We start from the raw sequence: 278,665 nt of genomic DNA on the forward strand, positions 1-278,665 counted from the left end.
ACCTGAGGAAGTCCCTTGCTGCCCCCCCCCCATCTTGGCCTGAAGCAAGGAGGCAGCCCTGACTCCCTTTTGGCTGCTGTTGCCGAACGCCATCATTTCTCCATGCTCTGGGCTCTATTGACACAACTCCCACCTGAGCATCAGGGAGAGTTAAGACTAGTCGAGTGTCCCCTTGGAGGGCACCATTGCTGACATGCCCGGTTCTCCGTTGCCAGATAGACTGCTCCTGGTCCAAAGCTCTTGTACAAGGAAACCTGCCTGCTGTCACCTTTTTGATTTTCTGCCCCCGGCCCATCCGCAAGTGCACCTTGCTGTGTTAGGCAGTAGAAACCGGGCTGAGGAGTCACAGCTCCTTTGATCCACATGGGAATATGGAAGCCACAACTCGTTTTGGAGTGTTTTCGTAGTGACACATGATGCCCTATGGGTTGGATCCTGGGATCTGTTCCGATCACGGTGGTGCTTGGTCCCAGGCAAGGAGCTCCCCCTGCGCAAGACGCAGTCCGTTGCCCCGGAGAAGGGGCCACCCACGGTGGAATGGCTCTGCAGGGCCCAGCCCCGCTGCCTGCCCTGATGGAGATGCTCCTGCCTGGTCTGACTCACGTTGGTGAGAAAAGCCGGCCAGCAAGAGAGCCCTTGGGGGGGGGGGCCTTCCCAGGGCCTGCTCACCCAAAGCAGAACTGTGTGATGGCCTGGCTGCCACAGAGTGCCAGTCCAGGATGCCCGCAGGGCTTGGGCATGGAATTAGAGTGGAAAAGAGAGGCTGGGTGGGAGGGGCAAAGCAGCCCTTGCCCCTAAAGGCTTTTTCCATCCGCTGCATCCTGTAAGCTTCTAAACACCCGAAGGCAGAGAAGGTGGGAGTCTCTGACTTCAGGCGCTCAGTGCAAGACCCCCCCCCCCAACTGCTTTGTAGTGACTGTATTTTTAAAAAATGAAACAAACCAAGCAAAACTCTATAACTTCTTGCTGGAAGTCAAAACTGAGCAAGGCACTTTGCTATTGCTGGGACCAGAAGCCAAAAATCTGGTCTGTTCTCTGGAATCCAAACGTTACAAATTCAGCCAACCTTTTGGCTCTCTGGGGAGGCTGACCTGCCCCCCCCCAAGGCCCCAAATCAGCTCCCCTCTGAGATACGACCCACCCTCTCCCTCCTGCCTCTCAACACACCTCCAGCGTGCAGCCCTTCCTTCCTGTCCCCCCCCCCGCCCCCCCATCCCCAGGGTGTGAGGGTTCCCCCAGCAACATCCCAGCAGGTAGCACACGCTCCTGCGCTTTCTTGAGTATCACAGTAGCTCACTGGGTGGTGAGGAGGTGGCGCCTCCTGGTGGCTGCCAGTTTGAGCCCTACACAGTCATTAGATCAACTTCTCTAGATGTAGAGAAAGCAAACTTATAGGTCTCACAAAAGTCTTCTTCACACAGGCAGCTGCACTTTAGAATATATACAAGCAGAGCAAGGCTGGTTACAAACACAAGGGGGGGGGGAGAGCATGTGTGCCTGTTCCAGACCCCTCTCCTGGGCTCCCACAGAGTTCTGGCTCCATCCAAGACCTCTGACACCTTCGCCACACTGAAGGTGACCACTTGCCTCCAGCCACGAAGCCCAACTTGGGATTCATCCAGGATTGCTCTCTTGCCTAATCAGATCTACGGGAAGCTGGCAGACAAAATTGCAAATCCAGACAGGCTGAATCACATCTAATGGGATGAGATAAGCTTCTTAACCAAGAGACCTCGTCTTTAAAAGTACAAGGGAACCCTCCAGGCCAAAAGGGACAAGCAGCCAGGCTCAGGGGAGCTGCTGTGCTCTGCCTCCCTCCCAGGAGAGACGGTGGGTGCTTAAGACCTCCTATGCCACCCTCAGAGTCTCCTTTTCAAAGATCTTGTGTGGCAGGGTGTATGTGTGTGTGTGGGGGGGCACGGGGCCTTGCCAGCTTTATTGAGCTGATGGAGCAACGGCCTGGCTGCTATTTTTGGCCTCCTCTTCGGTTCTAGGCACCAAGTGTTGCTTCGGGGGGGCAGGGGGCAGGGGGGCTCTGTTCTAGAAGGTGATGCAGGCCAAAGACGAAGGGGGGCTGCTGGGGTGACTGTCATGGATGGATACAATGGTGGTGGGTATAAAAGAAACCATAAGAAAGACTCTTGACATTCTTGAGGGGGGTGGCTGCAATTTAAACCAATGTGGTTTAGTGGTTAGAGTGTCAGACTAGTACCTGGGAGACTCAAGTTCAAATCCTCACTTTGCCATGGAAACTTACCTGGAGACCTGACTCTTTCTCTCAGTCTCTGTCTCTCTCAGCCTAACCCACCTCACAGGGTTGTTGTATAGATATAATGGCAGTGGGAGAATGATGTACCTTGCTTTAAGCTCGCAGGAGGAAAGGTGGGATAAAAAGGTACTAGATAAACAACTCTTTATCTGCAAGGCTCATGAAAGAACCTCACCCTCTGCTACAGAAATCTGCCGCTCCTCTTTTTCTGCCGCAACGTGATGTGAGGGCAGCCTTTAGTGGTACATCCACCTTCCTGGGGAGATCAGGCCCTTTGTTCCAGGTTGCGTACCCCTCCCCCAGTTATGCCTGCAGTTGTCCCCCACCCACTTGCCAGATGCTGCCAGACTGCATCCATCCATTTTTCCAGTCTCGCCACCTTCCCTTTCAGGTGTCTCTGGAAATAGCAAAGGCAAGCGAAAATCCCAAGCCAAACTGAAGATATTTCGCTAACTGCCATTTACAGCAGCCCAGCACTGTAGAAAGCAAATAACTTTGCTTTTCAGGAGATCTGGGCAAATTCCAATACAGAATGACATGGAATTCAGATTTAACATTTCTCTGGAGAAGAAAGACACAAAGACCTACATGTAGGCAACTCTGCCAAATGCAGGCACACGTCTGATTTGTGGTCAGCAGGTGATGCCCGGCTTCAAATGCCATTATAGCTGCCCCTCCCCCCACATTTGCACACAATCCTGCTTAATAGGCTATTGGGATCTCCTGGAGTTCATTCATGGAAGGAGGTCAGCCCAAGCAGCCAAACCAGAGGCCCCGAGAGAGTCTGCAGCGATAGAATATTGTTTTTCGGAGAGTTACTGGCTCACAGATTGGCTCCTTTCCCCAGAGGCGACCCCTCCCCTTTGTTTCAGGTATTTCCAGGCTTTTTACAACTGCTGAAGTCACAATAACCACTTCCCATCTCTTTGATCAGGGCTGCCAAGGTGCAAAAAAAAATTATGGAGCTGTAAATTAGCCACCTTCTTCTTGGTCTCAGATGGGCAGCCCTGTTGGTCTGCAGTTGAAGAGCAAGATCCCGGTCCAGTAGCACCTTACAGACCATCGGACCCGGACTTTGCTCTTTTTCCTGGTCTGTGTCTGTGGTGGGAACTTGACCTCCCCCCCCTCCAAATTTGTCACATGCTGGAGTGGGGCAGGTTTTCTGAGGGGGCTTCCCTGTGCAGCTTTGATGGAGGGGCGGTACAGGATAGACCTGCATTTGAACCTCCCCCCCCGCCCCCCAGGGAAACACTCCCCCATCTCTCTTCTCTGGGGGGGCGTCACGGGGGGAAGCTCCTTCTGCCCGAGGAAAGCAACACTCTTCATGGGAATCCAGTTCTTTGCAAATGAAACTAGAACAAAGTGACAAAAAAGGACCCAGAGAGGTAAAGAGGTGCAGTTAAGAAGCTGTGTTTAATGTGTTTATTTATTTACTTTCTTTATACCCTGCCTTTCGACCCAGTGGGGACCCAAAGTGGCTTAAATCATTTGCCGCTCCTTCATTCTGGCCTCCCAACAACCTTGTGAGGTGGGTGAGGCTGAGACTATGTGATTGGCCCAAGGCCACTCAATGAGCTCCCAGGGCAGAGCAGGGAATCAAACTCAGGTCACCCAGACCCTAGTCCAAGGATCTAGCCACTGCACCGCCACTAACCCTCACAACAGGTCAAAAACGGGCGTTCGCTTGGCCATCTCCTCAAGTGAGACAATCCCACTGTTGCCTTCTATTGCAAAATATCTCCAAGCATTCTCCTTTAACACCCAGCACCTGGGCGTGGCCCTGCCGTAGAAAAGTTTTCAATTGCTGCCCATGGGCGTGGCTCCCCCTTTCTTTCTGGCCTCTCCAGCTGCTTCCTATACCGCCCCTCCCCCTCCAGCCAGGGCTCAGCTGCTGGGGTGAAACAGAACCAGAGAATGCTAGAGCTGGGAAGGTCCTTAAAGACCATCTAGTCCAACCCCCTGCCCAATGCAGGGACGGCCTCAAGCATCCCTGACAAGGATTCCTCCAGCCGCTCCTTGAATGTAGCCAATGAGGGGGAACCCACCACACCCCCGGGCAGCCGATTCCACTGCTGAACTACTTTTAAATTATATGGAGTGCTTGCACCAAAATCCTGGCTCGGTCCTGCCTTGCTTTTTGGCTATGGAGAGGGTGGGGGGGGGAAACAGCATTCCAGGAAACCAGCTAGGACGGGAGTGTTCATCTGCAAGAACAGCCCTGCTTCTGAAAACCAGCCACAGCGAAAAGATGCCACGGTTTCACACAATGCCACTGTATGCAAGCCGGTGGCTTTCTCGGGGGAATGAATGGCGATGAGACAGTTCACACAACGGCATGCAAGGCAGAAGGGGCAGCTCTAGGAGGGCTGTTCCCAGATGGCTTCCCTGCACCCGCAAGGTCGCGCCACGTTGAGGAAGCACTTCCTCCTGGTGTGCTGGGCTCAGCACTAGAACAGTCTCCCTCCTGAGGAGGCGGATTCTTCATCTTTGGAGGTTTTAAAGTGATGACTGCGTACCTGTGTGTCAGAGATGTTACAGTTGCAGTGTCCGTCGGCAGGGGTTTGGACTGGATGACCTGCGCGGTCCCTTTGAACCCTGACGTTAAATACATTGATTGGGTTATTTCCCCTACAAGGACAGGCTTGTGTGGTTTTCTCTGTTGCTGCCAGCACACAGCAAAGGGGCTCCCGCATGGCTGGTTTCCCCACAGTTTCCCCGCCCCGGCCCCCCAGCACCAGCCACCCCCAGCCTCCCCCAGGACACAGGCGCTTTTTCATTTTTTTAAAAAAAAACAGCAGTTGAATATTATTATCGTGGTATAATGTTATAACAATATGTTTATCAAGTTCTCTGAATGCCCAGCTTTTATTTTAAAAAGAGTACGTCTGTAGCCCCTTTTGTTGTGGACAGATGCCTTTCTCCTTATATCTCCACAAAGGAAGAGGCTAGAGACTTGCAGCTGCTTGTTGGGGAAGCTCCATGCACTCCACTTGGTCTGCAGGGGTGCAGTGTGTGTGGGGGGCCCTGCACTGGGCAAGGAACAGCGTCATTCCTGAAACGACGCGGAAGTCACGGGCTGTGCAGGGGCCAATTCAGTGAAAATGGGCCCCAAAAATTAAACTGAGGGCCAATTTTTGTTTAATTGGCCCCAGCGCAACCTGTTACTTCCATATCGATGTCATTCCTGGACTGATGTGGATGCGTGAGGGGCGCTACAGAGCACGTGGGAGAGTGCTTTGCCCCTGCCACCACATCCCCCCACATTTCTCTCTCCCCCCCTCCAGCCAGGGGGACTGGCTAGCCTAAGGTGGGGGCACCTAGCATTGCCAGGCCCCCTGGAGCCCAACCTGGGGGGCGGAGAGGAGGTTGTGGGGTGTACGGGGGATGCACAGGGGGGACTTGCATGCGTGCGATGGGTGCACGTGCTCCAGAGTGCTTCCTTTTCATGCTGACAATGATGTCATTCCTGGCACAACAAGGCAGACCTGCGGAGTGCGCTTCTGGGCCCCTTCCCCTTGCTTCCTCCCCTGCTGGCCAGGTGAGGACTGGTAACCCTAGAGATACCTGAAGCGGGGCCTCCAAAGATGGCTGGGGTGGTCAGGTGTGTTCATAAAGGAGCAGACGGCCCTAAGAACTCTTGGACCTGGAGACACCAATTGGTTTTTGATTTCCTCAATAGGTTTAGAACTTCTTCTCTCATCACCTCAATTTGACTCAGTTCTTCAGACTCCCTTCACGGCTGTGGCTTGGGTACGTGCCCCGTGCTTTCCACAGTGAACGTAGACGCCGCGTCCCCCGTCTTCATTTAGCAACCCTCTTATTCCTTAGTCGCTCTAAGGCCCAACCGCTTTCTGGCTGGTTTCCTGCTCTGGATATATTTAAAGACACATTTCTTGTTTGCCTTGATGCTGTTAGCAACCCACTCTTCAAATTCCCTTTTTGCATGCCTAGTGGTTAACTTACCTGTGGTCCCTTCTGTTCACTTCATTGGGAAGAACTTACGCTTTTAAAAAGAAGTGTTAATTAATTGCTTTTATGGCTTCTTTGACTTGGGTCATTAACCATTGGAACTTGGCACCACCTTTCCAAACCTGGGAATGCTTTCTATTTGCGCTTCTATTTGTGTGGTTTTAAATAGCTTCCCAGTCTCCTCTAGGGAAGTCTCTGTCTTGTATCTGAAGAAGTGAGCTGTGGCTCATGAAAGCTCCTGCCCTGCCACAAACGTCAAATGTGACTGTTTTGGACTTTGGGGGTAACTTTCCGTGGACGTGACTGCTGAGTTTAAGGGCGTTGTGTTCACTGCTCCCAGTTGCTGCCACAACATCCGCATCTCATGCCAGAGCCCCAGGCAGAACCAAGTCCAAGGTCACTGCCCCTCTAGTGGGCCCTGCTGTGACCCTCCGTTCTAGTGCACAATCATTTAGGGGGTCTAGGAATCTCATTCCTGCAGCGTGACTCGGGCACATGCTTACCCAGTCGATGTGCAAGTAGTTGAAATCTCCCAGTATCACGACACTATCTGCTGTAGTCCCCTCCCTTCTCCATCTTGCGATCAGCCTCAAGCGTTTGATCAGGTAGAGGACAGCACACGCCCACGTGACCCGCAGGGCCCAGCATTCCCACCCGTATCACTTCTGTTTGCTCGCCTCAGGTTTATAATGTATTCGACTCCGTCCTCTTCGATTTATAATACACCCCCCCTGTCCAGCACATCCCTCCCTGTCCTGCTCGCAGGGCACATTCCCAGGGGTGACCACGTCCCCTTGTTTTGCCCCCATTCCGCTGTGCTTCTGGGACACCTGCTAGGCCTGAATGGTCACTTAGCCCCAAACGCTCCAGCTCCCTCGTCTTGGCTTGGAGACTTCGAGCGTTGGCACGCAGACCTCCGCGGTGCGTTTTCTTCTCCTACAACCCTTGGCTTCCTTGGCCTCCACACTGGGCTCTCCTTTGCCAGCCTGCTCTCGCTCCCAAGCTCTATGGTGCTCCTACCAAGGCCACCCTGAGTGTTTACACCATTGTCCCTTGGGACTGCGTGTCCCGAAGCGGAGGCTGCCCAGCGCCTGTCAGCTTTCCCCCCAGGATTACTTTAAAAGCTTCTCTGCCCCCTTTGTGGTGCCACGTGCTAGCAGCCTGCTTCCCTTTTGGTTCAAGTGAATCAAAAAGCCTTTCCAGGTAGAACAACTCAGCAGGATCTAAGCCTGAGCAGGAAATCTGGGGCTATAAACCTCCTACGTTTGCATCCAAAGCAGCTGCCCCCGATCTGTGCCTAGGAACTGGTCATTGTTCAGCACGGGCACCGAGTGCCTCTGCTTGGGCGTCTCGTTGATTCAGCTTCTCCTCTGAGATTTATCTTGGCAAATAGCAGAGAAGACGTGGCATTTGTCATGTGGGAGCCTCAGTACACTGCATGTCCCACCCCCGCCCCTCCTGGAGAGAGAGATAGGGCCTCGTGGGGGCTTCTGGCTCTGATCCCACCAGGTATCATTTGCAATAAGACAGGCAAAGATCCGCAGGGCCTTCTGGGCTAGGAAGAGGCACAGGCACGGCCTCTAACAGCTCTACGAAGGCAGCCTTGCATACAACATCTCTCTTGCCGACGGAGAGAGGAGGAACACGCTGATTAATAGACACAATGAACCAGGAGTCCTACGGCACCTTAAGGGCTAAGGAAATTTAGCCTGGCAAAAGTATTTGTGAGTTGTGACTTACAAAAACTTCTGCAGAAACAAACTAGGTCCGTCTTTTAGGTGCCGTTGGACCCCTATTTTATTATGCTGCTATGGAATAACATGGCTACCCATTTGAAATCAGTTCTACAGGAATCTCTTCATTTGGGCACAGTGGTTCACTTTAGCTATGATGAGCAAGATTCAGGTCCAGTAGCACCTTAGAGACCAACTAGATTTCCAGAGTATGGGAGCTTTGCCTCTTGACCGCTCCTGTAGAACAGAGGTCAAGTGGTCGGGCTGCAAAATGGCACTCTGCTGGTTTGACTCCCATGACTGCCATGAGCTTAGCAGGTGGCCTTGGGTCAGCCCCTCCTCTCAGCCCAACTCCCCAACTGTATTATGGGGATAATAACGACATTGCCTTTGCTCACCACTCTGAGCGGGACCCTGATGTGTCTAGAAAAGCGGTATATAAGCACACTGTCTTTGTTGCTGTTGTTGTTGTTATACCCTGGAAATCTAGTTGGTCTCTTAAGGTGCTACTGGAACTGAATCTTGCTCTTCTACTAAAGACCATCACAGCTACACATCTGAAACTACTTAGCAATGATAGTGGTCACTGACACAACTACCTGCCATGAATTTGGCTAATTGTGTTTAGAAGGCTTTGGCCTTCCCCATCTCCTGTGGCCATGAGTTCCACAAGCTCATTTCTATGTTGTGTAATGCATTAGTTAATCAACTGCTAATGAGTTCCGTTGGGCGACAGCCGCCCCCAAGGTCTTTTATTGTGAGAGAAGAGCAAAACCTTAGCTTTATCCTGATTATAATAACCTTACATTTAATTAAAATGGATTTAAAAGAATAGCTATAGAGAGGGATGAATACTTGCACAGAAACCAGCTGAAAAGTTACCCACTGTAACAGTAATGAAAAAATAGCAGGGGGGGATGCTGCTGCAGAAAATACACATAGAGTGGTGTACCCCATGGGGGGCAAACAATATTAACTGTGGAGGGGCAGCGTGTGTGTAGAGAACGGAGGAGGGACCAGCGGGACTCCCCACCAGTTGTTCTAATTCACCGGCTCATTGCCTGCTGGGAAGCCGGGAGTTGGGCGCTTTTCCTTTCAGGTTTCTCAGCCAGTGGGCGCTGCTGGAGATGATTTCGTGGCTGGAAAACGTGGACCAGCTCTTAGAGCACAACAGGAAAGTGAAGCATGGGAAGAGAAACAGTGCCTTGCTCTGATCCATAGATACACAGATAGATCAGGTTGCTTAGCCCCATTTCTTCTGAAACTCCTCTGGGATGATGGTTGATAAAAATAAAATGAAAACTGGTCCTTCACCTCAGCAGCCCCTTGTGATTTACAATGCAGTTGAAGAGGGGAAAGCGATAAACTGATTTCAGCTTCATTCATTTGTACAGTTAGATCCCAAGGAGGCTAAAATGTATTTGCCCAACTAAAGTCACAGTTTTTTATGCAATGGGACGTTCTCATCATGATGAAATTAAAGGCCCATTGCACCCCTTCGCTTTTGCAGTCATTAAATGACACACAAAGTGGGTTCGAAAGGCCCCCCTTTTACAGATGTGAAACTGAGGCTTAGACACTGGACAACATGCAGGCAGAGCTGGGATTTGAAGTCAGGCCCAAATATAGTTTCCAATTCAGATTTCAAATAAAGCGGAGGGATCATAGGAAACAACATAAAAGCGCTGCAGTTGTTTAAAATGTGTGCAGAAGAAGATAAAAGCAGAACAGCACTAGACGGGCCTAGAATTGTATGCCAGCACTCGGCCCCTGTTATTAAAGGACCTCTGATGTTGTGTCGGTGGTGCCTGGCAAGGCCTCCCGCTGAAAGATACACACGTTTGTGTCACTTTGGCCCAGTCTAATGTGCTATGAAGGGTGGGTAAGGGGTTCCTTGCTAAGGTCTTTACATAAAGGATATGCCGCCAAGCGAGGAGAGGTCTTCCCTTAGTCAGGCTGCTATGGAAATCCATCCGAGGTGAGTTTGGAGCAGGGGGGCCCAGGTCTGATGGGGGGTTCCCAGGGCCGCTTAGAAGCTGAAAACTGAGTTGGTGCTGCATGCGTCAGCCCGCCAAGAGAAAGCCTGAAGCAGGATGTTGGGTTGCTGATTTCTGGGCTACACAGATTACAGGACTGCCAAGAAATAGCTCAGAGAGATGCCTCAGTAGGAACAGGAACTAAACGCTATACTACTGAGTACTGTCTGCTGAGGTAGATATGCACCTACTAGCGAGTTGCCATGCTGCTAAACATGCCATGGAATTTAGTTATGCTTTGTTTCAGATAGATTTCATCGCTGCTCAGCTTTATGCTGTTTCAAATTTTTCTGCTACTGCTCCCTATTGTATCTGCTTCTCCTGTTGTGCATTATTGCCCTTGGCTCAGTGAATGTCCTCGCTGTCGATTATATTGTATTTTCACTCGCACTGCTGTAATCCTCCTTGGATCTCAGTGAGAAAGGCAGACTATAAATAAATAAGCAAGTAAATAAATAAATAAGAATATTAAGTGTGATGGATCAGTGATCCGATCACCATGGCTCTGATAATGACACCCTTGAATGAGGCACCTCCGGAGAGGGAAGCGCACCCAGGGCGAGCCCCCTTTCCGCAGGGGAGCAGCAGAGTCAAAGTCCAACCAGGTGGGGTGTTGCAAGAGCCAAGTAGCAGCTCCCGGGGGGGGGGGGGCTGTCACACATAGGCTAGCCACGTGTGTGAGTATGTGTATCGATGAGGGGGGGGCATTATCTTTTCCTGAATGCCACTGTCGTTATTTATTTATTTTGAATATTTATATACCACTTTTCACACAAAGAGCCTCTTTATACAAGACCTCTTACACAGGACGCTCAAGTGAAAGATCTTGCGCTTGTTCTCCCATTGTGGATAAACATGCGCCACTCCGGAGACAGAGTACGTTTGAATATAAGCCCCCACAGAAAGTAAGTCACTTGAGCATCCCCCCACCCCACCCCCCGTGTAAGATGTGTTGTGCAGAGAGACTCACAGAATGATCTTGTCTTGACAAAATTCCACACTCACCCCAAACACACACCAAGTGCTCTGCTGGGGAAACAGACAGGGGCAGGGAAAGAGCTCTCAGCAGGGTAAGCAGCAGCTTGGCTGGCATTTGCCGTTGGAAGGACGCCCCCACGGGCAAACCCCTTCTATGTTCCTGTTGGTTGCCACCCGGTCGCCCAGTGGCAGCTCCTTTTCGTTGGGCAGTCAGCCAAGGTCTGCTCCTGAGGAAGGCTCCGGCAAGGGCGCTGTCGGGGGGGGGGGTGCTCGCAATCACCTGTCTCGCTCCTACTCAGCGCTGCCGGGGGGGGGTGGGGGGGGTCTGATACTTCTTATGCTTGATGTTTAGGGTTAAATGCTGAAGGTGCCGCTGGCCTTGTTTCTTGGGCCCGCGATGGGAGACTGTGCAGGGGGAGTGTTTGTTCTTGCTGCTACCTGTACACTCTTTTGAACTACCCCAGAAACTGTTCTCCTTCGTCTGGGAAGAGACGGGGGCACGACCTTGAGCACCCCCATCTCTGCTGCCCTGCTGTTGTCCCGCTGTGCTGCTTTCTCACTGATGCTTGATGACGTTAGACTTGGGGGAGGGGGGGAGCTGAGACGTCGCCTCTGCGCCTTTGGAATCTATCTCTGCTCCGTGTTTACGTGTAACCCTTATTCCTGGCAAAGATGGAGTAAGATTGCGATCCTAGCGGCTTATCAATAAGGCCCTATTGAGAGTTACTTGGTGGATCCGTACAGGTGCCTGGCAGAGGTGTTGTGTGCTGCAGTTAAAATAAAACAGCTTTATACCCTTGACCTGCTCGGGTGGACTCCAAACATCACACTTTCCTCTGGCTTGACCCTGAAATGCAAACACAAAGGGAAAAAATGAGGTGTGTGTCACCTGTTTGACAGAGAGGAGATGGAAGAAACTGTTGGCCTGTTGGACTCAGGACCTTCCCAGCAGGCCTTCGAACTGCTCTTTAACCAGGGCTTCAGCCAGGAGATAGCCAGGGCAGAGAACAAACAGATCAAAGTGATGCACACCAGTGAATGTGTGAAAGTGAACTGATAGGTGGGGGAGATGCAAGAGGGAGATGACAGGTCTCTCTGTGATCTCTGATCTGCAATTATTCATTCATACATGTGAGCCGACACCTGATGTTGCAGCTAAGGCACCAGCCATGCCTGCCCACCCACCTGAGTGGCAGCTGTCCTGGCAGCAGCATCTCTGTGCCAGAGAAAGGGGGAGGAACCGTCCAAGGCTGCTCCACAAGGAGAGGGCTAGGGCTCTCTGCGGCCAGATAAGCACAACTCTTTTGCAACCTGTGCAGTGTGGTGTGTGGGCACCAGTTCTCAGCCAGCGCGTGGGCTGGGCTGGAGTAGGTCCACAGACTGCACACCCACCGCCGCTGCCGGGACCCCCAGCCCCTTTGGGAAGTCTGAACACAGCCTGTCCTTCATTTCCATTCTGAACGAATCACTCCCCCTATAAAGCCAGCTTGTTATCCTTTCTAATATAATTAAGACCAGCTCAACAGAATCAGAAAGCAGAGGGGCAGGGAAGGGTCAAGACGCCAGGAGTGGGGGGGGGGATGCCAGCATTCATCAAAAGGAATAACAAGATACAGTCTTAATTGTTCTGACTGGCAGAATTTACTTGGCACGCCTCTTCATTTTATCTGATTGGAAGTCCTAATGAGAGGCTGGAAGGGAGAAATCTTTGTTCTGTCCAAGCATCTTGCTTGGGAAACCATCCAAGGCCTTTTGCCTCTGGGGCTTATGCCCGAGGAAGGGCCAAGAAAGTCAAGAGGATCAAGCCTGGATATCCTTCCAAATGTATTTATTCATTCCCTTCTTTCTTTCTCTCTTTCTTTTCTCCTTCCTTCCTTTTCATTTTTACTTCATTTCTACCCCACCTTTCTCCTCTTTGAGGATGCAAAGCAGCTTCCATTGTTCTCCTCTCCTCTATTTTATCCTCACAACAACCCTGTGGAGTAGGTTATGTAGTGTGGAGTAGGTTATGTAGTGGGTGCGTGGCTGAGCTGGGATTCGAACCCGGGTCTCCCAGATCCTAGTCCAACACGCTAACCACTACACCACACTGGCTCTCATTTCTTTAGAAAATCTCCTTGATGAAATTTGATTCTGGCTATTCAACAGATACTGAATATCTAAATGGAGGACTCTTCGGGAGCTCGTCCTCCTGAACTACAGCTGTCTGGGAATGCAACCTGGAATGGGGCAGAGGATGTCTCTCTCTGCCCACCAGAGAAAGCCCGTTTCTGAGAGGCACAGATTCTGTTATCAGACCTGCTGACTGCCTCGGGGGGGGGGGTTTAAAGGATCACATGTGTGGTTGTTCACTTAGATATTCACACATTGGCCTATTTTGTTTTTAAGAAGTGCAGTTTAAAAGGTGTTGCAAAACTACGTCAGGGTCAGGGGGATGTGGAACTGCGACCACACAGAGTTTGGCCAACCCGTGCTGTGCGCAGCTGCGCCTCTTGTTGCAAGCGGGCTGCAGGGGATCTCTCCGGGTCTCGGTCCCAGAGAGGGGGGATTGTTCATTGGAACACAGCGGGGTGAGTGCGGGATCCAGAGCTGCTTTCCCTCCTAAATAATGGCCTGCCTGCCTGGCTTCTTAAAAACTCTAGCAATGGGAAGGCCAAGGTGGGAAGGCAGCATGTGGGCTACGGCCCCCGCTTGTCAGGTTTCGGAAGCTGGGTCAGGACCTGGAGAGGCGGCTTCCAAGGCAGGCAGTGGCAAGCCCCCTCTGCCCCCCTCTTGCCTGGGGCTGCCAGGACTGGGTTGCGACTGGACGGCACACGCAAACATCACGGATCGGCCATATCGGCATCCGTGACCCAATTGTAGCCCCTTCCCTAAAGGAGGCTTTTGAAAGGCCGCTGGATGGAAGGGCCCGTTTGTTTCTCTTCAGAGCATGACAGGGAAAGTGCTGCTGCCCTGCAGTGCAGAAAGACCGTCTGGGGGTGCCATGCGGCAAAGGCCAGGGCAAAGGCCAGGGCAAAGGAAGAGGTCCTGTGGGATTTGGGAAAGGGGGGCCCGTTTGGGCAAGGAGCTGGGGGGGCATCATTTGAGCTGAGCTCTGAAGAGATGAACAGCCCTAGCGCTTCTGCTACCATTCACCCATTGCTTTTTAAGGTGCCACAACAAGGCACCTGCCTGACTGCCTTCTTGAACCGGCCACCAAATTCTGGCTAGGAGAGGGAGGGGGCCAGACGGACAAGCTCAGGCCAAACAAGAGGGGAGCGCCAGGTCTGGTAGGAGATGAGCCAGAAATGCTGCCAGGAGGTCAGTTTCTGCTTTCCGTGCCAGCAAGGCACACACCAGCGGTTCAGCGGAGGCTAGTCCAGAGGCACAGGGCGTGGGGCATCCATCCATGCATTTCCTGGCAACCAGGAAGAGGGGGACCCACCACTTCAGTTGGACATCACGACTTTAAGCAGTGGTGGCAGAGACCGGTTGCTTTAGTCTTGGGGTGGTATTTTATTACAAATGGATCTACAGTTAAATATACTCCTGGAAGCCATCGCTTCTGGGCTGATATTCTGGCTGACCTGGGTGGTTCTTTGCGCAGTGAGGGACTCCGGTGGGCCCAAAGGCTGAAAGGAGCAAGCCAGAAGCCCAAAGGGAGAGGTCCCTGGCTGAGCCCCAGCTCAGGATCCTGCCAGAATGAGTGGCTCCCAGGGGCCCTTCCGCTGAGGACAACCTCTGTGCTCCCCAGGCTGCACCTCCGCTCCCCTCCCTCCGCTGGTCTTGCCCTGCCTGCCCAGTGCTGGAAGGCACTGTGGGCTGATGTGGCTGGGCGGGGGCTGGGTTTAGTTCGGAAGCTCACTGGGTGATTGGGCCCATCGTTCTCTCTCCCCCCCACCGAGCTTTAAATCTTTCAGTAAAAGATTGATTTAAAACAGGAAAGCAAATGAGGTAATTTACTGGGAAGGGAACGGCGCAAAGTGATCTGAAGTTGCATAAAAACTGGGCAAAAGTAGCTGGAAGTTTGCCTGAAATTTGGTGCAAAAGAAGAGATGGGAATCTCTGCACAGACGCAGAACAGCTGTTTGGCTTGTGCAGGTGGAGACGGAGCACCGTGGCTGCTCTGGTGGAATTTCCACGGGGAAAGTGCTCTGCAAAAGGAAAAACAATGGGCTTGGTATAGACAAAACAGGTAAAAGATCTAGCCAGGTGGAGAAGACAGAACTTGCCACTGCTGCACTTAAGTAAACATTTTGCCAGCATGAGCTGTCTGGAAGCAGCCCCGAGTGCCTTGGTTGGGAGCTTTATGGACTTTGGCCAGAGTCCACCCCCTTGCCAGAGACTGGGGTGCCCTTACCTGCTGGTGTTGGCACGGGTCCCCATCCCTGGGCCGGGATTCTACCCTGGATGGTGAAAACAGGCAGAGAGAAAGGAATTAACACTCCTCCTCTCAAGAGAGAGGGATATCTCCATTCGCCAGCTGGCAAGGAGCTCAGAGTCAGCCAAGCCAGGCAGGTTGCCCTCAGGGCCTTGGGGAGCTTGCTCAGTGGACGGAAAGGCCTTGAAAATGGGGGGGGGGATTCCGTCAATATATAGGAAAAACCATAATGAATCTGTGGGAACAACAAGATTCATTACGAGCAGAGATGCAATGAATTTTGCATCAGGCGTGTTCGACAGGGCCTGAAGCATCCCGCAGGTCTGTGTGGTTTGGCACTGGAGCACTCAGAAGCCACGCAGCGGACTGGCTGTCAGGTTCTGGCAGGTAGATTCCCATAGTACTCCACACACTCCAGTGTATGAGTTAAAGTTACTTTATTGGAGATCCATCAGTATCAGCATACACAGACAAGGGTATTGGCAGAAGTGACGTGTAAAGGTTTGGAGAGGTTAGTTATAGGGCATGATCCTGCCTGTAGGATATGGACGGTTAGGATTCTGGCGCAAAAGAGCCAGGAAGGGGGGGGGAGGGGGTTTGAGATAGGAGCAAAGAAGAACTGGAGGAGAGATGAAGTCATTTTCAGTTCCCAGGCTCAAGCCGGTGCTCAAGGACACATTCTCGAGCGGCTGCGAAAACAGAAGTAGACACCACAGTAGGCACCTGCCAGATAAGCAACTCCCAGCCAAATAGGCCACCGATCTGCAACTTCACATGTTCTCAGAGGATCAGTACAGAATACAGAACACAGAAAATACTCATGGCAGATATGTAGACAGACATATAAGACACTGGCAGTCATCAATGCTGCAAGTTGAACACTGGACAGTAGAAAATTTTTAAAAACTGCATTTATTTAGGAATAATTCATATGATTTGTAGCTGATTTAACTCTCTGTATATACAGTTGCCTGCTAAGCAGAGCTTTGGCACAGCAAGGTTGAGGGCAGGTGCGGGGGATTCAATGGGCTGGCATGAGAATGTGCGTCTTGGGTTGTTTTGTACTGCTGCCGACTCTAAAGGGTTGGTGGACACAGGAACTGTCCGTTGAAAAGTTGGCTCCCTGCTCAAGACTGGAGGATAGGATGTGAGCCAGACATCTGTAATGACCAGTGGCTTCAGTGCTGGACCAGGAGTGGGGAGATGCTGGCCCACTCCCCCGTTCAGCCGCAGAGCTCACTGGTTCTCCTTGTACCAGTCACCTCCTGTCTCTGCCTATTGAGAGGACAAACTGGGAAAGGGATATGCCATTCCGAAGGAAGGGCAGGTTAGAAACGCAACTGGATTGTGTTATTGATATAATGTTCTGTCACATTGCTAAACCTCTCCTGGGCCAGTTTCATCAGCCTCTTTCTTGGAAGATAGTAAAAGAGTCCAGTAGCACCTTTAAGACTAACTAGTGTAGCATAAGCTTTCGAGAACCACAGCTCTTTGTCAGAGATGCATCTGACAAAGAGAGCTGTGGTTCTCGAAAGCTTGTGCTACAATAACATTTGTTAGTCTTAAAGATGCTACTGACTCTTTTACTATTTTGCAACTACAGACTAACACGGCTAACTCCTCTGGATTTCTTGGAAGACAGACCTTTCCGCAGCTGTTGTGCACGGTGGCTGCATGGACCCTCCGTGTCCAGAGGCAGTGTTCTGCTGAGCACTAGAAGCTGGGGGCAAACAGCAGGAGGGAGTCGTCGCTGGATGAGTTCCTAGAGGCATGAGGTTGGCCGTTGGCTGGCAGCGGTGCCACCCTGCAGATGCCATTCTAAGCCGTCTCCCTCCACCCCGGAATGAACCGACGAGGAGAGGATGGGCTGAGCGTGTCGCCCAGAAGACCCTTTCCAGCGGTGCGAGGCTGAGATACAAATTAAATTAAACATGATCAGGGCATTAAATTAAAAATGATCAAGGCAAGTCCCCGTGTATCTTGACTCTTGCTGTGGCGGGGGGCGGGGGTGGATTTCTTTCTACCCACTGAACAAAAGACTTAAATGGGAAGATGAACAGTGCCTCGGTTTGACAAGCAGCGCATTGCCCGCGGGCACGGGGATCTGGGCCAGCTCTTTGCAAGCTTTTTTTACAAGCTTATCAAAATAATTAATCTGGCCAAATCTATGGGGGAAGGGGGCGGGGTGCTGCCTGCCACACAGGGCGGCCAGTGTGGACTGACTGAGAGACATCCCGTGCGAGGGTCTCGAAAGCCCTCTCAATTAAACCGCCCCCTCTGTGGTCGCATGCAATGAGTCTCTCCGGGCGGGTTCTTCGTACTTCGAAATTCTCCTTTGCTTTCCCCAAGCGAGGGGGCGAGGCAGCGCAGGCCCGCGTGACTGCAGCACCGCTTCTGCCCGCGCCTTTCGCAGGGAAGCGCCGGGCCCTGCGGGGAATGCAAAGCGCGCAGAGCCTGTCGCCCAGCATCAGCAACCGAGGCACAACGTTCAAGTGGAGAGGGGGTGGGGTGGGGGGTTCGCGCCAGTCTAAAAGCCTCCCGATGGATTAGGAGCCCCACCCCAATCTCTGATGTACAGAGACTGGTTTCCTTGTCCTCTGGTGAGGGGAAAGCTCTCTGTGCATGCTCAGGTGCTGCTGCAGCAAGGGGACAAGGAATCCGTTCCGTTCCCTCCTTGATGCCTCTTTCATAGGCTGCAGGAGTGAGAGAGAGAGAGAGAGAGAGAGAGAGAGAGAGAGAGAGAGAGCGCCACCCTAGGACTGGCAATGGCACCCGCTCCCACATCATGACGACAGTCACAGAGGTACTGCCAACAATAGGAGAGCAAAAAGCTGCCGAAATGCAAAGCCAGAAAAGGGTTGTTGGTGTCCGTCTGACGCGCCGAAGAGCAAATGTGGGCAGGGAGGGGGTGTTTCCCCCACCTCTGCAGGACCAGCTGCCCTGCTAGACCGCCTCCTCCTCCTGCGCCGCCCTCTAGGCACTGAAGCCTTTGCTAAGTTGCTTCATACTGGCCCGCCTCGCTGCCCCCCCCCCCGTCTTCATTGCCACTCTCTCCCCACACTGTGTGCTGCTGGCATTCCTTGTTTCTGGTGAAGGCTGCACAGAGCAGGTGTGGATTTTCTTATTGCCTGAATAGTCCAGAACAAAGGCAGTGGGGCTGCTCTGAGCCGGAGGGCACCAAAGGTTTCCTACTGAATTCTCTTCTCGAGGCCAAGACGTGGGCAGAAATTGCGCCTGGGTTGTGCGGCGCACACAAGTCGGAATGAGGCTGCAAGGAAGCCCTCCTCCTTGGCTGTCAGTTGAGCCAACCTGCTGTCCAAGTGCATTTAAAACGGTCTGTTTCCCCCTTTAAGTGCTTTAAAGTGGACCAAGGGGATTTGAGCCATGAGATGCCTTTTTTAAAAAGGTAAAGGTCCCCTGTGCAAGCACTGAGTCATTATTGACCCATGGGGGCATGTCGCACCACAACGTTTTCTTTGCAGGGTTTTAGTTACGGGGTGGTTTAAGGAGGGAAGGCTGAATCAACCTTGAGCCGGCTACCTGAACCTGGCTTCCGCCAGGATCAAACTCAGCTTGTGAGCAGAGCTTGGGCTGCAGTACTGCAGCTTACCACTCTGCGCCACAGGGCCTTAAGTGGCCCTAAAGGAGAGCAGTCATTTGGCGCATGTGCAGAGGGCCTTTCCCCTCCCCTCTGCTCAGCACTGTCCCTTGCTGCGCTCATGAACAGGTCTTTTTCTTCCCAGTTGTCCCTCCTTTTGATCTCAGAGGTTCTGAGCTGTGTCTGAAGCTTCTCTGGTTGCTGAGGTTTTAGTATGAACTATTTATACACTTCCAAACTTTTCTACACTGTTATGAAGTCTTGATATTTAGAATGGGAACCAAGCTTCTTAGCAAACTGAATTCTACTCCAGGTATCTAATTGTGCCCATGTGCAGAAATCCTGTAGCACAAGCGAAGCCTTTCTTTACCACTGAATGCCAGTCCCATGTTTGCATTCCCTTCACGCTGGTAGTCCTTTGGAAAACATGCCTAGCTGGTCTCTGGATCCAGCCCTACTGGAAAGGGGTGCTTCAGACTGAATGCAGTAGTGGAAGATCGACAGTTTTAGGGGCTCAGAAATCTTGGTCTCGCCAACAGCCTCATTTATATGCAAGGAGGTGTATTTTGACAAAGCTCCAAAGATACTAGAGACATCCTGGATTGTTTGCAAGAGATAAGAGGAAACAGAAGATCCATTCTTGGCTAAAGTCAAAGCCGAGATTAGACATCACTCTGGTGGACGGGGCCAGCATAACCGTCCTGGTGCGTGATGAATGTGCGGCATTTTATCAGCAGAGAGCAGAAGAAAACCCATCCAAGGGTGGAGAAGGGGCTGGGCTCATCCACTGTCTCTATTCCCTTGGCGAGGAGGAAGGGCCAGGCCAAAGGACTCCTTCCTCTCTGACCCACAACATGGTCTGGTCATCACTTCCTTCGGAGGAGCCGGAGCGGCATTTTCCGCCTCGGGGCAGGTGGGTCTCAGATACCTATATATGCTGAGCCAGAGAGAGTGCCGGTGGCCATCTTTCCAGGCTGTGAACAAGACAAAGTTAGTCCCAGTGTCTGTGCCATGTCCACTTGAAGCTCTTTACATTGGCCACCCATTGCCAGGGACTGAACTGGGGGCCTTTCCATGCAATACATCCAAGCTATGGCCACTTCCGCCTCTGCAGCAAGGAACTGTTGCTCCCCCAAACACCTATCCCACCATTGCCAGAGCACTTCCGCCAGATTGCCAGAGAGGCAGGCGACGGACCCAGTGGCGCAGGCTCCAGAGGGATCACCCCTATGGGGGAAATCTCAAGCAAAGGAAATGGATTTGCATCCACAACAGAGGCAGCACGTTAGAACTTCTAATGGATGGAAAAGAGGGGCTCTTTGGGGAATGACCGGGCTCTTCCCAATCGCGCTGTGCAGCTGCTGGGAAAAGAGGGGGAGGGCTCTCATCAACGGACGCCCTTGAGGTGTGCGGCAGCGGCGGGGGGGGGGGGGAGATTGCTGGGATAAGAGTGCCACTATCCAAACTCTCCAAGAAGAAACTGGGCAGCCTCCTGGATTCCCAGCTATGGGTGAATGTGTCGAGGAGCCTGCAGGAGCAGCGGCTACAAAAATCAAAGCCCCACCCCACCCCACCCAGCCCTCTTGATCTGCCCCCTGGGCTTCCGACAGGCCCATTAGCCCATTGGGCCTGCCTAGCGACTGTTGCAAAGACTCAGCTGCCCTTGAGGAGCGCCTCCTCCCCTGCCCCCCCCCCGGTCCTTTCGGTGCCTGCAGCAGGATGCGAAGTGCCGCCCTCACCTGGCTGTGGCCATGGCACACAAAACGCCCCTCCTTGCCGGCTGTGGGGTCTCTGTACAGAACTGCGCTGACAGCTGCTGTCCCTCACCTGGCCTCCCGTGGTCCACAGGCAAGGCAAGGTGGGCAACCACCTGGTGCTGCCTTCGGCAGGATGATATTTTCCAGCCCCTGCCCTCACACCGGATCTTTCCCCCTTCTCCTCATAGCTCACCTCTGCCCTCTACGACCCATGCAAGTTTGTCCCAAGAGAAGATTTTACAGGGCAGATGGGCTTCCCGAAAGCTTCAAAACGCAACCTAAAAGCCGGCCTTTCCCTGTGGCTCCAGCTGACAGTTGCAACAAGAAGGCATCCCTGCTCCCAGGGTCTAGCCCTTTTGGCCCAGGAGAATTTGCAGAATAATTCCTCCTGCAGTGGCATTGCCCCCCCCCCCCGCCCCGCAGCCTCTTGAAGGAAGACCTTGAGCAGCTCTCCTCTCAGGAAACTTGATTCGGTGAGAATGGTTGATGCAGAATTGGCCAGCATTTCCCCAGCAGCGAGCCGGCACTCCCTTTCCCCATGACAGGGTGTGAGACACCGTCAGATCTCATGTGCCCTTTGCTCCCGTGGGTGCAGGAGGATGCAAAGAGAAGTGCCCTGGATCCCTGGAGGAAGAAACTGGCCTTCCCGGAGGAAGGGGAAGAAGAGCCAGAACAAAGCCTCCAGGCAGCTCCCACCTCCTCCTACCCCATTGCTGGTGTTTCTAATTTAAGCGCAGGCATGCGAGACCATAGACCATCCATCAGCCACGTGCCTCGACTCTGCTATTACAATTCCAGGTGTGTGGCAGGAAGCTGCCAGCCCTCCTTGTATTGGATACAAGACAGGACATTCATTTCCTTCCTTCCTCATTTTAACACAGTGCAAAGTCATCTAGCCAAACAAGGGTTGCCTGCCAGGATCGCAGGCTCCAGGCTCAGCAGAGAGAACATGCCGGGATTGTTCCCTGTTGGCCTTGAGCAAAACACTGGAGCGTTCCTTCCCGCTACCTTCCCGGGCCACTTCCATGGGGAGGGGGCCTGGGGCAACTGGGGGCTGCGGGGATGCGCCGCTCTTGCACATGTGCAGTCGGAGGCGTTTGTCCTCCACCATGATCAGAACTTACTAGATGGTTGCAACTTGATGGCACTTTATTAGTAGTAGTATTGGTATTGCAGCGTTATTAGAGGGAGTAGTGAGTAAGGAAATCCAAGTCTCTGTTTAAGCCAGGGTGATATTTCGTGTTTAATTTTTTAATGAGTTCTAAATGAGCACTTCCATTTTGTATATTCTCTTTGAGGTTAAATTTCACGTCAGTAATGATATGTCCAGGGATATTAAAATGTTCTCTGGTTGGTTTCTGGATGTTGTGCTTTCTTAGGTCCAATTTGTGTTCATTGATTTTTCTCATGCAGAGGCAGACAGGTTTGTCCAGTGTAGACAGTAGAAGTCCTATTGGTGACACATGATGGAATATATTAAGCTGCAGGATTCGAGTCCTGGGGCACCTTAGAGACCCGCCAGACTTGCAGGGTGTCAGCTTTCGAGAGTCAGAGCTCCCTTCTGCAGACTCCTGGTCTCAAAAGTGCCAGAGTGGACTTCAGTCCGGCTGTTCCACTGACGACCAGCACAGCCACCCACCTTAAACTATGTTAAACCGGATGATGTACAAGTGGGTGAGCCCAGGATGGTGTAGCGAATGTTATTGAGTCCATTGCCTGAGCATATGTGGGCACAAAGCTGGCATCTGGGTCTGTAGCAGCCTTGATTGTCTTGTGCTGTGTGATCAATTGTTGTAGGTGACAAGCTGTTTTAAGTTGGGGGTGCAGCCTGTAAGCAAGACAAGGCCCGCCCCCAGGCCTGTGGAAGAGAAATATCCTTATCCGGGAAGGCTGCAGAGTACTGGCGATGCGTTGAAGTGGTTTAAGCGACAAGCCATGGGGTTCTGCTGTTGCCCCCTTTGGGTCTGGAGACCAGCCTGGCTCTAATGTTCTGCTCCTTTACCTCGCTGGGTGGGTGGGGAGGTCATTGTGATTGAAAAACACGCCACCTTTGTCTTCTTGTGCTGCCCCCCAAGCCCGTTCCGCCCTGCATTTACTGACTTCCGCCACCTCCTTTGCAGCTGAGTGTCCCGGCTCCCAAGCGGTGCCCAGGCCGGCCCCTTGCAGGGATGCCTCGGCTGCAGAGAATTCTTTCCCGCTCAGCCTTTGGCTTAATCCCTAGTCCTCCCCCCACCTCCAGTACCCACAATTTCACGTGCTCCTGTCTGCCCCCACGCCAGCTTCGCCCCCCACTTTCTCTGGAGAGGCCTCCATTACAAGTGCCCCAGGGTCTGTCGCTGGCCTTGCACATTGTAGGCGCCACAGACTAACAACAGCACAACTCTCAGGTCCCATAAAGTAGCATCCAAGGCAGCCACTGGACCTACTACAAGCGGTTGTTGGGACACACCCCTTGGGCCCGGCGGTGCAGTTTCTGGAGCTGCTGCGAAGTGTTGTCAGCCCAACCGAGAGACAGGCAGTGGCCCGGGAAGGTGTTCCTTTGGCATCATGTCCCCCCCACCCCCTCCCGCTTTAAGCCTGGGCATCTCAGAGCTGGAGAAGCGTGGGAAGCCCCCTGGCCTTGTAGGGTAGGCTAACCCCATGACGGCCGCCAGTTCTAATGGCATCACCCAGTGAAACGAAGCAGAACTCCGTGGCCCCTTCAAAGCTAGCCACGTTCATTTCAGCAGACTCTTATTTCAGCTCGTGTATCTGCTTTGACTGTGCGCTTCATCCATCTGATGAAGTGGCCTCTTCATCAGAAATACATCAGTTTGCTAGTCTTCGAGGGGCTCCTGGACTTCAGCTTGGTTTCCTGAAAGGGTAACGTACATAAGAGGAACGTCCATTTTATCTTCACAACTACACAGCATGGTATGGCACACTGAAGGATTGTGACTGGCTAAAGGGAGATTTGTGGCTGAGACAGGATTTGAACTCAGGGCTCCTGATTCTTCAACATCTCTTCTCCACCACAGAGGCCTTTCCAAAAGGCTATCTGAGCAGGGGCGACAGAGCAGGAGGCAAAGGGACGAGAGCTTCCTTGGGTCCTTCCCACACAGGGAGGGGCTTGTGCAGTTTCCTTGCTGCACTAAAGCTGCTGATACAACGGGGCAGCAGCAATGGGGCACCCCCTAGTTCCCAGGGCGCAGGCCCCCACATTACCCGGGCCTTTGCCGTTTTTTTAACAATCAGTAATTGAATATTATGATGTCGATGGAATATTACAACCATCTGTGTATCATCATCTGTGAATTTCCCAATTTCATTTTTGAAAAAGTAAGTTTCTAGCTCAGAGCAGACTGGACATTAAGGGCACCAAAAAAAGTCCTGGGGGGCTGATGGCCTTGAAGGCCCCCTCAGCCCCATGTGAGGCAGATATAAGCCTTCTTTTCACCCTTCTCTCATCTGTCAGGGCTTTTTCCAAGGCTATTTTTACCTCTCGGTCCATACTGGCTCTAGCTCCTTTTGTTGTGGAGATATAAGGGAAAAGGTACATATCCACAAATGGTTATTTATACTGGGTTCGTTTCTGTTGGGAAGCAGGGGTTTTGGCAGGGGGAGGAAATGGCTGCTGTGGGGACAGTCAGGAGAAATAGCTGCCATGTATGTGTGTGGAAGTCTGAACTTTCTTACGTAGCGACCATGCAGGCTTTACTGTGATTTCCCCCAAAACTTTGCAGCAAAGCAGGTTTGCAAAAGATCAGAGAAGGGACAGGAAAACCCACGTAGGTGCCCAGTGCCCCGTGATGCTATGGGGAGGGGCACAGCTGTTTCCCAAGAGCATTCAGCCCGGGACAAATCACCCTTGTGGAAAAGGCCCTCCTCGCTCGCTGGGCTCTTTAAACCTGCCTTCTGTCTCCCATCCCTGCTCACATGATAAATGCCATTAGCACAGGGCTACAGCAGGCCCTGTGCTTAAACGTTGGTGGGTTTCTAAAGGAAAAAAGCACGTTGTGAGTTTCAAGGCTTCCCGCCTCCAGTGCCTCCTCCGTTCCCAGCCATGTCTCCACCTTTCAGCCTGGGAGCCTCTGGCATCCCTCCCACCCGTGGCTGAAGGATGACGGCTCCTTTCCTTTTAAGGGGGTGGGGGGAGAAATATAAATCATGTTTTCTTTCAGCCTTTTATTTTGACATCCATTTTCAAATCTACTGAGCCCTTTGAGTAAATTGAAAAAGCTGCATGTTTGGTTCAGCCCACTTGCTATGTATTTTAAATGTCCTCAGCCACGGTGTGAGGATCAGATCAACTCATCCGAAACAGCTTGGATGAGTCATCTGTAGAAGGCGAGGACGCAGGCCCAGGGAGAGCCGGCAAAGGACTCCTCCCGGTTGCTGCACAAAAAGGCCAGGCAGCAGCCGCTCTGGTCTTTGCTGGGGTTCGCTCCTGCTGGCCCCTTCTTGCCTCCAGCCTTCTTCCCCTCCTTCCTCTGTGCATCTCCACGGGGCTTTTGCCCCATCACCTCCAACACAAGAATCGCCTGGCTGGATCAGGACTGCACCAAGCACCATCCAGTCTGCCATCCAGACGCCTCTGGGCCCTGACAAACGGACCAGGAAGGGAGGGTCACACCCTCTGCCCAGCTGGTCCTGAGCTAGACTGCCTCTGTGCATGGAGGCTTCCGCTGCAGGGCCAGAATTCTGCCCAACTAGGCTTCCTTGCCAGCTGCCCTTCCCTTTTCTAGGCCTGGATTCCTAGCAATAACAATGGGAGAATCCCTGTAAGGCCCTCCTTCTGTCCCAGCTGCTGCAGAAGCCCCCACCCTAGTTGGTGCGCCGGCCTCCCAAGTCCTTGCTCGGGTTCCTGGTGGAGCCCCTTCCTGTCCTGCCTGCTTGAAGATCTCATTCCAGGCAGAGGACAGGCAGCCAGGAACTCAAGACGTTTCAGCAGAGCTCCGTATGCTTGCTCAACAAGGACTCGTTTCAGCGCATAGGAGACTCCAGGACCTTGTGAGGAATTAGTCAACTGCCTAGAAGCAAGGCTTACTATTTTAAACAGCAACATCTGCTTTAAGATTGCACACGACAGTTCAAGCAACCCTAATAGGCATTTCCGCCTCTGTTCCAGAAATAATGGACTCCCCTTCTGATGAAAGGGTTCCCCCCCCCCAAAAGTCCCTGATCCATTTCCTGACAAAATAAACAAATGCCGCCTCCTCCTGGCCGAGGGAGGAATGTGCTAAAGGCCTGCCTGTCAGACTCCACACTCATAAATTCTGCGTGAAGGAAGAACCGTCTAGGTCTTGTCAGAGTGTTTGGTCCAACACAGTCAGTGCGCTAATATTGCTCCGGCACAGCCATTTTCTGAAAGAAAGGCCCCGTGATGGAATTCCTTTATTTCTCTTGACTGCTTCTTGCATTTGTAACAAATGGTCTGATTTCAGAGAACCAACCTTGGCCTTTTGAGCTGGTGCTTGTGGCCCTGCCGAAGTCCCCTCTGAAACAAGAGAGAGCCCCAAAGCATCCCAATTATTGTAACGTGCTTCTTGCTCCGTTGCGCAGCACCGGCCCTTTCCCATCTGTGTGTGGAGGGCGTGGGGCCTTCTTCTGCTACGATGTTTCGGTCTTGGATTGGCCTCTCGTAATGCTGGGACTCTCTCTCATATCAAAAGACGAGATCAAGAGACAAGCAAATGTGACAGAAGACAAAGGGAGAGAGGGAGGAAGAAGCAGCAGTCCTGGGGTCATGCTGTCCAGAAGACGGGCCTGGGTGGGGTTGCCTCAAAATCCTGGAGCTTTGGGAAGTTCAGGGAGCTCAGCAGGAATGTAATTCCATAGATTCTGCCCGTTGGAGCTGCCATTTCCTCCAGCTGTAATTCTGGGAGAACGCCAGGCCCTGCCTGGAAGTTGGCAACCCTAGGCCCAGGCGCCACACAGCTGTTGTAGCCAAGTCTGAAGAGGAGCCTCTTGCTCCATTTGAAGAAATTCAGAGCTGACGGTTGCAAGAAAAGGAATGATGCCATTCGTGGGTCTTCCCTGGAAGCAAAAGAAATGGGCGGTTCCACATGTCAAGAGGGTCACCTGCTCTGACCGGAGACCAGGCCTAGCAACAGCTGAATGCCTCCCACAGCGATTCACCTGCCCCCAAGCTTGTTGAGCATTAGGTGCAAAGAAAAACATCTCTCCCTAGCCTCGGGCTGAGTTGGTTCCTTTCTCCCGACACACCTGGTCACTGACTGGTACCTGTGCTTGTGCTATGCCCCACCCCCGGAGATTTTGCGGAGGCCCTCTGCTATTTTAGAGACATTTAATTGCAGTCTTTTATGCTATACTTGCATTTTATCGTACGGCATTTATCTCTTGCATTTTTAACTGTTTTGATATTTTGATTGCCTGAAAGCTGCTTTGGGAATAAAGCCGAGAGCGCAGGACACTGCTTTCAATTGTCAAAGACCAGAACTGGGCACAGGCACGTGAATGAAATGTGGAGAATAGTCTAAGCCCCCTGAAGCCCCCCTCAGCTATCAATGCTTTGAACTACCCCCACCCCACTTTCCTGTCTCTGTGAAGCTCAGTGAAAGGTTTCCCCATGGCCCACACACAGCTACCCAAGAAGCCCATTAGAAACCAGCCACAAAGCTCCCCCAAGGAGGGCCTCATTCTGCCAAGACTCATGGCATCAACCCGTGAAGCGGCCTCCTGCTGAACCCAGTCCTTGGTCCATCAAGGTCAGTGTGGCCCACTCAGACTGGCAGCCCCTCTCCAGGGTCTCAGGTGGAGGTTTTTCACCCCAGTCCTCAACTGGAGATGTGGGGGGCTGAACCTGAGACCTTCTTCAAGCCAAGCAGATGCTCTGCCACTGAGCCACAGCATTACTGGATGCAGAGCAGGGATCAGAGAAGGAGCAACGTTTCCAAGGTCAATGCCTTTTGCTGCAGCCGTTCCTGACCACGAATATTTATCTCCCGCCTTAAAAAGTGGGAGCCACATTTTTTTTGGTTTTAAAAAAAGAGTAAATGAGAGAAGTTTGTTGTCTTTCTTTTATGGACTCTCTGCCTATTGCTTAATGCACCTCAAATCCTCTGGATTGTGGCCTCGTAGGGAATCTGCCAATTTCGTCAACATTTGCCGCTTTCTGATTATCACTCCCATTCTTGCCTGGTGTTTATACAATTAATTGCAACAAGATTATGATTTCGTTCTGAAGAGTAATGAGATAAAGCAGCTTTTCCCAAGGAAATAGCAAGTCTCCCTTCTGCTTCCAGTGGGGGGGACTCAAACACCTGCAGCTTTGGAGAGCATCCAAGACATGCAGGCAACATCGGGGAAGAGTCGGCCCTTGCTCCGCGCCGGGATCTGCGGCTGGAGAGCTGTGCAGCCTGCGGGCTTGTGGGTGGTCCTGGCTCCTACATTAGGGTGACGCCAGAGGACGCCTGGAGCTGGCCTGGAAGTTCAGATTTCAAGCAACGTATGAAATATCGATCGAGGGTGTGAAGCCGTCCAGTGCCCCTGCCTAAGCACTCCAGCGCCCCTTGCGCACACACCAAGAAAAGGAAACGTTGCTTAAGTCTTGGGGGAGCAGGTGGCCCGAGCTTCTTTGCTGCTCTTGGGGCCAACCCCAGACTCATCCCTTCCTCACAGGGGAGCGGAACTTGCAGACCAATGACTTTCAAAGCTGTTCCCTTCCAGGAGCTGTTTCTACATGGACTTTTGCCTGCCGATTCCAGACCCTTTATCTGTCGCACTTGCTGAGCCACAGATTTGTGGTGGTAGAAGCTTCATCAGAGCTTTCCTAAACAAACGAAGGGCCACCAGTCCTAATACCAGATCCTTGTGGGGCCCACAGCACACCGCAAGAATGGGCCTTTCTCTCCTGCTCTTTGCTTTCTGTTGTTTTAACGAGTGTCCAATCCGCGTAAGAAATTGTCCTCGATCCCTGACTGCTAAGTTTCTTCAGGAGCCTTTAGGGGTGGACTTTGTCCAACACAGTGCCTAATGAATGTGCGGAGAGGGAGCAGCCGTGCCCCTGAGGCACCCACTAGCCCCAGCCAACTCCACACGTCCCTCCCAGCCTCCCGATCTGAGTTGGTTCCCCCCCCCCATGCAAACTATAACCAGAGACAGCGCACAGGCCACATTAACATGTGCTTCCGTACGTGTCAGCTCTGTGTAAAAGCTTGAGGCCGTCCCCACTCTCACATGATTTATTACTCATGAGTAGGCATGTTTTGCGAAGAAGTCAAAGAGAGTCAGGTGGCTCGGGCTGGGCCAAACACATTTACACGCATCATTTCACCCATTGTAACCAGCTCCAATTATTCAATTGTCGGAAGAGGAGGATTCAGTCCTGCCCCTTTCCTCAGGTTTCAGAGGGGGAAAAACCTAAGAGTTAGAAAGATAGAGAGGTCAGGGGGGGCACTCTGTTTACTGCTCTGACTGTCCTTTAATATGCAGATTGTGACTCTCAGGATTTCCTCCTCATGACTTCCTCCCTCTCCCTCTCCTCTTCCTGGCTTTGTTCCAGGCAACTCCTCTCTCCTTCTTCTCCCTCCATCTTGGCAGCATGGATGCAGGCCTTGCCCTGCCACCCATGCCCATCCTTAGACTAGCTAGGTAGTTAGGATCTCTCTCTCTTCTTTTCCTATCAGAGTATGGAGTTCCTACAATAAAGAACTCTTATTTCCGTTCTTAGTATAAGCAAGTGTATGCTTTGTTATTTTTCATTCCAGCACACACACCAGCCAGCAGAACCAGCTCATAACTACCAACAATCATGCTTCCTCTGCTAAATGATAGACTTTGCTAACGGCCCAAACATGGAATCCTTTAATTAGGTTTCTGGAGCCAGCGCACGATTTATTTATCAGAACTTCCTTTCTCTCTGCCCCTTCCACTTGAGGAGCACTCTGCGGGATTCTGCATAAGACCCACTCAGCTACATCTGAATGGCACCGTCCTGACTAAATGAACTTGCCAAGCTGCGTAGGCTGGCGCATGGACTCGGCATGCCAATGACGACTCTGGAATCTGGAATGAAAGCCACTGCGTTGGTTGGTGGACAGCCCACTGAAGCCCCATTAGCCTCCCAGGGCTTTCTTCACACTGAAAGAAAAGTGTGGAGGAAGGCGACCGCCGCAGGCCCTTCCCTGATTGCTCTGCCATTCTCCCTGCTTCCCACAAACTGCAGAGTTCTTTCTTGGCTGCATTTCCACAGGAGGAGGGGGCAGCTGACAGGGTCGACTCCCCCCAGCCCCTGCCCTGTTGTGTCCCATGGAGGTGACTTCTAAAGCTTCCTTCATCCAAAGGCTTTGCTATTGTGCCAGCAAATGTTCCAGGCTTCAGAAAGGGCGAGCTGAAAGGCATTCTCCGCTAAAGAATAATGTAAACAAACTTCAGTCCAGTAGGGTTGTCAGCTCCAGGCTGGAAAATTCCTGGAGATTTGGGGGTGGTGCCTGGGGAGGGCATGGTTTGGGGATGATGCCACAGAGCGTGGGCATGATGCCACAGAGCCCACCCTCCAAAGCCACCATTTCCCCCAGGTGAACTCATCTCTGTCGTCTGGAGAGTAGTTGTAATTCTGGGAGAGCTCCAGGCTCCCCCTGGAGGTTGGTAACCGTATCTCTTTTTCATTTTGGCCTCTGAAAGAAGAGAAGTCAAGAACTGAAAGCAAAACTCAGACCCAGGCGGGTCTTTTGGTAAAACACCTTTATGGCTCAGCAATTACCATTTACAATCTGGTGAAGATGGGGAGCGGAGTGCCTGCCTTTTATTGCGCTGGTTTTCTGCACTGGACCCCCCCTGCCCCCTCCATTTGCTCTTCTTGTTTCGCCACCTTTTAAAGCCATCTGTGCTCTTAGCTCTCAGCACCTCCACCACAATTTAATTACTTGTTCAGCAAAGAAGTGCTTCCTTTTGTCTGTCCTGAATCTGTTGCCTACCATCTCCACTGTGTGCCCCCAAATTGAAGTATTATGGGACAGGAAGCAAAAGTCCTTTCTATCTACCCTCATTTTATATCCCTCTATCATGTCCTCCCGGTCATCTTTTTTCTTGCCTGAAAGTCTCAGACTCCTAGGAAAGGCACTCCAACCCCTTAATCATCTTCCTTGCCCCGTTCCGTGTTTTTTCCAGCTCTGCGATTGCCCTTTTTGAGACACGGCAACCAGAACAGCATGCAGGATTTCAGATGAGGCGCGCCACAGAGCTCTACAAGGGCATTATGATACTGGCTGTTTTTATTTTCTGTCCCCTTCCTAACAATTTTTAGCATGGAGGTTGGGGTTTTCACTGGTGCTGCACACTGGGTCAATGCTTTCATAGAGCTCCCCACGAGGGTTGCCAAGTCCAGGTTGGGAAAATCCTGGAGATTTGGGGGGTGGAGCCTGGAAAGAGTGGAGTTTGGGGAGGGGAGGGGCCTCAATGGGGTATAATGCCCTAGAGTCCACTCTCCAAAGCAGCCGGGGGAACTGATCTCTGTGGCCTGGAGATCAGTCGTGATTCTGGGAGATCTCCAGCCACCACCTGGAGGCTGGCAACCCAACTCACAGCCCTAAGTCTCCTTCTCCCTCAGCCTCAGCCATTTCCCCATCAGCAAATGTTTCATGTTAAGATTTCTTGCTCCACTTTATGCTTACTGATGCTGGATGCTATTTGGGAGGGGCTGCAGCTCAGGAGTTGAGCATCTGCTTTGCAATGTCGCAGACCCTGGTCTGGAACACAGACGGGCTGCACAAAAGGGAAGCCGGCCCGACAGTTGCTTCCTTGTCATGTTTGCAAGGGGAGTTGCCGGATCAGCTACGTTCTTGCTGTGCCTCCTGGATAAATAACAACAACAACAACATTCAGTTTATATACCACTCTTCAGGACAATTTAATGCCCACTCAGAGCCGTTTACAAAGCATGTTATTATTGGTGGTTGGTTGTTGTGGATATGTTATTATTATCCCCACAATAATAATCACCCTGTGAGGTGGGTGGGGCAGAGAGAGCTCTGAGAGAGCTGTGACTGACCCAAAGTCACCCAGCTGGCTTCAAGCGGAGGAGTGGAGAATCAAACCGGCTCTCCAGATTAGAGTCCTGCCGCTCTTAACCATTACACCAAACTGAAGGTAAGACATAATGGTTGGATGGATGTCCAGCTCAACAGTATGTTACCTTTAGGGCATGCTGCAGCTCAGAGAGGAACTCATGCCGTGCCTTTGGAGGTGACAAATTGGCATATTTGGTATGGCCAAATACTAGGTAGCCACACCCAGAAGACCCCTGAACCCCTCCGACTTGGGTTGCGTGAAATATCTAATCTTTCAGAAAGTGCTTTGGTGAGATTCTTAAAACTGCGTTTTATCTTTTAGATCTAAGACACGGGTAAAGGGATCGTGACATTTATGCTTCTCTGCTTCTTGTATCTTTTACTCTTTAGGGTACTGTGCTTTGTATCTTTGGACTCCCTGCCTATTTAACCATTTCACTGATTTTAAATAAAAGTCTTAAAAGACAAACATGAGTGATTTTTGGCTGGAAAACGTGATTTTCCTCCTAGAATAAATTTTTAGGATTTTTACTCCTAGAATAAATAAACTTCTGGTTCCTCTTCAGTCAGATGGCTGTAAAAAGATGAGGAGGAAAGTAACAGCCTTTTTATTACAGGTCTGTGATTTAGCAGTTAAAGTATTGCTTTAAAGCAAAGAGACTCTCTTGTCTCAGTGTGTGTGTTTTAAAAGGAATGCTCCCCCCACAGGAGAGATAATGCTGTTCAACAGGTAAAAGGATCCGGCAGTAAGTGACGCGAAAGACTTCTGCCTTGGAGAGCCCTGACAGTCTGAATAGACGATACTGGCTTTGATGGACAAATGGTCTGATTCGGTATAAAGCGGCTTCACATATCCCTTTACCACATTGTTGCCCACTCATCCAATTTAGATAGACCTTCTTGAAGTTCTTCCCAATCCACTTTGGGTTCCTGAATAATTTGGTATCATCTGCAAACTTGGCCGTAGCATTTGTCACTCTCAATTTCAAATCACGTATGAGTAATTTAAATAGCACTGGTCCCAGCACCGATCCTTGTGGGACCCCGCTGCTCACTTCCTTCCACTGCGAGAACTGCGTTTATTCCTACTCTCTGCTTCATGTTGCATACTCTGAAGTCTTACTCAGAAGCTGTTTGGAAGTCATAATATATAATGTCTGCTGGGTCACTGTTATCTGGATGCTTGTTCACTTTCTCAAAGAACTCCAAAAGGTTGGCAAGGCAGGACTTCCCTTAGCAGAGGCCATGCTGAGTCTCCCTCCGCAGGCCTTGCTCTTCACCGTGCTTAATAATTCTCTTTTTAATATCAGTTTCTACTAATTTATTTGGCCAGTAATTTTCCAGACCCTCTCTAGACCTCTCTTTAAAAACCAATGTAACAATATCAGGACAGAGGCTGGTTTTAGCAGCAAGTTACATATCCTGGTTTCCTCTTGAAAAAAAGATCAAAAAGACCCAAATCAAAGCCATCCTGCTAGGAAAGATTCTGGGCAATTTTGGACTCAAATATCTCAACATCCACAGACTCAAAAATAGTGTTTGAAACATTTTTCCCTTCTCCTTTTTCTTTTTTACAGACACAAACTCTGGGGAAAGGACCAACCCTTTGAAAGCACACCCACTCCATTCTGATGAACTCATAAACCACACACTTCTCCGAGAGAACGTGGAGTCAAGATTCAGCACTGCAGAAATTCTCATACAGTCAAGAGGGGACGTGTTTGGCTATCTGACCGAGAAAGCAACCTCGACTCGGAGGGAAGCTGCCCCAGAGATGACGACTTCCTCATACTTCCCTTCCAACACAAGACAAATGCCAACTTCTAAGAAGAAGCCACCTTCCTCAAAGCAAGAAAACACAGCCAGGAAGCACCAGAGGCTCCGCGCAACGACAGCAAGGGCCCCCAAAGTGGCTGCCCATCCCAGTTTGCCAAATTCAAGGTCCTTCATCTCTGTGGAGAATTTGTTCACCGAAGAGGACATCGTTGTTGCAGCTCAGGAAGAAAAACCCACAGCACCTGAGCTGACATTGTGGGGCCACAAGAAAGGTGGCCACGGGGTAACCAGCCACTCCCCACTCCAGATTTCCCCTTTCACAATAAGCCCTGTGACCCCCCAGACTCTGTCACACAGCCCAGAAGCTACCGAGGCAGTCACGGCAGACTCCAAGGCCCATCTTCAGGAGGAGGAAGGCAGCAGTCTGGTGAACCTCAAGGCAAAGAACACCAAGGAGGAGGAGGAGGAGGAGGAAGAGGAGGAGGCAGAGCCAGCCAAGGGAGTGTTCTTTGAGGACAGCCAAGAAACCACCACTTCCACCATTGTAACAACCACTGTGATTACCACGGAGCAAACACCAAGTAAGGGATTTCTGACCGGGCTTCTTGTAACTGTTTCGTTGCACACCAGAGGCAAGAAGTCCAAGAGGGGCTGGGAAGGGGCACACAAGGGCCGTACGAGCCCCCCCAGGTAGTCACTTCCCCCCCCCCGCCAAACCCTTGTGCCTTCCGTTGCTTCCAGATTTAGGGTGGGTATCAGCAACCCCTTTTCCTGCACATCTGCACCTGGTGCCTAAGAGGGCCGGGAGTCTGCCCTCACTCTAGGCTGGACTCTCCTGGCCTAGTCTGGGTCCCTGTGCACAGTGGGAGAGGGAGTGCCCTGGGCCTCTGGCCGCACAGCTCAGCCTGGGTCTGATGGCACGTTCCCTGTCCCGCCACGTCTTGCATGGGCTGCTTTTCCGCCATTGGGGGCTGGAGGTCAGTACTGGTATTTCTAATGCCGGTTTTACTGTTTCAAGGTGATCACACTTCCTTATTTTTGAATGTTGCTTTATACAGTTTCAGAAGTAGGGAATAAATGTTTGGCTCAACAAATAGCAGAGCATTGACGAATAACAGACCAGACAGGGGAATGAAGATGCTGCTGCACCTGGGGAGGGGCCCCGGAGCACCCTGCACAGCATGACTCTCCGGCCAGCCCAACCAGCCAGTTTTCAGCCCATCAAGGCTAATGCTGACCTGTTCTTTGATAAGTCTGAGGCTTTAGTCATTGGCTGAGCTGCTGTGATGTCATGGAATGTTCATAAACATCCCAAAGCAGGCCTGGCCAGGAGGTCTTGTCCTCTGTGCAGAATGGCCTTACAATGGAAAAGGTCCACCTGGAGCCCGCAGCCCCCAAGAAAGAGCTTCACAGGAAAGGGCTCCTTGTAAAGACACTGCCCCCAGCCTCAATAAATGCTCTTTCTCTCATCCCTCTAGCCCTAAAGACCACCCCATGCTTACTATTTATTAGGAAACTGATGTGCTGCCTCTCCAGAGACTGCTCAAGGCAGTTAGTTATTAACCGCATCTGTATACAAAGCAAAATTAGTACAGTTTTGAATGCAATGATAGCTAAGGAAGTTCAAGAAAGATTCTCCATAATGTACATATTACGCGAAAGATCCGGTCTTTATGGAGGTCTGCACTAAAGGCATTGAAACAATGAGGACAAAGAAGGAGATTCCCTTTCCCAAGCGCCCCTCCCTGGAGGTCCCGCACTCTCCAGGTTTCACAGGGAGATCAGTGGAGAGAATCTCAGGAGGGTCTGAGGACGGAGCCCGGTTTGTTAACAAAGCGTTTCCCTCCAGCTCTCTGTGGCATGAACTTCTACGAGCCAGAGGGATACATCGACTCAACAGATTACCCTCCGCTGCCTCAAAACAACTTCCTGGAGTGCACTTACAACGTGACCGTCTACATGGGATACGGGGTGGAGCTGCAGGTAGGAAGGGTCTCCGGGGCTGCTGCCAAACAGCCTGGGCCAGGCTGGGCAGACTCTTCTCACAGGCCCCGTGCGGGGCTCCGTGTCATTCCCCCCCTTCCCCCCTCCAGCCCTCCCAGCAGGACCTTCCAAGGCAGCCAGGCAAGCTCTTCCGGGAGCACCTGCGGAGGCTGCCGTCTCTCTTCTTGGACACTGAGCAGTGGGGCTATGCACAGGAACCCCCAGCCCAGCCACCCCCCTCGGATGTTTTGCGGGAGGGTCGGCCCCAGCCACCCCCTTCCCTGGCCCAGCTCAAGGCAGGCTGAGCTTTGAATGGAGCAGAAAATGCAGGCCTTTTCCCAGAGCCCCCTTGGCTCAATTTGCTGAAGCTTCTGCAGACAACTGGAGCATCCTTGAGGCTGACCTGGGTTTGGCAACCACCCCTTTCTAGCATGCCACGGGCGGGCACTGTCCACGCCTGTGCACTGTTGCTCAGAGGAGCCTGCTGCCCCTTAGTGTGGGGGGGGGGGCTGTGCAGGATGCAGAGTTGATGCTGCTTCATGGGCTGGATCGGAGGGGGAGAATGGGAGTCCCCCACAGAAGCAGCACAGACATACGCATTTTGGACTTCAGCATTCCTATCGCAGTTCACCCCGTAAGGAGCAAGGCTGCTGTGATCCACCCTGGACAGGCGTTCCCTGCAGTGGGGGCGGGAACATCTGCAGTAGGGCCTTGGGGGCAGCGCCCTGCTCAGACTTGTTAGCCATGTTAGTCTGTAGTAGCAAAATCAAAAAGAGTCTAGTAGCACCTTTAAGACTAACCAACTTTACTGTAGCATAAGCTTTTAAGAATCACAGTTCTCTTCATCAGACACGTTAGATCCCTCGCACCTGACGAAGAGAACTGTGAGTCTCGAAAGCTTGCGCTACAGTAAAGTTGGTTAGTCTTAAAGGTGCTACTGGACTCTTTTCGATTTTGCTCAGACTGGCCCCCAGGTAGGGCTGCCAGGTCTAGGTAGGGAAATTCCTGGAGATTGGGGTGGGATGGAGCCTGGGGGGGGCAGGAGATGGGGGGACCTCAGCTGGGTATGATGCTGCAGAGTTCCACCTTCTCCAGGGGGACTGATCTCTGTCACCTGGAGGTCAGTTGTAATTCCAGGAGATCTCCAGCTGCTGCCTGGAGGTTGGCAACCCTACTCTCAGGCTGCCGGGATGTACAAGGAGCCCCTCAGCCACTGTCCTTGGACCCCTCCCAAGGTGGGCGTGGGGAGTCCTGGCAAGCAAGTCAGCCAGGGAGAGGCTCCCGGCAGAGGGCAGCTGGGGCAGGGGGCTTTCGCGCGATTACAGGGGTCACCCTTGCCAGATCACTCCTACTTAAAGGATTAAAAACGAAAGAGAAACTGTTAAGCTGATCCCAGCAAAGGCTGGCAAAATGGATTTCCATTTTGCAGCACCCTGAGAGTCTGAATCTCCCCCCTGCTCTGGTAGGGGCCGACGGTCAAAGCAAGAGCACGTTCACAAGACAGAAATGCTGGCTGGATCTTCTTGGCTGGCCGCTCTGAAGTTGCCAGCAGCCCCACTGGGTCAGACTTGATGGGGGCGTCCCTGCCCCAGTTTCTAGCAGCCCCAGAGAGGCCTCTCCTTTGTCCATTTGCCAAACCTTTTCTTCAGGACATCTATGCCAAAGATCATCACAGTATCCTGTGGCAATGAGTTCCACAGTCAACTCTTCTCTTGTCATCAACGTGTCTTGGAAACAGTCATTCACCTCTTTGCTTGCCTTGAGTAAAAGTCCTCCAGGGGACCAGAGAGGAAAATGTGATGGATAGTCCTTTCTTCCCTTCTTTTTCAAAGCCAGTTTGGTGTAGTGGTTAAGAGCGCAGGACTCTAATCTGGAGAGCCGGGTTTGATTCCCCACTCCTCCACTTGAAGCCAGCTGGGTGACCTTGAGTCAGTCACAGCTCTGTCAGAGCTCTCTCAGCCTCACCTACCTCACAGGGTGTTTTATTGTGGGGATAATAGTAACATACTTTGTAAACGGCTCTGAGTGGGCGTTAAGTTGTCCTGAAGGGCGGTATATAAATCGAATGTTGTTGTCGTTATTATAAAAGAAATCACAAACACAAATATGTGTGCAGGGGGGAGGGCAGACACCGAAAAATGGATGGACTGTTAACTCTTCTCAACTTGTTTGCAAGGCCGTTCAGGTTCATTCTCAAGCACGGGGTTCCTGGAACTGGAGGCGCACCAGTTTGCACAGGACTTCCCAGTGACCCATACTTTTAAAAGCTCCAAAAACGTAGCCCTGCCTTTGAAAGCCATTGTGGCCAGGCTTAACTTGGCTTGTCAAACACTTCGCATGGGATTGTTGAAATCCATCCCTGCAAACCTTCAGAACAAGGAGGATATCAATTCAGTTCAAAACCAGGAGACTCTGCCCTCTGATTTGTCCAAATTTATGTTGCCTCCCGTGTGAAGCCGCTGTTATTCCTAAGCAAGGGGCTGGAAGCAAGCTGGGCCATGCCGCGGGACTCCTCTTCTGCATCAGGCAACATGCCGCCTGCATGCCGCCTGCTCAGACTCACCCGGCAGAGAGCTTTCTTTAAATGCCCAACGCGACAAAGAAAGGCTTCAGGGTGGTCAAAGGCTCACCTTTGTGGGTGGCTGGAGAGAAGATTCAGGCGTGCGTGGCAGGTGCTTCTGCAAGACTCGTGTGTCTCCTCCTGTGCCTCAGGCGCACTCATGGGACTCTGCCTCTAGAGGCCCAATGGCTCCGTTCCTCTGGCCAACCAAAGAGTTGGCAGATGCTCCCTGGCATAGGGCTGTCAAAATAACAACAACAACAACACTGTGCTCACATACCACTTGGAGCAGTGAACAAAGTCAGTGTTCTTATTCCCCCCCCCCAATACAGCCGGGGAGTCGGGCTGATAGCAATGGCCAATCCAAGGCCACTTGCCAAGCTCATGGCAGGAGTGGGATTCGAACTAGCAGAGTGTTGATTTGCAGCCCAGCTACTTAACCACTATGCCACAGCAGCTCTCAAAAGCCACTGTTTGCCCCTAGACAGACAAACGGCGGCTCTGGCCCCTTCATATGCAGTGGGACACAGACAGGATGCTTGGCCAGAATGGGCACCAAGCTCCTATCCCTCCACAGCACCTTGTCTGGCTGCCTGGGGCCCCCAGAGCCAACACAGCCGCTGGGATTTCATACTCTGCTGCGCCTCTTCCTTTGGCAGCCCTGCCCTGGTGCAGGAATTGCTAGCAATTTTGGAACTCTGTCTTTAGAGAGAAGTCCTGGGACTTCTAATTTGGGCATCTCAGATGAGATTATGCATTATTTTAATTTCAGGTGGGTTGGTCTGCAGCAGAAGAGCAAGATTTGGGTCCAGTAGCGCCTGAAAGACCAACTAGATTTCCAGGGTATGAGCTTTTGAGCAGCTGAAGAAGGGAGCTCTGACTCTCAAGAACTCATACCCTGGAAATCTAGTTGGTCTTTCAGGCGCTACTGGCCCCAATCTTGCATTATGCTATTTCCCCCCTGGGTGCAAACCCCCACTTATCATGGACCTGGGACTGCATGATAAAAAAGTACTAAATAGCCAAGAGGGTGTGCCCCAATGGCTGGTGCCCTTGTGCGAATACCATCACTGGCAGCGAAGGGCACGCCTTGCTCGAGACCTTCCAGGGCAGCCTCAGCCTCATGGGTTTTCTCACCCCTGCCTTAATAAAGGTGAAAAGTGTCAACCTGTCCGAGGGAGAAGTGCTCTCCATCCGCGGAGTGGACAATGACAACTTTGTGGTCTTAGCCAATCAGACGCTCTTGGTGGAAGGGCAGGTGATCCGGAGTCCAACCAACACAATCTCGGTTTACTTCCGAACTTTCCCAGAGGACGTGATTGGGATTTTCCAGCTACATTACCAAGGTACATGTGCTTTTCCGCTGTCGAGATAGGCCCCCTCGTTCCGGAGCAGTGGAGGGTCCTGCTGAAGGACAGTGGGAGACTCAGTCGTGGGGGGGGGGGCAGGAGCACCTGTGGCTCAGGCAGCTCTCCCTTCCCCCACTCTGCTTGGCAGTCCAAAACCTCTCCAATCACGGGGGGAGGCAGATGTGGTTCAGATCTTTGCCCATCTGGATCCCTGTTGGAAGGTCACGATCTTGTAGCTTAACTGATTTCACGGAGCGGTTGTGAGGACAAAATGAGGGCAGAATAACTCTGAGGACTTTCTCAATATACTAGAAAGGCAATCAGAACGTTTTCAGCCCACAATAATTGAATCCAATAAACAGCTTTCGGCTGTCTAAGAGCCACCCGGAATATGCCCAGCTCAAGAAGCCCCTTTGCAGAACAGCCAACAGCTTCCTCAGTTAGAAGCCAGCCTGATGCGCTCCTGGTGGGAGTGAGGCCCATGACAAGAGAGCAGCCCCCAAGCCCGCCCCACTTCCAGCAGGTGCTCCAAGCACAGCTTCCCACCCTCCCTCCCACCCCCGCTATGGAGCCCCAGGAGGGGCTGCGCTCAGAGCCAGGGGATCCACCAGCTGCTGCCCCTGGAGCAGGAAGACAGAGCTGGGCTCCAGGTGGCTCCACACTGGTGGCAGCCTTGGTGAAGTCCCAGCTTTGGGTTGGCAAATTCCTGGAGATTTGGGACTAAAGCCTGGGGAACGACAACTGAGCTCCAGATGGCAGAGGCCAGTTCCCCTGGAGGAAATGGCAGTGTTAGAAGGTGGGCTCTATGGCACCCCGTCCCCGCTGAACTCCCTGTCCTTCCAAACTCTGACTCCAAATCTCCAGGCATTTCCCAACCCGGAGTTGGCAGCCATGCCCAGAGTCCAGTGTGGCGCCTTCCCAGGGCCTTTGTGGGCCCCAGGCGTTGGGGAAGCCCCTCCTCATTTTTTTAAAATTCCATTCTTCTCTCTCAGTATTTATGCTGAGCTGCAGCTTCCCACGGAGACCAGACTCTGGGGAGGTGACTGTCCTGGGCCTGCATCCGGGGGGCACAGCCCACTTCCACTGCCACCTGGGTTACGAACTGGAGGGCCCTGCCGTCCTGACCTGCCTCAATGCCTCCAAGCCCCACTGGAGTGCCCCTGAGTCGGTCTGCTCAGGTAGGCACAGCGGGGGATCGGGGACGGGGCTCCTGACGCGGGCAGGCCATTCTCTGACCACCCTCCCTTCCCGGTCTTGTTTTGCAGCGCCCTGCGGAGGAGTGGTGCGGAATGCCACCCTGGGCCGCATCTTGGCTCCGACCCGCCTGCAGAATCACACCAGCCGCATGCTGTGTGCGTGGGCCCTCCATGCCCCCCAAGACCAAAAGCTGCACCTGCACTTCGAGAGGCTTTTGCTGGGAGACGAGCAGAGGTGGGGAAGCTGCTTGTGGCTTGCACGGGGGGGGGGGAGCCCTGGGGCGCTGGGGCCCAAAGAAGGAGTGTGGCCTACAGCAGCAATCCGCTCAGGCCAAGGCCCCACTGGCATACGCTGGGAGAGAGACCACAGACCCCTGCCTCGTGTCTCCGTGGGGTCAGCAGCACCCACCGGGCCCCGTCCAGATTTTGTGTGACTTTCTGCCCAAAAATTCTGGTGGATAGGTTATCCTTATTGCTTCTGCAAATGCTTAAGAAGACCATAAACTATGACGTACGAGGAAATGTGGATGGCTTGGCAAAGGGTCCCGTGAGCAGAGAGTTGACTGTAATTGCCAAAGGGGGAAATGGCTCCCTTACGGAACTGCAGATGATGGGCTCTGGGCTAGATGCTAGGAAGCGCCAACTGAAAGGATGAAGCCCCCCCCCCCAGACAGGTTGCCTAGTGATGGGATTGACTCCCCATTGCTGGAGGGGCTGAAGAGCGGAGGAGCTGGACCAGCAGAGCGGTGTTCAGAGACGGTGCCGTGTAGTGGTTAGAGTGTCCGAGTGGGGCCTGGGACCACTAGGTTAAAATCCCGGCTCCGCCACAGAAGTTTGCCATGCCAGGTGACCTTGGGCCTGTCACAATCTGCTAGCCTAACCTGCCACAGAAGGTTGTTGTTGTGAGGATAAAGTGGAAGAGGGGAGAAGGATATGGCAAGCCACAGCTGCAGGCCGTTCCTTTGACCAGGACTTCCAGTAGTTTTCAACAAGATCTTAAAATGCGCAGTACAGTGGTTAGAGGATCAGACTACAATCTGGGAGGCACCACTCTGAACCCCCATTCTGCCATGGAAGCTCGCTGGGTGAACTCTGAAGAGAATACCGTAAGCCACGTTGGGTCCCCATTAGAGAGGAAGGTGGGGTATAAATGAAGTGAGTAAATAAGTAAGATTTTGTCACTCCGCATTTGGCCTGAACTGTAAGCCGTGTGTTCAAGCTCCCCCCCGCATAAGCCCAGAACACCCAAGGCGCTCTCATCCACAAACGGCAACTCAACAAGCATCCCACACAAGGCAAGGCACACATGTGTGGGAGGCTGATGCTTGTGTTTAAGGAGCCTTCAAAACCCAGCCGGGAAACAGACAATAAACCAGCTTTATGAGGTGTGGTAAAATCCAAGAGTAAAACACCTGTTTATGGCTACAGGAAATGCAGCAGAGCTGGTTGAAGAGTCTCTTCTTGTCTAATTCCTCCAAAATAATGTCTTCATACAAGGAGCAGAGAACAGAAGCTGCCAAGAAGAAGGGGGCATAGCCGTGGGAGGAAACACAGACACGCTCAGGAAGCGGGCTAATGTTAATCCCTCATTCTCCGAAGGATTAGTATTTATGGGAAGAGGGAGGCAGTTTGGCTTGGGGAAGGATCTCGATGAATGAGGAGAAGGGACTCCCTGAGCAGGGATTACTTGGCACAAATCAACTGACTTTCCAAACTTCTGTGGTATGACGGCATTTTGCCTGCCTTTCAATAGAGCCTCTGCCCCACACAGGGATCGAAGGTCTGGAGTATCATCACCCAGTATCACCCCCAGAGGGGTTTATCGGGGACAGTTCACATGAAACAAGGAGAGCGGAGGGGAGGGGATAAGTGTGGGTGCTCTGGGAGCATGTTGAGGAGGGGGGAGAGGGGTCTCTGGCCCCTTCCCGTGCAAGGAGCAACCCCACATGCCCTCGGCAGGCCGGCAGGCCTCCCTTCTGAGTAGCTTGCCTGCCATTGTCTGTCCTCTCACCAGGGGATTCTGGTGTCCTGGGCACAGAGTTTGAAACCCAGTGGCTGAGAGAGTTTCTCCTCCGGTCCCTTCCCCACAGAATGATCGTCTACAATGGGGAGACGAACCAGTCTCTGGTTCTCTTCGACTCCCAACAGAGTAGCAGCCTGCCCTTTGAAGGGGTGATCAGCGAAGGCCCATCTTTGCGGGTGGACTTCATGTCGGACGACCCCAACACAGACCCCGTGTTCAACATCCGATTTGAAGGTACCTCTCCCCCTCCCTCCCTGCTTGCAGTGTCTGGGGAGGGGGGATTGCAGGGGGGAGCATTTTCCATCTGCTGCTGAGCTCAGCAGATTAAGGCACTTAATCCAGGCGTTGATTGCAATGCCCCTGGCAGGAGTCCTGCTCTCCCGGCTGCCCCTTCGGGCACTCACCATCTTGATTCTGGCCCTTGCTGGCCAAGGACTCTGGAGAGGACAGTCAGCCGCTCCCACTCCGATGGCCAGGAAGTGGAGGGGGGAGGCTGGGGCTACTAGGAGCTGCAAGGGGGACCCTGGCAGGCCTCATTCCCCCGCCGCCAATAAAGGCACATGCTGGTGCATTTCCCCGTTTGAAAATGGTTCTCTGAGCATACCAAGCATCTCCTATGTTCTCCGTCCCTAAACGGACTGGATCTGGAGGTGTCTTTTTTTTAAGTAAAGGTTTTATTTAAAAAGAAAAGATATGAATGACAATAGAAAGTGCATAGAAACTTATACAAAGCACTGCATTTGAATTAGATTTAAACTACAACAAAAATATATTCCAAGTATATAGCAGCACAACTAGATTATATAACAGCTCTCTTCCCCTCTCCTTAGTTGCTTATATCCAGACTTGAATATCAATTATTCTTAATCAGCCATCTCTTCTATATTTTATCTCTATAACACATTTACCTTATTTTATCTTAGTTTTAACCTAAACAGTCGAAGAAATCTTTCCATTTCCCAGAATTCCAATACTGGTCTATTGTGCGCACAGGAAGTTAATTTAGCCATTGACAGAGGTGTCGTTCCCATTCTTGCTTTATTGCCAAAGAAATCCACAGAGTTGTGGGGGGAGAGGGAAGTGGCACCAAAAGACACAGCACAAAGCTGCCTGGAGTCCAGCAGTCTCCGCTCCTCACAGAAGGGTCAGCCTGGAGACCCCTCCCAAGGAGCGCCCACTTCTTCCTGCTCACTGCAGAACTGCTTCCCTCCTGTTGGTCCCTCCTTCCTCAGGATTTCCTCACCAGCAGTTCTCAGATTTCATTTTGGAAACACGTCATCACCATGAACATGGGTGCAGGCACCACCTGGGGATGTTGGGGGCAAGACCTGACCGGGGTGATCAGGATTCCCTGCAAAAAAGCCGCTTCAATTGCCTGGAATCTCTTCCTTGCCATCACAGGATACCTATGATCCTAAAGCCCTCAATCGCATCCCCCAAACACACCATCTGAACAGAGCAGGCATAGTTGGGGGCACCTGCCAAGGAGGTGCAAACAGCAGGCGGACTCCTATGGGGAGCACCCCTGGGCCTGCAGGCTGCCTCGGGGAGTCAAAGCAGCCCCTGTCTTGTGGGGGCCTTTCAACCCCTAACCCTCCTCAGCCAGCGAGTGAGAAACAGCCTCCCTCCTTGGCTTATTACAGCTCCAAGCCTGCCCTTCTATTTTTGACGTTCTCGTCACCTAGCCCCAGTCTCATCCAGGTGACAGGGAGGCCGTCGTGCTGCGTGACGTTCCCTGGGATGAGAGCTCTTTCAGCAGTGCAGCCTCTCCCTGAGTGGCCCGGCTCCTGCTTTTACTTAGAATGGAGCAGGCTGGGAGGCCCAGTTCCCAACTAAGTAAGAGACCATGGTTTTTTGGGGGTGTGTGTGTGGGGGGGAGGCTTACAGTGGCAGCTTTCTTCCCATTGCCATCTTCACAAATGCAAGGGTTGCCACCTTTGCAGCTGGCGTGTCCAGGGAGCTCCAGCTGTTCCCATCCTCTCCAGAGAGGTGAGGGTTGTGCTTCAAAGGTGCTGGGAGCAGAGAGGAGGACAAAATGGGAGCCAAAAGCAAAACAGGGTCTGAAGTGAGACGAAATCCTGCCCCTCGTCAGTTCAGTTAGGGCCTCTCTTGCCAGCTCCCCCACCTCGAGGCCTCAGTGTCGCACCATTTCCCCTCTTGGCTTCAAGCTTCTCGTCCTCATACACAGGAACTGGGCAGAGTTTTCCCTGGCTATAGAGCCCCCCCCTTGCCCATTCTCTGCTACTGCCCCCCCTCTTTTTCTCCTTGATCTCTCGGTTCCTGCCCCCTTCATTCTGCTCTCCTCCTTCGGGAACAGCCCCCCTCCAGCCCCCATGTTCTCTTTCAAGTCTCTTTCAAGAAGGGTCTGGATGAGCTCCACTGAGGCAGGACTCCTTCAGCACTGGGCGGCAGGTATCAGGCAACCGGAAGCTGCTCCCAGGGAGCCAGAGGCCTAGGGGTGGGGGAAAGCAGGGCCCTGCAGGACCTCGGAGAGCTCCCCGCCTCCCTCCTGCCCCCACAGCAGGAATGCGGGAGCTCCAGGCCAGCAGGCCGCCTGGCAGGCCGTGGAGACTGGGCTGCCTCCAGGCACAAAAGCCCCATTCTGTGCCTGGAGGAAAAGGAGGATGACGGGCAAGGCAGTGGGACGAGGAGGCTGCTCTCCCCCTGGACGAGTCTGGAAATTCCACCCCCCCCCCCGCCAATCCTCAGAGCGGACTGCTGGGTGTCCCCTTGCAAAGGGGGCCTTGAGCCCTTGTGGTTGCCTTCGCCTCAGAATCGCTCCCCAGAGTGCCTGGGGACTGGGCCAGGACTTCACACTCGAAGCTTCGTAGCGTTGTTGTGAAAAGCAGTGACAGATAAGCATTGATTGCACATACTCCTAAATCGATGGACTAATTACTAAATTATGGGTTGTGCAGCACAGAAGATTTGTTTAGGGAAAAAACCCTCCTCCAGTTTATATCCAGTTTATATATATATATATATATATATATAGGTAAATCAAAAAGAGTCCAGTAGCACCTTTAAGACTAACCAATTTTATTGTAGCATAAGCTTTCGAGAATCAAGTTCTCTTCGTCAGATGCCTGATACAGATACTGTATCTGTATCAGGCATCTGACGAAGAGAACTTGATTCTCGAAAGCTTATGCTACAATAAAATTGGTTAGTCTTAAAGGTGCTACTGGACTCTTTTTGATTTTGCTACTACAGACTAACACGGCTAACTCCTCTGCATATATATAGGTATGAGCTGCTGTCGATTTGAAGGGATGAAAGGGGGGAGACTCTCTTTTCCTCCTCCGTTCATCCCAATTTTTGTCTGCTTTTTCCTTTAAGCTTTTGAGAAGGGCCACTGCTATGAGCCATATATTCAGAATGGAAACTTCACCACTTCAGACACCACCTACAATCTGGGGACTGTTGTGGAGTTTACCTGTGACCCGGGGCATTCCCTGGAGCAGGGGCCAGCCATCATCGAATGCATCAACATCCGGGACCCCTACTGGAATGACACAGAGCCCCTGTGCAGAGGTGAGGGAGGGGAGGGACTCCCCATCGCCAGGCCTTGAATCCCAGAGGGATGCTGTTGCGAGCTGTTAGTGCTCGGGTGATTTAGGTGGCCACAGATAGGACATGTGCACAGGGAGTGGTCTTGGACTTGCTCTGCACATACACATGCATGCTTGCACACACATCAGAAAGTCAATTGCTATATTCAGGCACACTATTTGCCATTTAAATATATGCACATACATTTCTGAAGTGATGCTTCTGTGTTCATCAGTCTCCTTATCCAAAACAACTTGCAAAATAGTTGCAAAAAAAATGCACAGACCCCTGGGATTGGGGTCTGTGCATGTGTTGGTGATGCTGCAGACAAGAGCCAATCAGTGCTCTTCAGAGCCAGCATTTCCGAACCATGCGTGTTTTTCAGCCTTTGCCCCAGGACACGAAGAGAGAGGTTTGCACTGACAGCGGTGAGAGTGCTTGCAAACCGGAGTTATGTTTGTCTTCACCCTTCGGTGCTCTCTCAGAGAAAGGAAGAATAATAAACGTGCCTTCCTTGTGGCTCTTGCCTTTTGGCTCAGTTCTGGCCCCGGGAGAAGGGAGTCCTGAGGCCATCAATGTAACTGGTGGGCACCATGTGAAGGATGAGGGTGAAAAGCAACCCCCTAGAAAACTCCAGTTGACCCCCTGGAAAATGTGACGCTCTCTTGATGTTGCAGCCATGTGTGGGGGACAGCTCTCCACGGCAGCTGGAGTGATCCTCTCCCCCAACTGGCCAGGGCCCTATGCAGAGGGCGAAGATTGCGTGTGGAGGGTTCACGTCGGAGAGGAGAAGCGCATTTTCCTGGACATCCAGCTGTGAGTATTGGCCTGCCGGCTGGGCTGGGCAGGGCTGGGCTGGGCTGGGCAGGGCTGGGCAGGGCTGGGCAGGGCTGGGCTGGGCAGGGCTGGGCTGGGCTGGGCTGGGCTGGGCTGGGCTGGGCAGGGCTGGGCTGGGCTGGGCTGGGCTGGGCAGGGCTGGGCAGGGCTGGGCTGGGCTGGGCTGGGCTGGGCTGGGCTGGGCTGGGCAGGGCTGGGCTGGGCTGGGCAGGGCTGGGCTGGGCTGGGCTGGGCTGGGCTGGGCTGGGCTGGGCAGGGCTGGGCAGGGCTGGGCAGGGCTGGGCTGGGCTGGGCTGGGCAGGGCAGGGCTGGGCAGGGCTGGGCAGGGCTGGGCTGGGCTGGGCTGGGCTGGGCTGGGCTGGGCTGGGCTGGGCTGGGCAGGGCTGGGCAGGGCTGGGCTGGGCTGGGCTGGGCTGGGCTGGGCTGGGCTGGGCTGGGCTGGGCTGGGCTGGGCTGGGCTGGGCTGGGCTGGGCTGGGCTGGGCCTTCAAACTCACGTGCTGGATGGGGGGGGGCTCCACCTCCCCTGCCCTCCCCCGCAAGTGCTCTCTTTTTTAAGAATTACCGCCCACTTCTTCAAAGCATGAAGTCCAACAGAAAATGTCCAGAGCCACACATCTTGGGGGTAAACAGCTCACCAGGCAGGGGGCTGCCTCCCCAAGGCTGCTTGGGGCCGAGTGGCCTCACTTCTTTGCCTGAACCTTGCCAGAGAAGGCAGCCTGCGCACCGCCTCTGGCAAACTGTTCAGAGGATCAGGGCCACCACAGAGAAGGCCACGGATCACAAGGAGGCCAACTGTGCCTCCCAAAAGAAGGGAACTCCGGAAGATAATGCTGCGCTGACCTAAGCTTGCAAATGGAAATGGCAGTTCCGCAGAAATGTGGGTTGTGAAGGGCTTTAGAGATTAAAACTTCCACCATGTGCTGCACCCAAAAACGAACAGGTAGTCAACACAGTAGTTACAGAAATGGTGCAGCCCCAGCAGAGAGGCGTGCAGCTGCATTTTGAGTAAGCTAGCATTTCTGAGATACCTTCGAGGGCAGCCCCACACCTGGTTCCTCAGGGAGGAAAACAGAGCTCAGAAGCCCCTCCAGACTCACCGCCTTTGAATGCAAGTGAAACAGAGGTCTCGTTTTTCTTGGCATTCCTTTTACCTGGTGTGTGTTTGTGTGTGTGTGGGAGGATGGTTGAAAGCCCCCTCCTCTGGATTTCCCAGCACTGACCCTGGCCCACATGCATTGCAACCCCCCCCCCCTCCCAGCAGCGGTATGAAACAGAGCAGAGACCAGTGGCTCAGCAGCACGAGGGGAGGGGTGCTGGCTGGGGGCGGGCTTTAGACCTCACCTCTCTTATCTCATAGTACTCAGAGTGGTGGGGAGTCCCTCAGACACCTCCCATCCAGGCACAGACTAGGCCCAAGCCTGCTGAGCTTCCATGACGGGGCTGCCTCGGGTGGTGCCCACTCATGCCCTGTTCGAAGGATGCCAGTGAAGGGGTGCGCACCCACATCCTCAGAGACATTGCAGACAACCTGGGTCACAGCAGTCAGATCCTGCCTTCACCTGGGGGACTGCACAAAGTCTTTCAAAAGGCTGCAAATGCTGTTGTAGGAAGTGAGGAGTGTGGGGTGACAAATGCCCCATTTGCTCGCTGCATGATACCTCAGCCAAAGAGTACACAAAGCCAGGGCGTCTGGTTTTCATGCCCCAGCAGTTCATGGCCCGAAATCCAGTTCAGCATACAAACAAGCCTGCAGGCTAAGAAATAAAATCAATTTACAGGCAGGAGATGGAGCACTGGCTGGCTGAAGCTGTGGCACAGAGAGCACAAGCATTTAATCTCCGGGCTGGCCCTTCTTGGCCCCTGGAGACCCTGGATTCTTGACCTCTGTGCATGTCAGCTTGTGCATGTGTTTGTGTGAGCAATCTGATTTGATGGACACACACACACTAGTCGGTACACTGATTGTTCCTCCGACGGCACTGGCTGTTTGAAAAAGGCTTCCTGCGTCGGATCTTGGTCTCCAGCCTGTTGGTTTGCTTGCTTTGACTGCTGCGTGCACATTCCTTTCCGGCAAACTGCTGCCATTCAGAACAAGGGAGGGGGCTGTTTGTTTTAGGTCACACACATTTTCCGGACTGATTCTGCTCTGGTGTGCAGCCACAGAGCTAAAGGAGGCCCTACCAAACCTGCTGTGATGTTCTGAAGGATGTAACAACCTGTGCTGCACACCTGCCCTCCCACACCCTCTTTCTCCCCTGCTCACGTGAAAGGCTGCCACCAGCAGTTTTTCTGGCAAAAGGTGCTTTGGTGTTCAGGCAGAAAGGGGAGGAGGCAACGTTTCCAAGCACCAGAGGGCTTGGGGGAAAGGAGCTGTCCGTTTATTCCGGCGAGTTGGGTCTTTGCCTTGCCCCTCCCCTCCACTGGGTAGAACCCAGCTCTGGATCCCGCAGGCAGCGCAGAAAGGACAGGGGCGGTGCCCTGGAGCACCTGGCCATTCTGCCTGCCCGCAGGACGTTGCAGATGGCCGGTCTTCACTGCAAACCCTCCCTTGGTTCGGTGGAAATGCCTGGGCAGGCGTTGGGGGCTTCTCACACTCCAGTATCACACAGATCCACCCCACCCACCTCTTCCTTCCAGCTACAGGGGGTAACCGTCACCCCTGCCCTCCTGGAGGGACGTCAACAGGACTGGCTCAATGGAGCATGGGCAGGGCCAGCCCTTCAAGAGCAGGTGTTATGCACGCAGCCACACATGCGCTGCTGCTAGGAGAATCCGAGCGCACAAGGGACACCTGTGTGTGCTGTCCTCAAGAATAAACGTGAGGATAAAAGGCAACTGAGGAAGCATTTAGAGCTCGGGGGGGGGGTCTGAGTTGCCTCAGCCCCTGAGACACGGACATCGGGGTGGGGGGTCTTCACACTCACACGCCACTGGCCAGTTCCATCCACATCTGCCTCCTAACAGCAGGCAAAGGGCCATAGTCATGGAGGAACCGGGACAATCTCTTCCCAGGTGGCCGATACTCTCTTGCCTCGGGTGGTGGCATGCCACATGGTTGCTGCTGTGTGAGTGACCAGGGATCTTGGGGGGCCTCGGCTTGCTCTCTGTTTCCTGTGAGCGTCCCGGAATGTCGAGGGCTGCCAGGGTGCCCTGGAAGCGACTAAATTGAGGGATTCACGGCCAGAGGACGCTGTGAGGGCCGCAGGCGCAGGTGGCTTTGAAGGGGGATCAGGCAGACCCCCGGAGGACCCGGGTCCCTCAGTGGCCACTAGCCCTGGGGAGTGAAGGCAGCCTCCACACCCAGAGGCAAGACCAGGGCCAGGGGGCGACTCCGGGGGAAGGCCTTGGCCTCTGTGCCCGGCCGTTGGCTCTGCAGAACGAGGGGTTGGCCACTGGGGGGGGGGGGGTGCTGGAGTGGGTGGCCCCCACTCTTCAGAGGCTCCTATGAGCTCAGCATTCCTCCCAGCCCCTTGCCAAAGGCAGGCTGGCCACCCACAGACTGACTGTCCTGGGGAACCACCACCTCCTCCCTCTCCAGTGGCCCAGTCAAGCTCCTTCCCACCAGCCTTGCTCTCCCTCCCAGGGGTGGGGGGGTGGGGGTGGGGGTGGCCAGAGACAGGGCTTTTTTTCGGGGGGGGGGGTGCTTATCTGGCCTTCGGCGCGCCCTCCCCCTTGGAAGTTTGCCTCGCTCTCTTTGAGGCACCAGGCGGGGGCGTTGCTTTTCCTGCGGGACGAGGAGGGGGGCGGATCTTTCCACAGTTGTTTTCACAGCCGCGTCTAGCCTGGGGACTCTTTTACAAGGATCGTTTTAGCTGCTTTATGTTCTAAGCTGTTTGATGCTCTGGCTGGGTTTTTTAATAGTTGGTTAATTTTACTGATTTTATCCTGTCGTGAGCTGCGCTGAGCACGTCTCTGGAGAGGCCGCAGAGCCATTTTCGAAATCAATTAGATAAGCGAGGGAGGGCAGCGGCTTCGGGGCGCGGGAGGGGGAGGGCCCGGCGACTAGACAGGAGTGGGCTTCGGGGGGGGGGGCGAGACCCCGCTCGCGTTTCGCGCCCAGCCTGCGCCCGGGGGGTGCCTGGGCAGCTTTCCTCCCACTGCCCCGCCTCCGCATGCGCCCAGGCTCCCCCTCGGGGCACCAGCGCCGCCTCCAGACGGCCGGGCAGGCCAGCCCCCCCTCACCCCCCCCCCGCTCGGCCAGGAGAGACGGGGCATCGGCTGGCACGACGCCCACCAGGGGCCTCCCAGGCCGCCTTTTAGTCGACGGCTGACAGCGCTTCTCTCTTGCCAGGCTTTTGACAATGGAGGGGGGCGGGGGGGGGGTTTCCCTTGACTGCATAAAGCAGCGGGGGGGGGCTGGCCTTCGAGGGGCCCTGAAGGGGCTTTTGCAGCCCCCGCCCCCGCCCCCCCGCCCGGGCAGCGGCAGTGCCCTGCTGGCTGCTGCTCTCCGCCCGGGGCAGCCGCGCCTGCTGGAGGGCTCGAGGGCCGGCCGGCCGCCGCCTGCCTCCGGGCTGGGGAGCGGCGCCCTCTGGGGGCCGGCAGGAGCTCCGCGGGAGGCTCGGGCTGGGCTGGGCTGGGCCGGGCCGGGCCGGGCCGGCGCTTCCCGCGGCTGGGCCTGGCGCTGAGTCGGTGTCGCCCGCCTTGTGCCCCGGCAGGCTGAACCTGAGCAAGAGCGACATCCTCACGGTGTACGACGGCGACGAGCTGGGCAGCCACGTCCTGGGCCAGTTCCTGGGCAGCCGCGGCCCGCAAAAGCTCTACTCCTCCTCGCCAGACCTGACGGTCCAGTTCCACTCCGACCCGGCGGGGCTCGTGTTCGGGAAGGGCCAGGGCTTCATCATGAACTACATCGGTGGGTGAGCCTGCTGCCGCGGGGGCCCCGGGGCGCGGGACGCCGGGCGGGGCGGGGCGGCGGCCCTGAGAGCAGGCCGGGTGCCAGGGGCCCCCGCCCTGCAGCCTGTGCCCGGCAAGAAAGAGGCGGCGGCGTGCGTTTCTTCTTTGCCAAGCCGACTCCACCGGCAGGCTGTGCATTGCTTTGGCAACTCCCCGGCGGGGGGGGGGGCTGCCCTCATGGGACCCCAAGTCTCAGGCTCCTTCCTGGCTGAATATTTCACTCGGGAGCTGCTACCCACGCTTTGGCTGGTTGCTTTCAATTTCTGTGTGAAAATGGACCCTCAGCACCTAGGGTGGGTAGCCTGCTTCCAGTCCGGGCCTGGCGTTCTCCCAGAATTACAACTGATCTCCAGTCTCCTGGAGAAAATGGCAGCTTAAAGGGCAAAATCCTTGATCACCCCTAGATTCTAGATAAAATACCTCCCGAGGTTCCCTCCCTCCACAGGCACTGCCCCCAAATCTCCAGGAATTTCCAAGGATGCAGCCCTGTTTGTACCGCTTACCCCTGCATAGCACACCATCTCCAATGCCCCTAAGCCTGTGTGAGCTTTCCCCAGGCCCATGTCTTTCCTGCACCCCCCCCGAGTTCTCCCAGCTCCCCTGGTATCTCCTGGTCCCCTCCAGCACAGAGTTCCTTCTGTCCCTGAGCCCTGCTAAATCAACTTTCCATTTCCCTCCCATCAGCTGTGCTGATCATAGCATTTTGCAGCTTAGAATATTATGCACTTCCTGTGACATCAGAGCAGTGCAGCCAATAACTTTACAGATAGTTTATCCCGAGGTGGCTGTGGGCAGAAGCACATTAAAGCGAGTAAAACATTACCAGTCACTGGAGCAGGAAGATTGGGGCATGAGAGCTTCCAAATGCCACGGGACCGAACCTTGCGTCTTACATAGCAGCTGCTGCCCACTAAAGCAGCCGTTTACTGCCTCTCGTGAACAGCACAGAACTCTGTTCAGAGCTCGGCGGTCCTAATGGAAGTTCTCTTTCTGGCTGCAGAAGTGTCACGGAACGACTCGTGTTCAGACCTGCCGGAAATTCAGAATGGCTGGAAAACCACATCCCATACAGAACTCGTCAGAGGGGCCAAAATAACCTACCAGTGTGATCCGGGCTATGACATCGTGGGGAGCGACACCCTCACCTGCCAGTGGGACCTCAGCTGGAGCAGTGACCCCCCCTTCTGTGAGAAAAGTACGGGCTTTGCAGTTCAAGGGCTTAAACTCTTGCGGGAGCCTGGTTCAGTTGCTCCTGAATCATCGGACACAAGTGTTTGTCTTCTCCCATCGCCGGAGTTCATGAGGCCGCCGCCCGCTGAGCCCTGGATCTCTGGAGGCAGCTGCCTGCCTGCCTGCCAGCCACTCTCCAGAGCCTCAGGGAGAGAAGGGCCTTTCCTGTCCTCTACAGCCTGGTCCTGTTTTTACCTGGAGAAGCTGCTGAGGATTGGGACCTTCTGCGTGCAGAGCAGCGGCTCCTCCCACAGAGCCACGTGGGCCGCCACCTGTTCCTACATTCTGGGCAGGAGCCAAGGAAGCAGTCCCGTTTCCTGGTCTCCAGGCCAAGTAAAGCCCCAGCTCCTTAAGCGTTGTGCTTTATTGAGCCCCGGGAGTGTGGGAGGGGCTGTGGCTCCGTGGCGGAGCCTCTGGCTTGGCCTGCAGAAGGCCCCAAGTTCAATCTCCACCATTTCTAGTTAAAGGAATCAGGAAGCAGGTGATGTGAAATGGGGAGCCACTGCTGGTCTGAGGAGACAAGAGTGACCTTGATGGAGCAAAGGTCGGATTCAGCATTCATGTGCGCTCATGGCTAGGAAGGCACTGAAGCCTTGGCAGCTCCACAGTCACCACAGGGCTCAGTGTGGGGTTGGGTCAGCGGGCTGCTCTTTCTGTGTTTCCCTCGTTGCAGGCTGGGCAGTCCAAACCAAAGTGGCTTTTTGAGGGTGTGTGGGAGCAGCGGCAGTGAGGCCAGAAAGCTGTGGCCGGGGCCTTCTGTGACTTGGCCCCAAGAAAAAATTCTCCCAAGGAAAGGAGTGTTTGGAGGCCTCTTTTCAATCTCCTGCTGAATTTGGCCTTGGCTGTGCCTTTCGGGTCTTGCTGCCATGGCCCCACGGTGCTTAGACTCCAGGCCTGGGGGTGGGGTGGGTGGGTGGGATGCCTGCTAAACTTCCAAGAAAGCCCCGTTTGAAAAACGCTGGTGGAGTGTTGACGAAGGAGGGGCTGAGCTGAACAAAGAGACTTCACAGGCGGGCAGCTCTGGACGCCTCAGCCTGCTTTGCTTTGAGTTCCACTCCGAACTCCGGGAACCTTTTCATGGCAGAGACCTCATCTGTTTAAGTATTTACTTCATTTATGCTCCCCGGCAGGGACTCAGAGCGGCTCGCATCATTCTTCTCCGTTTTATCTCAGAACCACCCCCTGAGATAGGCTGGCCTGAAGAAAATGCACGTGCCGTGCCCTGTTTTTAGAAACTCTGTTTAAGAAGTACATCTTATCCAATCAAGCTGCTGATTTATGTGAAACAAAATCCACAAAACTGGATTTTACTGAACACAATTGAACATGAAGTATAAAAGCCAAGTGTATTTATAGTCACACAGTTGTGCTGCTGCTGGATATGCAGCGATTGTTGGACAGTTTGTATATAGCTTGGTATTAAATTAGAGCTGGAAGAGGCAGCTGTGGTCACTTCCTCGGGAATGCTAAAAGGAAGGCGGTCTTCAGAGCGCAGCCTGTTTATTCAGTTCTCCCCTCCTGAGCAGACTGAACCTTCCGAAAACACCCCCCCCCCGCTATTCCTTTACTCCAAAAGGAAGGGGGCTGTTCTCACCCCCAAGGACACAGCAGAGGAGCAGCCCCTTGGACCTCACGGACTTTCCGGAGGGTGTCACACTCAGCCGCCTGCTTCCCAGCCTTCGCTTTCACTCCAGACTGATGTGGCGCGTCCCTCTCCTCCTTTTTTTTGCCTCAGTCATGTACTGCACAGACCCTGGGGAAGTGGAGCATTCGACCCGCTTGATTTCAGACCTGGTGCTGTTAGTTGGGACCACCATTCAGTACACCTGCAATCCGGGCTTCGTGCTGGAAGGAAGCTCTCTCCTGACCTGCTACAGCCGAGAAACAGGAACGCCCATCTGGACCTCAAAGCTCCCGCGCTGCGTGTGTACGTCGCCCTCCTTAGGCTCATAGGGCTGGAAGGTACCCCTGGGGTCATCTAGTCCAGCCCTCTGCACAATGCAGGAAATGCACAACTACCTCCCCTCCCGCACACACACTCAGTGACCCCTGCTCTGTGCCCAGGAGATGGCAAAGCGCCTTGCCCTGTTGCTGGCTGTTCGTTTGCCCTCTTCTGCCTCCCCAGCTCCATTTGGCAGCCCCCCCCCCAGCCAGGAGAAGCCCTTCTGGAGAGGGGGAGCCATTCCTGTCAAAGAGGTTGGCTGAGGAGGGCGTCTGCGTAGGGAAGGACGGCTGCTGGGGATTCCCACGTGTGTGTGTGTGTGCAAAGCCGAATCATCTTTTTCCGGGGTGTGTAATTTCATACACCTCTCCCCTATTTTGCCCTGACCTAGATAGCCCAGGGCTGCCTGATCTCATCAGATCTCAGACGCTAAGCAGGGTTGGCCTTGGTTAGTAATTGGATGGGAGACCTCCAGCGAAGACCAGGGTTGCAGAGGCAGGTACTGGCAAACCACCTCTGTTAGCCGCTTGCCATGAAAACCCCAGCAGGGGTCACCATAAGCCAGCTATTACTCGAGGGCACTCTCCACCTCCGCTCCCCTCTCCTGCCCCTCAGAAAAGGCCCCTGGATCTTCGCCTTTCCTTGGCTCCAAGCCCTTGTCATTTTTCTTTTCCAGCTTTGCTACCTGCCCCCCTCCCTGTCCCTCCAGAGCAAGGATTTCTGTCTCTGCCACACCAATAGGTCAATTGTTGGCCTGTGCTTCCAGGAAGCCCCCATTTGCACTGGGAAGGCGAGGGACCTCTGCTTGGGGTCTTCTCTGGCACCCGCCTGTGGAGCACTGGGGCAGGTGAACTGGAGTCAGCCCCTCCGATCTAAGCCGAGGGACCTGGAGGGAGCTGCCTCACCACGGGACGGGGGCTGATGGGGTGTGTTTCTTTCTAGCTGAGGAGTCCTTGGCCTGCGACAACCCAGGCTTGCCAGAGAACGGCTACCAAATCCTCTACAAGCGCCTCTACCTGCCGGGCGAATCACTGACTTTCATGTGCTACGAAGGCTTTGAGCTCCTCGGCGAGATCACCATCAAATGCATTTTGGGGCAGCCCTCCCGCTGGAGCGGCCCCCTCCCTGTCTGCCGAGGTCTGTCTGCTTTGGAGGAGGGGAGAGGGCACGGGGGGCTGGGGGTCTGCCCCACACTGACTTGCCTGCCCTTCTCTTTCAGTGAATCAAGACAGCTTTGAACATGCTTTAGAAGGTGAGCAAATGCTGCCAAGAGGAGACCGGTCCTTGGCGGCACTGTTCGCTCTCACTGTGTGCACAGCGGAAGGGGGAGGGGGTGCTGGCGGTGGCGTGTGTGTGGTCAGCGTAGCAACAAGCTTCCTTCTGTGTGCGTTGCGGTGCCTGGATGCCCCCCTCCGTCCCATGCCAGTGTCCTGTTTCTTCATGCCACTAGCCCCTCCCCATAGCTGCAGGGTGTCGCCTTCCTTGACAAAAGACCCCTTCTTAAACCAGAGCTTCCACTAAGGAAACACAGGGAGGAGCTTGCCCATCTGCTGGTCACAACCTCGGCTCCCGTCAGGGGCTGCGCCAGGGCCAGCAAAGCCGCTGTCAGGCCTGGTTAGGGGATTCTCTCAGACTCTCCACTTCATCAAACCCAGTTGTACGAGTTAAAGGTCTTTATTAGAGATTGCTCCCTACAAGTACAGAGTAATTGCCTGGAACGCCAAAGCCAAGTCTTCCCCAAGAGGTCGTACCTCCAGTCCCCTCCCCCCAGTCCCCTCCCCCCAGTTCAAACAAGAGTCACTTGAAGTTGGCACGGAGCTGCAAAGTGCGAAAGTCCTGAAAGAGATGCAGAGCGGAGTTTCCCAAGGTCGGTTCCCAGACGCTCAGTCCCAGCTGTACTGATAACACCACTCAGCCCAAGCAAAGCGTAGCCAAGATACAGGGAAGGAAGGAAGCAAGTACACTACTACCCATCCCCCCCCAGTAGATATACACTCACAGGTATGGCAGGCGGGCCGGCTGCCGCAGGAGATCTGTGAGGGAGGGTCCTTGCTCTGGAGTCTCCTGTGGCCTGCAGGGCCCGCTCTTTCCCAAGGCACCCAACTGGGGGCCTCTCAGAGCGGAAGGTGCTGGGGCAGTGCAGGGGCTTGGCTGGCTCCCAGTGGTCAAGGATTTGGGGTGCCCTTTGCTGCCCTCTGCACTGCCCCCACTCACACTGCTCCTCTCAATGGGGCAGAGTGGGAGAGAAAAGCTCCCTGGAAAATGGCCCTGCCCCCTGGGCCACTCAAGCTCCTCCTCCTCCCCAAGAGGAAAGAGGGAAGGAGAAAAAGGGTCAGCCCTGCCCCGGGAGGAGGGCAAGGACCAGGCCCGCAGCAGGCCACTCACTGACGCCAGGGGTGCTGCCCAGGGTTACTGCTTGCCACAGCAGATGCTGACCTGGCGCAGGCAGGCGAAGGCCGGTTTGGGCACTCCTCCACCTCAGGCGTCCTGGGCCCTGGCCAAAGGGCATGCTGTAGGCCCTGGCCGTCAGTGGCACAGATGGGGACTGGCATTGCCTTCTGGTTCTGCCCCGCCTCTGAGCTTGGGCCCAGCTGGAGGCAACCAACCCTGGCCCTGGCCACCTCACCTGGCCTTGTGCTGTTGCAGGTGATGATGTGCTAGCCAGAAAGCCGTCTTGGGGCCATTGGCCACCAAGAGAAGAGTCGGGGCAGGGGCTGGTCGGTCCAAGAAGCATCAGCGAAGGCTTTGGGGCTGATCCAAAAAGTCAGTTTAAGTCTCAGTGGAAACTTGGAGATTCTTTAACACCCAAGGAAGAGACACCCAAGGAGCCACTCTTTCACACCCAAGGAAGCTAGCTGTGTGTGCGTGTGCGTGTGTGTGTCTGTGTCTGTGTGTGTGTCTGTGTGTGTGTCTGTGTGTGTGTCTGTGTGTGTGTCTGTGTGTTTTCTTCCAGCATCTGCTGTTATCGGGACTGGACGTTGGAAGCTCTGGTCTCATCTTCCCTGGAGTGCAACAGGAAATGCCCAGGGGCAGTTTGGAAGGAGGAGAAGGGACACCTCATCACCTTATGTTACCTGCAGGAGAGGGAGCCTTGCGGGGGGGGGGAGGAATGAACTGTGCAGCTGACCGAGACCTCAGCCGCCTCCTCTCTTTAGTAGCAGAAGCTGCTGCCCAGACGTCGCTGGAGGGAGGGAACATGGCGCTGGCAATTTTCATCCCAGTCCTCCTGGTCTCCTTGCTGCTGGGAGGGGCTTATGTCTACATCACCAGGTGGGTGAGAAGGAAAACTGCAGCGTCCCCTGGTCCAAACATGGTCTCCGCCCAAGCTGCCTAGAGTTGCAGGAGGGCCGCTGTAAGGGAAGGTGCCGTGGCTGTGATGCGAGCCTTTGGAGGGCTCTGCCTGGATGCTGACCTGGCTTTCCCGGGGTGCCTCTGCCCCCACGGCACTGCCTGCCTTTCCTCTGGGTCTGTGGCTTCTGTGCCAGCTTGCTGGCTTGCCCCACCTGGAAGAACCTGCTCCGGGGAAGTCCTCTTGCAATGCACCCGGCACGTTCTGTGGTCGGGGGGTGTGTGTGTGTGTGAGTTGGTATCTGGGGGGCAGGGCTGGCTTTTCCTTGGCCTCTGCTTTGGTGTCAGCAGAATTCTTCCCCAGCTGGGAGCTCATGGCTGCTGTGTCCCTGCAGGGCTCCTCCTGCTACAGCCTTGGCTTCCAGGGGGCTTCTTGGAGACCACCTGACTTCCATCTCCTCTCCCCCCCCCCACAGGTGTCGTTATTCATCCAGCCTGCGCCTGCCCCTCATGTACGCTCATCCATACAGCCAGATCACAGTGGAGACGGAATTTGACAACCCCATTTACGAGACAGGGGTGAGTCGCTTCTTTGTTTGCAGGCCCAGAAGGGGCCCAGATTGTCAGGCCTGGCTTGGGCCCCGTCCCCTCCCAACACAGCTACTGCCACAGACTCCCCGGCCGACGCAAAGGCCCTCCACGGCTGCCCACGGGGTTCTAATATTTCTGTGCTGCCTGCTGGCCCATGTGTTGCCTGGGCAGTTTCTGGGGCACTTCATGCCACCTGCCCAAGAGGCAGATGGGCAAAAGGAAGAGGGTGGTCCCAGGCTCAGCCACAGATTCCCTTCCACTGGAGACACTCAGAAAAGGGCTGGGCCAGTTCTTCCCGTACACTATTTGCAAGTTATTTGCACTATTTGCAGAGTTGCCCTGGCCCTTTGCTCCCCGCCCAGTCACTGTGGGTCTGGAGCCTCAGCGGCCTTGTCCCTGCCCCACACGACAGCCGTCCCTGCCTCTGGCTCTCTCCCCATGAGAGTTTCCGCCTCTGGCCGATCTGGACCGCCGCGTCCTTGCAGCAACGGCCCTCTTCCCAGCATTCTGTAACAGACACTTTTCTTGCAGCCGTCACAATATTTAGGAACACAACATGACATCATAGACATTTAATCTATCAGTGGCCATGGGGACTTGAAAGAAAGCAGAGGGCAGTTTTTGTAACCTATCACAAACAGAAGACTTGCAACTTTTTAATGTTAAAATTACTCTGAATTTCCTGCTTTCGTTTTTTTAAAAAAATTCTCTAGCCAGTTTGGTTGTGGAACTGTAAGGCGAAAGGCATATGTTATCTGCAATTAAAGGTGCTAGGAAAGCTGGGGATTTAGTGAACTAAATACACAGTTTGTCAGAACATTAAAATTACATTCAGTTACCAGTTCTTTAAAAAAAAAAAAGGAAATGGCCCGATGGCCTGGGCAAGGGGGCGGGGAGGCACCCACCTGGGAACTGGAGAGGGAAGCTGCAGGAAAACTTGCCGTGCGGAAGCCCCCTTGCCCCTGGCAGCCACAGCAGCAGCGGGGGGATCCCTGCAAGCTGGTGCTCGTGGGGAAAACCAATGTGGCAGAATCACCTCTGGGCAGGGCTTTTTTTCTGGGAAAAGAGGTGGTGGAACTCAGGACCGCACAATGATGTCATTTTGGGTCAGCTGGAACAAGGGGGGAGTTTTTTAAAGTTTAAATTGCGCTTGGTGAAAATGGTCACATGGCTGGTAGCCCCGCCCCCTGATCTCCAGACTGGGGGGGTTTAGATTGTCCCCCTCCCATGCAGCGGCGCGGAGGGCAATCTAAACTCCCCTCTGTCAGGAGATCAGGGGGCGGGGCCACCAGCCATGTGACCATTTTCAAGAGGTGCCGGAACTCCATTCCACTGCGTTCCAGCTGAAAAAAAGCCCTGCCTCTGGGTGTCTTTCCCATATTAAAACAAACTCGTGTGTGAACTGGATCTCAATAAACCTCTCGCAAACTGCCAAGACGCTGCTCCTAAGAGTCTACTGAGGTTTCGGTTCAGCAGGCTTCTCTCTACACCAGGCTCAGCAGGGGCTGCGGGTCATGCTTTCCTTTCTTCCCAGGAAACACGGGAATACGAAGTGTCCATCTAGAGCTGGCCACCTGGGACTCTGCAGGCACAGTTGCGATTTCCTCTCCCAGGACTGCAGCGCTGCTTCGCCGACAACCTGGACAGCTGGCCCTTTTCCTTCCCCCTCTGATCCATCTTCTCCCTTGAGAACGTGACTCCAGCTGCATCCCGAGCGTCACCTGTGGGCAGCAGCAGCTCCGTCTCTCCACCACGGCTCTGCTGCCCCTCGCTGAAGAGGGAGCTGAGCTCTGCCCAGCAGCGCCACTCCAGAACAGCGCATGAAAGGGAATGCCCCCCCGTGGCTGGTTTGGTTCTTCCTTTCGGAGTTTTTGAGAAAGAAAGGTGGCTCCAGAAGCCACGCCCGACTCGCCCAAAGGCCCCTTGCTCTGCACCTGCTTGCGGCTGACGGGCTTCTGCTGGCCAGCACCTGCCCCCCCCGGTCAAGATCTCCTGCTGGTCAAGAGTCCGTGGCGTTCTTGGTGTCACATTTGCCTCTCTTTGAACTTGACAGGGGTGCCAAATTCCAAGCCTCTCTGGGGCAGAGGAGAGAAGCAGCGATCAAGCCAAGAAAGCGGCTGGAACTTCTCTCTTCTATCGCTTGGGATTTGTCGATGCCAAGCGGAACAATCTGCTTTCTGACTTAGGCAGTGAGTAAGGAAGTGCAGAGAAGAGCGCTTGTGTTGTTGCCCCCTCCCCCAGTGACTCCACTCGGTTTTACTCCCAGCTGGTCGTCTTCATTTCTGCCCCCCCCCCTCCACAGCCACTGCTGGACATGGGCTCCTCTCCATTTACGGATGAGGACCAAAATGGCAGACACAGACTGATGCTCAGGGGAGCCTGAAGCATGGGAGATGATGGGGAGGGAGGGTAGCGGCTCTTGGGCACCAGAAAAGGTACGCGAGGCATGTGAGTGCGAGTTAGTAGCTTCTCGCATGGAAGAGGACGCGCATTGCACTCTTCCTTGTAGTCACCCAGGAAACAAAAGGGATCACAACCGAAAGTGGGCAAGGGATCCTCTCAGCAACCTGAACTCCCAAGTGTCTGCAGCTCTCAAATCACATCCACGCCGACCTCATGCACAACTTACACTCAGTGCAGGGGGCTTGTGCAGGAGAACTTCACGCTGGATCTAGCCCCACATTGCACTTGTCAATCAAGATTTCCACAGCTGAACTGGAATGACGACAAGGAAAGCCATCGTTCAGGCAAGCCAGATGCCGTAAAACGACGATGCCTCCCACCCCATCTACCCTGGACTGGTGCACAGGCAAGACGCATCCCTGTCCCCGTGTCCTCTCTATGCCGTTTGGACCATCTCCTTTTATTGACCATAGTGCATTTTTTAAAAAAAGCAAGAGGGAACCCAAATGGACTGGCTTTCCACAAAAACACCACAACGTCAAAAGTCTATTGGGTTGAATCCAAACTAAATTTTCCATCAGCAGAGCAGAGCTTCTGCAAGATCTCCCTCCTGCTGCAGACCCCTGGGCTCCTTGCAATGCGACTCCCAGAGGGAAGAGGACTCTAAGGGGGCAGTGTGAGGTGGGTCTGCAGGGGGAAAGGGGAAATGGCTGGTCCGGCCTGGAGTCCCCCGCCCCCGTCTGCTGCATTGAGACGGCCCTCCGTTCCTCACCCAGCCTGCGTCCTGATCAGACGGTTCCTGTTAACAGACAAATGGCCAAACTGGAGGGGGCGTCTGAACCGCCGATGTCCCCATCAGCAGCTATTCCAGTCTTTGTAAAATGGTGAAATTGTAACCATGACAATGTTTTTTAATGTCTGTTTTAGTTTAGAAACAGGTTAGTGCATTTTTGCGATTGTAAAAGTTAGGCATTTGGATTTATTTATTTTTTCTTTTTAAAAATACTAAAAGAAATTGAATGTGTATTTGTAATTTGTAATGGTACAAAGAAGAAAAGAGAGAAGAGGAAGGTAAAACCCACAAGAAGTGCCAAAAATGTACCCGGCATTCTCTTTCCATTCGTATAAGTCTCTTTTTATAACGTTGATGGGATTAAATATTTTTGAACATGATACACCAAATTTGTGAGGGATGTGCCAGAATTTAGTGTAAGTGATCTTATTCTAAATGATGTCCAGTTTCTAAATGGCGGTTAACAAATTTATTTATTTATTTATTTATTCAATTTATATACCGCCCATCCCCAGGGGCTCTGGGCGGTGAACAGTTAAAATTGATAAAAACAAAAACTAAAATCAATATACAATTTACAGACATTTGGGCTGCAGAAAACATCTGTGGTTTGGCCAGATGGTGCCAGCAGGTCTTAACATCCGATGGACGATGCCCCCACCCCGCATGTGTCACTTAATTGACCTGGGCCCAATTAATGCACCCTCCTGGCCAGAGGCTTGGTTGTGATCAATGACCCACAATTCCTCTCTCTGCATCTCTCAGGGCAGTGAGCCCCCAGTGCCAGAACTGACGGCTGTAGCGTATCCCAACTCGAACCACTCCATTTAAAAAAGCCACTCCACTTCCTGTACTCACAGGCAGTTGGTCTAAATGCCTACAAGGCTATGAAAGACCAGAAAGCTGTCGTTTACTTAACCCAGCAGGCTTCTCCTGCAGGTCTCCTCGTCATTTGCTTCCATGTTAGAGTTCTTTTATGCAATTAGCTGCAATTCATAGGGTTGGCAGCCTCCAGTTGGGGTCTGGAGTTCTTCCAAAAATTACCACTGACCTCCAGGCTACAGGGATCAGTTTCCCAGGAGAAAACGGCAGCTCTGGAGGGCGGACTCCCTGGCATCACCCCCCCCCTCAGCTCCCTTCTCTCCTCGGGATCTGCTCTCAAATCTCCAGGAATTTCCCCACCCACAGTTGGCAACCCCAGGTTCCGCCTGGCCCCAGGTATCGCTTCCCCCCGCCCAGCCCAGCACTGCCCTTCCCCACTGGCAGGATCCTACTGTGTGTTTACATAGCACAAGTCCTGTTTGCCAAAGGCTCGTCTTCCCCCTTCTGTTTTCCTTCACTTGTTCTCCAGGCGAAGGCCTTTAGGTTCTTGTTGCAGCCGGCCACGGTATTCATTCACCTCTTCTTGATAATCAATTCTTGTTGAGGGCAGGGAAATTAAATACTGCTTTTCACTTTGCAAGCAAAGCCAGCACTCAATCGTTTCACTTTTTATTCTTACAATTTTGCAATATGGCGGCTATAACAATCATGAAGCATTTTGCTTGGCAATGGCTTTGCCTCAGAAGTGAAAAGAAGTGCTCAGTTCCTCCCACCACCACCAACTGAAGGTTGTTTTCTGAAGATCATGGCCAGCAGCAGAAACAGCAGCTCTTAATGTAGCTTAAAGCCAAAGGAGTGGCGGAAAATTTAAAGGAAAACTATTAAGAACCTTCAATAGTAATTTGCCCACATGAGGCAGCCTGGTGGTGCAGTTGCATTTTATGTTATTAAAACAATCACCATCAATCAGGTCTGAGAAAAGACGGGACTACAACAGAAAAACACTGGAACACAACAGGACGGCAGGGACATCGTCTGGATTCTCCATTAAAACAAATCACAGCAATCCCAGACAAAATGACTAGTGTGGCAGCTGCCATGGCCAGGCATTTTTCCATAAACAGCTCTGCTGGTTCAGAGAAGGGCAAAGGAGATCACCATCCCCTCGTTAGCCACGGGCAGCCAGGTGTCTCCAGCACTCCGGGGGGGGGGGGCAGGTAGCCAACCTCCCGGTGTCCTGAGCCCAGTCTCTGGTAGCCAGCAATTTCCTGCCTCTGAAAGAGGTTTCCCTTGAGTCAGTGAATTTGGGGGCAGAGTGATTTGGGTTCTCTCTGGCCACTGGACGTTGAGGTCTTCTGCTCCACTCCACAGAAGCTGCCCTGCTTAACACCAGCCGTGTCCTCACAAGCAGTGAGCCAACCTGCTGGGTGGCCCTTCCCCCGCTTCCTCCTCCTCCTCCTCCTCCTCTTGCTGCTGCTGCAGAAGAAGGCTGAGACTCGCCTTCCCAGCAGGGGCACCAGAGAGAGGGCCAGATCTCACTGAGGGCCAGGCATGTTCTGGGGCGGGGGGGGGGGCACTGATGCTTGCTGGCCTCCAGATACAGCATAGAGGAGCACAAAGAGCGAGGCTGGCAGAGGGGCCCTGGTTTGGTGTCTGCAGTCACCCAGCAGGGCTGCCAGCTTTTCAAGCGTCTCCTGTGGTGCTAGAAACACGCAGATGAGCCGGTGATCATTCTTCTCTCCAAGCTGCGCCTCTTCACCTCCCTGCCTTTCAGTCCCCTGTGCAGGACCCAAGAGCAAGGCAGGCTGGTTTCTCGTGGTCAGTTGGACACCCGGTCTCAAGCATTCATGCCTCTCCTGTCTGCCCCTTCTCACACTTGGTCTGGCAGCAAACGGGGGCTTGTGCATGTCCTTCCAAAGGGCACAGAAAGCACGCCAGTGTAGTCTTTGCAAGGCGTTTGGGACCAGCTGCTGGGCAAGAGGCTCTCTCCTTCCCCAGATCCAAAATACCCTGCAGAAGACACGTCTGAGCAATGCCAGCGGAAGATCCCTTTCAGGATCTGCCTTTTCTCTCCAGGCTCTGGCATTTTCGCCCACCCTGCTGCTGTCAAAGGCGCTAGCAGGTTGCTTTGGCTGCCTTCTTTTGTGTGGAAAGCAAGACGGAAACAGCAAAAACGTCTGTCATGGGGGCTGCCCGCTTGCTGGCACCGATAGGAACAGGCCTTCGAAGGCAACGGGACTTGTGCCATAGGCCAGGTATGGGTGTGCCCGCAGGGGCATGAGTCCATCCTGATTCACGCGTTGGCTCCTAACTGCCATGTAGAGTCTGGGAGAAGTGCTGAAGAACAGCAGAGAAGGGGGAATTATGCTAAGCCCCGTTTCTTCCATCATGGCAGTGCTATTATGAGAAAGAAAGAGTGCAGCGCAACTCTGCCCCCCTCCTGTGAATTTTAAAACCTACTAAAGCCATTTTGGTCCATGTTTGCTTGGCCCTTGAAAAGGAAAAGCAGAGGTGGCGGGGTGGGGTGGGGGTGGGGTCATGCTGCTAAATCCTTCAGGCCGCGAATGGCCTGAGAGTAGAACTGCCAACCGGCCTGGAGAAAATGTCCTATTTGTTTAATAGAATCTTAATGTGTGCAGACAGGAGCACATAAAACTTTTCTTGTAACGAAAATTGCATCCTGTCAAGCCTTTATTAAAAGGGCAAAAAAAAAAATAAATCTCCAGGCAACCCTACTCAAGAGAAGTAGAGCATTTCAGTGTTTCATTCTTTGTGAATTGAGGGGGAAGGTTGTATCATTCATTGATACAACAAGGCAGTTTATAATTTCAATCAAGTTTTCATCTAAACATTAGGAAGAACTTCCTGACAGAGCAGTCCCTCAGTGGCTTCCTCAAGAGGTGGTGGGCTCTCCTTCTTTGGAGGTTTTTAAGCAATAGGCTAGATGGCTACCTGACAGCAATGCTGATTCTGTGAACCTGGGCAGATCGTGAGGGGGAGGGCAGAAGGGGTTGCATCAGGGCTTAGTTCTCGTGGCCCTTCTTACATGCCCGGGGGTTATGCCGATCACCACCTTGGGGTCAGATAGCGATTTCCCCCAGGCCAGTCTGGCCAGGGATCCTGGAGCTGTTTTGCCATCTCCTGGGCATGGAGCAGGGGTCACTGGGGCAGTCGGGGGTGGTGGTGGTAGTTGTGAATTTCCTGCATTGTGCAGGGGGTTGGAGTAGATGACTCTGGAGATCCCTTCCAACCCCATGATTCTGAGTCTAAGGGACCTCACCGAAGGCAGTCCTGAGTAAGTGTAGCAGACCCAGAGTAAGAGGGCAGGCCCTCTTGTGGATTAAAAAGTAGTTAAAGGGCAGGAAGCAAAGAGCAAGACGAAGGGGGCAGTTCTCGGGATGGAGGGAAGTGAGCCGTGGAGGCCAAAAGGGTTAGTACTGGGGCCAGAGCTATTTAATTTGTTCTTCAACTGGGGGTGAGTGGTGTGGTGGCCAGCTTTGCAGACAAAACCAAATTATTCAGACCAGTGAAAACCAAGGCCAACCGTGAAGAGCTCCAGGAGGGACTCTGCACATTGGGTGAGTGGGCATCGAAGAGGCAAGTGGAAGGCGGTGCATACTGGAACCCAAAATGCCGGACTTTAAATATACACTGATGAAGTCTGAAATGACTGAGACCACGATTCAAGGAGATCTACAGAGGTATCGTGGTAAGCTTGATGAAAATGCCTGCTCCATGAGCAGCAGCACTTAAAAAGCCAAACGCCATGCAGAGGATTATTAGGAAAGGGTTGAAAATAAAATGACCCCTACTGTGCTATCCCTGTGTGGAGAATCAGCCCCTGCCAGAGCACAAGTGTCTATCAAACCCCACAGCCTCTTGCCATGAACTCTCTCCGTATATACCCTGGATAACAGAAGCCTCGAACAGAGGTTGCGGGCATCTGCACCTCCCGCCTACGGGTGGGCATGCTGCAAAGGCATCCCACTCACCCCCCCGCCGGCTGGTTTGAACCCTCCCGGCCTCTGCTGCTCCCTGGGGCTTGCCTCTCTCGAGCCACCGAAGCGCCCACCGCGCCCGACCCCCGCGAGTCCCAGGCCAGCGAGCTTTACTCTCCCAACCCGAGGGGCTGGCCCCCGGCCCCCGGCCCCCGTCGCAGCCCCGACCTTCCAGCCGGCCCTTCCTGGGGGCCCCTCCGGCTTGGCTTGTGGCCAGAGGCTGCAGGGCAGGGCCGTGTTAAGAGGGGGGGGGGGGGCTGGGTCTCCGGTTCTCCTCGGCAACCAAGGCAGGCGGTTTATTCTTGGCGGGCAGGGGCGAGCCCTTCGCCCGAGCGCCCCGGGGTGGGGCCTTCCCCGCCGCACCATCAGGGGCTCGGGAGGACTGAGGCAGAATGGCCCGGGGCAACGGCGCGGCTCTTCCTCGGGCTCAAGGCAAGCGATCCCCCCCCCGCCGCCTCTTTCGGGCCACTCGAGCGGGGGGGGGGCGAGCCGGGACCGGCCGGAGCGGGAGGCCGCTTCGCAACAGGGCAGCTGGGCGGCTCGAGGGTCAGCCCCTTCCCGCTGCCCGGGGGCCCCCTCGTCCTTCCCAGGCCTTCTGCGCAGGAAGCGGCCGGGAGGGCGAAGGGCGGGCAGGGCGGGGCGAGGCGGGGCTGCCCGACCCCACCCTCCCCTCCCGCGGGGAGACGAGCCCCCCTTCGCGGCTCTCGCAGCCCGAAGGGCCGCGGCGCCCTCCTGCGCGATGGGCCGGACGAGCAGCGGGGCCGGGCCCGGCGGGGGGGCGGCGAGTCGCCGGGCTGAGCCGGCGCAGCTGCCCGGGAGAGGCGCCCCGCGGCCCGCCCTCGCCCTCGCCCGGCGGCGGCCTGCGCTGCTGGAGCCGAGCGCGGCGCAGTTCCCTCCGGGGCGGGCCGCCGCCTCTCCTCCCGCCGCCCCTCCCGCGCCACGCCGCGCCTCGCCTGGGCCGGGCTGGCTGCTGGGAGTTGTGGTCCGCGCGGGAGAGCCGGAGCCGCCGCCGCCGCCGAAGAGCCACGCCGGCAGCGCCCTGAGCTCGGCAGCCGGGACGCCTCCGCTCCGCACCGCACCGCGCAGCAGGTTGGAGCGCGCAGCAGGGCGCGCCGGGGGGCTCGGGCGGGCGCTCGGCACGTGTTTGGCGGCGCTGGGCCCGGCCGCGGCCCTCTGCACATGGCTCGGGGCGCGCACGCCGGGCCGGGCCGGGCCGGGCCGGGCCGTCCCTCCTGGCCTGGGGCTCCGCCGCGGGCTGGGGCCGGGACGCGCGGGGAGGTGCCCGGAGCCCGCCTGGCGCCCCCGGGGGCTGCCGCGCCTGCATTGCATAACCTCCGCGGCGGCCGGGAGCCCCTGCGCTGCTGCGCGGACCGAGCCGGCGCCGAAGCCGCGACGGGAGCCCATGGCGGCGCCGGGAGACGGCGGCTGCCTCGCTCCCCTTTGCGGCACTTGCGCGCCGGCCTCGGTCCCGGCCCCGGCCCCCTCCTGGCCGAGACCTCGCCCGGGGGGGCGGGGGGGGCTGGGCGGCCGTGCCCAAGAGGGGCCTGATCCAGCGGCCCCGGCCGAGCTGGGCCCGCCTCGGGCTGCGGGGCTGCTGCAGCTCCGTTTGGGGCGGGTGGCGGCGCACCCAGCGACGGACGCCCCTGGGCCTGCGTAGCGGCGGCGTGGCGCAGGGGCCCTGCTGGCGGGTCAGGCTAGATGGCTTCTGGGTCCCCCCCCGGGCCCCCGAGCTCTCTCCATTGCGTGTGTGCGGCACGACCCTCCCCCGCCCTGCTTTCGGGGCTGCAGCTCTGCAGTTCAGCTGCCCCAGGGGCTCCCTGCTCTTTCAGGGGTGCCCGCTGCTGCCGCTGCCCTCTCCCGAAGGCAGGGTGCTGGGTGGAGCCGAGCGCTGGCCTGTGCCGCCTGCCCGGAGTGGAGGTCTCCTCCTCGGCGCAGGGCGCATCCCCCGGCCTCCAGGGAGTCCTGGTGGAGCTGGGATGGCCCAGGGCCCCTGGCAGCTGCAGAGGGGATGTGATGCAACCCACTCGGGTGCAGAGGTGATGGGGGCACAAAGGGGCGCCGAGCCTCACCAGCCCATTTTCCTGCCATGAACAGACATGAGGGGGTGCGAGAACGGGGGTCCCTTCCTACCAGACCCTCGGGTGGAGGATTGCTTTGCTGTGACCCAGTGCGGCAGCCTGCGTGGTTATGAGGGAGATGAAGCCTCTGGGCATCCTGCTGTGGGCATCCTTGTTGCCCGTGGATGCCACATGCTGCTGGCACTCTCTCCAGAAGGGGCACTGACTGCCTTCTGGTTGGCAGCGCTGGCAACTTGGTGTCTTTCCAAAGCCTGAGCAAGTGGCCCTGTTAGCAAGGAGTGGGTGAGGCAGACTGTGGCTGGGCGATGGATGCGTGAGCTGCCAGGTGAGCTCTGCCAATCCTCGGGGAGGCTCTAACCCCACTGCTGCTTCCTCCGCAGGCCGAAGACATGGAGCTCAGTGCAGGCAGGGAGGTAGGCAGGTGGCTTCCTGCACTGAGAGCAGGGTTCCGGATGAGGCCTCCACCCATGCACATCCCTTGGAAAAGCCCCTGGAGGGCCTGTGCCCTGCTGGGCTGCTCAGCCAGAGGCCCTGAAGTGCAGAGGCAGGAAGTGGCATCCTTTGGGGTGCCACTAAAGGCAGCAGAGAGAGAGAGGAGCTTTTTTGGCCTGGGGGTGTGTGTGGGGGGGGGGAGGGGGGTGGCAATGCCCCACGTACAGGTCCTGCCCGGTCTGAAAAAACCTGTGTGGCCAGAAGCTGATGGTGTGCACGCGTGCACATCGTGTGCGCACCACAGGAGCCGGGGCCTGTCTCAACTCTTGAGAATTCATAGTCTCCCGCCAGAATGAAGGGGGCACAGACAGACCTGACCACGGGCCATGATCCGTGAGGGGGTTTTCTGGCCTGCAGTGGATGCAAGGGTTTGGCGGGCGGAGGATGGCAGAGGAAGGAGGGTGTTCCAGTGCCCCGTTCCAATTCTTTCACTTCCGTTTCAGGGCCATTGATAGGAGGAGCTCCGGCGCTTGGCTTGGCTGCAACGGTTGCTCCATGATTCAGCCTGAGGATCTGGCGTGGGAGGAGGATGCAGTTCTGGGGGCAAGGAGGAGCCCTCGGGCACGACGCTCCTGCCGGGCTAACGGTGGTGCCACAACAGTGAATCTGCAGGGCATGGCACACGACTGGCGTGAATGCCCCGTGGGCATGTGATCACAAGACGGGTACTTTGCCTCTCCAGAATGAGTCCCCCTGAACCCTTGCCAGGAATGCCTCTGAGGTCAGCCACCACAGATGCCCACTAAACACAGAGCCTCCCGGCCCATGTCTCGCTGGGAAGACTGCCGCCAGTGCCCACATGCCTGCCATTCTCTCTCACCTGTGCTGAGCTGCATGCTGTGAGAGCCTGCGGGCAAATCGAGGACTGACTGACTGCCTCTTCCCCAGGAGCCGCTGCTTTTCTTCCCCAAGATGTCTCTGGAATGGCTGATCTGCTGGAGTGGGTCACTTGACAGGCTGAGAGACTTCATTGGCACAGGGATCCAGTCTGTCCGGGACTGCAACACGGCTGCGCTCGGCACTGTAGCCTTTCTCCTCGCCATGTTTGTGTGGTATTGCTACCACATTGGGCGAGAGCAGCCCCGCGCGTACGTCTCAGTGAACTCTCTCATGCAGGGTGGCGACCTCAACAGCCTGCAGAACGGCTATGCTCACTGCCATTCGCCAGAGTGCATGCGCTGCGCCCACAACGATGGCCTGAACCAGAAACTGTACCACAATCTGCAGGAGTACGCCAAGCGCTACTCCTGGTCGGGCATGGGCCGCATCCACAAGGGCATCCGAGAACAAGGCCGCTACCTTTCCAGCCGCCCCTCCATCCAGAAACCGGAAGTCTTCTTCTTGCCAGACCTGCCCACCACCCCGTACTTTTCTCGGGAGGCTCAGAAGCACGACGTGGAGCTCCTGGAGAGGAATTTCCCAACCATCCTGTGCGAGTTCGAAGCCCTGTACAAAGCCTTCTCCAACTGCAGCTTGCCCCAGGGCTGGAAGGTGAACAGCTCGCCCAGCGGGGAGTGGCTGACTTTCTTCCTGGTCAACCAGGGCATGTGCGTGCCCCGGAACTGCCGGAAGTGCCCCCGGACGTACCGCTTGCTGGGCAGCCTCCGCACCTGTGTGGGCAACAACGTCTTTGGGAACGCCTGCATCTCTGTGCTGACCCCCGGCACGGTCATCGCCGAGCACTACGGCCCGACCAACATCCGCATCCGCTGCCACTTGGGTACGTGTGGGGCTGGCCGCCCTCCTCTGAAATCTGACGGCAACCTTTCCCCCATCCATGTCGTTCTGCTTGTCATTTCCTAAACAAGGCTGCCCGGAAACTACAAGGGAGGCGGAAAGGCTTTTAGGGGAGGCTTTTCTTGGGGGAGGGGGACAGCAGGTGGGAGAAAGCCCGGATCTTCCCTGCGGCGTGTGTCTTGCGGGGGGGGGGGCCAGTCGACTGGAGCAGTGCTCCCTTCCCGCCCCCGCCCCCGCCCCCCCCCCCCACTGCATTCCACTCGCCAGCCAACCACTTGGCCCGTGGTTTGAAAAGGCAGCGTTGCTGCTTTTCTCCTCTGGTGCAGCTCCTGAGGGCTGTGAATGCTGCCCCTCAAAGGCAGTTGAGGCCTTTCTGCCGCAGCCGTGTCTGTCCTCCGCTTTTGACATCCTCTCGTCTGTCTCTGTTCCGCCGCACATGTTCAGCATCACAGAAGAGTGTTTGTGAGTCCGGCCGCCCAGGCTGTGCTGCCGGCCTTGCCTGGGAAGCACGTTGACAAGGTCCATTCTGGGCTGCTGCCATGGCAACCAGAGAGGAGGCCTGGCTGGTGCAGCTGCCTGCGAGGGAGGCCTGGCTTCCCGCAGGTCTCCCTTTCTTCAGGGCCGGCTGGGCTGTGTCTGACGCCCCCCAGCAGAGTTGGTTGATGGAAAGGGGCAGGCAGATTCCAGGAGGGTGTTGGGGGCTGCAGGGCCCTGCTGGTTCCAGCTTCTCCCTGCTGGAAATGCCACACGTGCCCAGCCAAAGAGGCACCACCCTGGGAGAAACCAAAGAGCTGAGCTAGCGGGGCCCTTGGTCAGATCCTGCAAGGTGACTCCTTGGTAGCGAGCAGGTGGAATTGCAGCCCCATCCAGCAGGCTGGAACAAGCAGGCGGCAGAAGGGGAACAGGGAGGTTTGCCTGCCTGCTTAAAGCCCTATCCTGTTCTTCCTCTTCCCCCTCAGGTCTGAAGACACCCAGCAACTGCGAACTGGTGGTGGGAGGGGAGCCGCAGTGCTGGGCTGAAGGGCGGTGCCTGCTCTTCGATGACTCCTTCCTGCACACGGCGTTTCACGGAGGCAAGTCCCTATCCCATCCCTCCTGCATGCCCCCCCCCCCCCCCCGGCCACTGGTCAGAACACACATATTTTCCACCGGGGTGCAACTGAAAACGGCCAGTTCTGCCCCCTCCCAACCCTCCCCCAGCTGGCGAGTAGCATGCATGCCTCGTGAAGCTCCCTCAGAACCTAGACCATGGACTGAGACTTGGGCAAGGCCACACCCAGCACTTGTTAGGGGTCTCTTTGTGGCTGGCAAACATTGTCATGTGCAATGCAGAGGTAGCGCCTGGAGCCAAGAGGCTGGCAGGACCCCCAGGCGGCATGGTAAAGAAGACTGAACAGTGGAGCCAGTTTCAGGTGGAGCAGGGCATGGTGTCTCTTACAGGAGGACTCCAGGCAGGGGCTGCATGGCTGTCTGTTGGGGAAGCTCCAGCTTTGAACATGTCAAGCGGCCTTCTCCGAACCAGGTCCCTTTGGTTGGTCAGTGCTGGTCTTGTCGGCTAAGTCTGCCTACAGCTCTCCAGCCAGGAGGACTTTCCCCGGCACCTACTGCCTGACCCATTCAAATGCAGCTTGAAGCCAGCCGGGTGACCTTGGGAGATTGTTGTGGAGATAACAACATACTTTGTAAGCCACTCTAAGTGGGTGTTGTCCTAAAGGGCAGGATATAAATCAAATGTTTTACAAAATGTTAAACTGGGAACCTGCTGCATGTTGAGCAGAGAGATGCCCGCCACCGAACCTCCTCCTCTTCCTAGTTCCAGAGGGAGGAATTCAGTTCTGTCACAAATTATGCAAATACATAGGAAAGTCATAGATCAGCAATGAGAGTCGTTCCTGGGCATGTTTAGGGCCCCTGCTTCAGGCCTGGGCGGCATCTCCAGTGTAAAGGTCGCAGGCCTTGGAGAGCAGCTGCAAACCAGAGGAAAGACTCGGGAGCAAGATGGGCCAAGGGCTGGACCAGGCAGAGGGCAGCGTCACACGGCCCTGCTTGCATCCCGCTGCTCTGCGTTAGCCAACATATCCGGAACAACTCCCTGGCAGATTTTTTGCAAGATTTTAGCCAAGGGTTGCGTGCGCAAGATGAGAAACTGAGGGGCCTGGAAAGAATGCTGCTTTCCCTTACCTTCTGGACTGCAAATGAACGTGAATGTTTAGGAGGGAGAGTCCCAGGCCAAATGACGACTCTGGGCAGACCCACGAAACCGCTGCAGGCCCCCCTAGCGCGGTTCCTGCAGTTTGCTTGCCGGGAACTCAGGGCTGCTTCTCCTGGCTTCCTGTTGGCTGGAGTGGGGTTTGCTCCGTTGTTCTAGCTGGGCCCCCTTTTTCCGTGGCAGCTGCGCAGAAGCCTGGGGGGCTGGAGTGGTCTTGGGCTGAGGGCTTGTTGAATGTGCTTGCAGGACAGAGGAAGACTCACCTTGTTGCTCCTTTGGTCCGCAGGTCCCCCCGACGAAGGTCCGCGCGTCATCTTCATGGTGGACCTCTGGCACCCCAACGTTGCCGCAGCCGAGCGCCAGGCCCTCGATTTTATTTTTGCTCCCGGACGATGATGCAATTGCCCCGGCAGAGCAGGCGGAGGGGAGGCCCCTGAGGGGGATGTCCACTTGCTACAGCCTCTCTGCGCAAAGCTTGCCCATCCTGGTGCGTGTGTGCACGCGCACACACGCAGGGTGGGGTTTGCTCCTTGCACCCGTTTTTGAACATGGGACTTTCCACCTTTGGTCAACCTGCCTTTCTGCCCATCCTTTACTCGGGAGGGCGGGCGGCGGGCAGCCTTTCCCCACCCCCTTGACTCTGGGGTTAGACACAGTGCCACTGTTGTGTGTTATGTTGCTAGCTGTGTTTTGCGGTGTCCAGAGCTTAGCCTCTCCCCCAGGTATTGTTGAATGTTGCTGTGTGAACTTTCCTTTGTGGTCCTCTTCATAGACAAAGCAACGCCTCGGCCTGTGCAAAGGGAGCTCCGCCCCTTCACTCGAGGGGAAGAGGGGGCTGCAGTTGCAGGGGGCTCCCCCAGCTAGGGAGGGCAGTGGCACAGAGGGGGCACTTGGAGCCCCGGCTGCCTCATTCTTCCATCCGCTTCCACACACTTGGGGTGCAGGGCAAGGAGGGGGAGGGGCTGCACCAACACCTTTTCTCAAGCTTTGCATCAGCCGCTTGCACCTTCTTTGAACCCGTTTCCTGCTCTTGTGTGTGTGTGTGGGGGGGGGGAAGCCAGCCTCTCCCCACTTGGCTGAGATCAGGAGCAGAATCCCCCCCCCCCGGGTCTGCCCTCTGGGCGATGAGCAGCAGGGGAGGCGAATGAGCTGGGCTGCAGGAAGCCACCAGGCCAAATGCCTCCCAGCCTGGAAGTGTTTGCCGCCAGGAGGGTGGGCAGGTCAAGCATCACCACCAGACCCACTTTCCACATCATGGTTTTGTGGCGGGAGAGAGACAAGGAAGCCACGCATGCTTTGTTGCACCTCCAGCTGACCCGACAGCCAGAGGGAGTTTTTCAGGGAGGCAACATGGCTTGGTAAAGCGTGTTATGGCTTGGGGTCATTTTTGTGCCAGTAAGAACCAAGGCAAGCAAATAAACAATTGTGCTGAAAAATGCAGCTGGCTGTGAGTTATTGGGGGGGAGGAGGGGCAAAGTCATGCTAAGGTGAGGGATGACTGGGCCCAATTTTGATACCTTCTCTGCAAGAAGTGGCTCCCTGCTTGAAGTGGCTCTTTCAGCAGCTGTAGGAGCCTCTGCTGGAAGAACGCCAGGAAGCACATGGCGCAAGTGCTCACCTGTGAAAGGGGCATCTTCTGGGCCAGGTGATGGAGCACCAGCAGCCCCTGGCTCAGACCTGCTCTGTGCCTCCCTCTCCCTGTGTAGCCTCAGACAGGCACAGGCCGCTCTGCAACTGGAGGAGGCTGACAGCGGTACTGCGTGAGAAACACTCTGGCCATAAAGGGGAGAGCGCACTCACGCAGGCAGAAGCCCTGCCCCAGCACCCAGGGAGCCAGCAGGGATTGTTCTCCCCCCGCCCCCGCTTATCCTTGTAGGCTTTTGCAACTCGAATGCTGATGGACAATTGCAATGTCAGAGCTGAGATCTAGCAGTTCAGGGGGGCTTCTACTCTAGCCAGGCCTCTGGCAGAAGGTCCGTGTTGAGGTTCGCCCACCCTCTGCCTCGGAGGCTGGTGCTGACAGATGGCACAGAGGCTGCAGTCTTTGCTTGCTGGGCAGCAGCTGCAGGCACAGCGGGTGTTTGAGCTCCCTGCTTTTGTTGCTACGCAAACAGGCCTGCATGGTTGGAAACGGAGCCTCCCACACCCCTGCTGCTGCTGCCGCCGCCACCACCTTCTGGGTCCTTCAGCTCTAACTCCTCCATGGTGTGTATGTGGGGGGGGGGGGTGGGGCACTACAGGTGGACACTCTGCTCCCACCCCCTCTGCGTTCAAGCCAGCCCAGTCTACGGGAGGGCAAGAGGGGGGGCCCTGCAGAAGCAGGAGGCGGCCTCCAGCTCACTCATTTGTGCAAAGAAGAGCACACCGGGGCAGCCCCAGGAGGGGCCTCTCAGCCAGAGCTGGAAACTTTATTAGTGCTGCCTCCACATGGGTACAAGAAGTCTGCCCTCTGTGAAGCTCTTCCTTCCCCGCCCCATTCTGTTCTCTCCCATCAGGAGAGGTGGGGTGAGTGCGCGCCTTCCATTTCGAACATTTGTATCGGTGGAGGGGAGGGATAAACTATCTGCCACCACCTCCCAACAGAAATGCCTGCAGGAGAGGCTAAAGCTTGAGAATGATGAGTGTAGGGTCTCACCTGATTAAAAAAAAGAGTAGAAAGGGTACAATCTTGCATGGTGTACATCTACATGCAGTAGGAAGTGGCGCATGTCTGAAAGCTTTATGCTCCCCCCCCCCCCGCCAGTATCTGGCAAAGGATGGCCGCCGCCCCCCTCCAGGAAACCTGGACTTTCTTTGCCAAAAGTGCAAACGACGAGAGGCATGGTTGGAAGTGGCTGTCCCCACGCTGTGGTGTATCCTCCCACACCCACCCACATTATTTTTAAAAAACACAAAGGCATTTCCATAGTGCTCAAAGGTCCCAGATGGCTGCTACACGCCGCAAGGCTGCCTGGCTCAGAGCAAGTTCACGCCGTGCTTCAGTAGCTTCTGCTTGGCCTTGGAGGGCAAGGCGAAGGCGCTGTCTTGAGGATTAGGTGCCCCCGAATTGCGGAGTGGGGAGCCCACCTGGAAGAAGTACGTTTCTTGGATAGCGTTCCGGCAGGCGTACACGGCTGTGGAAGCGTTCCTGAAAGGCCAGCACAGGAGGCAGGCCGGGAAGAAAGAGAATGGCCGTGGGCAAGTTTGGTCAGTAAGCTGAAGACATCCAGCTGCAGGCACAAGGTGTTTCCACTCTGCCCCCCCCCGCCCCCCCGGTGTGTTGCTGTGAAGATGCCCCCCATCACAAGGAAGACGTGTGTGCCCGCAAGCCCCTTCCTAGTGTGCTTGTGTAAACAGCCAGCCAGCAGCCACTCTGCCCTCTCCAAACCCCCTTGCTGGAGCTGGGGAGGGAGAACCGTTCTACTAGAGGCCTCCAAGTTACAGCACTTGAGCTTTTTCAGGCACGCAAGACACACATCATTAGGCACACAACAGAATGCATTCGGATAGAATTTGCATTTGTGTCCCCATTAAAGAACTCTCCGCCAACTTGGTGCGTGGCACAAACAAAGTCCACCACCTTCAGGATCCTCCTAAAAGCACCTTTACAGAATGCTGCAGGGGCGCGTGAAGGCCCTGTGCACAACGTATCAATCTACAGATATTCTCGAGTAAAGGTTGTGTTTAGGAGGAGCTTCCATGAAAGCAACAAACGCTGTTCAGGGGACTGGAAGCGCTGCAAGCCTTTCACCACCTCCATTCCATTGATGCCTACTGCATGCTAAAGTCAACTAGGGCCAGGTTGTTGGGTTTTTTAATTCCACCAGAGACAGGGAGAAGGAAATTATTTGGCCCCCTGCCCAAGCCACTCCTGTCTGATCTCCTTACCGGACGGTTATTTCCGACACCATTGGCAGCTGGTTTAAGTCAGCATGGATCAAGCTCGCCGCTCTCTGGAAGTGCTGGTCCTGGGGGTTGCCGGCTGGTGAAAAGTTAGCTAAAGAGGGAGAGGATTGTGGCCGGTGAGCAACGCGAGGCCGCCCACCAGCAAAAGCAGGGCCCAGGCAGGAAGGCAGCCGGGGGGGGGGGGGGCACTGGCAGCTCCTTTGCACCACTGCTCTGGGGGGGGGGTGAGGGGCAGGGAGGCTGCCTGGGGGCCCTGCCCCCTTCCTGAGAGGAGCGTGGGGCTGGGTTCACCCCACCACTGCACAGGTCCTCGTTGCCTTTGGCCTGGTTGCCAACAGGGCGATTGGACTCATTTCCCCACTCCATGCCTGGCCACCACAAGGTCTCACGACGCAAAACTCAGCCACCTCCGATTCCTGTGGAGACCTGAGGCTGCCTTAGGCGGCATCAAACCTGCAGTCCATCACGGTTGGTATTCTCTGAGACCGGCAGCAGCTCTGCAGGGTCTCGGGCAGCCTGGCCATGAACCTGGGAATGGACCCTGGACCTTCTGGACGCAAAGCAGAGGCTCTTCCCGTTTGGTGCAGTGGTCAAGAGCAGCAGGACTCTAATCTGGAGAGCCGGGTTTGATTCCCCACTCCTCCACTTGAGGGCAGCTGGGTGACCTTGAGTCAGTCACAGCTCTCTCAGAGCTCTCTCAGCCCCACCCACCTCACAGGGTGTTTGTTGTTGTGGGGAGAATAATAACACACTTTGTAAACCGCTCTGAGTGGGCGTTAAGTCGTCCTGAAGGGCGGTATATAAATCGAACGTTACTATTATTATTCCACTGAGCCAAAAATAAAGCTGAGCTTTTACACTGCACTTCCTGTAGGTTCTCTTACTGTAGTCCTTACACTATCCCTGCAAGGCAGGCCAGTTTTTTCACTCTACTAGAGCGAAAAATGGCTGTCTGACCCAAGCAGCAGAGACAGCAACTGAACCAGGGGCTGCATGACCCCAACCTCAACCCCAGCTTCCTTGGCTGCATGGCTCATGCCGTTCCCTGTGCCCCCAAGGCCTGTTACAGGGGAGCTGCTGCTACAGGTTCTCTCCATCTGACCACCTCTCCCCTCACTGGGCCTGAAACTGCATCAGCTCCTGAACCATCCAGACCCCCGACCCCTCAACCTTTCAGCCCACAACTGCCCTCCAACCACTGTCCCCTGAGAGCAGCAAATTGCCTTTGCACGGCTACGGACGCCCCGACCAGGAGAGCCCAGGGGAGCCTGATCTGGTCAGCTCTCAGAAGCAAAGCAGGGTCGGCCTTGGTTAGTACTTGGATGGGAGACCTCCAGCGAAGACCAGGGCTGCAGAGGCAGGCGACGGCACACCACCTCTGTTAGTCTCTGGCCATGAGAACCCCGCCAGGGGTCGCCATAAGCCAACTCTGACTTGAGGGCACGCCCCACCACCACCAGGAGCCAGGAAAGAGCCCACCCCCATGGCGCATGACGGCCAGAGCCCCTCCAGACCCACAAGTCTCGCGTGGGCCAGCACTCACTGGTAAGAACGTTCTGGATCAAGTCATAATGCGCAAAGCCGTAGGAGCTCTTGGCCGAGCCGAGGCCACCCTTTGGCAGGGTCTCCTGTAGGTGGACCTCCAACCCGTTCAGAGAGGCCAGACTGCTGTGATACTGAGAGAGAAAGATGCCCCTGTCAGATCCTGTCCGGGTCAATCCACCTGCACAGTACAGATGCGGCTCTGGGGGTCTGGATGAAGCCCAAGGGTGCCTCTCCACCCCACAAGGCCCAGCTACAGGCCGCATGGAACCATTCCTGAGAAGGCACGCGTGGAACGAGTCAGGTTTGCCCTCCCCCACTCTGCCTGCCCACCGCAGGCAGCTCAGGTGCAACCACCGTCTTCGAGGCAAACATTTCGTGCCCTTCCCTGCTGGAATTATCTCAGGAGTTCCCTTGTGTTGCCTTGGGAAGAAGGCAAGAGGTCTTGGCCGGCATCACAGGCAGTTCTGTAGGCCAAAAGCCTTTCGGGCATTGCACTCTAATGCGGGGGGAGGCGTCAAGCAAAAAGTGTCTCTTACCACATCCTTGATGGAGCCCTCACTCTCAACAAATTGCTCTTCAGCCAGGAGGACGAGCACCAAACCTCGGACGCGGTGGACGTACAAGGCCATCCTCACCAAAGCTGCTCCACCGGGCCCATTGGTGATGGCTGCCGAGGCTGCTCCATCATCAGCACTGCTCGCTTGGCCCCCCTGAGACCTGTCACAAGAATTGGCCCTGGATGGATGCCTGCAAGCCACTGAAAGCTGCTCTAGCTGAAGCCCAGGAAGGATGTGTTGCCCTAGTTAGAAAATGCACAGCCAAGCACAAAAGAACGCCTGCAGAGCTGGCACAGCTCAAGCCAAGAAGCCCGAAAAAGCAACAAGCCTTCTTCTAAGAAGTGGGAGGTCTGCACCGAGGAAGTGAACAGGAGGGACCAAAAGAAGCGCAAGTGAACGAGGCGTGCAAAAAAGGTAATTTCAGGAGCATTAAGACAAACAATCAACATTTCTTTAAATACACCGAGCAAAGAACAAGCCAGCTTTCTCTCCTGTGCTAAGTAAAACCACAACAGCAGCGCGGCGAGCAGAATCCTGGCTACGAAGGGTGGCCCAGTGCACACACGGCACGCCTGGAGGGAGTAACAGACCCCATCCCCACCTCACCTGACCATCCACTCCACAGGAAAGCCTCGCAACGTGGCTGCTTCACTTTCTAAGAGATAAACGGGGGTGATCTGGACCCCTTGAGGTAAACGGGGAGCTTCCGGGGGCAGCAAAAGGTTTTCTAGGGAATGGAAGAAAAGGTTTTTTGCCCGATGCTAGAAAACAGCAGCGTAACACATCCAGGAGGCCATAGCGTTACGCAGCGCCTTCCTTCCTTCCCCCTCGCGGATCCTCGCGTCTTCAGACAGGGGAATCGCAGGCTGGAGTGAGCAGCGGCCTTGCAGCCCTCCCCCCGCTCTGCATCCCTCTCTCATATCCCAGGGAGAGCTGCTCTGCAAGGGCCTCCTGCTTGCCTGGGGCTGCTCCGTTGGGCGACCAGTCAGCATGAGGGGCAGGGAATTTGGAAACGACAGAAAAACCCTTTTCTGGGTCAATGCCAGTACTCACTACCAGTAATACCAGAGGAATCACAGAGTAACCAGCAATGTAACAAAAAGGACCACTATGAAAAACAGCGCTTCACGAGTGAACGCAAAATGAGAATGCTATTGTATACAAAATATCATTTATTTATTTATGTCATTTATAGTCCACCTTTAGGGATCCAATACAACACCTAGTGGCGAGGTCTACGGTTCCTAACTCATTAGCAGATCATCGGAGATCTTTTATCAGCACAAAAATGTAACAATTTCAATCCAGTATCCAGAAATAATTAAGAATTATCAGTTGACTGATAAAAACTTCTGAGCTGAATTAATCACGGTCTGCAGAGTATTGCAAGCAAGTGGAGGGACGGGGCTTCCGGATGACTCCCAGATTTCGGCAATTCAGTCCCTTCCCCAGTAAAGGAAACTGGCCGAGCATCAGACATGCAAACAGAGTCAAATATTCTCTCCAAACCAAACAATGAAGTTTACTATGTCAACAGGCACTATTAATAATATTTTGTAAACAATACCATTCTCATCTTGTGTTCCTCCGTGAAGAGCTGTATTTCACAGTGGTTCTTCTTTAGTTCCCACCACCAAGCAGAATTCTCTGCATTAAAAACCCACGAATCCAGTCTATGCCAGCAAGTCCTGTGGAGCCACCGAGGGAACACACAGGCTGCACAGCACACGAGGAAACCCTTGGACCCTCGTGCTGCTGGCTGTCAAGCAAAGGGCCCAGGACGGGACCACAAAAGGAGAGAGGTTACGGGGGTACCGCTCAAGCCTCCTCCAGGCTCCGCACAGCCCTGAATCTCTCTGACCCAAGACAGTAAACACCCAACGGTCATCAGCTGGCGGTGCCAGACCCCCAGTGCTAAAAGCCTGTCACCTCTCCTTCACCACTACGTGGGCAGGAAGGCAAACTGTCCTTTGCCTCTGAAACGGGGGGGGGGGGGGGGGAGGTGCCGAGGGCTGCAGGCCAGACTTCCCGCAGGAGATGCTGCTGTTTGCACCTGATGAGGAGATGCCCCCCCCCCACTTGCCAATGCAAAGCCCCTCCTCCACTCACCCTGATCCTGCAGCGAGCCTCCATCTGTGGGCAGGCCCTGGAACAGAAAGGAGCCCCCGGTTAGCCCCGCAACCGCGACAGAGGCAAGACCCACGATGAGGCCAAGCGCCCGATCTGTTGGGCGCTCAGCAGCCAAACCATATCATGTGCTTTCAAAGACGCCGCTCCACTCTGCCTTGCTGTCTCTCCTCATCTGTTTGGTCTAACCTGAGCCAAAAAGAGGCTCCCACGGGAAAAATGCCAAACACCTGGGTGTCACCCTCCCAGGGAAGAGACTTCAACGGACACAGCCGATAAATATACATCAGACGTCTATTCAAATCAGTGTATGGGAAAGAGCAACAGTGCAGAACGGGCGACCGTGATCATTAATGGCCCAACAGATGCTCCAATAAACAGCAGTCGATAAATATTCTCCCATGAAGAAGACACGAACAAGCAGCGTGCAGGACCTGGCGCCTTTTCGGGCGGGACCGTCTAAGGATTTAGCAAGTTACGGCGGTGTTTGTGATTTAGGTAGGCTGTATTTATTGATACTGATAGATATTTGATGTTTGGTCTAACACCTTTTACTTCCCTGTCCCTTAAAAAAAATTTTATGAACCTGTTATGACTGCAGTTCTTTTAAGTTTGGGGCTGCCTTTTTGTAACGGATACTGATGGCAAGAGCCGCCCCAAGAGATCTGGGCTGGGGGGGCGGGCAGAATGGAACAGGGCATTTTCTAAACAAATGCAGTACCCAATTTACGCCAATCATAGATTCACACAGTCTGAAAGGAAAAAATAATGGAAGAGGAGGAGGAGGAGGAGGAGTAGAAACACACAGAGGCTTTAGCAGGCCAAAGCCATGGAAACCAGCAGCTACATGGGAAGCCATAGCTGCCCTCTAGTTCCTAAGCCACCTGCTCTTTCTGGGTCAACGACAAGAACCGGAGCCCTAGCCGGCACGCTCCCGGATTCTGCAGGGGACACTAAGGGCCACGGCTCCTAAGCCTGCCCCCCCCCCCCCCGGCGAGCTGAAACCTACCTTGGGGTCTCTCTCTGCCTCTTGCAGCAGAACCCGGGCAGTGAGGTCGGGTGGCAACTGGGTGCTGACGACCCTGGGAAGAGAGGACTGCTGAGCGGACAAGCGTGCTTGTGACTCCCTCAGGGGGATGCATTCCTTGTTCCTCCATCATGGAACAAGACCCCGCCCCTCTTGGGAGTGGCCAATGCGGTTCAGAAACACCCAGGGTCCGGATGGCCGGCTTACATCACGGAGGAGTGGTCCGCATCAAAGGGTGCCTGCTGAAGATCCCTCCAGGCCCAAGGATTGCCCCTCAGCCCTTTCTGCTGGCCAAAGAGCCCCACTGCAGGGCATATGCCTGACCAAAACTTGCAATTCTGCTGATGTGCAAACCCAGCACAGAGAGGGTAATAGGACCTCACAGCAATTACGCCAAAATGTAACGCCCAGGAGAAGAAAGAGGGGGGGGGGAGGTCCCTTCATTCAGATTCCCTCTTCCCCCACCATTGCCCTCCAAAATGTGGCCAGCATAGCAAGCCCAGATTTGCCAGTCACAAAGGAAGCAAAGGCAGCTGTCGGCGAACCAAGACTGCATAACTGGGATTTGTAACATGCCAACTTCACCATTAGATTCCTTGCTGAAAGCCAGAGAACACCTGGGGCAGGCAGAAGGACCCACATTCAACCCCTGGAGCTTCTGTTTTCCAAAATGATTTTTGGACGGGAGGGCTGCCAGTCAGTGAGGACAAGGCTTGGTTGCCTGGGCCAGCGCCTGACTCCAAAGAAGGCAGCGACCCAAGCCCTGGTGAGAGGAGGGGCGTGAGAACTGCACAGCAAAGTATCCCTTTCTAGGGCCCTGCAGTGCCAGTACTCACAAGCCCTTGTAGACAATGCATCCAGCCAACACGTGAAGAGTGCGCTGGCATGTCTGGAGGATCAGGGCCGCTTTCAGCAGCAGCAGTGGATCCACCTGGACAGGAGAACAGGGAGAGTCAAGACTTCAACAGCCCCGGAACAGAGAAGAGCCAGGGGAAGGGAGCCACGCCTGCCAAGCATTACTTTGGTTTTGTCCACGGCCCAAAGGGAGCTGAAGATCCGGTGCAGGTCGCTGGTGTTGCACTGCAAATGCCTCACATACCGCTCCCATTCCTGGTCCAGCTCTTCCCGTGGGCGCTCCTGAGAAGAACACGGAGACCCCGTCAGCCTCTCGGAAGAGCCCCAAGAAGAGGAAATGATAGAGAGCACTGCGTATCTGCATTCTCTCTGAAGAGCACTCTTTCCATGAACCGTATTTTATACACATGTTGGATTTCTGGTATCAGCAACTTGCTACCCTGAACCACCTTTTATGTAAAAAGAAACCAGGAAGGGTGGAGGTTCTGGGCAAGAGCGTTGTCCTAGCTGTGGAAATCACAGCCTGTTTTGCTGACTTTCCTTTGGTTGCAGGCCCCGTCCCACAAGTGAGGACACTCACTAGGAGTTCAGCAGGATTCCAGCCTCAGAAACCAGAACAGCCAGGCTGTGGATGCCAGAAATTCATCAGGGAGGCATAAGCAAGCCTACACAGAGCAAGTGATTCGCCAACAGGTTTCAGGACTTGTAAGGAGCAGCTTCCCGGTGAGAGGAGTGACCCTGCCGGAGGCAAGTGCAGGAAGCCCCAAGTGGCCAGTCAGGATACGGCCTGGATCAGGGCCGTGCGGAAGTGAAACGGAGGCTCCGGGTGCAGGATGTGAAGAGGGCAGTCGAGGCCAGCCCAGGGGCAGGAGTTCTGCCCCCACACGGAACCGCCACTCACCTCGTAGGCTTGAGGAAGGGGTCCATTGTGAAAGCAGAAGAGTCCAGTCAGGTGGTCCAGGAAGTGCTGGCAGCTGGTATCAGGCAGGTCAGCAGTGCAGCCCAGCACCTGTGAGCATGCAAGTGCATGAGACCAACATTCTGACCAGGGGCTGATCTCCATAGCTCCTGCAGCTGCACTAGGCATGGCATATTCCTTGCAGTAGCGTTTACTTATTTATTTAATGTCATTTATAGTCCTCCTTTCTCACTGAGACTCAAGGCAGATTACATAATGTGAAATTAGTACAGTCAGTATCAAGGACATTTCAATAAACAATGCCTTAGGATGAATAAATGCAAGTTTATAAAGATGTAACATTAGCAAAAATCCAATATACAGTGGAAGAAATCCTGAAACAGAGCATAAGCAATTCTAGGACTGACATTAGACAACACAGAGCTACCCAGTAGGATCATACTTGAAGCACAGGCAGCACTCAATGACAGGAGCACATACTTAAAGCCACCAACAGGACATGAAACAACACAGTGGTGAAGTCTATGATTCCTAACTCATTTGTGAAGCATCTGAGACCCCCTCCCTACAATACAGCCCTCCTCAGTAGTCCTACTGAAAAAATCAGTTTTGTATTGTTTGCAGAAAGCCAGGAGAGTCGGGGTTCTCTTGATCTCCTCAGGCAGGCTGTTCCACAGGGTAGGGGCCACCACAGAGAATGCACATGTGTGGGCAGCTGTTGATTTCACCCATGTGCAGGGTGGCACTTGCAGGAAACCCTGTTCAGATGAGCGAAGCTTCTGTGGAGAAACACGGGGGGAGAGGTGGTCCCATAGGTAAGCTGGACCAAGGCCGAGAAGAGCCTTGCATGTGATAGCTTATACCTTGAACTGAGCACGGAAACTGATAGCATAGTGGTTGGGTTGCAAATCAGCACTCTGCTGGTTCAAATCCCACTAGTGCCATGAGCTCAGCAGGTGGCCGTGGGGAAGCAGCTCCTCCCAATCCCAGCAGCTCCCCAGCTGTATTGTAGGGATAATAGCAACCCTCACTTTGTTCACCACTTTGTATAAAGTACTAACCTGTCTAGAACAGGGGTATATAAGCACAGTTACTGTAAGTGCCTCAGCAAGAAACCTGCACCCTGCAAAGACTCACCCAAAGGTAGCTGCCATCCACTTTCACGGAAAACTTGAGCTTCCTCAGGCGAATGAGCTGGGGTGGTGAACCAGAGATCTCTGCCATCCAACGGACCACACCTGCCACCTGGCTGCATATCAGCTCCTGCTGGTCCAGAGGGGTCTGCCAGGGAAGGAGGGAAGAGCCACTGCACGGAGCACACGGCAGAGGGAAGCTGCTGGGACGTGAGACGCAGCAAGCAAAATCCAAGCTTGAGGGACCATCAGCCAGGGAGCCGCTCCTCCCCCATCTCGGCAAACTATGCAACTTCCAAAATCACAGAAGAGATGTGTGTGCAGAAAAGAAATCTCTACAGTTGAGGCACCCGAATAAGAATAGCAGGATGGCTTCAGGAAAGAGTACAGCGAGAAATATCTCTATGCTCGCTGCCCTGCCCGGAGCCAGCCAAGAAACCGCAGAGAGTTGAAGCATTCCTTCCGCCCTTAGGGAACCCCCTGCCCCAAATAACCCCCAGTCGAAGAGGCAGGGGGCAAGTCACATACTTAAGGGATTCGAGGCAAGGTACCTGGGGCTCTAGCCTGTCTCACCCTCAGCAAATTTCCTCACTGTCTTAACAACACGAAGGATCCTACGTGCCTCTCTAACCCCCTCCCCCCCAACAATGGCTGCTCCTGGGTCCAAGTGAGATGAGCTTACCTGAGAGGGGCTGAAATAGCAGATACCAGCTTGCGTGGGGTCCCCTTCTTCCTTCACCTTAGAACCATCGTAAAGGAAAAAGCAGTTCCACCTGCAAGGCAGCAGCACCAAGGAAGGATTATTCCCCTGGCCCCTATGGTCAGATGCCACAGAGGGAGGAGGGCACAGCCTTTCAGAGCTCTGCTCTGGGTTTGGGATGAAAAGAGCTTCCAAAAGCAATTTGCTTATGGGAGAAACCAGCTGCATGCCGAGTTATGATTCTGACAGCTGCAAAAACTGTTCTGCACTGCAGGGCAATTGTGTGGGCTAGACCTTTGGGCTGGTTGCGCTGCTAAGGGAGAGATGCTGATGCTTCTCAGCAGAAGGGCTCCACGGGTGACAGGACACCCCCATCCCGCTTCAGAGCAGAGGAGACAAGCCCATGCGAAAGATGCCAGGCTAATTGTGATTCAGAAAAAGTCGTCAGCATTTTGGCATTCGGCTGGTTTTCAAATGAGCAGTGGCTGTGCCCTGTTGTACTTGCTTGCATTGAATGTCCTGACGGCTGATCACGTGGTACTTGGCAGGGCATGTGCCGCTTAGCGATCGTGCGGGACTACAGATGCTCATTTCTGCTCTAATGAAGCCCCACTGTACCTAAAGAAGCTTCAAGGGCAGAGCCAGTTTGGGGTTGTGGGTAAGAGTGCGAGACTCTAATCTGGAGAACCAGGTTTGATTCCCCACTCCTCCCCTCGAAGCAAGCTGGGGGACCTGGAGTCGGTCACAGCTCTCTCAGCCCCACCCACCTCACAGGGGGATTGTTGTTGTGGGGATAATAATGGCATACTTTGTAAACCGCTCTGAGTGGGCGTTAAGTCGTCCTGAAGGGCGGGATGTAAATCGAATGTTATTATTTTATTATTATTACAATTGCCACGCGAGACCGCGGCGCTCGAGTCCATTCACAAGGTCGGAACAATGTTCCCCTCGCCCACCCCCGCCCAGCTGACAGGCCCTCGGAGCCCCCAGAGCAGACGCGGGGCCCTCCCCGGCCGCCTCTCTCGGGGCTCTCGGCTGCTCTCTGCATCGGAGGCAGGCAGGGACCGAGGGCAGGACTCACCAGGCGGGCTCCGGCGGGCCGGGGCCGGGGCCGGGGTCGGGGTCGGCCATGGGCCCGGCCGCTTCAGGCCGCGCCTCCCCGCGCCGCTCGGGGCTGCCCTCCCTTCCCCGGAGACGCGGCGGCGGGAGAGCGGCGGCCGAGCGCTCTGCCCATGCTCAGAGGCGGCGGCGCCAGCAACACGCGCTTCCGGGTTCCAGCGGCCACGTGACCCTGCCTGCCAAAGAGCGGCGAGCGGCCAGAGCGTCCTGCCACGGCTTCCGGCGGCCGGGCGAGCGAGGCCTCTGGAGGACGAGGGGCGGAGCGGCCCCTCTCGGCCCGGCCCAGGCCCTCGGCGGCGCTGCGGTCGGGGGCGGCGCCTCGCAGGAGCTTCTTGGCCGCGCGGGGCCCTCGGCCCGCTGAGGAGGGTCGAGCGAGCCGGAAGTGACCTGTCTGGCCCGGGAGAGGCGGGCCTGCCGTACGGGTGCCGCGGAGGGCCAATTGCGGCCGCCTCCCGTTCCCCGGCATGGAGCCCGGTGCTGGCGGCGGCGGCGGCTGGAGCGGCCCTCGGGGGAGGCGGCGGCGGCGGCGACGGCAGCGGGGCCCGGCCGGGGTCCCCGCCGAGCGGGAGGAGGAGCGGCAGCGGCGGCGCCTGCGGGAGGCGCGGTGAGGGCCCGGCGGAGCTCCCTTGGCCAGGCGCAGTCCACCCGCGGGGCGGGGGCGGGGGCGGGGGGCGCGCGGCAGGCTTGCCTCCGAGCATGGAGGCTCTGCCCGGGCGTCCAAGGCGAGCCCTGCTGGCCCCCGAGGCCGCCCTCCACCGGCCCCTGGAGCGCACCGGGAGACTCGCCCTGCCGGGCTGGGAAGGGGTAGCCGGCATCCCGCCCCGGGCGGCCCGAATCCCCGGACTCAGCAGCCTCTCCCGTCCAAAGCGGGATCCGGCGCGGGGAGGTGGCGTGACGGCCCTTTCTTTCCCCGGGACCCGGAGAAGCTGCCGGAGGAGGCGAAGCTGAGCCGGGGGCGGGGGGGGGGGCTCGGCAGAAGGCTGCTGCAGGAGCTCGTGGGAACCGGCCTGGGTGGTGCAGCGTCGGCCTGGCACGCAGAAGGCCAATCCCCGGCCTGTCCCCTCTCAGCCGAACCCTGCCTCGCAGGGCTGTTGTGAAAATCAAAGGGAGGCGAGGAGGACAATGTCAGCTGCGTTGTGTCCCCGCTGGGGAGAAAGGCAGAGTAGAAATGAAGCAAGTCCCACAAAACTCGTCCTCGTTAAACGGAACTGGTGGAAGGAGCCCTGGGAGAGGGGCTGCTGGTCAGAGGGCAGGCGGCTGTCCAGGCTGGGGCAAGGGCCTGACTCGGCACAGGCAGCTCCGTTTAGGGAGCAGTTACGCTGCAGCCTGGGCTTTGCCTGCAGAGGGCCCCGGTCTGATCCCTTCACCGCCAAGTGGCTTTCTAAAGAAACGTCCATGGTGGGTCAGCAGGTGTTATCCAGGCCAGTTAAGAAGAGACCCTCCATTCACAGAGAGTCTTCCTCGGAATTCTTGCCTGTTTGGGGGCTTTCCTTTAGGCATTTGGCTGCCCAGTGTGGTAAAAACAATGCAGGTTGCAAATGTCCCTGAGACCCCTGCAGCAGACTCTTCCTTGCTCTTACTCTTACTCCCAAGTGTGCACTACGCAGTTGCTGTAGCCTCCTAAGAATGGTGAGGCTGTTGAATGTTTCAGTGCTTCTTCGTGTTATCTGCAATCCATACAGCAACTCTGCAAAGTAGAACAGGAATATTAACGTGATATTGCAAAATGGAAATGGAGAAAAATGAGCTTGGCTCCGTGCTACTTCAGGAGTTCGAGGCAAAGGCAGTGTGGGAACAAGGGGCTTTCTGAACCCCAACTCCATTCCTTGGCTGTTGGGCCGTGCTGGCTCTTGTCTCCTCTGCACAGAATTCTGCAGGCACTCGGAGACCTGGTTGTTAGGAGGCGCTTATGTCTAGAACAAGAGATGCCGGGGCACAGGCCTGCTTGGAAGTGGGCCAGTAGTGGTTACCTCCTGGTACAGGAAGGGAGCTTAGGGTGCTGTTCTTTGACGACTTCACAGGCATTTGAGGAATGGAGCCCTGCAGAGGCCTGGCTCCTGTCCCCCAGGCATCAAAGGAAGTACCCACATTTGCTTTTTCTATTCTCTCTCTCCTCCTTACAGGGAAGAATTGCTCAGCTCTGAGTTCTGGAATCCTAGTCTGAGTAAGTCCTGGCTTTCATGTCTGCTCTCACCTTTTAAAGAAACTCTGAGATCCCTGCGTGGCAGGAGGGACGGGGGCTCAGCTGCTGAGCGTGCTTTCAGCCCCCTTTCTTTTCCCCTAAGAAAATGCCTAGATAGGCAGCTCCCAAAGAAATTAGAAACACTGCTTGACAAATGCAGCCCAGGGGAGAGGCTATGCTGTACCCCTGCCCTCTCCCGGGGAGGCCAGGGGAAGGCTCAAGGCCGTAGCAGTCTCCAGGGCTGGACAGAGCCACAGGACTCCTGCACTTCTTGTTCACTTGCTCCAGGAATCCTCTTGCGATCCCAGAAAGAACTCCTGGCATGCAGGAAAGAGACGCCCTTACCCATCATGGAAGATGCTCTCTTGGCCTTGGAGCACCTGCAGCTCTACCCGCCATGCTTGCAGTGTGTTTGTTATGGCTTGGGGAACTTCTCTTCTTGCTTCAAGGCCCGCTTCCAACTGGCCTTCTTGTTGCTGCTGTTGGAGGAGCTCCAAGTAAGTGTCTCTGCACCCCCAACCTACTTAGCTTGGCTCACTGGCTGGCCAGGAGCCCATACAGCAGTCTCTCTCCCTCCCTCGCAGATTCCCAAAGAGCTGTGTTGCATCTTTGATCCTGTTTTCTCCCCGTTGGAAAAGGAAGTTCTCAGCTGCCTCGGCCTCTCTGTTCTCTCGCAGAACGAGGTGGGTGCATCTCTGCCCAAGAAAGGCACCCAGAGCTCTAAAAGCCTGCAGAAGGGAAGTGCTAGGTGCAAGGAAGCTGCCTGTCCCCGTTTCGGGGGGGGGGGGCGGGGAGAGGAGGGCTGGTTGCAGCTCCCGGAGTGGGAATCAAGTCATGTTGCTTGCAGGAGGGGAAACGGCCCATCGCGGAGCCCACTGTCTTCTACATGGTCCACTGTGGCAAAGCGCTCTACAACAACCTGCTGTGGAGCAACTGGTCAGCGGAGGCCTTGTCCAAAATGATCATCATAGGGAACAGTTTCAAGGGGATTGAAGAAAGGTACTGCCTGGCTGTGGCATTTCAGGCCTTGGCTCTCTTCCACGTGTCCAAAGAATCTCGTTTGTGGTTTTCCCACGGCCTTTTAAAAAATTCTCCTCAGGCTTTGAAAATGCAACAACTTTCAGTTTCCTGTATTGCTGGAGGGGCCGGGGGGGGTGCTGATTTGACGGGATAGGAGGAGCTTCATTGACCTGCCCCCCAGCCTGGTTCTAATGCCGGCATCTCCCCTTTTGCTTCTAGGATCCCAACCAGGATATTCCAAACGGATTATGCTTACATCGCAAAGGTAGGGGGGCTGCTCTTCAGCGGGAGCCTCAGTCTCCAACTGGCAGTTTAGACTAGCCCCCCCCCCCCCCGTCCCGCCTTCTTTCTGCTGCTGGGCTTAGCAGATGCAGGCCAGGCATTTGGCAAAAGAGCTGCTCAGTTTCTCTTCCTTCCTAATTTGCTTTCTGAGCCTACTGTGCATATGGGGGGGGGGGAGGGTTTTTAAAAAAAAAATCTGCTTCGGGGCTTCCAAAAGTTGACCAGCACATCAACGGGCCAGTTGCTGGTCCTCTCCCCCTTCCCTGCAACCCCCCCCCCCCCCCATGACCAAGTGGGACTCTCTCATTGACTCTCTGTCTCTCCCCCTGTGCCGTGGCTAGATTTTAATAGCCGCTGAGGAAGAAGCCCTCCCACCTCATACCCAGTTTCTGGATGTGTTCAACGATACCGCCGTCCACCGCTTTCCGTGGCAAAAACTGAGGGAGGTGCCCCAGGAGACTTGGAACTTCCAGGAGGAGCCAGTTTACCAAACCGAGGATCAATTAGAGATAATCAGAAACGACGACGACACGTGACGAACTCCGGAGAAGTGGGCCAGGAGGCGGAATGAGCTGTTTACTTCTGGCTTTGCACTGAACTGAGGTGGAGTGTGTTGTCTGTCAGCTTCCGAAGCAGAGCGCTAACCCCGCACGCCGCCTGTCCCTTGCGAGAGCTCAGGGCACCACAAAGGCTAAAGATTTACCACGGGCATCAGGAGGGAGCTCTGCCAAGGTTTCCACTCAGGTCTTCAGCCATCAGTAAGCAGCAGAGCAAAACTTCTCTGGGATTTTTTGGGGTGTGTAAACGAGGGAGGGGTCTGATAGTGCAAGGATCCAGCACAAGACATATCTCCTTTCCTCACTTGGGCTCGTGTGTTCTAGAGGCTGTTGCGTCAGAGGAAGATGCAGCTGTTCTGTGATACCAAACCAGAGGGCATGAATCCTGTTCTGTTTATTTTAAAAACAGATTTCAACGATGACCTCTTGTCGTTTTATTCTTTCCATAATGGGAACCAGGTTTTGTGTTCTTGCTGATCTAGGCGAGGCCCTGCTGTTACAAGGGCAAGGAACAGAGGAGTAACTGACTGATATGACCTCTGGCAGATTAGAAACAGTATAATGAGTAGTAATAGATGCGTCTGGACGCAGGTGCGAATAGCAGCTGAGAATGGCAAGAATGGCCAAGGAGGGGCTGAACTGGCTTATTTATTAAAATATTTATATCCAGACTTGTGTAAATTGGCCGGAGTCCAACAGTTTCACATATGAGAAAATTGCAGTCACTCATTTTGATATTCTCGGTTATGACTCATAGTAATAAACACGAGTCCAGTAGCACCTTTAAGACTAACCAATTTTATTGTAGCGTAAGCTTTCGAGAATCACGTTCTCTTCGTCAGATGCATGGAGGGCAGAAGGAAACTGGTTAAATATAGAGGGGAGGAGGAGAGGGGGGATGTAAACAACTCCTTTGATATGGAGATGCAGACAGCTCCTTTTGGTGTGGGGATCAGTTTGTTTGTGTAAAGGTTCAAAGGAGTTTGCCCTGTTAGTCTGTAGTAGCAAAATCAAAAAGAGTTCAGCAGCACCACCAAGACCAACCAATTCCACTGCAGCACAAGCCCTCGATAACCACAGTCCTCCCCGCCAGAAGCATCTGACAAAGCAAAGGTGGGGGAAGCAAAACCCTTCAATTTTTCATTCTGGCCTATAAATGAGCAGACTGGACACCTGCTAATACAAAACAAACACATTTTATTTGCCCAACTAAACGTCTGGAGGAGTGCGAGGGCTGGCTGTGCTCAATCTTAGTGCCTACCATTCCCTACGGACCAGGCATGGCAGCGCAGCCTCCTGGTGGAGTCCTGACCCAAGCTCCCCCACCTGCAGTGCGGGCCCGGCCCTCGCGCTCACTTTGCCATGTCGATGAGGCTCTGAAGGGAGGTGGGGACCCAGGTCTTCTCCCCCTGCACAAAGACCACCCCCCGGTCGATGTAAATGACGATGCGCCCAAAGGTATAGAGCTGCTTCCCTTCGTGCCGCTTCCCGATGACCGGCATGAAGACGATGTTGTGCTCCTCGGCCTTCGTCTGGATCAGGTCCTTGAAGTTCATGGGCACGGAGCCTGCGGCCATGCCGATTCCCCGCTGGGCCATGTTCTCGGCTTCCCGACGCTCCTGCATGGCCTCGTACTGGAAGTCCTTCCGGCGCTCCGTGTGCGTTAAGTAAGCGATGTTTTCCCGTGCACCAGGCTGCATGTAGACGCCTAAGGCCAGGAAAGAGAGAGAACAGTGAAGGGGCAACGGTGCCAACGCAGGGGAAACTGCCTGGCAGGGACCAGCCTGCCTCTGCTGCGTGGATGGAAGGAGACAGGAAGCAGCACCTGAAGCTCAGGGGGACAAACCAGCAGCTGCAGCTGCAGCGAGCTTCATGGAGGGCTCGTGAGGAGCTGGTTAGGGCAAGAACTTCATGCAGGGAGTGAGAGACGACTAGGCGCTGGGCACCGCAGCCACCAACACAGAACAAGCAGCTGCTTCTGGCACCTCGGCTACTGGCTGGCCCTCAATTTGGCCAAGTCCAAACAGACAAGAGACACGTTTTGTTAGCAAGGAACACCACAAAAATTCACAGCTGGGGGCCAGGCTGAGGTGTTATCAAGGCAAGAACCACTCCGGACTCGGCGGACGCAACTGGGGTGGCAAAGAAAGCTGCCTTTACCACATTCACACCCATTTGCACAAGACTTCACAAACAAATCACGCACCAACGCTGGAGGAGACAGCTCTGTTCATGACATCCAGGGCCTCGTTGAACTTCTCCTTGATGGAGGGGTGGGCCAGCACCTGGTCTGAAAACATCGACTTCCAGCCCAGGTACCATTTGGTGATCTCTTCATAATTAGGGTTGTTACTGAGCCAGGAGCACAGCACCTGGGGGAAGAGGAGGAGAAGGAAGAAAGGAGGAGTGCATGCGGGCCAGGGCTGAAGCGCTGCAGAGAGGCATGTCGGCACTTCAGGAGAGCCTGACGCAGCGCTCGGGAACTGACATGCCCCCCCCCCTGCTGAGGTCAGTCAGATCAAGGAGTGCCAGAGAACGGGCAAGGAAGGGGGCAACTAGAAAAGCAGGAAGGAGAGTCCTGCAGCCAGGCTCCCTTCACATCCACCTCTGCAAGGAGAGGGAAGATGCGACTCGGCAGGAGGAGGAGCAAGCCAGACCCAGAGGACTGGTGTGAGCCAAGCCAGCCAATCTCATGGGGGTGGGCGGACTGCAAGGCAACATCCGCTGAGACACACGCCCCTGCCCCCGCCAATGGGACTGGTGGCAGCTCCACAAAACCAGCCCAGCCCCGTCTCTCCTTCAAGCAGCCCCAGAGACACTACAAGGCAGGCGAGGGCAGCCCACCAAATCACACACCTGCAGCCACTTGGGAAAGAAGTGCTTCTCCAGAAGGCCCACCAGGCTGGAGCTGGAGACCATGCCTTCCCAGTCCATCACCCAGAAAAAGGCATCCATGTGCTGCTGGTGAGGGTTGATCAGCAGTTCGTTCAGGCACAGACCTGTGGAGCAAAGCCACGGCGGGGACACCTGAAGCTGCCTCTGCCCTCCTTGGCAGCCAGACCAACTTCGAGATCTGCTTTGCGCACAGAAGTCCCCGCCAGCAGGTGCAGAAGAGAAAGCATGCTGCTGGGCACCATGGAAAAGCTCTTCGCTCTCTGCCAGGGACTCTGAAACACAGCGCAGCCGGGCAGATCTCCCCAGTGCAGGCAATCAGCTCTTTACTCCTCCACTTCCTCCTCATACAAGCCCCCCCCCACCCCTTTCTAACACCCAGTGCTCAGTCACCAGATTCCTTCTGAGGAAGGAAGCCAGCCCGGATCTTGAGGTGGCAACCCAAGACTTCGTGTGCTACCTTCAATCTGCCCCCAGCCCCCAGCAGCAACTGAAATGGAAAGGAAGGTCCGACCAATCCCAGGCGCTGGGTTGGCCGTCGAGCAGTCGCTGCCCCGAACAGGCCCCCGGGCTGCCAGACGCTGGCCCCTCCGTTTGCTTCAGCTCCAGGGCCCTCCCAGTCCCTGTTAATGCAAATGGGGTGTACCCCATTTCCTGCCAGCCCCAAACCGGGCTCTGTGGTGGGGAGCAGAAGGTGATGCTGAGACCTCTTCTGCCTGCCAGGCCAGGCCAGGCCTCCTTACCTAGCTTTGGCACAATGTTCTTGACCATGAACGCCTCCCACGATCCGGGAGTGAAGACCTCTTTCCAGGGCTGCAGGATCAGCTTGGCAGAGGAGTCACTGGGGTGCCACTTCTGCAAGGCACTGGCCAGCTTGCTGCGGATGGGTGAGTAGAGAGGCTCGAGGCGGGCTTGCATCAGGGGGAGCCAGGGGTGGAGCCAGGAGTGGATGGGAACGGTGTCCGTCAGGGGGTTCCAGTGTTCCACCTGCGAGCAACAGCACAAGCCAGTCCTGAGGCTCAAGAGGCTCGGCGACAAGCCGAGCAGCAGGCCAGGCAGAGGAAAGGCTGAAGCCCCCCCCACCCGTTTCTCCCCCCCGCCCAGCACCTCTCTCAGCCAGTTAGCCTTCCTCAGCAGACAGGGACCTGCCACAGCCAGGAGGGGGCCCCTTCCTTCCTTCCTTCCTACCTCCTTCTGCAACTTGGGAAAAATCAGCTGATCCAGAATGTTATCCAGGATCCAGACTGGAATGATGGGCTCCCAGCTGTCCAGAAAGTCCACCATCGGAATGCAGTTCCGAGGCTGCCACTGCCCGATGACGTTCCGCACGTGCGGCATCCACGCCTCCCACATCAGCCTGAGCAAAAGGTGGCCTCGCAGTGAGTGGTGCAGCCCAGGGCCACAGTCTTCTTGCCAAGGTAAACGTCAACGGCTCTTCATCAAGACCCTCTTCCCCATCCCAAGGCGGGCATATTGGCCAGCTTTTGACCCTCTCAGGCAGGGAAGGTGGCGATGTGTCCTGCCCAAGCTCACAAGGGTCCCAGTAGAAAACGTTCAGGGCAGTTACAGTATGGCCAGCTAAAGAAAGGGCACGCAGCTTGAGGACAGGAACAGAACAAGTACAGGCAGCCCATTTACCGGTGAAAAGCATCCGTGGAGAGGTCCTGCCCGCCATGCGACAGCAACTGGTCATTTTCCAGCAAGGATTTCCACTGGCTTAGGATTTCTGTGCCGTATGTGCAGTCCTGGAGAGGAAAGAGGCTGGACATGGTACAAGGAATAAGGAAGAAAGAGCAGGGGTTGCAAGGTTTGCTCCTTACACTGGGACAGACATTGGGACTTTCCACATGGGAACGGTGGCTTGGGTGCCTCTCAGAAAGAGACACACTGAACAAGTTTCCTACATCCACTAGTCATGTCTGGAGTTGAGAGACAAAGTTTTCTGCCCGCATCAGCCAGGTGAGACTGTGGGCCACTCCTCGCCCTGCCAGCCTCTTTTCAGCTCAGCCCAGCCCAGCCCGACCCCCCCCCCAACGTTTCCCTGGGAGGTCAAGCCAGCCACCTACCTTCAGTGGGTCCCAGTTCCTGAAGTAGTCTTTCACAAGAGGAAAGACAATTGCTGCGGCAAGATCCACTCGATCCGACATCCTGTACTCCTCGTAGTACTTGTCCTGGAGAGTCTCAAAGATTTTGGCGCACTCGGTGAGGGTCAGGGGGTTTTCACAGCTGGGCTGCATCCGCCTCTCGCACTCCTCCACCATCTCCAGGACCTTGCTGAGGTTACAGATGTCCACTTCCTGGTGTGAGAGGACATCTTCCATCTTCTCAATCTCGTGAGACAGGTTGACCACTGTGTCCCGCTCATACTGCAGCTGCCGGTCATTCTGGATAATCTCCTGCTCCGTGAGGTCGATGAGGAGCTGCAGGTTGTGCTCCAGTTCGGGCAAGGCGAAGGCTTGTGGCTTGGCATCCTTGCCCAGGGGCAGCTGCTGGGGGCTGTCATCGGGGATGTTGTGCTTCTGGCTGATCTGGCTGTAGCTGTAATAGACCTTCTGCTCCCGGCCTGTCATGTCTATCACCTTGCAAACAACACAGCACAAACCAAACTCAGCAGACAGGCATGCAAATCCGAGGGGGGAAAGCAGACCCGGAGGCGGCCAGTGGGCCAGTGGGGGCTGCTGCAGGAGGTGGCAGCCAGAGTTCATCAGCAGTCAGGGCAGTAAGTGACAGGCACTGGGAGCACGCAACCAGGGAGTTTTGCCTGGAACTGGAGCAAGAAGCAAAGGGGGGGGGGGGGTTAAGCGGTATTCCTGGAGCTTCTTTCCAGCTCTTCCGGTGTTGATCCTGGTAGCAGGGGCAAGTCACCTGCTAGAGGCTGTTTTGTGTGTGTGTCTTGGGAGAGGAGTCGGCAGTCATGGTGCACACTGCCACCAGAGACGTTGGGAAGTACAGCTGTGGGGCCCTCTCCACATTCTCAAAATTGTTACCTGTTTCTCATGCAGGGCCAGCTACACAGGCAAAAATTAGGGGCTCAATGAGTGGGTGAGGAAGTGGTGCCAGAAGGAAGGTTTAAGATTTGGTAGGCACTGGGGGACTCTGAGGCAAGCCACACCTGCACAAAAGAGGCAGGTTTCACTCAGACCAAAGCAGCTCTTAAACCACCTCCTGGGAGAAAGCTGACAGCAGCCGCAGAGCCTCCCACCCGCGATGCCCCTCCCAAGGCACGAGATGGTGAAATCCTGGCAAAATATTGGTGGACGTGGGCTATACCCTGAGAATGAGAACAGGACAGTGAAGAAGGGCCGATGGAGGTGGACAGGGGATGCTTGGAGGGAGAAAAGACCTACAGCTGCCCGTATGTCAATGCTAGAAGCCTCTGAACCAGGATGGGGGGCTGGAGTGCTTGGTGCTAAACGGCAACTTAGATGGAGGGGGCATTTCAGAAACCCGGTGTGATGAGGAAAACCAGTGGGACGCCATGTTATCCCTGGGAATAAACTCTATAGCCAGAAGAGGCAGGGAAGTGCCGGGGATGGCAGCACTCTGCATATCAAAGAGGGAGTCGGGTGCAATAAACTAGAGAACATCAGAGGAAGGAACTCCCCCACGGAATCACTACAGGTGTGGTTACCGGGCCCCCAACACTTCATAAAGGAGGCAGTATGCGATCATGCTCCCCCACCAGATCAAAACCACAAGGCCTGCCGCCTCTTTGCCAGGGCTTCTGAGGGCATTTGAATGACAGGTATCTTTTAAAGGGAGGAGGGAAGAATTTGAGGGTTATTATTTTATTTTGATTTTAATCTCTTATTGTAAGCTACCGTAAAGAATACCGTAAATAAAGCATTAAAATTAGATTTATTTTTGTTGTTACCCTCTCTCTAGAAAGTGCTTTGTGCTGGTGGTTTCCAGTCAAATGAAACCTGACACTGGGCGTCTTGTGTGCCAGGCTTCCCATTTTACCCAGCATTCAGCTGAGAACCTGATTTGCTTTAATCTTACAGAACTGTAATCATTATGTATTCAGTTCAAGTTTAAGAAACGTTAAGGAGTTCTGAACTTTATTTAGCTCTTGCCTAATAAAAAGTTCTGTTTTCCTGGCAAAAGATCTGAAATTGGACCATTATTTGGGCTGCAAGAGGTCTCTCAGACAGTGTGTCAACTCTCCAAGAACTGAATTCAGTGCAGATGTCTACTAGACTGGGTATGAATAATTTGTCAAACTTTTGCCACCAAGTAATCATAGCGACCTGCAGACCTTTGCCACCTTCAAAGATCAGCGTTTTCAGGCCAGAGGAAATGACTTTGAGAAAGAGCTTAAGCTCCTCTAAATCAAGGTTAATTCTCCCTTTTTGGGGGGGGTTTTGCTATCAACGGAAATCTCTTTGCCTGCCAGTCATCATTTTCCACGAGGCATGCATTTCCTGCCTAAAAGGGATCTCTTACAGCAGTAGCCATGAGCACTAAGAATCTGGAAGCTAGCCAACAAAAGAAGACCAACTTGCTCTCTCCCAGGATACAGACGCTTCCCGACTGGGTTGCCTGGGCGCCCCTCTTCCTTGCTCACAGTACAGGAACGAGTACTGGCCAGCCTGTGCTAGCCTAGATCTGCCTAAGTCCAGGAGGGAGGCCAGGATCCTCCTGAAAGATCCACACGCGTCTTGCCTTATGTCTCGGGCTCACCTTGACCTGTGCCAGCTCCTTCTGAGGAGCCGAGAGCTGCTTCCCTGCCCTGCCTTTGGCCTTCAGTTCTTCCACAGTCTTGTAGGCATATTTAGGTTTTTTCTTGCCCCCACTTGGGTCCTTTCGCCACTGGCTGAGGTCCTTCTGGAACTCCTAGAAGGGAAGCAAAGCCCAAGATGGAGACACTTTTTCCACAGACAGGCCACCACTGTGCAGAACTGGCGTTTCCATTCTACAGGGTTCAACACTGATTGTATCCAGGGGTGCAGTCCTCCAAAGCAGCGGGTGCCAGGGGAAACTGACCCCAACAGTCTTGCCTTTGAGCCACCTTCTGTACATGTGATAGGAGCATCTATTTAGGTCAAGTTTTTGGAAAACCTTTTTTTGTCACATCCAGTTAATAGCTAATCAGTCTTGGGTACAATCCCGTCATCTCAATGGTCCAGGAGCCTCTAATTCACAAAGAACTCCTCTTATAAACCTTTGTGCAAGGGCCAGGCCCAGCAGCAGCACCCCACTGGCAATCTGCAGCACCAGTTCCAGCAACGCCCACATGGCATAGATGGGGGTCAGGGCCCAGGTTCTCTCAGGTGCACTAGATAGGTTCTGCAAGGCCGGTTCTCTCTCTGATGTTTAGCTTGGATAGATATTCTCAGTCTCTTCTCAAATTAGCTCCCACTGCTCCACTGAAGAGATGCAAAGACATGACGGCAATGAATTATAACCTCACTGCCACTTTCCACAACTCACCAGGACATCTCTTAATTTCCTGTTATTATAGACTGCATTGAACACACACACACACACACACAAATAAAAGGCAAAAACAAACTCTCCGAGGCATGGTATCTAAGCGCAAGAGGCAAGAATCTGAACTCCTGCTGGACTCCAACCACAACTGGGTGAGTGTCCCAGTCTGGTACCTGGGTTCAGATTCCAGGAATTCCTCTGAACACCTTTGCAAAGCCTCACTCCTTACATGAGGGCCAAACATACGAGCTCCTCTGATACACAGCCTGAGGCAGTAGCTACTGAACGCCAGAAAAGGCCCCGACATGATGATACAGGAGGAAGCACTGGGGGCGGGGTGGGGTGGGGGCTGTCCTACCTCTTCAGCTTCGTCCTCCGAGTCAGCCACAGGGAAGTCCTGCAAGGACTGGGACGTCCGCTCTGAGCCATAGGCTCCCACGGCCCCTTTCCCTTTCCTCTGCTTGGCCTCAATAGGGTTGATGATTCCTGAGAAAGTTCATAGCAGTCAATCCATGAATGTTCTATGCAAACACTGGAATGATCTGAGCTGCCTGGAGAGGAAAGAGAACCCCACAGCAGCTCCCCTCTTCCTTGACCCAGAACAAGCGTTGATCGAGTATTCCAAGAGCCTCTCCAAAAGCTCCCACCCAAACGAGCCGTTCTCTCCCAGAGAAGGCCGCACAGCTAAGCCCAGGCCTGTCAGATGCTGGAGCTCAGGCTTCTTGTCTGCTTGCCAACAGAAAAAATACTGTTCGTCCCGAGTGAACAACTCTTTCTCAGGACAAATCCAGTCTCTCCCCAAGCTAACCAGAGCCTTGGCAATTGCCTGCTGTGTGACACTGTGCATATCTGAGAGGCAGTGTTGATGCTGCCTGAAGGTCGAGGTCGACTGCTCCGTCAACCATCTCCCAGATGCCCATACAGACAGGAAGGAAGGATTATACTGTACCTTGGGCATTCTTGCCCAGACCTCTGCCAGGCACGTAGCCCATTTTCTGAAGAAGCTTCTGCCCGATCCCTTTGGTGTGCCTCTCCCAGCTACCAAAATCCATGAAGGACTTTGTTCCTCCTGCAAAACTTTTCTGACTGGGTTTGAAATTGCCACCCTGTTAAAATTAAAAATAGCAAATGAGATTTAGTGTAAGTAAGGTTAAAGTGATACGTAGTGGAACAACTCACCTGTGCTCCCTTTCTTCACTGATGAACCTAAACCAACAGACGGACCAAGAGATCCTGGGGTTGTGATTGTACTAACTCACATGGTGTAATCCGCCTTGAGCCTCACTGAGAAAGGGTGACTATAAAAATGTAAATACCTACCTAAATAAATAAGAAAATGCCGACTCTGTGTGTGGCAGCAGTGAAAGTTGAGGGAGGTTTACAGGACTGAAATAAAAGGGCCTTTGTATAGATGAATGATGCGGCAGCATCTGAAATACTGTGCATAATTCGTTCATGCCAAGCCTTCCTGAGTAAGCTTAGCAGTCATGGGTAAGAGGAAATGTCCTAGTGGGTTTAGAAACGGGTTGAACCACTAGAAGCAGAGAGTAGGCATCAAAGGGCAGTTCTTGCAATGGAGGGAGTGAGCAATGGGGTCTCACACGGATCAGCATTGGAACCAGTGCTGTTTGATCTATTCATAAATGATCTGGAATTTGGGGTGAGCAAAACAGTGTACAGATTTGTAAATTATACCAAATTATTTTGGAAGATGAAAACCAAGGCAGACTGTGAGGAGCTCTATCCTGGGTGAGCGGACCTGCCACATGGCAAGTAAAGTTCAGTATAGGTAAGTGGAAGGTGGTACACAATGGAGCAAAAAAACCCAACTTGATGTATGGGAAAGGGGGGTCACAGTGGATAGCTCGATAAAAATGTCAACTCAGTGTGCCACAGCAGTGAAGAAGGCAAACTCTTTGCTGGGGGCTATTAGGAAAGGAACTGAAACTAAAGCAGCCAATATTATAATGCCCCTGTATAGATCTATTGTGCAGCCTTCTTTGGAATGCTGTGTGCAGTTCTGGTCACCGTATCTCAAAAAGGACAATATGGAGCTCGACAAAATATAGAAGATGGCAACCAAGATGATTATTGGGTTAGAGTACCATTCCTATGTGCTAAGGCTGAAGAGTCTGGGACTTTTCAGTTTAGAAAAGAGACAACTACGGGGCCTTATAAAAATAGTCACAGGGTAGAGAGAGTAAACAGAGAACTTTTTCTTCCTGTCTCAAAATACTAGGTAATTAGTAAATTTCGGATGTGTGTGTGCGCCCTCCAGTCATAGCTGACTTATGGCAACCCCTGGCGGGCTTTCATGGCAAGAGACTATCAGAGGTGTTTGCAATTGCCTGGCTTGGCAACCCCAGTCTTCGTTGGAGGCCTCCCATCCCATTACCAAACAAGGCCGACCCCGCTCAGCTTCTGAAATCTGACAAGATCAGGCTCACCTGGACTATCCAGGTCAGGGCAGATTTAGGATAGACAAAAAGAAATACAACATTCACACAATATAATCCATCCATTGAACAATGCCCTGGCCTCTATGTGAAACAGTCTACTGGACTAAATGAACCACTTATGTTCTTCATCTATATGATTAACAACACAAAGTTGAATGCCTTCCAGCCTCCCTTCTGGCCTCTCCAGGGGCATCTAGCAGTGTACTGGGGATGAGGGAGGCAGCATGCTGGATCAGCTATTATTTGTGTTCCACTAATTTCAGAGCCACCAGAAAGTAACAAACAGATGGCTAAAAGGACCCTAGAAGGCTCTAATCCTGATAGCCCAGGTTAGCCAGATATCGCCAGGTCTTGAAATCTAAGCAGGGTCAGTATTTGGACAGAGGACCACCAAAGGGGGTCTCTTGCCCTGAAAAGCCCACACAGGACCGACCGCCAGGAGTTGGCTGTGACCTGACAGCACACAAAGAGAGATTAACAAGTGTGGGAGGCGGGGACTTCACCGTTTTTAACTTCTTGGGCACAAACTCTTTCGGGGCTTCCTCTTGCGGCTTCGCGGGCTTTTCATCCTCATCCGAATCATCCTCTTCCAGTTCATCCGGCGCTGTTTTCTTCAGCCCAGCGCTGATGAAGTTGACGGGGGCAGAGTAATCTTTGGACCTGAAAAAAGAGGCGTCCCTGGGGGTGATTTCAGGTGGGGGGCCCTGGCGGTCTGCCGTGGCCCCAGGGAGACCAGCGAGGCCCCCCTGCGCTGAGCCCGGGGAGAGTCAGAGCTCCCTTCTCCGGACGGGCAGGGGGGCCTCCCTGAGCCTCGTCCGTCTCCAGCCTGGGGCCTCCCCTCCGCCCTGTGTCCGCAGACGGGGGCTCCGACTCGGCACGGCTCAGGCCGGGGGCCCTCCAGGCGCCGCCGGGCTCCAGGCCGCTGCCCTGCTGCCTCCTTCGCCGGCCGGTGCCAGAGCCAGAGCCAGAGCCAGAGCCAGAGCCCGCCCCGCCCGCCCCCCGTGGCGGGGCGTTCCGGGGGCGCCGCCCGCAGGGTACCGCTTGCCGCCGAAGCTGGGCCGCTCGTCGTCGGAGTCGCGCTCGGCCCAGACGCCGTAGGTGGCCTCCTCCTTGGTCTGCCAGTGGCGCTGCCGGTGGGGGTTGAACTCGTTCTGCAGGTCCCAGTCGGTGATCTCGAAGCGCTCCAGCTCCACCTCCTCCTCGCCCGCCGCCTCGGCGCCGCCGTACAGGTGCGAGAGCGACATGGCCCCGTCGCCCCGGCAACCCACCGGCCGGGAAGGGAGCGAGCCGAGCGGAGCGAGCGCACTTCCCCGCCGCTGCGCCTGCGCCGAAAGCAGCTTCCGGAGCGCCCCGGAAGGAAGCGTCCGCGGCGCCGCTCTTCCCCTTCCTCTCGCTGGTCCCGAGCGGAGGAGGAGCCGCAAGGCGCGCGAGCCCCGAGGGCATGCGCGGTGCCCCCGCCCCGCTCTCCCGCGGCGCCTCGGCGGGGCCCGGCGGCCCCTTCCTCGCGTGGGTCTCGGGCTCCCCCCGCCCCACTGGAGCTGGAAGGAAACCTGGGGCGGCCGTGCCCACCTCACGGGGTTGTTGGGAGGATAAATGGAGGCGGGGAGAATGACGTGGGCCGGCTTGGGTCCCCGTTGTGGAGGATGGCGGGCTGTAAATGACGTCAGGGGGCCATTCTGCATTCCCTTGCAGTGGTCTGGGTTGCCAGCTCCAGGCCGAAAAGCTCCCGGAGATTTGGGGGGGGGGGGAGAGCCTGGAGAGGGCGGGCTTTGGGAAGGGGCTTCAGCAAGGTACAGTGCCATGCAGCCCGCCTTCCAAGGCAGCCATTTTCTCTTTGTGGCCTAGACGGAGATCAGTTGTAATGCTGGGAGATCTCCAGCCACCACCTGGTGGAGCTGGCAGCCTTAACAGAGAAAGGCAGACTATAAAGGAATGTATTATTATTCATCAACAGGAGGGGGCGCCTGGGTGCCCTCCACGGGTGCAGCCCTTTTCACAGCAAGGGCATTTCCCCCCACCCTTGTGCAGACACAACCACTGTTACAATTCCCAAGGGGGGATAGATAAAAAAAATTCTGTAACACTTATACCAAATAAATCCAGGCAAGGCATGAAGGGAGAGAACTTCATATATTAATTCTTAAATAACTTTTTGTAAATTACAAATAAAAGTGATGGGAGGCAAGTTTCAGATTGTCACCTGTGAGACAAAAGCACTCGAACAGGGTTAGATTAACAGAGCTATTTGAGGTCCGCAACTCAGTGAACAGAAGTTACAAGACACTTTAGACAGAGCCTTTAAAAAAGGTCTCCAGTCCACAAGTATAAAATGTTCTCCGGTAGACCTCACAATCTCGTTTCCACAGATTTCGCCTTTAACCACAGAGCATCCGAACAAAGTAGGCAGACTCGGGAGTCCAAAATGTCCAAAGTTTGCAAATAAATGCAAAAATGCCTGACGGAAAACACTTGATTTGGCAATGTCAGTAGCAAGCAATATGCTTGGATAACAGATTTCCACGTTTGCTATTTGCAAATTTTCTTATCTTCAGCACAACCAGAAGCAACCTGTGCCTGCAGGGGGAGGGAAGAAAGCCAAAGTTACTTCTGAAATGAATATATCATTTAAGCATATAATGAATAGTGCTCCCCCCCACCCCCGTTCTCTGTTACCGGACAGGCTTTCAGATGTAAAAATAGCAGGGGGGGGGAAGCATAAGTAAAATCAGCAGCTGAGGATCGTGGGGAAGCCCGCTGCCCTTCCAGGGGAAAAAAAACCCCGAGTCAGCTGTCTTGCCATGAGGCGGTGTCATAAGCACAGAGCTTCACAACTAGTCATGAGTCCAGAGGCTACAGTTCTGTTGCTATGTTATCAGGACCTTCAGAGGCAGCCACCGTCGTGCCAGGCTGTCTTTACATGCGGGAGGCGATCTGGCTTATCAACCACATGCAGGCATCTCATGGCTGCTGCAGCATCTGGAACATGTGGCCCAAGTTGCTAGTGAGCTTAAACACGTACCTGGAAATCCCTAGCTTCATCAATGAAAAGCAGTCGTATTTTGAGTCCCCTGGAAGAGCCAAAATAAAAAAGAGAAAAGAAAGATATTGGCATTCTTAGATCTGGCATGCTGGCCCTTCAGACTGGACCGAGAGAGACAAACCATTGAAGCTTCTTGTACCAAGCCATCCTGCTGGCTCCTCTAACTCAGTACTGTCCCCTCTGGCTGGTCAAGGGCATTAGGCCCAGGGCAGGTCATCCCCACACCAGTGCCTGAGAGCCTTCAGCTGGAGCTCCCACCCACTCAGCTGCTGCTCCCCTTCTCCTCTTGCAACATGCTTTACAAACCCTGCTGGGATCCGCCCCCCCCCCCTTTGTAAAGCAACAAAGGCTGCTGGGCGGAGTCAGGTGACATGCCACTGGTGAGAGGGCACCCACCGGTGCTCATTCTGCAGCACAAGTGCAGCTCCAAGGTTAGAGGCCAAGGCCCAACATCCCAAGCCACTCATCTTGTCAGGCCCAGCTGCGGTTCCCAGGAGATGGCACAGGCTCGTGGCAATGCTATTTAGGCTTGTGGTAACTGCAAAACACCGACCTCACATGCAATTATGGGGCACTGGTTGGTCAGTGACATCTCCCCAGGTTGCTAGGCAATTGAGGATTAATTGGAGAAGTCCATCTGCTTGCCTGCTCTCTTTTTGGGGTCTCTTTGAGGCTCTTACGGCTTGCCTCAGTTATGGGCGCTGTCTCACCCTTGGATGACATCTTGACTTAAAATGTTGATGCTGACCAAGAATGCTTTTAAGTTACCACCATGCCTAAGAATAGCAAGAGACTCTTCCTGGTATGTATAGTGTTAGGTTTTAATTGTTTCTACTGTTTGATCTATCCTTGTCCAAAATATAATCTTTTTACGCAGATTAATACTAAAAATATTATTTATGAGATGTGGTGGTGGTCCTTTGATCCTTTGCTTCAATCAAATCCACTGCCCAGGGCTGCTTTGGTCCAGCTACCTTTGTAACTTTCAGGGAGGCTCAGCAGAGGCGGCACTCTGGTAACGTCCGATAAGGCAGAGGCCTATTTTCCCTGGTCTGTGAACTAGAGATTGTTTGGGGGAAATGGTGGCACTGCTTCCAAAGCTGTGTGTTCTTTTAGGATTGGGAATTTAACCCCCAATTCTACTGGCTCCCCCCTGGACAAGTGAGATTTGTTTTCTTACACCCTTAATTATCTTTGGCCTCACAAACGCTTTCCTAAAAGTCCAAGATGCAGAGGAGTTAGCCGTGTTAGTCTGTAGTAGCAAAATCAAAAATAGTCCAGTAGCACCTTCAAGACTAACCAACTTTACTGTAGCATAAGCTTTCGAGAATCACAGTTCTCTTTGTCAGATGAGACGAAGAGAACTGTGATTCTTGAAAGCTTATGCTACAATACAGTTGGTTAGCCTTAAAGGTGCTACTAAAAGTCCAAGCATCTTCAAAAAGTTCTTGGGGGGGGAGGGGTGGTGGTGATTAAACATAAACCACTGGGACACATCTTTACCAGAAAGCTTGCCACAAAGCAATGGAAGTGAAATTCACTATATGAAGTATCCTCCTCCCGGGCCGGGGGGGGGGGGGGCGGGGAGAGAAGAAAATGCTCAAAGAAACAGTCAGCAAACAGGGGAAAGAAACTTCACCTGAAAGTGTCCTTTCAGATTGGCAGGTGTTTTAAAATCCCCCTTTAGAACCTGCGTAAGGAAAAACACAAGGTCAGGAAGCGCACGGGGCCACTCCCTCGGCTCACCCGCCTCCCTCCATGGTCTGTTGCCGGGACGCTGCAGGAAAAGGTTCCTTCTTTCAGATCCGCAAGATTCAAGTCCACTGACACCTTTTCAGGGAATAAGATTCTGAGAGTCGAAGCTCCTTTCTTCAAAAAAATTCACAGCAATTTGAAAGCTTGCTATCCTGATTTCCTGATAAATGGATCTTCTCAAAAAGGTGGGCTCCTAACCAATCCTGCATACAATTAAGTAGTGCGACTGACTGATCAGAGTCTGATCACAAATTAAAAACAAATTACACAGGTTGAATTGGGAGCAATCAGAGCTGCCTCCTGCTCCAGAGCCGCCTCACTAGCGCCGCAGAGGGCAGCAGCCGAGAGGGGGAGGGGGAGGGGGAGGGGGAGGGGGAGAGGGAGGGAAGGAGGGAGGGAGAGAGGGAGGGAGAGAGGCCTGCTTGCCCACCCGCCCGCCCACCTGGGCTTTGCTCCAGCATGGTCAGAACACACTCACTACAAACCCCCCTCTCAGCGAACCAGTCAGCAAGTTTCAACGCCTGGCTGAACCCTTCGTGTTGCTGGTTTCACTTCCATCAGATATTGCCACTTAGAAGGTACACATCGTTGAGAACTTTTCCTGCTTTCTAAAGCCGATCAAGATTATTTCAGTAAGTGCTATTTTCTGTAGCTCAACATTAATAAAGAGATGCCTTCAGGGATGCACCAGACCGTGGCAAGAAATGCCACCCGTTCCAGCCAGAGAGTCCTGTGTCAGAGCTGGCAACGGCTGCAGCACTCACCCTGTGGGTGTTGTTGATCACCAAGGGGTCTGGGTGCCCATAGCTGGGGGGGTTTGCATAGGGGTCGTAGCCCAACCTGGCCAGCATCGGAGCAATGTGGGCCATGTCCTGAAGCACGTCCCCTGGAATGTGCCCCAACCACTTAGACAAGGCCTCTGTGTTCACAGGCTTGATCACTTGGTCTGTGGATCGCTCGATCCTGCGCAGGGATTTAAAAAAAAACAGTCAGGTACAGAAAAGTCCTCTCCCACACTTCCTTGAAGGGCAGGCTCACAAGCCACAACTGCATCCCTGCAGCTACAGCTGGTGGCCCTATTTCCACTGAAGCCTGCGTCAAAGCATGCCTAGGGAGGACCTCCAACTCAAGGTCCCGACCAAACAGGAAAAACAAATTACAAACAGGCTCAGTGCTAGCTGATGGGAAATGTCTTACATGAAGGAGGGGGAGGTAACAGGGAGTTATTCTTCAAGACAAAGAGCTTTTTAAAAAATGGGTCCCAGTCCCGAAAGGGGGAGTGTCACAGCCAGGGTTTTTTTTTCCTGAGAAAAGAGGTGGCGGAACTCTCAAGAGGGAAATGAGGAAGAAACACACGGGATTCTTTGAAATCATATTATTTTCAAGCACTATTGCCGAGTATTTTCAAGAGGTGCCAGAACTCTGTTCCCCTGCGTTCCCCTTGGGAAAAAAGCCCTGGTCACAGCACTGTACCCATGTGACAAAATGGAAAAACCCAGTCCCTGGTTTCCAAGAGTGGCCACCCAGGAACCTCCAAGCGGGGTGTGCCGGTCATGGCCTCTTCCTGTTGCTGCCTCCAGCACCTTCAGAGGGCCACTGCCACTGAACATGGAGGCTCCACTGAATGATCAAGGCTAAGGGCACCAACAGGCCTCTCTGCCCCATGTCTGAAGCCTTTTTTTAAAAAAAACCCATCTGAGTCTCGGGACAGAGAACAGTTTATACCGGAAGCAGCGACAGGCGCACAGTTGTGCCTTGGGCCCCACCGTGACCTCTGTTCCAACTGGTTGCAGCACATTTCTGAACCTCTCCTACAAAACCTGCTTGCCAGAGACGACAGCACACGACCCTCAGATTCAAAGGTTAGGAGGCCCTGCTATGGTTCCTAGTAGCCTACACCGCTCTGCTTCCTCCCTCCCTCTAGGAACTGCTGCCCAGCAAGGGAACGTCTACCAAGTGCACGTGACGTGCGGCACCTCCTCTGCTCCAGCCTGTGATGCGACCCGGTTCCACCCAGAGAGGCAGAGGCCTCTAATCTGGAGAGCCGGGTTTGATTCCCCACTCCTCCTCCGCTTGAAGCCAGCTGGGTGACTTTGGGTCAGCCACAGCTCTCTCAGAGCTCTCTCAGCCCCACCCACCTCACAGGGGGATTGTTGTTGTGGGGATAACAACAACACACTTTACAGACCGCTCTGAGTGGGCATTAAGTTGTCCTGAAGGATGGTATATAAATTGGATGTTATTATTATGCTATTATCAAGAAGTTGTTTATCATATACCTACTTTCCTTGTGGACTGCCAACACTAAAGGGGTGGCCACCCAGCAGCCCTGCTTGCAGCTCCCCTCCACTGCCTCTGCTTCCACCCACCTGAGCTCATTCCTACCCCAACGCTCGTCTCAGCGGACAGAGGGGCTGGGAGTGCACATGGGCGCACGCACGCATGCAGGCGCACTACACTCACTTGGAAAGTGAGACCCCTCCAGGCTTCCCGATCAGCTCCTCGTGGTGCAGGACAGCATCGCTCCAGGCGATGTCCAGGAACTCCATGATGCCCCGCATCGATTTCTGGGGGTGCAGGACCAGCTGTTCGTAGTAGACGGGGAGGCAGCGTGCCCTGCCGATCTCCAAGCACTGGGAGTACATCACCTCGATGGCTTTGTTCCACTTTGTCAAGCAGTCCCGGTAGCTGCTGAGGTCAAAGCCTGCGATGGTGACCTTCCTGGTGATCATGGAATGGACCGACGCCCGACCGTCACGGACCATCAGGAGGAACTTGGAGTTGGGAAACAGGCGAGACAAGTAGACAGAGGACTTCAGCGTGAAGGGATCCTTGTTGCAGAGGTACCTGGCTGGCTCCCCGTGCTTAGCGATCACCTCCAGAATAAAAGCCTGCATGGCAGCATCTAAGACCTGGTCCGTCACCCCCGCTTCATCCAAGCGCATTTTCTCCCGCCCGGATTTGGACCAGGCCTGGCGCATGGCCAGCACACGCGGGATGATGCGGGTCTCCTCCCCACAGCGCACCTCTGGGTGTGCATCCAGCATGGCCCGCATCAGTGTGGTGCCGCTCCGGGGAACGCCGCCAATGAAGATCAGGGGCATCTCTTTGCTGTACCGGTACTCGACCCGGTTGGAGTCCAGCATCACCAGCTCCTCGTTCTCTGGCCGCATCAGGCCCCGCTGGCTGGAGCCGTGGCCCAGGATCTGCTGGCACTGCAACATTTGCTGGCCCAAGTGTGCAGACACCATCAGGGCAATGGCAAAGCCCACCCCCAGCAGCACCCGCTTCATGGTCACCCGCATCCTCTCCCCATCCACATGGGCCCCGAAATGTGTGGTGTTTGCTCTGCCTTCAGCTTCCAGATAAGAACAGGACAAGCCAAAGAGGATCTGCCAAGACAAAGCAAGGCAGGGTCAGAAAGTATGCAGCCTATAGAAGTTACATGCCCCTTTTCTTAATTTGCACATCTTATGACCTTGCAAGAAGATAACAACAACAACAACAACATTCGATTTATATACCGCCCTTCAGGACAACTTAATGCCCACTCAGAGCGGTTTACAAAGTATGCCATTATTATCCCCACAACAAAACACCCGATGAAGTGGATGGGGCTGAGAGAGCTCTGAGAGAGCTGTGACTGAGCCAAGGTCACCCAGCTGGCTTCTAGTGGAGGAGTGGGGAATCAAACTCAGCTCTCCAGATTAGAGTCCCGCGCTCTTAACCACTACACCAAACTGGCTCTCTTTCTGCTATCATTAGACATGGTGATGTGTGACCAGAGGACGAAGCGCAAGGAGCTGATCCTAAGCAGCATTATGCCCTTCCAAATCCATTGAAGTCAAAGGAGACAGACGGAAGGATGCAGCTCTAGGATTGCACACTGAAGCTCAGGTCCTTGGAAGTCCTACTAATTACCCCTCCCCCATCTTCAACAGTGTTCTCAAACCTTACGGCTGCAAAGATGGACTTGAATGGCCACGCACAATGTCTGGTTAATATTTCGAGCATAAAGCTGATTTTTATGCCACATGCACAATTGTGCATTTTCCTGTGCATGTGCAAATCAGAACCCTGGAACATACACAGCCACGTGTTGTTTGCATCCAGTCCACAATCTCCCAGCTAAAAAACCCAGGATTTTCAATTTTACTTGATTTTTTTTAAAAAATGGTTCTCTGGGAACTCTGTTTCACTTCACAGGATGTTCTCAGCTTTTTTTTTTTAAATGTTTTCTTCACACCCGAAAGTAGTTTGCTGATCTGAGCACAGCAAGTTGCAAGTGGAAGGTTAAATAGGCCTCCACAACGACAACTCCCAAACAGGCCATGAAAGCCGTAGGGGAGAGCGGAATGCTTTGTCGCTCACAGGGATGGTGCACCACCCTCAGAAGGCGGCGGCCTCTGGCAAGGGGATTGGCAGCAGCCCAAAAACTGTCCAGAGAACCACAACCTCCCTCAGACTGGCACGGATTCAAACTGCGAGGGGGGTCGGGAGTTGCAACTTTAATGTGAGACTGGGGTACGACGACATGGATCACTTCAGCTGCGGGAAGAAGGCCCAAGGCCCACGTGAAAAGGATTTCAGAGCGTGAGGGGGAAGAGAGCATGACGCCATCATCAAGGGCAAGGACAGCACACAGCACATGCACAATACCACAGGTGGGAATTTGCACCAACTCAAGCCAGTGCACACCCCACCCTCTGGGTCAAGGACAAACACTTGCAAGCCCAACAGCCCCCTCCGCGGTTCTCCCTGGGCTTTTATGCCAACAACCAGCCACTCTTTAATGGTGTCTTGTGGCTATGAACGTGCTCAAATATTAATGGCACACAAGGCGGGGCGGGGGAGCGAGAATGCAAAGGCATCAAATATTCATGAGCCCACAGCCGATGTGTGTCAGAAAAGCCCATCACGGGGACGCTCACCTTGCCCTGGGAAGTTCATTTTGCTGCTCACCACTCGCTTAGCTCAGACACCGAGAAGGGAGAGGAATCCTGGGGAGGGGACAGAAAGGGAAAACCACAGCATCAGTTGCTTGCTCAGCAGGCCGGCTGACCTCCCTCTCAGTCTCCAGGTCACTGCCTTCCCTCCCTAATAATGTTTCTCTGGGCAGACCTTTAACCACGGCTTACAGTCTCCTGAGCAAGTGAACCGAGGCACAACATGGCACTGAATTGGCCAGGAAGTCAGACCTGGGTGTGCCCCAGCTCCAGCAACGGTTCAAGCGAGCGCAGCGCCATTGCAAGAGGAGGAACAGGCGTGCAACTGACTTTCGGATGCCCAAGCTGCTCAGGAAAACAGCTGCGCAGATGCCCGTAGACACCGCCAAGCCCTCAGACCCGGTGGCAGCAGCTCCATCAGCAGTCCTTTGCTGACGGCGCCTCCATCAGCAGCTCCACAGGAGACAGGGAGCCTTAGTTGCCCCCCTGCCATATGCATCAAGCCTTAGCCGAAAGAGAAAGCCGAGCAAGGCAGGAGCTCCCAGACTCACCAGAGACAGCCACATTACGCCCAGGTGAGCTCTCCCGCCCCAGGGCCGCTTGGCCACCAACCAATGGTAAGGGGGATTTGACCACATATTTGGCGCAAGTGGAAGAGCAGCACCAGCCTGGGCCCACATTGGGCTCTTGTTCAACGTCCACATTCACTCCTGCCAGAGGTATACATGCCAGAGACTGACGGCTGGTACACAGAGTGGGAGCCCTGAAAAGGAAACCTGAGCCATGCGGGAGCCACTTCGCTGTGTTGAAGTCCAGCACAGCTGGCTGGCGTCATTGTGAATTGGTCCAGCTATGCGCGCAGGGATCTCTCATGTGGGCCTTGTCCAGGACACCGGCCCGCCGCCACCATTCTTGGTGGGATGCGGTTCTGTGAGCAGCACTCTCACAAGCATCGGCAGTTCTCACCAGTAGAGACAGATGAAGGGGGAACGGCGTGGGAGGGAAGGGAAGACCAGGAGGCCCAGCGGCTGCTTCTGAGAAGCCTCTCTCTCTCTCTCTCCCACTCTCTGGGCTTTCCTGCATTGCCACTTATTTCAGCAGCTAAACAAGCCAGGGGCAAGTTCTAGGCACAGAACAGGCCTCACTTGAAACACGTTGCCATGACAACAGATGGGCGGCCATGTTGTGCAAAGCCAAGAAGTGCAGGCGGGAGGCCTGCCAGAAGCAGGGAACCACTCCACCCCTCGGGCAAGGGAGAGAGCATCAAAGGCGCTGCAGAACTCCCTCGTGTGCGGGCTGCAAAAAGGGGAACTTCCCATACAGCAAGGCGTGATGCAACTTCCTCTCTCCCGCCTTCCATAAATACAAAATGAAGCTGCACAGCACGCACCTGTTTTGCATTTAATAGCAGCAGCCGGATGAGTTCTGGCTAAACGTGAAAAAAGACACGCAAGTTATCAAAATCAAGAATCGATAATGATGGTATAGAACCAGTGTCGATTTAACCATGTTCCCAATGAAAAAAATCACCTTTCAGTTTTAATTACATGACTATAGTTACGTTGTCCAACTTTTAAAAACTCCAACCAACTTCCTTTCTCACCTGCCCATGACAGCAGGGATGGACGGGGTGCAATCCACTGTAGTGGATCAATCCAAAAAGGATTCCCTGTGGCAATCAACTGAGCAATGTCTCTGAGAATCCCACGAAGTGCGGCAGATCAGCCCAGAGCTGGGTTTCCCCGAGCAGCTTCTCAAGAGGAGTAAAATGCAGAAAGCCTGCGCCCACCAAGGGACGCTGAGGCCAGCATCCCTGGAAGGCCCGGAAGGGCCCTGCCCTTCCTCCGCTGCCTAGAATGTGGCCGGCATCCCCAGCATGAGGATGGGGCTCTCAAGAAGACCCCAGCACGCCCCTCCCTGGCCACTGCGGCGCCTGACCCTGTTGCGTGGGGAGTCTAGCTCTGGGCTCTTTCCACACAGGACATTTGTAAGTATGCTCCTGGGGAGGCAGCAAGAAGGCCCAGAGAGAGAGCAAGAGATGAAAAGCCACTCTGGAGAGGGGGGCCCTCTGGACTGAAAGCTGCCTCTTGGCTGGGAAGGAAAGGGGATGCTTTGCATGGGGGGCGGGGGCGGGGGAGAGGATCCCACGCCCTTCTCTCCCACCTACCCATTCCTCCTCCCCACTCCATGCCTTAGGCGTTCCTAATCCCAAGGAGGTGGATTTCCAGTCTCAGGGGAAGGAGGAAAAGGAGCCAGTAGGAGGCAGGCAGCTGAGGCAGGCAGCGGGGGGGGGGGGGGGGGCGGGAACGGCCCCTTCGCGTTCATTCTGCCCAGCCTTCCAGACGGCCTGCAGGAGAACAGCACATCCTCCTCGCCCGGGACAGCCAGAGAGGCCCCGCTGGCTGCGGTTCAAAGCTCCCCCGTTAAGCACAGCGCCGAACTCACAGTCAGAGCAGCCAGAGGCTAGGAGTGCTCCTTGAGCAGGCTTAAGCCAACGCAGCCCTTTGCAAAACATGCTGCTTAATGGTGCAAAGTGTCAGAATTCCAGAAGAGTCGGTTGAGCTGGTTGCTAAGGAGTCCCGAGAGGAGCCTGGCCAAGCATAGCCAGGAGGCAGGGAACCTCCAAACACGCCCCCCCCCCCGCCGCTGGGCCACGCCTGGCTGGCCACGCCTGAGCAGAAACGGGCTTCTTCAGCAAGGCCCCCCCAGGCGCTGCAGAGAGCGCAGCACACCTTGGGGCAGCTGCCTGGGGGCCCGGAGGGGTGCAGCTGGTGTGATCAGAAATGCCTTTCATTATCCTGCTAAAACTCCCAAGATGTTTTGGAAATCATGAACTCAAGCAGCATGGCCTGAATGGAAAAAAAGAGTCTCGCCCGTTCTGGAAGCAAGCGGAGAAAAAGAGGCAGACACCACAGGTGCCTGTTGCAGGCATTCAGCGCAGGGCTGACCAGCCCTAGGAAGGGCCTCTACCATTATCCTGAGCAGGAGGAAGAAGACTTTATGCCTGCCACAGGAAGGCAAGGGATCAGCAGGCAGAAAGGGACCCTAGGCCACCCCGCAGCTTTCTGCTGGGAGGCAGGACCCCTAGCCATAGCAGTAGCACCCCCATTCCATCAACCTCCACAAATCAGATAGCCAAGGCCAGACCCCAATTTTCCGAACCAACAGCACCCAAGCTACCAGCGAATAAGGAACTGCCAGCCACTTGCTACACCAGTATTTCAGGAAACATTTGGAGATGCAGCAAGTGCTGCCCCCGCCCCCGCCCTCACCCCCACATACGCAACACCAGTCTCCAGGCCTCTTTGCTGAGCAAACAGCTCATGGCTTCGGTTCAAGGCCCCTCAAGGGCTCTTCCTTCCGTTGCTCCACGTGGCCTGCTTCACAGAGCAGACCCCCCCCCATGGCTCCAGGAGTCCCCTCCCATTCGCAGAAGGGGGGGCAGCACAGGAGCTAGTTAAGGCATGAAGAGCTGCCCTCCCAAGCTGCTTCGCCTGCCTGGACAGCCTCTTATGCGCCTGGCCCTTCCCAAGGCCATTCCAGACTGCGCTCCCATCTCTGCCTGTCCACATTGAGAGGGCAAGGAAATGCTCCTTGTTGGCTGGACGGTGACACTGCGGGGGGCAAAGTTTTGGGGCTGTGCACAGTTCTTCCTGGGGCGCATGACTCAAAGGCAGCTACTCAAATATATGACAGCCTTGCATGTTCAAGGAAGGGAACAGAAAAGAGCTATGCTTAAAACACACCTGCTCGCTACGAAACACAAAACAGACACCCAGGGGTTTAACAGGAACACCAATTATGACACTCCAAGTTTTCACTTCTGCAGTCCCATCTGGAGACGTCTCGGAGTCTAAACCTGAATGACAATCAACTTCCATTTTGTCTGGCCAAAGGGAAACCAATATTCTGGCTTGCCGGGGGGGGGGGGGCACCTGCAAAATTCAACCACACCAATCTTGAGGAATAATGTGAAAAAATGTATCTTTCTTTCTTTCATTCTTCCTGTTTTTAGACCAAGGTTTTGAACAATAAAACTTAAATAGAGCCCATACCTGAAAACCCCTCCCTTCAGCACTTCTCTGCAGCCTCTAGAAATTGAGCAACAAAATAGCTGTAGGATCAGAACCCTCTGAAAGGAATGGAACCTTTTGCATCAGAACAAAATGAATCAGAACATACATTTGAATGTTTTCGGAATCAAATCTAAGCGGAGTTTTCTTGAACCTCCCTTTTCAATTGAAGCATGTTTTCTTAAAAACTCAACCATGGAAGTTTCACATTTTAATGATAGTTTTACTGCAAGAACAGGGCAAAAAGACGCCTGCAGGCTTCCGGTCTCTGTATCTCTCTGACTGCAACAGGAAAGGGGGGGGGGGGGGTTAGAAACGGCATTTTAGATCTCAGTTCTCACCCTGCTTCCTGTGACTCAAAGAAGCCTGTTTTGGTCTCTGCACTCCTGCAAAGACGATCTGCACCCCTTTGCAGTAATGCTCAAAAGCACCCAGCGCATCTCTCTTGTGGTGCCTCAACCCAACAGGCCTGACATTCCCTCCCAGTAGCAGCAGCGATGAGAACAGGTGGCTATAAAGGGGTGAGGCAGGGTCAACGAGGAGAGGTCCAGGAAGGGCTCGTAGCCACGATGAGTAAAGGCAACCTCCAGGCACAGGGGTGGCAAACATCCAGAGCAGAGACACAGCAGCAGAGGAAGGCCTTGGCAACTGTGCCCTTGGGTGGCCCTCCAGGGCAGCTGGCTAGCGTGAAACAGCATGCTGGACCAGTGGCCGCATCCAGCAGAGCAACAGGTGTTTCCCTGGCCTTAAGCTGGCCCTCAGGGCCGGCCTAGAAGAGAACTCTGCCAGACCCAATGAGGCCGCAGCATCAGCCACAGGAGTTGCTGGGGGTCCAATCCTACTGCAGTGCAGAGTGGCTGTGGCCAAGCCTCTTCCCCCTGCCTCGGTTCCCCAGGTGGGCAGCTGAGCCCACCTGGTTTCTGGCATCTGAGGGCCCTCAAGCAAGTGGCCATTCTTTCCGCCTGAGCCTACATGTGTTTCCTTGAAAACACGCAACTGGGTCGCCCATGTCAAGCGGCACAGGACTGCAGGCCCCACAACACGCCGCAGCAGAGCAGCTGCTACAGAGCAGAGCACCAAAACCCCTTCTCTGCTCAGGAGGGTCCACTTCGAATCCTGACACCTCCGCACAAGACTCGAGTTTCTATCTTTGCAGCCCCCTCCGCACCTCGGGGCAGGCTGGACTGAGACGGGGACCCCCCCCCCCGGGAGCTTCATGGCTGCACCCAAAAGCACCGTCCGGGCACCCCCTTAGGCAGGGGCCCAGAGCTTGCCAAAGTGGGGGGTCAAGCCGGACGCCCCCTCACCCCCCCCCCCGCAGGGCTGCCTCCCCTCAGCCGAGGGCCAGAGAGGAGCCTCCCCCCCCACCCCCGACCACCACCCCGGAGGCAGCAGAGCCCGCGCCAGCTCCCAAGGGCGCCTTCTGCGCCCCTCGCCCCAACTCCCTCGGAAACCTGCGCGGCGACCCCCCCCCCCCCCGTTCGCTCCGTTCCGCGGGATGAGAAAGGGGCTCTCTCGGCCTCGTCCGCCCCGCGGCCGCTTTTCTTCAGCCGGGCAGGACCCCGCCACGCCTCCGAGGCCAACCGGAGCGGCTGCCAGAAGCGGCGCGCGAGAGGAGTCGGGCCCCCCGCGGGCCAAACGCCGCCGCCGCCCCGGGCCCCTCCTGGCGGCAGCGCAACAGGCTGCGCGTCCCCGCCGGCCCCCGGCCAGGCAGGCGCCCGCGGCCGCCAGCCCAAGACCCAGCAGCGCCCGGCCCGGCCCGGCCGGGCTGCAGGCAGGCCCGCCAGCGCGGAGGCTCCCCGAGGCTCCCCCAACGCCGCCGGGGAAGAGCCCAGGCCCGCCCGGCCGGCGCAGCTGCACTCACCGCCTGCCTCGCGGCTCGACGGCGCCGGCGCTCCCTGGGCCAGGCGCGGGCAGGGACTCCGGCCGGGGGCGGCGCCGTCCTCCTCCCGCTCCTCCTGGCGGCGCCACCACGTCACGCGCGTGGGAGGCGCAGGGCGACGAGACCGGCCGGCCGGCCAGCCAGGCAGGGGGACCGCCCGCCCGCCCGCAGTCCCCGCAGCCGCCTGGCCCCGGCCCCGGCCCCGAGCGCAGCGCCTGTGCGCGGCTGGCGGGGAGGCGCGGCCGGTTCCGCCCCGAGTGGGCGGCCGCTTCCCGGGTCTCCGGGGAAGGGGCGGCTGGAAGCGCGGCCTGCCTTGCCGGGGTCGGGAGCGCCCTCGGGCCCGGGCGCGTCTCCTCTCGGCTCCGCCCGAGCGCTTCTTGAGCCTGCGGCCGAGCCCCGCCGCGCTCCAGCGGGCGCCAGGAAAGCGCCAGGAGGGCCTCGCGGGGAGAGCGCAGCCCCGAGCCTCTGCGCCGGGAAGCGGGGCTGCCCCTCTCGGCCTTCTCCGCCCGGTGGCCCCCGTGGCCAGCCCGGGCGCTCGCGAAGGGCCTGGGCGCGGCGCGGCCGGCTCGCCAGAAGCCCCGCAGGCTGCCTTGGGCGGGGGGGCGGGGCGGGGGTTGCTCTGCTCTGCTCCGAAGCCGCTGCCTTTTTTCCCTCTAAGAAGCGCCGAGCTTTTGTTTTTGCTTCCAGGTGAAAGGCGAACAGAGTGTGCCGAGATTCACTGGGGAGGGAGAGGCACTCTGTACATGTTCAGAGGCACCCATGCTGGCTCAGCCAAAAATCAAGGGGTTTTTGAGGGCAGGCTGTGCTCATAGTGTCCAAAGCGTAGTAAAGCCCCCCCCCCCAAACCAGGAAAGTGAAAAGCTGTTGACCTCAGAGGCTGTTGATCTGATTCGTAGGACTGCCCTCCCCTATCCAGAGTTTCAGGATGCCCAATTGGAAGAGGTTTAAACAGACATGCGAAGGAGCAGGGACTTTTCCAGGGGTGGCCCGGAGGTTTCAGGAAGGCCTCCCAGACAAGGTCCACCAGTGCTTCTCCTATTGGCTTGCTGGGTCTGACTAGTACACCATCTAATCCAGCATCCTGTCTGACACAGTAGCCAACCGGTTACCCTGGAGGGCCCACAACAGGGCACAGAGGCTGGGGCCTCCCCCAGTGTTGCTTACTGGCCCTGGGATTTGGAGGCTGACTGTCTCTGCATGGAGAGGTCCCCGGGCTTTTTTTCAGCGGGAACATGGTGGAACGGAGTTCCAGCACCTCTTGAAAATGGTCACACGGCCGGTGGCCCCGCCCCCTGACCTCCAGACAGAGGGGAGTTGAGATTGCCCTCCAAGCCGTCCTCCCCTCTGTCTGGAGACCAGGGGGCGGGGCCACCGGCCGTGTGACCATTTTCGCCACCAGTGATTTAAACTTTAAAGAACTCCTCCCAGCTGACCCAAAGTGACATCGTTGTGCGGTCCTGAGTTCCACCACTTCTTTTCCCAGAAAAAAAGCCCCGGGAGGTTCCCTTTAGTCATCATGGCTACGAGGCACACAAGATCTTTCCCTGCACCCATTTGTTACCTTAGTGTATACATGTATTTCCCCAGGCCAGTTTGGCTAGGGATCCTGACGGTGTTTTGCCATCTTCTGGGCATGGAGCAGGGGTCACTGGGGCTGTAGGAGGGGGAGGTAGTTGTGAATTGGAAGCATTGTGAAGGGGGTTGGACTAGATGACCCTGGAGGTCCCTTCCAACTCTATGGTTCTATGTAATCAAGAAGTTGGGAGAAGAATACTGATTTGTGCATTTTGTGGGTGATTTCCCTATCCAAGAATCAGCTGCCACCCCAAAGCACCCCTCATCTAGCCTTTCAATAATAATAACATCAGAATTAAATCCCACGGGGGAAAAACAGAAGCAGTAGATCTCTTGCATAGCTTTAGTTTGCAGTGCTACAGGAAGTCCAGATGCCGAGGATCATGGTGGGGGTGCCACGGGGCCGTTATGCTGGTCTTGTGAGCAGTGGGTCCGTTGGAGTGCGCGGTTCGCTGCAGCAGGAACGTGCTCAGCTGAGGGGGCTCTCAGGAGGGAGGAAGCAGCCTTTAGCTCCCCAGCGCATGTCCCGGACGCGTCGGATGGCCTGCATCTGGGGCTGGAAGGCCCGCCACTTGTTCCAGTGCTCAAAGTCTCCGGGCTCAAAGAGATACTGGTAGCCCCGGTAGCCAGGGTACTGGTAGCCCACCCAGCTGTTGGGAAGAAAGAACACATGCACATGAGACAGGCAAAGCTCGGCTGGAGAATCTGCCTGAACCCACAGTGCCAGACTGCTGTGCGTCTTGGATGGGTGGAGCTCTCGGAGCACGGGAGCGGCCCTGTGGGCAGGGAGGGGAGAGCAGGCGCTCTTCAGCCTGGCTGTTAATACTGACAGCAGCCACTTACAAAAATCCCCCCAGGGTCCTGTTTCCATTGGGCCCCCAAACACTGGCCCCCAGAATCTGTCTTGAAGGTCAACGGAACACAGGAACCCAAAAACCCCCAGTCATCTCCAAGCAGGTGCAGAGCGCCCTTCCTGCAGAATGAGCCCCAGGGATGATTAAGGACGGGCTGTGACATCCAGGCAGCCTTGACCCACTTGGGTTTGCGCCACTGCCTTTCCCACCCAGCTCTCTGGGTCAAGAAGAGAGGCACCAGTTGTGTCACGCCATGGAAAGTGGCTGGACTCACGACACATGCTTACGTTCCACTGGGCACCTTCACACTCCCCACGTGGCCGCAGAAGCCCTGCACCCAAAGACTCGGCACGTCGCTGTCCTGGATTTCCATTTTGTTGCCCTTGAAATTGGCCTTCTCGAAGAGGAGAATGTTCTGTCCCTGGGACTCCTGCTGGAGGGACAGATGGTGGCGTGCAAAAGATCTCATTTCTTGCACACACAGTGGCGGGGGGGGAGGGGCAGTTCTCTGCAAGGCGTCTCAAGGAATGCCCACCTGGCATCGTAACAGATGCCACACTCCAAAAGGGCCTTCTGGGATCTTGTGCCAAGCCAGAGTGCCGGGCTCTCTACCTGGTCTTGTTTGCTGCAAAAAGTATCAGTTCTGCTGGGTCTGAGATCCTTCAGTGCGGGAGGGAGACCCTTCGCTGGGCATTGTAGCAAAGCAAGAGACCCCAGCACTGAACTGTGACCCCTGGGGAGGGAAGGAAGCTTACTGGCACGACTCAGCGCCACAAACCGCAGTCTCCGGAATGGTTTGGGGGAAAGCCATAACCACCGCAAAGTTCTGGAAACCTCAAGGCCGAGAAGAAAGAGAATGCCACAACTGCAGACTTACCATTTTCACAGGCCGCATGGAGCGCACATAGTTACTGTGGCAGCTGCTGGACCACGTGTCCCAGCGTGGAAACTCGCCCTTCTCCAAGACAAACATCTCACCACGCAGGTTGGACTGTTCAAAGGCCACCCAGCTGAAGACAGGCAGAACGCCCAAGGAGGGTCCGAGGGACAAGTGCAAAGAGAAAGATGGAGGGTGAGCGCGAGCGTGAGACAAAGACGCACGGAGGCTCAGGGCTCGTGTCTGCTTACAGGGGAACAGGCCAAGATACAGAATTTGTTTCCGGTAGGAAGCTGAGTGGCCTGAGCTAGATAGCCCAAGCAAGCCTGATACCGTTCGCTCTTGGAAGCTAAGCTGGGTCAGCCTTGGTTAGTAATTGGATGGGAGACCTCCAGCGAAGACCAGGGCTGCAGAGGCAGGCAATGGCAAACCACCTCTCTTGGTCTCTGGCCATGAGAACCCCACCAGGGGTCAGCATAAGTCAGCTATGACTTGAGGGCGTTCTCCACCACCAGAAAGTTGGGTCGGGTTTTGTTGGATAGAGAGTCTGGGCGTGGCACGTGGCCCCCTGACAGCATGCCTCTGGGTGCTCCAAGAGATCAAAAAATGACCACTTCTGCCAGCAACTATAGTAGTTCCAGAGAACTTGTCTCCAGCACTAGAATGCTAAACCTTGGGAGATGAGAGGGGTGCCTCTGAACACGTGCAGTGTGCATTTTCTCAAGTAACTGGGGCTGCTTCCCACACTCCCTGAGATTAAAAGAGAAAGCCACCGCAGAGAGTGGTGTGGCTCAGCTCTCCACCTCCTTTGGTCCCCGGCTGGTCCTGGACAGGTTTCCGTTTCTCCTCCTCTTCTCCCCTTCCTTCCTGCAGAGCTGAGCTGCCTGTGCTGCTCGGCTGCTCCCACATCTACCCCCTCTGGCTAGTCGGGAGCCGGGAGGCAGCCCTGCCAGTGCACTGGCCTGGGCCTGCTGAGCCAAGGGACCTCCCCTGCTGAGGGGAAGCAGCCTGCATTTGCAGCTGGCTGCTGCTCAACTGGCTAGCGTGGCTGCAGCAGAGGCTGGCAAGAACTGCCTGCGTGCACCCACCGCGGCTGCCTGGAATTCCTCCATCTGGCTTTGCAGGTAGCAGACCGGCTTTCAGGAGACCGCTGGTATTTGGGCTCATCATCTCCCCCCCCCCCTGCGCCACTTTTCCTGATGGTGCTGAATGGGTTCTGGCTGGCTTCATGTTCCCTGGGTATACTTAAATATTAGAGCCAGTGTAGTGCAGTGGTTAGAGTGTCAGACTAGGATCTGGGAGACCCAGGTTGGAATCTCCGGTGCCATGGAAGCTGGATGGGTGACCGTGGGCCAATCACTCTTCTCAGCCTGTCCAACCTCACAGGATTGTTGTAGGGATAAGGTGGAGGAGAGGCAAACGGCGCAAGCTATCATGGGCCCCACTGGGCTGAAATGTGTCATGTAACCGAGGCAAACAAACAAACTGCCCCTGGAACAATGCTTCTTAGTAGCGCCAAGCTTATTCCTTCAAAGCAAACTATTTTTGCAAATAGACTCAGTTTCTCTGCAAACCAACTCAGATAAGGCTTGCAGACCGTGTTTTAGAGGGTCAAAATAAAGTTCCTTGAAAGATTTTGGCTTCTTTGCAAGTTTGCTCGTCCTGAGGACCCAGATGGCTCACAGCTCTCAGAGACAACAGATCTTGCATCCAGAAAGTGCTTGACTCAATAAGCTTGGTTGAATCTGAGGTGCTAAGCTAGTGGAAAAGGTCTAGGTTAGACTGAACAAAAGAACAAACCTCTGCTGTTCGGGCATGACGGGCAGCAGCCTGAGGCACCGCAAAGGCTGGGTTAAGAATGGGCCCCTGAAGCTGCCTTGTGCCAGATCAGAGCGTTAAGAACATAAGAACATAAGCAAAGCCATGTTGGATCAGGCCAGTGGCCCATCCAGTCCAACATTCTGTCACACACAGTGGCTAGAAATCCAGTGCCATCTAAAGGACTGTCAGTGAGGCCAGGACACCAGAAGCCCTCCCACTGCCTTCCTTCCAGCACCAAGACAACAGAGCACCACCTCCCCACAAAGAGAATACCATCTATCTCCTGTGGCTAATAGCCACTGATGGACCTCTGCTCCATATATTTGTCCAGTCCCCTCTTGAAGCTGGCAATGCTTGTAGCTGCCACCACCTCCTGTGGCAACGAATTCCATGTGTTTATCACCCTTTGTGTAAAGTAGTATTTTCTTCTATCTGTTCTAACCCGACTGCTCAATAATTTCATAGAGTGCCCACGAGTTCTTGTATTGTGAGAAAGGGAGAAAAACACATCTTTCTCTACCTTCTCTAACCCGTGCATTATCTTGTAAACCTCTATCATGTCTCCCCTCAGTCGTCTTTTCTCCAGGCTAAAGAGCCCCAAGCGCCTCAATCTTTCCTCATAGGGAAAGTGTTCCAACCCTTTAATCATTTTAGTTGCCCTTCTCTGTACTTTTTCCAGTGCTATGATATCTTTTTTAAGGTGTGGCGACCAGAACTGTACACAGTACTCCAAATGAGGCCTCACCATCGATTTATACAGAGGCATTATGATACCGGCTGATTTGTTTTCAATCCCTTTCCTAATAACCCCTAGCATAGCATTAGCTTTTTTTATGGCAGTCGCACACTGTGCTGACGTTTTTAATGAGTTATCTATCATGACTCCAAGATCTCTCTCTTGGTCAGTCTCCGCCAGTTCAGACCCCATCAACTTGTATTTATATTTTGGATTTTTGGTTCCAATGTGCATTACTTTGCACTTGGCTACATTGAACCTCATTTGCCACATGGATGCCCACTCTTCTAGCCTCGACAGATCCCTTTGGAGTGCCTCACAATCCTCTCTGGCTTTCACCACCCTGAACAATTTCGTGTCATCTGCAAATTTAGCCACTTCACTGCTTAATCCCAATTCCAAATCATTAATAAACAAGTTAAAAAGCATTGGACCCAATACCGACCCCTGTGGCACCCCACTGCTCACCACCCTCCACTGTGAGAAGTGCCCGTTTATACTCACTCTCTGTTTCCTATTAATTAGCCAGTTTTCGATCCACAAGAGGACTTGGCCCTTTATCCCATAGCTACTGAGCGTTGCTCTGTCAAGGTCAGCAGTGCCTCTGCTCAGACTGGCAGGGGCTCCCCAGGCTGCCCCATCCCCTCCGGCCTGATGCTTTTCACTGGGGAGGCTGCCGGATTGGAGCCTGAGCCCTTCTGCAGGCTAAGCAGAGTCTCTCCCACTGAGTCCGGGCCCTTCGTGCAGATCATGGCCTGAGAAGGCGTGGCCTGAATGAATGCACAAAGAGCAGGTGTAGCTGACTGCCTTGTGTTGGGAGTGGAGAGGGCTTCTAGGCCCTGGAATTTCCAGAAATGGGCAGCGTGAAGCCCCGAGAGACAAGCCCCTCCTGCCACGAGCGTGCAGCCCCCCCCCCCAATGGATCCCTTTGAGAGTCACTTACGGTCCAGAGACCACGATGATGCTGCGCACGCGGCCGAAGCCGGAGTCCTCCAGGTTCGGGCACTCGCCAGTGAACTCCGTCTGCTGGCCCTGGAAGTTCTCCTGGTCAAATACGAGGATCTGGAAGAAGCCACACCACAAGGGTCCTGAATGGGGTCAGGAAAGGGCTTCTCGTGGGTGGGGCCGCCTCAGGCAGCTGCACCGCACGACCCCCCGCAGGCCTGCCCCAAGATCCCCTGTGGCGGTGGAGGAGGCAGCCCTGCAAAGTACCCTTGAAGGCAACGCGGATCCTCCCACGAGCTCACAGCCCAGATTTCTCATGTTTGAACCTGGCATTGGGGCAAGCCTCCATGGGGGCACCATGTGAGGCAAGGGGCAGTTCTTGACTCTGCCTGTATCTACATGCTCATTTTGGGTAAGGGAAGAGTCGCTGTTATTTTTCTTCCTGTTGGAGAAGATCTGGCAGTCCTGCTTGGACCCACTGGCCTGTGGGCAAGAGTCAGCCAATGTCTCACATGCTCCGGCCAGTCCTTTGGGCCCAGGACATGAACGGCTTGCAGAGAGTGTAAGAACTGCGTGTCATCCAGTTGCAGCCGGAGGTTCAGCAGCCCGTCGTGGGGCTTTCAAAGCAAGAGAGGAGCAGAGGTGCTTTGCCTTCCCCTGCCTCTGCATTGCAATGCTGGCCTTGCTTGGTGGTCTCCCGTCCAAGTACTACTAACCAGGGCTGCCCTTACTGAGCTTCCCAGCTCTGATGAGCTTGGGCTAAGCTGGGCTGCTCAGGTTGCTGTTTCCCCATGTTTAGCCCAACAAGTCAGTGCTGGCAGGAGACAACTGTGTGAAAACGGCCACCAGGTGAGATTCCTACCCCCCCACCCCACCCCCATCCTCTCAGCACCTCCATTCACAACGCATTTCCTGCACAAGCCTGAGTGCATCTGGTGGCGGCGGCTGCCCCCTCCCAGCTTCCCTGCTGCCCCTTCCCCACTAAGGTGCTCACCCCCTGGCTGCAATCTCTGGGGGCAGCAGAGCAGTCTTAGCCAGTGGACAACTGGGGCAGCTGCCCAGGCCCAACGTGGGCCATCCAGAGCCCCACCTTCCGAAGGAGGGGCAAAGGAGCGGGCAGCCGCTCCGGCAGCCGGATTGCAGCAAGGGCTCCTGCCCACCTCGCAGGAGTGTGTTTGGCCCTGGCAGTGGCCCCACCCTGGACTTTGGCCCAGGGCCCAGAATCAACAAGTCTGCCCTGGGGCACAGGTCTAGGCTTGCTTCTCTGTTCCAGCCCTTGCCTGGGGCCAGGGGTCCCTGGGGCCTCTGCCAAGCCCTCCTCTCGACTCCGCACTGGCTTACCCGGAAAGGATCCCGAGAGGAATCTTCCCCTTGGCCACTGGAACGGGCAGATGAGTTGGTGGCGGGGGGAGGGCTGCCTTGAGCCTTCCTCTCAGCCCCGTGGCTGGGCAGGCTGAGGCCCGTGCTCTCGGACATGGCAGCGTCCAGCTGAGGCCCAGAACGGCGATGCCTGCTGGTTTAGGAGGGGACAGAGGCAGCTTTGGGTTGCCAGCTTGTGCATTTTGAACACCTGCCCCCCCCCATCTCGGGCTTCCTTTTGGCTGCTGGAGGGTGCCTTTCTTGCTCCAGGGATGCCACCTCCAGATTGGGAAATTCCTGGAGGTTTAGGGGGTGGACTCTGGAGAGAGTGGGGTTGGGGGAGGGGAGGGACCTCAGCAGAATATTATGCAATAAAACCCACCCTCCAAAGCAGCCATTTTCTCCATGGGAACTGATCTACATGGCCCAGTGATCAATGCTAATTCTGGGAGGTCTCCAGCCGCCACCTGGAGGCTGGCGACCCTAGACAATCCAGGGTTTCTGGCTCTCTGCTATGGGGTCTCTTTCCAGCCCCTGGTCTCACTCCTGGAGCCCTTGCAACACAGAGGAGCAGTGCAGTGCCTTCCCGAGAGCCCCCTGACCCCTCAGCCTCTCACGGGGAGGCATCCGGGACTCCCCAAGAGGAGTGAATGTCTAGCCAAGCCAAGGCTGCGAGTCCCTCGGCCTGCTTCTGGGCTCACAGCGCCCGTCTGTTTGGGGGCTGCTTAACATGGGGAAATATCCTCCTGCCTCCCCCCGCCCCGTGCTCCTTTGTGTGTTAAGCTGGATTTGAGTCCAAAAAGAGACCAACAAGTTTTTCAGAGTGTCAGCTTTCAACAGCCAGAGCTCCCTTCTTCAGACACGAGTCTGAAGTGTTAAGAGGATGTGTATGCTGCCTTTCAACCCCAAAAAGGTCCCTAAGGTGGCTAACATAAAAAAAAATTAAAACATTTTAAACAATTCAAATCAACATGTAATATAGTATAAAATACTTCAATAAAATACACACACAAACACCACCAAGAACAGGGAGGAAGGCCAATGACAGCCAAACAAAATGTCTTCACTGGCTGGCGAAAAACAGCAAGAGAGGGGGACAGACAAATCTCCCTGGGGAGGGAGAGTCAGAGTTGTGGTGCCACAACCGAGAAGGCCGTTTCTCGAGTTTCCACCTGCCCAGCCTCAGAAGGTGGGGCACCCAAAGCAGGGCCTCCCAACCATGACCAGAGCAAGCGATGGTGACCAGTGTGGAGCACCTGCATTTTACCGTTCTCTTCCAGAGGGACCAGGGGAGGGGCTGGGCCTGGCTGGCAAGGAAGGTGCTTGTGTGCACAATGTCTCCCGATAACAGATTTCAGGCCGCAGGCGCCTCAGAGGCCTGTCTCTGGATGGGGCCCTGGAGAGCAGCTGCTCACAGGAGGGGGCAATGCTGAGCCGAGCGACAGGCCCTCTCCCCTGCTGCTTGTGCAGGCATGCCATTTCTGGCCCAAACCAAACCAGCTCCCCACAGGCCAGAGCTGTTGAACCTTTATCCAGGCTGTGGATACAAAGCTGGATGCCTGCCCTTCTTCCGCGGCCAACATACAGGACAAGCGGAAGGGTGAGGCTTGTGGAAACTGGGGGCAGGACAAACCGCAGCCATGGCTGGCAAGCTCTTTCCCGCAGCACCTGCCAAGGGAACCCGCCCCATCCTTCCTCCTTGAAGCGTCAAGTGGGAGGGAAGGTGCAGAAGGGGCTCTCCCTTGGGGCGGGCAGGTTTCCGTTGGTGGTTGTCCATGCAACTCCTTCCACACCTGCCCACCACCCTGGCAGCCAGGCTGGGGCCCCGGGATGCAGGACACATCCTGCCTCCTCTTACCTGGACCACTGGTGGTGTTTTGTGCTGGAGTGAGCAGGCTGGCCGAGCCCTCGCGCTTTATACTCTGAGCCGGCCCCAGTGGGCACAACAGAAGTGCTGGCTCATCGGCGTCTTCCCCGGAGGCCACAGTCATCACATCTTGCAGTGAGGCCGCTGGGCTGGAAAACTGTCTGACCCCCCCCAGCACAAATGTGCCCCCACTGACCCTCCTCCCCCTTCCCAAGAGAGCTGCTGCTGACAAGACACTTCCCATTGTGGGCAGGATGAAAAAAGCTGCTCTGGCAAACAAGTTGCCCCTCCGCCTTAGAGGCCCCTTAGAGGACGGGCACAGAAGCAGGAGGCAGGAAGTCCCCACAGAGACCATTTAGTCTGTCCCAAACCCCACAGAAGCACAGCGAGCTCATCAATGCAGTGGAGGTGCTCCAGCCCCACAGCCCCCCACAGCCCCGGGCAAGTCATCCCCGGCTTCCCTGACGGGTCATGGTTAAAAGAAGAGCTTCTGCACATGTTCTAAGGCACTCTCATTCCCAGGCCCAAGCTCTGAGCAATGAATCGTGGGGTTCTGGCCAGAGCTCTGCCTTCCAGATCGAGCCTCACTCCCGTGTGTGTGCGTGTGCATGTGGATGGGTGTGAGAGTGAGAGAATGCCCCCCCAGCTGCTTTGAAGCAGGCCAGGCAGCCAACCGGATGAGCCCTTGATCCTCTGCGGACAGCCTTTTGTTCCAAGCTGAGCTGACTCAGGGGCGTTGGATGGCAAAGGGTGAGCTATAAAAGCCCCTCCAAAGGGCTGCAGGCAAGGGGGGCAGGCTGAAGACCACCCAGGTAAGTGCCGGGAGCCATGGGGCTCTCCACCATGGGGGCAGATGCTGCCCCCTTGCATCAGTCTTGGGCACAGGGGTCTTGCCCCACAGTTGGTGCTGGAGGGAAATACCTGCCTGAATGAGCCATGGGAGGACTCCCAAACTCTTTCCTGAGGAAGCGTCCTGAGGGGTGGGGTGTGGGGCGTGGAAGGGGCGGCGCTTTAGCCCTGCTCAGAGAATCACATACTCATCTTTTCTGCTTTTACAAAGGACAGGATCCAGAGCTAAAGGCCTGGCAGGTGCATGGCATATTCTGGAGATTAGTTGGGACACCAGAAGTCACCCCCCCCCCCACAACAACAACTTCTTGTTTCATTTGTTTTCCTAGGGAACACCCGGCTGCCATAAGCCATGAGCCAAGCCGGTGGGAAATTCTCTGGGCTGTGGAAGGTATGAAATGTCAGGTGGCAGCTTTGAGGGGTGGGAAGGAGAAAGGTGTGCCCACCCACCAGCTCACAGGCCTGGGAGAACAAGATGAGGGCACTCTGAAGGCAAAGCAGAGAGCTGCTGTAGCACAGTGGTTAAATGGTTCGGCTGCAAATCAGCACTCTGCTGGTTCGAATCCCACTCTTGCCATGAGCTCTGTAGGTGGCCTTGGGTCAGCCTCTCCTCTCAGCTGCATTCTGGGGATAATGATAACACTGACTTTGTTCGCTGCTCTGGGTAGGGCACTAATCCCAGAGCAGTATATAAGCGCTATTATTGTTATTGTTGTTGTTATTAAAGTGTGGAGACGGCCGGGAGGGCTGATAGCAGAAGCAATACTCGTTGAGTTGGAGCCACTTAATTAGGCCTTTTATTGGGCAGAAGCTTCAAATCCCCATGTTAATAAGCCACGCCAATCCCATTTTGCAAGGGAAGAATGACAGCGCAGTGCCTTAGGCGAGGCAGCAGGAGCCCCAGTGAAGGCCTCTGACGACGGGAGCCCCGACTGGAAAGCTCCTCTCCTGCAGATCTCCTGGGTTATTAAGGCGCTGCTAGACACCCTCAGTCTTGCTCTCCTACTACAGACCAACACAGCTGCGCCCCTGAAACTGCCCCATAGAGAAGGGCCTTCCAGGGGACCCCTCTCAGCTCCGAGCCTGGCTTAGCGGGTGGAGCACGGCAGAGGGCCCTGCTTCAGCCCTCAGCAGCAGCAGCAGCAGCTCCAGCAGTTAAAAAGGGACCTCTGGAGCTGGGAAGGGCCTTTCTCAGCCTGGGACCATGGACAACCGGCAGCCAGCGGGAGCCACGGCTCAGCAGTGGTGAGGCCGCTCCAGGCTGTGTGGAGGAGAAAGCCCGGAACGGGGTGCCTCAGAAACACACCCCTGCAGCACTCGGGCGGTTTGGGTTTTGCTTGCTTCTGCAGATATTTGTACCACTCTCCTTCCCCACTGAGAGCAGCCACAGCGGCACAGAGCACTTCCCCCTCCTCCATTCTGTCGTCACAGCTGTCGCTCTCGGACATAGGTTAAGCGGGGAGAGCGAGAGCTGACTTGCTGGGGCCGGCCAAGGCCATCTCGTCTGCTTTCGTGGCAGAGTGCGGATTGGCCTCTCGGTCTCCCAGACCCCGTTCGGACACCCCCGCCACACCATCGTGCTGGCCATGCTGAGGTCTTCTCTGTGTTCATTCACATGTGCCTGTCTGTCTTCACATGCAGAGTCGCACTGGGAGGCGTGCTTGCACATGGATTTACATCCTTGGGTGTGTGTGAATGGCAGTTCTTGTTGGCTGACCGGAAAAGGTCCAGGGTCTCCCTCTTTGCTTCTCCTTTCCTTTGTAAAGCTCATAAGGAAGCAACAAGAGTCCCCCCCGCCCGGCATGAATCATATGCAGACCCCCCACCCTCCAAGATTCCCCCCGTTTCCCCCACCAATGCTGCTGCTGCTGCTGCTGCTTCCCCTTCTCTTCTCCCGTAGCTCGTGGCGTGGGATGAGCCATCTTTCCAGGGCCGGCAGCACGAGTTCACCTCAGAGTGCTATGACATCGCCGCCTGTGGCTTGGAGGAGGTCTGTTCCGTCCGGGTGGAGAGCGGCACGTGAGTGGCTCACTTCCCCAGCCCCCCCCCTTTTCACCCCTGGGCCCTCACCCACCTGCTTGCCATAATCCTGCCCCCCTTTCCACGTCTGGCCCCCACCTACCCCAAAGCCTTCTTGGGAAGCTGTGTGACACACACTCACACCCCCAAATATCTCAGGCCTTGTGGCTCTGCTCTGATCGCAGTCCTGCTAAGTTGCAGCCGGCTTACCTGACCTCCCTGGACCACGGCTGCTTCTTCGGGACAGCCCCTTCTCCAAGGACGCTCCTCAGCTGGGAAGCTCCCCTGTTCTCTTGCCCAGTTTCCCTACCATCCCCCCCGCAGCAAGGGTGCCAGGATGCCTGGGGAACCTGCACCTCCCGGACCAAGGCCCCCCCTCTCTTGGCGTTTCCCCCACAGGTGGGTTGGCTTTGAGCATCCCGGCTTCCAGGGGCAGCAGCTGGTGCTGGAGCAAGGAGAGTACCCCTGCTGGGAAGCCTGGGCCGGCAATGTCGCCTACTGCGTGCCAAGGATGAGCTCCTTCCGACCCATCTCCTCTGCGGTGAGCAAGGGAGGGTGGCCCAGCACTGCCCGGTGCCAGGGGCTTGGCTGGGGAGGCTCAGAGCAGAGAGGCACCCCTCTGCACCCCCACCCATTTGGGGCCCTGTTAAGCCTTGGGTGACAATTTGGGGGGATGATAAGATCACACCCTGTGCAGCCTGAGACCCTCTGGAAAAATCACACCCCACCCCACCCCGAGTGCCTTCCCTGATCAGTCCCTTTTATTCTGACATATTAAACTCACAACTGGGGCTGAGATCCAAGCCCTGCAGCAGGCAAAGCAGCCCGCATGAGGGCCAAACGGGAGGCACACCTGGAGGGACCTTTCCAGAGGCAGGCAGGGTGGCCTTCTCAGGTGTGCTTTTCTGCTCAAAACATGGGGAGAAGGGGGCTCCGTTAGGCTGTGTGCACAGTGCGTGTGTGTGTGCCCCTGGACAGTTTGTGTCCCTTAAGCATCGTGGACAAAGAGGTGGCGACTTCTTTCCCCGCTGCAGAACCTCCGGGACAGCGAGATGACCATCTTTGAGCAGGAGAATTTCCTGGGCCGCAAAGGGGACCTCAGTGAAGACTGCCCATCTCTCAAAGCCATGGGCTGGGCCAGCAGCGAGGTGGGGTCCCTCCGTGTCTACTCTGGAGCGTACGTATCAAGGGGCCCCAGGGCAGCCTCTGCCAGTTGTGGGGGGGGGGGGAGGGGGGTATCAAAGTTGTGCCCTGTCTGATGCCACCTCTTTTTCCTCCTCAGCTGGGTGTGTTCCCAGTTCCCCGGGTACCGGGGGTTCCAGTATGTTGTGGAGAGTGACTGCCGTGGGGGTGAATACAAGCGCTTCCAGGAGCTGGGCTCTCATGCCCGGACCCCGCAGGTGCAATCCATCCGCCGAATCCAGCAGTAAGCCGGGGTCTCACAGCAGCTGCCCCCTGCCTGTGCTGACCAAACCCAGTGGAGATCACGGCCAGCTTCGCCCTGTGCCCCCTTGCCACGCTGGGGAAAGCCACGCTGGAAACTCCCACCCGGGGCAGCCCTCAGAAGGCAGGCAATAAATCAAGCTCTCCTGAAGACGTGCCTGGCTGAGGTCTTTTGCGGGAGATGGGAAGGGGGAAGGGAAAGCGTCTCCATTTCACGGAGAGCAGGGTGCTTGGACTGTGTGTGTATAAGGGTGTGTGTGTAGGGGGCCCATAATGAAAGCCACAAGCCCCAACCTCAGCCCGGCTCCTCACACCAACCACCTCTCCCACTGGCACTCGTAGGCTGCACCCTGAGCTCACCTTCTCCGGGGTGCCAGGAGAGAACTCTGCCCATGTGGTCATGAGCTTTACTGCTGGGCTCCGCTGGCCCAAAAGCAAGACAGAGCCTGTGGCAGGCCCCTCCTTTTCCTTGGTTCCTCACTATGATGGGGTGTGTGTGTGTGTCAGAAAGAAAATTACCCCTCAGTGCCCGACAGAGACTGCCCTGGGAGATAGGGGGTGGAGCAGGAGAGCAGCAATGCCTAGTGGAAGATCCCTTTCACTAATCAAAGTCCCCTTGGCCGGTGAGATCTCTGCCCAGCCGGCTCTGCACCACCACGCAGGGGCCTGGCGTGCTTCCTCCTGCCACCCCCTCGATTTCTGGCATTCATTTGCTCAGTGTTTTCATTTGCCGATCTGGATCTTCACGAAGCTTGGCCTCGTTTCCCCTTCCCTCCCACAGCCCAACCAAACAAAATCCCTCCCTCCCGTGTGGCTCCACAGCGCCACTGGAACCAAACTTCCCCGAATCCCCTAGAGGAATCCGACGACGTGTGCTGCTCCCCTGGGGGCCACCCAGGTCCCTCAGCAGCCCCACGTGACAGGGCTCTTCAGTTTCCCAGTTAGTGTCCGTTGTGGATTGCGAGGCAGCTGGGCTCTGGGGCCTGACTCCCATTATCGAGAGACGGAGAATCTGGCCAAACCGACGTGCAGGGGGAGGAGGGCAAACAGCCAGCCAGACAAAGATTCTGCCTGCTGTCCAACATGGTCCCAGCCGCTCCCAACAAGGCAGAGCTAGAGGCCAGACGCCCCTCCCCAGCCAGGCGTGGAGCTATGGGATCATGGACGATCCAGGTGGAGGTGTGGCAGGGGCCAAGGCGCGGTCCCCAGAGCCTCCGCGAACTGTAGCTAAGGGGCAGGACCTCTTGGCCTGGGGATTCGAGCCCCGGACCAGCGGCATTCTTTTGCTCACCTTGAGCCCAGCTAGGAAGTTCGCTTTCTGTAAGCTCCCTTAGACACTTGATGGCCCCACCCCTGCTGAGGAAACACCTGCTGCCCGTTCTGAGCCATTCCCCTTACACAGGAATGACCCACCTGCAGCCGCCGTGCTCTGATGCCTGCCAGGGAGATTCCGTGCTGTCTCTTTCCAGGGGCTTTAAATACTCCTGTGCCAGCCCCCACCTTAGAGTACGGCCTGCCTAAAGAGGCCAAGAAAGCTCCCACTCTCTTGTCCTTCTACGAACCATGCAAAACTGAACTATTCAGGAGGACTTTTTACTCAAGCAATATGGCTGTGCTACAAGGAAATGGTTCAGAGAGATGCTGTGGTAAAGGGGCAGGGACTGTAGACTATACTACTAGATACTGTCTGTTGATGTAGATATGCTCCTACTGGGTTGTTTCTACATTGTTTAATATGCCACATCAAATTACTTATGCTTTGTTTCAGCATCTTTGTATTCTTGTGTTCAAATTTATGCTTCTTTGCAATTTTCTATAAAGCATATCCTGGGCCGATTCCAGATGACTAACCTTAAGGCGCTTCATGCCGCCCTCTTCCGGATCGCGACGGGGAAAATGCGAAATATCACGTTTCCTCGCGCGAGTTTTGCGCGATGACGCGCAAAACTCGCACGAGGAAACGCGATATTTCGCATTTTCCCCATCGCGATCCGGAAGAGGGCGGCATGAAGCGCCTTAAGGTTAGTCATCTGGAATCGGCCCTGTTGTATTGTTTAGTGAGTGTCCCAGCTATTGATTGCATGGCCTTACACTCTGTAATCTCCCTTGAGTCTCAGTGAGAAATAATAACAAATAATAATAATAACATTTGATTTATATACCGCCCTTCAGGACAACCTAATGCCCACTCAGAGCGGTTTACAAAGTATGTTATTATTATCCCCACAACAAAACACCCTGTAAGGTGGGGTGGGGCTGAGAGAGGTCCAGAGAGCCGCGACTAGCCCAAGGTCACCCAGCTGGCATCAAGTGGAGGAGTGGGGAATCAAACCCGGCTCTCCAGATTAGAGTCCCGCGCTCTTAACCACTACACCAAACTGGCAGACTATAAATAAATGACGCAGATCAATGGCAGTGAAGCCCTGGTGGGGCTGGCTTGTTTACTGCCAGGGTGGGATGTCAGCATACGAGGCACATTAGACCTCTTACTCTGCCCAGCTGCACAGAAAACAGAGCTGCTGCCAAGACGACCGTAATCAGCTCTCTCTGCTTTTTAAAAGTAGCTTTTAAATCTGACAGCAAGTGAGAGTTAGAATGGCTTTATGTCTCCCTTGTTATGGAGTGGTGGTGGTGGTGTTTTCTGCTGTTCAGCGCAGGCCCCTGTAATGGGACTGCAGCACCACCGTGTGGCTACTGGAGCTCGAAGGCCCAGCCCAGCCTTTTCAGATCTCAGAAGCTAAGCCGGGCTGGTCCTAGTTAGGATGGGAGACCACCATGGACATCCGTGGTCACTATGCAGAGGCAGGCAATGGCAAACCACCTCTTGCCTTGAACACCGATGGGACAGTGAGGGGGGGGGGGAGAGAGAGAGAGAGAGAGAGAGAGAGAGAGGAGGTCCGGTGCAGCTTTGCACCGATTGCAAGACTCGGAGAAGGTGACAGGCAGGAATGGGCACCCAAAGGTCTTGGGAAAGGTGACCCAGCAGCCTGCCTGCCTGCCTGCCATCCCCATCCCTCTCTTTCTCCGGAACGCCTTCGCCTTTTCTCCCAGAGAAGGTGCTCCGATGCTACAAAATGGGATGACCAGAACCAGCCACACCACCAGGAACAGGCAGAACCACCCCACTGAAAGGAATAAAAGGGTCAGCAGAGCTGGGTCGAAAAAGACTGAGTGGTGCAGGTCAACAAGGAAACTCCCACTGCAGTTGGAGGTTTCTTTTTTAAAAGTATCGCACATCTTCCCCCGCCCCTAAAAAAAGAACTTGCTGAGACTGAGAGGGAAAGAGACCTTTGGGTCACGGTGGAAAGCTGAACGAAAGTGTCAACTCAGCGTGCTGCAGCAGCAAAGGAGACAAACTCGATGCTGGCCACGGTTAGGGAAAGGATCGAAAACAAAACCGCCAGTATTATAATGCCCCTGGATAGATCTCTGGCGCGGCCTCACTGGGAATGCTGGGTGCCGTTCTGGACTCCGTCTCCCAAAAAGGACAATGCGGAGCTGGACAAAACATAGACGATGGCAACCAAGCTGATTAGGCAGCTGGCACATCTTTCCTATGAGGAAAGGCTAAAGCGTCTGGGACTTCTCAGTCTGGGAAGAAGTCAAGGAAGGGGGGACACGGCGGAGGCACATAAAACTATGCCTGGGGCAGAGGGGCGGGCCAGAGAGGACGTTTTCTCCCTCTCCCATAACACCAGAACTCGAGATCACCCAATGGAGCGGAGGGGCGGTAGATTCCGGAGGGACAAAAGGGAAGACTTCTTTACACAACCGGTGATGAAGAGGTGGAATTCACAGCCGGAGGGTGCGTTGATGGCCACAGTCATAGACAGCTTTAAAAAGGGGGACTCAGGGAGGATGGGTCGATCAGTGGCTACTAGCCAGGGTGACTAAAGGGAACCTCCACGTCCAGAGGCAGCAAACCACTGACTACCAACGCCAGGAGGCCCCCTCGGGGGAAGCCATGGCCTCTGGGCCCTGCTGTTGGCCCTCCATAGCAACCGGTTGGCCACTGCGTGAGGCTGGAGGTCGGCCTAGATGGACCATTGCTCTGATCCAACAGGGCTCTTCTTCTGTTCTTCAAAAGGAGACCAGGGCCGATTCCAGATGACTAACCTTAAGTCGCTTCATGCCGCCCTCTTCCGGATCGCGACGGGGAAAATGCGAAATATCGCGTTTCCTCGCGCGAGTTTTGCGCGTCGTCGCGCAAAACTCGCGCGAGGAAACGCGATATTTCGCATTTCCCCGTCGCGATCCGGAAGAGGGCGGCATGAAGCGACTTAAGGTTAGTCATCTGGAATCGGCCCTAGGCAGCTCACAGAAACAGACACGCAGCATGCCCGATGTCTACAAGCCACGGAGCAGCCACCAGAACACACAGCCACAATCCACCGCTGTTTGCCAAACAACAAGAACCATCAGCACCCATCGAACCAGCAGGAGAACTGAACGGCCACCATCCAGTCTCAGAGGAACCATTCTTGAGCAAGTCGGTTGAACGAGCAGCGGCCGGACAACTTCAGGGATTCTGGAATCAAGGGGATTGTTTGGATCCATTCCAATCTGCGTTCAGGTCTGGTTGTGGGACCGATACAGCCTTGCTTGTCCTGCCGGCTGACATGCTGAGAGATGGACGGGGGGAGCGCGACCCTGGTCAATCTCCTGGACCGCTTTTGAAACCGCCTTATGGGCCGCCTTTCAGGGTTGGGACTGGGAGGGGCTCTTCTGCAGGGGTTCCGGTCCTACCTCGAGGGTAGGTTTCAGAGCACGGTGCCGGGGGCTGCTGCTCTGCCCCTTGGCCTATGGGGTGCCCCAAGGCTCCATCTTGTCCCCCATGCTTTTCAACTTCTATGTGAAGCTGCTGGGGGAGGTTAGCTGTAGATCTGGGCTGTTGCCCCCGATATGCAGATGGCACTCAGCTCTGGCAGATCCCAGGGAGGCTGTGGAAACGGCAAACAGGTGCCTGGAGGCAGTTTTGGAATGGATAAGGACTAACACACTGAAACTTAGGGTTCCACTGGTGGGGGAAAGGTCTGACCCAGAAAATGGGTCATCGCCTATTTTAGATGGGGTTGCATTCCCCTTAAAGGAGCAGGTTCACAGCTTGGGGTGCTGCTGGACTTGTTGGATAAACAGGTGACAGCCGTTGCCAGGTGTGCCTTCGCCAGCTTCAGCAGGTGAACCAGCTGCAGCCCTTCCTGGGTGAGAAACATCTTGCCGTCGCAGCACATGACCGGGCCACGTCTCGAAAAGATTACTGCAGTGCGCTCGACATGGGGCTGCCTCGAAGATTGTCTGGTACAGCCTGGAGTGGGTCAGAGGCCACACGTTGCTCCAGTCTTGAGTTCCATCTATAGTGGCTCCCAATTTCCTTCTGGGTCCAATTCAAGATGCTGGTGTTGCCCTTTAAAGCCCTGCGCCGCTTGGGGCCTGTGTGCCTTAAGGACCACCTTCTCCATTATGAACCTGCCCATCCACTCTGGTCATCTTGGCAGGACCTGCTTCGGGTGCCCCCATCTTCTGAGACTAGATGGGGGGCAACCTCAGAAAGGGCCTTCTCAGTCACGGCTCCAGAACTTTGGCACTCCCTCCCCAGGGAGATTTGTCTGTCCGCTCATACTGCTGTGTCCCACCAGCAGGTGAAGACTTTTTTTGTTTCAGTTCGCACACCTTCCGCAGCTGTTATTGGCCTTCCTCCCTGTTCTTGATGTTTTGTGTGTTTGCTGAATTATTTTTATACTGTGTTAAAAAAAGTAAATTGCTCAACATGTTTTAACTTTTTTAAATGTTTCAGTGTCACAGCCTTGGAGACCCTAATTGGGTAGAGAGGAGGCACACAAATGTTTTAAATAAATAAATAAAAGAAACATCTCAGAAGCAACCTCCCCTTCCCCCCCAAACAAAAGGGGTTTCCAGGCACCTCTGGACCCCCGCAGAATGGGTGTCCTCCTCACCAGTTCTGCCGTCAGCGCTGACGCTCACAGCCCAGCAGTCAGTCGGATGAGATGGCACGGCAAGGGAGCGCCTATCCCAGGCCAGGGGCGGCTCTCCCTTCTGCTCCAGTCTCACCAGGGGCAACAGGGGAGTAGCTGAGGAATGACAGGAGCCAGAACAGTGCCTGGCCTCCCCAGCCAGGGGGCCCACCTGCCCATCACTGCCTCCCCCACCCTCAGCAGCAGCTGCCCAGTTGCTCCCTTGGCACACGTCCTGCCCAGCCCTCCAGCCACTCCACCTGTACTGCAAAGCGGGGCCTCCAGTGCCTGGGGCCATTCTCAAAATCAGGGACACCTTCTCCCTTGCGTGAGGGGGAGCCCGGTCACCTCAGACACCCCCCCCCAGCTCCCTGCCAAGCCCAGCAAGCTTCCAACCGTTACCCCCTTCCTTCCACTCATGCCTGCTTCCTGACTCTCTAAAGCAAAAGTGGAAAACCACAATCCAGGGAACTGAATACTCACTAACGTTAACAAAATAATTTATAACCTTCTCTTAGACATATTAGTGTAAAGTGTACAAGTGCAGAATCAATATAAACAATGTTAATATCTTTTGCAATCAATATAAGCAATGTTCTCCTACAAAAATACTTCCATACAAAAATACATGCTATAAATGGTGCTCTGTTCCACTACAGGCAACGGCCGGGCAATAAATAACCACAAGTCCAAGAACACCATGGATTGTATATTCTGTTCTCTTATAGGTGTGTGGATCTGTGGTGCTCCGTGGAAATGTACAAACTCCAACAGGTAAGTGAGGGGCGGGTCAGAGACCAAAGTCCCAACGGTCTTTTCCCTTCTGTAGATGGATCCCGAAGTGTCAGGAGGACTCAGTCCTTCTGAGAACCCGACAAGCGGCCAGGCTGAAGTTCGCTCGTTTCATATGACACCATTTCATCAGGGCTCCTCAATCCACGTCACCCCAGATCAGCAGACACACCCAGCGCTTTCCTGTGTGTCTGACCCGGTGACCAGAAACCAAGCCGTGCGCTTGGTGCCCCCTCAGAGGAGATCAGAGCAGTCCTTGGGGTGCAGCCGCTCCAGGAAAGGGCCCCCCTGTGCATCAGCCAGCCCTGCGAAAGCCCCGGCCCACTTCCTCTGCAGCCAGGCTCAGTGCCTGAGTGTCCCTCTCCCAGGCAGGCCTGCTGGCCAGAAGCACCGGAGCCCTGCTGCGTGCCGCAGGAACAACCCCAAGGGGGTGGCTCAGCACCCCCCCCCCAGCAACTTTGCGCCCAACCAGACAAAAGAGGCTGAAGCCACCTGACAAGGGGTGGGGCTGTGTGGGGTCCCTCCAGCCCCACAGCCACCCCTCCTTCAGCCCCAGGTCAGATGAGGGCCTTGGCTGCTTGCCCCCACTTGGCTTCTGGGGGTTGACTGGGGAGGGCCTAGAGCACCCCCCCCTCTTCAGTTGAGGCGAGCCCTGCTTTATGCGACTGAGGAGGAGGAGGAGGAAGCAGGAGGGATCCAGGCAGAGTGAGCAAGAAAGGCACCGACAGGTGGAGTAAGAAGGCAGAGCAGAATTACCAAAAACTCTCAGGGCAGAGAAGGCGGCTGGAAGACAACCAAGGTCCCTGTCTGATGCCAAGCCTGCCTTGACTGGATTTCTGGCTGCCGCCACCTCGGTAGTTGATCCCTTCAGGCCAGGGTTCCCCCTCCCCAGCAGCCCCACTGCTGCCCAGTTTCGAGGCCTGAACCCCCGCCCCCCGCACGGCTCCTTGCTGGGCAGGGCCTTCCTTACGTGGGGGCTCCCCACCCCCCGCCCCCAGGGCTCCACCTCCTGAGCCGCCGTAGGCATCCTGCCTGCTGACACCTCCATGAGGTCGCTCCCTTCACCACCACCCTCCATTTCCAGGCCCCCTATTCTCTGCACGGCCTTTCGAGTGAGAAATCTAGAGCAGTCCCTACGGGCAGAAAAGGGCAAGAAACATCTTTTATCACTGGCAACGGAGGGAACGGCATTCCTCTTTCTGGGAAGTGTTTCCAAAAGAAAACAGCATGGCAGGAGGAACCGAGCATGCGCCACAAGCTGTGGCAAATGTCCCACAGTTCCCACACTAGGGATTTTACACCAGAAAGGAGTGGGGATTATGAATGGGGTGTTCTAGCTCAGCACGGACAGGGCAAAGGAAAATGTGGACCATGTCCATGGGGTTGAAGCAGAGAGTTGGGCTGGGCTGGGTCTGAACGTGCAGCCCCCCCCCCCGTTCCCTCCTGCATTACCTGGCCTGCCCGTTAAGATCCTCTGTCAAGCCCTCTTCTCTGTACCATGTTTTTAACGCGTTTTATTGACTTGGCTTCCTTTTCTTGGTTCTGTTCTTAATTAATTAATTTAAATTATTTATAATCTCTCTCTCTGACTGAGGCTCCAGGCAGATCACACAAGGTAAGTCAGTACGTTCCTCAGCTGAGACATTCAATAAACAATACCATAGATTTCAATCGCAGAAATGCGAAAACAAGCGGAAGTCCCAATGCAGAACTGGAACTATGCAGAAACAAAGCACAAGCAATTTGACATGACTTATTAAACAACACGGAAACTACCAGGTAGGAGCATACTTAAAGCGACAGGCAGTGCACAGTGGTATAGTCTGCAGTCGCTAGCCTTTTAGCAAAGTATCTCTCTGCTGAACCATTTCCTTACAGTACAGCCCCATTATCTGTGTGAAAAAGCCCTCCGAGTAATTCAGTTTTGCATCATTTGTGGAAAGCCAGGAGGGTGGGGGCCCTCCTAACCCCACCAGGCAGGCCATTCCATAAGGTGGGGGCCACCACAAAGAATGCGTGTGTGTGGGGGGGGGGCAGCTGCTGATCTTTCCCATTCGCAAAGCGGCAACTACGGTTCTGTTGTGTTAGCCTTGAGCTGCCTCAAGCAGTTCCGGAGAGGCAAAATGCCTGTTTTCTGAAGAGGGCTCAGTTCAAGGGGAATCTTTCCCCAGGTGGGTGCTGTGCTGCTTGGCAGGAAACCGGGGTGTGTGTGTGTGTGTGTGTCACTAGCCCCCCTTCTCTAGGGCAAATTTTCAGCATTTTAAAAATTGATTCTGCTTTCTAAACATCTGAAACAAAGAGCGATAGGGTAAATGCCTATCAAAGGGATAGAAATGAAAAAGGCAGGCGAGCCTGCTTGAAGTAAGGCGGCCGGCGGGGGGGGGGGGGCAAGGAAAACCCCTGGTGTATCGTCGAAGGCTTTCACGGCCGGAGAACGATGGCTGTTGTGGGTTTTCCGGGCTGTATTGCCGTGGTCTTGGCATTGTCAGGAACTACAATGCCAAGACCACGGCAATACAGCCCGGAAAACCCACAACAGCCATCGAAAACCCCTGGGTCCGCGCTGAGTTGTTAATCCGGAGGCCTCTCAAACCCCAGGCAAAGGCAGGCGGAAGCTCCGCTCGAGCCGCTGCAGAAACAAAAGGGCAGCCGGCCCGGCCCGGCTTCCTGCGCGCGCCCCGCGCGTGGACGTGTGGAGAACGGCCACGCGCCTAGCCCGCAGCCCCCGCCCATCTCCCGGATCATCATCAGCTATAACTGACAGGTCGGGGGAAGGGGAAAAGGAGCCGCGTCCGCATTGCAGTCCCCTCCCCGCAATAAAACCGCCCCTCCGAATCCAGCCTCCCGCCTCGGCGGGGCCGCCAGAGCCGCCCGCGCACTTTAGCAGACGTCTCTGCAACGACAGCAGCACCCCGGCAGCAAGTCATCTCTGGGAGTTGTAGTCCACCCGTTCGGGACTCTGCCTCCCAGGATGCCTTGCGAACCACCCGACGCTGCCTCGTCCGTCATCAGGGTCGGCCTCGGCTCTCCAGACTGGCCGCGGGTCTCCAGGGCAAAAGGGAAGAGCTTTGCCCGCATCACCGACTGCCCGCACCTTTTCGCGGGAGAGGCGCCGGGGATTGAACTTGGGGCCTTCTGCACGCCAAGCAGAGGCCCTGAGCCCTGCCGGGCTAACCAACTCTTGCCCCGACGGTGGGGAGGGAGACAACATTCAAGGGCAACGGAGAACGGCGGGGGCACGCCGGGGGCACGGCGGGCGGCCTCCTGGGCGGGAGGGGCGCAGAGCGGCGCGTGCGCATTTCCCTACCGGGGGATGAGCAGCGAGGGAGCCGCCGCTTTTGCCCCTGCCCCGAAGCTGCGCCCGGACAGTCATTCAAACGCGAGGACCGGCAGCGCGCGGGCTCTCCTGCGTGGGGCACACCCGCCCCGCAGTCCGCGGCTCAGTCCGACGCGGCAAAAGCAGGAGTGCCGGGGGGGGGGGGGCTTCCCCGTTCCTTTGGCCACCCGCGTTAGGGCCGCGGGTGGTTCTGCGACAGCCGCCTTCGGGGGGTGAGCCGCGCTCGGAACGAGACGCTGCCAAACGAGCCGTTGCCGCGGCTTGTGCCAGGAGAGGAGGCCGCTCCGCCGTGAGAGCTCGTGGCGAGGTCACCTGGGGGAGGTGTGCTTTGGGAAGCCCCCGGTTCAGATCTCGCCGTTGCCAGGAGCCCAGCTGGGTAGACTTGTGCCAACGAGCCCCTCGAAGCCTCGGCTTCTCCCTTGGCACAGTGGGCCTGTGGCAGAGGATGGCAATCGTGCCCCCCCCCACTCTTACAGGCTGTCCTGAGGACTGCTGGGGTCGTGCACGTGGGGCGCTGTGGATTCTCGGGCGCTGCGCGGCGTCCAACTGCGGCTGAACGGGCGCGTCTTCTGGCCTCAAAAGGAAGGCGGAGGCCGTGTGGGCAGCAGAGGGCGCTCCTGCGCAAGGAATCCCACCCACCGGGCGGCCCAGCAGGGTCCGGTTGGGGCGGGGGAGCCTCTCTGTGGCCCGGGCTGCAGCGCTGGCTGGCCGGCCGGCCAGCCACCCCTCTGGGATTGCTGGGGGCCTGGGGGGGTGCAGGAGGAGTCTCTTGGGGTTCTCCCTCCAGGAAAACAATGGCATCGGGGCCAAGCCAGTGGGAAGCGCTGCCCTTTGCGTGCCGGGTGCTGGGGATAAAGGCAGCAGCCCAGGGTGGTGAGCAGGCCTTGGGTAGGAATGTGCCAGGGCACCAGTCCCAGGAAGTGTCCCGTGACATTCTCCCAACAGTGCTGTGGGGAAGGTTGGGCAGAGAGAGCGTCGTGCGTCATGGCCAGCCACTAAGGGAGCTGTAGGGCTGCTTGTGGGCTTGGAGGCCCAAGGCTGGGAGTCCTGCTTAATCCTTCCTTCCTGCTACGTCCACAGGAGGAGAGCCTGCCAAGCCAGGAGGGTGGGTGGGTGGCAGGGTTACCTTGCAGCCACAGAGCTCCTTTGGCGGGAGGCTCATACAGCCCGCTTAGGAGCTTTTTCTGGAAGCTTTTTGCTAAGCTCTGCTTTGGGTACCAGATCCGCGTGGCAGTTCTGTCCTCTGGCATCAGAGGAAAGCTCCTTGCATGGGAGTAAAGCCCTGCTGGGCGTGCAACAGATCTGCCAGACCAGGCCTGTCATTCGGGCCGCTTGGCAGGAGGCTGTGCTTAACAGGGATTGTGAGGTGAACACCCTCCTGGCTTGGGACACGAGCCCCCTTTGCCCCTCCCTGTCTCCGGTGCTGTGGGCCTTGCGTCTGGTCTGCCGAGAGGAGGGGGCATTGTGCATGATGCCCACCAGGGTCCTCCTCAGGAAAGGCCCCCCGAAGGGAGCTGCAGGTGGAGGACAGGCGCTGGCCAGAGCTGCGGCCCTCCCTGGGCCCGTCCTCCAGCGCCTGCCATTCCCCACACAGTGGCAGAGCCGGCCGGCCATAATGAGATGCTAACTGGATTTTCCGTAATATTGGGGGAAGGAAGGTCAGCAAGGTAAGTCTGCAGTCAGCGCATTGTTATGATCAATCAATAACCTATTTATTTTCCAACACTCCTATTAACCTCCGGCAGCCCACCCCCCACTTCAATTTGAAAAGGCTTTGCAGGAGGCCTTGCTGACTGGACAAGTCTGTGGGGGGAGGACTCGGCTCTGACCCAATCCTTGAAGGTGGAATCCAATTAGAGCAGCTTTCATTTGGAGATGAATATTTTTTAACATGCTCTGCATCTCTTCGGCTGGAGCAAATACCAAGCAATTCAAAAGAAAGGAGACTCTGCCGAGGCGCCACCGTCAAAAGTCAGCCCACAACAATCTCTCTGGCCAGACTGGAGCTGAGGGTGGGCCCAAAGCACAGCAAGAGAGCAAGTCCCAGGTTCAAGATGCAGCCTTTCGGTCAGCAGGGGCGTGCAGTGTGGCGCTTGAGGGACTGGCACCTTTCTACTCGCCATCTCTATCCCACCTTTCTGCCAAAGAGCTCTGGCAATATACGCGGTCCTGCCTCCCCATTTTATAACCACGACAACCCTGAGAGGTAGATTATGCTAAGAGAGAATGGATGACTAGCCCAAGGTCGCTGCATGACTGAATGAAAGCCAGACCCCAGCTCCTCCCTGTCCGAACGGTACACGCTAATCACTACACCACACTGCCCAGTGGCTGTCAAGCACAGGGTTCCCAAATGGGACTGCAGAAGTCCTCGGTGCCACCTCCAGGCCGGCGCCCTCCCTGTGCTGGTCTCAGGTTTCTCCCCAGTGCGGAGGAAGATGATCTTGTGCAGCTACCCAAACAGACTAGTTTTGCCTCACTTGGAGAAACCACTGCCTCACCCTCCAGTCTTGCCAGACGTGACTCGTTCAACAACCGCAAAGAGGACGGCCTCGGTGTCAGTCTATGGAAAACAGGATACGTTGAAGCTGACTCCCCCCTTGCAGCAAGAAATCCAAGCTCTCTTGAGTCAAGGTTTTTTATTGAGAAATCATAACTAAAGCGTATATATGTCCGTAGGTTACACAGAAGCAATTAAAAGCGTCTGGCTGTACACAGAACTCTTGTTGAGAATGACGTAGGGAGTGCTTGCTACCAACTTCCAATCCCTCCCTGTGAGCCCCCCACCCTCAGTGCCCAACCAGCTGGGCACAGTCAGTGGGAGAGCTGGACTGAATTGTCCCAAGGCCGCTGTGGGGAGCCATCCGAGATACGAGCGCTGCCTTCCCAGGAGTTGGATATGAGCTTATGTGAAAAGTTACACACACACACACAGGGGAATGATTGCAAAGTGTTCAAAGATGGAGGGTCTGTGGGCAGCAGACCTGACACTCAGTCTGTGACAGTAGCGCAGCTTCCTCTCCTCAGCCACAAACAGATTCTATTGAAGGAAACCTGCACTGGACTTAGAAGACTCACCTGATGCCGCTTGGTGTGCCTGTATTTTCCTCTGCCCCCCCCCCTCGCCGACTGGGATGGTCCAGGCTAGCCCAGTCTTGTCAGATCTCAGAAGCTAAGCAGGGCTGGCCCTGGTTAGTGCTGGGATGGAAGACCGCCAAGGAGGCCCAGAGTCACCACGCAGAGGCAGGCAATGGCAAACCACCCTCTGAACTTCTCTTGCCCCGGAAACCCCAGCAGGGGTCACTAGGAGTCGGTGGTGACTTGACAGCACTTTACACACACATTTTCTCCTGGGGCGAAAGCAGCAGAGGGGGTGGGTTCTGGGGCCACGATTAAAGACTTTCACCCCCGTCCGCCAGCCAAAGGGCTTGTATTTCTACTTTCTGCGGACCAAAGAGCAAGAGCTCCCGGTGTGTCTCCTCTTACCTGCCCACCTGCCAGATGGGAGCAGCGGCATCCAGCCCCGAGACTGACCATGGCGGGCTCCTCCCCACACCAGGCTGATTATTAGTAATAGGTCCTTAATAATAACAAGCTTAAAATGAGGTTTATGGCTTGCTGGCTGCCCTTTCCCAGCCATAATCGCCCTCATTCATATGCATGAGGTGTTCGTTAGCAAACACGGCCTACGAGGGAGGGGGCTCAGTGGGGCCAGCCTTTCCAGCCTGGCTCTCCTGCACAGCACAACATTCACACTGATTAACCAACATGAAATTACCTCTCCAGGATGGGCCTAATAAGGGTTCCTGGTGGCCTCAACCCTCCTTGCAAATTGCGCTGATGTCTCCATAGGGCCCTATTAAGCCAAGAACACACACAAACACACAACACACACACACACGGCCTCTCTCCCTCGCTCTCCTGCAGCCAAGGCAAGCGAGGTGGCAGCTCCGAGCCTTTCCTTGGCTCCTTCTGGCGCTTCCAGCTTCTTTGGAGGCCCGAGTGGGAAAGGGAGGTCATCTTCCTAAACATGACTAGGGGTGGGGTGCATATGGCCCTGGCTTTAGGGAGGAGATTCGTGTATCGCTGCACTTTGTACATTCAAATACAGGAATCTGGCAGCAGCCAGCAAGGGGGTGAAGGTCTTGCAAGCCAACCTCAAGCTGAGGTTAAGCAAAGCATAGTCTGAATTAACTTTCCAAAGGAGTGGAGGCTTTTCAAAGAGCTCTGCTTTGATTCCTCTTTGGTTTTGCAAAGCTTATTTTCTTCAGTCTTGCAAAGTTTCTGGCAAGCTCAGAAAGCTTAAGGGAGGCCCCTTCTGACCCAAGAAAACAGATTCTAACCAAGGGGTTGCAAGGCAAGGGAGTCTCGAGGCTGCTTGCAACATGGGGGGCGGGGGGGGGGCAGACACGTGAGCCGTGCAGCACTTCAGCTTGGCACAGGAGCGAGGAGTCGGCCAAGATCTCGGGGTTACAGAGAGCAGTTAGTTTGCCTAGAGAAGGGGACTGCTTTGTAGGGAGGGCACAATAGCCTCACACCATTATATATTCACCATCCTTGCTCCGCTCCGACCTGCGGGCGCCGGGCAGAAGGCGGCCCAGGCGAGCACGGGGCCGGCCCAGGCCTACCTCCTGGGGCCGTTCTAAGGACCGCCACAGAAATGTGCATGGGGTGCCTCTAGAGACGCCGCCGGTTCCGTCCCGCGGCTTCGGCTCGTTCAGAGAGGCGGGAGGCTGCGGAACGCGCGGACACTGGGTAGCGCAGGAGCAGCGCAAAGGCTTGGTTGTGACGAGGCCTGCCTGCCTGCAGTTCCACCGGCACCAGTGGGCAGGCTGCAGGAAGCCCAAATCTCAGGCTCGGTCAGGATCCAACCGATTCGGTGCAAGTGCAGTGAGTGACTGGGCGTCTCCTTGAACTGGTGAGTGTGTGTGTGTGAAAGAGAGAGGATTTGAAAACCAAGCCCCACAAGTATCTCAGCATTTCCCATGGAAAATAGACTCTCTGGGGTGGCTAAACGGAACCTCTGTTCAAGGGCAGTCTACCTCTGAGGCTGGAAAAAAGCCAGAGGGAAGGGCTGCTGCCTTGCTTGCCAGCCTCCCGGAGCTATTGGGCTGCTCACTGTTGGAAGCCGGATGCTGAGCCAGAGGGGGGGCCGGCCAGCCTGGGCCCTCCCACCTCATGTGGCCCTGCAGCCCCCATCCCCTGACCTTGCCAGAGATGTGGCCAGGGGAAGAGCTGCCCCTGCACAGCCCGCCAGACTGCAGCAGCCCCCCTCTTCCCCCAGGCTCCAAGGACTGCAGGCCCCGGGATGGCTCCTTGCCCCCCCCCCTGCACTGAGGCTGCCTGGGAGCTGCGGCCCCTTCTGCCTCCTCAGTCCCGCACAAAGGCCTTTCCCCGCTGACGGATCTCTGATGGGGAGGGGGAGGGGGAGCCCTCCAAGTGTTGATGAAATTCAATCTCACCTCCAGTCTGATTATGATAATTTGCAATGTGCCGAGGGAAAGTGAATTATTATTAAATGCAAATAAATGTTAAATAATGCTGTTTGGGAGCCGCTCAAAATGACAGAAAAGCTATAAATTAGGAGGAGAGATTTGAGCCACAGATAATATATCAGAGTGTGGTAGTTAACCGTCTCTTAAGGCCCAGCCGAGCCAGAGACCCACACGGTGTCTGTCTATGCAAACCCCAAGGGGTACCTTGATTGGAAAAGGAGGGAGAGGCGGGTCTGCTTTGCCCCGTGTGCAGTGGCAGGTCAAGGGGCCAGGCTTGGATCTGAAGCGTTCCAGTGCCCTGCCCGGGCAAGGGAAGGAAGGGGGCCCGAGGCTAAACCCACCATGTTCTCTGTTATTCTGTGATGGGACACCCCCAGGTTCCCCCTGCCCAAGCCCTCCCCAGCTGTATTACAGACTGCCCCAAGCTCTCCTCTGCTTGCTGCCTTCGCTTACCCTGTGCAGACTTCCAAAGCTGTTCATCACCAGTTTTTAGCCTTGAGCATATTCAGGAGAATGACTGCTTGAGGCCTCACCCCGTGTGTGTTTGCAGAGCGAGGAGCTCACGTCCGTCCGATTGCTTGCTTGCTAAAACGGGAGGCGTTATCCTGCCTCTTGTTTTCCCCAAGATGGAACTGGGGCCTGGCTCCAATTTTATGCACATTTATTTTACAGTAAGTCCTACTGAATATGGTGGATTTTCTTTTTCCCACAGGCAAAATAGGGACCATGTGATAGCAGAGACAGGGAGCAGAAAACAGGTCAACAGGGAGAGACGGAGCGCATGTAAGCCATAAGTCTGCCCCTGTCTTATCACACTGTATGTGTCTTTTCATTGTTTTAGACTATTTAAAAGCTGCCTTTCCACCCAAGGAGTCCTCAAGGCACCTAACAAGGAGCTCAAAACATAAATAATGCCTTATAAGGTTACCACAAAATTGCCCCAAAGAGCCCCCAGACTCTGAGATATAAAACAAAGGCCCTCGGCCTCTCTTCCTCTCCATTTCCAAGGCCTTCCAGCAAAGAAAAGTCTTTCATCCGGGTGGGAAGGCCGGGGAGGCGGTGCCTGTCAACTCCAGGGAAAGAGAGTCCCTGCCTGTGGATGGGGCCTCCTCACAGGCCCCAGTTAACCAAACCTCAGCTAGGGCTGATCCCCACAGGAAGGCACCAAGCGTAGATCTCAAGGCCCAGGCAGCATGGAGAGGGCCCTTCCCGGAGCGTGTCGGGCTCTCGAGGTTAGCCCTTCGAACTCTGAACCCAGAAGCAAATGCAGAGCCACCGCGACTGCCCCAGCATGGCTTTATATGGTCCTTCTAGCACAATCCTGTAAAAACTCTTGCTGTTCACTTTTGCACTAGCTGACAGTCTTCAAGGGCAGCCCCTGTAGCACACATTACAGCAATCTAATCTGAATATTACCAAGGCATGTTTGACGGGAGCTGGTCAGCTTTCCCTAGGAATGGCCGTAGCTGTCCAAGCAGCCTTATCTGGGAAAGGACGCCCTGGGCAACTTATTTATTTGATTTGTTTTATTCTCCACCCTCCCCACAAATGCGCTCAGGGTGGCTAACAACATTCATAAAACACAGTGCATTAATCACAAAACTATAAAACCAATAATCTTTAAAAAGTCATTAAAATAGTCCAGGCGCAGGCTATTTAAATAAGTATTTGGGAGTCTGTAGACGGGCATAGTAACTTCAGACACCTGGTCCAAGGGCCGTGAGGTGTCGAAATGTAAGTGGCAAGTCTCTCTCTTCAGGGGGAGGATTACCCACCCAGAGCCAGAGGAGCCCCTCTTCCCGCAGCAGCCTTATCCCCTACACACAGTCTGGATTCAGTTTCAGTTTGTTCATCGGTTTCCTTTATTTCTAGCTCACTTTTCTCTCTGAGATTCAAGGCAGATTATATGGCTTAAAAGAATGCAGTCCAATAGCATGAGACATCCCATAAACAATGAAATAAGATGAAGATGATAAAAACCAGAAATGGAGCAGAAAGAATTAAACATGATATGTCAAGTGATAACAGAAAATAGAATTACAAAAACAGACAACAATGTAGTGAGAGCAGGGTAATGTGAACAGGAAAAAGGCATGCCGCCCGTGCTCCCTGTAGAAAAGGGCCCTCCTGAACCACTCTGTTATGCTAAAGCCCTGTTCCCTTTATTAAACAGCCCTGTGGAGGGATCCTGTTCTACACGTTTGCAGGATTTCAGAAGGGTGGGGGCCTTCCTGGCCGTGTGGGGCGGCCTGTTCCACAGGGAGGGAAGGAGCCCCCTCCGAGAGTGCAGGTGTACAGGCACCTGCCCCCCTTGCGCGATTGCAAGATGGCACCTTCAAAGGCTTGGCTCAGATGGGCACAGCGGGCAGAGTGGAACCGAGGTGGGTGCCTGACTCTGCCAGCCGATAGCCATGGGCAGGCAAGCCGCTGTCCTGTGAGTGAATCGGCCTCCTGTCCAAAGTTCCAGCCACGTGTCAGCGTGGCCCGAGCAGAGCCTTGGCCCCTCACCTTCTCCCAAGCGTGGCATTGCCAGCTCCTAAAATGGCTGCCAAAATGAATGTAGCCAAGATGGAGTGGAAGCAGACAGCACACATCTGGGAAGGGGCTCTCTGGTAGCGCTCCAGACCCCTGTTTGGTACTCCTGTCTCCTCCCTGAATGATGACAGAGAGGCGGAGAGGGCTGGTGAGCTTGTGCTCCCAGTGTCTTCATGGAGAGATGAGGAAGTGCAAGAGACAAGGCGGATCCTCAAGGCACCCTTTAGGCCAGAGGTCCAGGGGGCTGGCCAAGGGTCCCCCAGGGTCACCTTCTGGAATCTGCCTTTGAAGAAAGAGCAACAGAAAAGCATCCCAGCCAGGGGGCTGGAAGGGCAGGTGACTGCTGATGACAAAGGCCTCAAAGAGCACCGGGGCGGGGGCGGGGGGGCCAACAGGGAGGCTCCCCCCTCCCTGGTGCCCCATGTGGAGCATGAACCGGGGCAACCGAGGCAGTTTCCAGATGCAAACGAGGACTGAATCAGATCAGAAAAGATCAGGCAGAGTTGCCCCTTTCTAAGCCCATTGGCGCGAACGGTTTAGGATTGCGCTGCCAGGCTCATCCAAGAACACTTGGAGGATTTTTCGTCCTCACCCTTCCCTAAAATGGGAGGTTGGGTGCTGATTTATATTGATTGAAGATTGGGGGCATCTACAGGTAGTTCGGGGGGCTTCTTCCACATCTAGAGGCAACTCTTTTTCTACCAAGTGGTTTGTGCCAGGCACCACTCTTTGGCCCTGAGCCCTCCAGCAGCTGCCCTGAGCCTTGAAGAGCCTGCAGAGGAGTTGCACTGGGAGGTGCCCTCCCTTCTCACCGGCAGCACCTTGTCAGGCGACTCTCTCAGTCTGAGTCTAACAACCTGTGGTCCAGGTGTGCACATGTTGGCTTCAGAATTGAAGCATGCACATTTTGTGAAACTGATTTGATGTAAAACAAAAACAATCCAGAAACTTCTGGCAGAAAGGCCTGATTTCTGGCTCTTACACAAAACTTCAGGCAACTGTCCTAGAAGTTTAAACAAAAGCCTCACGCCAGGATTTTTTGTTGTTGTTGCCGATTAGTTGGCCACACTAAACAGGATTTAGAGGAGCCAAATGAAGTTCATTTGCGCTAGAAGCTCTTCAGGGTTTCGCTCCAATTTTTGTCGATTTCACATTTCACAGACAAATGTGAGATTTCAGGTGGAGGCTGCAGCCCTGTGCACTCTTTCCTGAGAACCTGACAAACCACAAATCACAACCCTTCCTCCTAATCTCGCCATCTCCCCTAAGCACTGAAACAGTGCGGCTCAGTCTGCTTCAATGGCTTGATCTGCAGGCGAGGCAGCATGTCCCAAACAATGTGAGTGTGAGGTTTTTTTTTTTTTTTTTTAAAAGCCGCCGCACTGGATAGGGGACAGAAGAGAATCGGGCTGAAAAGAAATTGGGTATCCCTGCATGTGACACTTTTGATTATGCAGTTTTCGCCTCTAAATCTTGACTCCTGAAACCAGCCAGAGGAAGTGCAGCTAAAGCTAAAAGGAACTGAAGGCGCACAACACGCTCAAGTTCTTCAATTAAATTCGCCTGCAGAAGTAAACATGCGTCTTCTCCTGCTCGGAGCATCTTGCAACTTTTCCAGTGATGCATTTGGTTGAATCTGAATTTTTTCTAAGGACAAAGTGTAAAGTCTGGTAATAACGAACCTTCTTAAAATCAGCCTTACAGGTTTTATCAGAAAGACTGGAGGATTTTTAAGCCTCCTCCCAACCAAATTCAAAATGAAAATGTAAAAATATTGAGATCCAAAGACTGATTCACTTAACAACAACTGCCAAGTTTGGAATCCGTGTGAATTGTTCCACCCTCGCTACTCGGTCTGGGGCTGAGACTGTATGTCCGCTGAGATTTAACTCAGATTCCAGGCAATGCTGTTGGCAGTTTGTTGCATTGCAGTGTTTTCTGCCCCCCCCCCCCCCCCGCTTTCACACCTGGTTTGTTTTTAACTTGAAATGCAACTGCAGCACCCGTGTGGACTGGAAAGATACCATTGGGCTTTCTCAGAGGTGCTGTCCTTTCATTTGATTTCCAGTTCGACTTTTTTTTCCTTTTATGGTCAGGTGACCAGGGTTAACTATAAATTACAAACTCTTGTGGAGGGAGGAGCTTAAGCCCTGCTTTTCACTTTGTAGCTACCCAAAGCTATATTCTTACATTGTGTTATTACATATTGTTATCATGTACTTACGCTATTACAGCCATAAAAAATAAAATAGAAAATATTGTGAGCAGTGACTTTGCCTGGGGGGGAAAGCGAAATGCAGGACTTAAGGCTCCCACCCCCCCAGTGGCGCAAGAACTGGTGATTAACCCTTGAGCTATGATGGCCGCGAGAGAACAGGAAGTAATTTGCCAGGCGGTAAAACACAGGAGTGAAAGAGAGAAGCGGAAGGCGGTTGGTTTCCATGGAGAAAGACAGGATCTAGTCCACAGGGCCACATGTTTGTTGGGAACGTATCACTGTACTAAGCGCCTTGTGGAATTCCGGTTCGAGCTCTGCTTTCCACTGAATATGGCAAAGGGATTCCTCACGTGGGGCCGCTCTGTGACATTTTCATTGTAGAGAGTAAAGGGGCAGGCTGGCAGGTGTGCGTCTGTTTGTACATCTCTTTAAACAACCTGAAATGAACACAGTGACTCCCAAATCGCTGGAAGAGTCTCCGTTCTTCCCCTAACCCCGGCAAAAGGATCCTGCCCTGAGCAGCACAAAAATGCCGCTGTTCTTGGCACTTGCCCTTCAATCCCCCGGCTGAGTGAAATGCATTCATAGGCCCTGCGGCACAATTAAGCCGCCTTGTGGCCTTGTTGGTTTACTCGTTAATGCCGAGTATAATTCTCTAAGCCTCCCCCCACCACGATCCAGCTGCCGTTTCTTGCAGTCTCTTATCATATGTAATCCCTCAGCGATTCCTCGGTTATGTCCCATTTTATTAAAGCACCATTGAACTATAGCCTATTGATTTAGATTTCACAGACAATTGAAATTTAAATTGACTCCAAATGGAATACCTCCATGCAAGCCACGGCCTGCTGTTTGCGCACTTTCCCATCCGGCTGCAACAGGGTGGCTGGGCTGGAAGCAAAGGGGAAGCAGGTAGCTGTGGTGGCAAAGAGAGGGAGACGCGTGGGAAGGGCGTGGGAAGGCCCTCGGACTGCTTTCATTCCTCTGGGCGGGCCGGCTTCGGGGGTGAACCTGGAAAGCCCGTCTGAGCATAGGGGGTGGGCCGTGCGCCACAGCACCGGCACAGGAACACCAACCTTCTCTCCAGCCGCTGTACCTTCCGCACGACCATGCTCGGTTCCCAGCCTGTGGTTCTTGACAGCTCAGTGTCTCTGCACCCAAGTTCTCCGTTCCTGCCTCCCATCGTGCCACCCTATGTTCAGTACGGGCATCACACGAAAAGCACTAGGGGATCCCAACCAACCTGACTGGAGCCCCAAAGAGGAGGTTCCAAGAAGATGCAGAGAACAGCCGTGACTAACAGTAGCCAGGCCTGGAGCAGGCGGGTCACGGCAGTCACTCCCCACTCTAGATGCCTCCTGGCCTAGGCAGAGAAACAGGGACGAGGCCTCGTAGTGCAGCAGCGCCCTTGACAGAACCGCTCCGTACGCCAAAGCCCTAGACTGAACGTTCCTTAAGGAAAGGCAGTCCCTCCGACCTGTCACAGCTCACCCTGGAGGCGGGAGGTTCCCTGCACTAACTGCAGTGGCCTGGGACGGAGGGTTCCAGACAAGCCTCCCCAGCACAGGGAGTGTCCGGCCAGGCCCTTTGCGGCGCCTTCGTAGCCAAGTGTGTTCTGCACAGTCAGAATGAATCCACCCTCCTCTCAGAGGTTTCACTTGCACAGACGAGCAGTGGGGAGCAAAACCCAGAGGAAAGACGACGGCAACAGTTTGCAAAGCAGCAGCTCGCCTGCTGAGCATGGCTGCCTTTGCTGGACCAGAAGCCAGACCCTCGGCCCGTCGATCGATCGCAGGCCTGTTTCCTTCCAGGGCCTCAGGTACAGCAAGGCCTTCGCCATCCCTGGCTGTCTTAGATCCTGCACCTGGAGAGGCCAGCAGGGATTTTAAAAAATAAAATAAAGGAATTGTAACTAGGTGTGTATTTCCAAACAGCCATTTTGCACCCTTCTTGTGGCCTGGGCTTCTTCGGGTGTAACATAATAATAAAAAAGGTGTACCCATCCCCAGGGCTCTTCCATTATGGCTGTTGTTGTTTCCCTCCCTCCATCTCCAATATTGGGCCTTTCAGGGCTTTTTTTCTGGGAAAAGAGGTGGTGGAACTCAGGACCACACAATGACGTCACTTTGGGTCAGCTGGAACAAGGGGGGAGTTTTTTAAAGCTTAAATCGTCCTTGGTGAAAATGGTCACATGGCCGGTGGCCCCACCCCCTGATCTCCAGACAGAGGGGAGTTTAGATTGCCCTCCACGCCAATGGCCATGTGACCATTTTCAAGAGGTGCGGAACTCCCTTCCACTGCATTCCAGCTGAAAAAAAGCCCTGGTCCGGCCTTTGGATGCCCCCCCCTCCAGGCTGGGCACACCTTGGCTGCGACAGGCAAATACGTCACCAGCTTTAACATTTGCCTTGCTGACCACTCAAGAGCCACCCCAGCTCAGGTTCCCACAGGCCACCACCTGCCAAGTGGCCCCTAGAAGAGCACACGTGGCTGGGCCAGACCATCCAGGCCAACAGGCAAAAGCAGGACGGGGCAGGAGGGTGGGCTGGGCTGCTGGGCTTGTGCACAATTAAACCAGGCCCATATAAGGGGTCAGAAGGGAGGCTAAGGAGGAAAGCTGCAGGCTGCAGGGGAAAAGCTTGGAAGGAGAAGGAACAAGGGGGAGTCAGGCCCCTCCTCTCTCAGCGCCTGAGGCATCTTGTTTGCTAGGACCACAGAGGTGGGGGTCGAGTACAAGGCAGGCGCTGATCCCCCGAGATCCACAAGGGAAAAGGGGGCAGAGCAATGCAATGAGTCTTGGCTTAACCACTGTATCACCAGGCGATGGACGCGTTTTCCCCCCAGCCGTGGCATGGGTGCCTTTTGCAGTTGGTGGTGCATGTATTTGCGCAGCTGCCACATGCCCGCACATTTTTCTGTGCATCGGCTTGCTTGTACTCCCAGAAAATCATCACAGCCCTCTCTCTCACTTTAGGGACCAAACGCAAACAGAAGAGTCATCTTTAAAAAGACTGCTTGGGGAAAGAACTCAGAAGAGAGACCTACGACTGTTTGTATGATTAGCAATGACACCATCAGAATGTCGTTTGGATAGCAGACCCAAGACAGTGGGGTTATTCTGCAGCAGTAAATGAATATTTCAGAATGTTTATACTGAACCATATGCCTTCCGCCGACTCCTTCTCCTCTCCCGAAAGAAGGATGTGGTGGAATGAACGGTCCCAAAGCTGTTAGACTGTGTCTGCCCATGAGCCCAGCTGATCAGGCAATCAGTTCTCGAATTGATGCCACTGACCGCAGGGGTGTAAAGCAAAGACCAGCTTCAAGGGATCCCCTCCTTTAAGCAAGTGGATCGTTAATGACCCTTGGAGAGAAACCAGCACTGGGTTTGAAAGCCAGAAGCCTGCCAAGCCCCTTGCACAATGGAGCTCCTTCTCTTCAGAAAGCGTTTGGCAAGCCAAGACAACCGGATCCCACTCCCCCCCACCACCCCGAAGAAGGAGGGAGCTGGCAAAGATACCCTGACGCACTTTTACACAGAGTACGTCAATGCAACCAACAGGACTGGACATCCAATAAACAATGCAACAATATTAGTAGAGTAGAAATTTCGAACCAACCAGAAAGCTGAAAAGAGAACGGAAGCAAAGCAGAAGTATTAACACGACATGTCAGACAACGCAAAGATGGCGTCGACGCGTCCTGCGTACAGCCACAGGCAGCATGAGCCACGTGCCCCAGTACAGACCTCAGCCCCTTTGCCCAGTCTGCATGGCGTAGCCCTGTTACCTCTGCAGAGAAGCCGTGAAGCTGCCCTGTATGGAACTGGACCGCTGGCCCATCAGACTCAGTGTTGCCCACTCAGACTGGCAGCAGCTCTTCAGGGTCCCAGGCAGAGGTCTTTCCCGTCACCTCTTAACTGGAGATATCAGGGACTGAACCTGGGACCTTCTGCCTGCCAGGCAGATGCTCTTCCACTGAGCCACGGCCCCATCCGGAACAAGTCCTCTTGAATAATCTAGTGCGGCATAGTTTGTGGGAAACCCGGAGAGTGGGAGCCCCCCTAAACTTGCCAGACGTCTGCCTTCTGCCAGGGAAGAAGTGGGCAGGGCCCAATCTGCCCCCCCCCAATCAGTGGTGATGACAGCCTGATCTAAAGTTGGTGCGGGAAGGAAAGTAATTCTGAGCATGTGCAGAATAAATCCACCCCACTGGGGAGTAACTGCAGCCCCCCCCCCCGCCCCCCGTGCCTGGGGCTTCCAAGCAAGCGTGAGCCCCCGCCTGGAACTGACTTCTTCCGGGGACTGGGCTGCATCCATCCCCCCCAGAGCATTTCCTTTGGGGCTGCTGCCTGCAGCCCCCCCTCCCCAGGGCCCCCTCGCCCCTTTGTCCAGGGCTCTGCTGTTTGCCAAGGAGAACTGACAGCTGCTCATGAGGATCTGACCATCGTCTCAGGAGTGAGCGTTCTGCGGGCGGGTTTTGTTCACCATTATCTACATATAGATTAAAAATGGTAATTGAGCCAGAGATGGGCAGAGCGAAATCAGCCACCTTCTGACCGCCAGCTCGCTTTGCGTGACACGTGGAAACGCTGGATCATGTGGGGGAAGCTGACTGGAAATCCAACGGAAGTGGACGCGATGATGGCCACGCTCCAGTTCTGCCATGAAAGTGGCTTCCCAGCAGAAGAGGGGCTGGAGGGAGGGGGCGGGTGGGAGATGCCCAGCAAGGCTGCAAGGTGGGTTGGGGGCAGCTATGGGGGGAGGGTTCAGCCTTTGGGAAGTTCTCTGCACAGAATAAATGCATCTGCTTGGCTCCGTAATGACACTTTTAATGAGGGTGGCCTTGAGGAAGGCATACCGGACTTGCTGCAGTGGGAATGTCAAGAAGGCTCAGTTGTAAGGGTGGAATTGCAGGGCCGGCGCCTCCATTGAGGCAACCCCGGCGATCGCCTCCAGCACTGAGGTGCCGGAGAGGGGTGCCGGGGCCGCGGGCGCACATCACGGAGCTGGCGGCAGCAGCGTGCGGGTGGCTGACCGGGAGGGAGCTGCCCGCATGCCGCCCGGCCACCTGCCACGCAGCTACTGCAGCCTCCCAGCTCTCCCGCGCTGCTGCTGCCACCGCCAACACCCTCCCCCCTCCCTGGCCGGGAGCAGCAGTCACATGCCAGGCGCGGCAAGCGTCTAGTGCAGTGCGCAGAGCAACAGAGCGGGAGGGCTGGGAGGATGCACGCGTGCCTCCCCAGCCACCCACCATGCCTGGCTGGGCTGGCAGCCTCTCAGCCCTCCCTCCCAGCTGCCCGCCGCCCCACAGTCCAGGTGTGTGCGTGCGTGTGCCCATGCACGAGGGGGCAGGAGCAGTCCTGAAGCTGCCCCCCCCATGCCTCAGGCGCCAGAAACTCCGGTGCCGGCCCTGGGAATTAGCTAGCAAGGCACCTTTTCATATTTCTCCTTCAGTAATCTTCCCAAAGCTATCTGTCTCCTGATGGTTCCAAATTATCTGGGCTTTCCAGTATTTGTGTTTATTTATTAAAGGTTTTTTTTAACTCACGATCTTTGAGTGTGAACTGGCTACACAGATGGAGGGAGGGGTAAGGGGCTTCCCAAAACTTCTGACTCACCCTCATGACTGCCTCCCCAACTTCTTGTGTATAAGAGAATCAAGATAAAAACATAAAAGGGGAGAGAGGACGCTCTTGGCGGCAGCTGACTGCTAGAGAGACAACTCCAGGGAAAGGGCAGTTTGGGAACAAAGGCCTCTCGAAGGCAGCCGGATCCCTTTGGCTCTCACCAAACATTGGCCCAGGGCAGCTGGGGACCCAGAGGGCAGTTAGGGCAGGCCCAGCATCCCCCCAGCCCTCCTTTAGGCGAGGCGGAGTCCCCTCATTCACCGGCAACATGGAGGGAAGAAGGGAGATGCCACTGCCTTGGCCTTGCGAGAGCGTAACTGCTGGACAAGGTCTGCTCCGCTAGCGCTCATCTGACAGGTCTAAGATGGTTCGGAGGAGGCTGTGCATCACCCGGCACTCAGCATCACCCGCTGAATGGGAGGCGCAAAACTGAGAAATGGGAGGACTTTATCACATCATACATGATAAAGGTTACGGGTGGAATCCTCTCCTGCGAAATGCGCTCAGCCTGCTAAGACAGGATCAGATGTTCACAGAGAAGGAAAGGGCTGTCCAAGACTACCAGCCCAGAGAGCTCAACGGGCCCTCCGTCGTGACCTGACGCCTTCTGCTTCTAAGCATCACGTCCTGGGGGGCAAAAGGCAGGAAGCGCTCTTGGGGAGGGGGAGGGAAACGTTCCCAAAGGCCGCTGGTGGAAACGAGGAGCTGGGAAGGAGGAGGCGGGGCCTCGGGGGGGCATAATGTCATAGAGCCCCTCCTCCAAAGCAGCCGGAGCTGAGCTGTGTGGTCTGGAGGTCACTTATAATGCTGGGAGAGCTCCAGACCCCACCTGGAGGCTGGCAACCTTACACCCAAGCACTGCTGGGTGGCCCACAGCGAGGGGGTGCTGACATGCCGTGCGGGCGTGGCTGCCTCCCAGCCAGCAGCAGTGGGGAAGGCGAGAGGCATCCCCCCCCCCCGGGCCCAGAGCTGGGACTGCAGCCAAGCCATGGCCACATGGGGTGGGGGGTGGGGGGGCCTGCTTGAGGTGCCCAGCAGACTGGATGCCGGTTGTTCTGCACACTAGGCAAGAGGAGCCCCCCACCCCCCCGGAAGCAAGCAAGGGAAGCTGCAGGCGGAGACCCTCTGCCGCGTGCTGGGGAGCCTCTCCCTGGGCCTCACTGGGGACCCCTCCTGCCGTTTGCTTCAGGAACCTCCACGCAACAAGAGGCGTTCAAGAGAAGCCAGGAGGGAGTGCAAAACTCACCCTCTTGGGGCAGAGCAGAGTGGGGTGGAGGAAATGCAGTGGCGGAGGAAGAGGGTCACCTGGTGGATTTCTGTCTGTTCTGCAGCCAGCGCAGCAGGCCAGGCAGAACCCAGCTCCAAACATGGCCTGTCTCACACGACCCGCTCCTTTGTGGATCTTCATTTTCTCCCAGCCCAGACTGATCCCCGAAAAATTCGTCTTGGCCAGGGCAACCTCTGCCCCACGGCCTTTATCTGACGCCCCCCCCCCCCCGTGTCAAGAAAGAAGGCGTCTCCCGTGCCCTCCATTGTCTGACCCGGGCGGGCAGCTCTCCCCCTCCCCCACATGCCCAGTTCTGCCAAGTGGGACCTGCCCTGGCAGGATCAGCCGGAAGGGCCAAAGAACCCTTCACGCTTTTTTGGGGGTGTGTGTGTGTGCTTGGGCCCAGGGCAGGCGGCTCACAGAGGGGTGTGTGTGTGTGTGTGTGTGTGTGTTTTGCGCCGGCCTTTCACAATCCATAATCATGCCAGGGTTTTTAATTATTGCTTGTGTTAATTATTATTACAGCTCTGTATTATTACAGCTGGTTCAATGACAACATTCCCCCCCCCCCAAAGTGTGGTGTGTCAGCTACGCAAGGAGGGGGCAGAATTAATCCTGGGGGTGAATTATCTTCATAGTCATTATTTCAATTATTCTTTCGTCATTAGAACATTTATTACAGTAATAATTACGTATCTCATATGCTCATTATTGTTAGATATATAGAAATAAGTCTGAATGAATACAGCAATTAAATGGATTGTGGCCCTGGCAGGGAGTCAAGGAGCAATACGTGACTGTCTCGTGGTTGGCTTTAGTGCCTAAGTGTCGCTCGCCACTGCCGCCGGCCTGCCGCCTGACATCTTTCCCTGTTCCACCCTCTTAATTCCCTGAATTTTCCTAAACGGTGAGAAGAGCAGGTCAGGAATGCAGAGTGTGGAGGGGAATGGTCCTTTCTCAGAACTCCCTGTAGATGAGGCGTGCAAAAACAAGGAGGCGTTTGCTGTGGAGGAGACAGAAACAGCCTGAAAACAAGATTTCTTCCCCTCCCCAACGTATGCTGTACCAGTGGAACTCACTGCTGCTTGATGTTGCCTTTTTCCTGCAAAGCGGCCGCCATTCTGTTAAGGCATCAGTCAACTATCTATCCCCTCAGTTCTCTTTTTGTCGCTGTGGAGAGAGGATCTTCTCCACTGCTGTTCTCGGTTTTGTTCCCTCACTTCATTCTTGAGGTTGAGGAGAATTATTTCTCTTAAAAAAGATTTTTTTATCATCCTAGTGAAGAATAAGACTGCATTTAAATAATACAAGTTGCTGTTTCCCTTTTGCCATGGCTCCAACTTACCTTGCAGCCGTAGTCCGAGGCAGCCTCCTGAGAATGGCGCTCTGGCAAAGGCTGCAGCTCTGCCCCGGCCTCCTGAAAGGGGCCTGCCCCCCCTCCCCCCCGGGCACCCTCAATTGCCAGGCGAGAAGTCCAGAGGAAACCAGCCAAGTCTGCGGAGGCCCGGGACAAGGAGCATCCCTCCGGTGCACCCTGGCGCCCCCTAACTCTTCTGGAAGAAACGTTTAGGGCAAAGGCGGCCCTGGACGGAGCCCTTCCGCCATGATCTGCAGCATTTTTATCCTGCCCTTCTCTGAGGCACTCAGTGCAGCTTGCTTTTCTCTTTCTCTCTAACCCAGCCAGGTTTGATTCCCCACTCCTCTGCTTGAAGCCAGCTGGGTGACTCTGAGTCAGTCACAGCTCTCTCAGAGCTCTCTCAGCCCCACCCACCTCACAGGGGGATTGTTGTTGTGGGGATAATCATAACAAACTTTGTAAACCGCTCTGAGTGGGTGTTAAGTGGTCCTGAAGGGGGGTGGTATATAAATTGATGATGGCAGAGGGGAGGATTTGGACCAAGGTCTTATAAACTCATAAAGCCAAGAGTTGGAAGGGGCCTTACAGACCGTCTAGTCCAACCCCCTGACCAATGCAGGAAGAGCCTAAAACATCCTCAGAAAGTATTTGTCCCGCCACTCCTTGAAGACTGCAAAAGAGAGTGACTCCACCACACCCCGAGGCTGCCGATCTCACTGCTGAATTACTCTTAAACATGAAGAAGTTTTCCAAATGTCCAGCAGGCACCTTCCTCCCGTAGTTCAACCCATTATTTCAAGTCCTATCCTCTGCTGCCAACAGGAGCCACTCCCTCCCCTCCCCTCCCCTCCCGCCCCCTCAGTGACAGCCTTTTAAATCCTGCAAGAGAGTAACCCGGTCTCCCCTCAACCTCCCTTTCTCCAAAGGGAGCATCCCCAAGTCCTCCAGTCTTTCCTCGCAGGGCTCGGTCTCCAGGCCCTGGATCATCCCGGTTGCTCTCCTCTGCACCCCTCCTGGTTTGTCCTCGTGCTTTTTGAAGCGAGGCCACCGGAATGGCAGACAATATTCCAGGTGGGGCCTGACCCACACGGTGCACATAGTGGGAGAACGATGCCCTGTGGGTTTGGATGTCCTGCCTTTGTCTCCGTGGCGGGGCTAGCCAGGCACTCGAAGCAGGACACCCCAATGAATGGCGGCCTTAACGAGGGATGAGGGGATTTGGAATGGGTTTGGTTTCCAGAACGGGAATCTGTTGCTGTACGCTGCCTGTTCCAGAAGGGTAGCCATGTTAGTCTGTTGTAGCAAAACAAAACGGAGGTCCAGGGGCACCTAAAGGCCTTTATTCCATTTGGAGGCTTTGTGAGTCAGAGGCATAGAGAGAAATCGTTTTGCACACATTTCTGACTTTCCTTATAAATATGTGGAAAATGATTTCTCTCTGCTACGCATCCGAGGCAGCAAGAAAGCTCTGGCTGGAATAAAAGGTGTCCATCTTTCTGGCGCCAACCTGGACTTCCGGTTATTTAGCTGCATAGGAAGTCTCTGGTGCTAAGACAGGTCAGCTGCTCATGTCTTCGCTTTGTCTCCTGACGCACAGACTGGCCTGTGAATTAAAATGAGGCAAGTAATTGCCTGGGAGTGTTTCAATGAAACATCCTCCCATATTTCCAAGCCCTGAAACATGCTCATTTGAAGAGGTAAAATTGGGGCGAACTTCCTCCTGACGAAGGCAACATCTTCCAGTTTTGCACGGAGTGTTTTCAGAGGGATGATTTTAATGCACTCTGTATATTTGCAACACCCCAAGCTTCTTTAAAGAGTGTAAAACAATGAGGATTACCTGATTCTGGCATCTCATCCCCTGCTCTTCTGCACGGGTCTCTGGTCTGAGCACGTTCTTAATTAGAAGGCAAGTGCAAATCAGGAACTCGCACAGAGACACGGCTGCTCTCTATGCTATGAGGGCTGGTAATTCGCTGTGAGTCCAAATATCTGACGGAGAGATGTGGTAGAACAGGGACTCGTGCATAGATGCAGTGGTCAGCATTCCTTAAGGGGAGATACTTTGAGACTATAGTGGCATTTATTGGTTTCATGTATTTCTCACAGCACACACCAGTGGTCTAAAAATTAAATTAAAAAGGACGTTGATTGTAAATGATAAATAAATGAAAGCCCTCCACTATTATTCCTCTGGTGAAGTTTCCCACTGCTCCTGGGCCTGGCGGCTGCCTGGCGTTCTTCTTGGTTCCGAAGCTGCCGCCACACCAGTGACTCTCCACACGGGGTCCCTCTTCACCTGCGCTGGAGCCGAGGCTTTTCCTGGGGCAGGCAGCAGACGGTTCCTCAGGAGTCCTCGTCTGTTCACAGGGAAGGCAGGGGGAAGTGTTTTACTCCTGGGGAGGGGAAAGGCTTCAGAGCTCCCACCAAGGAGTGTGGCTGTGAGCCTTTGTCGAGGAATGGAACCCCCCCCCCATCAGCTCCTCTTGTTTGGCTGTCCACTGCACGGCACGTCCATGTGCTTTGAGGGGGATGTGGGAGGCAGACAGGGCCCTAATCCTGCCCTCTGCAGAGTGTTTCTGGGGCTGCCCTGTTCTGCTCATCTCCTTGCCAAAGGAGGCACATTGCCAGGCAGTCACCTCTTGGCATGTCAGCTTGGCAGCCCCTCCGTTTAAAGGAGCTGAGGATGCAGGCGCGAGGAATGACTTTTCGCTGCTGGGCTTGCGGGACCCTTGGCCTGGCTCAATGCACAGCTGCTCCATAGGCCCCCGTTGCCTCGCTTCCCCCCACCACTTGAACAACGGTGGGGTTCCAGGCGTACACGGTGCAGCTGCACACCACTGCCAGTCCCTGGACTGGGCGGCAGCAGCAAAGCTTAAAGGTGTGGGGCAGACAGAGAAATAAACACATTCTGTGTGGAGTTAAGCTGCTGGGCAGAGTGCAGGAGTTTCCTCCTTCAGACCGGCTGTCGCTGTCGTGTCTTGGGAAACTGAACTCCATTCGCTAGATATTCCATCCCCATTGGGGTGGGGCGTGATTCAAAGGCCGCTGCTCATCAACTCTCGCCTTTTAATTTCCTTCTTGCAGTTCTAATGATTCACAATTGCCCTCGGAGTCATACAAAACGCTCTGACATGTTAGGAAAGCGTGCCGGTCTCAGTTCCTCGTGTTCTTCATGGATGCAAGAGCTAGAGCCGCCGCTCCCGGAACAAGCATGTGGGGCTGAGCACGTCCAGGCATCAAGCATGCATGAGCTGGTTTGTCTTGCCATTGCTGGCGCTGCAGAGGAGGGCAAAGGCCAGAGTCCTGTTTGCTGCCAGACAGCCTTGCTCAGTTCAGGCAGTCCTCAAAAGAGCACCTTGTTAGCCAGGGAGCTCTCAAGAGGCAGTCACAGGTTTCGCAGAGGCGCAAATTCCTCTAATCAAATGTGCATCATAATGCCATAATGCTCATCTTGTTCGGCTATATTTCACCCATGTCGTCATCTAAGCACAATTCGGTGCATATCTTGAGCATGCATTATGCACGGCGACAGAGATATTGTGCCATAAATGTGCCACGTCTCTTGTTTTAAAAATTGCCAAAGTGTTCGCTAGCGATTGAAACAATTCAAGCATTGTAGCCATTACTGTAAATAGTGGATTAGTAAAGAGAATATACATGGGAAACAGACCTGGGCTTTCAAATTAATATTTTATGTAAATATGGCATCTCTGTGTTCCTTTCAAATGCAACGGACTCCCCCCTCCAGAAGATCGGCTGCCAAATATACTGTAGTCATGATTGTATAAACCAAACCTTCCTCTCAACAAAAGTCATTGAAGACAGCAAAAGACAGCAATTTTAAAAAGAAATTAGAGGACACAAGGGGACGGAACAAATTCTCAGACCGAAGCAGGGCACTTCACATTTAGGCATCTAGACACATTTAAACTGACAGTGGTGTGTTGTTTGTGAGGGGGGAGGCTCCCATTGGACAAGTCAGTGGGCTCTTCCTAGAGGATTGAGAATACAAATTTCCTTTTTTTTTTAAAGTACGAGCACAGTTTACTTGTAGGACATTTTCCTGCCTAGTAAATTTGTGCACAAAGCTTCCATCCCACACCGTTGCAGGAACAGAATCATAGAACCATAGAGCTGGAATGGACCCCAAAGGTCCTCTATTCCGATCCTTGAGGAAGCCTGTTCCACTGAGGGACCGCTCTAACTGTCAGGAAGTTCTTCCTAATGTTTAGCAGAAAACTCGTTTTGCTTTTAACCCATTAGTGCTGGTCCAACCCTCTGTGGCGACAGCAGACAGCTCCGCTGGCCCCTCTACGTGGCAGCCCTTCGGATACTTGAAGAGGGCCATCGTACCACCTCCCAGTCACCGCCTCTCCTGGCTAAACATCCAGAGCTCCCTCAGCTCTTCCTCACACCCCTCACCACCTTCACAGCCCCCGTTGGCCATGTTAACAAAATACATTTGACCAAAATCCTCGCGCTCCCCAGCAAGCCGTCGTTCTTCCTTCATGTTATCAACAGACTCCCACCCCTTCCTCTCCACACTGCAGGCTTCTAAGGCAAAAGCACCCTCTTAAAACCGATTAAGCCACCCTCGGAATCCGGCAATAAAAAGAAATATTCGCAGGCATCCGGGCATTCAGAACGGGCCCAGCAGCCAGAAAGCCATTTCAAAGTCCTTGAAAAACCATCCGCTGAGATATCAAGAGCTGGAGAACTGTGCGGGAATGTGTGTGCGTGGGGGCGGGGGGGAGGGATCACTCCCCCGAGTGCAGAGTGTGGGGCCAGGGGAGCTGTGGTGGGGAGAGAGTCCTAAAGCCGAGTCTCCCCAGAAAAGGCCCCGTCTGTAGGGTCAAGCTAAACGTGCAGGTTTTTAAAGAGCTGGGTCCGGGTTCCCCAGATCCAACTCGACTCCCCTGCAGCTGCACAGCAGCTTTGGGAAATCACTGGCTAAAAAAAAAAAGAGAGAGAGAGCCCCAAAGGCCCTCAGAATGGCTGGGGGGGGTCCTCCCCAAGCCGTTTCCCTCTGTCGGAAGAGCCTGGGAGGTTTCCCGCCTGCTTTTTCTGAGTCTGGCCTGCAAGAAAGAGCCGGCCACGTCTGGGCTAGAAGAGGTGAATTCTTTAGTACTGTGACATCAGGACAACCATATAAATGCATAAAGTGCCTGTGCCTCTTTTTTAGAAAAGGAAAAAGAAAGAAGGCGAGTGACTTGCCTGAAACATACAGCAAGGCTGACAGCAGATCCCGCATTTGACTCACTAGTGTGTACATGTGCAAGGAAAACTGTGAAGCTGTGATCACACCACAGGTGAATACCTGCTGTGACTTCTGTTTAAATACCTGTTTTCAGATTCTTGATAGCTGAGATGCTCTTGAGTTAGGGTTTAAAACTGGAGACACATTTCATCCAGATACCCCAAAGTTCCCCTTTTAGAGTACCTAAATGCCAGAATTCCTTAGTCTCAGAAGAATTAAGCGTTTTGTGCCTCTGCGTAGGTCACTGATCTGTGCATGCCGACAGACCTGAAGAAGGAAAGCCCAGAGCAGCAACTCAAGCAGAGATGCAACAAGCAAACTCCTCATTTGGTGGACATTTGGGGGGTAGTCACCTGAGCTGTGAATAATTTCATTTTATTTCATGCCTCATGATGATAAATAGCCCCTGCATATAGCCCTCCCTGCCTGCCTGGAATCAATGGCCAGAGAACAAGCAGACAGCCTCCGCCGCAATGATACCACTCTGCCAATGCACCAGACCAGATATTTAATTTAATTTAATTTCTATTTTCATTTATACCCCACCTTTCTCCCCAATGGAGACCCTAGGTGGCTTACACAATTTCTTCATTTTATCCTCACAACCACCCTGTGAGGTGGGTTAGGCTGAGAGCGTGTGACTGGCCCAAGGTCATCTAGCCAGCTTCCATGGCAGGGCAGGGATTCGAACCAGGGCCTCCCGGATGCCAGTCCAACACGCTTGATCTCGTCACGATTCCGTGCTGGCGCCCTTCAGGGCGGGCCACGTCAAGAGTCCGATTATCTGCTCAGTATCATTTCTACCCATCAAAGCAGCAAAAAGCACTGGAGAGTGACGGGCCAAGGAGGAAAAGGTGTCGCCATCGGCGACCAGGGAAAGGCGGGGAATTTCGGGATGCGGCAGGCTCGTTTCCCCGCAAGGAACGTGGCTGTCTGGCTGATGACAAGGAAGGGACTCTCCTGCACAGCTGCCGCCGCTGGTGGTGGAGGAGCCCCGGGCGACCGGCCCGCCAGACCCTGCGAATGCAGCTCGAGGAAGATCCTCTAATCAAGCACCACCGGCATCGGGACCTCGCTAAATGATTTGTCTTTTAACTATTGCAATGACATTATTTTTCCTTATAAAAAGCCAAACATTGTTTTATGCAGGAATGCAAAAATTATTACACGTAATTAGAGTCATTTCGATTCCAGTCTCTGCTTGGGCCTGACATATTTTGCATACTTTGCTGGCACATAACAAGCCAGCTCATAAAAATGCAGTCAGCTTGCAAACACGCCGCACAGCTCAGGCGAGATCGGAGGTTGTCTAAACTAGCGTTAAAACTGCCTCTGCTTTGGAGGGGAGGGGGCGACATGGCGCAAATTTATTTCGTCTCATTAGGGAGAAAGGCAGAGGCAGCACTCTGCATTCCAAGCAGGCGCTCTCCCGCAGCCCCCGCCCAGCCAGCGAGGGGAACGGCAACAACTACCAAGATCCTGCTCGAGGGGCCGAGCCGGGCGCCCTGCCCTCTCCGTGGCTGTGGGAGCGGAGCCCCGCAGAACCCACCGGGGAGCCTGAGCAGCGCTGCCTCCGCCCCGGCTCCTCGGGCCGCGCCCTCGCCCCTCGCTGCACGCCCGTCATTTGCATTCAGCGAGCAAAGTTCTGCGGGAAGGTCCGGAGACGGAGCGGCCTTTGACGGAGTCAGACCGTTGGCTCATCCGTGCTGGGGATCGGCTCCTCCGGTGGGCAGCTCCTGGCCAGGCTTCCTGGGAGCAAAGGGCCTTTCCTGCTCCCAGACCTGCTGCCAAAGACGGTGCTGGGCCCGTCTGCGGGCAAGGCCGGTGCCCTGGCTGAGCCTCTGCTGCTCCACTGAGAGGCCAGCAGCACCAGCCTCAGGTCCCCTCTCTGGAGGCAACAGAATGATGCAACACAGGAAGCTGAGGGAGGGGCACAGGAGTGTTAGAGGAACAAAATCCGAGCCCACCAACCTGACCAAGTGAGCTGCTGTCCATGGAAGCTCACACGCCCAGCAACTTTGTTGGTCTCTACGGTGCCACTGGGGTGGGGTGGGGGGTGGGGAGGCCTCATGGTATAGCCCGGTCTTGCCGGATCTTGGCAGCTAAGCAGGGTTGGTAGATGGATGAGGGAAGACTCTGCAGAGAGAGGCCACGGCAACCCCCCCCCCTCCTCACTTGCCTTGAAAGCCTGGAGTTGCCATAAATTAGTTGGGACTTGATGGCACACACAGACAGAAGGTGCTACCTTGTTCTGCTACTACTGGCTAACATGCCCACCCACCTGAACCTACTTCCGTGGATATTAGAAGATTCCTACAGGCCAGTCCAAAAGTGGTGGCCCCTACCTGCCTGAGGAGGTCAGGAGAGCCCCCACCCTCCTGGCTTTCTGCAAACGATGCAAGACTGAATGATTCAAAAAGGCTTTTTACTCAAATGGGGGGGGGGGCAGTACTGTAGGGATGGGGGTCGCAGATGCTTCGCTAATGAGTTAGGGACCGTAGACCTCACCACTAGGTTGTCTTATGAACTATCCGTTGCTTTAAATATATACTCCTATGTACTACTTGTGCTTTAAGTTGTCTCATGTCAATCCTAGAAGTGCTTATGTTCTGTTTCAGCATTTCTCCAACTCTGTATTGGATCCTTGCTAATGCTGTGTCTTTGTAAACTTGTCTCTATTTACCCTATGGCATTATTTATGGAAATGTCCTTGATACTGACTGTCCTACTCTCACACTATGTAATCTGCCTTGAGTCTCAGTGAGAAAGGCAGACTATAAATGACGTAAGTAAATACATTTCGTCCACAGACTGTTTTCCATATTGGCCAGCCAGTTGGCTCCAAGGAAGCCACATGCAAGAGAGCGGCCCCCGAACAACCGGCATTGAGAGATGCACAGCCTTGGACTGGGCGTGGTTCACCTTGGTAAATAGTTATTGATGGACAGGCTCCCCCCAGGCCTCCTTCAGGAACCTGCCCAGTCCCCCTTTAAAACCATCACCATATCCTGTGGAAGCAAAGTCCATACTAGACATGTGCCTGTTGCAGAGATGTGCAGAACTCAAGACTGACCCAAGCGCCTGTTGGCCTCACTGGATGACCCGACATTCTAGTGCTGCGGCACAAAAGACCATCTTCCCACTATCCATGTTATGAGCGGCCGGCCCGTCTTCGTCCGACAGTTACCTGTTTGGGAGGGGCCACTTGTTCCCCACCAGTCCTCCCCCCCTCCAGACCAGGCCCTCATGCTCCCCCCAGCCCACTTCACAGTAGAGGAGTTGGGTTTCCCTTGGGCGGTTGCCTTCCATTTCCAATTTAAATGTAGGTGTCCCATAGCTGCATTTTTCTTAACAACCTCAGAGGTTGTTGTGAGGCAGGGGACAAAATCGGGGGGGGGGGGGGAGTTGAGGCTGGGGAGAATGCTGTCCCCCGTCCTGAGCAGGGAGAGGCGCTGGCTGGGTGCTGGCCCAAGGCTGAGTTCTCTGGGGATGGGACGCGAGAGGAGCCAAGGAGCCTAGCCTCGTCTTCGTACCATTTGACTGACTCCAAGTGGGGTCCATTGCAAGCCAGCCAGACCCAGAGAGCAGGCAGACGATGGCTCGGCCTGCCCACTGCCCACTGCTGCCCACGGACAACTGGGGTGGCCCCCTCTCCCCAGCTGACTCCCACCTTCAGCTCACTGCATTTTGTTAGGTATTATTTCATTTTGTTAGGTATTATTTTGTTAGGTATTATTTCACATTTTTGCCATTTCAGCTTAACACGCTGTCCTGACCCCTTCTGACCCCTCTGACCAGCCCGGTGGCTCTGCCTTGGAGGGCTCAGAGGAAGGGCCTGTGGAGCCAAGACCAGCGAACTGGGAGGACCTGCCGGGTCAGGGAGGGCCTGACGCTGCAGAGGCACCAGCACACCAGAGACCACCCCACCACAGCCTGCCAGCGACACCTGGCCACTGGCCTCGGAGATAACTAACCACTAGGCACCCACTGGGCAGAACATGAACCCAGAGCCCCTCACGACTCGCTTCTACGCCACAAGAGTGGCCTGGGCAGAAGTCCCAGGCTGAGGAGGCACAAAGGCGGCCCAGCGCAGGACTGGCTGTGAGCCACCTCCCATCGATCCAGAGCAGTGTGCCGAGAGTGGGACTGCCTCGCAGGTCATGGCCAGAGCGCAGCCTCAGGAGCGTCAGTCCCTGCCCGCTAGAGACTCTCTGAGCCTGATGAACTCCCAGCCTGTCTAGGCTGAGGCTTGGGAGAGCCCGCTAGGCCCAAGCCCTCTGCTCCAACCTGCCTGCCTGCCTGCAGTGCAGCTCCATGCTCTGGGCTGCACTCCCAAGACTCGCCAGCCAAGCGGGTAGCCCTGCTGCAGAGAAGCCCAGACCTGGCTGCCCTGCAGAGCGCAGGACATGCTCCCTGTCGATGTTGCTCCTTTGTACGAATTAAAGCGGCGATCGTTCGTTTTCGATCCATTTGCTGGTTCCCTCACAACCAGTTTAATGGATTTTCGACAGTATGTGTCAATCAATTAGCATTATTTTTAATTTATTAATTAACTTCATTCATACTCTTTTCCCCAATGGGGACCCAGAAATGCTTAGATGGTTCGTTTAACCTCTGTTTTATCCTCACAACAACCCTTTGTGGTAGGCTAGACTATACATACTAGGTAACTTACATTCTTAGATTATGTCCATTGTTTACATAAATATTATATACATTTACTTAGTTAATTTATAGTCCACCTATCTCTGTGAGAGTCAAGGTGGATTACATAATTTTAAAACAATGTAGTAAGAGAATGCAACACATACCATAATCATAACTGAATTACAAAATCAGAGAACAGTGTAAAAACAATAGTATAAAACCTGCAAGATTAACAAAACTGGAGAACACTGCAATAAAACCAGTATAATACATAGAACAAACAGTGCAATAAAGCTGGGCCTACAAACATAGAAAACAATGCAAGAAACCGTATGATACATACAATAAACAATAACCTGAAAATCGCCTAAATTTTTGCAGAGATATTAACAGCGCAATCTTAAGAATGCTTTCCTAGGAGCAAACCCCACAGAATAGACCTACTTCCGATTGTTTTCTAAAACTACATCCCTAGTTTCCTTAATTAAAGATTATCAAAATTAAATATGTAAGAATAAATGTTGTGGATGGCCAAACTAGATATTTTAAATCTGGCCAAATTATATAAAATATTAACATATATGAGATACATGCTCCCCCCCCCCTAAATGTTAGGTGTCAAAAATTGACTCATTTTCAACTTTTCTGCAGCAAACAAAGGCCGTGTATTTGGGGCATTCTCTGTCTAATTTCAGTTTTCTATTTATTTATTTATTTACTTAAGTTTATAGTCCGCCCTCCCCAACCAAGTGGGCTCAGGGCGGATCACAACAATTTAAAACACACTACACAATTCATCAGCAGTAGCCATTAAAAATATAAATAATACACAGATTGTTTGTCTAGGTTCTAGATGGTTTAGATACACTCGGGTCTTTTTGGAGGTATATTCTGCAACCTTTTTTTGTAGGAAGAGAAGAGACTCACAAAGGAGTCCCTTCCAACATTCCACAGCGTGCCTTGTGCTGCTATGTGGGTGCCACATGTATGCAGACAAGCAAAAACCGCATGACGGGCACCCACAACACAAGCCTATCTGCAAAAAAGCCAATACTCAAAAATAATTGACAAAATATGAATATGAAAAGTAAGAAAACGAGAATATCCATTCAATTCTAACTTTTGCTTCAAAAACCTGTCAATATGATCTAGACCCTTAAGAGTCTCAGATTAAAGTTTAAAAATAAAATTTGAGATGTCAAATGTCAAGATTCTGCCTTGTGAGAAACTTCATGGCTTCTCTCTCTTTCTTCTCACTCCGGCTACGTTCCCAGCCTGGTGCCAAGCGAGCTCTTCACCGGGGAGGCCCCAGCAAAGCCCAGGCTGGCTACTGAGTGGGTGTGCATGCCACACAAAACCACAGCAGTTCCTAGGGGCTCTCTCTGTGTTCATTGTTGCCAGGGCTTTTTTTCAGGGGGAACGCGGGGGGACGGAGTTCTGGAACCTCTTGAAAATGGTCACATGGCCAGTGGCCCCGCCCCCTGATCTCCAGGCAGAGGGGAGTTGAGATTGCCCTCCACGCCGCTCGGTGGCGCGGAGGGCAATCTAAACTCCCCTCTGTCTGGAGATCAGGGGGTGGGGCCACCACTGGCCATGTGACCATTTTCTCTGAGGGCAACCCACTGAGTTCCACCACCTTTTCCCCCAGAAACAAAGCCCTGATTGTAGCCGCAAGATCCAGGGGGTTGCAAATGGCACTTGGACACATTCACACAGCTTTAACGAATCTTCAGGGTGCACCTGACCATGTAATGGGCGATGCCTCTTGAAGCTGGAATGGCTGGAAGGCAATCTAAGGCCTCCAGGTGCAGGTATAGGGAAGTGGGGGTGCCCCACCCTTGTTCCTCCGTGACATCTGGTGGTGAGTGGAGTTTTTTAGTGGGGAAAGGGCTGGGGTAGAGCCCCTCCCCGCTAGTCTGATGCTAAAACTGCCTGCGCACCCCAGCTGTCCATGCATGCCCATCTTTTTCTCCCCCCCCCTTTCTCCCTTTCTGTTTTACAGTGTTGTAATGACAATCGGGTGGAATCTTTTCCACGTCCCCAAAGACAGTCTGCCGGAGTCTCAATCTGAGGATCTTTCTCTTCTCAGTTTGTCTTGCTTGAAAATGGCAGTGTGGGAGAGGCAATTTTCAACAGCAAGATGGATCACCTGAAGCTGGCAGGCGAAGGTGATGGGCAGCAGCAGGAGGGTGGACAGAGAGTGTGCAAGAGATCGGGGAAGGGGGCTGCCCGGCCAAGCGGACCCTGGCCCAGCAGGCTTGGGGAAGGGGCTCCTGCATCCCGTTGCACCTTCTTTGCTCCCAACAAATTGCTCTGCCCTTTTCCTCAGCATTTCAAAGTCACCCCGAGAGGGCTGAGCGATGATGGGGTGTGAATGTGGGCAGGGTAGCGTGAGGGACTGTGTGGCCTGTGCTATGGGCCCTTTAACACTGGCAGGTCTCCGGCCCATTGGCTCCAGGGGACTTGCCTTCTCAGCCAACGGATTTGGTTGAGTGCAGTTTACAAACACACACACACACACACAGTGAGAGAAGACTGTTGCTTGTGGTGCCTGGAGAAGGCACGTGCCCAGTTCTGTAATTGTCCTCAGCTGGCGATGGGGACTTGGCGTCCGTTCAGTGACCACCTGAATTGCCAGATGCTGCGGGCTCCCAGGAACAAGCGAGGTGCAAGGAAGAGTTCTGGGTTTGGGATGAGACCCGCACTGGGCTTATTTTCTCAGAAAAGTCCTCATGTTGTGAGTGAGAATCTGGACCTTTCCCTTTATTCTTGATCTGGCCAGACTGGCGGTGCTTACCCAGCAGCCAAGTCAAGGAAAACACTCTGCACATGCTCAAAGGCACTTCCACTCTCTTATTTCCCATCCTAGTTTTTAGTAAACTCAGCTGACCAGAGCAACGGTCACACTAACTTACTGCTTGGTTTATCTCACATCATAACCAGGGCCATTTCCACACTACTCACCTTCATCTGGAAGGAGGTGCAACGTTGCAAAAAAACCCCGGAAGATAGCGTCTGCTCGCACGAGTTTTGCACGACAAGACACTATCTTCTGGGGGTTTTTTCGTGATGTTGCACCCCGTTCTGGATGGTGAGTAGTGTGGAAATGGCCCAGCATGTGTGTGTCATCAAAGTGTTGCTGGAAACCGTGGCATTATTGACTGAGATGCTAAAGAAAGAAACAGCACGAATCATTTTATGTAGTCCTCCTGGTCACAAAGGCTGGCCAGAGTGGCCTTTTCTAAAGGCAGTTTCAGTTCAATACAGAGTTGCAATTAAATCAAAAGAGTTTTTGGCGAAACATTAGGAAGAACTTCCTGACAGTTCAAGCGGTCCCTCAGTGGAACAGGCTTCCTCGGGAGGTGGTGGGCTCTCCTTTTTAAGCAGAGGCTAGATGGCCCTCTGGCAGCAATGCTGATGCTGTGAGCCTGGGCAGATCATGAGAGCAAAGGCAGGAAGGGTCACATCAGGGCTTAGTTCTCGTGGCCCCTTCTTACACGCCCAGGGTAAGGCTGATCGCCACCTTGGGGTCAGGTAGCAGTCTTCCCCAGGCCAGTTTGGCTAGGGATCCTGGAGGTGTTTTGCTGTCTTCTGGGCATGGAGTAGGGGTCACTGGGGGTGTGGGGAGGGGAGGTAGTTGCGAATTTCCTGCATTGTGCAGGGGGTTGGACTAGATGACCCTGGGGGTACCTTCTGCCCCTAGGAGTCTATGATTCTATGAATACAAGGCAATGTGGGATTGCAGTCCCAGCCCCATGGAGCAGAGGAAGGCCAGTGGTTTAATTCCCTCCTGTGAACAGACCATTCCAAGGGGGAGTCATTTCTGGGAGTCACCACCTGCCTTCTGAAAAGGAGCACAAACACGTCCTGGATTTCGGAGGGAGCTGCCGTCTCCCACTCCCACTGCAAACCAGCCAGTTTGGGGGCTCTGCCCTGGGACTTACTGCGTGGCTGAGATGGTGGAGGGTCTGCCCAGTTGCTCAGGGAAAGCAGCCCACTGGGAAGGGAGGGGGGCCCTGGACTAGGGGCTGGAGGAGGAGGGGAGCAGAGAGAAGGCTGGCGAGGTGTCCTTCCCCACATGCTGACGGGCAGCTGAGAGACTGCCGGAGGATATCCAGGCAGCACCAGCCAGTTCAGAGCAGGGCTGCTGTGGCGAGGCGGTGCCAGCCGAGCTGTGCTGGGCTTTGAGATTCCTTCGCCATCTCATTAATCCTGATTTAGCGAAAGTGGCAGCAGGCTGGGGCCCTCGGAACAGGCTGCCCGGGCTGCTCATTTGCCTTTGCAGAAGCCGATGGGGCCCCGGAGACCAGGCGGTGCTGAATTATTCAGGTCGGGAAGCATCTCTGCTTCCTTCCTGTCACGCATGAAGAGACATCCCGCCCCCCCGCCCCCCCCCCCCCCGCCACAGCCAGGAGGCCCGGCCTCGCCTGTGCGCCTTGCATGGCTTTCTGAGCAGGCAGAAGGGGCTCCTGCTTGGGCTCAGGAGGGACAGAAGGAGGGGGAGGGGGTCCAGCGGGCAGGGAGCCTTAAAGGTGCTACTGGACTCTTTTTGATTTTACTGTCCATAATGTGCACGTTCAATGACAGGTTGGCCCCGGACCCTCAGCTGCCCTCCTGCCTTCCTGTTGCTCGGGGCAGATTTGGACAGAGCCTCTAAAGATGGCAGCCACCTACCGAGGAAGTGGGGCAGGTGAGGGGAACCGAATGCCACGTTTGCCTGGAGCACCCAGGAGGCAGAATGCAGGGTGGTGGTGTGGGGTGGAGGACTTCAAGATTGTTTTCTTCAGCTCTGCCCCCACCTGGAGGTTGGCAAGCATCTCCCCACCTGCACAATTTGCCTCTTTTGGGGCCTGGCCCACCTTGGTTTTCGGTGATGCACATAGATGTTACATTTATATCCCATCGTCACCTGTGGGAGTGTGTGGGGGATGTCAAACTTTTTTTTTTTGCAATTTAAGAACCACAGCAGAAGTCCTGCTCGAATAGATCAACGATTGCTATGCTCCAGCATTGGTTTCACACCATCGCCCCAGGGAAACTCACGAGCAGGCCCACAGGCCAAGGTCTGCCTTCCCCATAGGGCTGTCCCTGCATTTCTGCCTGAATCTCGGATCCAGATTGCACACCCCTGATTCTCAGTCTCAAGGAGAACTTGCTCCAACAAAGAAGGCACTTGGCTGGTGGGGAGTGGATACCAACAGAAGGTCAATAATAACATTAACAACAATAATTTGATTTATATACCACCCTTCAGGACAACTTAATGCCCACACAGAGTGGTTTACAAAGTATGTCATGATTATCCTCACAACAACAATCACCCTGTGAGGTGGGTGGGGCTGAGAGAGCTCCAGAGAGCCGTGACTGACTCCAGGTCACCCAGCTGGCTTCAAGTGGAGGAGGGGGAATCAAACCCGGCTCTCCAGATTAGAGTCCCATCGCTCTTGACCACTACACCAAACTTTGTTCTGAATCAAGAAAGCTCTCTGTGGAGAAATGCATTTTACTTCTCAGATCTGGTGTCAAGCTTGCTGCCCACTGTCCCTCCATATTGTTACCCAGCTTGTAGTATGTTGCAATAGCCTCGTGCACCTGTTCCCTTGTTGCTTTCCAGATTCCAGGACTGGCGATCCCTTATCTCGGATGGCTCGCTGCAGTGGCCTTGGCAGTGGCCCTTCCCGTTCCGCTACTGATTTGTGTTCGGCTGGGAGAACTGGAGGGGTGGGGGACATGGGGAAGGGCTGATATAATGTATTGTGTACTCAATGCGTCATTCTTAACAAGAGACCTGTATACAGCCAGATGCCTTTAATTGCTTCTGTGTAACCTATGGACATATGTATGGCAAAGCCTATGATATCTCAATAAAGACCCATTTACTCAAGAGAGCTTGGATTTCTTGCTGCAAGGGTTGGGAGTCAACTTCAACGTATCCTGTCTTCCATAGACTGACATCTGGACTGTACAAATTCTTCACTTTTAGATTTAAAAGGCTTTTCTCTCTCTTAGCAGAGAACAGGCAGGAGGAAGGAAGTCCGGTCCGTGACTCTCCAGCCTCGCTCAGTCCAGAGCTTTAGAAAGGCTGATGGCCTGCATGGCCGGAGACAGTGAAATGGTCAGCCGACACCTTCTGCTAAGAGCTGACATCTAGGAGGAAACAAAGATTTGGGAGGATTAAGATGCCAGAAGGTCTCTTCTTGGAGACTTCAGGAAAGGCTCCTGTGACCCCCTGTGGAGTGGGAAAACTGAGATTTAAAAAACCCTCGGCAAGGGGGGGGGGAGTTGGGCAGAAGGAGCTCTCACGCCTGGGTTCCTGCTGAAGGCTGCCATTGGCAAGTGGAGGGCTGCAGGCCTAAACAAAGAAGTTTTTAGAAGGCTGTAACTTCTGAGAACCACCCTGCCTTAAAATAAGACCAGCCAGGGCATGTACAGCAGGAAGGATGGAGGAATTGCATGTTTACACCTTGCTTTGGGGATCCCTTGCTCAGTCTCTTGCTGTATTGGGAGTATGCATGCGGACCTTTTCTTTTTAATAAATGCTTCATTATTTTTAGGCTGCTAGTTGCTCTCTGCGCCACCTTGATCAAAGTCCAAAGTGTTTTGTTTCAGCAAGGCCTATCTCTGTGTTCCTGTAACTGAATTTATGCTTTGGGGGGGGGGGACTTTCTGCAATGCACACCCTCTTGCCTTGTTTTGGAACGCCCCAGTTGGTCACTGTATTGACTTACACTGTGTAATCCGCCTTGAGTCTCAGTGAGAAAGGCGGACTGAAAAAAACCCAGAGCAGGTGCCAGGAGAAAGGAGGTGGGCCACCAGCTGGCAAATGCTCCTCCTCCAGTACTGTGCAAGCGCATTACGCATTCCCCACGGTCACCAGACACTGAGCAGAGGGAGACGCAGGCAGGAGGCAGACTCTGAGGTGGGCAATATGGGGAGCAGGAGAGCTGGGAGCCCTACAAAGGCCAGGTGGTGGCGGTGGCGTACTGAAGGAGAGAAAACCCGCCAAGGCGGGAGGGTTGCAGGGCTGGGCAGAGACCCAGATGGCTGCTGGTGCCAGGACACCTGGGAGGGCAAGGCGGAGCGGTGCCCATGGGTCCGTGGGGCTGTTCTGCCAACCTTCCACAAGCCACTAATGGCTAGTGGAAGCACAGCAGGGAGAAAGGCCTATCAGCACAATTGTCTTCTGCTGCCAGATCGGTTTGACTCCGGTGGTTGGAAAAGTTCTGGGGGAGTTTAATCTTTCAAGACTCCCCATTTCTCTGAATCTGAACTCTCTACATCGGACCGCCATGCACAACGCAAGGAAATACATGATTCCATTTCCTAGGTTTTTAAAAGTCTTGTTTACTTTACAGATTAATGAAACCAAATGATTGTTTTTTAAAAGTGTTGTTAACTGCCATGAGCACTTCAGTGGCATAGAAATATTTTAAATCAGTCCATAAATGAGGGGTTCTGTTTTTCACTCATTAGTTTAAAAATGAACACGCTACCGAGTGGTATCCAGCTCCTGCACCTGGAGGCTCCACTCCATTTGGTACAACTGGGTAAGGCTTCTTATCCCTGTGGCAGTCAGCCCGGCCCTGGATTTTGGGGGTCTGGGGTACCCCCTTGCCCATGGGGCTCCTGGGGCTTTGCTGCTTAAATCAGATCAAAGGAAACCCTCTCTTGGTCTGATTTCCACAGGGAAAGGCGGGGTGACGGTGGGCGGGGCTTCTGCGTGGAAGCTCTGGCAACAGCCCATACGGGGCGGGGGGGGGGGGGGCGGGCGGGCAGGGGTTAGCTCTGCATATCCTCCCTCCTCCTTTAGCCCGTTAATGGGTCTTCTTGCTGGCGTAGTTTCCTGGGGGGGGCCAAGGAAACGAAAGAGACTTGCCTGAGGGGGCATCTGGGTGGCTCGATCGCATGTCCTCCGTGCATGGAAACGGCGAGGAAGGCCTAGCAGCAGCAGTGCCCGGAATTGGGGCCATCTCAGCGCTGCTTGGGAGGGGCCTTGCCGGTGCACTTGTGCTTCACGTGACCCCTCTGTGTCAGGCAGGATGCTGAGGAAAGGGAGAGAGGCTCTCATTTTTCAGCCACAGCAATTTTACGTGTAATTAAGCTAACTAATTGCATATCTTGGCCCTGAAATGGAGACACATGATCCTCAAAGGCCATCCTAGCAGACATCCATCTCCTCCAGCGTGCAGAGGTCTGACCCTCCAGAGAGGCAGTCTCTGTGCAGGGACCGTCTGCTGACAAATGGGGGCAGATCCACGGCCTGTGGCCTCCCGAGGAAGCTGCCGTTTGTGTCCTGGAGAGCACGCAAGACGTCTCCCTGGGCAGCCGCAGAGCCCTTGCCGTTTGCTCCTCCAGCATACAGAGCTGGGGTGGGGGGAGCCGGGGGAAGAGAGGGGGGCTGCCAGACAGTTCCAAGGGGGCCGCCTGAGTCCCAATGGCGCTTGGCGGCATGTGGGAGTGGCCACTCCGGTGCCCACTGTGGGCACTGCTTCAGGCAGCTCTCCCAACGGCTGAGGGGAGGGAGGGCAGCCCACCGGCCAAGGTCGACAGCAGCAACGGCCCTCCAAAGCTCTGCTTTCACCACTCGACCGAAAATGAGCCTTTGGATCCCGTGTTAGAGCACCTCAGGACTTGCTTTTTGGCACGGTATTGTTGCATTATTGACAGAGATCAGAAAAACGTAGTTGTAACCAAACAAAATAGTGCAGAAGAATGATCGGAAGTGAAATTATAGATGAAGACTTTGGAGGTGACAGAAGAGCCCCCTTCTGCCCCCAGATGTGACGGGGCAGATGCACCGGGGCTGGACAGATTTGCCACAGTCCTTGGCGTGAAACCTTTGGCCAGGAGCATCGTGAGTTTCGGAGCAGCTTGCTACTAATATGCAGCTGACACCCCCTTCCCTCTCTCTTGGGCCATTGTATTGAAGTTCTGGCCAGCCGGATGATGAGGGTGAATAAATAATAATGATGATGACATTTGCTTTATATACCACCCTTCAGGATGACTTAACACCCACTCAGAGTGGTTTACAAAGTATGTTATCATTATCCTCACAACAAAACACCCTGTGAGGTGGGTGGGGCTGAGAGAGCTCTGAGAGAGCTGTGACTGACCCCAGGTCACCCAGCTGGCTTCAAGTGGAGGAGTGAGGAATCAAACCCGGCTCTCCAGATTAGAGTCCTGTCGATCTTAACCACTACATCAAACTGGCAAACTGAAGCTTAATACAGACAAGATGTGGCTTCGACTGCCTTCTTTCAATGGCATCTAGTTTGCACGCTGACCCCGTATTTAGGCTCTGATGACCCAGCCAGGCTGATTCTTGCTGCCATAAACTCCAGGCGGGACCACAGTTCACACATTGCCTGTTGGGTGGCCTTTGAAGATGTCTCAGGAGCTTCCCCAAGGTACAGAAGGGGGTGTTGAGGCTTCACTCCCGGGTCAGCCCCTTGGAACATATGACCCTGTGCAGCCTCCATTCAAAGCGGTGGTTATTCTTCTTAAAGCCCTTTCTGGGCCACCCAGGCCCTTGCACTGGCCAAACCACGTCTCGCGGGCGACGCCTGTGTGCCAGTCCCATTCCTCAGCTGGCCTTCTCCGGGTGGCGCCTGCTTTCAGGACAACAGTCTTGCCACAACTTTTCTTGGTGGCAGGTCCAGTCCTCTGGAAAGGCCCACTTGAACGAGCGCAGCGGATGTCTTCAATTCTACGTTTAGCAAAGTGTTTGAGGCAGTTTTATTTCAGAGGCCATTTGGTGGTGTGGGAACTTTTAGGGGGGGGGCAAATTTGGCCGTTTTTCATTGTTTTTCACGTTGATAATGGACTTGGGGTGTTTTGTGCCCTTGCAGCTTGTTCCCCTTTTAGCGGACTTGCTTTGACTCTAGCCTGCTGCACGCCCAGCCATTTCCAAAGCAGAGATTGTTAGGCATTTATTTGTTAAAATATTTGTACCCAACCTTTTCCTTGTAGCTCAAGGGGAATTCCAAACTCAAAACCAAACAAAGCGCAATAAAAATGCAAACCCACCTCCCCAGCCTGCTTTCCTGCGCGTGTGTCCCGGTCTCAGGCACGGGGGGGTCTGCCGGTCCTCTTGCCTCAAAAGTGGGAAACGGGGGGGGGGGGATCACTAGCAGAGCAGCTGGGGGGGCGGCCTGATTCACGTTCCTTGTGCACGTGCACTCCGGAGGTGCCAATGACATAAAAACATAGAGCTGCAGGGGATCACTAAGGGTCATCTAGTCCACCCCCCTGCACAAAGCAGGGCAATAGCAGCTCCCCCACCTCCCCCAGTGACGCCTGTCCAATGCCCAGAGGAAAGCATCCACAGCCCGCCTGGCCTGGAGGGAAATCCCTTCCTGGCCCCCCAATGGAGATCAGTCTCACCCTGGCCATGTAAGAAAGGGCCGCGGGAGCCCAGCACCAGCTCAGTCCCTCCCACCCCCGCCCCCACCCCCATGGTCCGCCTGAATTCATATTGGGTCACAGAATAAGCGTGGAAGGGAGGCAGCAAGGTCCAGCCCACTTGGATGGGAGACCACCAAGCAAGGCTCTGCAGAGGAAAGCGACGGCAACCCCCCCCCCCCCCGCTTCTGACTTGCCTTGAAAGCTCCCTGCTGGAGTTGCCATAAGTCAGTTGTGACTTGAGGGTGCGCACATGCACACATGCGCGCACACACACAGAATCAGCGTTGCTGTCAGGTGGCCATCTAGCCTCTCCTTGAAAACCTCCAAAGGAGAGCTGGGAGTCTCAGCAGGGGCAAAACTGGCCCCAGACTCAGCATTTTTCGTATCATTTCACCCCCAGCCTGCCTTCCTGTCCCCCCCCCCCCCGCTGCCAGCTAGGTAAGCAGAGCGGGTTGGGGAAGGGGGGGCATCAATATGAGTCAACAGCAGAGCACAAAACCACAAGGGCAGAAGAGTTCTTCCTTCGCAGCGAGAGACGCTTGGGCCTTTTGACATGAACAGTTCAGGTTCCCATCTTTGCGACTGCGAGGGAGGGGGTGGGGGGGTGAGGCTGGCCCTGGGCCTTTTGTAGCCAGAGCCTGGACGGTGGGAGAGGCAGCCCAGGGACAAAGCTGTCCAGTGGGCCGCATCTCCTGGTCTGGTCATGGCTGGGGTTGTTTATGAGATGAGGTGGCGCCAGGGTAGATATTGGTTTTACTAAGTCCTGCAGGGCCGGGAGGCCAGTGGGGAACCCGAGACGGCAGGGGGCAGGGGTGAGAGGTAATCCCACATACCAAGGGATTGGTTTTGTGATGGGTCAGAGGACCTGCTAGCTGGAGCCTGCCTGACTCAGTGCAAATGCGCCCCCCCCCCCAGCCTCCCAGGCACAAAGCAGCCAGACACCAGCTGCAGCTGGGGCAGGTGACCTCTCCCCGCCCCGGCCAAGGCAAACTGATCTAATCAAGGCCCGGTTACAGTGTCAACAGCCTCTCTTCCTGCTGGGGAGTAGCGGCTCTGCCCCCCCCCCCCGCCGCCCCAGGCAGTCTCAGAGCCCACTCAGGGTGGTATCTGTCTGCCTGGGCCTCCAACCAAACTGCGCAAATGTTCTCAGATTCTCGAGGGCTCATACTCTGCAAGTCTAGTTGGTCCTTAAGGTGCTACTGGACCTGAATCCTGCTCTTCTCCACCACACGCAGGTACTCAAGGAGGTTGTTCCAAGCCGGGCAATAGATCCTTGGTGCAGGCAAGTCGCACTCAAGTCCCTGAGCACCTGAAAGACCAACAAGATTTCCAGGGCAGGAGCTTCCCAGAGTCAAAGCCCCCTTCGCCACTGGAGGTGAGGACTCGCCTGGAGCACCTTGCCGAGGTCTGTTCTTTTAGACCTCCGGACAGAGGCCCCTTGCAGCTCTGGCTGGGCTCTCGTCCCTGAGCGCGGCAATCCTAAAGGCCAGATAAAAAGGGACTGACTTCTGGCAGACTGGCTTAGGATTGCTCCCTAATTCACTTGCAGAAGAGTTCTGATTTGCACTGACCACACAAACGCTGCAAAACTTGCAATGTGTTTGCAATTCTTGCTTGCAATGTGTTTGTTTCTCTCTAGCCGGCTCACTTCCGGGTCAACTCTGACCAGGACCAAGGGAGAGACACAGAAACTGGATGAGGCTGGGTGTGTGTGTGTGTGTGGGGGGGTCATCTTCAGCTAGTGATTTGGACTGGCGGCGCTGGCCGTGTTTGGCTTTTGGCAGGGGTGGGGGGTGTACTGAACAAGCTTCACTTGTTGAATTTCTGTCCACCTTGCATTTGTTCCAAGTGCTGACGCCTAATCCAACTGGCTGCCATGAGTTTCCGAAGGGCGTCAGCTGGCAGGAGAGCCTGGGAGCAGACCCTCTGCTCCCCCCCCACCAGCCAAGACGTGTCGGGCCTGTTAGTGTTTGGCTGATCGGGATGGCCTTGGGGGCACCAGAGGCAGGAAATGCCTAATGGAGCCAGACTCCGGCATCCTCTGCCAATTAACCTCCCAAGCAGCGCGCTGGCCAGGCCGGGGCCGCCGGGCTCGCTGAGAGATCTCTTGCACCACAGGAGAGAACACCGCCCCCCCCCCACGTATGGCAAGTGAGGAGTCCTTCCCGACCCTTTCCAGGGGCAGACCAGCCTCCGCCCCCCCAGCATCTCATGGCCCTCCTGGGCTGGGTTCTCATGTTCTGCAATCCGGTCTGACTCCTCCCTGGCCAATGTTATTTGTTGATGAGGATGTCATGGCCGGCCTTTCATCTCACTCGTGCCTCCGGCTTCGCCCCAGGCCCAGAGCAAGTCAGGTTAATGGGCTCGTTTGGAGCAGGTTTATTTCAGCTCCTGCTAGCAAGAAAGCGTCTCTGGGGTCCACAGGGGGCAAACCATGATGCTGCTGGGAGAGCCAAGGCAGGGGTGCTTGACCCCTGTCTGAGGGTCAAAAGGGGGAGCCAGGAGCCCCAAGAAGCCCTTTGGCCACTTGCTGTCTCCTTCCAAGGCCATTTGGAGAAGAAATCCCCCCAACCAAAATCTGGATTCTGGGTGGATTCCCAGGAGCCCTCTCGTGCCTTCTGACCACTGTGCATTGCTTATATTGCAAAGGTCACCTGAGCTGTTTGCTGCAACGTGACAGCCATGATGCCACAAACCATGCGTCACATTCACAACTGCACATGGCAAGATGCAGAGCGAGACAAATGGCTGGCTGTGAGCAGAGGAAACCCGCTGTGCAGGTATGCGCCCTCTTGCATTTGCCCGTGGCAGGATTGTAGCTCGCTTCCTGTCACTCTAATTTATGATACCCCTCCCGCCCTGTGCCTAGATTATAAAGACCCCCTTCATTTCCCCCCTCCTCATATTTGAAGAAGGGAGCTTTGTCTCTCAAAAGCTCATACTTTGGAAATCTAGTTGGTCTTTCAGGTGCTGTTGGACCCGGATCTTGCTCTTCTATTGCAGATCAACACGGCTACCCACCTGAAACCACCTCTCTGTGGCTCTGGAGAATCCTCCGCACCAGAAAATAAATACGAAGTCTGCTTTGCCAACTGTCCAGCTGCTGCAATAATTATGTGGCTTGGCTTTGCCTAATTGGCAAGGCAGAGCAACGGCAGCACATCAACAGAGGAAGAAACCACGAGGCCAAATGGGCTGATCTGGGCCCTGCACCGTGTGCTGCCAGGCTGGTGGCAAGCGGATTGGCTGGAAACGCACACACAAGCTCTTGAGTCCGGAGTGACATTTTCTTGCCCAAGAAGCATCAGTGCTGGAGAAGGTTCGGAGAACTTTGCAATGTGCTTGATGATGCCTCCCCTGCACCTTCAGAACCGTTTGCAGCCCCATGCTCTCTTCGCCTGCTTCTCTCTGCCTCTTCTAAAACGGAAATATGGAAATGTGACCCTGTGTTTCTTTGCCTCCTGAGCAGCCTGCCACCCAAAGGCCTTCTGCTTTCAGGGGATTCAGCTTCAGTTAGGAACACTGACCAACCCTGTTGGGCCTCAGCACCACCCCTGGTGATCCTGGGCTGCACACTGGGGCCTTCCCAGCCTCTCTGCTGCTGAGCAGTGCTTGGGCAACCACAACCGCCAGCACTGGGCACCTGCTCTTCCAGCGGTCCCCAGCCCCACTGCAGCAACGGTCTGCTCTTGAGGAACTTCCAGCGAGGCGGATGAAGCACCCAGGAATCTGTGGCGCCCACTTTAAAGGGCTCCCATGTGGGAGCTCCCCCTCCTCGTGGTTTTATTTGTTCCTTATTCTCGCTATTGATAGCCCATCCTTCTCGCTGAGACTCAGGGTGGATTGCACAGGGACAGTCAGTAAGGTCAACAGGATGAGACCTCAAATAAGCATGCCATGGGGCTTGGATCGCAGAAGTCTGAGGCAGGGTGGAAACAAACCCGAGGCAAAGCATAAGCATTTAAATGGCACGTTAAACAACGCAGGAATTACATAGTAGGTGCATACTTGCAACGACAGTACACACTGCACACAGTCGCATCCCTTTACCAAAGCATCTTTCTGAACCAGCTTGTCACAGCAGAGCCCTATTTAACCCTACTCGTGGGGCGGGCACCTTCACTGGAGGAACATGAGTGTCCTTGGGGTACATCACTTGGGTACCAGGGTATATTTTGCAGTCAAGCTCGCACTTGCCATTGGGCAAGTGATGGCCTTTAATGGGGCTGCACAGCAGTGGGCTTGCTGGCCCTGCTACTGGCTGGTTGTTCCCACCCCCACCCCCCACTCTCCCCACAACACACTTCCAGGGAATCAGGCCCTGCCGCTAAGAACAGAGCCCCAGGCGAAGCCCTGCTGAAGTCTTGGCACATGACCAGTGAGGAGGAGGAGGCAGAGAGCAGGCAAGGAAGGGCTGCCTCTAAGAGGAAACGGGAGAGGGAAGCCGAGCTCAGCGAAGCCTTGCTGGAGCTGGAAGGGAAACGAGGAGTGGATTCTTGTGCGGAATAGAAGGGACTTCTTTGTGGAATTTGCAGCTTGCTGGCCATGAAAGGGGAGTAAGAGGACAGAGAGAGGCTGGGGTGGGAAACAGCCCCTCGCTCTAAACCCGGATTCTAAATCCGCAGGGAAAAGGAAAACTGCAGCTGTGAGGGAAAAGCTGGTAAGATTCTGTATGATATTCTTGTTGACAAGCTGGTAACCTGTGGTTTGGATCCTACTACTATTAGGTGGCTCTGGAACTGGTTGACAGATTGTACCCAAAGAGTGCTAGTTAATGGTTCCTCATCCTCTGGGAGAAGAGTGACAAGTGGAGTGCCTCAGGGATCGGTCCTGGGACCCGTTCTGTTCAACATTATTATGACTGAATTGGATGAAGGAATAGAGGGGATGCTCATTAAATTTGCAGATGATACTAAATTGGGAGGGGTTGCAAACACAGTAGAAGATAGAATCAAGATTCAGGAGGAACTTAACAGACTGGGAAAGTGGGCTAAAATTAACAAAATGAATTTCAACAGAGATAAATGTAAAGTCCTGCATTTAGTTAGGAAAATCAAAGGCATAATTCTAGGATGGGGGAGACTTGTCTTGGCAGTAGTGTGTGCGGAAAGGATCTAGGGGTCTCAGTAGACCATACACTGAACATGAGTCAGCAGTGTGACGTGGTAGCTAGAAAGGCCAATGCGGTTTTGGGCTGTATCCACCGAAGCAAAGTGTCCAGATCACAAGAAGTGATGGTATCGCTCTACTCTGCTCAGGTTAGACTTCAACTGGAGTATTGTGTTCAGTTTTGGGCACCACAATTTAAGGAGGATATAGACACGCTGGAACGTGTCCAGAGGAGGGCAACGAAGATGGTGAGGGGTCTGGAGACCAAGTCCTGTGAGGAAAGGGTGAAGGAGCTCGGAATGTTTAGCCTGGAGAGGAGACGACCGAGAGGTGATGGGATAAGGAAGTACTTAATGGGCTGTCATATAGAGGATGGCGCAGAATTGTTTTCCACTGGCCCAGAAGGTCGGAACAGAACCAAGGGCTTGACATTAAATAAAAAGAGTCTCCGGCTAAACATTAGGAAGAACTTCCTGACAGTCGGAGCGGTCCCTCAGTGGAACAGGCTTCCTCGGGAGGTGGTGGGCTCTCCTTCTTTGGAGGTTTTTTAGCAGAGGCTAGATGGCCAATTGGACAGCAATGCTGATTCTGTGAGTCAGTATGAACTTAGGCAGATTGGGAGAGGGAAGGCAGGAAGGGGTGCGCCAGTGGTGCGTGGCTTCCCTGTCCCTTTCTTATGTGCCCAGGGTAATGCAAATTGCCACTTTGGTGTCAGGAAGGAATTTTCTTCCAGGCCAGATTTGCCAGGATCGTGGATGGTTTTTTTTTTTTTTTTTGCCTTCCTCTGGACATAGAGTAGGAGTCGCTGGGGGAGTTGGGGGGGGGAAGTGGCTGTGAATTTCCTGCTTTGTGCAGGGGGTTCAACTAGATGACCTTTGGGTTCCCTTCAACTTCTATGCTTGTATGCAAGGCTTCAGATCTGCAAGGGAACTCAGGCACAAATGGAGAAATTGTTGCACACTGCCTGACTCCTCAAGATGGCAATTGTCTCCCACAATTTCACTACAATATTTTAGTAATAATTTAATATTTTTAGAGATTGAAAATGATTACTGCGTTTTTGGGATGGGGGCCGTTTCCACACGGCTTACCTTTTGTCAGGACAGAGTGTCTTCGCACGCGAAATCGCGCCAGGAAGATGCGTTATCATGCGATTTCGCGCGAGAACACACTGCATCCCCGCAAAAGGTAAGCCGTGTGGAAACGGCCCAGGAAGAAAATTTTCCAACCCGCAGAGCAGCCATTTACCATTTAGGCTGTGATATGATCTTTTTCAAAAACTTTGCAGCCAAGGAGGTTTGGAAAAGACTGGAGAAAAGACGGGGAAAGCCCAGGAGTTGCATAAATGCACCGTGAAACAAATCTGCTTCGCAACAGCTTTGAACCTGGGGCAAGCAACCCCCGTGGAAAGGAGTATGTTCCCCCCCCCCCCCGCGAATGCAGCGTAAGCCTCTGCCTTCCTCGTAGCCGGATCGCCTTGCAGTCACTAGCCTCCAGCCGGCTGATTTCCCCAGTAAAGAAAAGAGGGCAGCGTCTTCTCCCTTCAAGCCCCCTCCCTCCCCCGGCCCGGAGCCCTGGCCTGCCCAAGCCGTTCAGCTTGAAATCCCTGGGGGCTTGTGCCAAGGACAAAGTGGTGGATCCCTCGGATAGATATAGTTAGCGCAGCTGCAGAAAAGAATTTATTCCTTGTTTGTGATATCATTTTTAAAGGATGGCGCAGGGGAAGCTTTAAAAATGAAATTATTGCACGCAATAAAGAAAAAACCCACAAACAGGCAACATATTCAAATTATGCAATAAGAATATTGCAAGTTCATAAATAAAAACCACATATTAACCCTTCTCTAAGCAGAGCATCTTCTCTTCTGTGTTTCAAGCCTCCCCCCCCCCCCCCGCCCTGCTAGGATGATTCGCCCTGGAAAGATCCAGCAAGAGCAGCCAAGCGGTTTCCCGTGAAGGACCTGCTGCAGCTGCCGAATTATGGGGGTGGGGGGAACTCAGTTGCTGCTCTGGGGGGTCTTGTCAGGGCCTGGGGAGGAGCTGTGGCTCAGGGTCTCACGAGAGGTGCAGGTTTTTCAAGAGCTTGGTCTGAATTCCCCAGACTGAACTCCGGTTCCCAGCAGCCACACAGCAGCTGTTAAAAAATAAAGGAGAGCTCAACCAGCCACAGCACGCCTCTGCAGGGGCCCCCATCCTCCTGGGGGGGGGGGGCTTTCAAATGTCCTTGCCTGCGTGCAAAGCGCACAGGCGCTCCCAGCTCTCAGCTCTGCTCATCACTTCCAGGAGCGACGTCATCGTGCATGTCCCGGGGGTGCTCCTGCGCCGCGTACCAGGCCAGTCCTTAAAGAATTAGCCCGTTTGGGGCCCAAATAAGCCCAGCGCAAAGCGTGGGAGCACTGCTGCCGCCTGCGCAATGATGTCACTGCTGGGAGCGCACCATAGGAGACCCGTCCCTGCGCCTCCCCCCCCCCCGCCAGCCAGGTGAGTGGTGGCAGGGTGGTGGTGGAGGCGGGAGCAGGAATTCCCTGCCCTCACCGGGGGAACCAAAACCCTCCCACTGGGGGGCATCTGCTTGGCCTGCCGAAGATCCCCGGTTCAGTCCCTGGCATCTCCAGTTAAGGGTGAAGTAGCAGGTGATGTGGAAGAACTTTACCAGAAAATCCTGGAGAGGGGCTGCCGCTCTGAGTAGACAGTCCTCCTGACTCTGACGGACTCGTGGTGTGATTCCGCCTGAGGCGGCTTCGTGACAGTGTTCAGAAAGAGTCATCCACCCGGGAACTTTTGCTCATCCCTGCCTACTCCGTTGGGCCCCTGGGTGAAGGGTGTTCATGGCGCCTCCGCTTTGGAAAGGGAACATCCCATGTGCAGCCATGTCAGCTTGGTGCTCTCATTGCTGATGCAAGGAATGCAAAGATGGACTTCTGACGATAATTGCCGTGTTCAAGGCTCAAAAAGTGGAGCCTCCACAAAAAAGAAGCGACTTCGCAAGCCCCTGCACAAGTCATGCTCAGAGATGGCTCGGACTGGGGTGCAAAGGTGCCATTCATGATCCCAAAGATTTTCTTGCGCCCACCCTGCCGGGAAAGCTGTTTGGTGCCCTGCCCGAGGAGCAGCGGAGGAGGAGGCATTCAGGGCGGGGAGGGGGAGCCTTCAGTGCCAAAGGCGACCCCCCTCCCCCCTCTCCAGTCTTAGTTGCTGCTCACCAGCTCTGCCGGCTGTGCTCCCTGAGGGCAAGACGGAGCAGGGGGCACATCCACCCACGCGTGGTCGTCATCCTTGTTGTTGTTGTTTACGCTGTTTATCATCCGCTTTTCTCATGAGACTCAATGCCGATTACACAGTGTGAGTCAGGACAGTCAGTTTCAAGGACATTTAAATAAGCAATGCGGTAAGGTATAGAAATGTCAATTTGCAAAGATTTCTAAAACTATCAGAAACCCACTACCCAGAGCTGAAGAAATGCTGAAGTCGAGCACAAGCAATTCTAAGACACAACAGACAGCAACAGACAATACACAGCAGAGGAATCTATACTCCGGATCCCTTTATTTATTCACCTCTTTTGAGAGCACTTCCTTACAGCACAGCCCTCCTCTCTGAGTAAAAAGCCTTCTTGATTCATTCAGTTTTGCATAGTTTGCAGAAAGCCAGGAGAGTGGGGGCCCTCCTGACCTCTTCAGGCAGGCTGTTCCGTGTGGTGGGGGCCATCACGGAGAAGGCACGTGTCTGTACGGGCAGCTGTGGGTTTAGCTCAGCGGCAGGGTGATATCTGCAGAAGGCTGTGCTCAGATGAGAAAAGCTGCCACGGAGGGCACAGAGGGAGAGGCAGCCCCGTAAGGAAGATGGGCAGGAAGGCTGTGAAGAGCTCTGCGTGGGAGGGCCAGTCCCTTGAATTGAGCCCAGCAGCCAGTGACAGGTAGCCAGGGGAGGGACTGCAGCAGGGGAGTTTCAGGCGGGGAGCAGAATCGGGGTCCCAGCAACAGAAGAGCAAGATTCAGGTCAAGCAGCACCTTTTAAAAAAAATAAATCTTATTTTTAAAAGAGACAGAAATAGCAGTTGAAAGTACACAGAACCTTACACAAAGTACATTAGACTACTTCGCAGAGAGTATGTGTAATATACAATAATACATCTGGACTGCATGAAAGAGATAATCAAAACATACAAAATACTTTTATTCCTCTCCCTCACTTCCATTATAAAAAAAAGAAAAGCAGAAAAGCAATAAGCTACAACGTTTCTAAATATATAGGATAACCTATTTTTAGCAGAATTCAGCATAGGTAAAACTTTAAAGATTTTGCATTCTACATTATATTCTATCACAAAATATTTAATATATTTAGTTATTTGTTTCACTATTTAGCTTAACTGTTTGTGTATTTTAGTGTCAGTTGTCCATTCTAAATTTGATAGGTTAACCTATTATATATATACTGAAGTAATTCAATCATAGAGAGAAAGCACAGAGATAATAGAGAGATAATAGGAACATTAATAATAGGAACACCGCCCAGCTCTGCTCACGACCTGAGTTCGATCCCGGCGGAAGCTGGGTTCAGGTAGCCGGCTTAAGGTTGACTCAGCCTTCCATCCTTCCGAGGTCGGTAAAATGAGTACCCGGTTTCCTGGGGGTAAAGTGTAGATGACTGGGGAAGGCAATGGCAAACCACCCCGTAAAAAGTCTGCCAAGAGAACGTCGTAATGCGACGTCCCCTATGGGTCAGTAATGACTCGGTGCTTGCACGGGGGACTACCTTTACCTTTTTTTACCTAATAGGAACATAATATGAACAATAATATTTAGGAAAAAAGTTTGACAATTTCTATAACCTAGATAAATAAATCACATTAATTATAAATAAGAGAATATATATGAGCTTCAAAAAGATTTCCCCCCCCATCATCAGTGAGTTACATTATTATTATTATTATTTATTCAATTTATATACCGCCCATCCCAGGGGCTCTGGGCGGTGAACAGTTAAAATTGATAAAAACAATTTTTTATCTAAAACATCTAAATAAGATACTGAGAGGCATCTCTGAGGTTTGTCCGAAAATAAGACTCCAGTCCAAACATTTTGCTTTCAAGATTTTACTCAGCCTGATAAAATTTAGTATCTTAAATTGTTAGTTTAATTATTTTGTTTACCTTTTAATCTATTTTAATATTAGTTATATATACCAAATCTTATGAATTACCTACTATAAAGTAAGAATGACGCTGAAAATTCCATAACATAATTATTTAGAACAATAATTATAAGTAAGAGGGTATGGAAACTCAAGAGTATACATACATAAAACTTTAAACATTTTCAGTGATCTATTTTAATATTAATTATATATTCTAACTTTGTTAGATTAGCCTACTATATGTATAATGAATTGGTCCGGTCCAGGAGCACCTTGAAGACCCACTACTAGATTTCCAGGGTAGGAGCTTTCGAGAGTCAGGGAGTGCTGGCTGCTGGCTCTCAAAAGCTCCTACCCTGGAAATCTAGTAGTGGGTCTTTAAGGAAGCCGCCTTAGGAGCCTCTGGGCTCACAGTTTTCAAAATAAAATAAATAACTCAAATAACCAATGACCTGGAGGTATCCCATGTCTGGGTTGTAGTGTCCCTAGTCCAAATTATGCCTTGGTAGCCTTGGGCAAGAATCTCTCTCTCAGCCTGTTGCCCACCTGCAAGACACAAAGCGTGCTGGCCTACCTTACAGGGCTGTTGTAAGGATTACTGAGAGCATCTGCTTAAAGTGTCTTGATCACTCGAAGAGGGCCTGGAGAAATGCCTATTGCTGCAGCTGAGTTCTCTTAAGTACTCTGAAGTTGCAAGTTCAGAACAACCTTGAATTCTAGGGCTTCTGCTTTTTGAGAAAGCTGATAGAAATGAAGTGGTTTGTGGCTCACACTGCTAGAGGCCCAGGCCAAGGCCGAGCGGGGTCTGCCATGCAGCTGCTGCAGGGAGTGTTGGAAGAGCCCCCTTTCCCCCCACCCTACAACCTGCTTTTCCTCTCCTGAGGGCCGCTTCCAGGGAGGGGTCAGTGGGGCTCAGCGGTAGAGCACGTGGGTGCCAGCCAGGTATGCAGAAGGCCCGGGTCCAATTCCCAGTGGCATCTCCAGTTAACAGGATCAGGTCACAGGGGATGTGGAAGGCCTGTGCCTGAGCCCCTGGGAGAGCTGCTGCCGGCCTGAGTCCGGCCTTTGGTGGACCAATGCTCTGGTTCCGCATAAGTCGGCTTCACCAAGAACATAGCCACAAGGCTTCCTTCATATTGCAGCCAAAAAGGATCCCCTGGGAGACAACCACAAAAGGAAACACATGCAATAATAAATGAACAGTAAAACCAGGGCTTTTTTTCAGCTGGAACACGGCGGAACGGAGTTCCGGAACCTCTTGAAAATGGTCACATGGCTGGGGGCCCCGCCCCCTGATCTCCAGACAGAGGGGAGCTGAGATTGCCCTCCACATTGCGGCACGGAGGGCAATCTCAACTCCCCTCAGATCAGGGGGTGGGGCCACCACCCACTGAGTTCCACCACCTCTTTTCCCAGGAAAAAAGCCCTGGGTAAAACAAATCCCTTTGCGATAGACACCAGTAAACCCAGCCTGTTTCTGCTCCCCAAAGGCCTTGGTCTTCTCTGATGCCGCTTGACCCTTGAGCTGTGAGCCTTGGGGCCAAATTGGCTTGAGCTGCATATTCTAATGGAGAAAGGGCCATTTCTTTTGTGCCAAGAAAGGTCTCCTCTCCTCCCTCTCTCCCCCACCCAGCATGCTTCGCCCAGCTTCAGTAATTCACTTTAAAGTTATTGAGAAGTGTATGCTTAATTATATTTGCATATGAAAAATAGGCTCTAATTAGCATGATGGATTATTATTTTAACCTTAATGACATTTTGAGTATCTATCCCACCCTAATAGCAAAAGTATCTCTAATAAATCAAGGCCCTCATATGGCAATGGTCTATTGAACTGCCTTATGAAATATATTTTATTAATATAGCAGAATGTATTGAATCTGAAACAAGTCAAACAACTGCTCATTTATTAAACTGTTTAAATGTCAGCTTTATACAGGCATAATATTACAGGAAATATGTTCCTGTGAAAGACATCTGCAGGCCCAGCCTACTCAAAATATTAGTTATTTCACTCGAATATATGAAGGAAATAAAAATTCAATTATGTAATTTATGGCACTAAATAAATTTATATCGGCTAACATAAATGTTTTGAATTAGCAGGCATACTTTTGTGCAAAGTTTCTCGTGTTCTCTTCTACAGCTGATCCCTCTGGCAAAAGCATCTTGCTAAGTGAGTGTTGTGCAAGGACGGCAAAGCCCTGGAGGAACGCTGTCTCTGCATGAGCCCCGTGGAAAGGGGCTTGTGTGGCCTGGTGGAACTCCGCTCCTGCCTTAGATCGTTGCTTAGTTGCAATTCACATGCGGTGTTGGCGTTTCTGCCTTAATTAGAAATTAGGACAGTCACTTTGGCATAAATTGAATCAGACTAAAGCTGATTAGCAAAGTAATGCAAGAAATCATTACATTAAGCTACTGTGCCAAGTCCACTGCTGATCCATCACAAATTTGGGGTCTTAATGAGCTTTTAATTAATAGGTTGGGTCAAAATAATTCCTGTAATTCAGTCCAGAGAAGACACATCCCTTGTCCATAAGTTGCTCTGAGCAAATTAGCAAACTGCAGAAGCCAACAGCATGCTTGTCCTACTAAAAGTTGGCTCAGTGCACTGCCCCAGTGAAGGTAATCCCGAAATGCTGGTGGGAAAAACAGCCAAACCATTGCAGTGAGGAGCTCTGTGTGACTGAAGAGCTAGGACTGCCAACCGCCGGGTGGAGTTCAGTTCCCCTGAAGAAAACAGCTGGTTTGCAGAGTGGACTCAATGATATACTCCGTTGAGGTCCTTCCTCTCCCCAAACTCTGCCCTCCCCAGGCTGCACCCCCAAATCTCCAGAAATTACCCACGTGGGAAAGGGCAACCCTCCTGGGCACTCCCACACCTGGGCTTGCTTACCACTGATGGGTTGATTTATAAGCTGCCTTACTCACAGCCAGCAATAAATACATTTACAAACTTTTAACAATCCATCTCGAGTCTCAGTGAGAAAGGTGGACCATAAATAACGTGAATAAATGAAAGCTGCAACCATGTCAGTTTCATAAAAGTGCCCTTTTGCGCATCCCTGTGGGATGGTGGAGGAGGGAGCCCCCCCCCCGAGTTTGCCAGGCATCTCCCACAGAGCAAGCCCAGGGCACAGCCCTCCAGCGGTCCCGGGTGTGGCTTTTTAGCCCTCTTCCTCCCAGAGAGGAGATGGGGCTCCGGGCCTGCCGAAGCCCCCCAAGTTCGCTCTGCAGCAGCATCTCCAGTTGAAAGAAGGAGGGGGTGATGGGAAAGACCCCCCTCTGCCCAAGAACCTGCAGAGCTGCCGCCCGTCAGAGCCAAGGAGGCTGACCTTGACTGAGAGGCCAAGAGAAGGCCGCTGCCTTTGGCAAGAATTCTGGCTCAGGAAGAGCACCTGCTCTGCCACACGGAAGTTCCCAGCTTCGCTCCCCAGCACCTCTAGTTTCCAAAAAGATCAGGTCATCATGGGTGCTGGAAATGACCCCTGCCTGAGACCCTGGAGAGCCAGAGTGGACAAGCCTGACCTTGAGGGACCAGTGGCCGACTCAGTAGAAGACAACTACATGTGCTCACATCTGGGGGCGCATTGGCAGAACTTACCTTCTCGTTCACCTCCTGCAACTTCCGTTCTTACACTCACTTTTGGAAAGCTGGAGGTGGGTGGAGCATTATCTGGAGGGGGGCTTTCTCTACTCACCCTCTGACAAATATTGCAGGGGAGGGGCAGTAGCTGGCGGGGGGCATGGCTCAGTGGCGAGGCATCCGCTTGGCACCCCGAAGGTCCCAGGCTCAATCCGCAGCCTCTCCAGTGAGAAGTGCCAGGAGGCCGGTGATGTGAATGAGCTCTGCCGGTGACCTAGGAGAGCCGCTGCACAAACCCCTGATTGCTCTCCTGGGAACAAAGAAGTTCTTGAGCGCTTGAACTCTTTCCCCACCATCACGAAGGTGAATCCAAACCACGTGGCGTGCTGAGGATGATGACCCTCTGTGCCTGAGTGTATGCGGCCCAGAACCAAAAAGGCCAGTGGGGGGGGGGAGAGAAAGCTTTAGGACAGCCAAGGGTTGAAGGGCAGCAGGAAGGGGGGGAGGGGAGCCCCCCCAACCAGAAGAGCCACCAGCACAGGCCTCAAAGGAGAGAGGTGCTGTTAGAAGGCTGCAGGCAGGCATTGGTGCACAAAAGCTCATGCTGGGATAAAAGTCTTTACGGTGCTGCTAGATTCCTGTTTATGGTCGCGATGGAAGCTTCAGAAGCTGCTGCCAAAGAAGCCCTGCAGGGGAAAATTGCCCGGAGAGCCAGGGACTGGAAATGGTTTGCAAGAGACACTGCCTGGCTCCTCAGCAGCAGAAATGCCAGGCCACGGGGCCAAAAGACGCCCTCCCCTTGCAGCACTCCTGCTCCCAGCAGGTGCCAGACTGTTTTCCACGGCCCCCTCCCCCTGCCAGTTATACTGGCTTCTGGTACCAGGAGCTTCCCATTGGACGAGAGCAAGCAAGAGGCCTCTAAGACAGAGGCAAGAGTGAAGCCGGAGAGGCTGGAAACGCCGAAATCCTCTGCTGCCTGGGCTGCGAGCGGCCTGTTGGGGGAACTAAGCAAAGCCCGTCACTTCCCCTGGTCCGTTTTCTCTCTCTGTGTGTGATTCTCGGCCTGTTTTCTTCCTCTTGCTCCTTCTGTGAATAGGCTCTCTTTCGTGTTGCCTGTGTACTTCCAGGATCATTCAGAGGGCTTCCCTTGGAAGGAAAACACCCAAAAGGCCCACATGGAAGGAGATCCAGCTGCATTCTTCTCCCCAAGGGGTCTGTGCTGGGGGGGGGAGGGGAGTATAATTCCTGAGCCCCCCCCCCCCCCGCAAGAGTGCTTTGCATGTGAAAGGCTCCGGCTTGCCACTAATTATTCCTGTGCTGATCTTCCTTCAATGTGTCTAAGAATGTGTGGCCATCAGAGAAGTCTTTTGTTCAGCCCTCATTCCTCAATGACCCTCCTTTAGAGGAGGGTGTTTGTGGGCACCCGAGAGGTGCTGGAATCAGTATTCTGGGCTTTGGTGATCCAAACATTGGTAGAAAGGAGTAGGCAAACCTGTGGCGAGAACTAAACAGAACCTCCACATTCACAGGCAGTATACCTCTGAATGTCAGGTGCTGAGAACAGACAAGGAAGAGGAGTGCAGTCCGGAAGACGTGTGGCGTGGCTGACCCCACAAGGAAGTAAGTAGATGAATAAGTATCGGAGGCTGGGATTTCAAAAAAGACCTTTTACAACTTGAACAAAACGTAGTGTCTGATGTAAGCAAGGGTGGGAGGCCACGAGGACGGTGGTGATGGGAAACACTCTACAAACCCCGCCTTTCTAGGCGGCCAGCTCTGGACTGGGAAATTCCAAGAGGTTTGTGGGTGGAGCCTTGGGAGGGCGGGGCCTGGGTACAGGAAGGTTGCCATGTGATGCCACGCAGTCCGCCCTCGGAAGCAGCCGTTTTCTCCAGGGAAATAGCACTCTGCGGTCTGGAGATCACCGTAGTCCAGGCCCTGCCTGGAGGATGGCAACCCTACACACACACACCCCAGTTCTCTGAGCTTGCAGGACTTGGGCCCGCCAGGCCCCGTTGCTCCTTCCCCCTCTTCATCGGATCTCAGCCGCTGCCAAAACTCTGTCCCTTCTGGGGCCTCTTCAGTCCTTCTGAGCTTGCTTTCTTCCTCTTTTGGTTAACTTATAAAGTCAGATCTTTCAGCACATGTGGGGAGTTCTCCAAGTAGGCTGAGAGTCCTTCCTTGTTAGTCTTTTTTTTAAAAAATCAGCAATTGCATATGGCTAAATCACTACAATGATACATCAGTCTGTCTAACAGGTTATTTGAATCCCCAGCTTTAATTCTGTAAAAAACCTTAAGTCTCCAGCTCTCTTTGTTGCAGAGATACGCCTTTCCTCTTATTTCTCTGCAAGCAAAGGGGCAAGACATTTTTCTTTTAAATGGAAGCTGGGAATTCAGAGAACATGAGACGCTGATTGTTACAAAGCTGTAATGATATTCGCTTGCTGGTTTTTTAAAAAGCCTCCCCTGCCATGGGGGAAGAAATGGCCACTGCAGAGACGAGGGCAGGGGGAACAACTGTCACACGGGAGGGCCGAGGCAGCCTTGGTGCTTCTTGGTCCCTGTTCAGGAGCCCAGAATCACTGCCCCTCAGCTGGCCCCCCTGCTGGCGCCAAGCAAGAAGGCTGTGGTAGCAGGGTGGGGAGGGGGAACGAGAGAGGAAAGCAGCCCCTGGACTTACGGCTCCAGCCCGCCCACCCTCGGCCCCTCCTTTTGTTTCAACCCCAGCCACCAATGATCAGTAAAATGTGTGTGTGTGTGTGTGTGTGTGTGTGTGTGTGTGTGTGTGTGTGTGTGTGTGTGTGTGTGTGTGTGTGTGTGTGTGTGTGTGTGTGTGTGTGTGTGTGTGTGTGTGTGTGTGTGTGTGTGTGTGTGTGTGTGTGTGTGTGTGTGTGTGTGTGTGTGTGTGTGTGTGTGTGCGCGCGCGCGCGCGCGCGCGCGCAAGCTTTGACCAACTGGCTGGTAGCCTGGAAGATTTGTGCTCTTGTTGTAAGATAAGCATAACCCCCTTTCACAGCTATTTTGGATAGGCAGACAAGACACAAACGGTGATGAACAACAAAGATTTCTTTCCAGAAAATCTGATGCGTCACAAGGTAAAGGTTTAGTGCGGAACACTTCAGTATGGAATGTACAGCTGGATCTCCATTTCTCTCCCCAGAGATGATATGTTTTTCCTAATGGGATTTAATATGTGGAAACTGAGCCTCAGTGAACATACACAAACATTGGGGGGAGATTTGATTCCCCTCCCCCCTGGCAGGTTTGTTTATTTATTTATTTATTTGTTCATTTTTTAATTTATGTCATTTATAGTCCGCTTTCCTCATTGGGACTCAAGGCAGATTAATACAATCAGTATCAAGGACATTTCCGTAAATAATGTCATGGGATTTTACAAAGACAAAGAATTAGCAAGGATCCAATACGGGGTTGAAGCAATGTTGAAACAGAACATAATCAATTCTAGGACTGATATTAGACAACATGAGGTTATCTCAGAGATGTAGGTGTAGCCTTTCACCTCACATTCTCAGAAACTGCCCAGGTACATTTGGTACTTCTGGGTGCTTACTTAGCACCTAAAACTAACCCCCCTGCCCAATCTGCCCCAAACCTTACCTAAAAACCAAATAAAAATCTTGGCTAAACAGACACCCTTGTCCAGCGCTCCAGGACCCTGGCTGAGGAAAAGAGTCTCTCCTCCCCCTTCTCAAGCTGAGGGTGAGGTTGGCTCCCCCCTCCCCCCCAGTGCCGCTCCATGGGCTCCTAGGCTGTCAGTCACTTGGATCTGCATGTGGCCAAAATCAGGAGGACTGGTTCAGAGCCCTGGAGGACAGGCGGGACTTAGGGGGCGATTTCTACATGTGGCCCTCCCCTCATGCCAGAAGACAGATGCGCAAGCCCCAGGCAGGCAGGTCCAAGTGGCCAAAGGAACCTAGAAGCACAGAATCAAAGAAACGTAGGTTTGGAAGGGACCTCCAGGTTCATCTAGTCCAACCCCCTGCGCAATGCAGGAAATTCAATGCTTTTCTTCTTCTCCCCCCTCTTTTGGAGCCCAGGGCAGAGCCCCTGTTGCCTGTTGGTTAGGACCACCGCTGGGGAGGGACCACAAAAATGCAAACTTTCCTACCCTTGCAGCAGCCCAGCCGTCCAGGCTGTGCCGCACTCCTTCCCAAAGACTGAAGAAAAGCAGGAAGCCCCTGGAAGGTTCACTAATGCTGCTGTGGGGAGGCCGGAAGAAAGCCTAGCTTCCCAACAACACGGAATTCGGAACAAATAACCACTGTGGAAACTACCTCTGTTCCACGCTACTCTCTGCTGACGGCTGGCATTTGTTACAAACCATGCCATAAGGCGTGGGGACCTTTTTTGGCATGCATTGGCTGTCTGTTTTCAACTGGACGTGCAAAAAAAGTCCCCTCCTCACACTTATCCATGATCAACCGGATTTAATTTGCTATCCTAAAGAGCTATACCTCCTGACTCAATGAAAGTCAATGGGGATCAGAAGGCTGTAACTGTTTAAGAGACAGCACTGCTTTTTTGTTTTTTGCAAGCTGCTCAACCCAACAGGGATATTTGCTCAAGAGTAACCAGCCATGCTGACTTCTGTTGATTCCCGTTTTGCCCTTCCAGACCAACTTCTATACTTCTGTTCAGATAATATCAACTTGAACACCAGTGTCCAGTTTAAAGGACCAGAGGAGTTAGCCGTGTTAGTCTGTAGTAGCAAAATCAAAAAGAGTCCAGTAGCACCTTTAAGACTAACCAACTTTATTGTAGCATAAGCTTTCGAGAATCACAGTTCTCTTCGTCAGATGCAGTTTAAAGGAGATACCCGTCTCATTCATCTGCATTGGCAGAATCAGGGCTTTTTTTCTGGGAAAAGAGGTGGTGGAACTCAAGACTGCACAATGATGTCACTTTGGGTCAGCTGGAACAAGAGGGGAGTTTTTTAAAGTTTAAATTGGCCTCTGCGAAAATGGTCACATGGTCGGTGGCCCCGCCCCCTGATCTCCAGACAGAGGGGCGCTGCTCAGCGATGTGGAGGGCAATCTAAACTCCCCTCTGTCTGGAGATCGGAGGGCGGGGCCACCGGCCATGTGACCATTTTTAAGAGGTGCCGGAATTCCGTTCCACCGCGTTCCAGTTGAAATAAAGCCCAGGGCAGAATCCATTCCCTGGCTTCTTCCGTGCAAGATTTACTTACTTGGACTATATGAACAGAAAAGTCACATCTAGAGTACCTGCAACTGTGTGCACTTAATTTTTTGTGCTCCAGTGTGGCAGATTGTGCTACCTAGAATGAAAAGGAAGTTTTCTGAATATACTGTTAAGAAACATGCAGCAGGGCAATATTTTTGCATGCTTTTCTCTTTCCATTCCCCCCACCCCCTCAATTGCTTGTGAGGAAGGGTATTTCTGTGTTTGAAGATGACTGTCTTGTCCTCTGCTACTTTAAGTTTGGGGCCCAGAGAACCCCTTCAGCTGAATTCCACTCTTTGGCCAGTGCCTTCACATTCCCTACAAATCTAAAGGGTGATGTCTAGTGGTAAATCTCCTACATCACGGAGGAGACTTTCTTTGAGGACATTATCTTGGGTCATAGATGCAGAGGAGTTAGCCGTGTTAGTCTGTGGTAGCAAAATGCAACTGATTCAAATCACCAAAAATCACATTTTCCCCAAGTCATCTTAATTCTGAAATAGAGAGATCTATAGCTTGATCTGCTTTTGTGTGCATGTAAAAAAATACTACTTGCAAAAATTTCATTCTCCTTCAGCACACAGTATTCTTCAGACTTATTTATTTACGTAATTTGTTGTCTGTATTTATCATTCAGACTCAAGGCAGATTACAGAGTTATGGAAGATGATGCAATAAAGACAGTATAGTGCATATCATGAACAATATAATAAAACTGCATCGCACAAATTAAAGAACAAAGAAATAGGAACAGTATAATACACAGCATAAACTGAATTTCACAATTAGAGAAACAACATCCCAAAATCTGAATTTCACAGTTACAAGATGCTGACCGTACAGTACATCCAGTAAGCAACGCATATAAAAGGCTGCCCAACAATTTCACAGGCGATTAAAATGAAAGTTTCGTTACCTATATAGAAACTGCCCTCCTGTAAAATTCCCATTCACTACATCCCTGTGCAAATACTTTCCTGAACAATTCCATTTTATGTATTTTGCAAAGTGACAGAAGAGCGGGAGCCTTTCTTACTATGGGCTCTTCCACACCGGGCGTTTTCATCAGCGCTGGCCCCATACCGCTCCAGTTTATCCTGATTTCTGCACACGAAGCTGATTTTGAATCTTGTTTCCTCATATGTAAGTTTTCTTCTGGTTTACTTTGTTCTTTCCCCTCCCACCCCCTCCAAGACACTTTTCAGTGACTGAACTATCATCCTTGTCAAATCCCTCCATCTACTCCCCCGCACCCCCAAGCCAAGTGGTTTCATTTGATTTTTTTAACAGTTTGGCTTGGTGTAGCGGTTAAGAGCGGCAGGACTCTAATCTGGAAAGCCAGGTTTGATTCCCTGCTCCTCCGCTTGAAGCTAGCTGGGTGACCTTGGGTCAGTCCCAACTTCTAGCTCTCTCAGACCCACCCACCTCACAGGGTGATTGTTGTGGGGATAATAATAACACACTTTGTAAACTGCTCTGAGTGGGCATTAAGTTGTCCTGAAGGTCAGTATATAAATCGAATGTTCTTGTTATTATTATTATATATTGAAATAAGCATGCAGAAAAAAGTTTTTCCAGCACTAGAATTTCGTTATATCAATATACCATTGTAATGACAGGTTTAGCAGGTTCTCCGAATTCCCAGATTTCATTTTTAAAGTATGTCTCCAGCCCCTTCCCTTGAGGAGATAGGACTATTTGCATGTATCTCTGCAAGGGACCAATAAGAGTGGAGAACCACAAATGAAGGCAACAAGCAAAAAATAAACAACCAGTACATGTATATTGTAATCAATCAAATATTCACATGAATCCCCGGACCCACAAACAGTTAATTAGCAGATGCAAAAATGTATACGCAAAGAACAATAAACAGAATAAGGAAAAAGTCCATACAAAGGTAAACGAATCAAAGTAATCAATCTCGAAAATGTTTCTCTCTCAGTCTTTATAATTCTTGCAAGTGGTGAGCTGAAGGGCAAAGTGGCCAATGGACAAAGTCCTCCTGCCCAACATTCAGGGCTGGCACGATGCCTGAGGTTTCGTGGAAACTTCTTCAGGGACGGTGGAACGTACGTTATCATCATGAAACAGGTATGTTAAGAGTACATACTCAAAAGCTACAATATGAATAAAGATCCAAATATATCCGTCACCAAGCTTACTGTACACGTAGCACCGGCAAATCAGAAGGTCCATAATAGCGGCTGAGCGCAAAGCAATCAAAAGCATTCAACTTGTAAAGAGCAAGTGATCTCAAACAGCAGGAGAATCCTTTAAAGGGACAGAGCCTCAAATATTTAAAAGTGACAACCAGCAATTCCAAAAATACATCAAAAACATCCAATAACCATAATAAATACAATATAAATTACAATAAATATGAAATACAAGAATAGCTCTATACAAAATCTGCATTTCAACTTATAAATATTTACAAAAATAGCATGTATTTATCAACAAGTAAAGTCAACAATATATATTATAAAAATCACACTGTTCATAAGAAACAAGATAAGCCCATCTCACTATTTGGACCCTTGGGCTTCAGAAGTGGGGCGCCTGTGTCCTTCTGGACGCTGGCCTTCCCAGCCAACATGACCCCCATTGTGTCAGGACTCAGTTTTGCCTTGTTTACCCTCAGCCATTTCACTACAGCTGCCAGAAACTGGTTCAGAGTCTCTACCACGTCACCAGGCAATTTGGGTAAAGAATGTAGAGCTGGTATCATCAGCATATTGATGGCCCAAAGCACTCACCTGGATGGCACGGTCCACTGTGTTAAAGGCTGCTGCTAAGTCTCGCAGGAGCTGCAGAGACGTCGCCCTTGTCTATGTTTAGACGAAAGACGCCCGGCAGGGCCAGCAGCACGGTCTCTGTCCCATGGCCCAGCCTGAAGCCAGGCCGAAAGGCGTCTCAGGCAGAGGATTGGTCCCGGAAGGCCTGGAGTTGCTCTGCAACCGCCTTTCCCGTCATTTTGCCCAGGAGGGGCAAATCAGGGACTGGGTGGCCACTGGCCCCGTCATTCCTCTCTAAGGATGTTTTTTTTTAGCAAGGGATGGATGAGGGTCAGTGACTGACTCACAAGGGACATTAGGGACAGCTTTAAATACCAGAGATGGGAAAAGGTCTGAAGGGCATGTGGTGGCTGGCTATCAGAAGTCCCAGGATCCTGTCAGCATCTATTGCAGTAACTGGATCACAGAGATCCATTAAGGGACCAGATGTTGTGATGGGGGGTTACTAGGGCCTCAGCTGCCTTATGGCCAAAGCACACCTGAGAGATTTTCTCCACCATGAACTCTGCAAAAGCATCATAGCTGACGATCAGTCCCTGGGAGCACAAAGACTCCGACTTTGGATTCAACAAGTGTCACGTTATTTTCAGTAGCTGACTGGGTGCAAACTGGAGGCTGCAACAGGCACAGCAGAGCGGGATTTCACGGCCACCCCAGAGGTCTTCCAGTGAGCTCCGTAGCATGACCTGCCAGAGTCCGTGAGCGTTTCCTGCTGGGGCATTCGAGATGTCTCCTTGCCCTCTTCAAGCCATCCAGCTCCATAATAAAGCAAGGTGAGAAATTCTGCCTCAGGGCTCAGAGACACCGATGGGGCCGCCATGTGGATAAGTTGCAGGAGCTTCTCATTCCAGGCTATAGCACGGGGCAACAACCAGCGGCTGGACTTGAACTCAGGAACTAAACAATAAGCAACGGATTGCCCAAGGTGCCCTCTCTCGGGCATTAGAGCCCTGGCAGCTCCTTGGCAAGCAATTAAAAGGCAAGAGAGATGGCGACAGTGACAGGGGAGCAAAGCGTGGGACAAAGCCAACAGGATATGGGCTAAAGCCCATTTTAAAGGATACTCCACGGCAGTGACGGCAGCAAAGAAGCAACACTCATCCACGGCCATTGTGTCTGCACGGCGTAGGCCAGCAGAGCTCTGTAGGTGGTCAGAAGTCTACTGGGCTCTGGCCGGCAGGATGAGGAGGACTGTAACTAGGGTGGTCCGCTGTAACTAGGGTGACCGGCCATCTCCAACCAGACTCCCCCTCCCCACCAGCATTTCTTCCAGCTCAGCTGAACTGGAACTCTTCCCCTGCCTCCCATCCGGCCTCAGTTGCAAGCCACGGCCAGGAGGAGCCAGGGGCCAACAGCTGCCGCAGCAGCAATGCAGAGGCTCAAGGAAGGCGGAGCCGAGGCTGATGGGTGCTGCTTTCTCCTTGCCTGGCAGGTCTAGCCTGCAGGCTCAAAGAGGGTTCCTCGGGCCCAAGCTGTGAGCCCAGTGGCCTGTGCCTCTGGCCCAGCCCTTGGCTCCCAAAGATGGACCTTCCTTGCCTCAAAAGACAAAACAAGGAGCAACTCGGTCATGGTGGCTTTTAGTTGCCTACTCTCTCAGCTTCTGTAAACCAAAAATTGTTATGGAAGTCCAAAGTCTCCTCTCAAGCAACATGCAGGAAAAGTGGAGGATTTGATTTGACCACTTTTCTCCTCTGGTTCTACAGCTGCCAAGTGGAGTTCAAACCTGTGACTAGTTATTTTGCCCCAGTTATTGGCCACATCTCTTGCTAACTTCAGGCTTGTTGGTGGCAACAACCTAAGTTTGCCAAAGTTTCTGCTCTTCAGGAGGGCTTTCCGATGCATTCCCAGTTTTCTTTGGGTGTGGCTTCGACAGCAGCTTATTCTACCAAGGAAATGGCTTTCGGCTTAATGTAGCATGCACCTCATTCTCCACTTCTGACACCATGTAATATTTCCAGGGCCGTTTCCAGACTGCTTACCTTCTGCCGCTCCATGCCGCAACGCCGCGGCTAGTGCTGTGGTGAACGCGAAATATCGCATTTTCTCGCGCGAGTTTTGCGCGATGTTGCGCAAAACTCGCGCGAGAAAACGCACTCTTTTGCGTTTTCTCCGGCACGAGCCGCGATGTTGCGGCATGGAGCGGCAGAAGGTAAGCTGTCTGGAAACGGCCCAGGTCTGCAGATAAAGACTAAATGAATGAGGAATGTCTTGAAACAACTCTCATACAAAGAACCACCAAGACCTGCGGTCCAGCACTCCAAGCCCTGTTCTAGAACACCTGTAGCCAGGTGATGTGAGATCACAAATTAGCAGATCAACACTGTGAAATATAAGGGGGTGCCTCTAAACTGCAAATCCCACTTTGTTTCTTTTTGTGGAGAGAATGCAGCCTGCCCCTTCTCTGCCTTCCCTTCCATCTCAGAACCAAGAAGCAGTCTTGCACTCTGCACCTGCACCCAAAGCCAGGAGGACTCAAATGTCAACCCTGCGGCAAAGCAAAGAACTCCTGGCGGGTGGGGAGCCGCAGCCCTTCGCCGCTCCTGGGGGTGGGTGGGGTGGGGACTCTCAGAAAGAGCCGGGCCTCCCTACAGGGTCAGAAATCCACCCCCCCCCGCCCTGCCTGCCAATAGCCTGGCCAGGCACCTCCTGCGCTCACAGCCATCATCACAGGGCTTCATAACCCACGGGGCTCCCTCGTGCCAGCCTCTGCCCTGGAGCGAGGGCGGCACATTCCAAAGAAAAGCAGCTGCCCCCTCGAGAGCCCATGCGGGGGGCCGCCTGGACTCCTGAGGGCCCGCTGCGAACATCCCGAGCAAGCGGTCAGCGGCGGGGGGGAGGACACCCCCGCCCACCGCGGCAGGATGCCAGGCTCCCCAAGGTGCCCAGGTGGCAGGCGGGCGGGCCCTTGCCGCGGAGTGGCAGGGGTCGCGCTGGGCTCCGGGCCTGCGTTCGGCGGCGGCTGCCGGTTTGGTCGCCAAGCGGAGTCCGGCGGGGCTCGGGAGACGGGCAGCCTTCCAAGGGAACGCCCAGAGGCGGCCAGCTGCCCTCCGGGCCAAGCCCGGCCGCTTTCCCCGCCGGCTCAGGCTGCTCCACCGGCGCGCCCCCCCCGGCCCCCCGCGGGGCTCGGGGCGTCCCGGCTTCCGCGGCTGTGATGGAGACGGAGCTGCGGCGCCCGCGGAGCCTCCGCCCCCCGCGATTTATGGCCCGCTTTCCCCGCGCCCGCCGCGCCGCAGATATTCCTGAGCGCGGCAATGCCTCGCCGCCGACAGAGGCCTCGGCCGCGCTTCCCTGCCGCAGGACGCGCCGCCCGAGGGACGCGCCGCGCATTCCCAAGCAGCTGCCGCAGGGCCGCCCGCCCGCGCCCCGCCCCTGCCGCCCCGTCGGAAGGCCTTTCGCAGGCGGCGGCGGCGGGCGGCGGCGGCGGCGGCGGGAGGGGCCTCCTCAAGGGCCCGCGGGGGCGGAGCAGGGCCGGGCCGGCGGGCGGGGGCCACGTGCCCCCCTCGGGCACTCCTGGCTCTCGGCGGCCGCCCAGCAGCCCCGAAGCCGCGGGAGGGGAGGCGCGTCTGAAGGCCGGCGCTGCCGGGGTAGGAGGGGAGGGGGGCGGCGGCGGCGGCGGCGGCGGCCAGAGAAATGGCAGAGGAGGAGGCCGGAGCCTTCAGCCGGCGGGGCTTCGCGGGGAAGGGCAGCTTTTCCTTCTTGTTGGACTGGGCCCTGCAGAGTCCACGAGTCCGGGCCTGCAAAAGCCTATCCCGGGAGGAGGACCGGTAAGAGTGTCCTCCTGGGGGCCCTTCACCCGCTGGTGGAAGGCAATGACAGCAGGAGGCGGGAGGGGACTCCAGAGCTGGGGTGCCAGCGCCAAGAAGGCCCGCTGCCAGGCTGCCAGCCACTCACCTCAGATCCCCCCCCCCGCCCGCCAAGCAGGGCCTCCCAGTATGACCACGCTGGTCATGTGGGTTACTATGGGGAAAGGTGGTGCTTAAAGTAAGCAGATCCGGTGCCATACAGGGCTTTAAAGATCAATACCAGCACCCTTGAATTGGGCCTAGAAGGAAATGGGCACCAGTGTGGGTGGAACCAGACGTGGGTGATACGATACCCACAGCCCACTCCAGACAGTGTGCTGCCCTCAGCATTCTGTGCCAGCTGTAGATTTTGGACAATCTTCAAGGGTAGCCCCAAGGAGAGCACTTTGCAGTAATCTAATCTAGATGTTGCCGTGGCATGCACCACAGTGGCAAGATCTTTCCTGCCCAGGAAGGGCTGAAGCTGGTGAAAGGTGTGCCTGGCCACAGCTGCCACTTGCTTATCCAGCAGTAGGACCGGGTATGAACCTGCCCCATCGCGGGAGTCCAGCCCCATCCAGAACAGCAGGTGTCCCCATTCCTGGGTCAAACCTCCTTCCCCCCACCCACCAGTAGCACCTCTATTTTGTTAGGAATAAATTCCAGCTTTCCTAGGACTCCACACCTGGCCCAAATCTGCATCTCCCCCCCCCCCGCCCCGCGTTCACTTCATGCCCCTTTCTATGGGCTTTCTCGGGGTGCCAATCACCTGCCCAGAAGAGCAACTGCTGATGCAATTTTTTGAATGGCAAAGGAATTCGCCCTCCTCTTGGTATCTGGTTGACATAGGCAGGTTCCTGATCGTCTGCGCTGTGATTGATGGCAGGGGAGGGGGAGGGGGCTCCACAGCAGGGCCAAGGGCTCCCAAGCGTCCTTTCCGGCGTGTGAATTGCTTTGGAAATTGGTTGTGGCTGATTTCAGGGCCGGCCTCAGAAAGAATTCTCCATGTGGGAGGAGAAGCTGCAGTGGGGAAGGGACCTGGAGGGTGGTTGTCTGAACCTGCCTTTAGTGGTGGGCAAAGGGGCGGCGGCGGTGGCAGCGGCGGCAGGGGGGGGCTCCAGAGGCTGGGCGAGAGAGAAGCAGCATTGCTATGGTAACTTAATCAGTTAAAACTCCTGCAGAATTCCCTCCTGTTAGCATTCAAGGGGAGGGGAGGAATGAATTCACCTGAGCTCAATTGGCTGATTAAATTAATAGCTATGGATGACTGGGGTTCTATTTCAAAAGAGCTATTTTAAAAAATATGCATAATTTTAATTACAGATTGACACACGCTTTATTCCTAATGAAGAAGAACTTGACTACAAGGACAGGTGCTCTTAATTAATGCTTCAACTGAAACCCGCACAGGGAAGCTGGGGAGAACTTTGGCACCCTCCCCCCCCTTTCCCCCTTTCCCCTTCCTCTCACTCTCCCTGCTCTCCCTTCACGCAAGAGGGTTCAGAGGTAAACTTGCCACCCAGTCCTTCTTGAAAGGCTCCATCGTGAAATCCGATAGGGCTCTGGCAGGACCCAACGTGTTGCTTCTCTGTAGCCATTGGTGTGGCATTTGTGAGTTCTGGCAAGTGTGTTGCGGAGGGAATCTAGTCCATGAACGATGGTGCCAGGCTCAAAACAAGTTCATCTTGAAGGCCCCAGACGGCCACTTCCTTCTTGTTTTTCCTGCATCCTTCGAGGCCAAAGAGTTTCCATTTTGAGGTTGGGAAAGTGTCGTGCAGGGTCCAGGTGTGCTATGTGTCGTCCGTGCCCCACTGGGAGGAAACTTGCTTGGGAGAAGCCATTAGAGGGATCCAGGGTGGGCCACAGAGGCTTCACCCCCATCTAGCCTGGTTCGCAGGGGTGGGTTCAGTGGTGTTGAGGGTCGGGGTGTGTTGGAATACCCCGACATGCCTTGGGGTGCCCCGCTGTCTGGGACAGGTGGGAATGCTTCCAGCCTCTAGCGCCGGGGGATGGAAGGCTGGAATCTGCCTCGACATGACCGACGCAGGCAGCTGGAGGGGGGTGGGGGTGGTTCTGTTTGCTGCTCCCCACCGATGTCGCAAGCCAGTTGCTGCTCAAACACCCCAGAAATGATAGCAAATGTGTTCTAAAAATTTTTGACAGTCAGTGCACAAATCACCAATTAAAGGCTCCCAAACTGCACATTAACATGATAAGTTGTAACAGCTCCAAAAGAGACATTATTGTTTATCACGTCAGCGACCCCGTGGATTAAGGAGTCCCCGAGTACACATTGACAGCGCCAAGCCCAGCCGGCAGCACCGGCACGGCACGGCTACTGCGTGTTGTGCCAAGGACCCGGGCAGCGCCCCCCCCGCACTCCTCCCCAGCACTCCCCCCGCTTCACCTTCTCTGGGGCTAGGGCAGGGCAGGGCGTGGCTCTTCTCGGTGGCATGCAGACTTTAATGCAGTTTTAGCATTTTTTAAAAATTATTTGGAACGGCCTGGGGCGAAACCCTTTTGAGGAGAGCGTGGCATGCAAGTGCATTAAACAAGCAAGAGGCGCTCTCCTTTTGGGCAGGCCTAGCAGCATCGGCTGGGAAAGCAGGGCTGGGACAGAGAAGGGCTGCGGTGCAGGCATAGCTGAGAAAACTGCTAGGCATCCTGGAAGGAAGTCCTGTAAAGGGACTCTGTACGTGCTCAGATACACTTTTCATCTTTCTAAAGCAGAGGCATCTAAAACTGGGAGGCATCAACGTTCAACCGGGATGGTTAAAAGAGAACGGGGCTGCAACACTGTCACGGATTGCAAGAGGTCATTTTTCTACTGCGCACTGATTTGCAATGGGGGGGAGGGGTGTCCTAGCAAATAGGGTTGCCAACTCCAGCTTGCAGTTTCATGGAGCTTTGGGGATGGTGTCTGAAGAGGGAGGCACTTGGGAGGGGAAGGCACTCGTCAGGGGTAATCTGCTGGGGCAGCCTGGCCATTTTGGCCACCAGCACGTCCCCAGGTAGGCTCATTTGTCCCCCACCTGTGCAGGCCAGCCCAGCGGCAGAAGGGCTGCACCCAGCCCCCTGGAGGCTGCCCCAGGCCCACCTGAACCTCACATGGCCTGAGAGAGGAGGGCCTAGCCAGGTGCTCTGGGGGAGGTGCCCCACAAGGGGGGGGCAGGCAGCACCCAGCTCATCTGAGCCCCATGCAGGCCGGCTGGCTAGACGGGCTGTCCCTTCCTGGACCAGGGAGCACAGCCTATTCCCAAGGCCAGTTTTTGCTCCCAGTCCACCTCTGATAAACTGCCCTCCAAAGCTGCCGTTTCCGCCAGAATAGATCTTTGTATTTTGGAGAGCGGTTCTAACTATGGGCAAGAACTCCAGGACCCACCTTGAAGTTGGTAACCCAGTGAGCTAAACAACAGGTGTCTTCCAAGTCCCTGAGCTCACACATTTTAGGAGGTGACTTTGGTGCTTTTAGGCCGCAGTCTTTTCAGATAATCTTCCAGTTTTCTGCGCCCCAAAGCAGGCCTGCTGGAGGTTTCATGCTCAACCCCCCTCGGGGCCAATGATTGCAGGAAACAGCATTTGTCTTTAGTGGTGCTGAGTGTCCCTTACATGTGCAAACTGATCTGAAACCAATTTAACTGCCCCTCTTTTCTCCTAGACTGTAGAACTGGGGTGATTCGGAGGATTCTGGGCCAGGGAGCCTCAGCCTCTCCCAGAAGCAGCGACCCCAGAATGAGGGGGCGTGGGAGCGCAAGAGGCTGGACCCTGGGGGGGGGGGCGTTTGTCCTGTACGTGTGCCCCAAGGGTTGCCCTCGCCCTGTCCTTCCGCCTGGGCCTTCGCAGCTAGCAGGAGAAAGAAGGTCACATACTGGCCAGGCCTGACTGGGAGGGAGAAGAAAACACCCAGGTGGCTGTGAGCCCTGAAGCGAGTGGCTCAGCCTCTGCCCAGCCATGAACTTCCCTGGCGATATTGTTCATGCCCCCCTTGAACATACACCCCCACCCCCACCCAGTACTGGCCTCAGGAGGGTTCCTGACGCAATGCGGTCGCCTGCCAAGAGCTGTATTGCTGCTGACGGATCATTAAAAACTGCTGTAAGTCGTCTGCCTTGGGATGCACGGCGGGGGGGGGGGGGGCAGCTGCAGTTCCTTACAGAGGGAGGCTGGGCAGTGTTCCCATTGGGAGGGGCAGCACGCTTCACATGTGGTCAGAGTTGCCACTGGCCACTTCAGGCTCCCACCAGCAGAGCCTCCATGTTCAAAGGCAGTACCACTTTCCATGGCTGGGGAGGGTGACGTCGCCTTCCCGGCCTGACGGGGGGCATATGCCTGGCCCCTGTGGGAACACCGTACTCGATGGATCCTTGGCCTGCTCCAGGGAGGCCATTCATCTCGGGAAGGACCAGCGCCCCGTTGGGCTTTGGCAAAACTAAAATTTCCCCCAGAGCAGCTGTGGGGCATGTTTGGCTTCCCTTTGCAGCTCTTGTCTTCGTAAAGCTGCCCCCTAATTTCCATCCATGCTCGTGAACAATCAGGCTGGTTGCTTGTCTTCTTCACCGCATAAGATGTGCAGGGACCTCGAAAGCCAAGCCCTCCAAGCCATGCCGAGAGAGTTGCACACGCTGGGGGATTTCTGCTTGCAGCTCACAAGCTCAGGCCAAGCCTATGAGGACACCCCGTGCAGGCCTGACAGCACTCTCCGGGGCTGATGAAAGCGCCAGTCCATGCTGGCTGTGGCCCTTCTGCCCAAAAGACGGCAAGAGGTTGTTTGCAATGGAAACAAACAGTGAAGTGCCATTTCTCTGGGCTTAAACCGCGGTTGTGCCCATGTGGAAGACAGCTGTCCCCTACTTCAGCGCTAGGCTAGATGCAGAAGGCCGGGGAACTGTTTTTGCACCTCTTTCAAAATCTTCAGAAAATGCTTTCAAATTCATCTGTTTCTTCTGCCAGCCACTGCCCTCTCTTGAATCTCTCGGCCTGTTTTAAAAATATCTTATTTTGAATACATCTCAAAAGTCAGTTCAGTATATGACTGACGCGATGCCCATGTTTGGTGGGGTTCTTCGAAGGTGCAAACACAATGCCAGGCTCTCGCCAGGTAACAAAGAGGCCAATCCCCTCCTGGAAAGAGTGGGTAGTCTGGGGGGGGGGCAGGTCTGAGCAAGGACAAAGCTGCAGGAAGGCTGTTTGGAGAGGGACCCTCCAGCCCCACTGAGGGGGTTTACTCTCTTCCTTGTTGCTCTGGGATGCAGCCCCCTCTGCACGCACTGCCCCCTCCCTCTCACTGGGCTGGCCTCTCACAAACCCCCTTCAAAGGACGGGGCAGTTTCCAACTCGCTGTAGAACTCAGGTGAGTTCCAGCAAGCCTAGAAGAGAGCTGCTGTGGCACAGCGGTTAAGTGGCTGGGCTGCCAATGAGCACTCTGGTAGTTCGAATCCCTCTACTCCCATGAGCTCAGCAGGTGGCTTAGGGCAAACCCCTCCTCCCAGCCCAGCTCCCCAGTTGGATTCATAGACTCATAGAGTTGGAAGGGGCCATACAGACCATCTAGTCCAACCCCCTGCCCAGTGCAGGAACAGCCTAAAGCATCTCTGACAAGTATTCATCCAGCCTCTTCTTGAAAACTGCCAGTGAAGGGGAGCTCACCACCTCCCTAGGCAGCTGATTCCACTTTTGAACTACTCTGACCGTGAAAAAGTTTTTCCTAATATCCAGCCGGTACCTTTGTGCAGGTAGTTTTAGCCCACTGCTTCGCGTTCTACCCTCTGCTGCCAACTGGAACAGCTCCTTGCCCTCCTCCAAATGACAGCCTTTCAAATATTTAAAGAGAGCAATCATGTCCCCCCTCAATCTCCTCCAAACTAAACATCCCCAAGGCCCTCAGCCTTTCCTCGTAGGGCTCAGTCTCCAGACCCCTGATCATCCTCGTCGCTCTCCTCTGCACCCTCTTGATTTTGTCCACATCCTTTTTGAAGTGAGGCCTCCAGAACTGCACACAATACTCCAGGTGCGGCCTGACCAAGGCAGTATAGAGAAGGGCTATGACCTCCTGTGATTTCGACGCTATGGCCCCTTTGGTACAACCCAGGATTGAATTGGCCTTTTTTGCCACCGCATCACATTGACTGCTCGTATTCAGTTTACAGTCCACTCTTACCCCAAGATCCCTTTCACATATACTACTGCCCAGAAGTGTATCCCCCATCCAGTATTTGTGCTTCCCATTTTTGTGGCCCAGATGTAACACTGTGCACTTGTCTTTGTTGAATTGCATCCTATTCACAGCTGCCCACTTCTCTGGAGTATTCAGGTCTTGTTGAATTTTAATTCTATCTTCTTGCGTGTTTGCCACTCCTCTCAATTTGGTATCTTCAGCAAATTTATTGAGCAGCCCTTCCACTCCTTCATCCAGATCATTGATAAAAATATTGAAAAGTACCAGGCCCCAAACTGAGCCCTGCAGCAGCCCACTGGACACCTCCCTCCAATCTGATGAAATGCCGTTGACCACCACTCTTTGAGTGCGGTCCTCCAACCAGTTCCCTATCCACCGAACTGTCCTATAGTCCAGTCACACTCCACAGTCTTCCAGTTTGCCCATCAGAATGTCATGGGGGACCTTATCAAAAGCTTTTCGGGATGACAATAACATTGACCTAGTTCAGGCTCTGAGTGGGGCACTGATCTGTCTAGAAGAATGTATTATCACGGCGTGCTTGAAAGAAAAAAAGGTCTAAAACCTATTCTGCTCTCATGGCAGCCTTGCAAAGTAGGCCTGTTTCAAGAAGGGGCGGAGGGCTTGTGCTTGAACAGTTCCTCACGAGGAACCCCCGGGGCGCTGCTCTTGCTCTCTCCTGGGGTCCACAGGAAATGCAGCCGGTCGGCCCTCTCCAGCCCTCCGGGTGCATTTTGGGACCGGCCTGGAGAGGAAGAGCCGTCGGGTCTCCCGCAGCAGAAGCCCCGGGGCGCCCCGCGCGGGCCCTGCACCAACCCAACCCAACCCAACCTGCCACGAACTCCCGCCCAGCGCCCTCCCTGCCCGGGTGCCTTCGAGGGGTTAGGCGGAGGGTTGGAGAAATGCCCCACCCCTTTTCTTTCATCTGTGTTGCTGCTGGGACTAATGGTTTCTTTGTTTCTTGTTTGTGGAGTTTTTTACTCACATTATGCAGTATTCATACTATGCATCTCATTTCTATGTATAATATATAACACTGATTTATTGATGCATAGACAACATGGAAAAATGCAGATATTTTACGGGGAAAATTCAGGATAAGGAAACAGGAAATGAGTTGAAACTAAAGTCTCCCGGGTTTGATTTGCAGGAGAGAAATGAAAACAGACCTCTGCGCATGGAAACTGCACACTTGCAGAATCCAATAGAATCTCAAAGGGGGGGGGAGTAAAGGATTGGGTGAGGGTGGGGGGAGCTATATGGGGGAGGATGGAGGGAAGGCCCACTTTCTGCTTCACTGCCAGGTGCAGCGGGTTCAGATTCTGGTGCCGGGCGGGGTGGGGGGTGGGTGCCCGGTGGCTGGCAATGAGGAGGGAGGGAGGGCCGGGTGCAGTGCTCTTCTTCCCTTGCTGCTGAATGCCCTCCTGCGGTCAGTGAAGAGGGGGCTAAACATGAATGTAGCCGGTCTCTGTAAGCACCAGTCTGGCTCCTCCTTGGATGGCTTCACCTTTTCACTTTCTCCTGGTCAAAGTGCTTTTGTAAGCGCAGTTATCCTCGTGCTAATGTAGTATATTGAAGCATTCAAACGGTCGTTCCAGTAATTAAACAGGTGCAGGGATCTGAAATATTTTTTTATGTGGCTCTCCCCAGAATGTGCCAACTTTCACCTTTCCACAGCTGCAGCTCAGGCAGTGCAAAGGTGGTTGGAAAACGGGTGTCCCTGTGAAGCCATCGGTGCTCGAGGAGGAGGGAGCGTGCCAGCCCCAGGCTGCTTCTGAAGCTTGCCGTGTAGTTTTGTTCACCGGGTGCCTGCTCCCTCATCCCATCCTGCTTCCTTTCAAGACAGTTGTTGAAATGCATAAGATTGTCACAATCAGCAAGGCCATCCCTTGACCTCGGTGGCTCTGTTGGGTGTGCCTCGCTTTCTCTGAGTTACATGGTCCAGCCAGGAGCCGTGGAGTGCAGCCCTTGGAGAACTGGTGGGAGCTCACAGGACAGCGGAGGGCAGCGCCCTTGCCCTCGCGGGGCAACAGCCTGACCTGCGGCTTCCCAGGCCCTTGGGGAGAGCTCCCACTTCTGCTGCCTGAGACTCTTGGATTGCAGACTGAGTCTGTCCACGGTAGGAGGGGCGGTCCTCGAAGCCAGCAGGTAGCAGCCGGCCAAGTGGTGCAGTGGGGGCAGCTTGCTCGCAGCCGTTTGTGCCCCTCCTGGGAACCCTGCTAAACCTCTGCCTGCATCCAAGCCTAGCCACAGCTCCATCTCCCCCCTGCGCCCGGAAGCTGAGTGTAGCCCTGGGGTCCAGGGCTCCCAGGACCCTGTCCCTCCAGCTCCCTCACCTTTCTGTTCTTTGACCCAGGAGCCTGCCTGCCCCCTGGCCCAGCGCATGGACAAATTACTCTTGGGTCACCCTTGCAATGTCCTCTGGAAGTATTTGAGGCCCCGGGGGAGGGGAGGGGGTCCTGAGAGCAGCAGCTGCGCTTCTGAACTCACCAGCAAGAGGGAAAATCGGTCCTGAAGCACCATTCCAAGAAACGTCACGGAGTGTAAACATCACCGTAACCTTTGCTGCACTCCAGGCTCCCGGGGGAGTAGGCAGCAAATCCAATCAGGCCCTTGCCTGCCTGCCACCCAGCGCCCGCTCCAAGGCACAGCGCTGTAGAGAGGCCTTTCGGAGCTTTCAGGCCAGAGTCTCTCGGCCAGTCGGCCCCTCCGCTGGGCCTGAGTCCTGAGTCGGGAGTGCCCTCGGCCTTCTCTGGGCCACGGAGCAAAGCCCCCTCAGAGAACACCCTTGCCAGACAGGCCTCTTTTCTCTGAATCTGGACTCTGCGAAGATGGTGGGCTCTGCAGCTCACAGCCCAGGAACAGGCAGGCCAGAGAAGGAGGAAAGCCCTCAGTCCAAGAAATGCTGCCGCCAAAGTGTTGGCATGAGGAGGACCAGAGGCAACTGTGAAGGGTGCCCCTCTCCCCGTATGTCCCCCCTTCACCCACTCCGTGAGACCTTTGGGAGCTGCTGAAGGCAAACTGCAGTTGTTCACCTCAGTTCTGCATCTGTAAAATGGGATCAATATTTGCTTCAGTCACGGGGCGGTTGCAAGGGTGAGTGAGATAACAGTGGAGAGCAGGGGTGAGATTTCAACTCGAGAAGGTTGACACCCTCACATGATATGAGGTGACCACTGCCCACAAATGCAAAGAGCCAGAAGCACAGAACAGGAGGAAGAGGCACTGAGCCAATTGTTCTGGAGTACTTTTAATGGTAGATGTGTGTGATTAGAATAACAATTTTTAAAAACTAACCGAGATATAATTTTCAAAATATTTATATTTTTTCTATGCATCAAACACAAGTAAAAAGTCAAATGAAGCCCCAAGATAATGAGAGCAACTCAGTCAACTGTGCCCCCCTTTAAAAATAAGTAGCTGGAGGCCAAGACATAGGCAAGCATTTACAGAGGGAGGTGAAAGGCAGCCATAGGAGGGGGTGGACTCTGGGTCTGGGGTTTGGTAGCAGCGCTTGAACCTAAACAAGAACTGGGGTGGAGGCCCTATGGAAGGGAAGTTGTGTTCATCTTTCCAAAGGAAGGTTGGAACGATAAAGAGTTTTGCCTGCTTTTACTGCCCACCTTCTTCTGCCCCATGTGTGTCAAAGCGACACCACTGGAGGGCAAGTTAATGAATTGTGTTAGAGGATCCTCCAACCTTTCACCTAGTAGAGAATCTCCCCAAGTGTTGCTACACTACAGAAGGGAATGCGCATCATGCCATCAGGAGCTGCCAAAGCAGCCATTGTGCCAATGCCCACCATCGCTTTACATCTATTTGCAATTCCAGAAACCAAGATGCAAATAGGCTTAATAGATCTTGAAGCAAAGAGTCGTGGGTGACCTTGCAGAGATGGACAGCACGTCCTTGTCCTCTCAGCTCTGTCTCAGGGTTCTCGGCAGGCCCATTTCCACACATGATCCACCATCTGGTGGGCATTTCACTCGGAATAAATAACAGGAAAGCGGGACTGTTGGATTGACAGCTGTCCCCTTCCTTTGATCCAGGTTGCTCCGGGAGCACATCCTGAACTGCCACGTCCAACATTTCTCTGGAAGGATCTCGTTTCAGACAGTTCTGTAATATCCATCAGTGATGAGCAGGAGAGAGAAGATATATTGGCCACACTGTAAATTGAGCATCTCAAATAAGGATTTATTAGAATTAATCCAACAATTAATGTTCTGCCATTAAATTCAGTTTCTTATAATGTATTTAGTCATATTAGCCAGTGAACAGGAGATACTCTATAGTGGAGCTGGCCTTGATTAATACTCTTTCATTTCTGCATCTTTCCAATGCATGTGCTCAGTGCGGGTGGGAGGAAGGGACAGGAATGTATATCAGTGACAGAAAAATGAGCTATGCAAAAATGCGCTATGCGCATGGCCACGGTGACATTGCAGAGCTGTGCCTAAGCATCCTCCAGCGCATTGCAAGGGATTCTTGGGGAGAAGGGCACACCTCTTGGGTCACACCTTACTCCTTGGAAAGAGAGAGGGCAGCACAGGCTAGCGCCAGGTGTGGTCTTGGTGTCCATCCGTCCCCCGCCCCCCGCCCTTGCGTACCTGTTGTCTTATTCTGACTCTGATGCAAGACTTGGGGCCCTTCTTGAGAGCTCTCCATGGTACTGCAGGGCCTGATTCCCCTGACCTTGCCCCAGTCAGCCAAATGGGTGCCTGTCAGAGCCTCTCACCTGGCATCGAGGGACTCTGGCTCAAGGCCACTGCCCAGAGGCACTCCAAGCGGTTCATAGCCTACCTGGAGCAGATCGTTCCCTTTTGTGCAAGCAGGCAAAGGTTCGAGGCAGGAGCTCCCAGAACAACATCCGGGAGCCAGAAAGAAAGGCCAAGAGCCTGGGACTTGGGGCCCGCAGGGGGCAAGCGGGCAAAGAGCTGTAGCTGCTTGTTTCTCTGCAAATCGTGTCCCAGTCCGGCCTGGAAGCCTTTGTAGCCCTCCTAGGCCCCAGGGGCCCTCGGATCTCTCGCCTGCAGCCTCCTCCAGGACACGTGGCCCACATCACAGAGGAGACGTCGCCATCCCTCGGGGTTGGTTCAAGGGCCAGGGATTCAGGGTGAGGAAATATGAAGACGTGCCCACGGAGCTGCCGTACTGAGTCAGGTCTGTGGCCTGTTCGGATTGGAAGCAGCTCTCCAGTGCCTCAGGCAGAGACCTTTCACATCACGGCCTGCTTGAGGCTTCCTTCAACTGGAGAGGCTGCTGGCAATTGGACCGGGCACCCCCTGCATGCCAAGCACCACTCTTCACTGAGCCACACCGCCCCTCTCAGCTCCACTCCCCCTCCGAACCACAAACCCCACCCTTGTACAGCTGCAGTGGCTGAAGAGCGCTTCAAAAGGCACCGACGGGAAGTGCGGCTGCCTCGTATGTTTCTCTCCTTTCCAGCCGTGACCAGCCTCCCTTGCCCCAGGGCCAAGAATCGCCCAGAAAAGTCAACGTGTCGTCCACGCAGCAGAGAGGAGGGAAGCTGTGGGGTCATTTGCAATGGAAGGAAATGATGGTTCTGAGGCAATTAATAGGCAAGGAAAGTATAAGTGATGGTGTCAAAGCAGAAGTAATTATTGGGAGTGATTAATCGAGCTAGCCATCCATAATTAAGTTAGTGAAACACCCTCCACACCCCCACCCCGACAAACTTCTCTATCTTCAGCAGCTAATTTGATTGAAGAAGTAATTTGATAGAGATAAATTTCTAGATAAATGAGCTTCATGTTTATCAGATGGATGCAATTTGCTCAGAGTTGCCCCCAGATCCTTTGTTGGTACTTTACCTACTGCAGAGGTAGGAATTCCCTATTGACAATTCCGCCCCCCACGAGAAAGGAGGCTTTGTCTGGATTCCAGCCTGACTTCTCCCAGAATGCTGAGGCTTAATAGCAGCTAGAAATGTCCAGTCCGAGCATTTCAAAAAGCAGCACAGAAGAAGTCCGCCTCGGTGCCCTTGCCGCGCTCCTCTCTCTCTAGCCCATGGCCACATAGAACGGCAGCAGAGACCCTCGCAAGTGAGACACCCTCCGACACATCCTGCTCACGAGGAAGCTTGACCATGCTCACCTCTCTGGCTGGTGCCCTTCTTGGTGGGAATGTCTAGCAAGTGGGGCCACCAGCTACCCCCCGGGACCCCTTGCTAGTGACTTTGGCTGGATAGCAGCCGTGGTTTCTTTGTCAGAAAAAAACCCCCATCCCTAGGCCAAATGCCAAGGCTCAGGTTTATTTCTGTGTTTTCAAACAGGTTTTTATCTCATCTTGCAGCTAACAAAGATCATATACAATTTTACACCTCATTAATGAAACTCTGCACCAGTCAAACAAACACAAACAGCAGCCCTGCAGAGCAAAACAGAACCTAATTTATTCAAGGCAAGACATGAGGGAGCATAGAAGCAAAGCCCAGCATCATGGCCCAATCAGCAGAAAGAACCCTTTGGGCAGGCCCCTGAAGCTTGACAGGAGAAGCCCCAGGCCAACAGAGTTCCACAGCTGGGAGGCCTCTGTGGGGCAGGCCCTGTCTCTGGTAGCGCCGCCCTTCTACTTTGAAGGGGGGTAACAAGGAATACCACCTCTGCAGGAGATGGGAATGGGTGGGCAGGCTCCCCCAGGAGCGGCCGTTCTGTAGGTCCCTGTTGCCAACTGCTGAGTGCTCAGAGGGTCGTGAGCAGGACTTTGGCTTGTGCCCAGAAACAAATTGGCTCCATCAGGTTTGAACACTCACAGCTGTACCACCGGGTTGACCGTCAACACGGCTGGCAGCTTGAGGTGTGAGCCTTGGCCGAGGATTCTGCTTGCCAAGACTGGCACCCTGGCACTCCCCTGCCCCGTTTCAGGTTAACTTTTCTGCAGTTGACTTTAAATAAAACAAAAGCTTATACTTAATTATATTTGATTTGAGTAGCATGCATAATTTGCCTCTGCAACAAATACAAAGGCCTAAATCAGACCTGACAACTCGCCATAGTATGGCTGACCTGCTAAAGATACACCACTGATGGGGCTTAGATTTTCTAGCTCATGAATTTTTATAAGGTTATGTAAATCCACAGGCAAAATCTTGGCTTGTTTTAACACTCATTTGCATAAACAAATGCAAGCCCAAGCTTTTGTCCTCTTGGCATTTTCTTCCTTTCCTTCTGTGGGTCTCTTGTTGGTGGGACTCTGTGAGGCTCAAATATGTTCTGCAGCATCTGAGCTGTGACCTGATATGGGAAAGCATCCAGAGGGCCAAGAGATTTATGGGGGACAGTCCTCCATTCCCTCAGCCCCCCACAGCATACGCCAGCACCAAGCCCTGCTGGTGGACACAGGTCACAGGACACTCAGAGAGAGAGAGCTTTGTGGCTGAACTAATGTCAGTCCCTGGCAGCTAGGTCCCTCAAGCCCTCCACATTTAACATGCAGATGTTCCAGTTACTTCATTGAGATCCATACAGTACGGGTGTTCACCCAAAGGCGGCAATTGGCAGAAGTGACAATTCAAACAAAGGCATTGCTAATTATAGGGAAACTTCCCGCCCTTCGGGGTCTGTTGACATTCTGGCGCGAAACCTCAAAGAAGTTACATGGGAACGGTTTAGTTTAGACTAAAGGGAATACAAAGGAAAATAATCCAGTCTCTGGGAAAAGATATGACGTTTGCTGCTAGCAGCTCGCCTTCAAGGACATTTGCTGGAAAAGTGAAAGTACATATTTTCAACAGATAACGGAGAGGCCCCTTGGCTCCCCTGCATTTAATGTTAGCAGTTAAGACACTCTCAGATGACCTACACCATATTCAGAATATAACTCTGGGAAACAGGCACTGATCAGTACCAAATGCACAATACAATAATGGCAGGCATACTGGCATACATGACAACTTGGGTCTCCCTACAGCACTTCTTGTATCATCTTTGGACTCGAAAAGTGCCAGATCCAGGACGGTAGCAAGGGTTGGGGCTCCCTCCTGGGCAGGCCGTGGGTCTCCCCTCCTCCTCAGATGCCACCCATGGGAGAGGAGCAGGAGGGCAGATGTGGGCTCAACCACTGTCCAACTCCTGGCCCCTCCAGCCCTGGCCCCTCCGCCCTCACTCCATGTCTACCGGTCAGGGCAGCTGCAGCAGTGTCCAGGCCTTGCCTATTCCTTGGTCCCCCACTCATCCACCTCCCTCTGGCTCACAGCGAGTACTAGGAAGAGGGCCCGGGGAGGGGTGGTGAGTGCCTGTGGTAGAGGCCTTGCAGAGTGGGGGTGTAAGCAGTGGCAGGTCTAATTAATGGGCGGGGGGGGGAAGGAATCAGGAGACATTTTTCTGGAAGCTTACTTGTTAACTGCAAAGCAGATCCAGGCGGCTGCCAAGGGAGCCACTCTCTGTTCTGTACCCAGGCCTGACATTTATCGCTTGTATGTGGAGACAATTTTGAAGATGTGTATTATCCACCCGCTGGAGTCTGATGGCTCTTTGTGAGTTGTGGCATTCGATCATCTAAAAGCAGCATTTAGGATCCATTTTAAAATTCATATTTTCTAGCACATAGAACATAACGGCTCCTTGGGAGCCAATTTTGAGATTATCAGATAATGTTTTTAGAGTTATTTTTAAAAGGCACACATTTGTTTGCAGAACATTTTTCAAAATGTGTATTATTATGTATCAGCAAACACTGAAAATGCTTCCCAAGATGCAGCTCTCAAATCCTGCCAGTCAAAGTGGGGAGTAAGGGGGTGAAACGATAATTTGCCGGCTGCAGTGAGTGGCTGTGTGGCCTCTTCCCGCGTGCCTGAAGCCAAAGAGATGTCCTTTGCTATGGAGCCTGTGCAGGGAAGACGTTCACGTGAATGACTATTTCATCCCACCAGGGTGAATCGACACGCCTTTTCAAAACTGATACTGGAAACAAAATCGAGTTCCCATGAGGGAAGCGGCCTTGTGGTTCCGACCCAGAGTGAAAGCAGCCGTTGAAGAGATGTGCAGCTGAAGGCCGTGGCCCACGTAGCATCGGGCAACTCCATATATCGCAGTTGATTCACAGGGCCGTTTTTGCAATTGGCGGGGCCTTCCTTCTGTGTCGACACTATTAAAATGATCTTGTTAAACTGATAAACGCCTAAAGTTTCTACCAGCAGGCAAGACTGCCTTGCATGTTCCAGGGCAATTCTTCCACATTTGTGATGGTGGGGGGCACTTGCATTCAGAAGTGACGGGGATCGTCGAGAGCTTTCAGGGAAGCTTACAGGAGGAGCACAATTTCTCCTTTTCCTTGATTTCCAGGGAAGCATCCTAGCGTTTGCAGTGCGGAGTCCCTTCCCGCCCTTTCATCCCCGGCTTTCCCGCTGCCATTTCCATCAAGGCTGCCCTTTGCTTCTGGGTCTCCCAAGCCTTGCTCAGCTTCCTTCAGCCTCAAGTCCTCTTGCAAAAAGATTCCCTTTCATGTCTGAATATTTTTGATTAAAAATGTGCTGAAGTACCTGGTGCAATAATGAACCCATTTTGTTTGGCTAATCGCAGCTGCCTATTTCCCATCGGTGTACGGCAATATCTGAAGCAGGGCTGCTTTCTGCTTTCAGATTAGCGTTTATTAAATTCTCATTCAAATATTAGCATATTAGGTTCCTAATCCCATTACAGCCAATTAGCCGGCCCTCCTCCTCCTGCCAACGTGGGTGGGCTGGGCTTGGCAGTTATTTCACAGGGAGGAAGAGATCCCAACAGGGTTTTCAGTATTCCACTTGCTGCCTTTGAAGCAGAATTTTGAAAAGAATGAAATGAAAGCCAAGGGTTGTATTCTGTCTTAACCCCACACAAGAATTGCCCAGTGTGGCCAGTTGTTTGTGGGAATTGCTTGCTGGTCAGAAAGGGGGCCTCAAAAGGTTTGATTGCTGATTGATACTTTAACATTCATTCCAACTTCCACTGCAAAGGGAAATTCCCAAAACAAAGCATACCATATTCCAAATTTCACAGGTGACAGCAGGGATACTACTTAAGTGCATGAATGTGTGCTTGTTCATCTCTGTTCTCACACCAAGCCAATGATTATGAACAGGGCTTTTTTTCTGGGAAAAGAGGTGGTGGAACTCAGCAGGTTGCCAGCACAGGGGGCAACTCTTGGCGGGAGGTGGTGCCCCTGGTACCACATGTGCACGCACAAAGTGCGTGCACACTCCCAGGACCACACAATGATGTCACTGGGGGTCAGCTGGAACGGGGGGGGGAGTTGTTAAAAGTTTAAATCGCCCTCAGCGAAAACAGTCACATGGCCGGTGGCCTCACCCCCTGATCTCCAGACAGAGGGGGGGGGGGTTAGATTGCCTTCCGCACCGCTCCAGCAGCACGGAGGGCAATCTAAACTCCCCTCTGTCTGGAGATCAGGGGGTGGAGCCACCGGCCATGTGACCATTTTCAAGAGGTTCTGGAACTCCGTTCCACTGTGTTCCTGCTGAAAAAAAGCCCTGATTATGAAGGCCCCTCCCAATATTCCTGAAAAGGCTCTTACTCATAGGTTATAGTTATCGACTCCAGCAGCCCCTGTCCTCTGCCCTGCTACGGCTCCTGACAGAAGAGGGGGTCTTTCCACATGAGGAGCTGGCCTGGCTTCCAGCTCCCTGCCCTTGTTCAATGGCTGCTTTGCCCCGATTTTGGCCTCTGGGGTGGGGCCTTGCTGGAATGTCTCAGGCAAGCGGTAGGCAAGAGTTTTCATTCCTCACACCTCACTGCCCTCCTTTGCCAGGACGTACTCTTTGGAACGGGAGGCGTCTTGCCTCTAGCACACAAGAGTGTGTGCGTTCCTGATCACAAACCCTGCGGGGCTGTTCAGTGTGCAACTTGTTGTGGCCAGGCTGAAGCCATGGAGGGATGTATGGCTCTTCTGGGGCAACCACCATTTCAGATGGATCTTCAACTAAACAAACAAACGAACATGTTGGTCCCCAGGTTTTTGGGGTGGAGGAAATTGACATATAGGCAATTATTATTTTCCTATTAAACATAAACCAATTTGGCTGTTTTAACAACATAAAATGCATAATTTATGACTTAGCTTTGTATTAATTGACATATTTATGGAATTTAAAGGTATAAATGCCTTAATTTTCTACAAGCAAAACTGAAAATACATGCAGTGCTAACACAAGAGAAAGCTAGAAACTGATGCTCTCCTATGTATCTTAGCACATTTGGGTAATTCCAAAAAGGGCGGAAATTCATAGTAGGGTTTTTTTCCATGTTACCCCAAATTTCCTGGAGAAAGTCTTCAGAGTTTTTCATGCTACATCCTTTAAGTGAATAAACCATTGACTGAAGAAGTGTTTCCTTCCATTTTTTTCTAGCTTTTTCCAGGGCTTCCTAAAGTTTCCCAATTACCCAATGGAAAAACTGAATGCTAAACAAGTTGAACAAGTGAAACTTTGTCTTTAAAAGCAAAGGAAAATAATTCATAGTCGTTTGTTTTCATGGTTTTTGCTCCCCCTTGCTCCGGGGCTCCCTATTTTGTCCACTGGAAAAAACAGCAGGGGTGGTGTCCTCCGACTTTTTCATGCTATATGCTTGAAGGAATTGTGGCTCCAGCTGCCACAATTCAACAGTGCTCAAAAAGGAAATGTCTGTGTGGAAAGCCTTTTGGGCCCAGGATAAATCTTCATAAAAAGAATAACAGGCATAACCCTTTCCCTCCTAAACCCAAGACCACCTGGGGACCCCCCCCCCATCTTGCTAGGGGACACAAAACCAGTGAAATTGTCCTTTGTCTGCATGTCACCGCAAGAACGCCTGCCCAACTTGGGACCCAGCACACCTGGGGGGGCACAGATACCATCTCAAGCATAAATTCGAGGGGCTTTCCTCCCTGCCGAGCCTCACTCAAGTAGAAAGGAAGAAAGGCTCCAGGGAGGGCTGGGTGGTGGGTGCTGCCCAGGAGCTGCTACTGGTCCACCTGAATGCGGGAAGGAGGGGCATCCATTCCTTCCTTGGGACAAGATAGGGGACACCAGATTTATGGGTTAATCAGCATTGACAATTGGTGCCTGAAAGAATCTACTCAGGTAGACAAGAATTATTCATTCCAATTAACTACAAATTAAGATCAAGCCAATTTAGGCCCATTAAAATGGAAACGCACATTATCTCCCATTCAAAGGAATTTGTATTTGATGCAAATGGAAGAAATTCGAAAACTTCGGAAATGTTTTCTGATTGTTCATTTGCATCACTAAGCGGTGCAGAATGGGGGCCCTGCTTTCCAAAAACCAGAGAGAACAGAAGGAACAATAATTAGTTATGTAAATAATGTGGCATTCTTGTTTATAATTAGTTCAGGAATAAAATAAAATTCACGCATGTCACAGGACTAATTTCCGTATGCAAATGAACAATCAAAATTATAAACGGTAATAATGCAGTTTGGGAGAAGGTGGCATTTCCAATTTATTAGCAGGCATGCATGAGAAAACTGATTCCAGCTGACGGAAAGAGGTTTCAAAGGTAGCAGCCGGCTGAAAAAGGAAGGGCCAGGGGTGGGATGGAGCTGCCGTGGCGGAGTGGCTGTGGGACCGAGGACTGTGCCAGCCACCTGCCTCCTGCCCGCCTTGGCCTCCAGCTTCTGTTTGCTGATGGGCCACATGGCCTGTCAGCTTGATGGGCTGGGGACGCACCTGGAAAGATGCTGCGACTCCCTCCTGGTGCTCTTTGCTACCAAGCACCTCCCTTTTCTGCACTGCAAGGTGGAGGGAGGATGGAGACGAAGTGTCCTGGTCAGAGCAAGGGGCTCCTTCACCACTGAGCCCAGTGGAAGGAAGTAGCAGGAGGGGGTGGTGGCAGCAAGACACGGGAGGAGTGGAGCTGGGGGAGAGAAGCCCCACTGGCCACAGCCTGTGCTCGCTGTTCCCATTGCCCCTGAGGCTTGGCCAAGCAGAGGCCAGGCAGGAAGCCCTGCTGAAGAGCAAGACAGGCTTCAGTCTGGACGGGGCTCCATGGTCCTCTTGCACAGCCCCTCTTCATTTAACACGCCTTACCCGGGGGGACCATATGGTGGGTGGATGAGGCCCCTGAGCTGTGGGTTTGCCACCAGGGCCCCAGAGCCAACGCAGGCAGCAGGGCCTGCCCCCTTCTCAGCGTCAGCCCTGCCCACCCAGAAAGGTTTCAAAGATGACGAGCCGTCCTACCCTCTTCCAAGTTCACTTGCCTGATTAATGTTCTAAGTGGGCCTGTTTTAAAAAGTCCCAAATTGTCCAGAAGTTAATTGTGATCACTTTGAGTGGATAAGATGAATGACTACATCTATGACTCCTATCAAAGGTTTTTTTCTTTTTGACTTATTGCATTTCATATTTTGCTCATCAGAACACAGTTCCTGGATGTTGGGAATCAAGAGTGAGAGATTCTCCTTGAAATTAAACATTTTTTTAAACATTGGAAGCCCAAATCTTGGGAGCAAAGTCAGAAATGAGTGGGCCAAAGTGTCAATGCACTCCCCCAGGAAGTGGCAAGGGACATCTCCTCTTCCGGAGAAACTTCCACTTCCACTTCCATTTCAGGCAATGGACCCAGGCCTGCCTCCCTTTGCACGGGGCACCCCTGCAGAGTCCCCCAGGGCCCCTTCTGCTCAGTCCTCTGTCTTCTGAGGGGCAGCTGGGGTGCCCCCAGAGTCAGTGCCGCCTGGCTGCCCCCTCCAAACATGAGCGTCTTTCTGAAATAGCAGGTGCCAGGCCCAGAATCTCCAACGGTTTGCATGCCAAGCCAGTGCCCTTCAGGCTTCCTGGCTTCACACACCGTTGCAGAGCAGGACGGAAATCAACTGAGCACAACTGCACTCCATCCAGAGGTAGTTCCTGATGCCCAGAAGAAAGCAGGAGGAAGCCCCCTCGGTGTTCAAACAGATTCCCCCCCCCCTTCATTTGGAACGCCATCCTGACAAAATGGAGGTGCTACTAGCAAGCAGGAGGGCTGACCCAGGGGCTGAGGTCTCTCCTGTTTTCTCTGGCACTGCAGTTCCCCTAAAGAGCAGCATTGTAGCCTGGGCGGGGGGCGGGGGCGGGGGGGGCTGCTGGAACCGGGCCTCCTGTGGGATGAGCCGATGGCTTCCGCGGTCCGGAGCCGTCGAGCATTTCCTTTCCTTTCTGTTATTTATCTTACTGAGGTTCAAGGTGTGTTTCACAGTGTAAGTCAGCACAGTGAAGAGGCCGGGGCATCGAAAACACCTTGCCCTCGGATCTGGATTTCAGAAATCTGAACAGAACTGAAACAAAGCACAAGCATTAACATGACGTGTTAAACGATGCAAAAATTACGTCGTAGGATCCTACTTACAGCCAAAGTCAGCACGAACTACAGACAGTAAACAGCCTGCCAACTTTGGCTGGTGAGCCGGCTGTGGCCTTCCCCGTGCAAAAAAGATCCTGCCAGCGTGTGGTGCATGCCCCGGCTGGTTACATATTGTTGGGATTTAGCAAGTGTTTCCGTTTCAGTCATGAAAGAGTTAAACAATTTGTGTTACTAAGTTAGTTAACTTTTTTGCATGTAACCACTTAGGCCTTGAATAAGGATTCCCACCAAGGAAAAGGGAGTCACTCACTAGTCTTAATGAAGTAGAATTGGGGGGTGGGTTTCTATTGGGCAACCTGTTTATTGTGGGAGGGGCAATTAAGTGAAACTATATGCTGAAGTTTTATTGCTCTTTATCTCAGTTGCTTTTCTAGCAAGATGTAGTCACTTTAGCAATTTATTATTTTTCATCCAATGGAACTCTATTTTTATCCTTTAGTAAAATATTCTTACAGAGCTATACTGGAGTGTGTGTCTGTTCCCATTAATTCCAATGCAAAATCTTTGCATTGACTCTGCTAACTTCCAACACATCTCAATTATTTTACTGCAGTTCAGGGTATGTTGGGCTGCTCTTGAAGAGTGCCCAGAAGCCACAAGTGGTAGAGAATGATGGCTGGACTGGGTCGTAGGGAACATAGCACTTTGGTCTTGTTCTGTTGACACTGGTCTCTTCCAATTTGCCACTGGGTCAAATTCAAGGGGCTGGTATTGGCCTTTGAAGCCTGGGGCCAGCGTGCCTTAAGGATTGCCTAGGCCCACTCAAACTGCCCAGCTGTGACAATTCTGGTTGTTGTGGGTTTTCCGGGCTGTATCGCCGTGGTCTTGGCATTGTAGTTCCTGACGTTTCGCCAGCAGCTGTGGCTGGCATCTTCAGAGGTGTAGCACCAAAAGACAGAGATCTCTCAGTGTCACAGTGTGGAGAAGATGTTGGCAGGTCATTTATATCTACTCAGGAAGGTGGGTTTGGGCTGAGTCCTCCTGTAAGAGTTTCCCAGGGTGTGGAATGCTAATGGCGTCAGGAACTACAATGCCAAGACCACGGCAATACAGCCCGGAAAACCCACAACAACCATCGTTCTCCGGCCGTGAAAGCCTTCAACAATACATCGTGACAATTCTCTTCTGAGGTCCTGCTTCGGCTGCCCTCACCTGCTGAGTTTAAGCAAGTGGCAACTCGATTGAGGGCCTTCTCGGTTGTGGCACAAAAACCATGGAATTTATTATTTTTATTTTATTTTATTTATGAGATTTTTAGTACACGTTCCTCATAGACACTCAAGGCAGATTACATACAATTTGTCAGTGTGATCAATAGGAGGAGGCATCTAACAAGCCATTTAACAGTTCTGGGACTGCCGAAGTTGGCAACAGGCAGAAATGCAGAGGAGGTTTTTCTGCCCCCCCCCCCGGTCAGGGCTTCTGCCGGCAGGTGAAGACTTTTGTGCTTTGCCTGGCATTCCCTGACAGACTCTCCTTCCTCTCTACGTGTTTTGTTGCTTTTAATTGTTATACGTAGTGTAATATTTAACCTTTATTTATATGTATGTATGTATGTATGTCCTTTTAAAGGTGGTTTTAATGTTCTTGATTGTTCATCGCCTTGGGGCCCTAAGCTGGGTGGAAAGGCAATATTAAAAATATTTCCAATAAATCAAGAAAAGTGCAGAGCCCCTCCAAAGTGTGTGTTTCCCCTTCTGGGAACAGGGCTGGGCTTCCTTTGGGTCATGACCTTGAGGCAGCCTCGCCTGTTGGCTCAGCTGTGGGGCGAAGATTACATTCTGTCCCTGCCCCAGGAATCTGATGCTAAAGATCCGTTGGAGACACGGGCCAGATAATGAACTGCTCTTCAGCGTCACAGGAAAAGGGGGGGGGGGTTATTGCTGTATTAAAGCCAGGTGTGGGGGGGGGGGCTCCAAAGTCAACTAAATTCAGCAAAGAATCTGATATCCAGAATGATTCTTTTTTCATTGCAACGTGGAGGGCAGAGTCCCATAAGTACCAAACACTGCAGGGCAAAAGGTTCACCAGCCAGGGGCCTTGACTGGGAAACCGCCAGCAAGCGTGAGCACAGCCCGTGCAAGAGGAGAGCTGGACCTACAGATGTATTTTAATGGCGGTCCCAAAGTGGCGATGCTACAAATTGCACCACAAACTGGTCCAAAGGTGTCGATGAGACCTAAGCTGACCCCCCCAGTCTGTTCAGTTCATGCCAGAGAGCTGGGAATGCCTCCTGAACTAGTTTGCACTGGGTTTTCACACAACTGTTCACGTGTGAGCATGCTGCTGGTCCGAATCTGAAGAGTAGGATTGGATGAAAACACAGCATTTGTCCAAACTAATTGATAGGGTTTGTCAGCAATTGGACTGCGCAGAGCAGGGTGGGTGGGGCAGTCGAACGCCCCTGAGCTGAACTGGCGGAGGCTGTGCACGCCTCCCTGTCCAGAAATGGCCAGTTCAGGATCAGAGACTGAACGTCTCCTGCAAATACAAGACTGCCCCTGAGGGTATCTTCACAAACATCCCGAGTGCCCAGGGGACCAAATTATCCACACACACACACACACGCACACCCGCCTCCCCGCACAATGCTGACAACTCTGCAGGTTTTATGAAGAAACAGAAAGGCCGGAAAGGAGCGGGAGGAGGAAGTCTTCGGGCCAAGAAGCCAAATCCACGGCAGGGAGGGAAGCCAGCTTGGCGTGTGAGTTCATGCCAGGCCTTTGGGTAGCCGATTGCCAAACGGTGGGCACATTGAACTGGCAGCCAGCTTTCCCCAGGCATCTGCTCCTCACAACCGGGCGGGGAAGGGAACCGCAGCTTTGAATGCCTCCGCTGGGCTTAAACGAGCTTTAATTAGGCAACACAGAAAGAGGAGGGAGGGGGCCTCGGAGGACGGAGGGCAGAGTTACGACAAGGCAAGCAGTGAGGGGCTGGGCGTTAGTCATGGGACAGGAGGCAAGTTTGTCCATATATCTGGGAAGGGATCAGGGCTCCCAGCTAATTAGAAAGCCCCTGACGGCTCAGAGAGACACTAATTCATGAAAAATACGGGTTTCTTGGGCTGTGTTGGAGGTGGGGGAAAGATTTAAATCCTTGCAAAGTTTCTCTTTTTTGTGCTGGAACTTCAGAGGCCTTGGACTGCTCCTGGTGAAGAGTAGGATTTGGAGAGCCTCTCGCATACTCCACACGATGTCCTTTGCTCTCTGCCCCCTGCAGCATCTCCTGCGCCTCAACAAGTCCAGCACAGGGGCGCCCTCCGATTGGGCTGGCGGCTCTTGCCCAGGGCCAGGCCTCGGCTGCTCTCCTTCCTGTGATTCAGATGAACTCCAGGCCTGTTGAAGTCCAGCACACCTTACGAGGATTGCCGGCTGAATCCTTTGCGAAGGGAGCACTCTAGCAAACACCAAGCGCTCAGCATTACTGGTACAGGGGCAACCTCTTCCCCTGCTCGGGCAGCTGCTGTGGACCAAGGGTCAGGCAGGCAGAGGGAGCCTCTTTCTTGGACCCTCTGCTGAGTGGCAGGGCAGCTGTTCGACAGATTCACCACAGGGCTCAGCCAGGGTGTTGCTGGTCTCCACTCACCCTGGCCTTGCAATTCTTCCATGGCCAACATTCTGCTCTCTCTGCCTTCTGAATATTTGGTTGGCCCCCATGGGGACAAGTGTGGCAGCTTAAGCAGAGACCCCTACTCAACCATGAAGGCCAAGTAGGGTGAGCCGGGCGAGCTCTCTCTCAATGCAACTGACCTCGCAAGGTTGTTGGAGATGTATAAGAGAGGGTGGGAGATCCATGCTGGCTGGCTGGGACTCAGGCAGAAGGGCGGCATGAAGATGTGAGGTGACAGACCTTTGATAGGGCCCCGCAGGGCTTTTCTATGATCTCAACATTTTACGTGGGGGGATAGCTAATTATTTTTGAAATCGATGCCTGTGCCATTTGCCTCCATTTCTTTACAAGTCCTCCCCCAGCCCCTGCAAGTAACCCAGCTGCATGACTAGCCAAGCAGAATACAACTGCAACAGTGTGTTGTTCTTTTAGTGCGTGGCATTGCGCATGAGTCCATGTCTGCATTGAGTAAAATTATCCCACCTGGGGGCTGTCATTCCAAGTATTCCGTGTGTGCACAGCCTGCACAACTGAATTATCATAAAGACCCTCTCTCCGATCTTTGCTAAAGGCAGAACAATCCCTTTATGCCTGCTTTGCTTCTTAACCCAGTAGCCCTGATCCTTGGAGGGAGAAGCCATGGAGCTGGTTCCCGGACCTCAAAAGACCCCTTCCCTCTCCTCTTGCCTGTTGGTTGGCATGCTTCTTGGCCCCTCTGCAGCACCATGGAGATTGTCATGCAGGGACCACCAACCACCCTATCACCAGGTGGGCGCAAACGCCAATGAGGCCCTCTGGATGCCCTTGGGACACTGTAGTATGCCAGGGGCACATACCTCGCTCATCTCGTGTATGACCCACAGGGAGGAAGGGAACTGTAGAGGGCCAGAGAGCAGAGTAAGCAGCAAGCAGCAAGCTCTGCCTCCACAGCCATCTTTCTAAAGCCCAGGAATCCAGTCTGAAGAAACAGTGGACGGTTAACACCCAGATGCCACGCACTGATATGCAACAGGAAATTTGGAGCCACAACAACCAACCATTGTTGGATGGGCGGAGAGAGAGAGAGCTACTTGTCAGCATCCCCCTTTTATGACCCCAGCAAGGCATCCCCCAGGCCCACCTTCCACATCCCTGAATGCTGCTCTGGATATTGAAGGTTCCAGACCAAAGAGACGGCATCTGGCCGTGTCCCAAGCTGGTTCTCTTGGCCTGAGTGTTAGTAGGTGGGAAAGGACTTCCACTTTGCACCACTTCAGGCGCTTCCTGCAGCTCTGGAATATTTGCTCAGCCTGCACAGTTACCAGCAGCCAGGGGCACAAGAATGCGCCACACTCTGGCTGCTAGGAGAGGTCCCCACAAATCCCCTTTCCTGTTTTGTCCCCCTTTATTTTCATAGGAGCCAGTTTGCCCTGTGGGCAGCGGATAATCTTTGGGAAGATGGGAGTGATGGCAGCTGACTGGCACAGCCAGCGTGGGCAGGTTCGAATCCTGCTCTGCCAGGAGGCGCAGGGTAGCCTTGGGCCAGCCGCACGGTGCCTGTGCTGCCATGTAGCCCGGGGGAGGGAAGGCGGGCTATAAATACTGCGAAGAGCTAGCCAGCCACCTGCCAAGCCCCGGCGGCGGGGAGGAGCAGGCGGGCGATCTGGGCCCCGCCGGGAAGAAGAGCCGCTCCCGGTCCAGCGCCCCAAAGAGGCGGGATGCGATGCGACGCACCGGCCTCGGCCCCGTTTTTCTCCCGGCCGGGGGGCGGCTTCCCTTCCCGAGCGTCCTGCAAAGCGGGCCGCGGCGTCCAGCACCCAAACCGGGCCGGGCCGGGCCGGGCCGGGCCGGGCCGGGCTGGACGAGGCGAGGGGGCGCTGCGGCGCTGACCTCCAGCTGGGCGCGCTCGGCCCGCATCTGCGCTAAACAAACCGAGTAAATCATCCTGGCAGAGAGATAATTAAATAATTATCAGCCACTTAATGGCGAGGCGTGGGTGTCGCCATTAGCATATTCGACAGTGTCTTTAAGGGCTAATTGTTGCATTACATCAGAGTGACTCATTCATTATTCCTGTCATTTCGGGTGATAATTTGCACTTTAGAAGACAGAGACAATTTTAGCAGCAATTAGAGGCATGTCAGCTCCGGCCGGTGAGTTACTGTCACAATTAGGAGCCCCCCCGACCGACCCCCCCCCCGCCTGCCGGGGAGCCGCTCGCGGGGCGCGGGAGCGCGCAGGGCCCGGCAGGCGGAGGCCGGAGCCCCGGCTTCTCTAGGGCGGGCGCGGGCTCGGCTGAAGCGAGCCCGGCCGCCTCCCGGCCGCCTCCCGGCCTTTGTCTCCCGCAGAGCGCGCTCAGCCCCCGCCTGCCGCTCGGGCCCGGCGTCGGAGCGGGATGAGGCGCGCCTCGAACGCGCAGCGCAGCACCTTGGGAAACATGCATTAGAGGGCCACATATAGTCAAATAGAGTTAATTAAGCTAAAACCACAGTAAATCTGCCAGGCCTGTATTAACGCCGTGGCCAAAATTGGGGGGAATATAGGATTTGTATAATAAATTGTGTCCCGCCGCAGATTTATGCCGGCATCTGCATAGTTACCACAGTTTTACAATAATCATTGATCAATCAAACTTTTATGACAAAACTATAATTTTTATCGTGTTTCTCTCTTACTCAGTTTCCGAGTTTGCTTAATTCCCAGAATGCGTCCCAGTAAATCTTGTGTTCCGAGATATAAAGTAGATAATAAGAATGCCACGTAAGATTTGCTTATATTTTAAACTGTCTTTGCAAATGATTTATAATTAGGACAAAATCTAAGACAAAACATTATTAAAGTCAAACCCACCGCCATAAATCACCCACGTTTGCTTATGCCTCTGGTAATTTATTAGAGGATTTTACTACAGAATTTGTATGGCTGATGGCCGCTGCGTGGCATGTCACCAGTGGGAAATATTTATGATGAAGAGCAGCATGCAAAACTCCAAGGATCCCTTGGTGACCTGGCGTGGCAGAACCTGCGGTCTGGCATGGAATCGTTTTCTCCGCCAGGAAAAGACCGCAGCAGGTTAGCGGTGCCCCTTCCCTCTGACTTACGGTGACTGAGGCAAACCGGAACCAGCCAGTGGATCAAGTAGAGCTAGAATGGACTGGCTGAGGAGGGTGTCGTTTAGGCCTTCCTAGGCGGTGGCACCACCGTGTAACGAGGGAGGCGGTGGCGAGGAGGCCTGCACTTGAGTTCCCGCAGGTTTCCTTCTTCCTCCAGCATCAGGGCTAGAGACATCCACGGGGAGGGGACCTGGGCGTCACAGAGTCCCTCACACTCACTTTAGACCGCGGTGGCCCTGCTTAGAAGTACCTGGCGGGGCGAGGGGGGTCTCCTGTGGGTGTCTTTTCCAGGCCTTCTGTTCCACTGATGCTGCCACGGAGCCCCCTGGGACCCTGAGGCCATCTGCTGGGAGACAGAACCAGCTGCCAGGGACATTGGCGGGGCCAGAAGGGCCTACGGAGCAAAACCCTGGGAAGGGCTCCTGCAAAACCCATCCCAGCCCAGAGGTTCCTTGCGTGCGCAGGAGCACCAATGCATGTGCGTGTGTTTCTGTATGACTGTCTTGGGCGGGGGTGGGGACACCACATACACGTTTGTTTGTTTGTTTGTTTGTTTGTTTGTTTGTTTGTTTGTTTGTTTGTTTGTTTGTTTGTTTGTTTGTTTGTTTGTTTGTTTGTTTGTTTCTATTCCGCCTTTCTCACTGAGACTCAAGGCGGATTACATAGGGTGAGATTAGTACAAGGACCAGGGCAGGCATTTCCATACCGTGTCAAGAACATTTCCATAAACCATGTCATGGGGTAAATGAATATAAGTTTACAAAGATATAGTATTAGCAAGGATCCAGTATGGGGTTGAGGAATTGCTGAAACAGAACGTAATCATTGTGGCGCTTCACACCACAGGCAGCACAGAGAGCCCCGTGCAGGCATTCAGGCTGCAGGCCCTGCGACTGGGCGGGTGAACCTCTGGCTGGCTTGCAGAGGGAATGGGGGGGGGGGACAGTTTCACTGCTGATGGAATTGCTGTTTTAAATATGCAACGTATTGTGTTTTAACGCAGCTTGCGAGAGCCGAGAGAACTCTGTGGGTCAGTCAGTGGATGATCAAATGTGACAAAAAGAGTAAATTTTCTGCCTGCCCCTCAAGCAGCTGAAAATCGGCGCCAGAGGCCTGCCCGGGCCAGAGGGAGTTGGCAACCCCAGGGAGCATTTGGCAGCAGCTGGGCTTCCTCTTCCCTCCCGGAGCTGCACGTGCGGGGAAAGGAGTCTCCCAGCAGGCAGAGTGCCCCCTCAGCCCTTCAGACTAACATGCTGCTAGCAGACAGGCAGGTCCACAGCCTGCCTGGGTGAGTGGGCAGAAGTTTCCCCAAGGGGTTTGCATGCCTGGACACCGATGTGGGGAGGTGCCTACCTGCCCAAAGGATGCTCGCCCAGCGGTACGGGTGCAAAGGGGCAGGTGGGCAATAGAGAGGCATTTCATCCTGACGAGACCACCTTTGGGGCCAAGTCCCTAGCCGAAGCTTCAAGCCACGGGCAATTTCTGCACCTCTTACGGTTGTTTTGAAGAGCCGCGCTGGGCAGGGAAGAGAAGACGGATGGTGGAAGCTGTTCCAATCCATTGTTCCGATCATCTCTCAGCCAGCATCATCTCGACTCACCCCTTGGTGGCATCACCAGGAGACGCTGATTGAATTGCTGGTTTTGTTATCAGCTCTGCTCTATCCATCACCTTGCAGATAATCCTTTCGCTCTGACATCAGCGCGCGATAATCTCACCATTCTGCACTCGATATGCACAAGCAGCTCTCCAGAGTCGACGAGGCTATTTTATCCAAATCAGCTGGAATGCACACAGACACACACACAGACACACACACACCCGAGAGCCAAATACTTCTTTTAAAAACAGAACTCGAGTTTCTGTAGAATGGGAGCACTATTGGACCTAGAGGGGTGTGGTGTGGAACAGCAGTCAGTTTCTTTTTCTTTCTTTCTTTCTTTCTTTCTTTCTTTCTTTCTTTCTTTCTTTCTTTCTTTCTTTCTTTCTTTCTTTCTTTCTTTCTTTCTTTCTCTCTCTCTCTCTCTCTCTCTTTCTCTTTCTTTCTCTCTCTCTTTCTCTTTCTTTCTCTCTCTCTCTCTCCCCCCTCCCCCTCCCTCCCTCCCTCCCTTCCCTTCCTTTTGCATATCTGTAGTTTTTAAAGTCTCGTTAGCTGTCTTGAGTTCAAGGAGCTAAGACAGGATGGAAATGTAGGTTGCATTTTTTCAACAGAAACTAAATGGGTTTTTTTCCCCCTCCCTGAATGAGAAGTTGGCAGCCAGAAGTGCAAGCCCTGGGAGCTGGAAGGAGCTGCCACCACTGGCAACAAAATAGATGTCTTTGGATATTATGAAGCCGAATCAGAGCCAATGTGGTGGACACAGATACACAGGGACTTTTGGAAGAGTTCAGGACGTTGGAAGGCAGCCGTAGACTATGACTGATCGGGATGCAGTCTAGGAACAGCAGGCATCCATTTTGAGGGGAAGGCAGATGCTCTCAAAGGTATGAAACGGGGCAATGGAGTCCCCCTGGACGGGCATCCCATGACAGCCAGCAGTTGATGTCACAAATAGATGCAGAGAGAAGAAAGGGCGGCTGACCTGCAGGGTGATGCCTGAGCCCAGTGGGGGTAAGAACAGCAAACAATGGGCAGTTTGAAGCTGGATTGGCCTTTTTTAATGTTATTTATTTACGCCATTAATAGTCCACCTTTCGCACTGCGGCTCAAGGCGGATTACACAGTGTGAGACCAGACATGAGCCAGTCGCAGAGGCTGCGGCTGCTTCCACACATGTTGGATAATGCACTTCCAATGCTCTTTAGTGATCATTTGGAACTGGGTTTTCATGTGTGAAACACAAAATCCACTTCTAATGGATAACTAAAGTGCATTGGAAGTGCATTATTCAACGTGTGTGGAAACGGCCTGTGATTTCAGCTGGACTGGAAGTAGTGTGTGTGTGTTTGTGTGCGTGCGTGCGTGGGTGTGGGGTGTGGGGGCACACATGCACGAGGGGTTCAAATTATTGCTGCTTTGTTAACCTGATGCAGGATTGGAGGTTGTGCAGCCTGGTGTCTGGGGCCTGCTTGCTTCCGCCGTGCTCTGGGCGTATACTTGAGAATAAAAGCAACGTTTCAAACACGCCACAAGCGTCCAGGGTGCGCTCTCTCTCTCTCTCTCCCCCAAAGATAACCGAATGTGACAACATTCACATGCCTTAGGAAAATGGACAGTACTGAACCGCATTTATTTTATGACAAATCTAGTGAGATTGTCATGCACTAGATCAAGAACTGAAAATATTAATCAGTTAAGCATTCTTTCATGAATTTCAAATCTGAAGTCAATTTTTCAATGGATTTTAATCCAAGCCTTTGAGCAAGAAGGAATGTCCCACTCACCTCTGTCAGTGCCCCCTGGCAGCCCCCCCCGGCAGCCCCGCCTCCAGATGTTGCTCAGGTGTGCCCTTGCGCTGGGGAAACCTTTCTCCCCGTTCCAGGTTGCTCCCACTGCGCAATCCAAACCACCTCCTGGCGCTGCTTGCAGTGGCTGCTCCCCAGTCCCTCAGGCTGCATGCAGCAGCACACACAACATGGCAGCACTACTGTGCCGGCAACCTGCACCATCCTGCTATGCCTGTGGGGGTGGGCACATAAGCAGCAGGGGGCCTTTCGAAACCCCCTGGGGAGGCATTTGGGTTGCCCCTCCAGACAAGATGCTCCTGCCTTGGGAGCATTTCACACATTATGCCACAGTGAGCTTGGGCAGCCTCCAGAGACAACGGAGGGAGTCCCTCCTCTTCTGGACATTTTTTGTTTTAAAGGGGTGCCCCTGCTCCTGGGCAAGGGTGCACTGCAGGGGAGGGGGGGCAACATTCACACTCTTCATTTGTGCACATTTTCCAAATCGCCTTCCTGAGAGAAGAAAAGGCTGGGCGAGCCTCGGCCTGGCCTGCTTGCTTGCTGCCCCTCCCCGCCTGTCCTCCCTCCCGGCGTGAGGTGCCTTCCCAGCAGGGGCCGATCGGGCTGCATGACCAGGGCTCCGTGCTCCTCTCCGCCACTCAAGGTAGAGAGAGTTTGTCCTAATTTATGTTTTCTGAAACCTTTCCAAATTTACTTTTAGACTCCTGTCAATATTAATGACACCTGGCATTTGGGATGCTTTATGTCCACCCCCACCCCCAATTTATTAGCATTGGATGTCACAACGTTCTGAAGAGTTCTAAATGGGAACAATTTATGGACAGGGGGGATGAGGTTAAAAACCAACAAATACATCCAACATTTCGAGTGAAAGAGGGGTGGGTGGGTGAGAAGGAATGAGGCAGAGCTCAGCGTCTGGGAGGGTGGGGGTGGCATGCTTTCTGCCCAGCCCTTCCCTGGCGTGCCTCCCTTTGGGGCTGGTGCAATGTCTGGGCTCAAGCCACTTTGAAATGGGGGGCTGCTTTTTTCAGCAGTGCCCGCAACGTATGATTCTGAGCTGGCAGAGCAGGCAGGAGACCCCCTGGTGCTGAGCACTGCTTGCTAGCATGGCAGAATCAAAGCCTGCACTTGAAAAGAAAAGAGGGCGGGCATGCACAGCTCCTGCCCCCCTCCCCAGCCAGGCACAACCGAAACTTTCCCCAGGGGCTGCAATGGGAGCTGCCTGCTCCTCCATCAGAGATGGTTCCACGTGCACGGCCTGGGTTTCTTTACCCAGAGATGTTCTGCTGCAGATAGTTATCGGTGTAGGCAGGGCCCAGATTCAGGTTCTGCCGCTGCCTTGGACACGCACTGCACAGCCTTAGGCCAGCCTCCCAGCCTCCTTGCCCATTTATGAAGTCCTGAGGTAGGGAGAGGCTTGCAGCAGCAAGCGCTCCCAAGCCATTCGGCCAAGGATCCTCTGGGCCTGCGGTTCTCAGGTGCATGCATGCACACCTCCCGGGAAGCTACCTGCAAGGCAAAGCTGGCTCCGCCCTCAGTCTCAGCAGCCCTTTTCTTACTCAAGGAAGCTACCCAGCCTGGTGAAGCAGCAGAAAAGCCGCCCCACCTTCCCTTCCCTAGCCAAAGGAGAGGGGTGACGGCTGCAGGCAGAAAAGCCCAGCGCCCTCCGATCCTGGGAGGAAGGAGCCACTGCCCGGCCTGGCCTCCGCGTCTTTGGGGGGTGTCTCCATTCACCTGCCTTTGCTTGGCTGCCTCGGCTTCAGAAACGTCTCCAGTCCCAGCACAGGGCCGGACAAGCACCGCCCCCAGGTGTCCAGGGCCCCCTCAGCGCCTTCTAGCGGACCTTCCTGGGCAGCCACTCCAGCTGCAGCAAGGGCCACGGCCACACTCATCTGTTGCTTGACAAATCCTGAGCAATCAGAGCCCTTTCCCATGTTTTAAGGCTGGAACTAGAGAAGGGTTTGGGTTTTTTTTGAAAAGCAGCTCACAGCAGCCCAAGAGGCTAGGCCATGATTTCAGAGAGAGCCCCTCCCTGGCCAAGCCTCCCACCCAGACTTGCCAACTTCCTGGTGGGGCTTCGGGATCTCCTGGAATTACAGTGGATCTCCCGCTCCCAAAGACCAGGTCCCCTGGAGGAAAAGCCTGCTTTGGCGGATGCATTGTGTTGCATTGTGCCCCACGGAGGTGCTTTAATTCCCCAAACCCCGCCCTCCCCAGGCTCTACCCCAAAGGTTCAGGAATTTCCCAACCTGGAGTTGGCAACCCTAGTTCCACCCACTTTCTTGCAGAGTAGGTGAGTAATAAGAGATTAAGAAAACCAGTATAACCCTTCCCCCAACACATGGATCATGTTCAATTGCGTAACCTATTTGCAGGCACCAAACTGCCCAGCCCCCAAACCACATAAGCGGTTCCGACACCAGTGCTGGCAGTTCGGCCTCGTATCCACGGGGCACAAGGGGGGGGGGCTGGCAATGCAGGCTTCTTGCATGCACTGCGAAGTGTGGAGCTGGATCCCACAGGTCCGTGCAGCCGACGGTGGCACTGCGCCACATGCACACCTCGCAATAGGAGGAGGATGTGGAAGCACCATTAGCAGGACTCGTCTGTGGGCCTGTCGCTCCCGCCTTTGTCCGTTAGTATTTATTTCTCAGAATTTGCACCCTGCCTCTTTACCCTCATCAGGGCCCGCAAGGTGGCTAACAGCTAAAAACAGGCATCTTAAAAAAGCACACGATAAAACAATGAAAAGCACAGGGCTGGACGGAGGGATTGTTGATGGGATGCCAGAGGGGAAAAAAGGAGGATTCACAGACTAGCAAAAGACGGTGGCAAAAGGGGTCAGGCAAATATCCCTGGGCAGAAGTTCCATAGGTTGGGTACATTTCATGTTTTTTTAAAAAAAATTGGAAGCAGATCAGGTGGAGATCAATCATTTTCTCAAAATCAAACTAGAAACCAAGGAGTGTCTTGGGCTAGTATGTTGGGCTAGTATTCCTGTCCCTGTTCTTGTCCCACACTTGGCGTCCACACCCTGTCCTGAACCTTAATGCTGCCTCTCAGTCATGGTTTGTGATTGGGGGGGGGCTCTGCAGTTTTGGGATCCTCCCTCAGAATGTGTCAGTGTCGGGACACAGTGGACGGGGAGAAAATTGAGTCAAACTTGCAAGGGACAGGAAATACCCTGGCTGCCATCTTGCCTGCCGCTGAGTCCGAAGACCAGAATTGCTAGTTTCCATTGCTAGTAGCCAGCAAAAGGGGTTGGAAACCTTCCCTGTGCGTCTGGCCCACCCCCCACCCCTCAAGTTCTGTTGCAGAGTGCAGCTGAGCTTCGCCAGACAATTCACGCAAGGTTCTTGTCCACACGACAAGTCCTGATTACTAAGATTGAAGACGTTCTCTCTAATTGGGCACAAGAATTTTGGGTTTTTCTCGCCCTCCCCCACCCCACTCTGTCCGGGGTCCTCTGACGCGCCAAATGCTTCAGGCTATTCTGATTCGTTGCAATCCCAATCAGCTCATTTGTTATTAATCGACCCTTTGATGGGGCCCGGCCAGCCTTGCATTCCGCGGCTCCCTCTCAGGCCTGATCCTCCTCTTGCTAGGCAAAGCGAAAAGAGGCAAGCGTGCCCTCTGAAATACAGAAGTATGCAGATTACACCATTAAAATTTTATGGGGATTCGGGGAAAAAACCCACTCTGTGTTGACTCCATGACGCAAATAGGTATGAAAATTCTGGCAAGTGCGCTCCATTGTTACAAAAATCAAATGGCTGAACAGCCACTAATGAGGCAGACAAGAGCCCTCGCTCATCCTCTGAGGATTTGAAGGTAAGAAGAGAGGAACGGAGTGCTCTACATTATTCATGCCACCTTGTTTGAGTTTCAAATCATCCGAAATCACAAGAAGCTAGGCTTCACCTTCTGCTGGTGACCGGCTTTGCTCAGGAGGGAGAGGAGGGGGGGTTGGGAGAAGAGGGTCCGGGGGGCGGCGGGGGGGAGAGGCTCGGCAGCAGCCCAGCCATGCAATTGGCGATGTCTTTTCTAGTCCACATTTCCTTTGAGTCCCAGCCCAGTCAGGAAGCATCTCAGCAGGCCAGCATGGGATATTCTTCAGGCACTCTGTGCTGCGAAAAGCTGGTCCTCCACAAAGAGGGAGTCCTGCTGTCCAGTTCCTCAGTTTCAGTCCCTTTGGTGCAGACAGCATCCGCCAGTCCAGTCCCAATGGATGAAAATATAAGAACATCAGCAGAGTGCTGCTGGATGAGACCAGGCCAGTAGTCCACCCCTCTGGCATCCTATTCCATCCAGCTGCCCACCCTTTGCCTTGGAGGGCCAAACCAACAGTGCACGGGAGCCAAGACCTTCCCCTCCCCAGCTACGGCCTCCCAGCACTGGTCTTCAGGGTTTCCTGCCTCAGAGTGCGGAGGTTCCCTGTAGGTGTCAGGAGGACGGCGGGCCACCAGTAGACTCTCTGGCATCCGCTAGCAGATCATTCCACAATTAATTACTCATTGAGGAAAGAAGTATTTCCTTTTACTTGTCCTGAACCAATTGCCCTTTTGCTTAATTGGGTGCCCCCAAGTTCTAGTGGGATATGGAGAAAAAGCTCCCTTGATCTCCTTTTGTAAGCCTCCATCATGTCCCCCATTAGCCAGCTCTTTCCCAGACTGAACATCCCCAGATTCTTGAGTCTTTCTTCACAGGAAACGTGCTCCAACCCTTTAACTCTCTGGGTGCCCCGCTGTGTGCTTCTCCCAGCTGTGCAACGTCCTTTTGGAGATCCTGGTGACCAGAACTGCACATTGTGTTACTTACAAAGGAGGCCACACGTGGGCATTAAAATATTCACCATGGTATTTTCAGTCCCTTTCTTAATCTTCCCCAGCATGGAGCTTGCCTTCTTCTCTCCCACTGCACATTGCATCCACATTTTCATTGCTTTGTCCACTGCAATCCCAAAACGTCTTTCCATCTTGGGCTCAGCCAGTTCAGAACCCAGCAGCATATAATTAAAATGAATGTTTTTGTTCCAATGGGCATCACTATACATTTATCTACATTTGCCCCATCCATGCCACTTGCCCAATTTAGCAAGAGCCTCCTGGAGCTCTTGACAGTTGGCCTTGGGTTCCCACCACCCTGCCTAATTTGGTGTCTCTGCAAACTTGGCTACTACCCCCAATTCCAAATCATTTACGAATGAATTCAATAGCACTTATCCCATTGGCATCCTTGTGGGACACCGTTGTCTACTTCCCTTTATTGCATGATTGGAACTGTCCATTTAGTCCTGCTCTCTGCTGCTTGCCTTTTAACTAATGATTGATTGATTGATTGATTGATTGATTGATTGATTGATTGATTGATTGATTGATTGAGTGAGTGAGTGAGTGAGTGAGTGAGTGAGTGAGTGAGTGAGTGAGTGAGTGAGTGAGTGAGTGATTGGACTTCTATCCTGCCGTCCCTGCAAGTGGGCTCAGGGCAGATTACAACAATAAAATATAATTTACATTAAAAATATCAACAAAACAGCAGAATCCCCGCTGACACCACCTCCAGACAGCGGCCTTGCAACCACCCCCTGCCAGTAAAACTCAGAGGGGTGGGTAAAAAGAGGGGGATCAGGCGGCCGAAGCCTTTGGTGAGGTATCTTGTCGACGGCCTCTTGGAAGTCCAGGCATGGTGCATCTAGCCTGCTGCATCACCCTTCTGCACATGCCCGTTAACTTGCTCAAAGAACTCCGTATGGCTGATGCGGCAAGACTTTCCTTTGCGGAAGCCGAGCTGATGTCCCCTCAGCAGGCTTGTTCCTTGCTGTGTTTAATAATTCTCTCTTTAATAACAGTTACTACTAATTTACCTGGGACAGATGCCGGTCTGTCTGCTAATTCCCTGGCTCCCCTCTAATTGGTGTGACATTTGCAACTTTCCAGTCCTCCAGCACAGAGGCTGATTTTAGTGATCAGTTAGGATAGTAGACCAACAATTTCACATGCTTTGCAGGACCAGGTCCCAACCCAGCCCTGGCTGGAGGGAGGCCAGGAGCAGGTGAGTTTTTGCCTCTGCAGGAGAGCTAAGCCTTGGACAGAGAGCTGCGACTTCAGCAGAGGGCTTTGCCGGTTCAACCGGGTCACTTGGCCAGTGGCTTCAGCTTCACTAGGAACCAAGACCCAGAAAACTTGGACTGTGACCTTGATCTTGACACTGCTCTGAGGGCCAGCCCCAGCCCCAGCTGCTGCACAGCACCTTGCACTTGAGGAAATTGCAGGCAGCATTGGGACTTCTCTGCCAAAGGAGGGCAACTGGAGGGCAGCTGGTCCCGTGAGCAGGCCTATCCCACACTTGAAAGAGGTGGTATGTGCTGCATGTTTCCTGGAGTTCATCAAGAGAGCCAGTCTGGTGCAGTGGTTAAGAGCGGCAGGACTCTAATCTGGAGAAAGAGGCTTGATTCCCCACTCCTCCTCCGCTTGAAGCCAGCTGGGTGACCTTGGGCAGTCACAGCTCTCTCAGAGCTCTCTCAGCCCCACCCACCTCACAGGGTGATTGTCATGAGGATAATAATAACACACTTTGTAAACCACTCTGGGTGTGGCATTAAGTTGTCCTGAAGGGTGATATATAAATCGAATGTTATCAGGGGTCATTTCATAGAAAAAGAGCTGGAGGAACTCATTAGCATAACTCATTAGCATAACTCATTAGCACATGCCACGCCTCTTGCTATCACTGGAAGTGTGTCATTAGTATAACTGATTTGCACATGCCACACCCCCTGACATCACCTATTCTGGCTGTTTTGGATCCAATCCTGGCCATTCAGGGCTGAAATTGGGCCCAAAATGGCAAAAAGGGGCTGAAAATGGCTGAAAAGGGGCACAAAATGGTCAGGATCGGGCCGCTGCTGAGTGGGAGAGTGATCCACCACCTGTCAGAGGCCCAATCCAGGCTGTTTTGGCCTCAATCCAGGCTGAAATGGGCCTAAAATGGCTGAGAGTCAGGTGGGTGGGGGCACCTGTCATGTGACCTCTTTGGGGAACTGCCGGAACTGCGTTCCAGCGCGTTCCCCCTCGAAATGAGCCCTGAATGTTATTATTACGTTATTATAAAATGTATATGCACTTTTCCCAGGGTACAATTGCAGCGTCTCTCTAATTTTAACCCTAAAATCATCTTGGGACTTAATTCCAGAGGGATGTTGCAGAGCTACAGTAAGCAAGAGTCAAGGGACACCTTAAAGACTAACCAGATTTTATTCCCACCTACGTTTTCATGAGCAAGATCCCACTTCATTTATTCTAGTTTATGGTGGAATAAAACATCTTGTTAGTCTTTAAGGAGCGATGAGACTCCTGCTTATTTTTGCCTTGGGGAGGATAAGATTGACTGCAAAGGAAGCTCTCCACCCCCAGCTCCTTAGAAGCCTTGCCTTCAACCCGTCCCCAAAGTGCGGTGGGGAAGCACCGCAGAAGCAGCGGCTGAATTGCCTCTTGCCAGGTGTGGCTTGACTCCCCCAGCTCTACAAACAACCTCCAAGGGCAGATGAAACTCTGCACAGACCTGCTCCAAGTCTCTGGGGTGAGGGAAGTTCCACGCACTTTGGCCTCCTCCGCTGAAGCCTGCGACTGACAAGCACTGCTGACAAACACATCCCACCCAGTCCTTTCTGCGTTTCCTAATTATTACTCATCCATAAAAACCCCTCCTCCCTCCTGCCAACATTATCTTAGTGAACTTTATGAATGCTTGTGAGGTTAAGGCAGAGTGATAAATCTATAATGGGTCGAATCAGCGAGCAGAACAGAAGTGTCTGTAAATCTGCTGGAATTGCCTGCGTTTGTTTGTTCAATACAATCCTGTTTTGTGAAAATGCACACAAGCGCTTGGCAGAGACGACCAGGCCCCCCTGGAGCCCAGGGCCCTGAAGGGTTTCTGTAGGGTCAGGGAAGAGGCCAAGACAAGTGGCCGGAGAGCACTTCTCCTGAAGTTCCACCCCCAGACATCTTCCGGTTCTAGCCTGAGGTCCATGAAGAGTTCTGGCTGAAGATTTTGGACCCCTTGGGTGCTAGCAGCCCGTTCCCTGAAGACCTCTCTTGGCAAACCGGTCTCAGCCATTCCTGCCTGCTTCGGCCTGGACACCTTTCTGTCTTTCTCCTGGAGATTTTTCATGCCAGCGGTTTTCTTAGGGCTGCCAGCCTCCAGGCGGGGCCAGGTGATGTTTTGCACGGCAGTCCTCTGGAATGCCGCTTGGTTTTGGAAAATCTCTAAACTTTGCTCTGGAATTGGGTGAATCTTTCAACATCTTTATTTTATTTTCATCTTGATTCCCATCTATCTCAGTGGCATTCATCTACATGCTGGGGCACCACCAGACGTGTGATATCATCCCCAAATGAGTGAAAAACTGTACTCCCCGAAAGCCTGTGTGCACCGTTCATGGGACACAAAAACCGTGAGGTGATGGGTGGGGGGTGCTGGATGAATCAAGATCTTCGCACATTAATTATATTGTTCCTCGCACCAGACCCCACCAGCCATTCTTGGGCGGCCTGGTGGGAGTGGCTGGCAAAGGAGGGGAGACGGGTATTTGCCATGCTGGTTCAGACTGAGAGAGCAATTCCTTCTAGACATGGGCACGAACAGAAAAAAAAACGAACATGGTGTTCGTTGTTCGTTGCCATCCATGAACAACGAACAACGAACACTGACAAACATGATCCTATTCACAAACATGTTCGTGGTTGGCTGTTCATGGGGGCCAGCAGGCTCTCCTCCAGCCATCATCCAAATCACGATCTCTACTGCACCACTCCCAGAAACCTGATCTGAGCAGGCACCAGGAAAGGTACCAGTAAGAAATAATAGCTTGGCCCAGAGCCTGGCAGCAGCCCTGGAACTTGAAGGGGTAGATCCCTATCCCACCCCACAAAAAGAAAATTCAAGCTCCAATGCACTCTATCAAAATGCCAATAGCAACTGTCTCTTCACTTCCTGCAAAGTCAGAGCTGGGAGCCCCCCTCCCCCCTGGTCTTTGCTCCCTTGTAACAAATTTGGAGCTCCACACTTGAAAGGAAGACCTGCCTATCAAGCTTAGATTGGGGTTTCCAGGGCAACAGGAGGAGTTCAGACAGAGTTCAGACAATCCCTGCCTAAGTTGCCAAGAGTTCAGACAATCCCTGCCTAAGTTGCCAAGGGAATTGATTGCAGGTGTTCATTGAGAATGGGGCCTCACGAACAGCTTGTTCGCGAACAGCAGATTGGGCTGTTCGGGGGTTTTCTTAGTTCGTATTGCTGTTCGTGCCCATCTCTAGTTCCCTCCCCACCCTCCTGGGGGGGTGGCTGGCCACCCTCCTACCCCCCCTCCTGGGTTGTAGGCCATAGAGCCAGAGCAAGGAGGGCCGATGCCTTGGGAACAACAATGCCTGAGTGGAAAGGGAAGAAAAATGGAAAACAGCTGCAATGGAAACAAGGTGGACCGAGGAGTTTTGCCCATCCCCATATGACACCTGCCCCCGAGGCCATCTTAGGCGAACATGATAGTCTGGCGGAGGGGGTGAAGAGGGGCCAGCCCCCGCATGCTTTACTGAGAGTCTTTGTGGAAAGGAGTCTTGATCTCACTTCCTGTATGGACGTTGGCATGAAGACAGTTTTTTAGGCGGCGGCTGATGAGCAAAATGAACAAGAGTGTTCCTGTTGCCTGAACGCCACAGGCACAATGCTTCTCATTCCAACAGTCGGCCAGACGCCTGGAGGGACAAGGGGCCCCGGCAATGTAGGTGCCTTGTAGCTATTTGCTTTGTAGTTTTATTTTTTCCTACTTCTCAGGTGGCAAAAAGGAAAGACCCACATGCTATGGTAGCATGGGGTGCAGCCGTCAGCAACTCTTTCTCGAGTGCCGAATGCATTTTGGGTGTGACTGTGGCTCCGTGGTAGAGCTCCTGCTCGGAATGTAGGAGGTCCCAGGCTCAGTCCCCAGCATATCCAATTAAAGGGATCAGGTAGTAGATGATGAGAAAGACCCCTGCCGGAGACCCGGGAGAAACACTGCTGGTCTGAGGAGACAAGACTGACCTTGAAGGACCAAAGGCCTGATTCGGCGTAAGACATCTTCGTGTGCATTTACAGTTTTTCTTACAGAAAGATATTTACTCATTTATACTTTCACGTGCCAAATTGTACACTTCTATATGCCAAGTTAAGTTATAAATGATGCATTTTATGTTGTTGAATCATATTAGGTATGGTAGGAAGTACTGCTCAGATTTCACTCTCCTTAAAAAGTTTCTGTTGCCCCCTAGCAAAAATTTCCAGGGTTTTTTTTTGTCGCTTTAATATTTCTGGAGATTTTACATCTGTACATCTTTGTGTTCACAGCAGCAAAGAGACAGCAATAGAGTCACCCCTGTGTGGAAGCAACCACAATAAGCAACATCTGCACAACTGTGAACCAGCTCTTTAAGAAATCCGCCAGTGCTGGAGGAGAAGGGATGACGGACGGGTGCACAAATATCGGGATGAGCAGAAGGGTCAGGCAGGCAGTCCGGAGAGGGACTGCTTCAGATTAAGAATAATCCGATGGTCAGAGGAACTTTGTTCCCCTGTGAGGAGGACATTTGGGGCTTGATGGCCACGTAAGGGGCCTGGTTCACCTTCCGGGTGGATTTCTCCTTCTGTAGGATTCTGGCATGCAGACAGCCCTGCGAATGGAACCAAGGTCAAGCATAACAAACGCCACACACACAAAGCCGTCTTGAAATAAAACAACAGCAGGTGCTGTGTTTTTCTGTGCTCAACGTCTATAGGGCAGACTCACAATTCCTCAATGGTCTGCCGCAGAAGCATCAGCTAAGCCGAACATTTTCCTGGTGTTGTGAAGCTGAGCAAGTCTAATAGCGAGCGATTTAGAAAAAGCGGACCAAATTAATTCCTGCTGAAGTCTCCCTGGTGCCTTTGGCCAACCGGGGAGAATGTGCGTCGGCTCGGCAAGGAGGCTGCCCCCCCCCCCGGTATGCGCAGGGCCCCCCCCCATCCACAGCTTGAGCAGAGAAATGGGCTCCGTCCTGACTGACACAAACAGGGGAGGCAGAATGGCCCATGAGGGGGCTGTGGTGTTTAATTAGGTAAATGTAAATTGCTTCATCCTTGTTAGAGAGAGCAATTACTGTTGATGCGATGGAGGGGGGGGGGCAAGCAGCTCTTTATGCTCCAGACGGGAGCTGGAGGGTCCTTGCTGGGCCGGGGTGTCTGGAGAGGCCTGCTGGAGAGGCCTCCTGGCCAGCCGGCAGGGAATCCGCTGCGCCAAGCAACCTTCCTGCTCAAATCTCCTCTGCACCCCCCTCCCCCCCCCCACGGCAAGCCTTTTTCTGTTTTGTTCTTGTCCCTTCTTGCCTACTTTTTGTAGGCACACCCAGAGCGGTAATGATAGATTAAATATCAAATAGCTTAACATTTTAAAAATGACATTTATTATACAGAGTTGTAAATAGAGGGGGAGGGAATTACTCTAGGACAGGGTAGGACTTCTACAAACGGCCCCACTTTGGTGTAGCGCCTGTGATAATGTCAGTGCTAACAAGCAGATAATTGGCATCAGGGAAATAAATTTTGGCACCTTCTGCAGAGAGGAAACTGTGCTGCATAATTATTTTACCTTGGAATATTCTTTATTTAACAGGCCAATTTGCATAGAAGCTCAAACTTTTCTCTTTCAACCCCCCACCCCACCCCCCATGCCATAAAGGGAGTTCTAATCTGTGAGTTGGTTTTAACCAATGAAACAATTGTTTATTCATGAGAACAGGCACTGGGAGGACTTCAGTATTAAACTGAGCTGACCCAGGTGGGAGAGAAGCACCATGTCTTGGGTTCACAGGGCCGCACTGAAGCCGATGCGCCAGTCAGCGATAGATGCCCAATGGGCATGCCCAGCCTGGCGATAAAAGCACTCATTGTAACTCAAGTGGTTTTCCATTAAACCTTTTCCTTTAAAAGAAGTTGGCCAATTCATGGTCTTGCCCGTGAAGCTGAGGCTTAGCTGGAAAGTCCAAAATGCTCGTGCAAAATGGCACCAGTTTGAGCAAAAGTCTCTTGGCTTCTTTGACGTTTCTGAGGAGAAGCCCCCACCTTAATTTTTAATTTTAGGTTGGGGGGCGTTTGGGGGGCACCCCTGGCTGAGGCGTGTTTGGTTGGTGTTCTGTTGCAACTGTTAAATGTGCCAAGAAGCAGGAGAGAGAAAGAGGCTAGACAGGAAAGGCTGGCAGAATTCAGGAACCTCCTTTGTGCCAACTGTGGGGAGGGCTGGCGAGGGGAATGATGAATATTAACCGAGGCCCCAGATGGCGACTCACAGGCTTGGCAGCACTGGGGCAAGCAGCCAAGCACAGGAAGGTGTGGGAGGTTGCAGGGACCTGACTTGGTTCATCTGGAGCGGGGCCCCTAAGCTGGCTCATGAGAGTTTAGAAGAGCTTTTTAAAATTAAGAAAGAAAGAGGACACAATAAAAACCCAGCAAAAGAGGCATCAGGCTCCGTCACTGATCGGTTAATCTGAGCACCTTCCAGAACAGAATTGTTCTCTCTTTTCTCTGGAATGCTAAGCTCCTTCCCTCTCCAGATTTTACCAGCTGCACAGGGCAGGGCTCCAGGGGCATCACCTCTCCCAAGGATCTTGTCCGTCTTGTCCAGCTGCAGCAATGACAGGGCAGCCATAAGACCAGAACAGACTAAGACCCCAGGAACGATCCATGAGAGCCAGTGGTCAAGAGCGCGGGACTCTAATCTGGAGAACTGGGTTTGATTCCCCACTCCTCCACTTAAAGCCAGCTTAGGGTGGCACTGCCCAAGCGCTTAGCAACAAGCAGTAGAGGGTTCAACCACTTCTTCCTTTGAGACCCAGATGTTCAAGGCTTTCAGGACTCTGCGCAGCATAGCTGGGTGCAGACGTGACAGCAGCAGCAGGCAGGTGTTTGGCTCTGCCCCGGAGCAGACTCTGTAGTGGGCTCCATCCCAGGACTGGTCATCTTCCACCATGCGAGTCTTCCCCCACCTTTGGTTTGCTCCAGTTCTTCTCAGCCTCGGTTCTTCATGTCCCAGAGTTCCTCTAAAGAAGAAGCTGCACACGGGAGAGGACATGCAAAAGCAATTATGTCTGTTGCATGGGAGGCCTCTTGGTATCAGAAGCCAACTAATTTTTGGCACATCTGCCAGCTGTATCAACAGGAAAGCCCCAAAGAGCTCTCAGGAATTCATTTGGAAACATCGTTCTCCTTGTGAGTGGTTCTCCACCCCCCCCCCGGAGACTTCCTAACCCCAAGCCCCTCCAGCTTATGATCTGCCCATGACAGCAGAGTTGTTTTAATCTCCTCTGCTCGGGTGTCGCTCACTGTCTATTCCCAGCGGTAGTTTGGGGTGTGCCTTGACTCTCTGTGACCCTGACGCCGTTCCTTCCCAACAGAGACCTGCGTTTGCTTTCCCTGGTATGTAGCTGAACACACCTTGGCATGTTTCATGTATTATGCAGTTTCTTTGCTTCTTATCTAGAAGTAAAGGAAAGGGGACATCACCCTCCCTCCACGGTCACTGAGAGTCTGGCTTCTTCTGGCTGCTGCAATTTTGAGATGTGTGTTCAAGTTCTTCTTTGTACCATGAGATCCAGAAGCCTCCTTTTAACTTTTTTATTCATTATACTATGTAATAGGCACAAAAAATCGGTCACTGTGGTGGTCCATAGCAAAATCCAAAAACTAAAGCCGCACAATGCCTTTTATGAAGACCAACCAAAACCACCCAGCGCAGCCTGCAGCATTTTAAGGTCTCCAGAATTCTTCCTCAGGCTGGACATGAAAAAACAAAAGCAGCCCCCGGAGACCACAGGCCGACTGTGTCCTGCTGGCATACACTCACCGAACCACACTGGACTTACTTCTGAATAATCCTGCCTAGGATTGCACCCTTGGCCGGAATTTGGGGATAGGATGTTTTGCTGCCTTCCGTGGACATAGCGTGGCCTCAAGTTGTGTGCCTGGAATCCTGGGAACATTTTGGTTGGTCTTAATAAAAATGCGACACAACTTTTGTCTTGACATATGCACCGAAGACTCTTTTAGAGCTCAAAGTAAACAAGTGAAACATTAAAACTTCAGTCAGCAAAAGAAAGTAGGTAATTAAAACACTGGAATCACACCGTTCAGACAAGAAAGAGAACGCTCTTCCCGGACCAGGGGCAGGCCCCCTTGTCCCTTTGTTTTCTTTTGTTAATAGCCCACCTTTCTCACTGAAACTCAAGAAAGATCAAGCAGTATAAAACAATGTAATCAGATAAGCATAAAAGCCAATAAACAATGCAATAAGACTAGGATTACAATTTTTAATGCAAACAATTGGGAGCCTGAATTCTGAAAGTGCTTATGTGTGAAAATGTTGCTGTACTGGCAAATGGGGTAGGGGGGAAGGAAAGATGAGTTTGGTACTTCTTATGTTGCTTCTAGATACAACAAGCAGGGGACTTAAGGACTTACTGGAGGGGGGAATCTAATTTTCCTCTGTAATCCCTTCCCCCCCATTTCCTCTGTCATTGCCTTGAGAGCCCCATAGCTGTTCCTTTTTGCCTGCGTCTTTCCCTCTTTCCCACTTACCCACCAGCCAACCTACCATTATCTGCTCCATCTTTAACTTTCCCTCTTCCACCCCCTCCCCTGGCAGCCCCTCCTTGGGAAAAGTCTGCCTCATTTGCATGGTAGCTAGCTACAGCCGCCATACTGGGCTCATTCTAGTAGCATGGGGCATTGGGTTATGCTATTTGGTATATATGGTCTGAAAATATATCTGGAAATTACTTTATTGATATTTTTTGGATATATTTAGAAATCTCAAATCCAGGATTTTTGGATAGACCGGTATTGGCATACCTGGTTAATTCTGAAAATATTCTGAATAACCAGGGCTGCCATTTTAAATGTTGCAGCGGCTCCCCCCTCCCTTGCTTTTGGAGATTTCCCAGGCAAAAGGAGGGAGGGGAGGGAGGGGAGGGAGGGGAGGGAAGTGACTCTGATAGGTGAATGACGTCCTGTGTTAGGAGGAGCTCAATTGTCTATCCAATCATGATGATTCTCTCACTATGAGAGAATCATCATGATTGGGCAGACAGCTGAGCTCCCCCTAACATATTATGCCATTGGTCTATAAGTCACCTCCCCACCTCTCTGTGCCTGGGAAACCTCCAAGCGAGGGAGTGGAATCATAACAAATGTGTAGTAGTAGAAGTGTTGCTAATATTGATAAACGGAAGGTGGAAAGACAACCTTCAAAAGGATAGCCCATTTTCAAACTGATCCCAGAGCAACAAACTCACCCCTTGCCTTATCATAATTTATTGATTGTATGTTGGCTCTCCAGAGATCATCTTGAGGTGATGCTCAAAGTAAAGACAAACACAATAATATAATATAATATAATATAATATAATATAATATAATATAATATAATATAATATAATATAATATAATATAATATAATATAATATAATATAATAACATTCGATTTAAATACGGCCCTTCAGGACAACTTAACACCCGGTTCACCAGATTAAAATCCTGCCTCTCTCCATCACTACACCAAACTGGCTCACCGGGACCGATGGAGTCCCTTGTGGGAAGCAGCAGGGCGAGAGAAGAACCACTTCTCCAGTCTACCCAGGGAATGTCTGCCTTGCCAAGTAGCCAGCACACATGCACGCACATCTTGTGCACACGCACAGCTTGCCTTTTGTTTAGAAACCAGTGTATGTGGCTAAGAAGCGCACTCAGTGCTAGCATTTCTGAGGCGGGGGGGGGGGGGGGCTTGAATTTTCACAGGAAACTGTCCAAGGCCTTGGGGCCTCCCCCACTCTGCACTTTTCAAGGAGCATCCCTCTTTCCGGACCCTCTCTCTCTCTCTCCTCTACCTCTACTTCCTCCTCCACCAAACCGTCCCAATCCGGCATCTTGAAGACTTTCTGAATAATGACTCCTGCTAATTAGCTCCGCGCAGCCCCCACAGCTGAAGCAGAAAAGTGAAGCCCCTGCAGATGCTCCTCGGCTCTCCTTCACCCCACCTCTGAGCCCCTGTAATGACCCCCCCCATTAGGTGACCTGGTGTGGCATGCAAATTGGGGGGAGGAGGAGCTCATTTCGCTCCCCCACTAGGTCAGTTTGAACCCCCCAGCTCCTAAATCCCTGCTGAGGACAGCAGGCAATTTAGACCTGGGAGCAGCGGCTAATTAAATCAATACGAGATAATGAACAGCAATTAGAAGTCCAGCTAGGCACATCTTCTCTTGTAAATACTGTTTCTCTCCCGACGGGAATCTCTTTTTTAATAATCTGTTTGCGTTTCATTTCCAGGAGCTGTAATTCCCCAAAGAAGCAATTTGGGGGAAAGTGATTTGTTTGTCTGTATAATTGCCAAAGAGTTTAGCTAGACTGGTTTGTCTGGGGCTTCTCCCTGCCCTGCTCTCCCCCCCCCCTCTACTCCCGCGACTTCGGGACAAACCCAGGCGTGCTTTGCTGAGCGTCCTGCGGGTTTTGCTCCTGCCAGATGTTGTGAAGTTGGCGCTGAAGTGGCTGCCAGGACAGGAGGCGCGTAATGGGAGGGAGGGAGGCAGGGAGGGAGGGGGTGTTCCTACCCAGAGCTGAGCGAGATCTCCAGAACCACGGGCCCATGCGGAGCCAGAGGCAGAGCGCCCTTCCCTTTTGGGGAAAGTCCCAGCTGGTCACTGCCCTCCAGCCAGCCAGCCCCTGTGGGACTGCCAGCCCCCCCCCCCGGGGCCCATTGGGTCACCTTGTTCCTGGGCGTTTGGAATGCCTCAGACCTCAACTGCGGAGGAGAGAGAAGGGAGGAAATCCAAAGTGGTTTCAGCCAAGAGGTCCTGGGGAATGCCAAATCTGGAAGCATTTCGGGGGGGGGGCATTTTTACAGAGCAGCTGAGATCCAAGATGGCAGGAGCAAGTTTTTGAGCTGCGCAGCGCTCTTCCTCCAGCAGACGTACTCAAAGCAAAAGTGCAGGGCTGTTGCCTCAGTGGACCAGCATCCTCTCAGTGCTCAAAGAGAGGCCGAGCGGCGCTTCGCGGAGCCTTGCCTTGCCTTGCCGCTTGCCTTGCCTGGGTGCACTCGACGGCCGCCCCTTTGTGAGTAGCAACGGAGGCTGCGGGCGCCTGCTGCAGGCACAGGGCGAGGCCTGTCTTGCTCTTGCTTGCCCGCAGGGCTGCCTGGACTGCCCGTCGCCTCCCACTTCCACAGGCTGGTGTCGCTAGCAGCTTCCCTAGCAGAGCCCTTCCCATAGCCTAGGCTGATTAAATTGCAATAACCTTTCAAATTAAGCCAAGCACCTTGTTTATTAGCAGTTAAATGCTTCCGTGAGCCTCTGAGCTACAGCGGGACAGAGGACACTTTGTATACGGCGCTCTAATTGGATAACTATGGCCTGTTGAGTCTGGAGCCAATTAAACACCCAACCGGTTATAGTCCTTGTACGTATTAAATATGGCCTTGTGGGCTTCCTGCAGAAGCGCAGCTAGTCAAAGAAGGGGGGGGGGGCGGCGGCATGGAAGCAGGCAGAGCCCTCGGTTCAGACTCGCGACATCACACCGGGCCCCTTTGCAAAGCGAGCAGCAGCAAAACCTCCACTTTCACAGGATCCTGGAACTTGTACCCATTGCACAGCGTCTGAGAGCGGAACTACAAGCGACAAAAGGCACAGGTTGGACACTTGTCTGCTTCCCTCAAGTTTTGATGGGAAATGGAGGCGTCCTGGTCTTGCAGCTTGGCTCTCCGACTGCTGCCCAACGGACTTTTCAACGGTCACTTGTCCAACATTCCACCAAGCTGCCTCCATTTCCCATCAGAACTTGAGGGAAGCTGGCAAGTGTCCAACCTGTGCCTTTTGTCACTTGTGGTTCCGCTCTGAGAAGCTACTTGGGGGCTGCCGCAAAACACGTGCGCGAATTAGTTGGAAGTCGTTGCGTATGTGCGTTTGCTCAAGATCCCAGTTCAGCATGGCTTCGTGGTGTTTGAGACGTGGAAACACCGAATCGTCGTGGTCCGCGCATCCTGCTGCAGGGCACAGTCTGGACCTTGCTGTGGCCAACCCAAAGGCCCGAATGCCAGCCAATCGGAGCCAAGGGAATACACATGGGACGTGCCAGAGGCGGGAAGGTCCTAGGGCTGGCCCGCCCTGCTCTTGGCGTTGTGTGTCTGTTGAATTATTTTTATACTATTTGAATGTCGGTTTAAATTTGAATAGTTCAAAGTGCTTAAAAATGTTTGTTTTAATGTTTGCTACCTTGGGGATTCGATTTGGGTAGGAAAGTGGCATACAAAGGTCTTAAATAAACACATAAGCCTGGACCGAAAGAGGAAGGGTTTGCCACGGGATGTGAAGGGCTGTTAGAAAGCCCCCCCCCCGCCCCTCACTGCCAGTTTCCTGGTGAGAACCCAAGAGTGCAGCAATTTCGGCTGTGCCACCGACATATTAAGGGCTGAAGAGCTGAAAGACATAAACTAGAGGACAGGCAAGCAAGAGAGGCCTATTGAGAGAAGCCACAAAGACACGCCCCCCCTCCGAGTAGTAATGCCAACCTGATTTGCAGGCCAGCGTGCTGGCTTTGGAACCCCCCTTTCCCCGGCAGGGACATCACCTGCCCCCAGGGGATCTCTCAGCCCCCCACCCACCCACCCCGTGCAATCTGCAGGGCTCTACCGGTAACAGGTCTTTATGTGGCTAGGAGCTCAAATTTAGGCCAACAATTACTGTGTTCTTCTCTGTTCTTGAGCCACTTCAACAAAGGGTTTAATTGGGCATGTCAAGAAGAGATCCCCCCCTGTAAGCAAAGGGCAGAGACCAGGTCAGGGAAACCCCCAGGGGTGTGACTGGAGCCCACTTGGAGAAGTCGGGGCCAAACCAACCCCCCAGTCCAGTCCCCCCAGCAGTTCTGTGGCAAAGGTCCTCCTTTTTGCTTTACGCCGTGGTTTCTCCAGGGTGGGATGAGAAGTGCTGTTTCTGTAGCCCCAAAAGGGGGGCAGATACTGACACACTTACCTTGGGCATAAACAGCAGACCCAGACACACCAAAGGGCTTTCGTGGGCCCCCTCCCCTTTCCTTTTGGCTGGGGCCTCCCTCCCCTGGAAGAGTGACAGGCCGTCCCTCTGTTTGCTCAGTGAGTGTTGCCGTTGTTGTGTGGCTGGATCCCGTGACACTGGATGACCCCCGGCTTTGTGCAGCGTCTTTCTGGCAAGCCCCCTGGAGGCTCCCTTCTCTTGACTCTGATAGTCAGAAGCCGCCTGGCTGCCCAGACTGACCCCCCCACTCAGTGCTTCTCATGAGAGGGGAAGGGGCTCTTCAGACCCTTCTTGCTCTCTCTCTCTCCTGTCCTGGCTGATTGGAGAGGTCCACTTAACTAGAGGCACACTTCAGTGACTCTCAGACTTGTTGAAATGGGACCCCCCCCTGCACAGTAACATCATGCCACTCCCCCCCCACCCCAACAAAGGAATTTCCCATCCGTTTACGCTGACTAAGATATTCTTTTTTAAAAACATGTATAAAACATTATAACAATGTGGCCTTCCTGAGCAGCCGGCTGCTCTGCATTTTACTCTGCGTGCAGAGGCAAACCTTGGGTTGGGTTTGGCCCGCCAGCGAATTGGTAGCTTTAAGGAAGATTCTTTCCGACAATAGAAAAGTAGTTCACAAAATTTGGTGGAGATTTTAAAAGAACAGTTTGAAAGACCCACCCAGAGAGAGCCTGCCTAGCGTAATAAATCAGAGTGTCAGGCGAGAGGAGAGTCGGCGAGGCCTCCTTTCCAGTCCCCTTTCTGCTGCGAAGCTTGCTTGGTAACCTTGGGCCAACTGCTCTCTTTCAGCCTAAGGGACACCGCAGGGCTGTTGTGAGGATAAGCATGGAGGATGGAGAGCGATGTTCCCCCGGAGTTGCTGGGAGGAAGGGCAGGATCAACATGTAGCAAAAGAAGCAATCGCCCAGATGTCAGCTCTGCACCATGTGTTTTAAAGTTATATGGTTTTATTGGTTTTAAAGTTATATGTATTTTAAATTACTATACTGATTGCAATCCTCCCTGAGCCTGCTGATGCGGGGAGGGTGGAATATAAATTGAATTAAATAAATAAATAATCAATAAATTAAGAGCTGATATAAAGAAGCGCCTACGAGATGTAGCAAAAAATAATCATATGGTTTTAGTTGCCTGTCAGATTTTTGCAAGGGAATAGAGGGGGGGGGGTGGGGGGGGGTGAGGAATATGATGGTGCCGTATTATAACCTATCTGGCCATCCTTGAGAGTAACAGGATCGGTGAAGTGCCAGAAAGAGTTGGGAACCACATTATCCCTAGTCCTCTCCAGCCCTTCACCAGGACTGCCAGAAGCACCCACAGCTCTTTTGGGGCATAAACCAAGCCCCGCTGGCTCCGGAGGCAGGTGGAACAACAGCACCAGGCTCTCCTTCACCTTACCAGAATCAAGAAAATGTTGCCAAGAGAGGGAAGACAAGAAGTGGGGGCTGACCTGGGAGAGGGCTTGGGGGCAAGGCATGAGATTAAGGATCTGGGAAAGTGCTGTTGCTTCTGGGTGCCGGGAATCCAGAGAGACGCCCCATCCGGTCTCACGACAGCTTACGGGAATGTGAGAGACACCCAAAAGAACAAACACAGGTGGAACATATATGCCCAGGTAGGGAGGGGTATAATTTTATGGGGGAAAGATATGCAATATAAATCAAGATGAAATACTGAAATCTAGAAAGGGTGGTGAATAGTGTGTTGACTGCTCCCTGCTTTGCCCCCTGGCAAGAAATCAGCCTTCCTCACCCCAGGTGCTCTCCCGCCCCCCTTCGCAGACCCCCCCCCCCAGCCACCAGCCATGAGGGGTTTTTGTTCTCCCAATGATGCCCGGAGACAAAAATCTGCATTAAGTGAATCAACAAGGGCCATCTCAGAGGAGGCCAGGAAGGAAATAAGCCCCCCCCACCTGAGCCTAATGGGACTTATCAATTATTATCTGGGACCATATTTCTTTGAGGGGTGATTGTTTCACGCAGGCTGACATCTCATATAGCTCTAAATTACTCACAAGCAGGACGGCTTACAAGATAGCAGTAAAATCAGGAGAGGATTGGCCAATGTAATTATAGTATGGAAATGATGTTGATCGTTCAAGCAGTGAGCAGACCTTGAGTCGGAAGGAAGGGGGAAAGGCCCCCGCCCCCACCCCCTCCACTTGTTCAGCTCTGCCAGCGGCACCTGAGCAGGCGGAAATTTTTGACGGTGGCTGAGCTGCTGAGATGGAAATGTGAAGTCGAGGCCTGCCAGTTTGCTAACTGTCTGCCTTTGTGCCAATTAATTGATCTGTTGGCCAATTATAATGAAGACTATGGCAACCCAGAGCAGGCAAGCAGCATTATGACGGCAACTGGTTTTCCTGGACCAAATGGCCGCGGGGAAGTCATGGGTGGTTTGATTGCCTCCTTGCTGGAATCCAGAGAGCTTCCAAGGTGGTTTATGGGGTCATGTCAACACCTCCTGCCAGGGGTGAGTCCTCTCCAGCGGTTGCATAGCAAATGCTGCCGGGAGCCCTGCGGTGCTGAGATCAACCTGGAGCACTCGGCTGCAGGGCCACTTCCTTAACACCCCTTGGCTCCCCAGTTGAATCTTTCTGAGCCTCCCAGCTGCCAGGTCTTCGTACTCCTCCAGCCCACAGAGTGCGGTGCTTTCTGCCAGGAGCCCTCTGAGACGTTTCCCTCCAGCCCATTGCTTCTTGGCCTCTCCTGCGCCTCTCCTCTCCTTTCCACTCCCTGTCTACCAAGTCTCCCGGCCGGCCCTGACTCTCACCGCTTGACCTCTGCACCTTCCATTCAGAATTCTTGACCCCCCTGCCCAGAAAGCACCTTTGCCTCGGTCTTCGAGTGCATTTTTCCGTCCCCCTCCCCGATCCCGGCAAGTCTTTTCGCAGAGCAGAGGGCCTTTCACTTCCCTTGCAGGACTGCGTCTTGTCAGGCCAGCTGAACGGAGACTAGCTGGGGGGCAAGCTCTGCCTTGCCTCCCGGCCTCGCTCTAAGCGGCAGGGGGCGGTCTCCGCACCGTCCTCATCGCAGCATGTCCAAGGGAGGGGCTGTCCGCCTGCTCTGCGTTGCACATCAGCACCACCCCTGCCAGTGGCCAGAGGGCGGTACTGCCGCTACGAGCTTGCCAGGGGGCTCCCAGCAGAGTCTGCCTGGCTTCTTAGCCCGAACTGCCCTCAGCCTGCCTACCTCTCTGTCCCCCCAGACCCTGATTTCTGACAAAAGCCATACAGAAAGAAGCTTCATTAGTGAGAGGTGAATGAAACTCCAGATCCATCCCGGAGCACAAGGCATGGGAGGGAAAGGAAAGGGGTGGAATCCACGGTGTGCCTCCTCCGCTAGCGGGAGAGGCGGCCGTGGGGCGGGTGCTCCAGCGTAGCTGGTTCACTCCAGCAGTTCTGCAGGTCAAACAGTTCACAAAGCAGGGAAGGAAAAGGTTCCCAAACTCCATTTTATAAAATCAGTTCTTGACAATGCTATTAAAAACACCTTCAGGCTCTTCTAAAGCAGAGGGAATGAAATTGAGAAATGAATCTGGCTCAGTGAAAAGCTATGCTGAAAGATGCGTGAAAAAAGAAAAATGAAATTGGAAAGGATTAGGATTAACTAAGCACATATTGAGAGGAAGGGGAGCGAGCCCTGGGAGGCAAAGCCAGATTCAACCGAAGCTGCAGATATTTAATAAAGACGTTTGCAGCACAGATCGCAGGGGCTGCGGCTTAACAGCTGGGGCTGCAGCCGCCCATGGCGGAGTCAGGAGGAGGAGGAGGAGGAGGAGGAGGAGAGGAACAACGACAACCACGTTGCAGAGGTCAGCTGTGGATGGAAGCCTGGCTGGATGCTGCTTCTAGGCTTCCACACTTCTGCTCTGGACGGCAGGGACGTTTCCAGCTGGCCAGCTGCCAGTGACTGAACCCTCAGTCGGGCTCCTAACGCTGCCCAGAAGCTCTTTCCCAGGGTGGCCAGGGCTTCTGAACTGTGTGCCAGGATCCAAAGCCTCCGTGCCGGTCATGGCATCCCTACCAAACGTGGCAGGGACCCAGCTGAGCATAATCTCAGCTTCTGCTTGAGGGGTGCAATTCACTCCGTCCGGGGATTTCAAAGCAACTGAGATCCAATCACTTGATAAATTGGCCTGCTAGGTAGTGAAATGACTAAGTGCCACTAGAGGCTACCACTAGAGGCTACCACAGGGATGAGCACACAAACAGATTGGACCAATGGCCCCTTGTGGGACACAATCAACAAATTGTACCCCATGATAAGATAATGCTCCATTTCTAATTTCTAAGGTGCAAGGTGCTCGTATAGTAAATTCCATACACAATATATTCAAGATACATCAAGTCTCAATGACAATAAATAAATATGAACAGAATAAATACAGAGTAAGACTCTCAAATAGAATGACACACAATGCTCAATGGATATTTCACAATATATCTCTAATGGCTACTCCTCTGGGACACATGAAATGAGGTGTGCTTGAAGTCTTGCTCTAGCTGACACGATGGGAAGTCCTTTCGTGGATGACTGTTGGTGGTGTCGTCCCTAAGGTGTGTACATACTCAGGTGTGTCCTGCTTCTCTTTTACACATCGGGACGACCAGTCATGAGGGTCGCATATTACCTCTTCACTGCAAACAGGCAGGTAAATAAATAAATGGTGTAAACTGCATCCGGTTTGCTCTGTACTGACTTCTTATAATGCTTATTTTACAGGTGCAATGGAGCACAGAGAACCCAACCAGCTGCAATACATCTCCACCCCCCCACGAAGGGGGGCGGGGAGATCAGGGAAGACCGTCTCGTCCCGACAGGCTGCTAGCTTAAATCCTGTCTCGTTCTCTTTGCCAAGGAAGTAGTGTATTCAACATAGTAATCTCCCCAGTTTTGTCTACAGTGCAAGCAGTCAAGCAACGTGGTCAGAGGAAGAGGCCCAAACCTCCCTTTGATGGAGGCCCAAAACCAAGGTTAGGAATCTCCACGCAGCCTGTTGTCCGCATCTCATCTTTCTTCTCCTGTAACTAAACAGGTATGCATAAATCTGTTCTGTGTTTCAGGCAGGTAGCCAGGCTGGTCTGCAATAGAACAGCATGTTTTGACTGAGCACTGAACAAAGCTACTCCTCTCTCAAAGCATTGGCGGGCGGGCAAACCTTTTCTTGCCCACAGACTGCCCCCTAGCCCTAAAGAACTCCTCACCCACAGCAACGCACTTCCCAACATGGACACAAACTCTGGGCCCACAATAAACCGAGATGCCAACCCTGCCCCCATATTCACTCCCACAGCACGACCACTGGACCTAACAGCACCAGCTCTACCAACTCAGGCTCATTCCCTGGTTCCTCTTCCAATGTTATATATGCCATCAAGGGGCAGCGATGCCCTCCCACCCTCTACACTGGGCAAACTGGGCAGCCCCTACACAAAAGAATAAACGGACATAACTCTGACATTCAAAATCACAGCACTCATAAAACAGTGGGAGAACATTTTAACCTTCCAGGACGTTCCTCTGCTGACCTAAAAGTAGCTCTCCTCAAACAGAGTAACTTCAAGGGGAGATTACAAGGGGAGATTACTGAACTCACAGGTTCAGCACAACAGATCCCCCACTCCGGGGCTGAATAGACACATCTTCTCTCCCTACAGATGCTAATTCCTGTTACAATCCAGCGTCATTGTACCCTTGCATCCTGGCCCCCTTCTTTGCTTACACCCTCCCCGCCCGATACCTCCTGAGTGGGGTATTCAGGCTCAGAGATCTCCGTTGCTGCTTGCCATCTGGCAAAGGAAGCGTTGACTCTTCCAAGCTTCTGTCCTGAAAATCTTCCTGGTCTTTAAGGGGCCAGCGGGCTTGAATCTTGCTGCTCCGTCCTGAGGGTTTCCTTGGGAGTGGGTCCCTCCATGGAAAGTGGCCCTGAATAAGTATGCTCAGGACAGCAACGGGCATGACAAGCCCCGGGGGGAAATGTCCACATTCTCCATTCTGAATGGCTCTTGCCAAACTCCTGAGTAACTTCTGTTTGGTCGCTTACACTCTGGCAGGGGAAATTTCATCACAGATTTAACAAGATCCAGGTAGAAATTAAATGAGCAATGTATTTAAATTTGTCATTATAAATAGGGATAGCTTCCATCTTCTCATGCCTGCTGTTTCTACCAAAAAGTCTTGTTTTAATTTTGCATCTTCCTTTTGCAAAATCACATCTGTGATTCTTTATTTTCTCACCATTTTCTGTTTCCTCCCACTGAATTTTTCCTGTAAAAAAATAGCATTTCTGAATGTTGTCATCTGTGTTAATATATTATGTCTCTTATGAAGGTATATTGCACATACAAAGAGAGAAACTGGAGTCCAGGCACAAAAGAGGAGGAGGGCTGGCGTTTGCAAATATCTCCATCCCTTTGCAGTGGCATCTAAGGGATGTGTTCAGGGGGAAGACGCTGGAGCCACGTGGAGGCCACTGGCTAGGTGCTCTTGCCATACTGGCAGGCCATGAAATCCCAGTACAACGGAAAGGGGCCTTCCGCCAATTGCTACCCTGCTGTCTGTCCTGTGAGTGCCATGCATGGGTTCTCTTTGTCGTCAGGGCTGTTGCCAGACTAGCCCTTTGGCGCCATGACGTCATCACTGGGGCTGAAGGACGCCTGCTTGGGGCAGCAATCAGGCATGAAAGGAAAACTTCGCTAGGGTTTGGGAAATGTTTTGGAACCTCCATATTGTGCCAAAATAGTTCTACAACCCCCCCCCCCCCCAAATTTGGTGTGGTCCTTACGGGTGCCCAACGTTCCTCCTCTCTTTCTTCAGCAGTTAAGCCAGCAGCGTCCTTTGGTGGAAGAAACACCCTGGCTGAAACCCCCCTGGGAAAATAATGGATTCTCCCTCTTCTTCAAAGTGGCACCTTAAATATTGCAAGTGCCTTGCTACGCTGGTGCCTTCCATTTAAATGGTGCATACGAGGAGCCATCAAGTGGCGCTGGAGATTTGATACCTTTACCAAATGCTGCCAGGGGGTGCAACAGCTCGGCTGGAAAGGGGGAAGCAATGCGCCAGCACTTCCGATGGCAGTTCTTCACACGTCAGACCCACCTGCTGCTTGGAGCCCAACCCACGCAGAACGCTGCCTCAGGCTTGGGACTCCATTCCGCCTGCCTCCGGGCTCTCCCCCCCTGGGACTGGGTACAAGAGCTGGGTGCCTTTCTACTGTGCCATGCCTTCCTTGGCAGTCTTCCCTGCTCTACTCTGCATGGCTGGTGTCCATGCCAGAGATGCCAGTGCCCTATGCTCTATCTTGTTCCTGCGTGCCCAGTTGGGGAGTAGTTAGAGAACTGCTCCTGAGGGCAGGCGGTGCAGGTTCTAGTCTGGCCTCTCCCTGGCATTTGGCTGCTGATCAGCCTGTTGCTGGGCAGCCTGTGCTGGGTGAGCTTGGCCTTCGGGCCCCTGGGGCTTGAACTCATGGCTCCTGTTTGCCAGGTGTGAACTACTGGGTGGAGGGTGGTTACACCCATGTCTGCATTACTCTTGACTGGCAAAAGGGAACTGGGGTCAAGCCCTCATCTGCAGAACTCCCTGGAATGTACTCCCTCCAGGGCTCCTCCTTGTCACACAACAGGGTTTTTTTTGGGGGGGGGATCTAGGCCCGCTTTGTTCCCTCCCTGACTGCCTGATTTCGGTGCTATGGCTGCAGCATCCAACACCAGCGGTCTGCGTCTGTGTGCGCCCCTCTGGGGGATATCAGCAGGGTGCCAGTCCTGGATGGATGGATGGATGTTGGAAGGGATGAGGTGGTGGCACAATGGGGCAGGGAGAACAAAGTATGCCAACTTGGTATAAAATGTTCTAGAGGGACAATATCAGCCTATAGAACAAAAAAAGACCTCAGAAAATGAGGCACAAAATAGTTGACTGGAAGAAAGGGAAACGTGAATGTTTTAAAGAAAAGTTATTTCTCAAATCTCCTTCTTTGGCCTGGATAAAAGGTCTGCTGGGCCTGCCTCCTGGAGGCCTTGTGGAGGATTAGGCACTCTGGCATGCAATGGCCAAACTAGACGGGTGTGTCACGAAGACGACAACGACACTATTGAATGTCGTTCTAAAATTCAGGGAGGGCCCAATTCTGATCAGGCCCCCAGCATGGTGCTCTAGTCCCCCCCCCTTATCTGGTGCCAAAACAGCTGGGGGGCATTTGGGCATGTTGTGGTGGGGGGATAACAAGAACACCTGAACCGCCATGCTGCAGGCCCAATCAGAACCGGGCCCTTGCAGCACTTCAAAATCTCTTTTAAATGGTGGCATCCGCACATCTAGTTTGACCCTAAGAAGGACCAGAGTCTGAAATCTACCACGGTCCCCTCCCAGATGGGTAGAAGGAAGCCAAGTGGGCAGGGAATTCAATGATTTCTGGGCTGCTTCTGGAAGTGCAAAGAGTATTAACTTCCCACACCAACACTGAGGAGGCATCTCCCCTGACCCTGACGAAGGGAGAGGGCCAGGCATTTAAGCCACAGCTCCTTCCTCCTTTATTCGCCCCCTTGCCTCCGGGCCCAAGATCTGGTCCCTTCTGTTGCATCTAAAAAGGGAGGAAGAGCCTGCACAGCGGGGGGGGGGGGGGCTCCTGGTGCTCCAGGGCGTAGCGCTGAGCCCGCAAGGAACATGGGGCATAGCCATTTAACTGGACCACCGGATTACTGCTGGTGGGAGCAACTGGTTCTGCATCTGAGATTCCCTCCTCCAGCACGGCGTCCAGGAGCCTACTTCCAACAAATCAGCATGCTTGTGGCGCAACAGGGGCATGCAATCGGATATTGCAACCTGATAAAGCGGTTGATTTTTCCAGTACTGGGTCAGCAACATCTTTTTTTTTTTTAAGTCCCAGCTCCCCGCCCCGCCCCCAATTTCCAACTCTTTTATTTCATCTCCTATCAGAAACAGCAATTGCGGCAGGAAGGCAGCAGGAGCAGCCCAGGAGAAGGGAGTGCGCCCCAATGGTCCGCCGCACGCTGGCCTTTTCGGCTTTAAAGGGCCATTGATTTCTATGAGCAGGGAGCCTGGCCTCTGGGGGCCAGCCCTAAACATTGGACCCAATGGCCCTTTAAAGTTTAAAGGGCTGGGGCACCCTGGACTAGTTGGGGGCAGGGCTGCTTCCTCTTCCTCCTTCTCTGTTCCATCTGCAGGGAGGGGGGGGGCAGGCATGTCCAAAATTTCCATTTTCCTTTTGCAAGTTCAGAAAGGGCACAGTTACTGTTCTCACTGAACTGGGAGTATTGGTCTGATATTTATTAAAACAGAAGTTTTTTCTGAGACAAGACTTTTGGGGAAGATTACAATACTTGCAGTATTGCTAAGATTGCAAAAAGCCCTTCCTGACTTTTTGATACAGAGTTAAAATGATAACTTTTGAATTGAAACCTTCTAATGAGCAACCATGTGATGGTGGGAAACCATCCAATTCCTTACATTCTTTAGGGGGGGGCATCACGGCTCCGTGTTGTCATTTTCTTCCCTCCTGTGGCCTTTATGTAAATTAAAACAAAAACATGCCCATGTCCAAGACTTGTTCAGCATGCATGCCGAATACTTCTTTTGCCAGCACAGCATTCAGGGTGCAGTTTTAGCACAGAGAACGCTCTGGTGCAAGTATAGACCGCGGAAGAAAAGGCCAGGTTGGGGAGAGATGGATCTGGAGTGTTTCTGGCCTCGGCACTTCCCTCCAGATAGCTGGATTTCCATATATTTGAAAACCTAATATAAACAACAGAGAGGGAAATTTGCATTTGGGGCAGGAAGGAATGAAAAATGGAGGCAGGGTAATGTATTGCCGCTCGCAGAAGAGGAATGACAGTGTTAAAGCGGAGCACACGGCGACAGCCCCCAATCGGCTTGTGGCAAACTCATTTCCTGCCAGAATATAAGGTTTCATCTGCTGGAACATTTAATAGGCATCAGAGAAAGATCGCTTCTCCTCCTCTCCCTGTAGATTGAGAGCCTTCGCACCGGCTTTATTCCCGCCATTTTATTAAATCCTTTATATAGTTTTAATATAATACATACCGTTCCCAAGGAAATATATCAGTTCTTATGCACTTCTAGGACTCTAAGAGTTTCTAATGGTTATGTATGTTTCATCTGTATTTTTTGGAGAGATGTTCCATATGTGACATGATAAAAATATGCTCCAGAAAATCAACTCTTACATATTGTGACTTGGAGAAGAACAACTTAATATGGTGAATATCGTTTCCAGAGCTTGGGAGGGTGAAGAAGGAACAGGGCTGTGGGGTGAAGAAACTGGTTGCCACCAAGTCACCTTCTTTGTGCATTTTATTTCTTCTCAGGGAGGACTTGAAGTGTCTGTGGTGCCAGTTTCACCACCATGAATTTATTTATAGTTAAGACTGGCCTCCCAATTTTGAAAGAACTTCCACAGTGTGTGATGGGTGGGCCATTCCTCCCTTTGCCAAATGCCCTTTGCTCAAGACTCCCCTCAACAGAGCCCCCCTTTGTCCCCTCATGGTTGCAGCAGAGTGATGTAGCTCCATGCCACAGGTCCCATTAAACAACCGTGGGTGTGCTTTACGCTGCTACAGAGACAGTTTGAATCTGGGGCGGGCAGAGAGGAGGGGTGATGGGACAAAGGGGGGCTGTTTCAGGCTGTCCATCAACTCAGCTGATAATAGAGGGAACGGGACCATATTCTTACCAGAAAAATCTTCACGCCAACAAGCATGTCTGTGCACTGCACTTTCCATTCTGCCCACCATAGCCCTGTCTCTGCAACTTGGGAAGGGCTTTTAAGGGTCTGTCTTAGCAGCAGTGCTCTGGTTTGCTCTCTAGAATGCTGTACCCCGTTGGTTGGTTGGTTGGTTGGTTGGTTGGTTGGTTGGTTGGTTGGTTGGTTGGTTGGTTGGTTGGTTGGTTGGTTTGGTTTGGTTTGGTTGGTTGCCTGCCTGCCTGCCTCGGACTCCAGGGGGATTACGGAATTAGAAAACAATGGGATCAAAAAAGTGCCTATGGGAAGATATGCTCTAAACGATCAGAAAATGGTGGGAAGTGGACTCACAAAGTTACAAGGCAGTGCAGTAAAAACAAGATAATGCCTGAAATAATGATTGTCGTACAGCATAATTTAATCCATGAGAAAGGTGCCCTCCTGGGCAGCCACCCCGTTCTACCGCAGTCCCCTTTATAGAAATGCTCTCCCGAACAGACTCCTGGGTGGAGTGATGGCATCGAGGGGCCCTTCCAGACCTCTTCAGTCAGGCCTTTCTTCACGGTGGAGCATCTCTGAGAACGTGCATGAACAAGCTGTGGCCTGTCTTGCCCATTTGCTTGCAGGGTGGCAGCTGCAGAAGCATTGCTCAGATGAGTGAAGGTGGTTGCAGAGCACAGCAAGAGAGGCGGTCCTGAAGGTCTGAGAGCCCAGGGTCATGAAAGTGTTGTGTGTGAAAGACAACAAGTACCTTGAACTGAACCCAGTAACTGAGGGCCAAGCTACACATGACGAATGACACTTGAACGGCAAGTGTATTTCTTCTCCCTGTTCACTTGCCCTCCACTCAATCCACTTGCCGTTCAAGTGTCATTCGTCACGTGTAGCTTGGCCCTGAGCCTTAAGCAAAGACGGTGTCTGCAGAACGGTTGTGTTGCGCACATTCTGCTTAGTACCCAGTAGAAACAAGGCAGTGGCAGTCTGTACGGACCGGCGCTTCCTAGTTGTCCTTAAGAGCAGCCCTCTGTCGAGCGCATCGCAATGATCTCTCCTCAAGGCGACCACAGCATGTAGCCATTGCCAGGTCAGCCAAGTCACGGCCGGGAGCCATCTTCCGGGCTGCAAGAAGATGGAACTAAGTATTGTTGCAGCGGCATTAACTTGCTTCTCCAGCGATAATGCTTGATGCAGTCTAAGCCCAGTCAGTGAGTAGCAGTTGGACTCTGTCCAAAGTGGGAAGCGCCAAGTCCTTCGAGACCACAGCCACCCCAACCCACCTCGCCTCAGGATTCAGTTTCAGCCTGTTCACCCGTCACCATTTAACCACAGCAGTGCCTCAGGATCTCTGCAGAAGCATCAGTGATTGGGATAAAGAAATATATATCCCAACCTATTGGGGGCATCAATCCCAACCACAGGTGCTTTCTCCCAAGTGCTTTACGTAGAGGTTGAACAGCAAGGGGGATTGGACTGAGCCCCCAAGAACCTCACAAGGGAAGTCCAACACTGTTGACGTCCGAACTGGTTTCAGTCAGCCCAGAGCGCATCCCTTAATCCTGTCTTCTTGGTCAGGCACATCTATGGGACCGCCTCCCTCCCTATGTCCCCCCATGGCAGCTTCGCGCATCTGAACAGGGTCTCCTGCAGGTGCCAGCCTGCACATGGGCAAAAGCAGCAGCTGCCCATACATGTGCATTCTCTGTGGTGGTCTCCACGTTATGGAATGGCCGACCTGAAGAGGTCAGGAAAGCCCCCACTCTCCTGGCCTTCTGCAAGAGATGCAAAACTGAATGATACAAGACGGCTTTTTACTCAGAGAGGAGGGCCATTGTGTAAGGAAGTGCTCTCAAAGAGATGCATCAGTAAAGAGACAGGGGCCACAGACTTTATTAATATGTGCTAATATGTTGCTTTTATGAAACTTCTGGGCAGTTCTATGTTGTTTAATGTCAGTCTTAGAATTTCTAATGCTCTGTTTCAGCATTTTTTCAATTCTGTTTATTGGATTTCTGGGGTTTTATATATTGCAAATTTTGCATTTTATATCTTGCAAATTTGCATTATATCTTGCAAATTTGCATTGAGATCAGCATATCTGAAGGAACGCCTACTCCCTTATGAACCTACACAACCACTATGGTCATCTTCTGAGGCTCTGCTTCGTGTGCCCCTGACTGTTTATTGAAATATCCTTGAAACTTACTGTACTCATCTCACACTGTGTAATCCGGCTTGAGTCTCAGTGGAAAAGGTGGACTATAAGTGATGTAAATTAACAAATAAAATGAACAATCTCAACCAGTTAGCGTGGCTCACAGTGTCGAATGCTGCTAAGAAATCCAGTAGGAGCAGCAGAGAGGCAGGGCCCTTGTTGTCCACGTCCAGACAGAGCCCACTGACGAAGGCCACCATCGCTGTCTTCGTCCCACAGCCCAGCCTGCAGCTGGACTCAAAGGGGTCTTGGGCTGAAGGTCATCCAGGAAGACCTGGAGTTGTTCTTTCTGTTGTCTTGCCGAGGAAGGGCAAGTTAGAGACCAGGTGCTATTTGATCACCTCATTTTTCTCTAGCAAAGGCTCTTGAAAGTAATGGGTGGATGAGTATAAATCAAGTGTATAAAAATGAACTTGTGTAATCATGACAATAACTGGCCCTGTCACGTAAGAAAGTGACACCCTTGCCGCTGCTGGTGGTAGTGCGCTTGCCGCAGGCTGGCCTGGGATGGTTTTACCTCAGAGGCCCCTTCCCCAGGCCTTCCCCCCACCCCAGCCAGTTGAGTTGTGGCAAGAGGCAGAGGCTGGGAGTGGGGGGTCCCCTGCCCCCATGGGGGGCCCTGGCAGCCCTAACTGGCAGGCTGCCTGGTGGGGTGTGTGTGTTTGTGTGGGGTCCGGTGGAAAAGCTGCTTTTGTGGCCTTAGCAATTGTGTCCACCTCTAAGCACTCGTGCCTGAAGAGCCAGTTCTCCCTTCTGTTGGGCCCTGCTCGCAGGCTTCCTCGGGCCATCTCTCTGGGAATCAGGATTGGGGGGGGGGCGCGCCTCCACCTGAGGTAGCCGCAAGGTAGTTCCAGCATTGAGAGTTTGGGCTTTTGCTGGGATCCCAGAGCTGCAACAGGAGCAGCCGTGCCCTCGCTGGAGTGCGCACTCAGAGAGTTACTGGGCAGCAGTGCCGCCAGCCCTTGGCAGAGAGGGAATGGCTGCCTGGCTGGAGTGGGGACAGGGGAGCCCTGCTTTCCATCTTCTTTCTCATCCTTTTTCTTCTGTTCTTGAATGCCAGATTAGATGCATGTTAGTCAAATACAGCAAAGCAATTTTTAACCTCACTTGATGAGTCCAGTTCCTACTCCCTTGAATATTTACTAGAGATGGAGCACGGGTTCAGCATTATTGAGTTCAATCTTTTCGCTTCTGCCCTCGTCAGCAATTACGGAACTCTTCCACCCACCCGCCTCTGGGATGCCACCCTGAGGGTGCCAGGCGGTGGGCGGGGAGCGTTCTCCGGAACGGGACCTTCCTGGGCAGGAGAAGAATTGCAAGCTAAGGCAAAGATCGATTTGTTTATTTTAAACATTTTAACCCGTTTTTCTTTCCCTAGAGGACCTAAAGTTTATAGGTTATCCCTCAAGCTGAAGCCACGTGGTTTTAGAATACCCCCTTCAGACATCTTCTAGCATCTTGGGGTCCAGATTGGAAAACTGTAAATTATCTTATAAATGTAACGTGGATTTATTGAAGCACAAATAATGTTGAACAACTTATATATTTTATGGGGGGAATTTGATGTCACGGGATGGAAAATGAAGGGAAAAAACAGAACTCTCAGTTCAACTTGTGATAGGGAGAAGCAAAACTGAAACAGCATGAATGAAACATTCAAAACCACATCTTGGCTTTAGATAAAAATCCGGTTCATTCCAGAAATCCAAACCTACTGTCCAAACCCAAATCCAGCAGAAGGATCAGAACCAAGCACCACATTTTCCTTCGTAATTTTCCCCAGAAAAAGAGAATTACAGAGGGAAGCAAGCAAGGCCTGCATACCATGGGCTGGTAGCAGACACTAAAATCGGAGTGCCTTGCCCCACAGCGCCGTCTCTGCTGCCCTCTGGAGGGTCATCTCCAAAGAGATGAGGAGGGACCTGTGCCCAGACAGAGACCTTTGTCAAGCCCCTCGCCCCCCGCCCGCCCCGAGCTCGAGTGCCCCAGTTTGCCTTCTGCGCTCGCTCTTCCTCCACGGCACGCCACTGGCTTCACTTCCTGCCACCGTCCCGCAGCCGCCTGTCATCCCTCTGGGGCTTCCTTAATAGTCTTTTGACTCATTTTCTCTCTCTCCTGAGGAGAAACATTTTTTACAAGGATCATCTGAACTTAACTATTATAAAAATCTGTAGCCTGGTGATAAATGTTAGGAACTCCTTTTATTGGAATCCACTGTCTTTCAAATGTTTAACAGATTTGTAAAAATAATTTCTCCAAAAGGTTACAGTTCCAGTGAATTCCATTAGGGAGGAGTGGGGCTCTAAATCACAGCCCTGCTGCAGGAGATGAAGGGCAGGGGACACCTCAAAGTCATCCCTCCCCTCCCCCGGCGCTCTCTGCCTCGGACTCGGTTCTGCCCCAGGGCTGACTGCGGCCCGGCTGCCTTCGCTGCCTGGCCCCGGACCCCAGTCCTGCAGGCCCGGTTGTGAGGGCCAGCCTGCTGGAACCGAGTCACGGAATCAGGGCAGCGCAGTCGCGCGGCAGCCCCGGTGGTGCCGAGGCCTGAAATGCAAAACTGTCCCTCTCCCCTCCCTTCTCACACTGGCCTGTCGCACACGGGGCGGAAAAGATTGTATTTATCACCTGTCAGGGTTTGGCAGAGCTGAGTTACGTGGAGCAGGACAGCATAAAATTATCATACACAAGCATGAAATTACAAAATCGCTCGGAACTGAACAACAAAATTATTTCATTTTGGAGGGAGGCTATTCCATTTTTTAGTCGTGACACCTTGGCTGCCAAACTTTGAATGGAAATTGAGTGTGAGGTGCGGGAGAATATAGACACCAATAACAAGCCAAGGCATGTAAACTAGCCATGCAAATACACTCCATTAATGGCCCCTGAAAACTCCCACCGGAGATGTGTTGCTAAATAAACGTCACATGTCCCAATAACTCAACTTTCCTCCTACATGGTGAAATGAATTATGCCGCAATTGGAGGCCCTGCGGCTCCCTGCCACGGGATTCCCGTATGGCTGCTGTTCTTCTGGATTACCTGTGTTTCTGGATAGCCCTCTCCTGGCCTTTATTATCGGAACAAGGTAAACATCGCTGAAGTCTTAACAGGAGTATTGATTTGAAGCGGCAAAAGGAGTGTCAAACACCAGCAGGTGGTGGTTACCAGGGCCGGGATGCCGGCAGAGTGCTGCTGAGCTTGGGTAACACCTCTCCTGCCGGGGCTGAAGGGCTGTTTAACGCTGACTCAGAAGCGCTCAAGGGCTTCTTTCTACCAGTCATCTGAAAAATGAGCTCTGAGCCCAAGCAAATGACCCAGGATCACCGAGGTTGCTAGCTAGGCAGCCGCGGCAGCCAGCTTCCCAGGGGCTAATATTTATTCAAACATTTGTTAGCTGAAATATTTATATACTGCCTTTTCCATTTCAAAGAAAATTGTTATTTTTGTGAATGTTACAATTAACAGAGGGTTTTAGGGAGGGTTGCCAACTTCCAGGTGGAGCCTGTTGACCTCCTGGAGCAACAACTGACCTCCAGACTGCAGCGACTGGTTGCCCTGGAGAAAATGGCAGCTTTGCAAGAGCGACGCTGTGGCATTACACCCAGCTGAGGTCCCCGCCCTCCACAAACCCCGCCCTCCCCAGGCGCCATCCTCAACTCCCTGGGAATCTCCCACGTTGGCCACTCTCTTAGTATACCAATAAAATCACAGTGCTTCAAGGAGAATATCAGGTCAAATACCACCCTTACACTTATTATTCCAGAACATAATGGAGCCAATCATTCAAGAAGCTTATCCATAGAAAAACAATTACTTCCAGCATATTGTATTGTCGAAGGCTTTCCAGCATATTGTTTATAGTATGCTAGTTTGGCCAGCTGTGCTATATCTATATATTTATAATAAGCTGCAGTACATATCTGCACTGCAATTAACAGATTTAGCGCCGTTTTAAGATTATTCTGTAGTACAACATCTTTGATGTTTGAGCAGCTCATAACTGATAATTACTAAGTTCAAGAAGACTGATCCCCGAAAATGCAGAATTGGTCTGTTTTGGAAGTATGATACCACCAACAAATATCAATGGAAGTCCTATGTGTACATGAGGTTAAGTATAACCCAAACAATATTTTGCAAAAGATTTCTTGTCATTATAACATACCTGATCTGCAGGAACTGATATAATTCTGGCCTCCTACCACATATTTTATCTGTAACCTGCTCAAGAAAACATTTTGTTTGTTTGTTGTTTGTTGAGAGAGACCATCTAGCTTCAGTCTGGAAATTATCTTATGGGGTTCCAGAGGATGCAATCTTATGCCCTGTTGATTTTTTCTGTGTAATCCACCTTGCCTCTGGTCTGGATAACCCAGGTAAGCCTTATCTTGTCAGATCTCAGAAGCTATACAGGTTCGACTTGGGTTCGTAGTTGAAAGGGAGACCTCCAAGGAAGGCCAGGGCTGCGGAGGCAGGCAATGGCAACCCACCTCTGTTAGTCTCTTGCCTGTGACTTGACGACACCCTCCACTACCACCACCAATCTGCCTTGAGTCTCAGTGAGAAAGGTGGACTATAAATAACAACAATCATTTAAACAAACTGTAACAAGTTAATACATTTGCTTCTTCCCAATTGTGTATCTCTCTCAATAAACTTTATTTTGGTATCTTTTTATTATAAAATATTGATACCCTACCTTTTGTTGCAGCTCAAGGGAGCTTGCAATTATTTAATTAAAAATAACACAACCCAGAATTTTTTAAAAAATGAACTTCATAAAATGCCTGCATGTCCATTCCCATGAAAAGAAAATAGTCTTAGAGGGCTTGATAAACACCCCTGCATGTATGAGCTCTGGTGGAGAGTAGATGGGCGGCCTTGGGTGAAAGAATTCCGCCCCCCCCCCCACCATGGCAGAAGAGTGTGGTTGGCACACAGGGACATCAGGGTGAGACGTGGCTTTGAAGAGCTTTAAGGGCTCTACCAGCATCTTGACCAGGGCCGGTGCCAGAGGTTCTGGCGCCTGAGGCGGCATGTGCGCAAGCCACGAGCTGCTGCTGGGGCGGCGTCCGGAGGCTGCGCCCGGCTGGGGTGTGTGGTGGCGGCGGCGGCGGCAGCAGCACAGAGCTGGCTGGCTGGCTGCAGTAGTAGCTGCATCCCAGTCATGCCAGCTTCGCTGCGCACGCCTCCGCCCCCGACACCCCCTCCAGCACCCCTCCAAAGCCCGCGCGCCCGAGGCCACCGCCTACCTGGCCTCTATGGGCGCGCCGGCCCTGATCTTGAACTAAACTCACAAATGACCGGTATGCCGTTGTTTTTAAAACAGGGAAGAGATGCTCCCATTGACTAGCCTCTGACAACAACTAGGCAGATCATGAGAGGGAGGGCAGGAAGGGTTGCATCAGTGTTTGGTTCTCATTGCCCCTTCTTACATGCCCAGGGTAAGGCCAATCACCACTTTGGGGTCAGGTAGCAGTCTTCCTCAGGCCAGTTTGGCTAGGGATCCTGATAGTGTTTTGCCATCTTCTGGGCATGGAGCAGGGGTCACTGAGGGTGTGTGTGTGTGGGGGGGGGAGAGGTAATCATGAATTTCCTGCATTGTACAGGGGGTTGGACTAGATGACCCTAGAGGTCCCAGCCCACACACAGTATTCCAAATGAGGCTGCACCATAGATCTATACAGGGGCATTCTAATATTGGCTGTTTTCTTGCCAGTCCCTTTCCTAATAAACCCCAGCAAGGAATTTGCTTTATTCACTGCTGCGGCTCACTGGGTTGACATTTTCATTGACCTATTCACTATGACCTCAAGGTTTCTCTTTCAGTCGCTGCAAGTTCAGACCCCTTTAGCAGGTATTTTGTAGTTGGGATTTTTTTGTTCCAGTGTGTATCACCTTCCACTGACTCCTGTTGAACTTTGTGAAGTTGTTGCCCTCTCATCCGATTTGTGGAGCTCTTCTGAGTCGGCCTTGGCTTTCACTATCCTGAATAATGTTGTGTCATCTGCAAACTGGGCCACTGTACTGCTCACCCCAGTTCTAGATAATTTATGAACAAACGAAATAGCATATGCTCCAATACGCTCCAGTCCTTGTGGGACCTCCTGCTTACTTCCCTCGGCTGCGAGAACTGTCCGTTTATTCCCACTAACTTCCTCTTATCCGTTGACAGCTAAGCTTACCCAGGAGTCATTTGTGAGGTGCCTTGTCAGAAGCCTTTGGAAAATCCAAGAATATAATGTCTGCTGGGTCACTGTTACCTGCATGCTTGTTCACTTTCTCAAAGAACTCCAAAAGGTTGGTGAGGCAGGACTTCCCTTCGCAGAAGCCATGCTGGTTTTCCCGCAACAGGCCTTGTTCCTCTGCGTGCCTAATAATTCTACCTTTGATGACACTAGGCTCACTGGCCTGCAATTTCCTGGCTCTCCTCTGGACACCTTTTTAAAAATTCAGCACAACATTTGCTACTGTACAGTCTTCTGGGACCGTGGCTGATTTTAGTGTTAAGTTACATATATTTTTATTTATTTTTATTTATTTTATCGTATTTATATTCCGCCCTCCCCGCAAGCAGGCTCAGGGCAGATAACAGCATTAAAACATTTAAAACATCACCTATGTAGATAAATAATCTCACATTTGCGTTCCCTAAGAACTCTCAGACGTGTGCCATCAGGACCTGGGGGCTTACTGGTTTTTAATGCCTCCAATAGGTCTAGAACTTCTTCTCTTCTCACCTCAATTTGACCCACTTCTTCAGACTCTCTTTCTGAAAATAGTGGCTGTGGGATGGGTTTGCATCTCACTTTCCCCACAGTGAACATAGATGCAAAGACAATCTGCCTTGACTCTCAACAAGAAAGGCAGGTGATAAATGCAGCAAACAAACAAAGACAGTTCTGCTTACTGAAATTCTGATCTAGTGTTTCCATTCACCAAACTTTCCCAACAGGTATATAACACATTTTAAAATAGCTGTTTATGTTTCCTACACTTTGCATAAGATCTCTTTTCTATATTATCTGACCTGCGCTCTGATGGCCAGTGATCCAAGCCGAGGCAAAGGGCTGCTTCCCAAATTTCGATGCCAATTCCCTCGGCTGTGCCCCCAGTCCCTCCTTGGGCTTCAACAGGACTCAAGTGCAGCGATTCTCTGATTCTGCCCCCCCCCCAGGCTCACACTTCAAAAAGGCCCCAGTCAAGCCAGATATCCCACACAAGGTCACCCAGCAGGCCATGAATCCCACAGGCTAACGGAGCGCATTTCGCAGGGGGTGAAGAAGATCAGACCTGCCGTTGGCTTTTCAGCTGATCGGATGGCAGCGATGTTTCTTAAAAGGGAAAAAAAGAAGCTTGGTAAAGCATTCTTCCCCTTCTCCCCACCATTTACTACCTTATGTTTTAAAAAAGCCCTCCCTGATGATCTTTTCTCTCCCTCCTTGTTAATCCAGAACGATACAATTCCAACGTTTTAAATTAAACTTTTGTATATCTTCTCTGGCCATAATGTAGTGGGGGGGGGGACTGGCCAAGTACCATCAAGACTCAGTTGGGGGCTGGAGTGAGGGCAGCTCCAAGGGGAGCGGTCAGCTAGGAAGGCCCTGATGAATGGCACCGGAGAGCCACTCGCAGGTGAGCCCTTGGGATGACCCATCCGAAGGGGATGGGAAACTGAGGGAGCCTTCAGGGAAGTGAGGAGGGAATTGGGGAACCCTCTGAGGAGTGATCTTTGCAGGCTGTGTAGCGAGGGGCAATTGACAGAGCCTTTGGCTCTGTCTTTTTAAACTACTCCTCCCGGCTAGCGTGGCATCTCCCCCCACGAGCACTCTTGTGTAAGATGTCTCGTGTAGAGAGACTTGTAGTCAACTCAAAGGAACTTTCTGACCACTCCCTGAGGACCAGCTGGACAGGCGAGTGACCACTGCAGCGCCACGAACGAAGATGGTTGCCCAGCCACTCATTACTTGTTGTGGTACAGCTGTGGGGAAACCAGTGCCACCTGGCCCAGCCCTCTGCTCAGCTCTCGGTCCCATTTGGCAGCAGGCGGTGCAAGGGATCTGGCCCTTCTAAGGCTTGGGGGAGGGGAGCGAAGCAAATGAGATGTTAAGTAAAAGGAATGGCCGAAGGAGAGAGAGACCCGGGAGCTGGCCAGGCGCCAGGCTTTCTCTCTCATGAGCCCCAGAGGCCCACCCAACAGGCTTGCCGGCAAAGGCTGCTGCCTGCGCCCACATCCAAGCCTCATGAAACTCTCCCTCCCCAGGCAGGAAAGAGCCCCTCCCTGTCCACAGCTTGGCCGCTTTTCCTTGGCTGCATCCTGCAAGCTGGAGATCCCACGGCATCCCTTGGCACCTTTTTCTATTACTGAGCTAAGAGCTTGCAAAATTCCCTCCACCTTCCTAGCTAGGGTGGCCAGCTCTGGACTGGGAAACTTGTTTCTTTGTTTTTAGTCCGCCTTTTCACTGAGACCCAGCAGAGGTGGAATTTGGGGAGGGGGTGAGCTCCCAGGGGTGTGATGCCATAGAATCTAGTCCTGCAAGGGAACTGGGGAGACCAAAGTGGAGGCCCCCATCTGGGGTGGTGCTAACTAGCATTGGTTGGTTGGTTGGTTAGGTTCATATCCTGCCCTTCTCGCAAGTGGGCTCTGGGCAGATCACAACATCATAAAACCACATGTCTTTGATACTGATGGTACTAATCTCACACTATGTAATCCGCCTTGAATCTCAGTAAGAAAGGCGGACTATAAATGCCATAAATAAATAAATAATAAATAAATGTGTTTTCCTCCCAGGCACACTCAACCATCCTGCAAGAACCATTTCCTTTCTATGGACTGCACTGATATCTCCAGCTTTGACTTATTTTAAAATATGAAGAGATTAAAACAGAAGTTTCATAGTGTCAAGAACATTAAAAAGAGAACGTTAAAGAGAGAACTCAGCAGCAGGAGGTTTGGAAGATACATTTCAAGAGGAAATTGATAATGGGGGGGGGGCTACCTGGCCTTCTGCACAACCCCCCCCCCCCCGGTGAGCCTTTGATGCTATCCCCTCTAATCCTGTGCCACCTGGCACTAATTATATCTGTAAGATAGTCTTTATTTCTAATTAAAACCAGGAAAATGCTTCTGCATATAATGAGAAGCCTCAGGCAGCGGCCTCTGCGATTCTCCTCTTCCCTGAGCATCTCCGAATCACTTCCAGGGAATCACGGTGGTGCAGTGACCTCTTTGCAAGCTCGGGAAAAGTCAGAGT

General features: G+C 53.5%; 9 protein-coding genes across 16 annotated transcripts; 4 read left to right on the plus strand and 5 right to left on the minus strand.

Moving 5' to 3' along the window:
• The first annotated feature begins 537 nt into the window (after positions 1 to 537).
• Positions 538 to 62,340, plus strand: SEZ6L (seizure related 6 homolog like). Its single transcript, XM_054995887.1, has 17 exons — positions 538 to 607; positions 33,287 to 34,066; positions 35,335 to 35,468; positions 39,182 to 39,374; positions 40,370 to 40,555; positions 40,643 to 40,808; positions 42,664 to 42,830; positions 45,936 to 46,130; positions 46,826 to 46,964; positions 51,643 to 51,839; positions 52,881 to 53,075; positions 54,846 to 55,037; positions 55,995 to 56,189; positions 56,272 to 56,304; positions 58,208 to 58,322; positions 58,817 to 58,919; positions 60,466 to 62,340. Exons 1-17 carry the CDS (start codon positions 538 to 540, stop codon positions 60,493 to 60,495), a joined length of 3,090 nt encoding a protein of 1,029 aa, XP_054851862.1. The 3' UTR covers positions 60,496 to 62,340.
• Positions 62,341 to 67,899: 5,559 nt separating this feature from the next.
• ASPHD2 (aspartate beta-hydroxylase domain containing 2) lies at positions 67,900 to 74,888 on the plus strand. Of its 2 annotated transcripts, none has more exons than XM_054997111.1 (4): positions 67,900 to 68,036; positions 69,961 to 71,237; positions 72,214 to 72,327; positions 73,750 to 74,888. In XM_054997111.1, the coding sequence occupies exons 2-4, from the start codon at positions 70,430 to 70,432 to the stop codon at positions 73,857 to 73,859; spliced, it is 1,032 nt and encodes a 343-aa protein (XP_054853086.1). In that variant the 5' UTR covers positions 67,900 to 68,036; positions 69,961 to 70,429; the 3' UTR covers positions 73,860 to 74,888. The 2 variants fall into 2 exon arrangements, with proteins under 2 accessions (XP_054853086.1, XP_054853087.1); XM_054997112.1 differs by lacking the exon at positions 67,900 to 68,036 and adding an exon at positions 69,313 to 69,350.
• Positions 74,889 to 75,857: 969 nt separating this feature from the next.
• On the minus strand, positions 75,858 to 87,504 carry HPS4 (HPS4 biogenesis of lysosomal organelles complex 3 subunit 2). Its single transcript, XM_054996665.1, has 13 exons — positions 87,293 to 87,504; positions 86,194 to 86,284; positions 85,516 to 85,659; positions 84,361 to 84,468; positions 83,625 to 83,741; positions 83,441 to 83,535; positions 82,587 to 82,659; positions 81,560 to 81,596; positions 80,057 to 80,177; positions 79,430 to 79,610; positions 78,892 to 79,024; positions 77,331 to 77,439; positions 75,858 to 76,590 (listed from the first exon to the last, which is right to left on the minus strand). The coding sequence occupies exons 1-13, from the start codon at positions 87,340 to 87,342 to the stop codon at positions 76,419 to 76,421; spliced, it is 1,431 nt and encodes a 476-aa protein (XP_054852640.1). The 5' UTR covers positions 87,343 to 87,504; the 3' UTR covers positions 75,858 to 76,418.
• A 129-nt stretch (positions 87,505 to 87,633) lies between these two features.
• Positions 87,634 to 91,793, plus strand: SRRD (SRR1 domain containing). Its single transcript, XM_054996666.1, has 7 exons — positions 87,634 to 87,934; positions 89,454 to 89,494; positions 89,801 to 90,009; positions 90,097 to 90,195; positions 90,360 to 90,511; positions 90,752 to 90,797; positions 91,156 to 91,793. The coding sequence occupies exons 1-7, from the start codon at positions 87,795 to 87,797 to the stop codon at positions 91,348 to 91,350; spliced, it is 882 nt and encodes a 293-aa protein (XP_054852641.1). The 5' UTR covers positions 87,634 to 87,794; the 3' UTR covers positions 91,351 to 91,793.
• A 758-nt stretch (positions 91,794 to 92,551) lies between these two features.
• On the minus strand, positions 92,552 to 103,466 carry TFIP11 (tuftelin interacting protein 11). Its single transcript, XM_054996664.1, has 12 exons — positions 103,194 to 103,466; positions 102,659 to 102,815; positions 100,646 to 100,802; positions 100,055 to 100,182; positions 98,947 to 99,099; positions 96,330 to 96,842; positions 95,902 to 96,008; positions 95,452 to 95,620; positions 95,007 to 95,250; positions 94,228 to 94,370; positions 93,578 to 93,743; positions 92,552 to 93,079 (listed from the first exon to the last, which is right to left on the minus strand). Exons 1-12 carry the CDS (start codon positions 103,397 to 103,399, stop codon positions 92,724 to 92,726), a joined length of 2,499 nt encoding a protein of 832 aa, XP_054852639.1. The 5' UTR covers positions 103,400 to 103,466; the 3' UTR covers positions 92,552 to 92,723.
• Positions 103,467 to 104,268: 802 nt separating this feature from the next.
• Positions 104,269 to 118,006, minus strand: TPST2 (tyrosylprotein sulfotransferase 2). 7 transcript variants are annotated; one of them, XM_054996635.1, is made up of 8 exons: positions 115,952 to 116,267; positions 113,287 to 113,325; positions 111,882 to 111,950; positions 109,414 to 110,342; positions 107,715 to 107,913; positions 106,835 to 106,885; positions 105,175 to 105,223; positions 104,269 to 104,729 (listed from the first exon to the last, which is right to left on the minus strand). In XM_054996635.1, the coding sequence occupies exons 4-7, from the start codon at positions 110,253 to 110,255 to the stop codon at positions 105,194 to 105,196; spliced, it is 1,122 nt and encodes a 373-aa protein (XP_054852610.1). In that variant the 5' UTR covers positions 110,256 to 110,342; positions 111,882 to 111,950; positions 113,287 to 113,325; positions 115,952 to 116,267; the 3' UTR covers positions 104,269 to 104,729; positions 105,175 to 105,193. The 7 variants fall into 7 exon arrangements, with proteins under 7 accessions (XP_054852610.1, XP_054852612.1, XP_054852607.1 ...); XM_054996637.1 differs by lacking the exon at positions 115,952 to 116,267 and adding an exon at positions 115,643 to 115,805; XM_054996632.1 differs by lacking the exons at positions 113,287 to 113,325; positions 115,952 to 116,267 and adding an exon at positions 117,834 to 118,006.
• A 1,889-nt stretch (positions 118,007 to 119,895) lies between these two features.
• CRYBB1 (crystallin beta B1) lies at positions 119,896 to 126,291 on the minus strand. The gene is made up of 5 exons (XM_054996686.1): positions 126,001 to 126,291; positions 124,658 to 124,776; positions 121,158 to 121,290; positions 120,568 to 120,710; positions 119,896 to 120,076 (listed from the first exon to the last, which is right to left on the minus strand). Exons 1-5 carry the CDS (start codon positions 126,133 to 126,135, stop codon positions 119,896 to 119,898), a joined length of 711 nt encoding a protein of 236 aa, XP_054852661.1. The 5' UTR covers positions 126,136 to 126,291.
• Positions 126,292 to 129,086: 2,795 nt separating this feature from the next.
• On the plus strand, positions 129,087 to 132,183 carry CRYBA4 (crystallin beta A4). Its single transcript, XM_054995888.1, has 5 exons — positions 129,087 to 129,125; positions 130,635 to 130,753; positions 131,153 to 131,294; positions 131,788 to 131,930; positions 132,036 to 132,183. The coding sequence occupies exons 1-5, from the start codon at positions 129,087 to 129,089 to the stop codon at positions 132,181 to 132,183; spliced, it is 591 nt and encodes a 196-aa protein (XP_054851863.1).
• A 10,150-nt stretch (positions 132,184 to 142,333) lies between these two features.
• On the minus strand, positions 142,334 to 143,098 carry LOC129341022 (proline-rich protein HaeIII subfamily 1-like). The gene has a single exon (XM_054995889.1). The coding sequence runs from the start codon at positions 143,096 to 143,098 to the stop codon at positions 142,334 to 142,336; it is 765 nt and encodes a 254-aa protein (XP_054851864.1).
• Positions 143,099 to 278,665: the final 135,567 nt, after the last annotated feature.

Source organism: Eublepharis macularius, chromosome 13, assembly GCF_028583425.1.
Source record: "Eublepharis macularius isolate TG4126 chromosome 13, MPM_Emac_v1.0, whole genome shotgun sequence".
Lineage (NCBI taxonomy): Eukaryota > Metazoa > Chordata > Lepidosauria > Squamata > Eublepharidae > Eublepharis > Eublepharis macularius.

Excerpts from the sequence above, each read along its gene's own strand:
- SEZ6L (XM_054995887.1), top strand. The coding sequence starts at position 538 with ATGGCTCTGCAGGGCCCAGCCCCGCTGCCTGCCCTGATGGAGATGCTC. Across the intron at positions 34,067-35,334 it reads TACCACGGAGCAAACACCAA|CTCTCTGTGGCATGAACTTC; the intron begins GTAAGGGATTTC and ends GTTTCCCTCCAG. Across the intron at positions 55,038-55,994 it reads AAAGCTCCCGCGCTGCGTGT|CTGAGGAGTCCTTGGCCTGC; the intron begins GTACGTCGCCCT and ends GTTTCTTTCTAG.
- ASPHD2 (XM_054997111.1), top strand. The coding sequence starts at position 70,430 with ATGTCTCTGGAATGGCTGATCTGCTGGAGTGGGTCACTTGACAGGCTG. Across the intron at positions 71,238-72,213 it reads CCGCATCCGCTGCCACTTGG|GTCTGAAGACACCCAGCAAC; the intron begins GTACGTGTGGGG and ends CTTCCCCCTCAG. Across the intron at positions 72,328-73,749 it reads GCACACGGCGTTTCACGGAG|GTCCCCCCGACGAAGGTCCG; the intron begins GCAAGTCCCTAT and ends TTTGGTCCGCAG.
- HPS4 (XM_054996665.1), bottom strand. The coding sequence starts at position 87,342 with ATGGCCGACCCCGACCCCGGCCCCGGCCCCGGCCCGCCGGAGCCCGCC. Across the intron at positions 86,285-87,292 it reads GGCCCGCCGGAGCCCGCCTG|GTGGAACTGCTTTTTCCTTT; the intron begins GTGAGTCCTGCC and ends GCTGCCTTGCAG. Across the intron at positions 83,536-83,624 it reads GGGCCGTGGACAAAACCAAA|GTGGATCCACTGCTGCTGCT; the intron begins GTAATGCTTGGC and ends TCTCCTGTCCAG.
- SRRD (XM_054996666.1), top strand. The coding sequence starts at position 87,795 with ATGGAGCCCGGTGCTGGCGGCGGCGGCGGCTGGAGCGGCCCTCGGGGG. Across the intron at positions 90,010-90,096 it reads TGCTGTTGGAGGAGCTCCAA|ATTCCCAAAGAGCTGTGTTG; the intron begins GTAAGTGTCTCT and ends CCTCCCTCGCAG. Across the intron at positions 90,512-90,751 it reads TTCAAGGGGATTGAAGAAAG|GATCCCAACCAGGATATTCC; the intron begins GTACTGCCTGGC and ends TTTTGCTTCTAG.
- TFIP11 (XM_054996664.1), bottom strand. The coding sequence starts at position 103,399 with ATGTCGCTCTCGCACCTGTACGGCGGCGCCGAGGCGGCGGGCGAGGAG. Across the intron at positions 100,183-100,645 it reads TCTGGGCAAGAATGCCCAAG|GAATCATCAACCCTATTGAG; the intron begins GTACAGTATAAT and ends GAACTTTCTCAG. Across the intron at positions 95,251-95,451 it reads TTCCCAAGTTGCAGAAGGAG|GTGGAACACTGGAACCCCCT; the intron begins GTAGGAAGGAAG and ends TGTTGCTCGCAG.
- TPST2 (XM_054996632.1), bottom strand. The coding sequence starts at position 110,255 with ATGCGGGTGACCATGAAGCGGGTGCTGCTGGGGGTGGGCTTTGCCATT. Across the intron at positions 107,914-109,413 it reads GGAGGGGTCTCACTTTCCAA|GATCGAGCGATCCACAGACC; the intron begins GTGAGTGTAGTG and ends ATCCCTGCGCAG. Across the intron at positions 106,886-107,714 it reads TGATCAACAACACCCACAGG|GTTCTAAAGGGGGATTTTAA; the intron begins GTGAGTGCTGCA and ends TTCCTTACGCAG.
- CRYBB1 (XM_054996686.1), bottom strand. The coding sequence starts at position 126,135 with ATGTCCGAGAGCACGGGCCTCAGCCTGCCCAGCCACGGGGCTGAGAGG. Across the intron at positions 124,777-126,000 it reads CCTCTCGGGATCCTTTCCGG|ATCCTCGTATTTGACCAGGA; the intron begins GTAAGCCAGTGC and ends GGCTTCTTCCAG. Across the intron at positions 120,711-121,157 it reads CCATGCGGCCTGTGAAAATG|GAGTCCCAGGGACAGAACAT; the intron begins GTAAGTCTGCAG and ends TCCCTCCAGCAG.
- CRYBA4 (XM_054995888.1), top strand. The coding sequence starts at position 129,087 with ATGAGCCAAGCCGGTGGGAAATTCTCTGGGCTGTGGAAG. Across the intron at positions 129,126-130,634 it reads AATTCTCTGGGCTGTGGAAG|CTCGTGGCGTGGGATGAGCC; the intron begins GTATGAAATGTC and ends CTTCTCCCGTAG. Across the intron at positions 131,931-132,035 it reads CTCCGTGTCTACTCTGGAGC|CTGGGTGTGTTCCCAGTTCC; the intron begins GTACGTATCAAG and ends TTTCCTCCTCAG.
- LOC129341022 (XM_054995889.1), bottom strand. The coding sequence starts at position 143,098 with ATGCCATTGTTTTCCTGGAGGGAGAACCCCAAGAGACTCCTCCTGCAC.